The 288,358-nt window shown below is 37.0% G+C and overlaps 4 protein-coding genes and 1 pseudogene across 7 annotated transcripts; 3 read left to right on the forward strand and 2 right to left on the reverse strand.

The window, feature by feature from the left end:
- Positions 1–29,437: 29,437 nt before the first annotated feature.
- Positions 29,438–45,730, forward strand: LRRD1 (leucine rich repeats and death domain containing 1; the record flags this gene model as incomplete). Its single annotated transcript, XM_079711535.1, has 5 exons — positions 29,438–31,384; positions 34,859–35,057; positions 42,526–42,687; positions 44,781–44,898; positions 45,544–45,730. 5 exons carry the CDS (start codon positions 29,438–29,440, stop codon positions 45,728–45,730), a joined length of 2,613 nt encoding a protein of 870 aa, XP_079567661.1.
- Positions 45,731–51,136: 5,406 nt separating this feature from the next.
- On the reverse strand, positions 51,137–52,399 carry LOC307057789 (S100P-binding protein-like; annotated as a pseudogene). Its single transcript has one exon. The product of its transcript is annotated as a S100P-binding protein-like (transcript).
- A 12,004-nt stretch (positions 52,400–64,403) lies between these two features.
- Positions 64,404–80,846, forward strand: CYP51A1 (cytochrome P450 family 51 subfamily A member 1). Its single transcript, XM_079711033.1, has 10 exons — positions 64,404–64,580; positions 66,459–66,557; positions 70,145–70,321; positions 71,545–71,671; positions 73,615–73,789; positions 74,711–74,830; positions 75,241–75,436; positions 76,803–76,898; positions 77,472–77,640; positions 79,866–80,846. The coding sequence occupies exons 1-10, from the start codon at positions 64,407–64,409 to the stop codon at positions 80,042–80,044; spliced, it is 1,512 nt and encodes a 503-aa protein (XP_079567159.1). The 5' UTR covers positions 64,404–64,406; the 3' UTR covers positions 80,045–80,846.
- Positions 80,847–83,297: 2,451 nt separating this feature from the next.
- AKAP9 (A-kinase anchoring protein 9) lies at positions 83,298–233,495 on the reverse strand (the record flags this gene model as incomplete). Of its 3 annotated transcripts, none has more annotated exons than XM_079711809.1 (50): positions 83,298–83,837; positions 85,010–85,149; positions 85,717–85,846; positions 87,051–87,136; positions 88,979–89,211; positions 90,306–90,506; positions 91,578–91,760; positions 93,269–93,374; positions 93,695–93,900; positions 94,134–94,802; positions 96,320–96,470; positions 97,610–97,829; positions 100,758–100,902; positions 104,182–104,370; positions 104,647–104,838; positions 105,419–105,540; positions 105,630–105,693; positions 106,112–106,600; positions 107,086–107,226; positions 109,010–110,059; positions 111,076–111,255; positions 111,630–111,782; positions 116,149–116,249; positions 116,931–117,087; positions 118,660–118,779; positions 119,948–120,180; positions 122,807–123,019; positions 124,038–124,200; positions 139,100–139,326; positions 147,622–147,833; positions 150,342–150,445; positions 150,943–151,083; positions 152,176–152,400; positions 154,124–154,477; positions 165,026–165,118; positions 166,817–166,913; positions 170,929–171,127; positions 171,590–171,704; positions 178,514–178,599; positions 179,792–179,936; positions 182,844–182,923; positions 185,373–185,586; positions 188,553–190,931; positions 195,908–196,105; positions 196,738–196,893; positions 197,676–197,846; positions 198,214–198,267; positions 204,104–204,148; positions 211,674–211,928; positions 233,232–233,495. In XM_079711809.1, 50 exons carry the CDS (start codon positions 233,277–233,279, stop codon positions 83,803–83,805), a joined length of 11,670 nt encoding a protein of 3,889 aa, XP_079567935.1. In that variant the 3' UTR covers positions 83,298–83,802. The 3 variants fall into 3 exon arrangements, with proteins under 3 accessions (XP_079567935.1, XP_079567934.1, XP_079567936.1); XM_079711808.1 differs by having other exon boundaries at positions 116,149–116,253; positions 116,911–117,087; XM_079711810.1 differs by lacking the exons at positions 139,100–139,326; positions 147,622–147,833; positions 150,342–150,445; ... (17 more) ...; positions 211,674–211,928; positions 233,232–233,495 and adding an exon at positions 126,969–127,214 and having other exon boundaries at positions 116,149–116,253; positions 116,911–117,087.
- A 37,517-nt stretch (positions 233,496–271,012) lies between these two features.
- On the forward strand, positions 271,013–277,262 carry MTERF1 (mitochondrial transcription termination factor 1; the record flags this gene model as incomplete). The annotated part of the gene is made up of 2 exons (XM_079711649.1): positions 271,013–271,044; positions 276,074–277,262. 2 exons carry the CDS (start codon positions 271,013–271,015, stop codon positions 277,260–277,262), a joined length of 1,221 nt encoding a protein of 406 aa, XP_079567775.1.
- Positions 277,263–288,358: the final 11,096 nt, after the last annotated feature.

Consider the following 288,358-nt stretch of genomic DNA (forward strand, 5'->3'; position numbering starts at 1 on the left):
TATAGATATATATATGTTTAATCCTCATAATAATAACTTTGAGGCAGTTACTATAAATCCCATCTAACAGATGAAGAAACAGAGAGACCATAGAAAGAACATAGAAAACCTTTGTTTTCTATCTTTTAAAAAGCTTAGGAGCCAAACTTCCTAACACAGTAATGTAAATGTTTTCATTTATTCTTATGTTGTATAACCTGAGTACAACTTTATATGTAGAGGTTATGTTACTTGTCTAAGATCAAAAACCAATAAGTGGTAGTCAGAATTCAAAATCTGGCAGCCTGTCTTCTGAATTTAGACATTATTCAGGTAAAGGAGAGGTAGCTGAGAGGTTTATCCAAAAAAAAAAAAAAAAAGATCAAATCTTGAAGGATGTTCCCTGCTAATGAGCCATTGGAGCATTTAGGACTTGACTAGTTCAGATTTGTGTGTTGAAAGATCACCCTAGGTCACTGTACAGAAGGGCTCAAAGGGGTCTGAGCAAGAAGATATAAAACAATGAGAAGAAATGGATCAATGTTTTGACAAAACCAGTGACCTTTTGGATATGAGGAATTAGGAAGCGATAGGAATCACAAATAATTTCCCTCTTTCTGTCCTGGGCAACTGGAAAAATGGTACCACCATATATGCTTAACATAGGGAAGGGAGGAGGAGGGTTTGAAGAAATGTGTTGAAATCCTGGTGCCTAAGTGACATGTAAAAGTACATGGATATCAGTATGGAAAAGAAACAGCTTGGCACCATCCTGCATACTGTATATTAATAAATTTCAAATGGGCAAAAGTAACTATTAAAAGAATCTTTAGGGGATTTCCCTGGTGGTGCAGAAGATTCTTAACCACTGCAGGGGACACGGGTTCGAGCCCTGGTCCGGGAAGATACCACGTGCTGCAGAGCAACTAAGCCCATGCGCCACAACTACTGAAGCCCACATGCCTAGAGCCCATGCTCTGCAACAAGAGAAGCCACCACAGTATGAAGCCCGTGCGTTGGAGTGATGACTTATGGGTTTGTGTTGGATGGTAGGGGCAGGGCTGGAGGGAGGTTGGGAACCACATCACTAAGGCCAGGAGTTTAAAGAAAGCTTTTATGGCAAGTAAAACCTAAAGGCTGAGACAAGAAAGAATATTTATACCAATATGATTCATAATGGACCCAAACTAGAAATATCTAAATGTCCATCAACAGTACAATCATGAGTGTGCTGCATGATTTCATTTATATAAAGTTCAAAAATCAGCCAAACAAGTTGATGGGGATAAATATGAGAATAGTAGTTACCTTGTGAGGGGAGTGACGGGGACAAGGTACAAAAAGGGTGCTGGAATATTCTATTTCTTTTTTTTAAATTGGGGTATGGTTGATTTACAGGGTTGTGTTGGTTTCACGTGTATGGCAAAGTGATTCAGTTATATATATGTATATTCTTTTTCAGATCCTTTTCCCTTATAAGTTATTACAAGATATTGAGTATAGTCCCCTATACTATACAGAAGGTGCTTGTTGGTTACCTATTTTATATTTTATATTTTATGTGTTAATCCCAGGCTCATAATTTATTCCTCCCCTCCTTTCTCCTTTGGTAACCATAAGTTTGTTTTCTATGTCTGTGGGTCTGTTTCTGTTTTGCATATAAGTTCATTTGCATCATTTTTTTTAGATTCCACATATAAGCAATATCATGATTAAAAAAAAAAAATGAAGCCAGCGCACTGCAACCAAGAGTAGCCCCCACTGGCGGCAACTAGAGAAAGCCCACGCGCAGCAACAAAGACCCAACGCGGCCAAAAAAAAAAAGAATCTTTAGGGAATTCCCTGGTGGTCTAGGGGTTAGGACTCTCACTTCCACTGTAGGGGGCATGGGTTTGATCCCTGGTTGGGGAACTAAGATCCTGCAAGCAGCACTGTGTGGCCAAAAAACAAACAAAAAAAACAATGAGAAAAGAAAAAATAAAGGGATCCTTTATATCACTAGAGAAAAACAGACCAATATATTTTAGAGCACATTCATTTATGGATTTTTTAAATGGGTATCATGAGAAATAGGTGTTTAAAATGCCTTTAAATGTACACAATAAAAAGGAAAGCAAAAGAATCGGGGAATTTAGAGCAACTGGAACTCCTACATGGCAATAGCAATGCAAAATGGCACAACCATTTTCAAAAACAGTTTGGTAGTTTCTTATAAGTTAAATATATACCTACTGTAGGACCCAGTAATTCCACTCCTAAGAATTTATTCAAGAAACAAAAACTATGTTCACATAAAAATTTGTATGCAAATGTTTATAGCATACATTTCTCATTTTTTCATAATTCATAATGAAATGTTATTACTCATAACTGCCCCAAACTGGAAACATCCCAAATATCCTTCAATGGGTGAGTGAATAAACAAACTCAGGTACATCCATACAATGGAATACTACTCAGTAACAAAAAATAAACTGTTGATGAACAATATGGATGAATTTCAAATGCATTATGGTAACTGAAAGCCAGACTCAAAAGGTTACATACTGTAGCATTCCTTTCAGATGACATACTGGAAAAGGCAAAACCATACAGTCAGAAAGCAAATAATGATTATCAGAGGTTAAGGATGGGGGTGAGGGGATGTGGGAATATAAAGGGGCAGCATAAACGAATTTGGGGGAGTAAAAAGTGCTCTATATCCTCATCATGATTGACAAATACTCGGTGTATTTGTCAAATCTCACAAAACTGTACATCAAAAAGGATTCTACATAAATTTTAAAAGTACATTAAAGAAAAGAATCACAACTTGCTATACAAGTGTTGAAAATTTACCAAAAATATATGTAGATTTAATGGAAATATAGTCAGTATTCAAATTCTAATATTGAGTGGTCAAAGAAATTCACAGGTTATACGTTCAGAAATGCAAGACAACTTTAAAAAGTGGAAAAATACAAATCTTTGCTAACAAAAATGCAAAACAACCTTATTAAAATAGTTAAAATAGTATGAAATAATAAAACAACTAATTACATTAATAAAAATCAATGACGACACAGGATTAAGACAACATATGAGAATATATTCTGGGTAGTACTGAAAATTGGTTTAATCTGCTGCTAAAGCCATCTGGGAAATGTTTACTCTCCTTGACCTAATGATCCCACATTGAGGACAATCCAAGGATGAGCCCACTATCCCCACCTTCACATTTGCAGTGCTCTACTGGCACAATTTCCCTTACTTGCCTAGGGAGTAAACCACATGTGATGAAATTCAGCAGGGGAAAAAAGCAATAGTTTTCTAACACTACTGTAAAACTGGAAGAAAATTGTACAGTTAAAAATAATATATACCTAAGGCAATTGCTTTTAAAACAAGTCTCCATCAGAGCATACCAAATGCTTCAGTTGTTACAGGATCATGTAATAATGCCATTAACTCAATTATATGATCAAATAATGCATGTATAATCCCAAACCAGTAGTCAGCAAATCATTTGTTGATTTTGGAATATGTTATGTGATGTTTTAATAACATGCCTTCCCAGTTATATTTTACAGATGTTGATAATACTTGTTTGTATTTACTGAATACATACTAGTAGGGCAGTGAAAGGGAAAGAACCTAAAATGGCAAGTCATATATGGATAGAAAAATGGATAAATTTTTCACTTAATTCAAATATGCACCATTTTTCCTTTCTGGATTGTTGGCTTTCAATTAATATTGAATTTAGTTTCGTACATATAACCACTAGGAGGAAGAAAAGCCAAATTTGGATTTTTAATTTATTTCAGCCACTTCACTCACAAATAATTTACTGTATATAGTTAAAAGTTGGATTTTAATTTTATCTGAACTTTGGCTTACTTGTTAAGTTACCTCCTATCTTAAAATACATGGATATTCACACACCACTTATTGTTTTATATTGTATAACAGTTTAAAAGCAGGGTTTCACTATGTGATATAAAGTTAATTACATTTTCCCTCTTTCTTAGTCATAATCAACCATTGAAATGGTAAATATATCATTTCTCATTTATATTACTGTATAAATGAGGAAAGACTCAGAAATAGACATTTTCCAAGATGGATTAAATACTATTATAGGAGTTACCATAACAAAATGTTTTTGAAACTTAACTTATTTTCAAGTTCTAAACAAAATTTGAGACAATTCTTAGGTAGAGGTAATCCCAGTCTGCTTTTTAATGTGGAGTTTAAATCACGTCAGAACCTTAGTATTTAAATTCCCTAAAAGAAACGAGAGGAGAGGGATAAGAAAACTACCTGTATTATGAAGACCAAAGGTAATATAAAATACAATATTAAGATTAAAAAGCTCTTTTCACCTCTAACTTATGCTGAGTAAAGAAGGTAAGTATACTAATTAGTACTCTTTAATGCTCTTGATTAAACAAATACCAGACCTCTGGAACACTAGCAAATTATATATATTTCCAACAGTATGGTAGGGACATAAAAACAGACATATATGTCAATGGAATAGAACAGAGAGCCCAGAAATGAGCCCACACATATATGGTCAGTTAATTTATGACAAAGGAGCCAAGAATATACATTGGGGAAAGGATAGTCTCTTCAATAAATGGCGGGAAAACTGGACAGCCATATACAAAACAATGAAACTGGACCACTATCTTACACTGTACACCAAAACTAACTCAAAATGAATTAAAGACTTTAACTTAAGATCTGAAACCATAAAACTAAATGAAAGCATAGTGGGTAAGCTCCTTGACATAGGTCTTTGTGATGATTTTTTGAATTTGACACCAAAAAATCACACACACACACACAGAGTGGAATATTTCTTGGCTATAAGAAAGAAATCTTGCCATTTGCAACAACATGGATGGACCTTGAGGGCATTATGCTAAGTGAAATAAGTCAGAGAAAGACAAATACCATATGATCTTGTAAGGATGTGGAATCTAATAAAACCTGAACTCATAGATCTAGAGAACAGATTGGTGGTTGCCAGAGGCAGGGGATGGAGGGGGAGATATGAAGTGGATCAAAAGGTAAAAATTTTCTGTTAAAGCAAAGTCCTAGGGATATAACGTACTATTTGAACGTTGCTAAAAGAGTAGATCTTAAAAGTTCTCATCGCAAGAACAAAATTTTGTAACTATGTAGGTTGACAGATGTTAGACTTACTGTGGTGATCATTTTGCACATATACAAATACTGAATCATTATTTTGTACACCAGAAACTAACAATGTTATATGTCAATTATATCTCAATTTTAAAAACCACCAAGTTCTTAACTCATTAGGCAGATGACAAATTACAAGTACAATCCACAAAATGGCATGCTAAAAGGCTACACATGTAGAATTATTATAGAGAAGGGAGCCTCACTGCTTTTCATAAATTCTAAAAAGTCAGCCGCAATCATTATTCAACTTTAAATTCCAAATTTGAATTTGGTGGTGATGGGAGGGGTTGGAAGGCTGTGGAGAAGGACTGGGAAAAGTCGTGGGCCAACCACCCTGATAACCAGGAGGGCCATGACTATTCACCAAGGCAGCAACATCCAGGTCGAGGGGAAGCATCCAACTGCCTAGACCAGGGATCTTGCAAATGAAAGGTGAGCCTTTGATATGAGTCTATGGATAATAACACATAGGAGGTTTCCTGTTAAACCGGCACTCAAAGGACATTTTAAACATCACTTTGAAATAGGGATGTGATGGTGTTCATCAAAAGATATGAATGGGACTTCCGGGTAAGATGGCGGAAGAGTAAGACGCGGAGATCACCTTCCTCCCCACGGATACACCAGAAATACAGCTACACGTGGAACAACTCCTACAGAACACCTACTGAACGCTGGCAGAAGACCCCAGACCTCCCAAAAGGCAAGAAACTCCCCACATACCTGGGTAGAGCAAAGCGGAGAGATTCCCGCACAGAGGAGCGGTGCCGAGCGGCACTCACCAGCCCGAGAGGCTTGTCTGCTCGCCTGCCGGGGCGGGCGGCGCTGGAAGCTGAGGCTCGGGCTTCGGTCAGAGCGCAGGGAGAGGACTGGGGCTGGCGGCGAGAACTCAGCCTGAAGGGGGCTAATGTGCCACAGCTAGCCAGGAGGGAGTCCGGGAAAACTCTGGAGCTGCCGAAGAGGCAAGAGACTTTTTCTTCCCTCTTGGTTTCCTGGTGCGCGAGGAGAGGGGATTAAGAGCGCTGCTTAAAGGGGCTCCACAGACGGGCGCGAGTGACGACTGAAAGCGCGGAGCCCAGTGACGGGCGTGGGACGCTGGGGCTGCTGCTGCCGCCGCCAAGAAGCCTGTGTGCGAGCGCAGGTCACTGTCCACACCGCCCTTCCGGGAGCCTGTGCAGCCCGCCACTGCCGGGGTCCCGGGATCCAGGGGCGGCTTCCCTGGGAGAACGCACGGCGCGCCTCGGGCTGGTGCAACGTCACGCCGTCACGCCGACCTCTGCCGCTGCAGGCTCGCCCCGCACTCCGTGCCCCTCCCTCCCGCCCGGCCTGAGTGAGCCAGAGTCCCCGAAGAGGCTGCTCCTTTAACCCTGTCCTGTCTGAGCGAAGAACAGACGCCCTCCGGCGACCTACACGCAGAGGCGGGGCCAAATCCAAAGCTGAGACCCAGGAGCTGTGAGAACAAAGAAGAGAAAGGGAAACCTCTCCCAGCAGCCTCAGAAGCAGCGGATTAAAGCTCCATAGTCAACTTGATGTACCCTGCATCTGTGGAATACATGAATAGACAACAAATCATCCCAAATTGAGGAGCCAGGAGTCAGTGCTGTGCCTCTGAGGTGGGAGAGCCAACCTCAGGACACTGGTCCACAAGAGACCTCCCAGCTCCACATAATATCAAACGGCGAAAATCTTCCAGAGATCTTCATCTCAACACCAGCACCCAGCTTCACTCAACGACCAGCAAGCTACAGTGCTGGACACCCTATGCCAAACAACTAGCAAGACAGGAACACAACGCCACCCATTAGCAGAGAGGTGGCCTAAAATCATAAAAAGTCCGCAGACACCCCAAAACACACCACCAGACGTGGACCTGCCCACCAGAAAGACAAGATCCAGCCTCATCCACCAGAACACAGGCACTAGTCCCCTCCACCAGGAAGCCTACACAACCCACTAAACCAACCTTAGCCACTGGGGACAGACACCAAAAACAACGGGAACTACAAACCTGCAGCCTGCAAAAAGGAGACCCCAAACACAGTAACATAAGCAAAATGAGAAGACAGAAAAACACACAGCAGGAGAAGGAGCAAGATAAAAACCCACCAGACCTAACAAATGAAGAGGTAATAGGCAGTCTACCTGAAAAAGAATTCAGAATAATGATGGTAAAGATGATCCAAGATTCTATTTCCCAGATCCAAAATCTTGGAAATAGAATAGACAAAATGCAAGAAACAGTTAACAAGGACCTAGAAGAACTAAAGATGAATCAAGCATCGATTAAAAACACAATAAATGAAATAAAAAATACTCTAGATGGGATCAATAGCAGAATAACTGAGGCAGAAGAACGGATAAGTGAGGTGGAAGATAAAATAGTGGAAATAACTGCTGCAGAGCAAAATAAAGAAAAAAGAATGAAAAGAACAGAGGACAGTCTCAGAGACCTCTGGGACAACATTAAACACACCAACATTCAAATTATAGGGGTTCCAGAAGAAGAAGAGAAAAAGAAAGGGACTGAGAAAATATTTGAAGAGATTATAGTTGAAAACTTCCCTAATATGGGAAAGGAAATAGTTAATCAAGTCCAGGAGGCACAGAGAGTCCCATACAGAATAAATCCAAGGAGAAATACGCCAAGACACATATTAATCAAACTGTCAAAAATTAAACACAAAGAAATCATATTAAAAGCAGCAAGGCAAAAACAACAAGTAACACACAAGGGAATCCCCATCAGGATAACAGCTGATCTCTCAGCAGAAACTCTACAAGCCAGAAGGGAGTGGCAGGACATAATTAAAGTGATGAAGGAGAAAAACCTGCAACCAAGACTACTCTACCCAGCAAGGATCTCATTCAGATTTGATGGAGAAATTAAAACGTTTACAGACAAGCAAAAGCTGAGAGAGTTCAGCACCACCAAACCAGCTTTACAACAAATGCTAAAGGAACTTCTCTAGGCAAGAAACACAACAGAAGGAAAAGACCTACAATAACGAACCCAAAACAATTAAGAAAATGGGAATAGGAACATACATATCGATAATTACCTTAAATGTAAATGGACTAAATGCTCCCACCAAAAGACACAGATTGGCTGAATGGATACAAAAACAAGACCCATATATATGCTGTCTACAAGAGACCCACTTCAGACCTAGAGACACATACAGACTGAAAGTAAGGGGATGGAAAAAGATATTCCATGCAAATAGAAACCAAAAGAAAGCTGGAGTAGCAATTCTCATATCAGACAAAATAGACTTTAAAATAAAGACTACTAGAAGAGACAAAGAAGGACACTACATAATGATCAAGGGGTCGATCCAAGAAGAAGATATAACAATTGTAAATATTTATGCACCAAACATAGGAGCACCTCAATACATAAGGCAAATACTAACAGCCATAAAAGGAGAAATCGACAGTAACACAATCATAGTAGGGGACTTTAACACCCCACTTTCACCAAAGGACAGATCATCCAAAATGAAAATAAATAAGGAAACACAAGCTTTAAATGATACATTAAACAAGATAGACTTAGTTGATATTTATAGGACATTCCATCCAAAAACAACAGAATACACATTTTTCTCAAGTGCTCATGGAACATTCTCCAGGATAGATCATATCTTGGGTCACAAATCAAGCCTTGGTAAATTTAAGAAAATTGAAATTGTATCAAGTATCTTTTCTGACCACAATGCTATGAGACTAGATATCAATTACAGGAAAAGAGCTGTAAAAAATACAAACACATGGAGGCTAAACAATACACTACTTAATAACGAAGTGATCACTGAAGAAATCAAAGAGGAAATTAAAAAATACCTAGAAACAAATGACAATGGAGACACGACGACCCAAAACCTATGGGATGCAGCAAAAGCAGTTCTAAGAGGGAAGTTTATAGCAATACAATCCCACCTTAAGAAACAGGAAACATCTCGAATAAACAACCTAACCTTGCACCTAAAACAATTAGAGAAAGAAGAACAAAAACATCCCAAAGTTAGCAGAAGGAAAGAAATCATAAAAATCAGATCAGAAATAAATGAAAAAGAAATGAAGGAAACGATAGCAAAGATCAATAAAACTAAAAGCTGGTTCTTTGAGAAGATAAACAAAATTGATAAACCATTAGCCAGACTCATCAAGAAAAAAAGGGAGAAGACTCAAATCAATAGAATTAGAAATGAAAAAGGAGAAGTAACAACTGACACTGCAGAAATACAAAAGATCATGAGAGATTATTACAAGCAACTCTATGCCAATAAAATGGACAACCTGGAAGAAATGGACAAATTCTTAGAAATGCACAACCTGCCAAGACTGAATCAGGAAGAAATAGAAAATATGAACAGACCAATCACAAGCACTGAAATTGAAACTGTGATAAAAAATCTTCCAACAAACAAAAGCCCAGGACCAGATGACTTCACAGGAGAATTCTATCAAGCATTTAGAGAAGAGCTAACACCTATCCTTCTCAAACTCTTCCAAAATATAGCAGAGGGAGGAACACTCCCAAACTCATTCTACGAGGCCACCATCACCTTGATACCAAAACCAGACAAGGATGTCACAAAGAAAGAAAACTACAGGCCAATATCACTGATGAACATAGATGCAAAAATCCTCAACAAAATACTAGCAAACAGAATCCAACAGCACATTAAAAGGATCATACACCATGATCAAGTGGGGTTTATTCCAGGAATGCAAGGATTCTTCAATATACGCAAATCAATCAATGTGATACACCATATTAACAAATTGAAGGAGAAAAACCATATGATCATCTCAATAGATGCAGAGAAAGCTTTTGACAAAATTCAACACCCATTTATGATAAAAACCCTGCAGAAAGTAGGCATAGAGGGAACTTTCCTCAACATAATAAAGGCCATATATGACAAACCCACAGCCAGCATTGTCCTCAATGGTGAAAAACTGAAACCATTTCCACTAAGATCAGGAACAAGAGAAGGTTGCCCACTCTCACCACTCTTATTCAACCTAGTTTTGGCAGTTTTAGCCACAGCAATCAGAGAAGAAAAGGAAATAAAAGGAATCCAAATCGGAAAAGAAGAAGTAAAGCTGTCACTGTTTGCGGATGACATGATACTATACATAGAGAAACCTAAAGATGCTACCAGAAAACTACTAGAGCTAATCAATGAATTTGGTAAAGTTGCAGGATACAAAATTAATGCACAGAAATCTCTGGCATTCCTATATACTAATGATGAAAAATCTGAAAGTGAAATCAAGGAAACACTCCCATTTACCATTGCAACAAAAAGAATAAAATATCTAGGAATAAACCTACCTAAGGAGACAAAAGACCTGTATGCAGAAAATTATAAGACACAGATGAAAGAAATTAAAGATGATACAAATAGATGGAGAGATGTACCATGTTCTTGGATTGGAAGAATCAACATTGTGAAAATGACTATACTACCCAAAGCAATCTACAGATTCAATGCAATCCCTATCAAACTACCACTGGCATTTTTCACAGAACTAGAGCAAAAAAGTTCACAATTTGTATGGAAACACAAAAGACCCCGAATAGCGAAAGCAATCTTGAGAACAAAAAATGGAGCTGGAGGAATCAGGCTCCCTGACTTCAGACTATACTACAAAGCTACAGTAATCAAGACAGTATGGTACTGGCACAAAAACAGAAAGATAGATCAATGGAACAGGATAGAAAGCCCAGAGATAAACCCACGGACATATGGTCACCTTATCTTTGATAAAGGAGGCAGGAATGTACAGTGGAGAAAGGAGAGTCTCTTCAATAAGTGGTGCTGGGAAACTGGATAGCGACATGTAAAAGTATGAGATTAGATCACTCCCTAACACCATACACAAAAATAAGCTCAAAATGGATTAAAGACCTAAATGTAAGGCCAGAAACTATCAAACTCTTAGAGGAAAACATAGGCAGAACACTCTATGACATAAATCACAGCAAGATCCTTTTTGACCCACCTCCTAGAGAAATGGAAATAAAGACAAAAATAAACACATGGGACCTAATGAAACTTCAAAGCTTTTGCACAGCAAAGGAAACCATAAACAAGACCAAAAGACAACCCTCAGAATGGGAGAAAATATTTGCAAATGAAGCAACTGACAAAGGATTAATCTCCAAAATTTATAAGCAGCTCATGCAGCTCAATAACAAAAAAACAAACAGCCCAATCCAAAAATGGGCAGAAGACCTAAATAGACATTTCTCCACAGAAGATATACAGACTGCCAACAAGCACATGAAAGGATGCTCAACATCTTTACTCATTAGAGAAATGCAAATCAAAACTACAATGAGATATCATCTCACACCAGTCAGAATGGCCATCATCAAAAAATCTAGAAACAATAAATGCTGGAGAGGGTGTGGAAAAAAGGGAACACTCTTGCACTGCTGGTGGGAATGTGAATTGGTACAGCCACTATGGAGAACGGTATGGAGGTTCTTTAAAAAACTACAAATAGAACTACCATATGACCCAGCAATCCCACTACTGGGCATATACCCTGAGAAAACCATAATTCACAAAGAGACATGTACCAAAATGTTCATAGCAGCCCTATTTACAATAGCCCAGAGATGGAAACAACCTAAGTGTCCATCATCGGATGAATGGGTAAAGAAGATGTGGCACATATATACAATGGAATATTACTCAGCCATAAAAAGAAATGAAATTGAGCTATTTGTAATGAGGTGGATGGACCTAGAGTCTGTCATACAGAGTGAAGTAAGTCAGAAAGAGAAAGACAAATACTGTATGCTGACACATATATATGGAATTTAAGAAAAAAAAATGTCATGAAGAACATAGGGGTAAGACAGGAATAAAGACACAGACCTACTAGAGAATGGACTTGAGGATTTGGGGAGGGGGAAGGGTAAGCTGTGACAAAGTGAAAGAGCGGCATGGACATATATACACTACCAAACGTAAGGTAGATAGCTAGTGGGAAGCAGCCGCATAGCACAGGGAGATCAGCTCGGTGCTTTGTGACCGCCTGGAGGGGTGGGATGGGGGGGTGGGAGGGAGACGCAAAAGGGAGGGGATATGGGAACATATGTATATGTATAACTGATTAAATTTGTTATAAAGCAAAATAAATAAATAAATTTAATTAAAAAAATTTAAAATGTCTGCTCTGCAAAAACACTGTCAAAAAAAAAAAGGTATGAATGAATTCAAGTGGCATTTTTAGAGTACTTTATTTCAATCATGATAAAACACTTGGTATATTCAATTTTGTAACATTTTAGATATTGGTATTGTTAGGGGAAACACTGACTGAAACCACCCACCCTGGCATGAGTTATCTTACAACAGGAGGTCTGGTAAGGAACGTGGAACTAACAAACTACCACCAACTGTAAGAATTCGGGAAAGGTCAAAAGGAGAGAGGAGATGCCAGTCCATGTGTCCTACCAGCCTCCCAGAATCCTCCTCGCTGGAATCCATCTTGGCTGAGCATGCAAGCGCCACCAGGAAGGACCCTGAGTCAGAATGATTGGCCAGAGACAACCCGGAAACTAACCCCATTACCATAAAACCCAAGACTGCGAGCCACGTGACAGAGCAGTCCTCTGGGTTCCCTTACCCTGTTGCTCTCCACCAGGTGCCCCTTCCAAATAAAGTCTCTTGCTTTGTCAGCACATGTGTCTCCTCGGACAATTCATTTCCAAGTGTTAGACAAGAGCCCACTCTCGGGCGCTGGAAGGGGTCCCCCTTTCTGCAACATTATTAGTAAACCAAGGAATTCCTTTTAAAGTTTTCTATTTCCCTTTTCTTAAAGTTCTATTATCCGGTTCGTCAATTACATCCTCACATTCTACAAATAATTCCTGTTTTTCTGATAAATACCATGTTTTGGTTATATTAGGCTAGGACTAAATTAGTCCTGTAACTTTTCCTCCTCCTGTTGTTTAGATGATGGGAGAAAGGAAGTCACACTCACCCCCAAGAGCTTTCTCAAAGCTCAGCCACTTCTCCTGCCTACATTCATTCCCCAGTACTCTTCTTGGTAACTTCAAAGGCAGACACGCCTCCAAATCAAATCCTCATGGTCTCGGGGATCCCTTTAAACACAGGTGCAGTCGCCACCTCCTGGAGATCAGCATAAACTCGGTTATTCCTGAGCTCGGGTTGCTCACCTTCAGCCTGGTTCGTGGTTTGGGAGCCTCGCCCACCCTGAAGAATGGCCCGGGAACGACCGAGACAAAAGAGGTTGGACTGGCTGTTTGGTTAAACCAAATGAATTGGTTCGGTGACAAGCTGCGTCCTCCATGTCACTAAATGCCATTTTCACCGCGCCTGTATCGCCTGCTGTTCATCCCACAGGCAGGAAAACCAGGTTCCGGGAGAAAAACCTCGGAGCATGACTATCCGTGAAGTCGGACTCGAGTGGATTAGCGTGGTAGTAACCTCTGGGGACCAGGGCCCTGGCCCGTGGCTTTTCATCCCCGCGGCTTCTTAGAATCAGAAGCCTGGGACGCCCCCGAACAATTAAATCAGAACCCTTATCTACTTGGGAGATTCCAATGCTCAAGCCGAGGACCCAGGCGCGCGTTCTCTACTCTGCACGCGGAGGCCGGCGCGCGTCCCTCCTGGGGAATTGAATGGAGGCCCGGGCCTCCCGCAAGGTGTCCTAGTGTGACCGGGGGCCAGCTCACAAACGCGCGGGGGGCGCGGCAGAGCCCAGGCGCCAGGCCACTGCTGCCGTGGGCCTAGGCTCGCGTCAGAGCCGAACAGCAGGCCGCCGCCGCAGTCGCTGGAGTCCTTGGACGCGACCCTCCCACCACTCGCTGCGGAAAGACTCCAGGTGACACGAAGCTCTGTGACTTGCTTCGGCGGCCCTCTAAGCCAAATCCAGGTTTTCTCCTCCCGTTTCCCCTCAACACCTGCAGCTCTGCGTGTCCTCCCTTTTCTCTGTGCCCCTGGGATACCCATTTCGAGAGTGTGTGCATCCTGTCCTACGTTGCTTTAGCCTCTGTTCAGTGGCCATTTTTTCACATTCTAGGAAGCAATTTGTCGATGCTGCACGGTATAAAAATGCCCCTGTGGCTCCCTGAACGTCCATGTCTTTCAGCTCCGTAACAAATAACATTGGGTCATTGTTCAACTTACTAATATTTAGGAAAACAGAGTTGGGATCTATTTTTGCCTATCAAATTGGCAATATTTGTTTTTAACTGAAACTCTCAGTGCTTGTGAGAATGAGGACAGACAATATAGTATACATTTTTAGAACGTTATTTAGTTGTGTATATCAACCTTAAAAATGCTCACATGGGAATGGTTAAATAATTGATGGTACATCCTTCTATGGAATATTTCTCAGGCATGAAAGATAAACTTTTCAAATATTTGATTTCAAACCATGGTATGTTAACTATGATTTATATTCTGTGACAATGTAAATGTTTCATATCTGTACTGTTCAATAAGGTAGTCGCCAGCCAAGTGTGGCTTCTCAGCACTTCAACTGTGGCTAGTATGACTGAGGAGCTAAACTGTAATTTAATTAAATTGAAATTGAAATAGCCACATGTGGTTAGTAGCTACCATATTGGACAATGATGCACAGTCTCAATTTTGTTTAAAAAAAGTATATATATGATATTCATCACTGGCTGTCTCTAAGAAAGGGACATCATAGTTGCTTCTCTGGCACCTATTCTTCCTTTGGGTTGCTCTATCTCCCCGATATGTGTATATATGTGGGTGTATATGTGTGTGTATATATATATACACACACACAGATCTCATCTCTGACTCAGTTTCTCCTCCAATACCAGTCCAAACTGGGTGCAGCATTCATGGCCAATCTGTAGGTACCCACACATGGAAACCAGAGCAACACTTATTTGATTCTGTATCTTTTAAAAACAACCCTTTTGTTACACAGCAATGTGAATGTACCTAATGCTGCTAACTGTACACTTTAAAATGGTTAAACTGATAAATTTTATGTATATTTTACCACAATAAAAACAAAACAACACCCCTTTTGCAGAAAAACAACCAAATACCAGAGGATAAAACTACCATAAACTATGGTGACCCATCAATATCACAACCCCATGTATGCCATGCTTACTAAAGCACAAGGGCTAAAGCCACCTGAAGAAGCCATTCCCACAAAAGCCAACTGCAAAATCTGGGCTGCTACAAAATACCAAGGTCAAAACTCCAAGGCTGTAAACCAAGAACCCTCACCACCCCCAGAGCCTTAATTTCTCTAGTTGTATTTATTTTTCAAAGTGTTCAGCCAATGCACCAGATGTTGCAAATTGTGGACAAAGAATAACATCCTTTCTTCTCCTCCCAAGTTTCTTATCATTAAATATAACCAGCTAGAAAGAAGTCAAAACAGCACATTTATGACTGATAATGGAGTTTAGAGAGAGTGGCTTTGGTCTACAGCTAAGTGAACTTGTAATAATTTGCCACTGAATTCGACATAATTACTTTGTCATCACACAGATGGACAGCCTTGGCTGCCCCAGCAGGTATGCAGCCCTTTTATTCTATGGAAGACAACCAGCTAGAACACAAATCTTGCAGACAGAAAGACTGTAAGGAGGGAGCCCAAAAGGGCCTGAGTTCATCCGTCATCCGAGTCTCCTCTTCAGAGATGAGGCTCAAGACCAAGGGCATTGCATGAGTAGAGTTTCCCCCACATGAAAACTTGAAGTCAGGAGAAAGCAGTTACTTCTCCACATGTCTCAAGAAGAAAAAGAAAATTTGGACAAACCAGTAACCATTAAATCAAATTAATAAGAGATGAAAAAGCAAATTTTACAGAACCTTCAGGGAAGAGATTATTCCTATAATATACAAAATGCTTCAAGAAGTAGGTAATTAGGTTGTTACCCAGCTCATTTTACGAGCGTAGTATAACCTTGACAGTAAAACTGGACAAGAACGGTACAGAAAAGGGAAATTATTAGCAAAATTACTAATAACATAGGCATTAAAAATTCTGAGTAAATGTTACATTTAATTCAGAAGTAAATTTAAAAGTAATATATTATGACCAAGTTTGATTTATCCAAGAAATGCCACATGTTCAATAAAGAAAATCTATTAATGTAATACACCACATTAGCAGATTAAAGAAATAAGACAGCGGCTATCATTCCTCCTATTCCACGTTGTGTTGAAGGGCTTAACAAATGTAGTTAAGACCATAAGAAAAAACAAGAGTCAGAGACTGGATAAGAAGAAAGAAAAAAAACACCAATATTTATGATATTGTCCCTGTAGAAAATCCAGGAGAATGTGTAAATTTATTAGAACTGAAAAGATAGCCCAGTCAGCTTGCTGGATACAAAATCAGCATACAAAAATTAGTAGTGTTTCTGTATACCAATATTTTTAAAACTAAAAAAAAAGACATAGGAAATATATATCATTCCTAACAGTAACAGAGCTATATCACATTATTAAATAGGAAGATTCAACATCATAAATACGTCACTTCTTTCCCAAATTAATTTACAAATTCAATTCTTATTGAAATACAAGCAAGATATTATGTGGAACTTGACACGCTTATCCTGAAATTGATCTGACAATGTAAACGATTGAAAATAACCACTGTAGTTTTGAAGAAAAACGGTAATAAGGTGAGAGCACTTTCTCTACCAGATATCAAGTTTTATTATAGTTATATTCATAAAAAAACATGTAGTATTGATGCAAACTTACACAAGTAGATAAAAGGAATAGAACTGAAAGTCCAGAAACAGCTTCCACACATATATGAAGTATGATTGAGGCAACATTAGAAATCAGTGAAGAAAGGACTTATTATTCAATAAAGTGTTGGAAATAATTGACTAGACATATGAGAAAAAAAATTAGGGCTTCCCTGGTGGCGCAGTGGTTGAGAGTCCGCCTGCCGATGCAGGGGACACGGGTTCGTGCCCCGGTCCGGGAAAATCCCACATGCCGCGGAGCGGCTGGGCCCGTGAGCCATGGCCGCTGAGCCTGCACGTCCGGAGCCTGTGCCCCGCAACGGGAGAGGCCACAACAGTGAGAGGCCCGTGTACAGCAAAAAAAAAAAAAAAAAAAAAATTAAATAAGATACTTTTCCTCAAAGCATACACAAAATTATTTCCATATAGATTAAAGAACCAACTGTAAAAGGCAAAGCATAAAATGTTTTAGATGCTGGGTATCTTTCATCGCACCTTATATCAGTCTTTGCTGCATACCACTTCTATTTATTTATTTTTGACCATGCCACGCAGCTGGTGGGATCTTAGTTCCCTGACCAGGGATTGAACCTGGGCCCTTGGCAGTGAGAGCGTGGAGTCCTAACCACTGGACCGCCAGGGAATTCCCTGAATAACACTTTATTAAGCTCACAATTCTGGGTTAGCCACTTGGGGTTGGCTCAGCTGGACAGGTCTTCTGATGACTGTGGCTGGGCTCACCCACGCATCTGTGGTCAGCTGCCAGTCAGCTGGGTCACTCTGCTTCTGAGTGTTGGCTGGCTAAAGGCTGGGGTGACAAGTTAAATGTCCTTCATCACCCAGTAGTCTAGCCCAGACTACTTCACGTAGGTAGGGGTCTCAATAACTGTTGACAGGACAGTTCTATAAGCCCCAATGTCTTTCAAAACTCTGCTTGCATCATGTTTGCTAATGATCCATTGGCCAAAATAAGTCACATGGCCAAGCTGAGATTCAAGAGGTGGGGAAATATTGATTCTAACTCTTGGAGGAAATACAGAGATAGGCAACATTTGTGGCCGTTTTGTAATTTCTGATTCTGCTTTCTGCCCCAGGGGCTGAACCATATGGACTGCAGCAAGTGTGTCTCATGCTCTTTGGCTTCCATTTGGGTTCAGCCAATGGGGAACAGCAGCAGAAGATAAGAGGAATGGAGGAGAGTGAGATTGAGGATTTATTCCCTTGGCTCTCTTGCTGCAGCACATTGCTGCAGGCTGACTGGTTCCTCCATCCAAAGGCCCAGCTCCAGTCAGGTGGCCTTTCTCCACAGTGCATTATCTGGGTTTTATCTTTTTACCTATCTATCTATCTATCTATCTATCCATCCATCTACCTACCTACCATCTATCTATCTATATCTTTCTCTCTCCTAGAGTACAACGCTATCCCTTGTGGTTTCCCTACACTCTATCCACACCTTTGAAAATAAGCTCTCTGTTAAATTTTCCTCAAATTACTCAATTTGAATGGATCATGGCTTTCCTGTGGGACCCCGACTGATACAGAAGTAAATATAGAAGAATTTCTTAAATGAGGCACAAAAAGCAAAAACTATAAAATTAAGATATGACAAAACACATTGTGGAAATAAAGAATTCTAGACCCAAATACTCTGACTCAGCCATAGTTGAAATTACAGTTAAAGCCATAAGCCATACATTCTGAGAAATTTTGAGTGGAGATCATTTGGACACAGATTTTTTTAATAAGCTTTAACACTCAGTTAAAGCAAAATCCAAAAGTGTATTGATTAAATCCCGGTCCAGTCTGGTGTGGTTACAGTTCTGCTAAAGTTAGACCTACACATGGAAATAATATAATTTATTTAATATGCCTACTATTATGGACATTTATGGTATAGCCAATCCATTACTATTACAAACAATGCTTTTTGTGTCCACTTAAGAATTCATTCTCTATCCTAATGTCATGAAGACATCCTCTTAATATCATTTACTTGAAGTCTTATTGTTTTACTTTTCACATTTAAATCTATAGTCCACCTTAAATTGATTTTTGTGGATGGCAAGATAAGGGTCAAAAACCTTTCTCTTTCTATATGGATTCCCAGTTGACCCAGAATCAAAAGCTATTCTTTCCCCATTGTTCTTAATGCCATCTTTGTCATAGATGAAGGTCCATATATGCATGGGTCCCATTCTTTTAATGTCAACCTTTTTGTGGTTTTATGCTTTAGAGTTATCTTTCACAAATAGCACTTAGGTTTTCTTTCTTGGTTTTTTTTTACAAATTGGTTATTTATTCCATTCACATTTATTTTGATTATCAACATATTTAGACTGGATACCCAGTTCTACATTGATCATGACTTTCACCATAGTTGCTAGGAAGTCTGTTCTCATCTTGTCATTCCTTTGTAAGTGTTCCCTCCCTACTCTCTGACTGCTCTCATGATATTTTCAGTGTTTATAATGTTCTATAGTTTCAGGGTAAAACTTTTTATTTATTCTGCTTTGGATATGCTGTACATCATGGATCTGTGGATTCATATTTTTCATCAGTCCTGGAACATTCATAGCCATTATTTTTTAAAATATTGCTTTTGGGGGCTTCCCTGGTGGCACAGTGGTTGAGAGTCCGCCTGCTGATGCAGGGGACACGGGTTCGTGCCCAGGTCTAGGAAGATCCCACGTGCCGCAGAGCGGCTGGGCCCGTGAGCCATGGCCGCTGAGCCTGCGCGTCCGGAGCCTGTGCTCCGCTATGGGGAGAGGCCACAACGGTGAGAGGCCTGCGTACCACAAAAAAAAAAAAAAAAAAATTGCTTTTGGTTCATTGTCTCTACTTTCTCCTTTTGAAACTCTAATTAGACATGTTGGTCCATTACATTATGTTTTCCACGTGCTGCTTTACACTTTCTATCTCCTTATCTCTCTTTACTACATTCTGGATATATCTTTCATATTTTCTAGTTCACTAATTGTCCAGTTGCTCTAGCATCATTATTGAAAACACCATTTTTTCCCAATGCTCCAAAGTCCCATCTTTTTCATAAATCAAGTATCCATATGCCATAATCAAATGTCTATTTCTGGGACTTGTATATATTCTACTGATCTACTTGTATATTCTATCTTTTTTGGGGGGGGCTGCATTGGGTCTTCTTGCTGAGCACGGGCTTTCTCTAGTTGCGGTGCACGGGCTTCTCACTGTGGTGGTTTCTCTTGTTGTGGAGCATGGGCTCTACGTGTGCAGGCTTCAGTAGTTGTTGCACATGGGCTCAGTAGCTGTGGCTCGCAGGCTCTAGAGTGCAGGCTCAGTAGTTGCAGCGCCCAGGCTTAGTTGCTCCACGGCATGTGGGATCTTCCCAAGCCAGGGATTGAACTCGTGTCCCCTGCATTGGCATGCGGATTCTTAACCACTGAGCAACCAGGGAAGTCCCTACTTGTATATTCTTGTACCAATACCATATCACCTTAATTACTGTAGCTTCATAATAAGGCTTGATATCCAACAAGCAATTTCTCCCACCTGCATTTCCTTCTTTAAGAGTTATCATGACTATTCTTGGCCCTTTGTCCAAGTACTTTTAAGAATCAGCTTGTCAAGTTCCACAAAAAGAAAGTTAGGATTTTGATTAGAATTTATTCATTTTATAGATCAGTTTGAAAAAAAATACTCCATTTATTTAGGTTTTGTCCAATTTATCTCATCACATTTTGTAGTTACATTTGTAGTATTTTTTTGGTAGAAGTCTTACACATTTTTTGTTAGATTTATTCCTATGTACTTGATATTTCTGGATCATAAATGATACCTCTTTAAACTTTCATTTCTAACTCCTTTTTGTTGGCATAAGAAATGAAATTGATTTTTGTATGTTGAGCTTGTATTCATGAACATTACTTTATGTTCTTATCAATTCTAATAATTTATCTGTAGATGATCTTGGATTTTCTACATATATAATTATATTATATGTAACTAATGACTTTTATTTCTTCTTTATAATCACTATACATTTTTTCTTTGCCTCATGACACTGGCCAAGATCTCCAGTACAATGTTGAATAGAAGTGATGATAGAGGGCAACATTTTCTTGCTTCCAATATCAAAGGGAAGTTTTTTCTGTTTCAGCACTAGGTACGACATTTATTGTAGAACTGTTTAGCAGATTAAGGAAATTCTCTCTTTCCTAGTTTGCTAAAAGGTTTCTTTAAAGTTATGAAAAATGTTGCAATTTATCAAGTGCTTTGGCATCTACTGAAATGATAATATGGTTTTTATCTTTTAATATCTTAATGTGGTAAAATGAATTTTCTCATGTTAAAATCAAACCTTGTATTTCTGGGACAAAGGCAAATTAATCACAAAATATTCATATTCTTATATATGCTAGTTTTTAAAATATATAGAACAGTTTTATAATGTGTAGAATTTTTGCATTTTTGCCTTGAGTAAAATTGACCTGTAATTTTCTTATTCATATTGTCCTCCTTAGGTGTTGATATCAAGGTTAGTCTCATAAAACATGTTGAAAACTGTTCCCTCTTTTTCTGTTCTCTTGGAGAGTTTATGAAATATTGAAACCATACCAGTTTAATAGAAAGAATTTAGGAGGGAGACTAAGGTGGCAGAGTAGGAGGACATGGAGCTCACCTTCCCCACAAACACATCAAAAATACACCTACATATGGACCAATTCTCACAGAAAACCAACTGAAAACTGGCAGAAGATCTCCTATACAACCAGAGCTGCAATAAAGCTCTTCACATAACTGGGCAGGCCCCCCAGAAAAAAGGGCATCCAGTGGAGACTGGTGTCCCTGGGACAGATCTGTAAGGTAGAAAAGGTCCACATGAGTGGACTCTCGCCCTGGGGAGCCCTCTTGCCTGCTGGGAAATCTGGTGAGACAGACAGAAGGGCTGGAGAAGCTTGGACTCTACTCACGAGGAGTGCCCGCATGCTGGTGTGCTAAAAATCAGGGAGGAGAGAAACTTGCTCTGGTAGCTACCAACTTGCTGCATTTCCCAATCCAAAGAGGTGAATACCCTGGCCCCATTCCCTCCACACCACAGGCTGGTGCGAGATCAGGGCAAAGATTCAGTCTAGCTACACAGAGACAGACTGGTGCACCTGAAATGTGATCTGGGCAGAACTGCAGAGACCATTGTCAGCACACACTTGAGGGCTGTGGGTCAAACTGGGAAGACATCGTCAGCTTGTGCACCAGGTGGTGCCAAGAACATGTGGTGGCTAAGAACTTAATCTTGGGCAGACAGGTCCTGGGAGAAGACTGCCATAGAGGCAGCCCAGATCCCAGGAGGCAGCACAGCCACCTCAATTCCTGCAGCCACAACACCCTGATCCCAGCCCCAGGCTATTGCACACCACAGCCTTGCACTAGATTTGGGATGAACACAACAGAGAAAGGGATGCAATCTTGGGCTTCTTCTGAGTAGGAATGCAGATGCCTACACAGGCAGCACACAGGTCTGCTGTGACAGCATGAGCCTCACTTGCTTCAGCAATCATCTCCTTTGGTGCAAGGCATGCACCCAAGGGCAATGGAGCCTGATCAAACCCAACCTTCAGGGCTTCTACTCCAACAACTGGGGAGCAGATCCCACCCCCAATAGGGCAGTGACAACCACAGACCAAAGAGGAAGCCCCACTTCACATCCAGTACAGCCTCTAGACACCACAACATCAATCATAACCCCTTATCAAGGGGATAACAGCCAGCATACTCTGAAGAAAGGCGTGGCTGTTACGTATACCAAAACCAATCCTTGCACCAAAAATATTGGAAACACACAGTCTTCACAGGGATGATCCCACATAAAAACACCCCTTCAAGACCACAGTAGATAACTGTTTCTCCTAAATTCATAGAGACATAGAAAGTTAAGTAAAATGAAAAAGTAGAGGAACTACTTTTAATCAAAAGAACAAGAGAAGTCCCCTGAAATAAAAAAACAATGGAACAGACCTCACTAGTCTACCAGACCCTGAGTTCAAAAAGGAGATAATAAAAATGCTAAAGTAATTAAGAAAGATTATCGAAAAAAATGAAGATCACTGTAACAAGGAACTAGAAACTATAAAGATGAATCAATCAAAATTAGACAATTCAGTTGCTGAGATAAAAACTAACCTAGAAGGAATGAATAGCACTAAATGAAATGAAAGAACAAATAAGTGATCTGGAAGAGAGAATAATGGAAATCACACAGTCAGAACAGCAGACAGAAAGACAAATGAAAAAAAACGATAGCAACATATGAAATCTATGGGATAATATAAAGCACGCCCACCTACGCATAACAGGGGTTCCAGAAGGAAAAGAGACCAAAAGAGGGATTGAAAATGTATTTGGAGAAATTATGGCTGAAAAATTCCCAAACCTAAGGAAGGAAACAGATATTCAAGTACAGGAAACACAGAGGATCCCAAACAAGATGAACCCAAACAGATCCACAGCAAGACACATCATAATTAAAATGGCAAAAGTTAAAGAGAGGATTCTAAAGGCAGCAAAAGAAAACAAAGAGTAAGTTACAAGGGAATCCCCATAAGACTGTCAACTGATTTCTCTGCAGAAACTTTGCAGGCCAGAAGGGAGTGGCGTGATGTATTCAAAGTCCTGAAAGGGAAAACCTGAAAAGTAGAATACTCTATCCAGCAAGAATATCATTTAGCATAGAAGACAAGATAAAAAATTACTCAGATAAGCTAAAACTAAAAGAATTCAGCAATACTAAACCTACCCTAAAAGAAATATTGAAGGGTCTTCTCTAAATAGAAAAGAAGCCAGAATCTATAGGAAATGGAAAACCATATAGGAAAGGCCAATATATAAAAGAATTGAAGATCACTTAAATAAGCCAGTACATAGCTCAAAAAAATAATCAAAAATTCTGCAAAAGTGATGATAACTATTACAATTAACAGCAAAAGGATAAGCATGAAGATGTGAAACAGGACATCAAAATTGCAAAATGTGGGGGAGAGGAGTATAAAAATATAGATCTTTTAGAATGTGTTTGAACTTGTATGACTATCAGTTTAAAGCAAGTAGATATAGTCATGGGTCAACATACTTGAAAACTAGAGTAACCACAAATCAAAAACATACAACAGATTCACAAAAAGCAAAAAGAAAGGAATTCAAACATACTGCAAAAGAAAATCATCAAACCACAAAAGGAAAAACAAAAAGAAGAAGAAATGAACAAAGAACAACTACAAAAACAACTGGAAAACAAGGTTTAAAATGGCAATAAGTACATAGCTATCAATAGTTATTTAAGTGTCAATGAACTAAATGATCCAATCAAATGACATACAATAGCAGACTTGATTAAGAAGACCAAGAATCTACAATATGCTGCCAACAAGAGACTCATTTCAGGGTGAAAGACACACACAGAATGAAGGTGAGGGGATGGAAAACTATATTTCATGCAAATAGAAATGACAAGAAAGCAGAGGTAGCAATACTCAAATAAGAAAAAATAGACTTTAAACCAAAGGCCATAAAGACAAATAAGGACATTATATAAAGATAAAGGGATTAATACAACAAGAGTATATTACATTCACTAACATATATGCACCCAGTATAGGAGTACCTAAATATCTAAAACAAATACTAACACACATAAAGGGAGAAACTGACAGCACTACATTAATAGTAGAAAACTTTAACACCCCACTGACGTTAATGGACAGATCATCCAGAAAAAAAAATCAATAAGGCAACAGAGGTCCTAAATGACACAATAGACCAGTTGGACTTAATTGCTATCTACAGGATACTACATACAAAACAAACAAACAAACAAACAAAATACCATTTTTTTCTTTTTTATATTTATTTATTTTATTTATTTATTTTTTGCCTGCATCGGGTCTTAGTTGCCAGAATACCATTCTTTTCAAGTGCACATGGAACCTTCTCTAGAATGGACCACTTGCAAGGTCACAAAACAAGCCTCAACAAATTTAAGAGGATAGAAATTATTTCAAGCATCTTTTCTGACCACAACCATATGAAACTAGAAATCAACCACAGAAAGAAAAACAAGAAAAGAATGAATACGTGGAAACTAAACAACATGCTACTAAAAAAACAATGAGTCAATGATGAAATCAAAGAAGAAATCAGAAAATACCTCAAGACAAATGAAAATGAAAATACAACCTTACAAAATCTCTGAGATGCAGCAAAAGCAGTTCTAAGAGGGGAGTTCATAGTGATACAAACCTTCCTCAAGAAATAAGAAAAATCTCAAATAAACACTTAACCTATCACCTAAAAGTATTAGAAAAAGAAGAAAAAACAAAACCCAAATTCAGCAGAAGAAAGGGAATAATAAAGATCACAGAGGAAATAAATACAATAGAGATTAAAAGAAACAACAGAAAAGATCAATAAAACCAAGAACTGTTTTTTTTTAAAGATAAACAAAATTGACAAACTTCAAGCCAGGCTTACCAAGAAGAAAAGAGAGAGGACCCAAATTAACAAAATAAGAAATGAAAGAGAAGAAATAACAACTGAAACTACAGAAATACAAAAAAATCATAATACTATGAACAGTTATATGCTAGGACAACCTAGAAGAAATGGACAAGTTTCTAGAAACATACAGCTTGCCAAAACTGGGTCAAGAAGAAACAGATAATTTGAACAGAGCAATCACTAGAAGTGAAACAGAATCTTTAATGAAATTCCCTGCAAACAAAAGTCCAGGACTGGACAGCTTCACTGGGGAATTCTACCACACATACAAAGAAGAACTTATACTGATCCTCTCAAACTCTTCCAAAAAATTAAAGAGGAGGGAACATTCCCAGATTCATTCCACGAAGTCACTATCACCCTTATAGCAAAACTAGACAAAGACACTACAAAAAACGAAAACTACAAATATATTTGATGAGTATAGATGCAAAAATCATCAACAAAATATTGGCAAACTGAATCCAACAATACATAAAAAGGATCATACACCATGATCAAGTTGGTTTCATACCAGGGTCGCAAGGATGGTTCAATATATGTTAATCAATCAATGTGATACACCACATCAACAAAAGAAAAACAAAAACCACACGATCATCTCAATAGATGCAGAAAAAGCATTAGACAAAATTCAATATCCATTCATGATAAAAACTCTTACCAAAGTGGGTATAGAGGGAACATATCTCAACATAATAAAAACAATATATGACAAACCTACAGTCAACATTATATTCAGCAATGAAAAGCTGAAAGCCTTCACACTAAATTCAGAAACTAGATAAGGATACCCAATATCACCACTTCTATTTAACATAGTATTGGAAGAACTAGCCCCAGGAGTTAGGTACAAAAAAGAAATAAAAGGTATATGAATTGGAAAGGAAGAGGTAAAACTGTCACTATTTGCAGATGACATGATACTCTATATAGAGAACCCTAAAATCTCCAAACAAAAACTATTAGAACTAATCCATGAACTCAGCAAGGGAGCAGGATACAAGATTAATATACATAAATCCATTGCATTTCTTTACACTAACAATGAAATATCAGAAAGTGAAAGTAAAAAAACAATCCTGTTTAAAATCGATTAAAAAATTACCTATGAATAAACTTAACCAAGGAGCTTAAAGACCTATACACTGAAAACTATAAGACATTGATAAAAGAAATTGAAGATAAGGCAAAGAAATGGAAGGATATCCGATGCTCTTGGATTGGGAAAATTAATATTGTTAATATGGCCATAATACCCAAAGCAATCTAGATTCAATGTGATCCCTATCAAAATACGCATGACATTTTTCAAAGAACTAGAACAAATAATCCCCAAATTTATATGCAACCACAAAAGACCTAGAATTGCCAGAGCAATCCTGAGGAAAAAGAACAAAGCTGGAGGCATAACTCTTCCAGACTTCAGACTATACTACAAAGATACAGTAATCAAAACAGCATGGTATTGGCACAAAAACAGACATATGGATCAGTGGAACAGAACTGAGAGCCCCAAAACAAATCCACATACCTATAGTCCATTAATCTACTACAAAGAAGATAAGAATATACCAAGGAGGAAAGACTCTTTAACAAGTGGTGTTGGGAAAGCTGGACAGCTACATGTAAATCAATGAAATTAGAACACTCCCTCATACCATATACAAAAATAAACTCAAAATGGTTTAAAGACCTAAATATAAGATATGACACCCTAAAACTCCTAGAAGAGAACATAGGCAAGACATCCTGACATAAACTGTAGCAATATTTTCTTAGATCAATCTCCCAAGGCAAAAGAAATAAAAGCAAAAATAAACAAATGGGACCTAATCAAACTAAAAAGCTTTTGCAAAGCATAGGAAACCGTCAGCAAAATGAAAAGACAACCTACAGAATGGGAGAAAATATTTGAGAATAATGTAATGGACAATGGGTTAATATCCAAAATATACAAGCAGTTCATATAACTCAACATTGAAAAAATAAGTAAAAACAAACAACCCAATAAAAAAATCAGCAGAAGACCTAAATAGACATTTATCCATAGAAGATATACAGGTGCATGGAAAGATGCTCAACATCTCTAATTATTAGAGAAATACAAGTCAAAACCATGATGAGGTAGCACCTCACACCAGCCAGAATGGCTATCATCAAAAAGTCTACAAATAATAAATGCTGGAGAGGATATGGAGAAAAGGGAACCCCTCTACATTGTTGGTGGGAATGTAAATTGGTGCAGCCACTATGGAAAACAGTATAGAGGTGCCTTAAAAAACTGAAAATAGAGCTACCATATGATCCAGCAATTCCACTCCTGGGTATATACCTGGAAAAGACTAAAACTCTAATTCAAAAAGATACACACACCCCAGTGTTCACAGCAGCACTATTTACAATAGCCAAGATATGGAAACATCCCAAATGCCCATCAACAGATGACTGGCATAAGAAGATATATATACACAATGGAGTATCACTCAGCCATAGAAATGAATGAAATATTGCCATTTGCAGCAACATCGTTGGACCTAGAAAATATTATGCTTAATGAAGCAAGTCAGATAAAGACAAATATTATATGGTATCACTGATATGTGGAATCTAAAAAAATAATACAGGGCTTCCCTGGTGGCGCAGTGGTTGAGAGTCCGCCTGCCAATGCAGGGGACACGGGTTCGTGCCCCGGTCTGGGAAGATCCCACATGCCGCGGAGTGGCTGGGCCCGTGAGCCATGGCCGCTGGGCCTGCGCGTCCGGAGCCTGTGCTCCGCAACGGGAGAGGCCACAACAGTGAGAGGCCCGCATACTGAAAAAAAAAAAAAAATAATAATAATACAAATGAATATGTATACAAAACAGAAATAGACTCACAGACATCAAAAACAAACTTATGGTTACTAAAGGGGAAAGGTGGGGGAGGGGATAAATTAGGAGTATGGGATTAACAGATACAAAGTACTATACATGAAACAGATAAGCAACATGGATTTACTGTATCACACAGGGAACTATATTCAATATCTTGTAATAACCTGTAATGGAAAAGAATCTGAAAAATATAACTGAATCACTTTGCTGTAACCTGAAAACTAACACAATACTGTAAATCAACCATATTTCAATAAATAATAATAATAAAAAGAAGGAGCAGTAAATATAGGGAGTTGTGTAGACAAGTACTGGAGAGCTGAAAAGGTAGAGGGGGAACTGCAGTAACATAGAGATAATAAATACAGGAGGTAGCTACCACCCCTTGGGATGACGGAACGAAGCGAAGCGGTTGGGTTATTAAAAACTACAAACTTGGAGGAGGGACCTACAGAGATGGGATCCAGACCTCTGAAGAAGGGTGCTGCCTAGTTGTGCAGGTTCCTCAAGAGTCAAACAAAAGACTTAAAGTCAGGCGTTAATCCTTAAAAAGGTTGTTTTACTTCTACTTTTTATAGAAAGCATCCCCTTCTTTAAGGCATTTTACTTCCACCTATTGGAGAACTGTCATAATGCACTGAATTTGTTGGGACAAGGCACTTCAATACCATATGTAAACCTACAATATCCACAATGAGAATGGTACTCTCTGCATGTGGCCGGGGGGCCACTGGCTATCCCCTGTCTTCCAAAAATTTGCTGAGTTCTTTCATTCTCTTATGTATCCTTTCTCATTTTCTTTGATCTTTTTTATTCCTTTTTATAATTTTAATGTGGTATCAAGAGTATCGTGATAAATGCATGCAATCAATAAACTATCTTTAGCCAGAAATTATATATAAGTTAATTAGTTATAAATGTATTTTAATAATCATGAAATTATTTATTATAGAATAAAATTGTATTAAAATTCATTTGTAATTTTAACATCTTTATTATATCTCTTGACATCATTTGTTTTTGTAGGTTCAAAGGAAAAAATGAAACATGAAAATTATAATTGAATTGCAATCTTGTATTGGTATAAAACATATCAGCAAATAAGATGTCTGAAAAGAAGGGTACTTCAGAAGAGCTAGAGGATCTCACTAGTCAATTTAGGAAAGAATCTAGATCACGGTTACTGGAGAAATCTGGAGTTATTAAAGAAACATCAAACTCTCTAAAGGAAGCTTCTGATGGGACCGCTTCCAACCAAATTTGTAAAGCGTGTCCTAGAAAAAATACATTAGGTATATGTGATGATATATCAACATCCTCCTCTGGAAGTAAGTCTAAGAGAAGTGAAGAACAAAGGAAAACTCTTCAATTTTCTGAAACAATCGCTACATATGACAGCTTGCAGTCAAAAAATGAAATTTCACAAAGTTCATCATTATCAGTAACTAAGATGAGTGCTGAATATCAGGCTTTCGTTGACTCCCTAACTCATGAAACATTAGAAAAAATTAGTCCACAACTCTCTGAAGAAAATCAGAAAGGACTTGGCTTAGGATCAGATAACTTTACAGTTAACCTCAAAGCCAAGGGTTTACAAGAATTCCCTAAGGACATTTTAAAAATCAAGTATGTAAAATATCTCTATTTAGATGAGAATGAAATCAAAAGTTTTAAAGGGGCAGACTCCAGTGATCTGCTAGGACTTGAAATTCTATCCATGCAAGAAAATGGGTTATCATCACTTCCATCTGAAATTCAGTTACTTCATAATTTAAAGCTATTAAATGTCAGTCACAACCAAATATCACATATCCCTAAAGAAATATCACAGCTTGGGACTATCAGGCAACTGTTTTTAAATAACAATTGCATTGAGGATTTTCCTTCTGGCTTGGAAAGTCTTGGAAACTTGGAAATTTTAAATTTGGCTAAAAATAAGTTAAGACATATACCAGATACTCTGTCTAGTTTGAAAAACTTGAGGGCTCTCAATCTGGAATATAATCAGTTAACAGTATTTCCTAAAGCTCTGTGCTTCCTTCCAAAGTTAATTTTACTAAACCTTTCTGGAAACCTGATAAACAGTTTACCAAAAGAAATTAAGGAACTTAAAAATTTAGAAATACTTTTACTTGATCACAATAAACTTACCTTTTTGGCTGTGGAAATTTTTCAGTTGCTCAAAATGAAAGAACTCCAACTGACAGACAATAAATTAGAAGTTATTTCACACAAAATTGAGAATTTTAGGGAACTTAGGATTCTAATACTTGATAAAAATTTATTGAAAGACATACCAGAGAAAATTTCCCACTGCATAATGTTGGAATGCCTTATTCTTAGTGATAATAAGTTAACAGAACTTCCTAAGAACATCCATAAGCTTAAAAATTTAAGAAAGCTCCATATAAACAGAAATAATATAGTGAAAATACCTGAATATATTTCACATCTTAATAATATGTTCAGCCTAGAATTTTCAGGAAATTTAATCACAGACTTTCCTATTGAAATAAAAAACTGCAGAAAAATAACTAAAGTTGAATTGAGTTATAATAGAATAATGTATTTTCCACTAGGTTTGTGTGCTTTAGATTCTCTTTATTATTTGGGTTTTAATGGAAATTATATTTCAGAAATACCTGTAGATATATCTTTCAGTAAACAACTGCTTCATTTAGAACTTAATGAAAACAAACTCCTAATATTTTCTGAGCACTTATGTTCTCTTATTAATCTTGAATACCTTGATCTTGGTAAAAACAAAATAAGGAAAATTCAACCATCTATTTCCAATATGGTATCTCTCCGTGTTCTTATTTTATGCTGTAATAAGTTGGAAACTTTCCCCATAGAAGTGTGTACTTTAGAAAATTTGCAAGTACTTGATCTTTCAGAAAACCAAATACAGACTATTCCTTCAGAGATCTGTAACTTAAAAGGAATCCTGAAATTAAACATCTCAAGCAATCAATTTATATATTTCCCTGTGGAACTTTGCCAGCTTCAATCACTGGAAGTGCTGAATATAAGCCAGATAAATGGGAGAAAGGTAAGAGACAGATATTTAGGACTTTGTGGGGAAGGCATGACAGAAGGGGATCAGAATCTAAGCTGTAGTGTCCGTGTGTGTGTGAGTGAGTGTGTGTGTGTGTGTGTGTGTGTGTGTGTTTAATTTAGCTGGAATACTTTATTTTGTAAAGGATAGGCTTTTTTTTTAAACCTCAAATGCGGCTTACAAATAAACTTTTCAACACAAGAGTTTTATAGGAAAATATTTCATTAAAATGAAATCCCAAGTAATTAAACCTGACAATTTTATAGACTTATTTTTATTTCAGTTTAACTGTGAAAGGAGGTTTAAAGTTATGGATGTAATATAAACACATTATTGAAAATTTGGGAAATTGAGAAAAAGAAAAAAATTCCACAAGCACACCATCATAATATAACTACTGGTCATATGTTGATACAACTTACTTTCACTCTTGCTTTTTCTTATGTATATGATTCTATAAGCAATTATAAAAATACTGTACACTCAATTTTAAAGTCTTTTATTTTCATTTAACATGTAAGAATTTACCCATGACATAACATAATCGTCCCAATAATTGTTATAACCAATACGTGATTTATGTAACTAAACCTCTGTTGTTAAGCATTTAGTGATGTTGTAATTGTTTATCATCATAAATAATGCTGTGATGAATTTCTTCATAAATATAGCCTTTTTCATATTTTACTATTTCCCTAGGGAATTTCCCCTAAAGAATTGCTAGATCAATGGGTATAAGTGTTCTTATAGCATTTCATTTTACTCAATGCTGACTGAATTTTATGGAAATATTTTTTTTAAATCAAAGCATCACTGATTTATATATTAAGATCTCAGTAAATGAGTGAAAAGGACACAGCTATTATCTAGCAATCTTTAATTTGACCATCACAGTCCAATTAAAGTACCTTGATAGAGACGGGACTATTATGTAGAGCAAGATTTCCCAGAGTCTGTTCCTAAAACACTAGTCCCATGAGTTTTGAGAGGCACTGGGTTCCTCTCTTAGAGAATCACAATGGATTCAGTACATTAAAAGTTCTGAAGGGTCCTGCACTGAAGAAATCAGTTTGTCTCTATTTAGCCCACATTTCCCAAAGTTGAAAGTTAAAAAGTTGACCTTTTTAAACCTAATGCCTGCTATATAATACATATTCCAGAGAGGCTACTCCAGAAAATACTTGCTTAAGTAGATGGAATGAATAATGATACATGTTGTGTTTTAAACGTTGCTCTTGTACTAAAAGACATGTTTTAGTTCTGCAGTATAATCATCAATGAATTTCTTGGCTGATTCATAATCCTCTCACTTTCTCCTCCTGTATCTTACTGTGGAAGTCTGCAAGGTTGTGTCTTTAATTTTCTCTTTTCTATTAACTCCTTCCTAGACTTTGGCATGCACATGACTCTCAAATCTACATAACTGGAGCTAATCTCTCCAAGTGCTGTAGTCCCACAGATTCCCTGGAAATTCCCTGTTCTTCTATTCTTCTATTGTCTCAAAGTCAATATAACTTCAAAATCAAACTCATCTTTCTTTCTAATGCAACTCCTTTAAAAACTTCTCTATTTTTGTTTGTGATGCCACTTTCTTCAGACCTGCCAATCTAGAAATCATGGAACCATCACCAGTTATACCGAATCTTACACCAAAACGATTTCATTGTTTCTCTGAAAAAGCTCTTGGATCATCTCTCTCATTTTCCAATGTCACTGTCTCATCATTCCATTGTCTCATCATTTACTTCATGCCTAGACTACTCCAGGAACCTCTTGTTGTTCTCTTTGATTCAGTTTCCTTCCTTTTCTTAGGACCTGTCAAAACTATCAGACTTCATTTCACAGGACCATTCTAAGGAATCCAGATTCCTTGGATGGGTGGGTCAATGCCAAAGACACCATTCCACATCATTAAAACATCATTTCGAAGGTCACCAGATGAGAAAAATGATTTATCAGAACTCCTCTCAAAAGGAATATTCTCTATCATTGGAAAGATCACTTTGATAACCATCTTAGGGTGGAGGTAATATGCTCAAAAGATTAATTTATATAACAGCATATATTCACTAAACAGTCATCTGAAGATGAGTCAGGTTAATCACAGGGCTTTTATTTTGCTGAGTGAAGGATGCCCAACAGGAGTCTCCCTTCCATGGTAGCTCTATCATCACACAGTTCTCAGGCACTTCCTCTAATAAATGTTGAGCAAGTAATTCAAGAATATTTGTTTGAAGGAATGCCAAATTATAGACCTAGCTATCTGTCTTGATCTGACTCCTACCCCATAGGTCCGGGTTTCAAGCCTTGCCAGAGGCTGGTTCCACGTTCCCTCTCTAAATATATCTCCCTCTGCTTCCTATCACCTCTCTTTACTGGTCAGCTTCTCACTGGCCATTTTTATGCATGATACTTGTCTTGCCTGAAGTGTCCTGTAACTTCTATACAATCCTATTCATTCTTAAAAGGCCGTTTGGGTCCCACCTGCTACATGAAGTTTTCTTTTAGTTCTCTCATTTGTACTGATACACATTCACTAAACTTCTCTCTCTATATATTATTGTAAACTTTATTTTAGCACTGAATTACTTATTGATTAATGCTGATTTCTAATTGTTTCATAAGTGTGTATTTTGTTCCTTGAACTAAATTTTAATCTCCTTGAAGTTAGGGATTGTCTGTTATGCTTCTTTTATATATAGAAGAACACTGAGCACAATATCCAGTATTCACCTTGTTGTTTGATTATTTCTGAGGGGCCCATATATTCAAAACTCTTTTGTTCACTCATAGAACTTCCTTTATGTCAAAAGCCACTTGTGATGGCCTTAGTTTTTCTGACAATGTATATTTTTTCTTTGCCTTAGCAGAGTATCTTAATTCCTGTTACTTTGCAATACTTTTCATACTAGGAATTTTCATTTGAGGCTATATTGCCAAACTGTGTGTGTCCATTATAAAGAAATTTACTAAGCACTTACTCAAAATGCATCATGATTGGGAGCATGTATACAAAAAGTATAAAACATAAATCATGTCATTTAAAAATCCAAGAAGAACACACAAGGGACTAATAAAAAGTCATGTTAATAAGAGTAGAAGTAAAGAGATCAAATATGGAAGAGAATAGTTTAGAAAGACTTCAGGGTGGAGAAGAAATCAAAGCAGGGTAAGCTTTAGGGACGGAAGAAAGGGATAAGGTGGCAACGAACACTGAGTGTTGGGAGAGTGAGGAAAGTGGTTAGCAAGCCACAGTATTGAATTGGTAGCACTGGTCAGACTGGGGAAATACCTGCATGCTACACAATTTGTTGTGGGTTTTATTAAGCAAGGGAATCACAAAGACTTTGTGACATAATGAAAATATATCCTTTTTAGGACAAAAAACTCTCCTTCCATTTTATTTTAGAAAAAGTTTTAGTCATAGAAATATTTATTAAAAATATAATTGTTTAATCTTTGTTACAGTTAACAAGACTTCCGGAAGAGCTGTCTAATATGACTCAACTTAAAGGACTTGATATCTCAAATAATGCAATCAGAGAGATGCCAAGAAATATAGGGGAGCTGAGAGGTTTGGTTAGTTTAAATGCATACAACAATCAAATAAGATACCTGCCACCATCTTTTCTATCTTTAAATGCTCTCCAGCAACTAAACTTGAGTGGTGAGTGTCAAGCATAACCAATAAGCATAATAAATTAAGTTGAGTTTTGGTTTCTAGGTTGCAAATTTTGCTGACAAGACAGAATGGCAAACAGTCAACATCATGTATTAAGTGCCCATAGGAAGGAAATGGCTAGTGCAGGTACAGAAAATGAGAGTAGGGCTTCCCTGGTGGCGCAGTGGTTGAGAGTCCGCCTGCCGATGCAGGGGACACGGGTTCGTGCCCCGGTCTGGGAGGATCCCATATGCCGCGGAGCGGCTTGGCCCATGAGCCATGGCCATTGAGCCTGCGTGTCCGGAGCCTGTGCTCCGCAACGGGAGAGGCCACAACAGTGAGAGGCCCACATACCGCAAAAAAAAAAAAAAAAAAAAAAATGAGAGTAAACCATAAGGTCCAGTTCCTTCCCTAAAAGAGGTTATAATCCAGCTAGGGAACCTGCACACATTTTCATTTCTTTTCTGTCTTCTCTGCCTATACCCAGTCATTCATTATTTCTTCCCTTTGTGAACCTGACCTCATCTCTCTCTCTTCACACACCTACCTACACAACCTTAGGTCAGCATTTTCTCTATTTTCCTTCTCTGCTGGCTCCCCAATCCCACTCCTACACCCTACAATACTCTAATACCGTACACTCTTTTACAAAGTAAATCACTTCAATAACAACAACAAAAAAAGTAAATCATTCACTCTAAAAATATCAGAATTCCCAAAGCTAGACTAGTATTTTTCTTAATTTTTATTATGAAATATTTCAAACTTACAGAAAAATAATAAACACCTATGTACTTACTCAGGTATAAGGAACGCTAATATTTTGTGATATTTACTTGAGATATTTTTGATTGAAATAAAATAGAATTGAAACTTCTTTTGTACTTCTCCCCAAACTAGAAGTAACCAGTGTACTGAAATTGATGTATATCTTTTTTCTATCCATGCTTTTATACATATATATATCTATAACAAAGTAACATTATTTAGAGTTTTAAATTTTATTATATCTTATCATACTATATGGTATGTAATTTACCATTCTGTAACTTGCTTTTTCATTTGTCATATTTCTAAAGTTAATCCATGTCAATGTATACATAGACCTATTTCATTCATTTTAAATGTTGTATAATATGTATAATATTCAATTATATGGTTAAACAACAATTAATCCATTATCTTGTTGATAGACAATTAGGTTGTTTCCACTTTGTTTGCTACTATAAATATCCCTGTACATGTTCGTAGTATACATCTGCTTGAGTTTTTCGAAGTGCATATAGTATAGGTAGAATCACTGGATCAGAGGTTATGTACATCTTCAACTTTACCTGATATGAGGAAATTGATGCCCATAGTGGTTGTACCAACTAATCTCATAAACATCTGGGTTTCAAAAATTATATCTTTCAGTTGAAAGTAGCACTTGTAACCAGAGCCCTGCACCTTCTTAAATTTAAAGGATTTCTAGATTGAAAGCAAACTCATCTTTTGGATGCACTAGTGCCAGTAGTACAGTAAAACCTACAGTAAATATATCAATACGTAGATATAATGCAACTGGCATTTGTTTCCTGAATCCCCAGAACTCCTAGTAAGCTGGCTATGTAGGTAATACATCAGTTTGCAATCACTTGCAATAAGGTACAATAACTCAGCCCTGCAATTTAAGTTTTTGGTCCCACTTTTGTATTTTGGCAAAGTTTCACTGTTTTTTAGGGAGGTTATCTATTTTGTCCAAGTGTAGGACATGCTTCACTCAGCTACTATTTGTGCGTGAAAAAAACAAAGGCTGACCAGAGTCTTCTGGCTCACTGGAGAACACAACTACCAATAGAAAGCATAGTTCTCTCAAGGCTTTCTAGTACAAGAATCAAGACAAAATAGGAAGATCACAGACTTTTCTGCAAGCTTAGCCAGTTCTCTGTTAGTCCCTATCAGAATTAGAAAAGTGTATCAGTCAGGATCCAGTCAGGAGACAGAAACCACACCTTAGTTAATTACTAAGTAAAATCTTATTAACTGTTTAACTAAAAGGGTAAAGAGAGAATCCTAAGGTTATTACAAAAGTAGCAATGGCAGGAAGCAATAACCATCTTATGGCTGAGGGAATAAAGTAAAGAAGTTGGAATTATTAAAACTTAGAAGTTTGGAAGAGGGGTCACGCAGTGATGAAACCCGGAAGTCTGAGGATGAAGTACTGCTTGCCTGGTGCTTGTTCCTCTGAGCTTGGGGGTGGTGAGTGTGTGTTTGTGTAGGAGTGTGTGTGTGTGAGAGAGAGAGAAAGGAGCTAGTTCTGCAAGTGTTGGGAAAACTGCAAACTGCATTCAGCTGTTATGGGCAGGAACTGCTGCCGGTGGGGTAAAAGAGTGTTGCTGGTGTGACACTCAAGGAAAAACAGTCAAGGAGCCCACAGAGATGGGTTTGGATCTAAGAGATAATCGCTACACAACTGGCATGCCCATAGTCTCCAGCTTTCCTTGCCAGATTTGAAGTTAGAATCTGTTTCCTCCATTCATGAAACGAAGCTAACAGGAATACCCACGTCATAGATTTGGACTGAATGAGACTTTGAAAGCTGGTAGCATCTTCATTATTCAGACAAAAGACATTTATATACAGTCTTGAGAATTAGTCCCCTTTGTCACTAACGCTAGTGGATTTAGGAAGATAGATAACCACTTTGAATCTCAGTTTTTCCATCAGCAAGATAGGAAAGCTATAACTTCTGTTTGTTCATAGAATCGTGGAAATATAAGTTAAAACTTATGAAAATATTTTGATAAATGTGAGACATTATACCAGTGAAAGGGATTTACAGATTAATTCCTTGCTTTCCTCAAAGCACAGACTTTGAAGTAGGACATTATTTAGAATTCTAACTCCATCATTCACATCAGCTAGATTATCCAATTTGCTGGTATAATAATGTTCCCAGTACTCTATAATCTTTTATTTCTGTAGAATCAGTAGTAATGTTCCCATTTTCATTTCTGATTTTAGTAATTTGAGTCTTGCTTCTTTTTTCTTAGTCCATTGAGCTAAAAGGTTTGTCAATTTTGTTGATCTTTTCAAAGAACCAACTTTTGGTTTTGTTGATTCTATTGTTTTTCTATTCTCTATTTCATTTATATCTGCTCTAATCTTTATTGTTTCCTCCTTCTGATAGTTTTGGATTAATTTGCTTATCTTTTTCTAGTTCATTTAGGTGTAAAGTTATTAATGTGAGATATTTCTTCTTTTTCAGCTATAAATTTCATCCTAAGCACTGCTTCTGTTGCATCCATAATTTTTGGTTATTGTGTTTTCATTTTCATTCATCTCTTTGTATTTTATAACTTCCTTTTTGATTCCATCTTTGACACATTGGTTGCTTAAAAGTACGCTGTTTAACTTTGTAAATTTTCCAGTTTTCCTTCTATTATTTTTCATAGTTCATTCCATTGTGGTCAAAGAAGATATACTGTATGACTTTTTTCAGTCAATTTTAATTTATTGAGACTTGTCTTGTGGCTTAATATATGGTCTATCATGGAGAATGTTCTATGTGAACTTGAGAAAAATGTGTATTCTGCTGTTGGAGTGTTCTATGTATGTCTGTTAGGTTTAGTTCCTTTATAGTGTTGTTCAAGTCCCCTATTTCCTTACTGTCCTTTTGTCTAAATGTTCTATCCATTATTGAAAGTGAGGTATTATAGTCTCCATCTATTACTGTAGAACCACTTGTTGCTCCCTTCAAGTCTGTCAATATTTGTCTAATATGTTTTCGGGCTTTGCAGTTAGGTATGTATATACTTATAACTGTTATATCTTCTTAATGTAATGATCCTTTTAACAATATATACTGTCCTTTGTCCTTTATAACAGTTTTTGACTTAAAGTCTATGTTATCTGATATTAGTAAAACCACCCCACTCTTTGGTTAGTATTTGCATGGATATCTTCTTCTGTCCTTCAATACCTAGAGCCATAAAAGAAAATACTACTTTCCCAGTCTTTGCAGCTTAGCTCTATGCTGGGGCACTTCAATGCTAAGTCAGGCCACCTATGACTCTGCCTTAGCCTTCTTCTCCTGATTGTGTGAAGCCCAAAAATCCACCACAGGCGCAAACCTAGGATTCTCTCAGTTCTCTTCTGTGCATGTGTTCAGTCCTGGATACGCTTACTGTACTCCATTTCCCCCAGGATAGGCCATGGCCCTTCTGAGCCCTTATTCCCCCAGGAAACTTCCTCTTCAGCCTCCTCCTTCCTGGGTTTTTGGATCTGTTTGCTGCTTTCCCTGTCTGCTGTTCCTTGCCCCAGGTAGGCTCAGACATGTGTGTCTTTACATGTGACAACAACTCGCCACTCAGGAAGGCAGCTCCATCCTGAGTCGGGGGAGCAAAACAAAAGTCAGTCTCTGTGTCAGTCCCTCAGGGAATCAGCAGACAGGTCAAAATGCAAAGCCTCAGTATTAAAAGAACAAGGTCCATGTTGGCTTTCTGGCACCAGCAAGCTGCACCAGGAATGCAGGCTGCCCTCCCCACGGCTGTTGCTGCCATGCTGGGAAATGGAGGGTGGTATCTCCGGAGACGAGTGAAAAAGCCACAGTGCTCTCTTACCAAAATTCTCCTGCCTTTACTCTCTCTTTTTTTTTTTCTTTGCAGCACGCGGGCCTCTCACTTCTGTGGCCTCTCCCGTTGTGGAGCACAGGCTCCGGACGCGCAGGCTCAGTGGCCATGGCTCACGGGCCCAGCCGCTCCGCGGCATGTGGGATCTTCCCGGTCCGGGGCACGAACCCGCGTCCCCTGCACCGGCAGGCGGACTCTCAACCACTGCGCCACCAGGGAAGCCCCTGCCTTTTTCTTCATTGAGCAGTATCCTAGTAACTGTAAAATTCTGGATTAAATTCCAGAATTCTGAAAAAGCTGATTCTATCAGCCCTTTCCAGCTTTTGATTGTTTCAAGTGCAGGGGCTGATTTTTTGAGAGGCCTACTCTGAATTTTCTGTGGCATTCATTCTAGGTGTGTTTTTCATGTTTATTTATACTGCTTGGATTTTGCTGTTTCTGGTCTGTATATTCATGTATTTTACTACACTGGGGGACGTTAACCGTTATTCCTTCAAAATTTTTTTCTGCTTCATTTTCTCTCTCTACTCCAATTACCTTTACATATTGTCCTACAAATCCCTAAAGTGCTCTCTCTCTCCCTGTGTGTGTGTGTATGTGTGTGTGTGTGTGTGTGCTTTCAGCATCTCATATTGATCTGCCTTCAAGTTTACTGACTTGTCTATCATTTCTATTCTATTGTTAAGTCTCTCCAATTAATTTTTAATTTCAGATACTGAATTTTTCAGTGCTAGCATTTCCATTTTCCTTTTTTATAGTTTATATTTCTCCTCCAAGATTTCCTATTTTTTTCATTCATTATAAGAATATCTTTCTTTACATTCTTGAACATCATTGTATTAGCTGCTTTAAAATTCTTATATGTTAACTACAGCAATTAAGTTGGTTTTTTCTCTTGGGAGTGAGCCACATTTTCTTTTTTCTCTGTTTTGAATCCTGAACTCTATAATCAATTCTATTTCTCTCCAATGTTAATATTTGTTTTTGTTGCTATTGTTGCTTCATCAGGCACTTAAGTTGCTGGACCAAAAATACAAACTCCTTCCCTGCAAATGGCAGCTCCTTAGATCTCAGTTCAGTACTTTTAGCCATTAGCTGTTATATCAGTTTTCTATTGGTATGTGACAAGTTTCCACAAAATTTTGCTTCTTAAATTAATAAAATATTTATTTCACACAGTTTCTGAGGGTCAGGAACCCAGGATGTGTTTAGCTGACTTGTTCCATCTCAGAGTCTTGTATGAGATTGCAGCCAACTTGTTGGTTGGTGCTGCAGCCAGGCTTGATTAGGGCTGGTGGATTTGCTTCAAAGCTTATTTATGTGGCTACTGGCAGCATGCTTTAGTCCCTTGCCATATGAGCCTCTTTATGACATGGCAACTGTCTTTCCCCAGAGCTAGTGATATCAGGGAGTGAGGCAGAATATACTTAAGTCAGAAGCAGCACACACTCCAAGAAGCAATGAGCAACTCTAGTACCCAGATCTTGGTTTCTAAATACCTTTCTTCACTAAAAGGAACCAGGTTCCTTTAATTTTAGCTAAAATAATACAACCATAAATATATAAAGAGCACAAAGGCAAACTTTAGGCCAGCTCCTCTTGAAATGATTACAAATTCTTACTTTGTCAGTTATCACAGTTTTACTTTTTATGTCAGGTTTATGTTAGATTAAGGTGTTTTTTTTTTTAAAGATCAAAAAAAATTTTTTTAAGATTTTTTTTTGATGTGGACCATTTTAAAAGTCTTTATTGAATTTGTTACAATATTGCTTCTGTTTTTATGTTTTGGTTTTTTGGCCACGAGTCATGTGGGATCTTAGCTCCCTAATCAGGGATCAAACCTGCACCCCCTGCATTGGAAGGTAAAGTCTTAATCACTGGACTGCCAGGGAAGTCCCACAGATTAAGGTGGTTTTGAAAAAAATTATGTTTAGGGAAGTTGGAGCTTAATCTTCACTCCTTGAGGGTGGACCAGACTTCGTAACTCAGTTCTAAAGAATAGAGTATGGAAAGGAGAAAATCAAAACATTACATTGGAGAAACCTGGAAGACACTATTTTAGCCAAGGGATAACGTTTAACATGCTAGTGATGTCTTGTGGATGTCAGGTATCTCTGGTGTGATGAGAGCACTTCGCCTCTGTGGTATTCTTTCCAAAAACCCATAACCCCAGTCTATTCATGAAAAAATATACCAGATAAACTCATATTAAGGAATATTCTACAAAATACCTAACTTGTACTACTCAAAACCATCAAGATCGTGAAAAACAAGGACAGGCTGAGGAACTGTCACAGACAAGAAGACATAACTGTATGCAGTGTGCTATCCTGGAATGGATACTGGAACAGAAAAAGGATGTTGATGGAAAACATAATGAAATTCAAAAATGTCCAAAGCTTATTTAATGTGCCAATGTTAAAGTTTCTTTGATTTAAAAATGTAATACAATAATGTGAGATGACAACATCAGGGAAAACTAAAACAAGATGAAGAGTATACAGGAACTCTATACAATTTCTGCAACTTTTCTGTAAATCTGAAATTATTGCAAACAAAGTTTATTTAAAAAATTACCATCTCACTTACTCTGTTATGTCCTTTCCTGCATTATAAGAGGAAAGCCACCTTCTTATTTTGTCATTCTCTATGAGAAAAAGGAATCATTGCTCTGTTTCTATACTTTCTCCTTTTCATTCCTAGCAAGCGGACAACAGTAAGAACTTATGTTTTGCCAGCATTGTGAGGCTCCTCTGATACTGTCGGTGAGACACAGTAGATGCCCTTTACAAAGTTGTTATTTGTCTCTATAGTTTTCTTTTACAGAAGGATATAATTCAATTATAATTTTTTTCTACTAGGAAATAATCTGACAGCTCTGCCTAGTGGTATCTACAAGCTTTTTTCACTGAAGGAGATAAATTTTGATGATAACCCTTTGCTGAGACCTCCAACGGAAATCTGTAAAGGAAAACAATTGTATACTATTGCACGCTATCTACAGAGGGCAGATGAGAGAGATGGTAGGTGATGAGTGATTGGCTAGCTTACAAGTCATTTTCTGGCATCTATAAATTAACAAATAGTTTGCTTTAATCAGAGGCTTTCAATCTGGCAGAGACTTTCAAATATTTATCATCTACCCTTTTCTGAAGGCTAGGAGTTTATTTTGGTAATTTTGATTATTTAATCTGGGTCTACACAACTTGAACCATTGAAAACAGGTAAATTTAAGTCACAGGTGAGCTGCTTCCCACCTACTGGCCTCAATGTACTTCAAGAGATTTTTCATCATGGTTGTGGCCAAACTCAGAGAATCTACATACAGATTTTTTCATCAGTTCTGATCACCATATGTAGTTGTTCTAAAAGTTGTATTTTTCCTTGAAGGAAGTTCATAGATCCTTTACATTGATGCCAGTCAGTTCTTGGCTCATTATGATCACCTGTCTGTAATCCTTGGGCAGTCTTCATTCCTTCTGTTCTTAAGAGCTCCTTTGGTTGTTCCTGATTACTTCAGAGAGTGGGTCCATTTTCTTTAAATGACCTTTCACCGGACCAGATGGAGACTGGTTTCTCCAAGCCTTTGGGATGGAAGTTTCAACATCCAGTTCTTTCCCTGGGTTTGGGTTCCCAACAACTAACCTTTTTTCTGGGACTCTAACTTTGCCGCTCATTGTCAATTCTCAGAGTAGATTCAGATTTTGGTCCTCCAATTTAATGCCGTATTTAAGTATTAAATCAATTTAATGATCCAGATTTGGGGAAAGAGAATATATACAACTATCAGGACCCTGTCTATGTAATCAGGAGGCTTATATCATCATAATCTTATAATCTATTGAGATGGTCACTAAAAATGTACAGTCCTCTGTAAGCCACAATATGTATGGCTACCATACAGAAGCTTTTGCAAGATGTGGGCCTCACGGATGGAAGGAACCTAAGCAATAAAAAGTCACTGTAGGTGTTTTCTCTAACTTGCTAGGCAAGTTGGTTCTGCTAATTATCATAAAAAAGGGGATATTTAATGGTAACTTTATTTTTATAAAACAAAGCTTTTAGAGGTTTCCAAGGATCTATAAAGTATTCCTGTTAGGTAACAGTACTTGAGAGAAGGGCTGTAAAGTTACATGATTGAACTTCCTTGTTAAAATTCTGTTACTCAAGTTCCTGAGGAAGGAAGATTCATGTGGTTCTAGCCTCTTTGGGGAAAGTTCAACGGGCAATGACAACATATGAAAGTCAGCAAAAACAAGAGAATCCAAGCCATTTATCTCCTTTCTTTATTCCCACGGGGCCTTCATACTGCAGGCTTGGCACCGAGAGAAATTGGAAAGGAAGTCATCATAGGAGATGTTAATTCTGCAATTACAAAGAACATGGGGTCTCTTCCTTAACATTTCACTTAGGAGATTGGATTTTCAATTATATCATTAGCATACAATCTAGCCTGAGGGATTAATGGTATGGATAAAAATTTAAAAACAGAAAGCATAGAACAGATTTGAGATGATTAAAGAGGGGTGGCAGATGACTGGTTCTTGAAAATTCTCAAATTATCTTGGTTAACAAAAAGTGGATCTAAAAAAAAATGGATCTAGTTCAAATTACCTAGAAACTTTTTTATAAACTAAAAATACTCTACTTATATCTAAGCCAACATTCATTAAATAAGTGATGTGAATATAAAGTAAGCATATATATATACCATATTTATAGTAGATTTGAACTTGGCTTCTCAGGATGGTACCCAAAGGAGCATATTAAAAAGTCAGAATTGAAGGAAGGAGCTAAATTCATTTCAAATACTGAAAGAATTAAAGGGTTTGATGATCACCTTGAAGTTGCTTATAATAGCCTTTTAAATAGACATTTTATGTTAAATAGACATTTTATATTATTTATGTTTAGGGTTATTCAGATTTTAGAAGAAATGGAATAAATGGTTCAAATTTCAGTTTGTGTGTTAGAGCTGCATTTTAGTTTTCAATCTTATTTGATATGTACATCTTATAGCAGCACAGAAGTAAAAAACCTAGCTATAATATTAACTCAGAATAGAGTATGTTTTTCAAAAGAGATGACCTAAATTTTCTTTTATGTTCAAATGTAGAGAAAATCTTAGCAAAGATCTTCAAGATAGTTGCCAACAATATTACTGAAACAAATTTTCAATTTTTGTGTCAAAAACTAAACCTGGCAATCACAGAAACTGATAAGTCTACAATGAGGTATGCATGAATGACAACATGTAGTATAAGCTTATTCTCATGCTCTGATTTATATCATATTGATATTACATGGTTTTGAAACATTCATATTAACAAGAACTCTAATTTGCTGTAAAAGACTGATTTAGTTTATTATATATTTGAGATCCATATGGGTATAGTAGTTTTAAGCAAGTACTCTGAGGACAGACTGCTTGGCTTTAAATCCCAAATAGTTTTGTGATCCTGGATAAGTCCCCTAACTTACCTGTGCCTCAGTTTCTTTACTGGTAAAATGGATAGACTTATCTAAGAGAGCTGTCATGAGATCAAGTTATGAAGCATGTAGCATTGTAGCAGTAATGTACTGGTTTATAGTAAATAGTCCACAATTATTTTGAGGTCTTGAGTAAATCTTAGAATCAAATGTTAATTGAATTGTTGATTTTCTTCAAGGAAACAAGGGATGGCATGGGACTAACATTCACTTACTATGTATGTGCCAAACTCTGTGCTAAATTTTTATATAGACTATCTTCACCAATTAATTTAATCCTCACTTCACTCTGGTAAACTAGGTTGAAAATCTAGATATATAATACTGATGTAGTTTAAAACAATGTTCTTAATTGATAATTAAAATAATTATTATTTCAAATTTTTCAGCACTGTTTCATTAAGTGAGAGAGTCCACCGAACACTTGATAAGTGGAAAACGGAAAATAACAACTTGTCAGTAACCACTGCTGCTCTAAGAGACCAACTAACTCGGGCACTAACTATGATAGGAGCATATGAAATTATGGACAAAATAACAGCTTTAAAACTTTTTACATGTGCAATTAAATTCTGAACAGCATATCCAGAATAAGAACTGAGAACTTATGATGCACTTATATAATTGAGACTGGATACAAGAGAATTGCACGTCATGTTTCTTTTCATGTATTCCTAAGAGATGATGACAATTTATGGCTACCACTCTAGTGTCATCATAATAAAATATTACAGACACCATTTTATGTATTTATTCTGTTGCCTCTCTACCCTTCCTTCAGAGATACAGATGTAAAGAAGCTGTTCTTAAGCTAATATAAATCCTTAGGCACTGTTATCCCTACTGGAAAAAGTTTAAAAATAGAGAAGGATTGGAGACATAGGCATTATACTTGTGAACCAATATTTCATGTTGCACTTCCAAAACAACAAAGACAATAAAATATATGGTGCTTAAATCCAACCTGCAAGATTAAGTCCTTTGTTTAATTTGGTCTCACATCACAAAGTTTCTGTATCTTTTAAGTAGAAAGTTGTCTTATAAAGTTAACAAAAACTGCACTATGTCTAGAATATTCTTAAATCACTTGGAAACCCAATACACTAGTTTAAGTGAGCGAAAAGTGAAGAATCCAGAAGTATCATTAGTTTCACACGTGGCTGGTGTGATGGTTAATGTTCTCAGCTGGCGGCAAGGTACTTCCATAGAACATTGAAATGGGAAGGATCTTGGAAACTATCATTTTACAAATAAGAAAATTAAGACCTAGAATAACTAAGTGATATAAACCAGGTTCTCTACCCTTTGTTCAGAGATACAGATATAAAGATCAGAAAATTTTCTAGGGGAAACTTTGGTCTGAAGAGAGAAAGAGAGAGAGAGAGAGAGAAAGCTGGATAACATCAGAACAATGAAAGCACTTTCATTGTGCCCAGTTCTTATCGTCTCTTGCCATATTGCTACAACAGCCTTTTAAACAGATGTCCTATCCTACAGACTCACCCAAACCATACTGTATTTTGCTGCCAGATTTATCTTTTAAAAACACAGATCTAACCATATCAACCTCCTGATCAAAATTTAAAATTATTTCTTTTATAGCCTAGATCACTCCATTCTTTCCCTGTTATTCTCCAGTCAAGCCAAGCTTTTCGAAACTCCTCAGATATGCTATGAACTCTCACTCTCTCGTTTGCCTTTACTCTTCTTTCTGCATGGAACATGTTCTCCTTTTCTCTGAATACCTACCTCTCCTGGCTAATTTCCATGCATCTTCCCTAAGACTTAGCCCAGATCATATCCTCTCCCCTCTCCCTGAGAATCAAATCTTGGAACAAAAATAAGATTTGCAATGTAATTACAAAAATATCTAGAAAATAATAGTTATGAGAACTTATTTCTTTAATTATTATGCTATACATATATTATACAATAATAGTCATAACATTAGTAATGAAAGAATAAAAGCAATTTGAAATAATTAAGCATATACTAGAGCAAAACATGACTCAAAGACCAAATATATTAAAGCTATGACAGGTGAAATTTAAATATCTCATATAGCAGCCATATTAAATACTGTAGTTAACTGTGTGCTCATGCTGGTACATGACAGAATCTGCCACTTTGCAATTGGACTTCCTCTCCTGTTTTTGATGAACTTGATATTATATCAATATCTTGGAAACTGATGTCTAGATCCTGAAAGATTTCCCATAAAAAATTTCTTGTATAGTTACATTTTGTTTTTTAATCAGTCTGACAATTTTAGCTTTTTGATTTGAGTATCTATTTCCATTTAATGACTGATATTTTGGGGTGGGTTTTTAAAATATATTCACATGCCATAACAGTCATCTTTTATTTTTAACAGACATCCTTTTAAAGTGTATAATTAGTTGAGTTGTGCACCTTTCACCACCATCTAATTCCAGAATATTTTCATCACTTCAGAAAGAAACCCCAGGCCCATTAGCAGTCACTCTCCATTTTCCCTTCCCCCTGGCCCCTGGCAAATAATAATCTGCTTTCTGTCTCTATGGATTTGCCTACTCTAGATGTTTCATATAAATGGAATCATATAATATATGACATCTTGTTGGAGCATGCATCAATATTTTATTCCATTTTATGGCTGAATAATGTTCTATTGTATAGTTATCCCCATTCTGTTTATCCATCAGTTGATGGAAATTTGGGTTGTTTCCACCTTTTAGTTGCTATGAACATTCATTTACAAGTTTTTGTTTAAACATCTTTAAAAAATTACATATAATTTTATATATAATTGTGTATAACTAGAAGTGGAATTCCTGGGTCATATGATAACTCTATGTTTAACTTTTTGAGGAACCATCAAATGGTTTTCCACAGTGGCAGAACCAATTTCTATTCCCATCAGCAATATATGAGGGTTTCAATCTCTTCACATCCTCTCCAATACTTGTTATTTTCATTAAAATTTTGTTTTTTACTACACACATCCCATGACATGGTATCTCATCGTGATTTTTTTTTCACTGACAAGAACTTTTATTTCTTTTTAATGACATTAAACACAACTGCTACAAGGGGAAAAACATGATAAAGAGGAGGCACCAAACTTCAGTTTCATAATTGATCCTGACAACAACCAAAGTAAATTGGGGTCCGCATTAGATGCAAAACTACAGGTTATTTCAGGCTCCTTACTTACAAGTAAACTACGTAAACAGCACATTCATACACTGTATTGTCAAGACCCCCGTGGCAAGAAGGTCATCACAGATGAAGAAGGCTAGGTAGGCAATTAAATGTACACAACGCTTATGCAAATAAAACAACATGGCAAGAATTCTACATGAAAATTAGACTTAGAGGCCAACACCAAATATGAGATATGTAGCTTTTAAAAACAGATTAAAACTCCAGATTCTACCCACTACCGTCTTTAAGGCAAACATGCCTAATAATGAGTTTTCTTTGGCTTTGTTTTTCTTCTTAAAGAATACCATGTTAATCGCTAGGGAACAGTTCTCTCCTCCCCCAGTCCAACAGATTTAAGTAAGCTGCTAAAGCTTTGGAAAAACAGAATTATTTGAGCAAAGACGAAATGTGATTGTCACATTTTCTCGTTAACCCGTCACTCATTTGATTTGGCAAAGGCGATGCTCCCATTACACATCAGTCTTAAACCCTCCTGTACCAGGGAGGCAGGAACATGAGTCTTAGACTTTTGCCTAAGTAAAAGGCTGTCCCTTTACTCCTTGGTTATCTGTGGGGAACAAGACTGCAATGCTAGTTATTCCAGTAACAATTAATTCTAACTATGCTATAGTTCCAAAGGTGGATGTTTGTCTGTCCCACTCCATCAAGCTAATTTACGGAAACCTGGAGAAGTGACTGATATAGGCAATGCCAACTGAAATAACAGATTTTTTTTTTTTTTTTTTTTTTTTTTTTTTTGCGGTATGCGGGCCTCTCACTGTCGTGGCCTCTCCCGTTGTGGAGCACAGGCTCCGGATGCGCAGGCTCAGCAGCCATGGCTCACAGGCCTAGCCGCTCTGCGGCATGTGGGATCTTCCCGGACTGGGGCACGAACCTGTGTCCCCTGCATCGGCAGGCAGACTCTCAACCACTGTGCCACCAGGGAAGTCCAAAATAACAGATTTTGACTCTTGCCTTTGAACAGAACTTCCCCTTTGCATTTTGGTCCCAGACTCTAAACCAAATATTGAAGGAAAAGAGAATCCTTGACTGGATAGAAATAGTTAACACTTAGGGATGTCCATCTAAGTTTACTGGTAACTATGACCAAGTTTCTCCCAAGTCAGTTTCTAAAGCAGGGTAGGATGTTTAAGATGGGTTACTGGCATACAAAGATGGGGCTGATGGAAGAACAAAACCAGACAGAGGCAGTGAGACCAGTGTCACAGGCTGTGCTATAGCAACTAGGTACAACCTTCACAGAGAGTGAACAGCAGCACAAATGCCAGACTGCAAAATCTCCCAAGAGATGTCTAGAGTTGTCTGTAAAGAGAATAACAACCTCCTAAGACATCCATTAAGATAGCTGCACATAGCATTACCCTTAAGATCAGGTAATGCTTTGAGCACAGGCTTAATCAAAACTATTTTAGATCCACTTTAGTAGTTTTGTAAAACTGTACATCAGAGATTTGACCAAGTAAGGAGATGGTAACATCCTGGATCAAAAGGCACCTCTTATTAACTAATAATGGAGACAAAAGACAGCTTCTCCAAAGTCTCTCCCACAGGATGGAAGCTCACTGACTAATACGTCAACTCATACTTGAAGTTGGGGTTCAGCAGATGAAACTGAAGACCAAATGACACCTCTCAATAGCACTGCTTTCTGACCTGTCCTAGAGTCAAGACTCTGGGTAGGTGGTTCTTCAATAAAGAGTACAGTAAGGCTTTTCTTAAGAGGCATATCTATGTCTAACAGGATACAGGAATATGCTGGTAGAGCCCTAAGGTCACTGAGGAATAAAGAAGGAAAATCCTTGAAGAAAGGCAGAGAAGGCAAACAGTCACAAGACTGCAAATCAACAGGGGTTGATAGTCATCAACAGGGGTTGTTAGTCAACAGGGGTTGTTATTGCTATTCTTCTATTAGAGTTAAGATGTAGAAGACTTGTAAACACTATTGTGCAAAATAAATTTAATGAAGAATGAAAAAAAATAGCCAAAAAATAAAGGCAGCTAGTAGGTACAAAAAGAAGAGAAGATTTACACTTTTAATTTGTCCTTTCAACTACTTCAGATGTCCTGGATTACCAACCTTTAAAATACTGACAGGTATTCGGAGATTCAAATAAAAAAAGTAAGAGGGGTTGCTAAAAGTGGCTTGTATCCATTTATAAGTCACCAGCAATAATTAACACTGGCTTGCAGCCTGATAAAGAATCTCTTCCTCATAGGAGATTAAAAGATTTCTTTTGGGCACCAGAAGTAGACTTCACCTCTACACAGAGGTGGGTGTTTTGCTTGAGCCTGGGTGTTTTGACTTAATGCTGACTTTCAGGGGGCAGCCACCTTCAATTTAAATTAAAAAATTAAAACTGGGCTTCCCTGGTGGCGCAGTGGTTGGGGGTCCGCCTGCCGAGGCGGGGGGCGCGGGTTCTTGCCCCGGTCCGGGGGGATCCCGCGTGCCGCGGAGTGGCTGTGCCCGTGGGCCGTGGCCGCTGGGCCTGCGCGTCCGGAGCCTGTGCTCCGCAGCGGAGGGGGGGGCCACGGCAGTGAGAGGCCTGCGTACCACAAAGAAAAAAAAAACTGTATCAACTCAACACTGCTTAAATGCATAGACACACACAAACAGGAAGGACCTTATACAAAAAATTTCAAGTCAGCAATGGGCATTTCCAAAAGGTGACAAATTCTTTAAATAAAAATGTTGTGAAAAATAAAATTTAAAATCTACAAAGCACAAAACAGCAGCAGATGAGATGCTGCTCTGGACAGGACCCTGGATAGGGACCTTCATTGCTGATGGGAGGAGACAAATGGACTGTACAGGAAATCTGGTAGATGCTGGAACCGATGGTGGCTTCGCATGTTCCCATCAACCCACTGAGTCAGACTGTATCTTTGCAGAGATTTCTGTTGGAACCGGGCGTAGTTTCACCTGGTGAGGTCCGAAGGATGCTACCATTTTGGGTTCTGCATGTGATAAATGTGATCCATCAAGGCACACAGCTCCCCCAAGGTACATTGGTTAGAGTCCACTGGGTCTTCTATATGACCAATGACATTCCTGAGATAACTTTGCTTCTGCTTTTCTAGATCTGATGGTGAAAACGTCAGAATATTAGTCCTTGTTTTGGTTTGCAGAACAGGAATGACTTTGCCTAGTCTTTTTTCATGGAACTTCAGATTCCCAGAATCCTTGTCAAGAACATCTTTGTTTGATGAACTGGAAACAACTGGAAACCTCATCTCAAAACTTGATTTATGTGATCCATTTCTCCAGGATGATCCCGTATTAGAAGGAGTCTCTGAATGGTTCAGTATCTGAGAGGTTACAGGTGTAGGTTTCTTACTGTTAGACATATTTTTATCAGAGACAGTTTGTTAAAACTTACTGTTTGAAGAAGGGAGTGGGGGCCCATCATAGGCAGAATTATTGGGGCTGATCCATTCAGATTCTGTGAAAACTGTGCTCTCATTTAGGCTAAGACCATCTTCTCTCATCTCTTCTCCAAGGGAGGAGGGTTTTTCAGTAACTTCGGATGTATCAGTCTTGTCCTTATCAAGTGCAACATCACAAACTGTTGGATCAAATGGTGCAACTGTAACTTTTATAAGATTCTCTTCTAGTGCAAAGCGTCTGTTCAATGGTTTAGTAGGAGTTGGTCCATGACCAACTGATGTATTTAGTTGAGGTAGTTTGAAGAGGCCAGAGGTCTCAGCTTCTGGTCCCAAGCTGTACAATGAACTTTTCTCTTGGGGAGTATCAAGTGGAATTTGACTCCCTTTCCCTCCCTTCTCAACATTCCTGCTGTCATCGTTAGACAAGCCTCTTCCCCAAGAAAAGTGCTCATTTGACAGGTCATCATCCTTCAAGAGCTCCTGAATCTCTTCCTCCGTGAAAATGAAAGGGCCATCATCTTTTCCAACAGACAGCTCCAGCAAGGAGTCATCCAATCCATCCTCATCCAAGGAATCCCAAGAAAATGGGTCATTGTCTTTAGGCAAGAGAGAGGTACCAGAAGACTGTTCAGAGGGCACTAGTGAGCACATCATACTGTGTGGAGCTGCTGGTGTGATCTCTGCCTTTGCCACGAGACCAAATGGAAAAAGTGTTCAGCTCCTGCTAGCTGTTCCTTTCAGGAGACTTTCAAAATGGTTGACTCCCACCTTCGAAGTCTGCGGTTGTCAAGCACAAGTATCACAGGCACTGGGGCTTAGCAGCCACATTTCTGAAAGAGAAGCTCTTTCTGAGCCACTACCCCTACTCTCCAACTCCTTCCAAAAGGTCTAGTACTGGGAGTTCCCAGGCAGTCCAGTGGTTAGGATTCCACACTTCCACTGCAGGGGGCACGGGATCCCAAATGCTCACTGGAAGAAAAACATCATTACTTGCAAACTTTACTGTGAACACAAAGGACCACTATTCTTCATAACCACTGAAAGCATCAATTCCTATGCCACATGACATCCACAGGCACAGAGCTGGCTCTTCTGAGCTTCTCTCATAGAATGTTCCAATAGGTCAGATTATTTTGAAGCAAATCCCAGGAATCACATCATTTCATCTCCAGAAGCTGGGCCGAAGCCTAGGCGAACGACTGCACCTCACTCCGCCCCCTGCGTCATTTTATCCTCTCATTGTGATTTTGATTTGCAGTTGCCTCATGGCTAATGCTGTTGAGCATCTTTTTTTTTTTTTTTTTTTTTTTTTTTTGCGGTACGCGGGCCTCTCACTGTTGTGGCCTCTCCCGTTGCGGAGCACAGGCTCCGGACGCACAGGCTCAGCGGCCATGGCTCACGGGCCCAGCCGCTCCGCGGCATATGGGATCCTCCCGGATCGGGGCACGAACCCGTATCCCCTGCATCGGCAGGCGGACTCTCAACCACTGCGCCACCAGGGAGGCCCTGTTGAGCATCTTTTAACGTGCTTATTGGCCATTACTATATCTTCTTTGGAGAATTATGTATTCAGATTCTTTGCCTATTTTTAAATTGGGTTATATTTGTCTTTATTTATTGAGTTGTAATAGCTCGTTTTGTAGTCTAGATACAAGTCCCTATCAGATGTATGATTTACAAAAATTTTCTCACATTCTGTGGGTTGCTTTTTCATTTTCTTGATAGTGTCCTTTGAAGTATAAAAGTTTTAAATTTTGATTAAGTCCTATTTATCTACTTTTCTATTGCTTGTGCTTTAGGTGTTACATATAAGAAACCATTTTCTAATCCAAGATCATGAAGATTTACACCTATGTAAGTCTATATTAATAGGGTTTTCACCAATGTAAATCCTTTTGCTCCCTCCAGTGACTGTTAAGGTAGCTGGTTTTCACCATAAACGCATGTGGTTAGTTTTCAAAGCTACTGCAGAGGGAGGATGGGGAGCAGAGTAAGTTAAAACACCACTAAGCTTGCTGTTCTTATCAAGATACGGCTGATTTTTCTTTTTAAAAAAAGAAAAAAAATTATTTATTTGGTTGCGCTGGGTGGGCTCTTTAGTTGTAGGAAGTCCCTACAGTGGCTTTTCTTTAATAAATCCTCCATGGGACTTCCCTGGTGGTGCAGTGGTTAAGAATCCACCTGCCAATGCAGGGGACACGGGTTCAAGCCCTGGTCCAGGAAGATCCCACATGCCACGGAGCAACTAAGCCCATGCGCCACAACTACTGAGCCTGCGCTCTACAGCCTGCAAGCCACAACTACTGAGCCCACGTGCCACAATTACTGAAGCCCATGCGCCTAGAGCCTGTGCTCCACAACAAGAGAAGCCACCGCAATGAGAAGCCTGCGCACCGCAACAAAGAGTAGCCCCCGCTCAACACAACTAGAGAAAGCCCACGTGCAGCAACGAAGACCCAATGCTGCCAAAAAATAAATAACTAAACTTAAATAATAAATAAATAAATGCTCCATGGATTGCTGACAGGCTTTGGTTAATTTTCAGAGTTCTGAAAAAATTGATTCTGACATTTTTGAGGTCTGTTTTCTTGGTTTTTTATTTATTTATTTTTTTGCAGTACGAGGGCCTCTCACTGTTGTGGCCTCTCCCGTTGCAGAGCATGGGCTCTGGACGCGCAGGCTCACTGGCCATGGCTCACGGGCCCAGCCGCTCCGCGGCATGTGGGGTCTTCCCGGACCGGGGCATGAACCCGTGTCCCCTGAATCGGCAGGCAGACTCTCAACCACTGTGCCACCAGGGAAGCCCTTCTTGTTATTTTTGAGGGGAGAATTTTAGGAACTTTTGACTGCCATTTTCACTGACATCACTCAATATATTTAGTTTTATATCTACCATCTTGCTATGTGTTTTCTATTTGTCTCATCTGTTTTGTGTTTATTCTCTTGATCTGTCTTAATTTTACCAATCATTTTTCTTTTTTCTATTAATTTTATTGCTATTCTTTTAGAGATTACATTAGAAATCACAATATACATATAGCAAATATGCAAGAGCTAAAACTCCTTAATGTGTGTTCTCTCCTCTTCACTTGTTGTGTTATCATGCATTTAATTCTATATTTAAATTGGCTAACTTTATAATTGTTGCTTTTAAAGTCAATATATATGCACATATATACAATCATTTCTCCCAGTGTTCTTCATTCCCTCCTGCATTTCTATCTTTCCGTCTCGAATTATTTTCCTCCTGCCTAAAGAATTCCCTTTAATATTTATTTTAATCCAAATTTTCTCTTGACGAATTTTCTGTTATATTTGACCAAAAATAGCTTGGCCCTAAGAAATTCATTTTAATAATGTTAGCACATTACTCTTACATGCTTCTACAGTGACCACTTAATTTTTCTTGGCTCTCCCAAAACTGAAATGGTTCAAGAGTCACATCTCTCCTCAGAGGAGTTTGTCAATACTTAAATTCAGTTGGCTTGGTTACCTTGCAACCACGGCTCTCTAATGGTTTCAAAAAGCCATGGTTTTTGGGCTTCCCTGGTGGTGCAGTGGTTGAGAGTCCGCCTGCCGATGTAGGGGACACGAGTTCGTGCCCCGGTCTGGGAAGATTCCTACATTCCGCAGAGTGGCTGGGCCCATGAGCCATGGCCGCTGAACCTGAGCCATGGCCACTGAACCTGCACTCCCCGCAACGTGACAGGCCCACGTACCGCAAAAAAAAAAAAAAGCTATGACTTTCGAAATTTTTTCCCCTGGAGTTTGGATTTAAGAAGGGGGCAATGTTCTTATGTGGTTTTCTTCATCCTAAATAGAAGCAGAACTCCTAGTTTCTATGTATATCATTCCTGGAATGCTTTTCCATCTCTTTGCTTAAAAAATTATAATAATATTGGCTTTGGGCCAGTGTTTCCTGCAAGAACCAAAAAGCAGGATGACTTAGCTGAAGTTTTCTTCCTTCGTTTTGAGGACCTTAGTTTCTTTTAAGTTTCTTCTCAGTCTCCCATATGGTGGTGGCTGCTTAAGGTCCTAAATATACCCTATTAACAGCACAATATCTCCTCCTTTAGGTCTCTTCTGGGTAACTAAACTCCATCCTACTTTTCCTTGTCTTAAGCAAATTATTTTTTTATAGTTTGTAACTGAAGCCTTGTGTAAACCTTAATGTCCTCACTTTGCAACTTTGTGCCCTCTGTCGAATTCTCACTCTATTAAATTTTGTGTTCTTGCTGATAGTCTCTCAGAAAATAATCTTGTCATATCCCTAGGCAATGGCTCTGCTTGTGGATGAATGTGGCTACTTTCACTTCTCCACATTATTCTCTTTCCACTAGCCTCAACTATGGCAACACTCTTCCTTCCTTCATTAAATCTTTAACCTCAACCTAAACACAGAAGAGGTGATTAAGCCTCCTCAAAGTCAGACTGGCACAATGCTTTCACCACCAGTTACTACAGCTTTTCGACAGTTAGGTACATGAATTTGTTTCTAACTATCCCCCCATCCTTTATAGCAGTGATCCCCAACCTTTTTGGCACCAGGGACTTGTTTTGTGGAAGACAATTTTTCCATGGACGGAGGCAGGGGGATGGTTCAGGTGGTAATGGGAGCGATGGGGAGCAACGGAGAGCGGCAGATGAAACTTCACTTGCTCGCCAGCCACTCACCTCCTGCAGTGCGGCCCAGTTCCTAACATGTCCTCGGCCCAGTCCTCAGCTTGGCTACCGGTCCTCGGCTTGGCGGGGGGACCCCTGCTTTATAGAACACATACCCAAAAGCATACTAGCTAGCATGCATGTGTTATTTTCCACATTTCAAAGTTTGGCTTCTTACAGAAATTAGAGTTCTCACTTCTTTTGAAATTTATCTGAACATAATCTTGCTCAGTGTACCAATATTGTCAGGAATATTAATTTTTTGTTTGTTTTGTTTTGTTTTTGGTAGACAGGGGTAGCCATCAATAGTTTCAGGTGAGTGAGGTTTAGTTACATTCCCCCACAACCTCACTCTATCAATGAAGCACTTGCTTGGACAATTCTTACACACACACACACACACACACACACACACACACACAGTTATGTAATATGTTCTGTAAGTGCAATGAAGTCCCAGCTCTGTCATTTTTTAGTATTCTAACCACACCTTTCAGGAAAGATACAATGGAGGCAAATGTGACAATATACTAGAGGCAAGATCCAGTTAACCTTATAGTCTATTTCAGGCAACCAGAATCTTCCAAATCCTTAGCTGGACAAATGACAATTTAGGGATTGAGCCTGGAGAGTCATCCTTAACAGAACAGGCTATGCGGCTGGATGGAATTTTTTCTTTAATTGTAGTAAAGCACTCATAAAATTTACCATCGTGACCATTTTTAAGTGGCATTAAATACATTCACACTGTTGTGCAACGATCACCACCATTTACCTCAATAACTTTTCATCATCCCAAATTGAAACCCCAAACCCATTAAACCATAACTCTCCCTTTGCCCTTCTCCTCAACCTTTGTAACCACATACTACTTTCTGTCTCTAGGTATCTCACAGAAGTGGAATCATACAATATTTGTCTTTTTATGTCAGGCTTATTTCATTAAGCATAATGTCTTCAAAGTTCATCTATGTTGTAGGGTGTATCAGAATTTCATTCATTTTTAAGCTTGAATAATATTCCATTGTGTATATATACACCATATTTTGTTTATCCATTTATCTGTCAATGGACACTTGAGTTGCTTCCATTTTTTGTTTTTTGTGAATAATGCTGCTATAAACATGGGTGTACAAAAGTCTGTTCAAGTCCCAACTTTCAGTTCTTTTGGATATATATCCAGAAGTGAAACTGTTGGATCATATGGTAATTCTATGTTTAATTTTTTTGAGAAGTCACCATACTGTTTTCCAAAATGGCTGCACCATTTTATATTCCCACCAGAAGGGCACAAGAGTGCACTTATCCTGGTACGACTTGTTATTTTCTGTATTTTTGATAATAGCCATTCTAATCGATATGAAGCGGTATATCATTGTGAACTTGATTTGCATTTACCCAATGATTAGTGATGTTGAGCATTTTTTTCATATGCTTATTGGCTATTTGTATATCTTCTTTAAAGAAGTGTCTATTTGAGTCTTTTGCTTATTTTTTAAATTGGATTTTTGGATAAAATTTGTATATTCACGAGTAGCTCTGAAATATTTTCGCCAGTACAATATATATATAAAATGTCACTAATATCTTCAATTAAAAACCCTTTTCTAATAACTAGCATTTTATTCTATATTTACATATTATAATTTTACCAATGAAAACACATTTCTAACATTCACTATGCAAATTTGCAAAGCTTCTGGTATCTAGCTTTTAGTAGCTGCCTCTGATATGACCTTCCTGAGTCAAATTCTAGCTGACCATCCTGAGAGTTATATTCCATATTATGGCAATTGCCCACACATATACTAACACATAATATCACATTGCTATATTGAAAAAATTTTAATTCAAATTAAATCACACGCACCATAGCAAAAAGCTCTATATCTGGTTCTGTGCTATGGTGCTGACCTGTCTCTCCTTCACCTACCATGCCCAGTCACATTTGCTACCTATTCTGTTTCTTGAACGAGCTAATTTGCCCATTCCTAACCCAGGGTCTTTGTACTTGCTGTTCCTTCTGCCTAGAACACTCTTCCTTTTGATTCTCTCATGGACTTATCCTTCTCAGTATCCAGGTCTCAGCTCAAATGTTACCTCCTTAACGAAGCCTTCCCTGACCCCCAAATTAAAAGTAGCTCCTTTCTCCCGAGTCTTTCTTAATCAAACTGCCCTGCTTATCTTAAACTTAAGTTTATGTGTTTATTAGCTCCATGAGAAGACTTTTTATTTGCAACTTTGTACCCAGTACCAAGATGAGTGCTTTGGCATATAGTAAGAGCTCAATATATACATATATTTTATATTCAAGTGAATGAATGAATTAATGAATACCTAGAGTGTGACATGTGTTAGAACAGAGATAAAAAGAAAGCACTGGGCTTCCCTGGTGGCGCAGTGGTTGAGAGTCCGCCTGCCGATGCAGGGGACACGGGTTCGCGCCCTGGTCCGGGAGGATCCCACATGCCGCGGAGTGGCTGGGCCCGTGAGCCATGGCCGCTGAGCCCGCGCGTCCAGAGCTTGTGCTCTGCAACGGGAGAGGCCACAACAGTGAGAGGCCCGCGTACCGCAAAAAAAAAAAACAAACAACAAAAAAAGAAAGCACTATGAGAACACAGAGCAGGAATACCTAAATCATAATGCCAGGACAGGCTGCCTGGGGTAGGTGAGAATTGTGCTGAAACAACTATCCTGATAAGAAGTAGATCAGTCATCATGGGCTGCCATAACAAAATACCACAGATTGGGTGTAACAATATAAATTTATTTCTCACAGTTCTGGAGGCCGGGAAGTCCAAGATCAAGATGCTGGCTGATCTGGTTCCTGGTGAGAGCTCTCCTCCTAGCTTGCAGACAGCTGCCTTCCACTGTGTCCGCACATAATGGAGAGAGCAAGAAGATGACATATCTTCATCTTCTATTATAAGGACATCAGCCCTATCAGATTAGGGCCCCACCCTTATGATCTTATTTAACTATTATTACCTCCTCACAGGCCTCATCTCCAAATACAGTCACAATGGGGGGATGGGGCTTCAACATAAGAATTTTGGGGGCACATAAACATTCATTCTATAACAGAAGCTATATAAAGAAGGGCAGGCATTGTTAGGAGACATTCCTCCATTGGTCTCTCATGCTCCTATGCATTTTGCTGGGCATGCCAAGAATGAGGGCACTTCTGGGCGTGGTGCTAAGCCAGTGAAATGAGGGCCTCACCCCAGCACAGACTTAGCTTCCTCAGGACCAAACACCTAGTGGCAGGTGAGGAAAGGGCAGAATTTCCTTCCTTTTTAAGACTGAAAAATATTCCATTGTATCTATATGCCACATTTTGCTTATCCATTAATCCATTGATGGACATATGAGATGCTTCCATGTTTTAGTTATGGCGAATAATGCTGGTGTGAACAATTGGAAACGACTTCTCTCTGTGTAATCATGTATAGTGGCCATCTCTGCTAAGGGCAGGGAAATCTGTGTAAATTTAGCCAGAAATGTTTAAGAAATATCATTTAAGAAAATGTTTCTCTTCCATTGTCCCAGAGTTGAGAAATGTTTGTCCTTGGAGAGAGAGAGAGAGAGAGAGTGTGTGTGTGTGTGTGTGTGTGTGTGTGTATGTTTGGTCCAGTAAGTTACTAGAAAACTACAGGAGGAATGAAGGTGTACATTTCATTTCTCACTGGTGTAGAGACTTGAGGGGCCTAGACTCGAGGTGCCAAATGGGATGGTTTTGCTTAACTGCCTCTTACTGAAAAACTCAGACTTAGGGAAATATATTGGAGAACTGTGTCCTGTCTCCTGTGAATTGTGTCCTCCATCCTCTGCAGCGGGGATGGAGTTTGTGGGTGAGTTGGGCTGTGATTCCTAGGGTAGAACATATCTCTGTGGGTATGGGTTAGAGTCCTCCTAAATGGAGATTTTTTTTTTTTTACAATAGGGATTAAAGAAAGCTCCTTCACAGAGTAGTAACAGAGAAGTAAATTTAAACACAACCAGATACTGTTCTGTGTCCATGAAGGGGACCCCCAGTCCCCATGAAATGTTTGTTTTGTTCTTTTCTTTTGACTCTAGAAATAGTCATATTTAAGCATCTGGTTTTAGTTTTTCTCCTGGGTACTAAAATTTATTTTGTTACCTATAATCCTTCAATAAAGCTGTAAAGGTAAGGTCATATGTCGATAGTGTGGTTTTGGGTATTTTAAGGGGAACACACTTTCTGTCAGAGAGCATCATCTTACTAAGGAATTATGGGAAAGTGAGCAGAGGCTCAAGGCCGAGCAAAGAGGGGAAGAGCTCTTTGGAAAAATGGCTGCAATCTATACTGATTCAGGAGTCAACTTAATATAATCCTCCTCCCCCTCCCAAATATATAAGGGGAAGATTACAAAAAGGGAAGAAAACTTTTAAGAAATGATCCTAGCTTATTTTCAGTCAAGCATCTTATTGTTTAAATAAACATTAAAAATATTTAAACAAAGAAACTCTGACTTTGATCACAGATGCTTTGTTTATCAATCACCCAGCATTTCAGTACATTCTTAGATCACAATAAGGAACCAAGTTTAATTTCAATATTAAAAGAGTGGTCTGATGAGAAGTATGTGCAACATAGGAAAAAGTTGAATTACCATACTCAATTAATAAGATAATAGTAGGGTTGAATCCATGGTGAAGCAACAATCTCCCTTTTCATTTTATGATGTGCTTCTGAAACATCACCTTGGAAAACCCATATTAAAATAACAACAACAACAAAATAAATAAATAAAATAATAAAAACTATGGTTATACAATGGAACTACCTTGAAGTTTTAATGAATAACAGGTTTTGATTTTAAATTATTTCACAGGAGGGTAGTACTGGTGATATGCAACTGGTTCCACAGAGAACAAAAATTGAAAACGCCACATATCATACTCTAGGTCAGCAGTTTTCAAACTTCTTGGTCTCAGGACTCCTTCACAAACTTAAAAATTAAGAACTTTAGGGCTTCCCTGGTGGCGCAGTGGTTGAGAGTCCGCCTGCCAATGCAGGGGACACGGGTTCGTGCCCCGGTCTGGGAGGATCCCACATGCCGCGGAGCGGCTGGGCCCGTGAGCCATGGCCGCTGAGCCTGCGCATCCGGAGCCTGTGCTCCGCAACGGGAGAGGCCACAACAGTGAGAGACCTGAGTACCGCAAAAAAAAAAAAAAAAAAATTAAGAACTCTAAAGAACTTTTTAAAAAGTGGGTTATATCTATAAATATTTATAGTAGTAAAAATTAAAGTGGAGAAATGAAAATGTTTATTAATTTATTAAAAATAACAATCCCATATTAATGCATTTTTATGAACACAGTTATATTTTCAAAAACAAAAAAGAGAGGTGGCATTGTTTTAGATTTTTGCAAATCTGTTTAATGCCTGGCTTAATGTAAGACAGCTGAATTCTCACGTGCTCTCAATCTACTGTGCTAACTATATTGTTTTGATTGAAGTACATTAAAATAACCTGGCTTCACACAGATGTAGAGCTGGAAAAGGGAGGAATATTTTAGTAACTTTTTCAAATAATTATAGATATTCTTCACAAGTGGTAGTATCTTAAAAGTTAGTTGCATGTAGAGTCTGAAACTGTATCAATGAACTTTTTGTATTCTGTTATATGAAAATCTATTGGTCTAAGTTGTACTTTGAATGGATGTTTCACTCACACATGATCTTGTAACATCACGCATTGTACCTCTGAATATACTGGCTCTTAATTATGCAAAGATTCAATATGCTGACACATTTTATTATACAAACTCCACTTGTTACTAAATTTTCTCTGTAGAAAAGTCTCAAGAATTGGTAAGTTGTCAAGTCCATAGTGGTAGATATGTTTTCTAAAATTCTTAATTTTTATTTGAAAGCTTTAATTTTATCATTGACAACAAATACTGCCAGTGGTTTTCTTTTAAAGGAGAGGCTGACTTCATTTTCAAAGAAAACATCTGTCAAATACCCAAATCTGAAAGATCAAAGTTTGTCACTTGTTCTTTCAAGCAAAAATGCCATTCTGTGAAAAAAGCAGTTAAAATACATGTACTCAATGGCTGACCTTTAAAAAAATTAATGCTTACAATTTCATCAAGGACCTTCTTAAGTGAAGCAGGCAATTTTTTTCTACTGCAAGTGCATGGCAGTGAAGAATAATGACTACTAGAGTTTGGTGCCACTTGCCATTGATTTGTGCTAAGGTCCCAGAAGTTTTATTTACTATTGATTTGACACCATCACTGCAAATTCCAGCAGTAAAAAAGCAAATAATGGTATTATTATAAAGGGCTTTGATTTTGCAAACACCCCCTGGAGTCCTGGGGATCCCCAGAAGGCCATGAACCACACTTTGTGAACTGCTATGTATTAGAATAAATGCAGAATATAAAAACGATTAAAAGACACAATCCCTATTCTCAAGTTCATCTTGTAACAGAGGAAACCGACTGGAGACGACTGCAACACAGCTTTAGTGATGGAAGAAATGTCAGCCGTGTGGAGGATAGATCAAAGGCAAGCACGGAAGCAGAGACCAGGTAGCATACTACTGCAGTAATGCAGACAAGCAATGATGAGGGCCTGACCTAGGGCAGTGGCAAGAATGGAGAAACTTTTAAGGTGGTGGAATTACAGGACTCGGTGTCTGATTTGATGTGAGGCACAGCGGAGAAGGGTAGTTTGGTGGACAGTGGTGCCCTTCCTACAGAGGCGTTACAGGAGGAGAAGGCTGGCAGCGAGGTGGGCGGAGATTTATGAGTTTAGTTTTGCATTAACTATGAGATGAGCATCAGCTCTCTAGGCAGAGGTGTCAGAACAGGCAATTGGCTATTAACTGCTCCTTCCCCGAGGGCCTTGCAGTTCTCATTCCCTTCTGTATCCTCAATGCCTAGCACAGTACCCAGCTCTTAAGGTCGACTGAATAAAGAAATGAATCCGGTCAGGGGCTCGTGACAGTCAGCTAACAGGAGGGTTCAATTTGGCAGTCATTTTATATACACGCTTCTTTGAAACCACGGGAGTGGATGAGATCAGGTTGACTGTAGCAGGAGGACTGAACTCCCGCTTCAAAATCTTTCTGGTCCAAAACGGTCAGAATAAGGGGCGTTCTTGGGAAATGTTGCCTCCAGTAGGTCACGACGGCGTATAACGTACAAATTTAGCTTGTAAAACCTGTTTCTGGAGAAGACAGAACACCCAACAACCAAGACTTGTCACCTTTATGTCCGCACTTCAATACCTGTCAGACTGGTTTTACTTGGGGTGAGATGGGACTGACCTCGGCGTCCCAACCTTCTGTGGGTAGACGGCGTCTTTCGCAATCTCCCTTTTCGCGAATATTTGAAACTGTCTCTCCGAATGGCCAGGACGCGGCCCTCGAACATGTTCAGACGCGGTGCGTTCGCGCGCCCAGGCAGGGGGCGGCGCCCCATCCACCCGCCCAGCTGACGCGGAATAAGCCGAGATCACCTCAGTCGCACGCGGTGCAATCACAGAGCGCGCCGCGCTACCGCCGACTCCGCCGCTACCCTCGTTCTGAGATCCTTCCGCCCGTCCCATCGCGGCGCTGTGTCCTGACGCCCCGCACCCAGGACACACATGCTCCGGTGTCCCGCGATTCTTAGAGGGTGATCTCCACTTAAGCCCACGTACTCTTCTGTCTCTGTACCACCCGTGCCCTAGGTACCGCTTTCTTCTTCATGTCCTCTCTCCCAGCTTAAGGAGACCTCGGCGTTGTGGAGGTCCTTTTTAAGGGGCGCGGCCAGATCCAGGCCCCGCCCCGTTCTGTGACGCACAGGGTGGTGCGCTAGGGGCCGGGAGTAGGGGGTGGGGCTGGATTTAGTAGGGGGACCTGCGGGCCGGGGTCGCCTCCCGTCGCGTGTGCCGGCTCTTCTCCCTCCGTCGATTCGGAGGAGCCGGGACGACCTCGGTCTCCAGCGTCTCCGGTGAACTGACGCGGGGGTGGCGGCCGGGATGGTGGTGCTGGGCTTACTGCAAGCGGGCAGGTTGGTGCTGGAGCAGGCTATGGAGCAAGTAACAGGCGGCAGCCTCCTATCCATGCTACTCATTGCCTGCGCCTTCACGCTCAGCCTGGTCTACCTGCTCCGCCTCGCCGTCGGCCACCTGGCCCCACTGCCGGCTGGGGCGGTACGTGCACCCCCAGGGGTTCTGGAGGGGGACGCTGCGACCAGGGCGACCGAAGGGCTAGCCGGGGTCTGGGACCGCGGTGGTGCTGGGCTGGGCAGTGGCGGCGGGCGCGCTGGGGGTCGGGAATGGGGTGGGGGTGGGGGAGGGTGGCAGCGGCACTGATGCTGGTGGCGCTGGCGGTCGCGACTGCCTTGACCTTGCTGGGCTTGCTGCTGGGCGCCGCGATGTCGGTCGCGTTTCTGGTGGTGGCCGCGTGTCTGGTCCTGGCTGGGGTCGTGCTTGCCTCGATTGTGGTCGTAGTGCTGGCAGTGTTGGCCAAGGCACTGGTGGCCCTAATGGCCACGGCCGGATCCGCTGGCTGCGGCCCTGGCTGTGGCGCTGAGCGTCCGGTTGGCTGTGCTGGCCGCCGCAGGGGGTGTTTCGGGCCTGGTGGGGGCCCTGGTGGTGATGCTTTTGGCAGCTTCGGCCATGCTGGCCGTCATCCTTGTGGCTACCCTTGTGTGGTTCAGTGTCCTGTGGGCTGTGTCATTACCCCTAATGGCGATTTACATTAGTATGAAAGGAGCTATGTTCAGTTTGGTAGAGTGAGAGTGACTGGAGTGTTGTAGGGACCTTCCTATGATGCTAATAAAATACCAGATCCTCTAACTTAGTGGCTTTACTGACCACTAGCTTCATGCTTCCCTAATACATTTGATGAAGGCATCCTTAGCCAGACAAACCAAGTAGCTTTTAAAACGACCCTTTTACTGACAATGGAATATACAGACTATTGACCAAGTAGTTTTAAAAATTATTTTTGTTTGAACCATAATAGGCATGAGGCAGTGTGGTTTTTTTTCTGGCAGTTTTTTTTTCCTACATGTGGTATTTTTGAGGAAGTGTTATTTGTCTTTGGAAAGACAAAGGCAACTTTAGCGTTTTAAGATTGTTGCTGCTATTGTCCAAAAGAGTGAGATTGTAGAGCTCCTTACTATTTGAGACCACGAAAGATATGAGGAGTATTATCCTTTTTTTATCATTCCAAGTTTGATTTCCAGGAGACTTGATGTTGTAATCTGCAGGTCTCATTTTGGGGCATCTGAAGTACCTTTTATAGTGTGTGCTAAAATGCTCCTGCTAGAACTGATGTAGAATCAATAGATCTAGATCATTTGTTGAGAGAAGCATGAAATGTGTTCTGTTTACTGATCAGTGTAGCTTCTTAAACATTTCCCTTCTTTCCCTCACGTTACTTTGTCTTTTTCCCTACCTTCTTTAGTCAAGATTTTGGGACTAAAATTGTGAGTGGTAGTAGAAATAAGTGGTGAAGAAACCATAGTTTGACTTTTCTGGTTTTTTCTACTAATGATTAGGATAGTTGCCTAGAGCCACTAATAATACTGGGCATATTCTAGAAAGTGTTCAGCATTTATAATTGCAATGCCTTGGTGTTTGTCTAGTCGTTTATCTTACACTAGGCTTTGAGTTTCTGCTTTTTTTTTTGCGGTACGCGGGCCTCTCACTGTTGTGGCCTCTCCCGTTGCGGAGCATAGGCTCCGGACGCGCAGGCTCAGCGGCCACGGCTCATGGGCCCAGCCGCTCTGGGGCATGTGGGATCTTCCCGGACCGGGGCACGAACCCGTGTCCCCTTCATTGGCAGGTGGACTCTCAACCCCTGCGCCACCAGGGAAGCCCTCTGCTCTTTTTATTATGGCTGTTCTGCTAAGGTATTTGCGGTTTGTTTGTTGTTAAGTTACTTTTGGTGCTGCTTCTTTTGGTAACTTTTTAATATTAAGGACAAGTTTCTTTTTTTTTTTAGTCATGAAACTAAACTGAATGTTTTGTAATAGGAAATGTAAACTGGAAGGTTTTGTTTTGTTTTGTTTTCTCTTGTAGAAAAGTCCACCATATATTTTCTCTCCAGTTCCATTCCTTGGACATGCTATAGCATTTGGGAAAAGTCCAGTTGAATTCCTAGAAAAAGCATATGAGAAGGTAAGTCTTCCAAATCATTAGAGGAAAATAAGTGAGTGCTTTTCCAATTTTCTTTTAAACGGCAGAACATTAAAAAAACGTGTAATCTTACACTTATTCCCAGTATAGGAAACCGATAAAATTGGAGCTGCTCTGGTTTAAGAGCTGGAGGGGCCTTGGAGACCCTTTTATGTTCTTCCATGTCCTGGGATGATCTCTGAGGAAATCTAGTTCTGGCAACGATGGTTTAAAAACCACTGGCCTCAATTTTGTATTCACTGATCATAGTTAAAATTGATACTAATTGACCCTTCTTTTTCTTAACCATGCGTCTGTGGAATTTTCTAACCCGCTCTACATGTCTTCTGTGACTTCACTTCCACTTGGGTGACCCACACAGCACTGTGGCCCCTCAAATCTTTGCCCCTCTCCTCCCCGATGAGCTTTCTCGTACCAGTTCAGCCATTTGCTCCACAGTGCCGCTTTGGACTTGTCACTCTTACCTGTTTTACCTCCACAGTATTAATTTAGACACCCTATTCTCAGAGCACAACTACTTCTCCTGGTTAGCCTCTCCAGCTCCTTCCATTATAACGATTCTTTGACCTCATTAGATGGTCCAGTCCACTGTTCCACTTACTTTGTCCTGCTCCATCAGCCTTCTTTATGTTCCTTCTTTTTACACTTTGGGACCATGATCTATCATTTCAGTTACACTCTCGCCAGTACCTTAAATTTCCTTGCCCCTGGCTGTTCGTTGTGCTTTACCTGGTAAAAATCCAACCTTGGAGGGAGCCTAATAGTCATTTTTCCTTCCTTGTACCAGATTAGGTCCTTCTGATTCCGTGATTGCCTACCTTGAATGAACTTTGAACACTGCTCAACAGTCCTATTATCTTTCTGTGGTTGGCTTACTTTCCCACTCAGCACAATGACTATTCAAACGTTCACTTTTTGAAACTTCTAAATCTTCCTACCTCTCTCTATTAAAGCAGATGACTTTGTCTCCTTTGTAAAGAGAGATTAAAAACCATCCGGTGGGAACTCCCTCATGTTCCCAATTTCAAACATACAAATCTACTTACAGCAATATGTATACAAAATAGTATTCTCTTTTCTTCCTATTACATTAATAATTCTAAAACACTTAACTTTGTGCAGTACTTAGTGCTTTATATATATTATCTCACTGAAGCTCCACAAAAATACTTTCAGGTATATCCATTTTATAGATGACAAAACTGAGAAACTGGTTATTTAATTTGTTCTTGGGCTCACTGCTAGCTAGTGACCAAGCCAGGATTAATACATGGTCTGATATCTGAGTCTGTGCTTTTTTTTTTTTTTTTTTTTTTTTGCATTACGCGGGCCTCTCACTGTTGTGGCCTCTCCCGTTGCGGAGCACAGGCTCCGGACGCGCAGGCTCAGCAGCCATGGCTCACGGGCCCAGCCGCTCTGCGGCATGTGGGATCCTCCCGGACTGGGGCACGAACCCGTGTCCCCTGCATCGGTAGGCAGACTCTCAACCACTGCGCCACCAGGGAAGCCCTGAGTCTGTGCTTTTAATGATGATGTTAATACTACTAAAAATAATAGAAACCACTTACATTATATTTACAATGGCCAATGCACTGTTTTCTTTTATGTATATATAATATAGGATGACATGAGATATATATATATATATATATATATATATATATATATCATGGTATATATATAAAAAATATATGTATATACTTAATCTTGACAACAGTTCTGTGAAGTAGGCATTATTATTATTATTCCCATTTTATAGGTGAGGGAAACTGAAGCGCTTCTCTTGGCCACTCAGTCTCCTCTCATGTCCCTCCCCCTGCAGTGAGTTGTCTGTACTTAGTCCCTATTTCCACACGTCCTACTTACCTACTTTTTAGTCCACTCTAGTCTGTCTTTTAGCCCCTTCACTAATGAGCTCCATGTCCTAATCCAATGAACTTGACTTCTCAGCTCTATTTGTCAGTGATGACCACTCCCTCCTTAAATGTGGCTTCTCTCATTTTTTCTTCTACTTCTGTGACTACTTCTTCTCTAACTCATTTGTGGGCTCACGCCTGGCCATTTACTGTTGGGGTTCACTGAGGTTTGGTCCTTGGCCTTTATTCTTTCCTAGATGATCTTGTCTCTACCTGCAGCTTCAGTTATTAGCCAGATATAGATAACACCCAAATTAATGTCTCTGGTTCAGGTCTCTTCCCTGATCTTCAGACCAGGATATCCACCTCCCACATGATTCTTTCTTAGTTGACCAAAGGCACCTGAAATCCAACATTTTAAAAGTCTGACCCTTGATGTTTCTCTCTCCAATCCTGGTTGTCCTATTTGCTTCTCTCACCATTGTTCTCCCAGTTTTGCAATGTGCCAGAGGCCTAGGGGTCATTCTTGATACTTCTCCATCCATCAATCCATTGCCAAGTCTGCAGGTTCTCTCTTCAAAATACTTCTGTATCCATCTGCTTCTGATCTCCACTGCTCCTCCATTACCTTGTCCCAAGTATTCATCATCAGGTTCCTGTAACAGGCTCACTGGTCCTCTGGCTTTCCTTTAGCTCCTGTCCCTCTCTCCTCTCCATACAGGAGCCAGAGGGATCTTTCTTTTAAAATATGCACAGATTAGTCTCTTTCCCATGCAGTTAAAAAATCTTCCATCACATTTCATTGCTTGCAAGGATAAAACTTCCTGAATATGGCTTACGAGGCTCTGTATGGTCTCAGCCCTACCAGACTCTGCCCTCATCTCATCCTTTCCCTCTCTTTCTCTCACCTTTAGGACCTTTGTGCATGCTCAGCCATCAGGCTAACTGCTACCATCCTTCAGGTCTCAGCTCAGGTGTCTTTTTCTCTTTGTAGTCTCCCTTTGATCATTCTCTCATCGCAGAGTTGCTTTCTGTTGTGTAGTACTTCTCACATTTGCAGTTTTACATTTGTTAATGTGATTATTTGATCAAGTTGTATCTTTTTCAATAGACTAAGTTTCATGAGTCACAGACAGTATTTTTGTTCATGATTGTATCCCCAGTGCCTACAGTCTGCAATAGTAATCAGAAAACTGCAAAGTATTTAACACTTAACTTGATAAACAAAAAATTAAAAAATGAAATCATTCAGTGTTGGTGAGATAGTGGTAACACTGAAAACTAAATAAACTTCTGGTGTCTTCATATAGCAAGTACTGTAGGAAAGGTCATATCCTTTGGCTACTCCTGTAAATTTATCTTTAACCAAAGGGGAAAAAAATCTATATTCTCAGAGATATTCATTATATAATTATCTATAATAAGTAAAAAATGGACACATCAACCATAGTGAAAGAACAGTTAACATATGATGTCTGTGTAAAAGATATAAAATATTTTCAACATAAATAGTGAAAAAAGCAGAGTGGAAAGTTTTATTTATATTTTATTTGCAACTGAATGAAATAATTTGGACAAAGACTGGGGGAAGAATTGTATTAAGGTTTATGAATGTTTTAATTTTCAGCAATGTAGTATTTTGTTATTTAAGATGAGTGTCTTAGCACTGCAGATTTTTTGGTAACATCACTATGGGTACTTTTCTCACTTTAGTATGGACCTGTATTTAGTTTTACCATGGTGGGCAAGACGTTTACCTACCTTCTGGGGAGTGATGCTGCTGCACTGCTTTTTAATAGTAAAAATGAAGACTTGAATGCAGAAGATGTCTACAGTCGTCTGACAACACCTGTGTTTGGGAAGGGAGTTGCCTATGATGTGCCTAATCCAGTAGGTGACACTGTTATCTTGAAGAAAGACAAATCTATACTATAATATTTATAGCTAGTAGTGTAAATTATATATCTAAGGTATAGAAGCAATTTATTCTTTGACTCAAAAATCTGAAGAATCATGAGACAGTTAAAAGAAGGAAAACCATGGGTAGCTGACAAAGAATGGGTATTTTGTCTTATAGTTGCTGGCATGGACTAAGCAATTTTAAAGGGCTTCCTGTACAAAGAAATAGAGTCAACGAGAACTTAGTGTATTGGGATTTGATCTGAGCGAGTAAGAAGAAAAATCCCATTACTTCATCAGGAGGGCCTCCTACCTTCCTACTCCCACCTGAAATTTTAGCATAAGAGCTCTTTTGAGCTAGAGATTGTTGGCTTTAGAAGTTTGTGTGATTTCTTTCCTCCCCCAAAGTCAAATATTAAAGTGCTGCAATTTGATGTAAAATGCAAATCAGATAATTAGCCCAATTACTTGTTGTGGGCTCTGGCTGTGAACGTACCATGCATTACCCAATACCCTAGTATAGCAGGTAAGAATTGACATTGTTGCTTCTGGGGATTGAGGAGGTGTGGGCGAATGAATAGCTCTCCTCAAGACCAAAAGCAAGAGCCTTGGGCAATCCTTCTGGTTGGATATAGCTATTCATTTTCCACACAGCTTATCAGATTCTTAAAATAGAACTGCCCCAAAGGGCTAAAACCATTCTTAGTCTTAGTGTGAATTTATTCCGACTGTATTACATTCTAATTAAACTTTTGGAAGATAGCATAAGTGAGGAATGGTATTTGTTTGGGAATAGATGGGAGAATGTGAAGGAGGATAAAAATTAGCAAAGGGTAATGGACTTTTGGGAGATTGTGTTGGCATCTGGGTTGGGTTGGAAGACTAGACTATAACAGAATAGGACTAGTGAGCCGTGGAGTCAGGAGTGGGGAAAGCGTGTATGTATAGAAAGCAAGGCAGGAAGTGGGATTCCTAATTTATCATTTGTCTTGGGCCTGCATAGCAAGTGTCTTCTACGTGTTACTTCAGATATATGCATAGGTGCTTTAAATTTCCCATATCTGGTGTGTAGTTAAGAAAATTATTCTTATTTTTATTTTCAATTTTTCAGAAGATTGTTTTCTTTGAGTGTTAAAGAGTTATAATAACCCAAATGAATCTTATGATAAAACAAAGTTGTGTTTTAATTCTTATATACCCTTAATATTTTGAAGGTTTTCTTGGAGCAGAAGAAAATGTTAAAAAGCGGTCTTAACATAGCCCACTTTAGACAGCATGTTTCTATAATTGAAAAAGAAACAAAGGAGTACTTTCAAAGTTGGGGAGAAAGTGGAGAAAAAAGTAAGCAAAATGTTTTGGTTTTGCATTTGTCCTAATATGTCTACTTTTCTGTGACTAGAAATCTTAAGAGTGTATGTGTATGTGTGTGTGTGCGTGTGTGTGTGTGTAAAAAGCAAACTACACCATATGTAAAACCACCTTAGATTTAATGAAATGAACATGTTATGATTACCGTGGAGTTAAAAGACCTGAGAGGAAGTGATTACAGTAAGTCCCCTACATACGAACCTTCAAGTTGCGAACTTTCAAAGATGTGATTGTGCGCTGTATGCCAGCTGTTGTACTGTACTACTGTACTTCTCAAGGTACTGTACTGTAAGATTAAAAATGTTTTCTTTATTTTTTGTGTTTGATGTATTATTTGTGTGAAAAGTATTATAAACCTATTACAGTGCAGTACTATATAGTGGATTGTGTTAGTTGGGTACCTAGGCTAATTTTGTTGGACTTACGGACAAATTGGACTAACAAATACACCCTCGGAACAGAAGTTGTTTGTATGTAGGGGACTTACTGTATTGCTGCTCATTTAGCAAAACCTTAAAATGGGTTAATTAATGTGTGTATTATTTAGCTCATTTATGTGAATAATATAAAAATGATTCATAATTGAATTTTGAAATAAACTGAGTGTAAAACTTACATTCAAGGTCATTTTAATATAATAAATTAAAAATTTTGAACTCCCAATGGGCAAGTAGAAGTCTAAATGACTTAATTATGTATGTATTACATTATTTTTCTCCTATTGTATGGGAATGATTTATTCCAAGAAAAATAAATTTAAATACATAAGCTTACTGTACCACCAAAAGTGTGATTTTAGCTGTTCCCAATAGAAATCTTTAAAAAATGTATTGTATGCTTTCTCGCATTATATAGGGAGTATATTGAATGTAACTTAAAATTCTTTGGATTCTGTGAATCCAGTTTTTATATTGGACTGCAGTAATTGTTGCCTTCAGAGACAATTGTCATACTCATAGCAGGAAGCAACATCTGCCTACAGGGCAATAAGACCTCTGTGTAGGTCACCACATTCTGGGTCTGGTCTTCAGCTTCTGTAAAAGGTCCAGAACCTGGTTTTATTTAATATACCTAAAGTTCATGGGACATATTTCCTATTCTACAAGAAGCTGATTGATGCATGAACTAGAACTCCAACTGAATAAATACAAGTGAGATATAATTATGGCACCAAGAACCCCAGAATATTTGCTGAACTTCTCTTTTTTGGCAATCTAATTGGAAAGCCAAATGATAACTGGAAGTTCGTTTGGTGAACATGGAATTAAAGGACAGGATATTGATTGGGTAATTTTTATGACTTTTAAAGTGTCACCCAGATGTGCTTGCCTGATGCATCTGTCTCTAATGTTTGGATATACAAGTTGGTGGTTACAGTCTTCTTTTATGTGTGGTCAAGACTTCAGTTTTTTTCTGACCTTTGAGTTTCCCACTTTTCAGGTTTTTTCCCACTTTTGACCTGGGGAATAATCCATTCTTCAGTCTTTGGACTGCTATTCCTTGGAAAGCACCTTATTATTGTCCCCATATGCACTAAATAACCTTTTTACTGCCTTTATTATACTGTGATCTGGAACTCAGATAGCCACATTCATTTTTTTTTAATTCATTTTTATCTTCATTTTATCTTTTCAAGATGAAGGGCTCATGAGTATGAGTGAGGTTTTAGATACCTTTGTGGCATCTATTTTGGCTGTCCAGAGAGGTGGAGTGCCTTCCATCATTTGGTTTCTTGCCTCTCTTTGTTGTAGCCACATATTTATAGGCTTTTTTTGATGGTATGAATAGGATCTTGTTGGTTCCTAAGTTAAGTTTTTATTCTCATTTCCTTCACGATACTTTTATATCTCTAAGAAAACAGAACATTTCAAAAGAATTTTTGGCAAAAGTAATGAGAATGATCTTTTTCCCTCTAGATTTGTTTGTAGCTCTTTCTGAGCTCATAATTTTAACAGCTAGCCATTGTTTACATGGAAAGGAAATCAGAAGTCAACTCAATGAGAAGGTGGCACAACTGTATGCAGATTTGGATGGAGGTTTTAGCCACGCAGCCTGGCTCTTGCCAGGCTGGCTCCCTTTGCCTAGTTTCAGGTATGGATAAAGAAACGATACTTGGTCATTTCACTTTGTTTAATTACTGTAGTGTTGGTTTGCTTTGTATTAACAAAGATAAAAATTAAATATAAAACCAACAAATTGGGGGAGATTATGAGCCTCCATTCTTCTGTAAGCATTCGATATTTCTTTACACAGTGAGCTTATTTAAGGTAAGTTTCAGTTAATTAGAAAGGTAATTTGTTGTCTATCTGTTCCGATATTTTAAAACCTACTTATCTCACATATTCCGTGTACTCAGGATGGTTTTTCAACTCTACCTAAAAGTGTTACAGCCTTTCTAAGCACTTGTTTGAAAGTATTTGACTAATTTGTAGTACATTGTGAAGTTTGTTTTGAAGTATTAGTACCTTTCTTTAATTTTCTCTTTGTCTCCTTGACAGCTCTATTGTTATCTCCTTAAGAGCAGGGATCATCTATGATACAGAGAAACATTGCTCATAGAGCTTGACGAGTAGCTTAGTGTCTTGCATATTAGTAGTCTCTCTGTGCCTTTGTTGATTCATTTCTGTTCAGGTGAAAAATGGGGATTTATTCTAATGCTAAATCCTGCAGAAGAACCAGAGTGACTCTGTCTGCTTCAAGAATTAATTTGGTTAAAATTGGAATTTCATGTTAATGTAAAAGAGTATTCTGCTTTCTCTTAAACTGGAAAATGGTTATAACGGAATAATCATTTGAGTCTTATTTTAGACCTTTAGTTAGAACACAGGTGGTGTGTAAAGAATCAGGGATATGTATGTTAAAACACATTTCCTGCCTTTAAGGACCTTAGAAATACCTAACAATATAAGATTTTCATGGCTTCTTTTTTTTCTCTTGGTTCTGAGTTTTGTCAGTTTGATGCCTGAAAGTATTACCTTATTTTTTAAAGTCATTTTCATGTTTGAATTACAGACGCAGGGACAGAGCTCATCGAGAGATCAAGAATATTTTCTATAAGGCAATCCAGAAACGCAGAGAATCAGGAGAAAAAATTGATGACATTCTCCAGACTTTACTAGATTCTACTTACAAGTAAGAGCTCTTCAGGTCACATATTAAACTGAAGCAGGAAATTTTTTTATACATTAAAACAGTTAAATAATATGTACATTTAAAAAGTAATAATGCTGGCAAAATTAGTAGCTGTGACCTTTGAACTTTTTTAATGGATGAGACATGAATTACCGGGATCCTGTGCCTTACTAGAATCCCAGTACTGTGCATGGTGAAAAGTTTGCTAGTAAACCTCAATGAAGTCTTTTGTAACCAGTATCATATTTTCTATTGGTCTGTCTCTTTTCCCTAAAGGAAAAAAAAAAAATTCTGACTTGTGATGGGCAAATGCAAGAGAAAAATTCATTCATTTTGACCCTTTATATAAAGGTTGAGACATGAAATGTGTCTGCCAAATGTTAAATTTATGTATGCGGTCCATTCTTTAGGGATGGGCATCCTTTGACAGATGATGAAGTAGCAGGCATGCTTATTGGACTGCTCTTGGCGGGGCAGCATACATCCTCAACTACCAGCGCCTGGATGGGCTTCTTTTTGGCCAGAGACAAAACACTTCAAGCAAAATGTTACTTAGAACAGAAAACAGTCTGTGGAGAGAATCTGCCTCCCTTAACTTATGACCAGGTTTGTTGGATTTTCAGTTTCATTGCTGCCTCTGACACTGAGTATGTGTGGCTAATTTTTAAAGGGGACAATTTGGGATTTTCTATATACTATAGATTAAATTGATTAGATTCTTTATTTTTAGAAAATAACCCCATAGCCTTCCCTGAAATGTCCTAATGCTGGATCCAGTTTACTAGTATCCTTTTGAGGATTTTTGCATCTATATTCATAAAGGATAGTGGTCTGTAGTTTTATTGTTATGTCTTTGACAGGTTTCGGTATCAGAGTATTACTGGTCTCAGAGAATGAGTTTGGAAGCATTCCCTCCTCTTTTACTTTTTGGAAGACTTTGTGAAGGATTGGTGTTCTTTCTTTCTTACATGTCTGGTAGAATTCACCAGTGAAGCCATCTACATCTGTGCTTTCTTTGTGGGAAGTTTTTTGATTACCAATTCAATGTCTTCACTTGTTACAGGTCTATTCATATGTTCTGTTTCTTTTTAAGTCAGTTTTGGCAATTTTTGTCTTTCTAGGAATTTGTCTATTTCATCTAGGTTGCCTAATTTGTTGGCATACAATTGTTAAAGTATTCTCTTAGCATCCTTTTTATTTCTATTAGGTCAATAGTGATGTCTCTTCTTTCATTCCTGATTTTAGTAACTTTTAAAGTGATAGCTTAATTGATACATAATTCAGATACTATAAAATCTACCCACTTAAAGTATACAATTCACTGGTTTTTAAAATATATTCAGAATCGTGAAAGCATCATCACAATTTCATTTTAGAGTATTTACATCACTTCCAAAAGAGAGCCGGTACCCATTAGCAGTCATGCTTCATTTCCCCTGCCCCTGGCAACCACTAATCTACTCTTTGTCTCTATGGATTTGCCTATTCCGGACATTTCATATGAATGGAATCATACAATATGTGGTCTTTTGTGACTGGCTTCTTTCACTTAGCATGTTTTCAAGGTTAATCCATGTTGTAGCATGTATCAGTACTTCAATCTGTTTTATTGCCAAGTAATATTCCATCGTATGGCTGTACCACATTTACTTATCTCTTCATCAGTTGATCGACATTTGGGTTGTTTCCACCCTTTGGCTACTGTGAATAACACTGCTCTAAACATTTGTGTATAGGTTTCAAAAAAGCTGACATTGATGATTTTTGCTAATGTTTTCATTTTTTAGATGAGTGAATTTTTGGAGGTCCTTACCATGCCATTCTTCAGAGTGATCCGTTATCTTGCCTTCTTTTTCTTTACTGACCATGGACAGTAATAAAATAAGATATTCCCAGTTACCCTGAACTTGTTTGTATACTGTTGAAGTATGTTAAATATTTGTAAAACTCGGGAAATTTTTTCACTTTTTAGCTCAAGGATCTAAATTTTCTTGATCGCTGCATAAAAGAAACATTAAGACTTCGACCTCCTATAATGACCATGATGAGAATGGCCAGAACTCCTCAGGTGAGTCTCCTGGCTAGATCTTTTCCTCTGTGCCCCCAGTTGTTATTTATCAAAAAGACATATCATAATATCAAAGAGAATTTTTTAAATTAAAAAAGTAGAATAATCACTTCTACATAATTTTCAGTTTTACATATTTTAAATGTATAAATATTTTTACATAATTGCAGACAGTATACATGCTCATCTGTTCTCCCTACATTTTAATTTAACAATTAGGGTTTTTAAAAATGGAAGTATATATTTTTCTTTGTTTTTAAAATAACATATATGTTGTTGTAAAAAATTGTAACAGTGTGGAAGTGTGTAAATTGAATTATGAAAGGTTCCTTGAAATTCCACCCCTACCCCCAAGGCATTATCACTTCTTAAAATTTGTGTATATACTTCCTGCCCAATGTGTGTTATTTGGAAATCATCTTGAGTTAAAATAATTTTTAACTGGCCTATCATGTAGCCAGTTTTAAAATATATGTATATTTCCTGTATATTAATGCTTTATTACACAATGGTCTGATTATTTGTTAGAATATTTTTAAATTATCTAGTGAAATGTGTTGCTTTCATTTGTAGACTGTGGCAGGGTATACCATTCCTCCAGGACATCAGGTGTGTGTTTCTCCCACTGTCAATCAAAGACTTAAAGACTCATGGGTAGAACGTCTGGACTTTAATCCTGATCGCTACTTACAGGACAATCCAGCATCAGGAGAGAAGTTTGCTTATGTGCCATTTGGAGCTGGTAAGATGATTACATTTGACACTTGAAATGTTTGTTCTGATAACATATTTGTGCCTGTCAGAATAATCCATGTGAATTTTATTTACAAATATCTTTCCCTTTCCTCATAGGGACATTCCTGCAAACATCTGTAGGAGTGTAATCTTTGCAGGTTGGAAAAAATATTTCATTTGTACTAAAGGAAATAGTTCTGTGAATCCTTATAATGTTCTATTACCTTCTAACCTATCTAAATTTATCAGTTCTAATCTTTATAGTCCACCCTGTTTTCCCTTATAAGTATTTAAAGCTCTTTGTGAATTCTGTTTTAAAGAACCACTGGAGTTAGCACACCATTTGGGCAATTATTTCAGGCTAAATATGATGAGACAATCAGCATTACAGAAAACAGCAATGGCACGGAAGCTTTTCTGGATTGTTAGTGAACTTTTTGGTTCTCTGCCTATATATCCTGATGATAAGATGGTCTTTCAATTTGGGCAGGTTGTGCATAGGTACGCAAACCTCTGCATTTCAATTAAGATCCTAAAATAACACAGGCAGACTCTCGTTCCTCCGATAATTTCTCCATTCACTGGTACTTTGTACAGATTAAACTATATTCTATGAATTATTTGTTTTTCCAAAGAGATCATTTAAGTGACATGACATTTTTGTCATTGGTCACACCTTTTCCATACATAAACGAAAGTATAAAGTCCTTTGGGAACTTCAGATTTTAATAACTATTTAGTAAAGAAATTCAATAACGGTATATGATATAAATATCAATAAAAGAGTCATAGATTGTTCAAGTAGTTGGAAGGGGCATTAGTTCTCCAGCCCAAATTCTGCCCCATTTCTAAACTGGCAATTATCTGGCTTTTATCTGGGGTTAGTGCAGACCCCATTGGTTAACAGCTTAGTCCCACAAGACTGTCCCTCACTACTTTAGATGCCAATTACAAGTCCAGGTTGTCACCTGTTTTTCTGACCAACTGGCTATAAATTCGAGGTTCTCTAGATCCCCTCCTTGGGGTTCCATAATGTGTTAGAATGGCTCACAGAACTTAGAAAACTTTATTTACTAGACTACTGGTTTACTATAAAAGTATACAACTCAGGAATAGCGTGATTGAAGAGAAGCATAGAGCAAAGTATAAGGAAGGGGCACACAGCTGCCAAGCCCTCTGTGGGTATGCCACCCTCCCAGCACCTCCACATGTTTACTATCCTCGAAGCTCTCTGAACACTGTCCCCTGTCCTGTCCCTTCCCTGTACTTCTGTAGGGATTTTGTGGAGGCTTCATTATTACATAGGCACGATTGATTAAATCACTGGTCATTGGTGATTAATTCAACCTCCAGACCCTCTCCCTCCTGGAAGCTGGGGGATATTGCTGAAAGTTCCAACCCTCTAATCACGTGGTTGGTTCCCCTGGCAGTCACCTCATTAGCAAACTCAACTGTGGTTGAAAGGGGCTTGTTACGAATAACAAAAGGCTCTTTTCCTCTTTGACCTTTATTGCTCTTTTCACTTAAGAAATTCCACAGGTTTGAGGAGCTCCGTGCCAAGATGGAAGACTAAATACGTATTTCTTATTGCAAACCACATTATCACAGTTGCCATACCTTAGTATTGAAGTCAGATTTGAAGTCAGTTTAAGTCCTCCAACTTTGGCTCGTCTTGTTAAGGATCGCTTTGGATATCCTAGTCCTTTGGATTTCTGTATGCATTTTATAATCAGCTTGTCAGTTTTTACACGTATATGACCTTTTAAATTTTGATGTGCTGCTATTTTTGGTTTATTAAATTTCTTTTTTCTTCCATTATCATTTGTAATGGCATTTAAAGTTTTGATTGGAAGGTTCATATTAACTTTTGACTATGGCTGTCTTGGGACAGAAGTTAAGAATATTCTAGTATATTTCCAAACTAGATTATCATTGTATGTTTCAAACCTTACTTATTTTTAACCTAGATAGATAGATGTTAGGTTTCAAATAAACAGTTGGAAAAATGATTGTATAATTACCCATATGCTGTTTCCCCTAATAAGAGACATTAAAAATCTCTTGGGATTTTTATTATTTACATTCTTGTGAAAAGAATGTGTCATCTTTTTACTATAATATCTGTATATCTGCTATTCACCTTAACTGTAGATAAACAAATTTTATCACTCCAGGTTCAAAGACATGAGAAAGAATTTCAGCCAACTGTTATGGAAACGTTTTCTCTTACAGGGCGTCATCGTTGTATTGGGGAGAATTTTGCTTACGTTCAAATCAAGACAATTTGGTCCACTATGCTTCGTTTATATGAATTTGATCTCATTGATGGATATTTTCCCACTGTAAATTATACAACAATGATTCACACCCCTGAAAACCCAGTTATCCGATACAAACGAAGATCAAAATGAAAAAGGCAGCAAGGAACTAAAATGTGAAACATCACTGTAAACTGCAAAAGCATTGAAGAGAATGAAGTTTACGAAACAACTTCCAGTGTACTTTTTTTTGAGTGTGTAATTTTAAAAGACAGCCAGCTTAACTTACGGTTTTTATATTTTAACTGAATGGTTCCATCAAATCCAATGGCATTTCAGAAATTTTCCAATAGTCTTATGATGGATAAAGGAAAACTATAAATTTTTATATAGTTGGTTTCCTTTCCTTTAAGGAAATCAGGCTCATTAGTTTGGGGGGGGATCTTTGGTAATTGGCAGATTCTAAGTAACACAATTTCCAGGTATTAACTTTAGGAGTATACATAGCTCTTGGCAAGTAAGTTCAGAGTGTTCAACTCTTGTACTAGATCTGCAAGTATAAAAGCCCAGTGAAATACTTGGAAGCCTCAGATTATTCATTTGTTGGGCAATGTATGTATGTGTAAGGATGGGTGGGTAGGGAATAAACTCACCTTTAAAGCCTTGGATCAAAGAGAATCCTATTGTTTTGGGATGATGATATTTAGCAATGATGGAGCTATATTGTAGGAAAATATATTTGAAATAACCAGAAGCACTGTTTGTAGGAAATTGAGATCTATGACAATGACTAATTATTGTTTTTCCTAAAAAATAATTAATGAAAGACTGCTTGTGTAACTTGATCTAATTACTAAATATTACATATTTATCTGTTTGATAAATTTGTATCTGGTTCCACATAGTTGCATCTGTGTGGAAGTCCAAAATAAAGTCCTTGAGGGATGTTTTGTTCTTTTTGGCTCAAGGTGGTTCCTGCTTCCTCTCCAGAATCTAATTAGGGATGTTTGTTACTAGTTCTGTTAGTTTAGGTTAACAAGCTTTTTATTTTTTCTTTTTAAATAAAAAATCAGATCAGGGAATCTGGCTTTAAGATAAGGGTAATACGAAGCCGGGGTCTTGGGAGTGTATCACTGGTCAAATTCTGTGAAGCCTGAGTTCAAGAATCAACTCAAATTATAACTGGAGACGTAACTATATGATACCTGTAATTTGACCACGTACTTTGATATTACTAGATGAGGTAAACATACTTTCCCTTATGTATATTACAGTTCTGTTTAAAAGGCTGGAGGGCTCATGTTAAACTCTATTTGTGAAGCTAAAATCTGTGTTGTTGAGTTTTTCACATTAAAATTATCTTTGAGAGTATAGTCTGCATTCACAAATTGTAAAGTGTGTGGTTCAATGAGTGGAATTTAGGAATCTAGGAACTTGGATGGGAAAAAAGTTCCATCTTTATTTGTACTTATTTCAAACTGTAATTATTTAATATTTTCTTTATTTATGAATTTAGTCAACAAACCACACTAGTATTAGCAGTACTCATGATTTTGCAAACAGAAATCACGTACTTTTCATATCCCATTATAGATGTTGCAGATCTCTTGAAATATCTTTAACTTTCATCACTACTTTGACATTACGGTATTATAGTTATTAGATCTGCTAGATCTTATTTCTTTACTCATCACAAAAATTTTTTAAAGTTTGACTATTTCTGTATAGTTGGTTTCCTTTACAATCCTGTGTATTTTATGTCTTTAAAAGCATTATTCTGAGAAGGGATCCATAGTTTCACAAGATTGCTAGAGAGGTTCATGGCACAAAAAAAAGTTAAAACTCTGGTAAGGCTGGTCCATGTTTAGTGAATAGTTTTAAGAAGACTTAAAAAAAGATTTAGTTAGTTTTTTTTTTTTTTTTTTTGCGGTACGCGGGCCTGTCACTGTTGTGGCCTCTCCCATTGCGGAGCACAGGCTCCGGACGCACAGGCTCAGCGGCCATGGCTCACGGGCCCAGCCGCTCCACGGCATGTGGGACCCTCCCAGACTGGGGCACGAACCCGTGTCCCCTGCATCGGCAGGCGGACCCTCAAGCACTGCGCCACCAGGGAAGCCCCAAGATTTAGTTTTTAACCACAGACCAATTATTGAGAAGCATTAACAAGTTTGACTGCAGAGGCCTAATGTCATAAGGATGGTGATGGGCAAATGATACGGGAATGAAATAAGATTCATCAGAGCACTTGTTTATCTGCTCTTTTCTTCATTCTCTCTTAAGAGTAGAATTGCCTTGAATGGAAAGCTATGTTTAGCTAAAAAAGGTTTTACCCACAACCTCCCCTCTTCAACTAACTGTTTTAGAATACATTTATAACTTCTAGAACTCCTTATTGGAACCCAGCTGCTAATATGGAAAATTTAGGCAATTTGAAATTTCCAAGAGTGTAGATTGCCTGTTTGTGTTGGTGTAAATCATAGAATATCTAATGGTAAGATAAAATCCTCTGGAAGTAAGTATCAAATACTACTCTTCTTGCTATTTTAGTGATGGCCATGTTATCAGGAGGACTCTAATTAAGAAATAACATTGAGATCTATATTATCTCTGTGAAAGCGTCTCACTCTGAATTTGGATTGGACAGCAGGAATACTGCTTAATTCTGCTGCATTGTGGTTAATAAAATTTAAGATTCTGTATTATCTTAGTGGGCATGGCTTTGTGAGGACACACCTTTGGATACAAGTAACCTTAAATATAATAGGGCAAATATGGATTAATAATGAAAATACCCATTTGGCTTCTAAAAAACACTATATGTAGACTTAAAGTTGATAAAAAAGGCACATGGAAAAACTCTTTCTCCGTGTAGGGAAAGAAAAATCCCAACAGTAGCTAATTCTAAAATTAGGACAACTTTCTGAATCTCTAAATGCTACATACTTGAGGTGTATAATGTGATACATACTACCGTAGGCTGAATGTCTGTGTCTCCCCAGATTTGTACATTGAAACCTAATCCCCAATTTGTTGGTATTTGTAAGTGGGGCCTTTGGGAGGTGATTAGGTCATGGCGGCAGAGCTCTCACGAATGGGATTAGTGCCCTTATAAAAGAGACATTGGAGAGCCTCCTTGCCCCTCTGCCACGTGAGGACACAGTGAGAAGATGGCAGTCTACAACATCAGGAAATGGGCTCTCACCAGACATCAAATTTGCTGGCGCTTTCATCTTGGACTTGCTAGCCTCCAGAACTAGAAATCAATAGAATAGAAGTAAATTTCTATTGTTGTTACAAGCCACCCAGGCTATGGTATTTTGTTATAGCAGCCCAAACGTACTAAGACATGCACCAAGAACTATGGCTTGTTAAAAGTGAAGAAGGTTCAAATACAGTGTAGTTAAAATGGTGAAGTCATTTTTATTTCAGTACTTGACAAAATATCCCATAAAATTCAAAACTTCTACCATTATACAAAAATAAGTCTCTACAAGTGATATTATCTGTCTTCATCACCAGTAGCAAATATATTAGGCAGAAACATATAACTTCAGTAGCCTTATAAGAAAAGTGCAGGACACCTCAAGCTACACATTCAACAGTAATATAATGCCAAAAGTTTAATCTTTTCACCCATTTGATAAATACACAAGGTGTATAATTTAATCATTTAAATTAGCATTCCACAAATATACATGTAATTTCATGATTATTGTGCATGAATACATACACAATGCTTATATGTACAAATTCCAGTTTGTTTTCATGTGCTGGCAAGGGATTTGTATACAATCATAAGCTGTGTTCAGATTGGTCCCATTGAATATCCACAATACAAAAGCACAAAAGAACCACTGATTTACAAAAGGGAATTTGTTTAAAATCACTTCGATTCATGATGTTTCAAAGGATTATCTTCTCATGCCAGCATGAAACTGAGTTGAACCTATAAGACAGGAACAGGATAGTTCAATGATTTCAAATTAGATTGTGACTTAGAGTATTTCATGATGGGCAGAAGATTATTACCCATCATTTTTAAAAAAATGCTTTGCTTTCCTCTAAAAAAGTCTTATTCAGACCTGAACTGATTTTTTAAAAGGGATTTTTAATATATATTTAAAAGCCACTGTGGCTGGCTCCATAGCATGCTAAGTGAGATTAATGTTAAGATTCTCTGTAAAGTGCCCTGCAGGTTCAATGTTCTATACCTCTTGATATATCTTTTGGTCTTCAAAATCTGGGTCTTGTGAAATTTAGATGCTCAAACCAACAAAGCCCAGCTATGATAATAAAAGTTTCCTACAACTACAAGTTTCTTGGGTTAGGTGATTTTTTGTATGAAGAGATAAACTACTAACTTAAATAACTGGTTATTAGTCCTATCTATTTTGTGGGAATAGTAGGAGAAAAGGGTCTCTAATAATAGTAACATATATATACATATATATATACATATATATATGTGTGTGTGTGTGTATATATATATATATATATATATGTAAAGCCCATTAAATTAAAATGATTCAAAACCTTTGAATCAGGAGTGAACTGAAGAGAGACGGGAAAAGAGGTTTTTCTCACAATAAACAGGGAAGGGAATCCACTTCTACTAATAATGAAATTTTTCTGCGTGTGTTTTTGAGCAGAGAAAAATAAAATGTCATTCTTACAGTCTTTTGAATGGGATGGGTTCCTTGGATCATACGTAAGAGTACAAGGTCCTAGTAGAGATAATGGCTGCAGTAAGTGCTTAAAGTACTTGCGTCCTCCTCTCATCTCGCTATCCTTTATTTGCATGCCTCACGATGTATTACTTAGGAACAAGTTCTCTAGCAGACTGTGTAAGCTTCAGAGTACTTTGCACATTGGTGCTCGTCGTGCATTTCCCCTAATCAATCTTTTCAATGAGATGAGCAGGAATTTTGGGGGACTGAGAATGGGATCCAGGGTGATAAATCATGTTTTAAATTCCTAAAGTCTAGCCTGGTAACTCAGGCACTGAACTGTAAGATTTGATTATCTTAATGAGGAAGGTCAAGGAACTTCAGAAAGAGAAAGCGTTCTGGGTCTATCAAGCACTATGGTGCTGCCAATACTTTGTTAACCTGAGGGTACCTGACTGTACAGTTCCAAGTCGTCTCTGCAGTGCCTCTAGCCGAGTGATATAATCTGTCAGGGCTCTGTCAGGATCATAATTCTGAAGCTGAGAACATGCTAAGGAACCAGGATTTAAATCAGCTGGAGGACCTGGGTACCTATGAGATTAAAAATACAAACATGAATCCCAATTATCCAGAAATAATACAAGTAACTCAGCCTACCACCACCCTGCCCTCAAAAGGTAGACCACTTGTACACTGCTCAATCTATATACCCCATACTACTGAGTCTGAGTCATGTGTAAAGGAAAAAACTCTTTGATAAATTCAAAGCAGCTACTAAGTCATCAAAATAATGTCCATCCAGTACACTGCCTGTTGCAGAGGCCATCAATAAAGGCTGCATATGTATAAATGCATCTTGTCCTGCAAACTTTAGAGATGTCTTCATAATTCCAGACTCTCAATTTTAGTTAATACCTTTCTCAATGTCTAGCCACAGCATATATACTAAATAACACTTGATCAGCTCTGTTTCGTATACCCTTGGAAACCAGTTACAAATTCAAAAACTGTTTTTGATTCTGAGCTTTAGACTATGTAAATAATACATAACTAAAGACACATTTAGCTATTTCAATGCAAAGAAGTCAAAGCCCTAACACTGTCCTTCATTCTCTGTTAAGTATTAGTATATTAGTATAGATTTCATCAAATTCTTACCTATTTTGAAATGGTAAAGGAGACCTTGGATAGTCCAGATCTGATCTTGAGCGATATGCACTATGTCTTGGTTCTCCATATAGCTCCAGCCCACCAGAAGAATGATAAAATGGGTCAGTCTTTTCGGCACCTAAAGTAATCCAAAATGTACCTTGTAAAGAAAAAAAATACCAAGCCCTTGAAAAATTTCTACAAAATGGATAAGGGTTCAAAAGACTTACTATACTGTACTACACTACTATCTCCTATTTATAGTCACTTTCAATTATTCTTGCTACAAAACAATAGTACAGCTTGTTTCATTTACCTTTGGATATTAGTATTTCTGATAATCTGGAACTACACCTCTAAGAAAATAAACTATTTTATTTTTTGTTTTAGTTTTTGTTTTAAACTATTTTATTTTTTAAAGACCGCTTCTTAGTTTTAACTAGAGGTGAAGTGAGGGGTGTCTGTGTGTGGTTTGACAGAAAAGGCAATGTGGATAAAAAATATTAGATGAATACAGCCAAGTCCTTTTATCACTCTATTATACTGGCTTTTACTGGAAGAAACTTGAAACCAAGATATGCTAACTTACAACACAGAATTCATTATGGTACAAATTTCAGCTGTTTCAGTATAAGGATGCGTATTTCAAAAACATTTTGCTTTGAGTACCACATATATTTTCCTATTTCTCTGTGTAAAATATGTAAAGGTGGTTTACTACCAATACATATCAGATATGCTGTGTATCTATAATTCTGTGTGCTCCCCAGCTTTTGACCTCATCCTTTTGCCTGAAATGTTGAAGCCCTAATGGTTCAGTGTAGAGAGGAGGAATTTTAACTGTTATATCTCCTACTGGTAAACAGAAACCTGTTTGAATATTGCTAAATTGTGAAAATTTCAAATCAAAACTTTCATATACTAGAGTAACAGCAATCCTATCTTGAACCAGAGCCTTAAATGCAGTTGTGAAAAGAGTGGGCTCTGGAGCCAGACTGTCAGGGTTCGATGCTGACTCTACCACTTCCTACTGGGTAATTTGGGACAAATGACAAATGCTTTCCATGCCTCAGTTTTTCGTCTGTAAAGTAAAAAGAATATAACTGTACTTACATCATGGGATTATGAGAATACACGGAAAAAAGCAGGGCCTAGTGTGAACTAAGTGCTCCATAAAAATCAGCTCTTATTACTCTTTAGAACAGCAAGGTCCCCAGCTTTGTTAGTTATAAGGGCTTTGTCTTGGACAACACAGGTCCCAGAACACATTATTTGGAAGGTATTACACATGGAGTAATTTTAGAGCATCATCAACATAAGAAAAAATTCTATTTTGACTTCACCTGGATTCAATCCAAAGCCATCCCTGTTAATATTGATGGAACCAGAACCTGTGACTCGATGCCACCGTCGAACCAAAAATTTCATTCTAAAAAAGATCCCAAGAAAAAATTTCACAGAACATCTATAGTGTAAAGAGTATAAACATACACTTACAACAAAAATCAAGTCATACGTTTAAATATGAATGCAGAACAAATTTCTATATAATCACATGACTGCCTAATCTAAGATTATGCAAATGTCCCCTGGTTTGTGGCAAAATTGACTGGAACAGAAGAACAGGGTTTCCCATGAGGCACCAGAGGTCTCTTCTTTTGCCAGTACCAGGTTCTGGCTTTAGAGGTACATGGGACATAAAGAGATGAAGAGCAAAAGCAGAAAAGGTTAATTGGATGGGCAAAGAAAGGGTGAGAAGAAATGAAAAGAAGGAAGAATGGAGACTAAAGGGCAGATGAGATGGAAAGAGCACAGAAAGATCCTTAAATTGGCAGCAAGAGAGAGCAGGGAAACCTGGAAAAGCAGTGAGGCCATGTAATCAGGGATGAAAAACAGTGCTGGCTTCAAAAGGAACAGGGGAGGCTGTGTCACAGCCCAGCTGTATCAAGTTGCTGCCTGCCCCGTCCTAGCCCAAAGAGCTTTCTGGAGCACCAGGTTTGACTTCTTAATTCCAACTATTTTCAAGGCTCAATTTTAGGAGGTTCAAAATACAATAAACATATAAGAGGTCAAGAAAAAGAGGGTGAAAAAGTGAAGTCCTTCAATGGCAACTGGCTTTCATGGAGCCTTCCCGAATTCTTGAAATCGAAAGTAATAGCTAATTCCTGTGATCTGTCATTTAGTGTCTCCTAAGTCATGTGCATACTGGTATGCCCCACTAGAAAGTGAGCTGCCTTCAGGGATTTAGGCAGGGATTATGTCTTTTTTCTTTATCAATGCATCTCCCAGCACTTAACCCTGTACAAGCTGTATAAGGTGATGAAGGGAATGAAAGATGACAAAAAGATGAGGAAGGAAAGCTCTTTGCTTTCTCCAACCTTCTAATTCTTGTGCTACTGCCAAGAAAAGACAGAACCAAAAAGGACGCCATTTGGCAAGGAGTCTGGGAGACACAATCCGCAGGCTGTAAGCCCTTGGCAGTATGGAGGCTGGCCTAGAAGGGCAGTGAGGAGCTGAAAGCCAGCAGATGCTACCCAGCACACAAAAACATAGATCACACCTCTTATTCTGCCTTCGTGGTCTTTTGAGGTACTTGTAAATAACCTGAATACAATGGAATTGGGTAATACTTAAAAAAAAATTTTCCTTTGAGACTGTCTGGCTCCTATAGAAGTAAAAGGGAGAGGAAGCATGGAGAAGGTATCTAGGTGTCTGGGTATATACCAGCTAGCACCATCCTAGCTTGGAACTACTAGAGAAGGAGTGACAAAAGCAACAGCACAGTCCAATGCAGAGTCAGGCCAGGGCTTTCTGTAGCTGGGCTGTGAGAGTGAGTTATTTTAGTAATGAAGAAAATGAATGTATGTCAGCCTAAGTAACTTATCAAAAAACATTTTTCTGTCTTATGATCTCTTTTATTTATATGTCTGAACTAGTTCATGGACTTATTCAGATTAAAAAAGAGAGACTAACTAACTAACTAACTAAATAAATAAATAAATAAAGAGAGACAACCCAGATTGGATGTCCCAGCCGAGTCACTGGCTGCCTGCCTCTGGGAGGGCCCTTTTCATAGGCTCTCTATAGTATCACATAAAGTATCCCTGACTAAAGGATGAAAACCTAGAGAGAAGTAGGCATGTTTCAGTGATAGCAAGTGTCTTATACTATATGAATATGGAGCACAACGGGCAGAGAAAAGAGAGAGAACTGAAAATAACTAGTCTCTTTAGAAAGTCTATTAAAATGCATTTTCTTTCAAGTATTTTACCTCGAAATTGCCATGGACACTCTGACAGCTGACCGAAACCTGGTGAAGCCCTTTGGACGGTTGGTGATCACCTCTAGATCTGTGAAGGCCGGATGTCCCCCCATTCGGGCAAGCAGAGCCAGGGTGGCATCCTCACATTCTTGGAACCCACCCAGTAACAGAAGCAGGTATTTCTTTTGATAAATGAGAGCTTTCCGAAAACTTTCTGCCCTCAGGTATTTGCCATAAATTCTCTATGTTTAAAGAAAAGAAAAATGTAAAGACATTATTAAGAAGTTATTCAAACTGTTCTCTAGGGGAAGATAACCTAGACTTTATTTTTAAAAAGTGGCAGTAGTAGAATGGCAGGTACCCTATCACTGTTTTCTACTTTTTAAAATTTTTTTTTGCGGTACGCGGGCCTCTCACTCTTGTGGCCCCTCCCGTTGCGGAGCACAGGCTCCGGACGCACAGGCTCAGCGGCCATGGCCCATGGGCCCAGCCACTCCGCGGCATGTGGGATCCTCCCGGACCGGGGCACGAACCCGTGTCCCCTGCATCGGCAGGCAGACCCTCAACCACTGCGCCACCAGGGAAGCCCCACTGTTTTCTACTTTATCAGCAAAGGTAAAAAGTAAAGCTAAACCTTTATACTTCTGCCTACCTTTAGTGAATGGATTTTAGCTCCTATTAATCATATTCATTGCAAAAATTTTTGTCTTTGCATTATCAACTGAGTTTTTTTAATTGTATAGAGCTACTTTATTAGTATCAACACTGATCTATTTAACTTTTTCAATGTTAATGTTTTCTGTCCCTTTAAAGAGTCATAAATTTATGTTCACTCCATAGCTGGAATAAAGATTCCAAGCATTTTCTTTCTTTCCTTGTTTTTTTTTTGGATTTTATGTTAACTGATGAAGGTAGTTGTACTACAATATTCATCATTAGTCATTAGAGAGACTATTCAGAGGGCTTACCACTTAACAGAGCATAATCCTCTAATACTGACAGTAGTAGAGAGCTTCTGTTGGGAGTTGAAAAGCTAACTTTCTGTTGGTCTTTTAGGGATGAGACTGTGGGAAGTGGGACCATGAGCTCAAGGTGCTGCCTCTGTGACCATTAATAGAACTTAATCTGGTCCCAAACCTGGGCATGCTTCACCACAATTTTTTTGTGACCAGCTAGAGATCTGCATTCAATAACAGACTGAGTACAGAGACCTAGAGACAAAGCCTGAGTGCCACCTAAAATTCTGTAGTCTGACAATTAAGGTTAGTGATAGATGAAATAAGGCAAAAGCAGAGGACCAATTTTAGTATACATTTAGATGGAAGATGTCTCCTACCTTTACAGTGGCGTGCTCAGAATCAGGGCTCAGATTTTGAAGTAAAGCTTCATTTCTTAGTTCAGCTTTTAGTTTGTATACTTCAGCTTCTGCCCGTTTCAAGGATTTTTGGAGAGTCAACTTTTCTCTGTTCCAGACTTCTTTTTCTGAAGCAATGATGGCTTCAATGTTGGGGCCACCACTGAATGAAAACCTAGAAGACTGCAGAGGCCAGAGCCTACTTACATGATTTTAAAGAACAAGTTTCTGAAGAAGAATCTGAATTAAACATATTAAAGGTATCCCTATGAGGGTTATAGAATGCTCAGCTTTCCAACCTCAGGCAGGGACGTTCTAAGCCAATCTCAACTGACATTAAAGAATATCCACTAACTTTTAAGTTTATGACCTTGCTGAGTAGATTAACTTTACAACTAAAAATCTGTGTGAAAGCCTGGCCCCAGAGAAGATGTTTGGATTAGTAGAGCTTTCAACTAAAAAAGTCTAGAGACTTTTTTTTTGGCCACGCTGCAATAAAGGTTATCAGGATGTTAGTTCCCTGACTAGAGGCGGAATCCAGGCCACGACAGTGAAAGTGCAGAGTCCTAACCCACTGACCACCAAGGAATTCCCTGTTTTTTTGCTTGTTTTTTTTTGTAGACTTTAAAAATGGACCATCTGGGTTCAAATGTTGAGCCTGTGCCTGAAATAGTACACTGGAGAAGTGGGGGAAAAAAACCCAACTTGTACATAGGGAAGTGGGTCTCTACAGAAGCTGCGTGGATGTATTATCATGCATCTGACCACACAGTTGGTCTTATAGGTCCTTCCTATCTTTATAATGGATGGTAACAGAGCTAGCAATTTAGTATTTTGTAGTTTTTGAATGGAAAAAATTTAAATAAATTCCCATAGTTTATTAGACTGAAATATGTAATTTAATGGCATTTTCCACTTGAGTTATGAACACAATTACTGATAAATAACTGACAAGAACAGGCAGAATGCACATGTGAACACTTCTTCACATGTATCTGCAATTGGTCCATAGGTAGCAAAGTACTTGGCTTTGGAGATAAGTATATCTTGGTTTGACTACTGACTTCAGTTTTCTGAAATGCAAGGCAGGGTGTGGATAAGAGATTCTGAACATATATGACCCAGAATCTGGCAGAGAAGGCTCCCCATAAATAAATAATAGCTATTATTATTACTGTCATTCCTATAAAATTTTCCAGTGATCCTGCTAAGAATCAGATGCTTAGTATGCTGCCATGATAAAAACAGACGTACATAATCTCTGCCAGCTCCTGTCTGTCGATAACACCTGATCTGCTCCTCCAGCTTCATAACCATGCTTCTTAAATCATTCTTTTCTTCAGTCAGTTGGCTGATATGTCCTGTCAGCTCAGTATTTTGTCTTAGTAGTCTTTCAGTTAATGAGCCACAAGAAGTACTTGGGGACCTTAAGGTAGGCTAAAAGACAAAATGGCAAAAGGTCATATAAGCACAAACTTTTACAAATAATGCATATAAAATGTGAAGTCACTGAGAACAACAGATTTCATGAAGAAATAGTGCTCGAGCTGTGTCTTAAATAATAAGTAGGACTCTGCTAGGCAGGAAAGAAGGGCATATTAAGCAGAAGGAAGAGCACGTGTAAAGACACAAAGGCTTGAGCGTGAGTGTGTTGCTTTTAAGGAACTAAAACACACCTGTTAAGATTAAAGGTTGCTTTCATTTTATGGATAATAGACCTAAATGTAGGTAGTGAAGAGCCATGAAAGGCTTTAGGCTGGAGCATGCCATAAACAAAATTTACGAGCGAGAAAGATTCCTTTGATAGTACTGCACAAAGTAGCGTAAATTAGAGAAGAAAGATCCTGATGTCAGGCAGACACATCAGGAAGTTACTGACAACAGTCCAGGTGAGAAATGCTGAAGGCCTGAATGCAGGCAATGACTAAAGGCACTTAGGAGGTAGAAGGCACAGGACTTAGTGACTGCTTGGATGTGCAAGTAAGAATGAAGGAAAGTGGTCTAGGGTAACTTTCAACTCTCTAAACTGGGTGATATCATGACCAAAAATGTGGGTTTGGGACAGGAAGGAGAAAAGGAAGACGATGCTCAGTTTGGATTGTGCCTGTGAGATTCCTAAAGGGGTCACTATGGGGTATGTTTCCCAAAGGAAAGATGTCTCGTAACTAAGTGAAAATATAAACCTGGACCACAGGACAAACGTTTCAGAATAGAACCATAGTTCACAAGAAGATAAGCTCCATAAAGGTGAGATTTTTATCAGATTTGTTCACTATAGCCCCAGAACCCAGTATAGTACCTGGCACACAGTAGGTGCCCAATGTAAATATTTTTTCGATAATTAAGTCTACTGAGAATTCAGGCTGTGGGAATGAATGAGCTTTCACAGTTAGAGGAAAAAAATGGATGAGCATAAGAAGAAGTCATGAAGGTGATTGATGAAAGAAATGAGAGAATATTAACACAAAAGGAAAGGAAAGAGAGGGTATTTAAAATGGAAGAGGTCAAAAGTGTCAGATGCTACAAAGAAGCCAAGAACAACAGGGACTGAAAAGATTCACCAGATTAGTCAATTGTCAACACACTGGTAGCATCCTGAGGGTGGTTTCATGGAGTGATGAGGGTAAAAGACAGACTATTCTTTCAAGAAACTTATCATAATATAATAAGAAGTCACCATAATTATTCAATAATGATAATTTTGTTTCCCCTCAAACTTTCACTATCTTCTATTGGGGAAAGGCAACATTATTATAATATAATAATTATAATTATAATAATTATAATATTGAGCACATCAATATTAACATTATTAACATTTTAAATAAATGAAAAGATAAAATTAAAACTCTTTAGAAAATACAGTGCCAGTTTCAAATGATTCATATAATTTCCATTAAACCTTTGCTCTCGATACTATACAAAGTGTTTTTAGAAAGTCTTACCTCTTCGCCTGGCTGGCCAGTTAATTTTTGTAGTTGTAAAACAATTCCATCAATATTTTCCTGAACCCAAACAAAATCTTCATCATCTGCTGTTTCAAACTGTAGTCTTCAAAAAAGAAAGGGCAAAAAGTCAAAATATATCATCTCAAGGAGCAGTGTTGACTAACACAAACATTACAGATCAGGCAACACTGCTTCACCTCTTACTTCTCCTTTACATTAAGTGTTCTCTTTCCCTGAGTCAGGATGTTAACGATATTTGTTTTCAGGTATATGAGTTTTGTTAAAGAATATCACCTCCTAATGTAAACATGAATTAACTTTAAAATTTGAATTTCCCACCCTTGGCTAGCTAAGAGTGAGGGACAGATTCTGTCCAGCTTGTCTAAGAATGCCATTTCCAAAGGTCAGGCAGAAAATTCTAACCTATTGGAGGCTTTCTGGGCTAGATGCTGTAGTTTTGAAGCCACACGTTGAAGTTTTTGTCTGATCATTTCTAATTCATGATTATAGCCAGCTCCTCCTCCATTCATTTCAATCATTTTAGGATAGCTTGATTCCTTTGTCTCTCCTATTTTCTGTTGAAGAACCCAATTTCTGGTTCGATCATTGGTTAAACTCCAAGTGGTTGGCTGGCAATTTTGGACAGAAAAAGAAAAAGCAATCATTATAAAATAAATAGCACATCACATTCTTTCTTAGGGGAACACAGTTATTGTTTTTATTCCAAATAAACTTCTATAGATTTCATTTTTAAATGATTTGTACATAGCTATTTAAATAATTTAATCCAATATCAAAATTAAATGATCAAACGGCTACAGTATTCTTTAAAAAAATATTTTAAAACAAAATGTCAATTTACCTCATTAAGATTCTGATACAGAATTCTTCTACTTTCTCGTTTTTCTTCTCGTTCTAGTTCCTGCTTTTGGAATTCCTGCATAATTCCTTGCAGTCGTTTTCCTTCAAGGTCTAACTTATAAACCTGTTGCCTTTTCTCTTCCAGTTGGCGCTGAAGATCTTCCACTTTGGACTGAAGCTCATACATTTTTTTCTGTCCCTCAGTGTTGGCCTCTTGTTCTGTCTGCAATGTCTTCCTGTGAACCTGCCTATCCTTTTCCATTTGCTGTCTTGTTTGCAAAGAATCCAGTTTATATTTCTCAGTCTCATTTAACAATTCAACTATGCGACTGTGTTTCTCCTCTAGCTGTTTCTGAAGCTCTTTAAGGAGGTCCTCAGAGGGTAAGGATGGCCGAGACTGCCCACTATCATCACTGCTCTGTAGTTGTGCATGTAATTCCCGCTCCCTATCCAGGGTACTACTCATTTCCCGAATTCGAACTTTCTCAGACTCAAGAAGTACTTGAAGCTCCAAGTTTCGACCTCGTTCTTCAGATAACTGGGCATCATGTAGCACTCTTTGTGATTCTATTTTCTGCTGTGATTCATTTAGTTGTTGTTTCTGTTGTTCCAAAAGTTGATTTAGCTGAATATTCCTTTGTTTCTGACCCTCAAGTGAAAATTTCAGATCCTTGTAGGAGAAAGTTGAATTTAAGAATTTATGTTAATACTATGGAGAATACTTGCAATAATATTAAGTATACAATTGTGCCTTTATTAATACTAAGTTGATAGTATCTGGTAAAAGAACTGATTATCCAATTTACTAACTTGTATTTTCAGTGGTTAGAGTGTAATTATTTGGACAGCCAGTTGATTTTTGTCAAAGAATATCAACAAAATAGAGCTAAGGTACGTAATACTTTCTCTCCCAACATTAATCATATCTGATTAAGAAATATGAAGCAGAGTACATTTCTTCTAGGATTAATAACCTTTAAAAATAAAAGTATTTCTGGGCTTCTGTGGTGGCACAGTGGTTGAGAATCCATCTGCCAATGCAGGGCACACGAGTTTGAGCCCTGGTCCCGGAAGATCCCACATGCCGCGGAGCAACTAGGCCCATGCGCCACAAGTATTAAGCCTGCGCTCTAGAGCCCGCGAGCCACAACTACTGAGCCCGTGCACCTAGAGCCCGTGCTCCACAACAAAGAGAGGCCACTGCAATGAGAAGCCCGCGCACCGCAACGAAGAGTAGCCCCCGCTCCCCGCAACTAGTGAAAACCTGCGCACAGCAACAAAGACCCAATGCAGCCAAAAATTAAAATAAAATAAATAAAGTTTAAAAAAAAAAGAAAATAAAAGTATTTCTGATATAATGTGATGGGAGTTCCTGAAAACCCTTGAATTTTCCAATACCATACCACATAACTAAAAATAATAGGGCTTATGAGGAGAGCAGGGTTAGGGACAAACTACTCAAAACCTATAAAAATTTGTAATGATTAAAAAAATAGTAATCAATACCTGAGGAAATAACATGTCCTTGCTAGGTAGAAAGCTCACTGTGCCTGGAGGCTACCATCCATGGTGAATATTAAAAAAAAAAAAAAAAAAAAAAACCAAAAAAGTAACAGGGCAGAAAATCTGGATTCTGGCTACACAGTTTTTTAGCACAGAGCTAGCAAGTACCAGGATTATGTGGATAGAAGAAGAGCTCCGAGCCAGGGGGAACTGTTAAAGTGGCACTGCCTGCAGTACAACCTGCTCTGAGCTGTGAGCTGTGCAAGGCTGGGGTGTGCCTCTCTGGGAGAGAGCCCAGCGTCTTAAAATATAGTAGCAAGGGCTCCTGCTGCCAGAAAAGTATCGCTGCTCTCCTTCCCTAGGAGAAAACAGGAACCTAAACTACTTCTGCGTTAAAAAGACACAATTGCCATATTTATCAAATTATATATGCACTAATTCAAATTCCTAAAACACATGCTGTAGCACAACAGTCTCTATGCATCCTTGGATGCAGCAAAACAAAAAAAGATCATACCATTAGCAATTCCTGATAATACTTTAGATAACATTTTAATATTCAACACATAGTGAATGACTTATTATACCTAATAATGAGTCTAAGGTCAACATTTTAGGAAGAGGAACGTCTCTCTTCTATCACTGGATTTTTTCACAGACATTTAAAGACAAAGATAACAATACCTCAAGTTCTTCTTTATCCCGCTCTTCACTGCGTCCCAGCTTGGCTTTCTCTTTCTCCAAAGCCCACTGGAGCTCTCTGGACTTTTTCTGTTCACTTGCTAATGTGTCATTAAGCAAATGTACTTCATCCATTTTATCTTTAACTTCCAACCTAAATCACAGAGACAAATGAACTTTCATAAAACTACTTTGACTAAGTATATTATTGAGAGAGAACAGCTTCCACTGAAAAGTAGTGGCATATTATAAACTAGGTGGGGCTTCCCTGGTGGCTCAGTGGTTAAGAATCCGCCTGCCAATGAAGGGGACATGGGTTCGATCCCTGGTCCGGGAAGATCCCACATGCCGCGGAGCAATTAAGCCCATGCGCCACAACTACTGAGCCTGCGCTCTAGAGCCCATGAGCCACAACTGAGCCTCACGTGCCACAACTACTGAAGCCCATGTGCCTAGAGCCCATGCTCCACAACAAGAGAAGCCACCGCAATGAGAAGCCCCGCACGGCAAGGAAGAGTAGCCCCCGCTCGCCACAACTAGAGAAAGCCTGTGCGCAGCAACGAAGACCCAGTGCAGCCAAAAATAAATAAATTAATTAAAAAAATAATAATAAAAAAATAAACTCGCTAATAGGAAAATATAAACCTGCTAATAGGAAAATATAAACCATGTAAAGATTGAAGATTTTTTGACTGTGGTTCAGTCAAATTAACTGTTTCTAGTAATACAACTATTAGTTATTATTTACCATTGTAAACAATTTATTGTTACAAAATAACATGAATAAAAATTTCCTTTAACTTCTACTGAACATAAGAACCATCGTTAGTGTGTGAAAAAGTTCAAAATAATGACTATACTTGTAATGTGTCCTTGACAAGCAGACTATCTCAGTATTTACACCAACAAATTTATCCTGTTTACAAGCATTATCTTCAAAAAATTTTGCGTATTTTAGCTAACTAAACCATGAATTCCATTGAGATCATAAATATCACTACAAATTACTTGGTGGTAAAATGAAGGTCAAATTTATGTATCTTATACAACAACAAGTCTCAAACAGAACTGAAGCCACGTAGAGAATATGCCGAAATACCTAATCATGAGTTTATCATTTGGAAAAATTTTGGGTGCTTCCTTTCCACTGTAGTTTTTCCTATAAGTAACAGTTTCATGTTATTTAAATATTATATACAATGTTACATTTTTGTAAGATCTGCACAATGTCTGTGACAAAATTACTCCAAGTCGTTCACTAACACAGGTTTATAATTAGGAAGCCTGGCACACCTGAATGCCTCTAATTCCTTTAGGTGCTTATGCTGTGCCTTGAGTGTTGTTTCTAGTTCCAGTTTAGCTTGTGCAAGTTCACTTTTCAGTTCAGCAACCACCATTTTCTCAGAACTCAGTTGTTCCTGCAGTTCTGTTGCTCTGTCTTTCACACTGGTGAGCTCCACTTGCATCTCCAGCATTTGAGACTGCTTCTGCTGCATATTGTATTCCAAGAGTTCTAAATGAAAAATTATTAATATTTAAAATATGACCTAGCAACTTGTATTTGGCTTATAAATATTTTGTTGATAATAACTGACTTGTTATTTAAGAGATTACTATAAAGCTAATGTGAAAAGATTACAGCCCCCAAAGTTAGCAATTTACATAAATACATGCATATGCATATTTTCCTCATACTGCTATATTGTCAAGATTTCAGAACTTTGTATAAATATATAAGGATGAAAAACTTAACAATTCATTACTGGATACAAGACTTGAAATAAAAAAAAAAACGAGGTGTTCACATAATACTATAAATAGGAACTTGTATTTGTTCATTCAGAATTTTGATAGCTCACACTAAAAAATTCCAATGATTTTTGATAGCCGAAGTACTTGCAGGAGTCACCCCGTAACTCTGACTACAATGATTAGCACTGCTTGCTTGTTTTGTTCAGCCCTCCTTCGCAGACAATCCCTAGGAATTGCATTATAACAAAAGTGGGAAGTCCAAACGCCAATTTGGATCACGGTTTTTTCTTTAAAAACATACCGAACCCTTGCTACATGTCTGTCACAATGAAAACAAAGTGAAATATTTAAATCCCTAAGGATAATAAATGAAAAAAATGTAACGAAATACATACATCAGGATCCATTTTTATAAAAAATATAAACTTATGTACATATGCACAATGAAATGTGTCTGGAGACATATTTCCTGGGTTTTAATAGTCATTAGTTTAGGATTTAGGTGATTCCAGGGGTGATTTTTACTGTGTTCTTCTGTTTCTCTATTCTACCATAAATGTATTTTTAATTTAAAAAATTTTAACAAAGTTCATTACTTCCTATTACAATTCATATTACCGATGTCAGGAGACAGGAATTACATTGGCTTTAGAGTATTCATGTTAATTGAGGCTTTTAAAACTATTTCTTAGAGAGTAGAGTCTAAGGATTTACATTTATAAATATGTATCTATGTGATACTAACTAAGCTTTCAACAGGGTCCTATTTAGTTAAGTAAAATACTAATAAATTCTCCAAAAATAATCTGCAATTAATCCTATGTCTAAATATAAGGGATATATTTAATTTGTAACCTCATTATACCTGTTTTTTCTAAAATATTTAAAGATATTTAAATTCTTCAGCTTTTCAATGACAAATGTGAGACTGGTATAACTTTCAAAATTGGCAAAAGTATAGGTGTTTCTACCTTTATATTAAACAGAAATGAAGACAAAGACATGTATGTGTCTTCACTAGATATGATGAAAAATTTCACTTTAATCTCTAATGATTTCCAGCTGCAGCTCAATTTAAGATTCCTCTATTGAAAAGTGAAAGATTTGAACAAGCATACCACAAAAGCAAAAATCCAGCTACCCAATAATCATACCACAAATAAGCCAATTCAGTTATTAGAGAAATGTAAATTAAAACCACAACAACAATCCACCGCATACCCACCAGATTGGCAACAAAAGGCTGACAATATCAACTTTTGGCAGAAATGTGAAGCAACAGAACTTTCATGTACTGCTAGAAAGTGCACAAATTGATATGACCACTTTGGAAAACAGTCTGGCATTGTCTAATAAATTTGATGATATGTATTCTATGATCTAGCAATTCTACTCCTGGGTATGTATCCAGAAGACTCATACATGTATGCATCAGAAACATGGCATAACAATGTGTAGAAGAGACTGAATTTAGTAGCTAAAAAGTAGAAACAACTTAAATGTTCAACCGCAGAATGGATATATAAATTGTGAAATATTCACACAAGGGAATTCTATACAGTAACAAAAACGAATGAACTAGAGATAAATGTGGTAACTTCAAAGAATGTTATAGAGAGGTGAAAGAGACAAGATGCAAATATATACAGAGTGATAAAGTTCAAGAAAAACCTTAAACTTAGGTGGTTTAGGAATATATAAATAGGCAGTTAAAAAATCAGGACAATGGTTACCTCTAGGGTACCACAGAGGAAGATGTGTTCTATATTACTACAGAGTAGCAGAAGGGGAATTCTGGAATACTTGACATGGATGAGGTTTCCACAGGTATTCATTTAATAGTTTTTATACTGTATATTTTTGCATTTTGCACTTTTTTGTATGTATGTTACAGTTCACACACACAAAAAAGGTATTAAAAAGAAATCGTTACTTCCATTGAGGATTTCCTTTTCTTTTAGGTTATCCTCACATAGAGCTTCAAAACAAAGAAAGATAATGAACTTAATGGGCAAAACAACCTGATCAAGGCAATGCTTATTCATTTTAAGTTAAATATATCTGTTTATATGTCAGAAAATTGCTGTCTGTTGGATTAAAGTATTCTGTAAGAGTTAACCAGCATTCTCTCTCCACACATAGCTAACTAAAGCCAATTTCAACCTCTACAGGAGATAAAAGCAAAGTCCTTTGCTATTTTAAAGCATGTCCTTACCCGCCTGTCTGGTGCACACAGCATTTTTTCTCTTGCGACTGAGCAATAACCCCCTTACCTCCACTACTACCTCCTCCTCCCAAATTCAAGAACTGTTGCTTTTAAGATGCAGCAATAAGCTTAGATGGCACAGCATAACTGAGCATTTTTTATTTCATTCCCAAAGCTGAGAATGAGTTTTTGCCTGGTCAGAGAACCCTAATGTAAACAGATATTTTTCAACTCTAAAAAAAATTAAAAAAAATTATATATATGTGTGTGTATTCATATATATATAGACACACACACACATATGTATCTCTTAAAACAAACTGGACACCCCTTTAATCCCTAGAGTAATTAATGTAGATTAACTTCCTGATGTGAGAATGAGAAGAAAATTTGACTAAGAAGAAATGAGTTTTAACTGAATAATAATAAAGTAAAATCATTTCACCTATTTGTGTCACCACATGAGCCTATCATATAGCATACCTTGGCTTGGTTGATCATTCTCTTGTTCTCTTTTCAGAGTCATTTTCTTACCATTCATCTGAGCATGCAGTGCTTGAATTTCAGCTAACAAACTCCTTCTATCTGCTTTCTGGAGGCATTCCATGGCTGCTCGATATTCAATACCCTGTAAAAAAAAAAAAAAAAAAAGGAAAATCAAGAAAGTTGTAAAGACAATAAAATTAACAACCAGGAAGTCTGAAGAAGAATGACATGCTAAAATTTGGGGAAGATGTTACTAATGTTCTCTTCCTGCTCATTGGGATCTACTTTTTAGATAATAGTTTCCACATTTATTTCAAAATTCTTTAAACACACAATAAAACATGATGAATAATATAATAAACACCCATGCACTTAGCCTAAGAAACAGCCCTTATACAGCTGAAGTCTCCTGTGTACAACTCCCTGAATACATCCTCCGCTGCACCATCTGCTCAAGAAACAACCAAATTCTAAGTCTGGTGTTATTTTCATGTACTCTGTACGTACACACACATATCCTAAAAATATACAGTTCTGTTTTAAAACTTTATATAAATGGCATCATACTGTATTCATTTTTGTTTAATTTGCCTTTTTCACCGAACATGTTGGTGAACCATCCTGCCTGACACATACAGCTATAATTCACACTCATTTTCAATGTTATATAGTATTCCATAGTATGAATTATAGCACATTTTATCTGAACATCTTTTCATATATTTATTGGATACTCTCTATTTCTTCCATGAGCGCATATCTATCACTTGTCCATTTTTCCACTGGTTGTTTTATTCTCATTAGATATTTGGTCTGTAGATTTATTTTCTTGTGGTATTTCTGTCTGGCTTTAGAATCAGAGCAATATTGTCCTCATAAAATGAGCTGGGAAGTGTTTCCTTCTTTATTTTCCAAGAGTTTGTGAAGAACTGGTATTAATTCCTCTTTCAACATTTGGTAGGATTCACTAGTGAAGTCGTCTGATACTGAACTTTACTTCGTGAGAAGTTTTAAAATTACTAATTTAACTCTTTGTTATACATCTATTCAGATTTTCTATTTTTTCATGACTTAGTTTTAGTAGTTTGTATACTTTTAGGAATTTGTCCATTTAATGCCACTGTAAATAATTATTTTTAAAATTAAATTTTGGACTTCTCTGGTGGTCCAACAGTTAAGACTCCATGCTTCCATTGCAGGGGGTGTGGGTTTGATCCCTGGTCCGGGAACTACGATCCCATATGCCATGTGGCGCAGTCAAAAGTAAATAAATAAATAAAATTACATTTTGTTTGTTGTTGAGAAATAAGATTTTTACATCTTGATCTTACATCTAACAACATAACCAAACTTTCCTATCGATTTAAAAAATCTACATGTGTAGATTCTCTTTGGTTTTCTATGTAAGTGGATGAGGGGTCTTCCCTATTCCTACCCTTACTTAATTTATCTTGCTTTTCTTTTCTAGCTACATCTTTAGGATAAGGTTGAGCAAACAACTTAACCCTTTGTTAAGGAATGTTTTTAACATTTAACTATCAGATATGATGCTTGTTGTAGTTTTTGCAAAATATACCTTTTATATAGTTCATGAAATTCCTTTTTTTTAGTTTGTTATTTGTTTTAAGGTGTTTTAAAATATGAAATGCATTAATTCATTTGTTCACTGTATCTCTCGAGATGATCACTGGGGTTTTTTACCCTTTAATTTGTTAAAGTGATCAGTCACATGAATTTTTCTTAATGGTACGCTACCTTTGCATCCCTGGATAAGTATAAGGTGATTGTGTCTCTAAAAAATATGCATTGGTGGATTTGGCTTGTTAATATTTTGTTTAGGATTTCTGCTATGTTCTATGAATAAAATCTATGTTCATGAATAAAATAAGCCCATAAAGTTTCTTTCCTGTATTATCTTTGTCTGATTTTGGTAACAGGGTTATACTAGCCTTCTAATAAAAAGAAAGGGCGTTTCTCCAATCATCTTACAATGGGAGCACAGATACACACACACACACACACACACACACACACACACACACACACCACACCTTCTTTAACTATTCATTTGTTGATGGACATTTAGGCTGCTTCCATATCTTGGTAATTGTAAATAATGCTGCTATGAACTTCGGAGTGCATGTATCGTTCTGAATTAGTGTTTTTGTTTTTGTTTTTTTTGGATATATACCCAGGAGTGGAATGCTGGATCTGAATGAGCTTTCATAAATAAATATCGGCCCATTTCACCAAAGTTTTTGAATTGATGTAAAATTATTCAGAGTATTCTATTACTTTTATATCTCAGCCATATCTTTAGTTATAATCCCGTTTTTATTCCTAATTTTTAAAAAACTGTGCTTTATCATTTTCCTTAACCTATTCTCCAGAAAAGTTTCTATTTTATTCACCTTTCAAAGAATCAACTTTCAACGTGTTTATGCTCTCTATTGTACAAGTGTATGCATTTCACTAATTTCTTTTTTCTTTATTACAGTTGAGCCTCATTATTTGTGGATTACATATTTAAGAATTTGCCTACTCATTAAAATTTATCTGTAACCCTTAATTCAATACTTGCGGTGCTCTTACGTTTACTCTCCTACATGTGCACACAACAGCAAAAAATTTAAATTGCCACATGTGCATGTTCCTAGCTGAAGTCGAACAAAGTGACACTCTGCCGCCTTCTTTCATCTCTTTGACTATAAACAAGTGTCCTTTTTGCCATCTATTTAGTGCTGTATTTTTGATACTTTTGTGCTTTTTATTGGTGATTTTGCTGTTTAAAATGGTCCCCGAGCATAGATATGAAGTACTGTCTAGTATGCCTAAGCATAAGAAAGCTGAAAGATACATTACAGAGAAAATGCATGTGTTAGAAAATTTTTGTTTAGGTTTAAGTTATAATGCTGTTGGCCATGAGTTCAATGTTAATGAGTCAACAATACATAGTAAATAGGGTGTCTTTAAACAAAACACATAAAACAAGATTCTGTATTGACTGGCTGACAAAAATGTCATCACCAGGGGCTCACAGAAGCCTACCACCCCCCCCCCACCACCGTATTTCCCCTGGTGGCAAAAGCTCAACATTCACAGCAGCTTTACGGAATCTAACTACTGCATATAATGAGAACTGATGGTATTTTATTCCTTCTATTTTCTTTGGACTTATTTTGTTACTCTTTTTTCTAACTTCCCAAGTTGGACGATTAGCTCATTAATTTTTACTCTTGCTTATTTTCTAACATAAGACAAAACATTTAAGGTAATAATTTTTCTCCTAAATATTCTTAGTGGTTCCTGTTAAAATTTTAACCTTCAGACTTACTCTAAAACTAATCAATAGCTCATTTTCTCATTACTATTAAAAAGCATTCTTTGTTTTAAAGTTTTATTTAAAGTTTCATTTTGATACCTGTTCTTGTATTCTCTGTTCCAAACAGTTTAATAATTCAACTGCATCTCTAGTACCTAGAGCTGTCAGCTCAGTCTGAAATGCAGCTAGTAAAACACCATGCTCCTTTAAGAAAACCTGCTGAAGAGCAAGCAGAAGTTCACCTCGCCAGTCAGAGGAGCTCTCATGAGATTGAGAACTATCATAAACCTATAAAAAACAAAAGTATAAAAAACAAAAGTTAGTTTTCAAATAAGCATGTTTAAGAACTGTTCTAAAAATGATACCTGTCTACTAACCAAAATCAGTATTAGAAGTCTAAGAGGATACAGATTTATTTTCAAGTGTGCAACTTGGGGCATTTAAACAGTATATAGAAATTCATGTGAAAATACATCATAAAAGCCAACAATTTATTTTGTAAAGTGACTTATTATTGATAAAAATCATATAAAGCTCTTTAGATGCGTAATAATTTTTGAGTACCTTGGCTTCCCTTTGCATTTGCATTTTGGTAATCAAATCCTTAAGAGATGAGATTGTAAGGAGGTAAGCTCTTCTCTCTTCTAGCCAGGATTCTGAAGCTTGCTGAACAGAATGGTCTTCTCCGTCACTATAGGGAGACTCAGTAAGAGAGAGCACCTGCATGCCTTCATTATGGACAGCTCTCAGTAATCCCTAGAAACCATAACCCAAAAGCCAGAATTAGGACATTTTTTCAAAGACTGCAAAGTCAGACACGAAAAGAGAAACAAATTTTAACACAGTTTTATCCCAGTTAGACTGATTTAGAAAAGCCACTGCAGAAAGGAAACACCAGCCTACCATTACTGAATGCCTTCTTCCTATGGAGGGGTAAGCCAATCCCAGAAGACAGCCTATGACTTTGTGTAGCTCTCATCTCTAAGTTCCACATTTACCTAATGTGCTCTTCTTGGATTTGATTAGGCACTAATTTGACCGAAAGAAATATGTAGGAGATAAGTTCTAGTCTTTGAGACTGCTTTAATAATTTTGGCAAACAAAAATATTAGGAATAGAAAATTTTTAAAAATTTTTATACAAATAACTATTAAATATACTGTACTTTATTATCTGCAGAATACAGAAATAAAACTAGAGCCCCAAGGTTCCTTCTAGCTATGCAATTCTCTCTTCAGAGAGATCTTACTATAGTATAGATCTTCTTTACTAACTTCTAATAAACTGCTATGTTCAATATAGAAAGTTTTACTAAAAGATGTCTGCCTTTTAGTACCTTTATTTTCTTTGGAAATGAATCTGTTGAACTTTCACCTTCTTCGCCTCGGCCTTCTGATGCTGTGTCAAATCCCTGACTTTGTGTAAGATAAATTCCCTGACCCCAGTCTGATCCAGAATCTAAAATAAAGAAAACCATTGACTATTAAAGAGAAACAAACTCTTTTTAAACAAATACTATACAAATTCTAGAAATTTATATAACTTACCACTGGAACATATTTCTCTAGTTTGGTAAGCATCGGAATGTGATAATTCAGGAACTGAGGAGCCCTAATCAGAAAAAACAAACAAAAGAAGATAACTTTTTTTTGCTTTAGTAAAAACAGGATCCAATGAATAGTTTGGTTCTTTTGTAATGCTGTCAAAAAACAAAAAAACAATTAAGTATGTCACACCTTTCACAATAAATGAAATATCCATGGTTTACAGTAAGTCTTTAATTTTTTTCTTCATGGATATTACCATAATAAGAGACATTAATAAATTAAGGAATGATAACATTGGGTTCTAAATCTGCACAGGAGCTTTGTGGAACATTATTATTTGACTCTACACAATGCAAAGATTTTAAATTGTAATTTTATCATAAAGAAGAGATGGCCCCAAATTTCTTTGTCTCTTAAAAACATAGAATTCTGAGGAAAAAAATCATAGAATGTTGAAAAAACACATTATGAAAACCAAATACCTCTTTAGATCTCAGACACTGTATCACTGACTTCAAGGTACTACATTCCTCTGTCAGTAACTGAACAGCAACATAGTGATCTCTCTTTAAGGTTTCAGTTTCTGAAATATGTCTGGATTCCATATCCAGAATCTCAGCAGCATGTAGTTCTTGCATCTGCTCAATTTTTTCAGTAAACTGATTAATTACTTCAGTGACTTCCTCTGATGAACATCCATTCCGTAAATCAATTTGGATTCCTGCATTTCTAACAAGAATTTGTGGAGTCTGATTGCTGCTGTTGATCTTGAGAGTACCATCTGTCTGTGATGCAGAGCTTTTACCCACTTCTATAGGAAGTGGCTCTAACGTGCCGAACTTTCTGTTTTCTTGTACCTCGGTATTATCTTCTTTTTCTAAGAAGTAGGATAATTTCTCTTCTGCCTTTTTGAGTTGATCCCTAACTTGGCTTAAATCTTTCTGGAGAAATGCCATATTTGTTTCTTTTACCTAAAACGTAATGAATAGAACAGTAGAACATTCAGTTAAAAATATCACATGTAGAATTTAGGGTAGAGAGGAGAGTGTAATTCACGCTAATATGTTCATTTTCCTCAGAATAACAGGAAAAACATTTCAGAAACACAGTTTTCATCTATATTCACAAATATGTATAGTCACAGATTACCACAGAAGTGAAATCATTTGATCAGCCTCTACTTTTGGTTCTCAGGGGATATACAGTACTCTTTAACATGTCTTTCTCCTCTTTCATTAACAGACTAGAGATTAAAAGCATCCCCCTAAAAAAGATTCCAAGGAAAACCAAAGAAGAAAGATGACAGTAACGAAACTATATAATACCTTTTCATCAAATTTACAAGTTTTTTTCTAGCTGTTAAATTATAGATCTGGGTTTGTTTTCATATAAGAGAATATACACTTTGAAATAAAATTAAGATAGGCAGAAATCGAAGCTATGTTACTTATTTTACCAAAAGCTCTTCTTGAAGTTTTTCTGCCTTCTCTTTATAACTGGCAAGTTCTTCTTTGGTAGCTGCTGACTCAGCTGTAAGAGTCTCAAATCGACCAAAAAATTCATTTTCTTCACTGGTATGAATCAGCTCAGTAGTTGTCTAAATGACAGTGGAAAACATGAACACGTTATTTTCAAAAAACAAAGCCAAGTTCAAGGTACTTGTGCATTCCAATAAAGCTTTTTCAGGAAAGACTGCTTATCAGATAAAACGGGTTAAAATGATCCATGTTCTTTCAACAAATAGGGAAACTCTTCACAGCCATCGTTTTATATTCTCTATTTTATTTTTTTGGCTGCATCGGGTCTTCACTGAGGCACGTGGGATCTTTGCTGAGGCATGCGAGACCTTTCGGTGCGGCATGCGGACTTCACTCTAGTTGTGGCGTGCAGGTTTTTTTCTTTTTTTCTCTTCTCTAGCTGTGGCGTGCAGTCTCCAGGGTGCGTGGGCTCTGTAGTTGTGGTGCACAGGTTTAGTGGCCTCACGGCATGTAGGATCTTAGTTCCCCGACCAGGGAATGAACCCACATCCCCTGTATTGGAAGGTGGATTCTTTACCATTGGACCACCGGGGAAGTCCCCATTTTATATTCTTGAGACAGTAAGAAAAGAAAGATATTTCTGGGAATGAAAGGTAAATCATGTCATTAGAACATATCCTAAAATTTTATAATTAATGAAAATAGTTTGTTTATCCATTCAAAAAAGTTTCATATTTATATCACTTTCCTCAAAAGATACCACGTGTTATTTTATAAGTTTTATATATATGGAAAGTCACATTGCTATTTTATTTTATTTATTTATTTTAAAGTATTTATTTATTTATTTTTGGCTGCGTCAGGTCTTAGTTGGGGCAGGCGGGTTCTTTGTTGCAGCATGCGGGATCTTTTGTTGAGGCGCATGGGCTTCTCTCTAATTGTGGTACGTGGGCTCAGTAGTTGCAGCGTGCAGGCTCCAGAGCACATGGGCTCTGTAGTTGTGGCTCATGTGCTCAGTAGTTGTGACGTGCGGGCTTAGTTGCCCTGTGGCATGTGGGATCTTTGTTCCCCGACCAGGGTTCGAACCCGTGTCCCCTGAATTGGAAGGCAGATTCTTAACCACTGGATCACCAGGGAAGTCCCATCACATTACTATTTTAAATATCATTTACAGTAATTTATATAGTTCCAGCGAGCTAGGAGGAAAAAGCCTAGTAAATGGAAAGAATTGTTATCCTTTGCGAAATAAATATTTATAGAATCCTAATATATCAGTTAATTTCTGGTGTTCAGATAGGACTATACATTAACTTCTCAAAATTATAAATATATAAAGTGAGAATTTGAAAATTAAAGTCCTTTCACACCTGTCCTATCCTATGCTAAGAAATAACTGTGATTTCAGATCTTTACATAAGTAGACCTAAAGGGGTGAAAGGATGAAATCTATTATGAGGTATAAAATCTGCAAAAGTGAATGACTTAACACTCATACATTAATTCACTAGAACACTAATATATTTTGACATTTTCATTACTGAAAAGGAATGATGACCACTTAACATGCATGTTAGAGGAAAAAGGAAAAAACTCACACAAGTTCCAGAGGACATTTGCTATACTTAACATTTCCAAGTTTCTTCTGACTGCTCTACTTAATGACTATGGTAGTGAAAAAAATATTGTGATTTTAAGACCACAAAATATAGTTTGTATCCATTGTTCTGGTGATAATAATGACTGTATGGAATGGTAATATTTTTTTATAAAAACCCTTTATATATGAATTGCTAGACGTAAAGAACACTGTATTTAATAAATTAGCAGTAAGTTTAAGGAACAGGGAAAAGAGAGTTAGTTTCTTAGGGTATTTAAGTGGAAAAAAATCAAATACAAACTAACCTTGAGAACTTCAAAATCTCCTAGAGGGCTTCTTTTCCTTTCTTTGCTTCCCTGTTTTTTCTCATTGTCCTCCAATAGCTTCTGTAGTTCTAGTAGCTTCTTTTCTTTTTCCAAAGCATTTTTTTCTGCAGTTTCTACCTGCATTTCAACCACCTGGCTTTCTAATTCTGATATTCTCAAGGTCAGTGCTGACACATTTGACTCCACCTCATTTTCTGTTAGTTGGTTTAAATTCTGTGTATTTGTTCCTCCAGGTTCTGGTGAAACTGCTTGTTTATCTTGACAGAATTTTACATATTCTTTAACTGCTTCGAGTTGGACCTGACTCACAAGAGCAGCAGCCACCTTTTCCTCAAGTATATTTTGCAGGTTTGCCATCTTCTTTTTCAGTGCTTCTTTTTCAGACTGGCCTTGCTCCTGCAGGTCCTTTATTTGTTTATGACATTGGGTAAGTTCTAAGTCCTTTGCACTCACAGTGCTCTCAAGTTGTAGCACCTGTGTTTGCAAACTGCTTATGGAAACTTTGCTGTTTTCTTCAAAAGATTTGAGGTAAGTCGGATTTTCTAGGGGTTTACGAGCACCCTCAGTAAGGACTACTTCTAGTCCAGGTTTGTTTCTGCTCAGATCATCTACAGCCATGTTAACACTTTTCTCTGGTATACTATGGATTTTTTCCATATTTTCACGTTCTCTCTTTAAGCTACGCAATTCTTGCGTTAGCTGGTTCATTTTTAAATTGGTTTCTTTAAGTACACTTTTTGTCAAGGCCATTTCTTCATTAGTGGTCTCTACTTGCTGTTCCAAAGCCAGTTTTTCAGCTATTACTATATCCAACTGATGTTTTAAACTATCTGCTTCTTCTGGGAGAGAATTAGTAACCACCGATGTCTTCTGTTCAATATTTGCCAATTCCTGTTGAAGCTTTTCAATCACTTCATTGAGCTGCTCAATTTCTTCTTCACTATTTTTCTTCACACATTCTTGATCACTCATCAAACATTCTATCTGGGTTTCAAGATCCTTTATTAGTTCATTTTTTTCTTCAATAACCTATTAGTTAACAAAAAAGTAACATATACAATAAATATGTATTTATATTTAGGGAATTTTATTTTATTTTAGGGCAGGATCTTAAAGTGTTGATCACACACACAAATAATTTATTCTCAGACATCCTAAATTAATTTTAATATAGACCAACAGTCCTCCATCACATCAAACAAGAACCTTATTTAGAACTTCATTCAGAAAGTCATTAAACATAAAGTGATTTAGGCATTTAATAGATGATTTCCTATAAGTAAAATAGTCAATATCAATACAATCTAATTGAAAAGGATGCAGTATTGAAATATAACAGTCTATAACAGGATAAAGTACTGAAATAAAAGTCTAAAACAGTGCTCAAATGTCATTATCTTATTTAACTCACACAAAATAGAAGAATTTTTAATAGACTTGGTTAGAGTGATATGATGAAATCTGAGTCACCAGAGACTCCCTATAAAACATCAAAAATCTTTGACAATGTTAGGAAGGGATAAACATATACATAGCTTGTTAAACCAGTATGTCTTATTAAATTAAAATTAACGGGTAAAAGAGAATTAAAGTTTTACTTGGTTTTTACATTCACAAAGAAACTGAAAAATAACCACCTTGCCCTTTAAAATTCTAGCTTAGCCACTATGGAAAACAGTATAGAGGTTCCTTAAAAACCTGAAAACAGAGCTACTATATGATCCAGCAATCCTACTCCTGGGCATGTATCCAAAAAAGACAAAAACTCTTATTTGAAGAGATACATGCACCTCAATGTTCACAGCAGCACAAATTACTATACATAAAATAGATAAAGAACAAAGATTTACTTTATAACACAGGGAACTCTGTTTAATATTTTGTAATAACCTATAATGGAAAATAATCTGAAAATAAAAAAAGCTAGATCACTTTGCTGTGCACCTGAAACTAACACAATATTGTAAATCAACTATACTTCAATAAAAAACAAAAATAAAATTCTAGTTTAAATAATTTCATGTAATAATTTTAAATTAGTGTACCTTGTTATCTGTTGTAATTTTAAGTTGATGCTGAAGTTTTGTAATTTGCTCATTCAGTTGGTCAATTTCTACCTCTTTATCCTGCATTATTTGAGCAAATTTCCCAAATAGTACATGTTGGTCCTGGGTAGAGATAGGATCAGCTTGCTTTATGGCAAATCCCAGTTTCTCCATTTCATCCTAGGAACAAAAATAACCATCCCAGTTGGATAGGGCATTACACGTGATTTTCAGAACATTCTGTCAATTAACTCTTACCAAGCTATAGCATCTAAAACATACAAATGAAAAAAAAAATCAGAGCTATTATATAATTATTGTAAATCAATAATTCTTAAAATGTTTTGATAAAGGTCTCCAAAATTTTTTATTTCTGATGAATTCAAATGTTTATGTTGGCTTGAAGATAAATTCCATGCAAATCCATCTGCAGCTAATGTTCCTCTTTTAAGTATTATTTAGCGGCTGGATTTAGCAAATGCTTAATACTACAACTACTACACAAGACAAAAACAATGAATTATTTAGAGGCAAAGTTTTCCTTAAGTAATTACCTTAAATAATTTGTTTTCTTGTTCAAGTTCTTGTAGGCGGGTAGTAGATTCCTTTTTCTGTATTTCTAATTGCATATGTAGTTGCTGGACTTCTTCATTCTTATTTTCCAGTTCTTCTCTGAACTGTTCCAACTGTTCTTCTAAGTTTGTGATCTTTGATACCAAAATTATCAAAAGGAAAGAGAAAAAACTGTTCATACAAATGTTTATTTGTCAAGAGAGAATGAAGAGTGCTGTATTGGCTCTATAGTATATATGCTTAAAACACGTGAGCCATGAGAATAAAGGAAATATCAGTATTAATCAGTATGATTTAAGCCAGATGTAACTGTGGTTTCTAGACATTTTCAAACTAAACACCTTTAAACCATCCTGCCCAAAGCAAAGACGAGACCTTCAGAGGGAGGATACAAGGAGCCATTTCCTACCTAAAATTATCCTCTGATAAAGCATAAAAGAGTCATGGGAGGAAGGGAAAGAGTCCATATTTTAGATCTTATTTTATGTTAAATTAATTGCTATTAAAAATGCTCAAGAAAGCTGTAGAATTAGGTCAGTTATTTTAGCCACCAAGTGAGATTAGCTCAATTTAGTCCATATTAATACTTAACCCAATGAAAGGTTTGGCAGCCATGTGCCTTATTTGAGCAGAAGGAAGCAGAGGTAGACGCTAAGAGCAAGAGACCCTTAGGTCTGAAATAACAGAAACTTAAAGAGTAAGTTAGTAAAACCATTTTAGGAGAAAATTAGAGTGTTCCTATATGTAGGACAACTGAAATTCAGCTCATTTCTGAGCACAGATTACCACTAATGGTAAAGCAATTGCTCTTTGATGGCTGTGTAGAGACTGAAACTAATGATGAATATTAAGAGTTTGGTTTAATATTTGGGTTTGGTTGAGGAGAGGAACAGTCATTTAGCTCAATGCTTTGTAGCTTCTTAATACATTTTTAATGAATGGATTTTCAAATGTGTATTTACCTATGATCAAAATTGCTGCATTAAAAGCAACCTAAGACACAAGAGCAGCATTTAGTGGCAGCTGGCTCAGAAAGTACATATAAATCATTTATTACCTTAGAACTTGAAAGGGGGCATATTCTGATTACACACCGATACGTAATCAGAATCATATCTTAGCATTAGCAAGGCAAAGACCTTCAGAATCATTTAGCCTAATATTTCATTAATAGAAATCATACTGATATTAGTAACAATAGCCATCATTTATAGACAATTTACTGTTAGGCACTGCATAAGATGCTTTATATGTATTATTTTTTTTAAAAACCCTATGACAACTTTATGAGATCTTTACTAGGATTATCTCCATTTCAGAGATGAGGAAGGGAGTCACTGAGAGGAGCACCTTGACCTCCAGTCACAAGGCTAGTATGTGGAAGCCAGTTTTTGAACCTCAGGAGTTTACCTCTGGAAGCTTACATTCTTAACTATCATTTATCCTGCTTCTAATAACTAATGTCTAAGACATATTTAAATAATTTTCTTTAACACTGATATTAAACTCAGTAGGCACACCTTAAATATAGTTAGTAGTTGTGCATATATAATTATCAGGTTAGTTTGTTGAAAATTGTGATGATTATATCTTCTTCAAAGTTAACTAATATAATGGTATTTACACTTATCCCTATCTTCTACGACTATGTTTGATGACAAGGTATTATTTCAACACATACATAGATATTTAAGTTCAAAATTGCTGCCCTTGCCCTGCCTCACCTGATACTTATTTTCTTTTTTGATAAAACAGTTTATGGTCAAATTCTTAGCCTTAATATTCAAAGAGTGGTCCCTGGAGCAGAAGTGGCCTCACCTGGGAACATGTTAGAAGCAGAGATTCTCAAGCCGCACCCCAGACCTACTGAATCAGATTCTTCACTTTAACAAGATCCCCAGGGGATTCATACGCACATTAAAGTTTGAGAAGCACTGGTCTAAAGCACTAACATTCCCATCATAAGTAGCTGAACTTGAGGCATCAAAACAGAGACTTCAATTCCCAAAATGACACTGTAAGGCATTCTCTCCTCTTACTCAGCCAGACTTCAGTTGCAGTCCCTGGCTGTCTTATTACTGAGTCTATGACAACCAAAAACTAGAAAAATATTATTAAGGTCTAAAAATAGAATGGTAGCTTTCTGGTTTAACCTTGTTCTATTTAGCTACCAAATGATATCTAGACTGTTTGGATTACATTAATTTGCACCTATTTGTGTTTTCTTTTAAGTATTCTTCTCTTTCAAATGTGTGTGTGTGTGTGTGTGTGTGTGTGTGTGTGTGTGTGTATGTATGTATACATATCCTAGTTAGATAGGAGATTCCTTGAAGATCGGTACTGGTTTTACAATTGGACAGTGGTGTTCTACAAACAGGAGTTCAAGAAATGTTGAATGACAGTCTAATACTTCTCACCAACAGGGCAAAACATGCCCGGATGTTTTGGCAGTATAGCATCACAGGGCTCCAGAATCAGAGAAATCGAGGAGGAATTCTTGTTTAACCACTTACTGTGTGACCATGAGCAAGTTCCTTAACCTCTTTTAAGATCTGGTTTACTCATGTATAAAGTGGAAATATCAATAGAACCTATCCTCAGGGAGACTGCAAGGGTTAATGACATAAGGCGTTTAAAATACTTAGCACTTTCTAGCACAGACTTCAACAAAGTTAACTATTATTATTTACTATTGCCATTTGTAAGCTAGATCTCTTTAACTCTATAAAGAGCTAAAACCTTCACAGAGCTAAAACCTAACTGAAGGCATCTTTTTCTTAAAGAAATTCTTCCTTCTATTTCTCTCCACATTATTCTCCTTCTCTTATACATCCTGAAATTCCTATCTTCTAAGGTTTTCTTCTCTTTCTATTCATTTTGAATTTCTAAATACTGTAATAAACTTAAAAAAAAAGTTTTACACAAACAGGCTATGGGAGTAGTAGGAAGTATCTCAGATATAATGACACATAGACATCTTATGTTTATACTGTCAGATATCTGAAAACAATTGCCTAGTACAAGTTATTTTTATTAAAAGATATATGTTTCAATTTTACATTCCTGTCTTTCAGTCTCCAGTTACTGAGTAAGTGGGTTCTGACAGAATACTTGTCACTGTTATTCAAACGTGAATAACACTGGGAAGTATTAGTAGACCAACGTTAGCCATCAGTTTAATTCTTAACTCATTCAACATGTCTCCTCTGTTTCATCTGTAAAAACTGGGAGCTGGTTGACAGAAGCTCTCTAAGGCCTCTTGTAGTTGCAACAACTATGATTCTAAGTAAATGGTAGGCAGTTATTGGATACTTACTTCAAGAAATTACGGTGTTAAGTAGCATTAAATAAAATTCAAATGACAATAAAAATATAAAATTAGTAAACTTAATCAGTTATCCATAATCAATTATCATTGCCTTTGCGACCAGTTTTGGAGTTCCATCTTTTTAGAAAGCAGACAATTTATTTGATTATTTAGTGTAAGGTAAATCTTTAAATGTTAATTCTTTCCAAAACACACAGAAGTGGTTACATACCAACAAAAATGTTCTCTCTCACATAAAAGCCAAAAAACAAAATACGAATCTCTTAGATAAACATTAGTCAGTACTACGTGAAAATGAGAACATAGCCATTCTCATGGAAATGATCATTTCCATTAGTCATTTATATAGATGACTTTTTTCTCCTCCAAACTACAAGTTCTCCAAGCTATAGTTTTAGCTGACGTCTAACATCATTCTTCTATTTTTCAAAGCACTCATTAACATTAATATACTGTTTACATTCAATAAATATTTCTTAAAATACATCAAATGTCCTGAGAAAATTATATGGAAAGAGATAAAAATGTAATTAAAAATTTTGAAACATTTAAAATATGATATAGCTAGACGACATATAGTACAATATGCTTTAGAAAAACTAATGGAGACAAAGGTTTAAATAATTAGGAACTGGAAATTATTGCTGTTTTAAAAGTGCATTTTCTGGGTTTTTTTTTTTGGGAAAGGGAGGGAGTAGGAAAACATAAAAGAACTTTATAGAATTACTTTATTATTAATCTTTTGTTTTAAGAACATGTTTGGCACACTGTAAAAATGCACTATTATCTCCCAGGGCAATACAACTTAAAAAAAAGCAAAACCCACAGCAAAGTAGCAGTAATTAAAAGCCTATGGTAAGGTCAAGAGGAAGATACCACCTTGGGCCCAAACCCTACTATCTCTCTGCACTCTCCTCTTCACTGAATTCATACTTACCAAACCAGCCACCTTTTCTGTCCTCAAAACTTCCTCCCGTGTCCAAGCGTTTTTACTTGTCCCCTCTTCTTCATTCCAGTTTATTTGTTCAAATGTTTACTGTCTTCCAAGTTCAACTTAGGCAATAAGCTAAGAAACACTCTAAACTTTGGTTTTAGACCGTAAACTTCATTCTAATCAAATGATATTTTCTAAAATAATTCAAGCCACACTTTGTCATTAAAAATAAACTTACCTCTTTTTCCTTTCTGTCTATGGCGTCTCGCTCAGCCTGCAATTGTATTTCTAGAGACAATTCCGTTTTAGCTTCTACTGATCCAAACTGTTTTTGGTCCTCTACCTTTAAATATATAAGAATTTTCTCAAAATTTCAGACATTAAATCCTGTCTATCCATTTTAATTAGAGAAGTAGCAATTCTATTTCTCTAATTAGAAGTAGATAATCTACATTAGTGAATGATCAAAAGTTACAACATTCAGTCTTGAATGCATTTTATACAACTTAAGACAGGAATTGCTTGACAATCTTAAAATTCATTTCACAGATAAAATGAAGGCTATCCCCTCAACTGCTCCCCTCCCAATTTCCTTATCCTGCTCTTCTTTCATTCCTTTTTGCTTTCTGTAGCATAACAGGAACAGATCTCATTGCTTCTTAGTTTGGGGTAAAGCATCAGCCTAAACTGGTGCTTACAGCTTTTTCACTTTGCTATTGTTTTAGAATCACAAACTTACTGATGGTTAAAAGGGCAATTAATTCTTCTGGTTTAATTAATCTTTCTTTATCAGGACTCAGATATGCAAGGAACATTTGGAGATAATAATAAACAGAAATGGTTATGATGTCAATGAAGACATCAAGATATATACATTATGCAATAATATCAACAAAGAATCATCAGTGATTTTTTTAATTTAAAAAAACTGATGTCCATGTAACTAAGAGTAATCCATACTAAAACACTTGATAAAATTAACCCAAAGAAAATGTCACACCTTTTGAAAACTGTCCGTACTCATGAGTAAGGCTTGCTCCAATTCCCTTACTCTGAACTCCAGTTTCTCAATTTCTTCATTACGCTCCTGTATATCCCTCTGAAGCTGCTCTTTAGAGAGCAAAAGCTCACTGCACTTGTCTGTTTTTTCTTTCAGATGATTTGTTAACTGTTCAACCTGGAAATAGAATAAGCAAAAACTGTAATGTTAAAAAATGTAAGCATGTTAATAATATATCTATCCTCATTTCAAAAAGGATTTTTAGATGCTATGCTAATTTTATTTTTGATAAGGATAGCGCTATTGTCTCCAACTACAGCAACGTTTTCTGAGTTGATACATTTAAGCAGTACCAGTAAAAGAGAAATAATATTGCTTTCACCAAACCTTTTAAAAAAGTTCTCCTAAGACTAACAGTTTCTCTAGCTAGGAGGAGCAACAATACATTTTTGAATAATGTTGAATTACAAGCTCTAATGGCACAGCCACACCAAAACCTAATAAAGAAAACAAGTTTACACAGTACTGACTTAACATTTATATGTAAGATAAGATGATCTAAAAAACTTTCATGGATTATGTTTTTCTTTCCACAAATGGTTATATCGATACATATAATAACACAATGGTTCTAAATACCACAGGAATGGGAGGAAATTGGGGACCTTTAATACAGTCATTTGGAAAGCTTTGCAGCCTACAGATTCCACCAGCCCAGAATAGAGATGAGAATGCCAGGTGCTGAGAGGGATTTGTGCACCCTGAAAGTTTCCCTAAGTGATTCTGATATGCAGCACCATTCAAGTGAATGGCTCTCTGATGGAAGGATACAGGAAGGATCAATAAGATAGCTTGTGAAATTAGTTCTAATCAAGTGAAGAGAGAAAGCTTATTTAAAAAAAAGAAATGTGATGGTAAGAAAAAAAGAAATTCTACCTTATTTCAGTGAGATACTTTCAGGAAATTATCTAAAAATGGCACTTATTCCTCAAAACATTAGAAGAAATGCAAGCTTACCTACAATTACAGGTTCAAGGATGACAGTAATAAAGCCTGAGGAGAAACTTTAACAATAAAAGGTGGACTAAGTTTGAAGTGAGGTCAAAGGAAAAGACAGTAAAGGAGGTATAGCAAAATGGCACAATATACTGTTACAGTTAGATTTTTTTTTTTTTGATCCTGAAAAAATCAGAAGCTGGGGACTCAGATCTGGCAAAGTAAGGAGAAAACAAACGGATCAGTGATTTGGAAGAAAATCAAATACACACATCCTTGTTAGTTTCTTGAAGTTTCATGAATGAGGCAGCTCACCCTTTTTAAATATAAGAAAACAAATAGTAGGAAATGACAGGAAGTTCTAGAGCTTAAATATTCTTTTGAGTGTCAACGAACACACAGCTACTTTTCAAAATCTAAAAAGGTTAGGAACAAGATGAATAACTATAAACTCTGAGGGGACTGATAACTTTTCTACTGCTCTAATAGATAAGGCTGTTCTACATCAGTTTCCTTCTATTAAATAAGAATGTAAATAACATTTTACTACAATGAGTTTATAGGTATTTTATACTTCTTTGGAATTTTTAGGGTTTCAAGAACCTTCTCATATTGAAGTAATATTTAAGTTTCTGATTTTGAAGATTTATATACAATAGAAAGAGCTCCTTTTAAGTTTTTTATTATATACATCTTATTTTACACATAATATACAAATTATTGTATGGTAGACAGTATCAGTAAAATTCTTACCTCTCTAGTTTGATGTTCACTGATAGGCTGGAATCGAGGTACGACCTTAAGCTGCTGTTCTAGTTTCTGTATTTCCTGTTGGAATACATCTCTCTCGTGTTCTCTATCAATGGCTTGCTCCTGAAGTTTAATAATAATAGTAACTGAAGAAATAATATTTATTGAAGCTATTATTTCCCTTACTTCCCTTTAATGGTAGGCACAGTTTTGTTTGAAGACAAACAACTGATGATCACGGGAATACCCCAAACCAAAAAGGTTTAAAAAGATAACATTTGTTGTATGGTACATATAACCTCTTATGGCTCTTCAACAAAAATTTAAGCATTTAAATGTTATCTGAAGCACAACACTTTTAAAAATTCAAGTAATGTTAAACACAAAATGAAATACATATGTTCTTCTTAAAATGAATTTACTTTTTTGGAAGAAAGGAGGAATTCCACTATTAATTTAGTCATTAAACAAAAAAAGTAGAACAAATTGTGTAGTAAATCAATTTCTTTCATTTTAATCTAGGTTTTATATCTAAAATTATAAAATGTGGGGCCTCCCTGGTGGTGCAGTGGTTGCGAGTCCGCCTGCCGATGCAGGGGACACGGGTTTGTGCCCTGGTCCGGGAAGATCCCACATGCCGCGGAGCGGCTAGGCCCGTGAGCCATGGCCGCTGAGCCTGTGCGTCCGGAGCCTGTGCTCCGCAATGGGAGAGGCCACAACAGTGAGAGGCCCGCGTACTACAAAAAAAAAAAAAAAAAAATTATAAAATGTGTAAGAATCTTATTCTATGATCTGTGAAGATAACACATGGCTTAAATGAAATCCCAAGGAAGAAAATCCATGTGAAATTAGAGACTTAACATCTTTTTGGAAGAGAGTAATGACAGCATGACAACTGTTCCAGTCCTTTGCTTCCAGGGCACACTTGTTACCTGTGTGTGTATCTTTTATGGGTTAAACAGTGGTGGCCAATTAGCTTTTAGGATCCTAACTTGCTTTGGTTATTGGTTAAGAAAAAGACTAGGACAAACTTCTTAACTATGAATTTGGAAAGGCTAACTGGTAGGGCTTACTCATAATCTGCCTGTACTGCTTTTAATCCTGAAAGCTGCACAATAAAAATTACTAGAATTTTTAATCGAAATAGTACTTTTCAATTAATTAGTAGATGACACATATAGATGGAAATATCAGAATTTAAGAGTCCCTCCATAATTTAAAATCCACAACCTAGAAGAGCAGCAAGTAGCATTCCACTGAGAAAATTAATATTAATGTTGAGAATACTTACATCTAAAAATTTTCTCATTTTTTCTAACTGCTTTTCCAGTGCTTGGTTTTGCTGTCTTAAATCCATTAGTTCAGCATTTTTTTCCTGTTCCAGCTCTATAAATCTACTGACTTGTTCCTCGACATCTATTTCTAGAGCTTTCACTTGTTTTTGAAGGTCATCACATACTTTTTCAGCTTGACACTGTACCTCTAGTTTTTCTTTCATCAGTTTTTCTGTCTCCTGTAGTAATTCTGTTTGTAAGTGCAAAAATATACTACATTAAATCACAATTAATGATGTTATGATAGTGAAACCACCCATAACTGTATTCAAATTTTAACTTCATGAAATAAAGGAGCCAACTTTTACTTCAAACACATGTAAAAAAGGAAAATACTCTTATGAAAATATCAAAATAACATATTCCTATATAAGTAAGCAAGCTAGTATCAATAAAATTGTACAGAATTAACAAAAAGAATATGTCCTGTCACTAAAAACAATATTTTTGTGAAAAGAGCATAGCAAATGACCCCCTCAAAATCCACTTTCACTATAAGGAAAAGAGCAAAGTCTAACCAAATTCAAGCACAGAAAGAACTCAACTCAGGCAAAAATCAATTCATTTAAACCCATAAAGTCATTTTTATATGCATACACAATACACACAGAGATCAAATACTGTAAATCTTTAACCAAGGCAAGTAAGAGTTACAGAAAAGAAATACAACTAGAATCAGAATTTCCTGTTAGCCTTACTCCTTATGAGATCCATATTCCTGACTTAGTCTTGCATGCTCACATGTATGTGTATCACGGGAAAATTGACAAGTATGAGAGGTAGTGTGGTGTGGTGCTTAAGAACAAAGGCTGTGGGTTCACATCCTAACTGCCACTTGTCTCTGCGACACTTAAAATGATGTCCTTCAATTTCCTTATATGTAAACTGGGGATAGTAACAGTACTGATCTCTAAGAGTTACTGTGGAATCAAATGAGTTAATATATGTGAAGAACAGTGCCTAGACTATGGTAAGCACTACATATAAGTGTTAGCCATTATTATTAATATTAATCATACAATAATAAATTACATATAGCAAAGTAGAACAACTCTCTAATGAAGAAAATGGAAGGAATACAACTCTAGAGTCTTTACGCTAACTGGTCTGTCAACACTGTACTCACGATGAGAAATCTACAGAAAACAGCTTTCCTTTTTTTTTTTTTTTTTTTTTTTTGCGTTATGTGGGCCTCTCACTGTTGTGGCCTCTCCCGTTGCGGAGCACAGGCTCCGGACGCACAGGCCCAGCGGCCATGGCTCACGGGCCCAGCCGCTCCGCGGCACGTGGGATCTTCCCAGACCGGGGCACGAACCCATGTCCCCTGCATCGGCAGGCGGACTCTCAACCACTGCGCCACCAGGGAAGCCCCAGCTTTCCTTTTAAAACAATATTGATTTAGATGTTAATATAAAAGTTAATCAACCAGAAAGTCTCTTTATTAAATTTCACTGATCCTATTGATACCATCATCTTCATACTTCCTGATTTAGAACAGAGTATTTTGAAAACTCATAGGCTGTAAGAGTTTAATATATTTGTTAAAGAAAAAACTTTTAATAAACCAACGTTTTCTTTAGAAAACTGAAATGGTCTTAAGCTCTGTGGAATAACAGATATAATAAGATGATGGTCACTATGAATCTCAGTTGTTAATTCCAAATATAAATATGTATTTTTATTGTAAGAAGAGTTTTTCTGTTGTTAAATAGAAAAACTGTAAGTATGAAACAAAACAGCAAAATTAGAGATATGTTAGTTGGTTGAAAAATCCAAGGGTCACCCAATGGCCATGCAATTATATAAACACACCTGCTCCAGGTGCTGCATCGACTGCAGCATCTACTAGTCCTATTAGGAAAGAAAAAACACACACACAGAACAAAAATATGATAATTTACATGTCTTCTATTTCCTAAAATAGAATAATACACATACACAAAAGAATTAGAAGTAAAAGTTGAAACCACTGATTATTATCATTGGTAACATTTTCAGATGTATCAGTATTTCTTAAACATTTTACATGTATCATACATATACTTTCCACATTAAAAATTCCAACCCTAAACCTGTGCTAAACAAATTTGAGCAACCAGAAAAACTTCACCATATTACAAAAATGTATGTTGTATCTCTAAATTGATAAAATTCAATTAGTAAAACTACACATTTATAATCTGACTGCATGTGTAATATAAAAGTGAGAAGATATGATTAAAAGGATTTAAAGTTCCACTGTTACAAAGACTGACATTTATTTATTTTTACCACCAAACAAACTTTAAGATGTTACCTAATGTCTCATTTAAGAAAAAACTAACGGTTATTTGTAAACTTATTTATTCTTTGAAGTCCTGCTTATATTAAATTAGATGTCAGCCTGCTTCTAACAGCCAGTGACTTTTTCAATCTATTATCCTGCAGGCTGAAATCCACCTTACCTGCTCACTACTAGTGCAGGTCAGTGCTCTTATTTAGTTAATCCAAGTATACAGTTTGCTGCCTTTCTGCAATTAAAAGAACTAAATCTTACACAGTTTAAAAAATATCCTGCCTCATTATATGCAGCTTTCTCTTTAGGCAGAGGTTTGAGGATAAATGAAGAATTATCTTTTTCTGTCAAAATATGCCAAAGGAGAAAGAAAAAAAATTTGATTCCACATGGTTGGCTAATAAGACAATTACCAATAAGGTAGATTTTCTTATTATTTTTCAATCCCTATATAAAATATATAAATAATGTCACTGAAAGGGGGGAAAAAGTCATCTTGAACTTTTCAGGAATGTTTCATATAAAGTCTAAAAATACATACGCTGTTCAACTGGGCCTGCCTCAGCTTTCATAGCTTCCTTCTGCCTCGACAGTAATTCTCTTTCTTCTTGGATCTGCTGTTGCTCTGCTTCTAATTCTTGTAATCTATTACCTGCACATAACAACTCCTGCTCAAGACGATCTATTATATCAGTTTTTTCCTGAATTTGCCTTTCAAAAAGCGTTTTTTCATCTGCATAGCCATCAATGACACCTACAAAATAAAATTAACAAGGAATGTAATTATTATTTCAAATTTTACCATTATATTTATATAAATAAAAGGTGTTCTGTAAGCAAATTTTAAATCATTCCAACCTATTAAATCTTTTTTTTTTTTTTTTTTTGCTGTACGTGGGCCTCTCACTATTGTGGCCTCTCCCATTGCGGAGCACAGGCTCCGGACGCGCAGGCTCAGCGGCCATGGCTCACGGGCCCAGCCGCTCCACGGCATGTGGGATCTTCCCAGACTGGGGCACGAACCCGTGTTCCCTGCATTGGCAGGCGGACTCTCAACCACTGCGCCACCAGGGAAGCCCAACCTATTAAATCTTGAATGAATTTGCTGCTGATGATAGCAGTAACTATGGTATGCTCAATACAGCCTTTTCTTATTAAATACGTGTCTAAATAAGTAATTCCTCTGAATTTTCTGTTATGCTAATGTATCATCATGTAGGTATAACACACTTTATTAAATGGATATAAATAGATAGGTTCCTGGAAAGCTTAATATAAATCAGATGCTTGTGAACTGAATCACATTTTAAATATACTAGAGAAAGTTGATATTTTAAGTGATTCTAGAAGGCCAACACCCATAACAGCATGGTAGGATATAAACAGCATGGAGCTTTACAGGCTTAAAGCCTGGAATCACGATTTAGTGGTTACTGAACAATTTATTAGCATCTCTTTGCTCCAGTTTCCTCATCTTTAAATTATAACAGTTGTCTTATGGTGGGATTATGGTAACAATTCACTATCATTCATTTCTGTATTTTCTAAAATTTTAAATACTTTCTATAATTCTACTAAGTACTTTTGATAATTAAAATATATATATAGTTTTTAAAACTGCTTAGAGGAATTCTGAAGACAAACTATAACTACTTTTCAACGGGCATTTGAAATTAAAAGTAGACTGGTGGTTTCCAAACCTGGCTTGCACCACAATTTATTTTTAGACTTGAAATTTCTCCACCCTCAGTTGCCAATGGCAGGGTGCTCACCCTCAGCCTTACTGAGCTCCACAGTCAGCTGTTCTCTGGCCCTGCACTCCTCATGAAGGCGCTCTCGCAGTTCTTCTTGGCACTTAAGGGACTCTGTCACTTGTTGTTTCTGTCTAAATGACTCACGCATCAATTCTGTCTGTGTAACTTTCGCATGTTCCAGCTAAACAAAGGGAAAGTAGACGTGAAGGAAGACAAAGTGTTAAGAATACCAGTGTCATTCCCCATTAAAGCTTAAAAAAAAAAAAAAAAGAATTTTAACTGAAAATAAAGATATACTGTTGAATTGTAGTCATTTAATATTTCTAGTGCATGCTAGTACTAGTAGGTAGGGTAAATCAGTAGATAAGTAGATTAGCTGTGTACAATTTTCCATAAGATATGTATTCTAATTTTATTGAACAACAAAAAAAGCTTCTTTTGAAAATAAACCACTTTACATCACTAGATCTGTATGCTATCATATGAAGAGAGATATAAAATTAATAATACAAGGCTCTTTTTGTATTTGGTAAAGAATTTTATGTAACTATGTGTTCTATGATAAGCTTTATGTTTTCTGTATTTAACACTTATTGACTGCGACTCCTGCTGTACACTGTGGGGAACTAAAAATAAATGATTAATGCAATGTCATCAATGAATAAAATCATAGTGGCACAACAAAATGAAGTTCAACCCATATTTTAACTAAAAGCTTTATACTTCTGTCCATTTGTGAAACATCTACAAGACTCTAAATGAATATTCAGTTTATTTTCAAAACCTTAGAATACAGAGGCTTTATCTATAAACACAGCCTCCTTAAAATGCTGTCATTGGCATATACTGACCACATTCTTAAACAATTTTTAAGATGACAGTCAAGTACCGGCTCAAGGCCAAAGCGCTCAAAAACAGTGATCACTGTTATCAGCTGCATGAAACTGCAGAAAAGCACTCTGTGCTTTAGTTTTCTGGGCTTCTTACTGCTAGCACCTGCTTTATCTGTTTTTATTAAAACAACTACATGGGGAAAAACTGAGCACAAATGTTTCTGGTATTTAATATTAACACCATTACATTTAAAAAATTTTACCATAGCAAATAGATTTTAGAGTTATTAAGTAAAACTTTTTGTGGTACCATTTTGTGGTTGGATAAATCAGTATCTCACATATCTATTGTGCAATTATTCTTGTTTTAATATGATGTTTTAAATATCATTCACAACCCATTACTTGAAAATAATATGCATACACATTTAAGATTCATAAGGGAAAATTAAGCATGCATTTTAATCACAAAATATTTCCTAAAATATCTGTAATAATATGTTGTTACCTGAACAAAGATAAAACTTTATATATATTTTTACTTTTGACTGGCAAAAGACTTTTCCTTTAAATGTGGATAACCAGTATACATTAATTTTTAAAATTAAAAAATGACCATAAAATATGAACTAATTTATAAAAAGCCCTGCTCCTGAACTTAGTCACAGCCTATATTTTAAAAATAAATCAATTGCTTTCACATGTACATATGTAATTTTTTTCTGTACATTGTAAAATGGTTGCCTGAAATATATGAAATCTCTAAAAGAGTTCATAGCTCTAACTAATTAGGATATGAGTTTTTTTTTTCCTTTTTCAAATCTACTGTACAAATACAACAATGCACTTACAACAAAATAAACACTTGCTTTAGATAAGAAAAATAAGTCGGCTTCTATATTCTATTTTCTGACAAGATCTAAACCTGCCTTAAGATGCGTTTAAATATTACTATGAAACCACCAGAAATAACTTCAGTTTTACAAAGCAAAACAAAAAAGCTGGGACTCAAATACAGTAGATCTAGGAAACAAATTTCACTTATTATAGAAGATGGCACCCACATTTACTGGAATAAGAGATTCCTTCAAATAAATAAATTCCTTCAAATAAATATTTATTTAAATACATTATACTTAAAAAAACCTCTTCCATCCAGTTAAGGCACAGTTTATTCCTAATATTTATATAATACCTATAACCTAGTACTTAATAATGTGAAATATATAAAAATATCATATTCAACATTTTCACATAATTTACTAAACTTACTACATTAAAAGTATGTATCATTAGTAAATAATCTGTCACTTTAATATAAAAGCTTTAGGGGAGGTAACCAAACTATTCTGAAAGCATCTGTCTTGTTAAATACTAGCTAGTACATATAATTAAAGCCATAAAAGTCACAAAAAATGGCAAATAACATACTGAGTAACCTGTAGTGAATCATTCACAACATTTAAGTGTCAAATGAAACTGAAATACTAACTATGCTAAATACCCTTAACACTGCTTATAACATACATTTCATATAAAAAGCAGAAAAAGGTATTTCCTCATAGGATTAGTAGGCATATTAAAAATAAGCTCCTTAGGGAGTTAGCAAAAAAACTGAAATAAGAATCCAGGTTTCCTTTTTTCTTTTCCGGAACTACAGGCAATATGCCATATGATTGTAAACATTTCCTAACTGGCTCAATAACAATTCACTTAGCTGTTTTAGGTATGACAATGCGTATTCCTTCAAATATAATCATTCCATTTTTACTCAGGATTGGCATCATAAGCATATAGAAGTAAGATTCTTAAGGACAAGCAGGATATTTTTAAACAGCTTGCCTGGCATGGGAGAACTGAAATATTATCTCATTCTGCTTTCTGGAATGAAAAACGTAGCCAAGTTGGGGCTGTGGACAAAATTTAGCACCTCAATACATTAATCATTACAGGATGAATGAGTAGTAACACACCAAACAAGAAGAAAACAAGATTCTATTCCATTTGCCCTTACCAAAGACATTTAAAGTTCATTTCTCATTACAGTTTTAAACTAAATGTATAAAAAACTGAAAGCATAAAATAAAACTATAAAAAACCAAATTTTTATACTTACTGAATAAGGAGGGGTAGGCAGGGAAATTTTGGAAATAAGTTTTAATATATGCCCATTTCTTTTATGAATAAAATGAAAAATAGAAGTATTAACAATTACTGAGTTATTTTCATCCAAATGTTCACATAGAGGAAAAGGATGTGGTAAAGGCACCCGAGATTCAACCTCATAAATGTCTTCATCTTGTTCTTCCAACCACGAGCCACTAAGTTTGACAGCTGCCAAACAGGTCCTGTAAGAATCCATTCTATAAGTTGTAGCTGCTAATTTCCCTCATTTGCTGTACCAGTATTCCACTACACTAAGAAAGTTCTGTTTAGTTTATCCAGATATACCATAGCAGTATGAAAATTTCTCCTTAGCACTATCAAATAAACATTATAAAATTAATTCATACAACTAAACAACAAAATAAAAAACCCACAAATCTAAAAAGAACTAGATCTCCATCAGTCTTCATCAAAAAAACCAGAACAAAAACAAAAAAACAAAACTAAAAGCAAACAAACACGTTTTTAATTAGAATAATTACTAAATTGTTGAAGAATGGAAGAATAAAAATATAAATATCTAATTAGCTAAGCAATAAAACTGCTTCTGGTATCAAAATATGTCTGTGGAAATAAAAGCCTTCCAAGCAGAACCTGGTAGGGAAAGTCAAGTTTTAAGTCTCCATAGTAGCAGTCTTAAAAAATGTAGTTGCAACATTATTTCCCTTGCTCTTGCTGCTTCACAAAGTGCTCTTCTGAACTGAGCTATTCAAATAGCCTCTCATGCTGAGCCAAAGAATTCTAGTCAGTGTCCCCCGGGGAAAGGTCAGAACAGAGGGTGTGACTTAATGTCTTTACCTATAGGTACACTGACAGGTGGAATCTGAATTCATACACCCACAAAAAAGCCTGCCTAACAGGATCCAAGTTCCACGTCAGAGCTCTGAAAAGGATATCCAGATAAGTTTATAATGCTTCTAAGATAAGCTAGTGTTTTTCCATTCCATTAAAAAATGGTTTTAATTTAAAAATGTGAAAACAAGTAGGTTTGAGTCCACATTACCAATTAGTTCTTCAACTATATCCAATAATCATAACTATTTCTGGAAAACTAAGTATTCCCTTTTGATATTTCCTTAAAATAATACTCATTCTTTTGAGGAGTCATTAAAACTAAACATAGTTTACATAACTAAACATAGATAGTTTATAACATCGGTTATAAACTATTTTCACACTGAATTGTTTACAGAGTAATTCTTAAGGGAAAAAAACCCCTCTTTTTAAAAGTTGCATTGTATATAATAATTGGTAATTATACCACTTAAGGTATCCTATGAACTCTGACTAAAACTTAAAAGCACAAGTGGTGTATAATGGCCTTTTGGTAGCTCCAGAAACCTCGGCAATAGTGAATAAAACAGCTTCTCAGAATTTAAAAGATGAACAACATACTTTTTAATATTAAAAATCCTCAATAGTGAAAGTTGTTTTAAATAAATGAAAAACCTTTCATTGTGGTGTCTTTTCTCTACCCAGTAACTAAGTATCCTTAACTCACAAAAACCTTTATCTACTATGGAAAAACCCACACTAAAGCAAGCACATCAACAAAAATCAATTTTATAGCCACTTTCACTATACAAAATCTCTTTAGAGGAGTCAATACTCAAACCCTTCACAGTAAGTTAATAATTAGGGCAGAGAAAATAAGATTTTCTATGGAAAGCTCAGAATCTACAGGGATATGGTTTGGGGTAGTGGAGGGACAGCTGCTTCCTAGAATTCTGGACTAGGCAATGACAAATTTCTGTTTATTATGGTTTCTTATGTGACGCCTCCAGTTAGTTTGTGAAACCATCATAACATCTGTACAAGATGGAGATCTAACCACACCACTGGTGCAGCTAAATTTGACTTTACTGGGGCTTCAGCAGATACAAAATCATCAACATCCTAGATGTTCACTTTATGAACTGGCTGGACCCATGTTCAACATATCAAACACCTCTCAAAATACTCTTTCTCAGCTCCCTCTGAGAATAAGTTTATTTTCATAACCTGGTGTCCAATTTCTCTTATTTGAAGCAAAAACAAAACCCTGAAAGTAAGACATATCCCTTTATAAACAGAAACATTTAGGTCAAGCCAAGAACTAACTACAAAGAAAAGAGAAAACTAGGAGGAAAAGACTCAAAAAAGCCACAGATTAAGATGACTTAGGGGGCTTCCCTGGTGGCGCAGTGGTTGAGAATCTGTCTGCTAATGCAGGGGACACAGGTTCGAGCCCTGGTCTGGGAAGATCCCACATGCCGCGGAGCAACTAAGTCTGTGAGCCAAAACTACTGAGCTTGCGCGTCTGGAGCCTGTGCTCCACAACAAGAGAGGCCGCGACAGTGAGAGGCCCGCGCGTCGCGATGAAGAGTGGTCCCCGCTTGCCACAACTAGAGAAAGCCCTCACACAGAAACGAAGACCCAACACAGTCTGAAATAAATAAATAAATTTAAAAATAAATAAATACTCCTGTTCTGTTTAAAAAAAAAATGACTTAGAATGGGGCAAACAGCCCTCATAACAGTACATTAACTGACGGCATACTATACTAAATGTTCAGAAAGGTGACCCTGAATTAAAATAATTTAAATTATAGTCTATTTTTCCCTACTTTTGAAAGCATGTAAAACCTGTGTTTATCCATGTAAAAAAAAATTTATAATTAAGGTGTACCCCCTTATAACCAGGACCATAAGTCAAGGTTAAGAAACTAACCACAAAGAAAACAGAGTAAAATTAAAGGGGGAAAAGACTCAAAACAGCAGTAAAGACGATTTAAGATAGGGGCAAATAGCTCTCCCCAAAACAGCATATTAACTGATGGTATATTATATATATTGATGTCCAGATAGATTACTTTGAATTGGAATAATTCAAATTATATTCTTTTTTTTTAATTTTAGAAAGCACATAAAACCCTTTGCAATCAAAAACAGTTAAAATAATTTCAATTTTTAAGAGAACACCCTTTTAATTAACCAGACTAGCTCATTATCCCCTGGTTTCAGATAATCAAGATTTTAATGTATATTTGAAGGCTATTAATTTGCAGTATAGAGTTATGTTTTTAGCTTTAATTGTACAATATCAAGCTATTTAACCTTTTCCCTAGAAATATTTCCCCCAACCTGTAAACCACTTCTGTTGTTCTCTTTTGTATTTTGATTTATTTTTTATTTTTTTAAGTTACTTAATAGACTGAATCCTGGCTACAATACCCTGACAGAGCCCTGATGCTTATAATACACACGCTGGGAGCAACACCTAATGGCAAAGGTATTTCAACACTTCACTAAGGTTTATGTTTTATTTTTACTTTTTTTAATAAATTTATTTGCTTTTTACTTATTTATTTTTGGCTGCACTGGGTTTTCATTGCTGCGAGTGGGGGGCTACTCTTCGTTGCAGTACACGGGCTTCTCACTGCAGTGGCTTCTCTTGTTGTGGAGCACAGGCTATAGGCGCATGGGCTTCAGTAGTTGTGGCTTGCGGGCTCTAGAGCACAGGCTCAGTAGTTGTGGCACATGGGCTTAGTTGCTCCGCGGCATGTGGGATCTTCCTGGACCAGGGCTTGAACCTGTGTCCCCTGCACTGGCAGGCGGATTCTTAACCACTGTGCCATCAGGGAAGCCCCCAGTTTATATTCTAAAATACAACAATGACAAAACAAAATCTTAACTTACAGTACTACTGTTTCATCCTCATAAAAAGGCTCCTTTTTGGAGAAAATATAGAAAAGTACCTTAAGTTCCATTATTCTAAAAAATGATTATTAATAAATTCATGAGAGTTGCCTATAATAAAAATCATTTCTTTGGGAGTAAATTCCTCATTCACTGTTTTCTTCTAACGCCTGAAAGAATCTCTTGGTAAATAATCTCCTATGGCTCTAAACAGTACCTCTGGATTCTGGAAAACTTTAATTGCTAAAACACTACTTCCACATAACAGACTGATGCCTATTTCTACCTGACCCAAGAATCAAGAATCTGAAAAGGGACTTCCCTGGTGGCGCAGTGGTTAAGAATCCACCTGCCAATGCAGGGGACGTGGGTTCGAGCCCTGGTCCAGGAAGATCCCACAAGCCACAGAGCAACTAAGCCCGTGCACCACAACTACTGAGCCTGAGCTCTAGAGCCCGCGAGCCACAACTACTGAGCCTGTGCACCACAACTATTGAAGCCCAAGCACCTAGAGCTCGTGCTCCGCAACAAGAGGAGCCACTGCAATGAGCCCGCGCACCACAACAAAGTGTAGCCTCCCCCCACTCTCCACACTAGAGAAAAGCCCACATGCTGCAAAGCAGCCAAAAAAAAAAAAAAAAGAAAGAAAGAAAAGGAATCTAAAACCACACTCTCAAAGATAAAACTTCTCTGCAGAACCACAAAGACACTACTAAATAAAGATAATGTTAAAGAGATTAACTTTCTAAGGGCTTGAGACTAGACTTTCAGCAATTTTACTCCTCTTCCAACAAAAGCCATCCCAACCAATAAGAAACTGCAATAGGTTGAATACAAGCCTGAATATATTCAATATTTAAAGCAGCCTGTCTCAGCAAAAGAGAAGTAAAATCCATCACAGTAAATATATTATTATATGGATTTTGACATGCCATTGGGCAAATCACTTATGAAATCAAATACATAAAGTAAAATACTCATAAAAGATATTATGAAATCAGGCTATAAAGGCAGATACCCTGATACTTAGTAAAGAAAACGCTTATTAATTCTTTTATTAAAGCAAGATGCATCTATGGAACCTAAAGCAGCCCCTAAACTTAAAACTAAGTACAAGACTTAATCATGATTTCCCACTAAAATTATATAACATATAAAACCAAACCAGTTTAAAAAAAAAAAAAAAAGGAAAGAAAGAACCTTGATTATTTGACAGTATTTACATAGACTACAGGGCCTTTTCAGTGAAACTCCTCCCCAACTCCAAACAAAAGCCCACAATCACTGGCAATAACTTCTCTCACCAATCTTAAAGGAGGCAGAGTCTCTCTGATCCAAAGGCCACAGCTTCCACTTGTGTTCCAGATTCCACCCTCACGTACCCCAAGGATCTGGCTCCACAAAGCCCATCCTCTCTGATGTGCATCTTCAACTTTTCCATTGCTACTCAATATAAACACCTGAATCTTCAAAAAAACATTCTGCCCCTTTCAAGCTAACGGTCTCCTGTTTTCTTCACGGCCAGGTATCATGAAATTGCTATCTCTATTTCTTCAACTCTATTTCTGTAAATGTCTGAATTTTGAATTTCTCCTCTATCAACTCCATGAAACTGTTCTCATCAAGGTCACTGATGACACCTATACTGAAATATCCAAAGGACACTAAATCCACAGCATCCGTTACCTTTCTGTGGTATCTGACACTTACGGAAAATCACTCCTCATCTGGCTTTTATGACACTATTCTCTTGATTTTCCTCTCTCATTCTCAATATCTTTTGTAGATTTATCTAACTTTATTCTCTTTTAAATCTCAGCACTCTACCAGGACAAAAAATTAGCTCTGTACACTCTCGAAAACCATGGTTTCAAAAGTCTTTAAAATGATGACAGGGATTCCCTGGTGGCGCAGTGGTTGAGAGTCCGCCTGCTGATGCAGGGGACACAGGTTCGTGCCCCAGTCTGGGAAGATCCCACAGGCCGTGGAGCGGCTGGGCCTGTGAGCCATGGCTGCTGAGCCTGCGTGTCCAGAGGCTGTGCTCTGCAACAGGAGAGGCCACAACAGTGAGAGGCCCGGGTACCGCAAAAAAAAAAAATGGTGACAACTTCCAATCTAGTTTCTCAAACTCTAGATTCTAGGGAATATCTTCTCCTTCTACACATTTCAAACTCAGATTACCTAAAACTGAACTCGTTATTCACTTCTTTTGCATCCCCCATCTCAGTAAGGGAAATACACCAACAACTTAGTTGGTCAAGGATTCACGTGTGGTTTCCTCTCCCCTTCCTTATCCCCTACATTCAATGTCACACCAACTTCTATCAAATTCAGCTTCTACAAGTTTTAAAATCACTTCCCTCTTGCCCTAACTTGATTTCTATCCCTTTTCACTGGAATATTTTAAGAGTCTCCTGTTTCTGCACATTCAGCATCTCTCCTATTTTCCTGCCCATATATTCACCCCACTGCTGCCAGTGGAATTCTCTCTAAAACACAAATTTGATATTATTATTTTCTACCAAAAATATTTCAATGACTCCCCACACTTTTCAGCATAAAGTTAAATCTCCTTAACTAAGCCCTCAAGGGACTATGTGCTAACCACCGCTATCCTTCTACCCTCTGTTCCCCACATTCCACCCTGGATGTTTATATCACAAAACTACCCAGTATCCTCAAACACATCATGCTGGTTTATACCAACATGCTATGCCATGTGCCACAAATTTTCTTCTTGACTCACCCACTTAGTTTCTACTTGTAAGTCTTTACTTAAAAGGCTCATTTTCCCTCTCATTTTCTCTTGAATTATGCTTTCACCTCCATTACTTCACTGAAACTGCTCTTGTAAAGTAACCAACGACCCCCCCACACACACACCTCCCAGATTTCAAAATCTACTCCTCAGGCTATAACATGACCTGTCAGCAGTAACTGACAGAATGATTCACTCCTTTCATTTTCAAAGGGCAGAAAAAGTGGCAGTTAAGAGCATGGACCCTGAAGCCAGACTGCCTGGATTCAAATTCTAACTTACACCTAACTTATAAGCCTGGGCAAGTTCTCCAACTGGTTTCTTTGCTTCTGTCCTGCATCCCTCCATCCCCCCAGTCTATATTTAACAAGGGGGTCAAAGTGATCCTTTTGGTAAATGTAAGTTAGATCAGTTGCTGAAAAATCTCTAATGACCCGGAGCTGGAAACAATTTGTATGTCCTTTGGATAAACATACGGGTGCATCCATTCAATGGAATACTCCTCAGCTCTATAAAGAAACAAAGTATTAACACACATAGATGAATCTTATAAGTATTTTGTTAAGACAATGAAACCAAACCCAAAATAATGCATAATGTATGATTTCATTAATGACACTCTGGAAAAGACAAAACTATAGGGACAGAAAGCAGCTGGTGATTTTCAAGGGCAGGAGGTGGAGGAGGGGCTGACTATAAAAGAACAGAGCAGCACCAGGGAATTTTGGGGTGATAGAAATGTTCTGTTTTATGTTTGTGGTGGTAGACACAAAACTCTATGCATCTGTCACAACCAAAAGAACTGTCTGTGCACAAATGAAATTCACCATACGTAAATTTTTAAAAAATTAACCAAAGTGTGGGGGAACCCAAAATGGAATAAAAACTATAATAAATAATTCTTATTGTATTAAAAGTGAATAACAAAACCACACTAAAGGCGTGGGGAGAAAAGAGTTAACCTATGATACTTTGCAAAACAGTATTTTGATTGTGTACGGTAAGGCTAAAGACCAAAAACTACTGTACATAAATACTGCACTCTAGTTAGTAAATTTGTTTTTCACAGGGATATAGGTTAGCAACTGTAAAATTACTTTATGGGTATATATGGGTATGAAATTACTTTATGGGTATAAATGTTTAACAAATGAATAAAACTACTGTAGATTATGAGAGCCTGGTTTCTCGCCTTTGGAGAACAAAGTTACAAAGGAAAGGGGAAAGGGGAGAAAGAATTCTGTGGTACTAGATGGGGACTGGAGGTATCGATATGAAATTATATTTCTATTATATATACAGAAAGATATAAAAATAAATATATATGCAAGGATTAATACACTACATATATTTTCAAACTGTCTGCTGAGAGGACCATAACACCTTAGTTAACAATAAGCACATATAGCACCCAGGTCTTGGTTTCTAATTATCTTTCGCCAATAAAGGGAACTTGAATTCCTTGGAGAAGTAGTTGATTCTAGGGCTGGGGCAGGGAAAATACAAGATGGGCCTGGAGTCTCTGATAGTGCAAATGCTCAAAAGAGTAAGCATTTTGAAAGTGCACAAGTGCCAACCTGAAAGAGTTCTTATTGCCAAAGCTGGAACAAAACAAACTACTGTAGTATTGGATTATAAACCACTGAAAAAAATTAATAGCTATGAGTTCATATGAAACTCGATTAGTTAAGTAAATAAATGTGAGTGAAGAAACAGCTCTTGGGACTTCCCTGGTGGTGAAGTGGTTAAGACTCCGCCTGCCAACGCAGGGGACACGGGTTCAATCCCTGGTCCGGGAAGATCCCACATGTCGTGGAACAACTAAGCCCGTGCGCCACAACTACTGAGCCTGCGCTCTAGAGCCCACGCGCCTAGAGCCCGTGCTCTGCAACAAGAGAAGCCACTGCAATGAGAAGTCCACGCACTGCAACAAAGAGGAGCCCCCACTTGCCACAACCAGAGAAAGCCTGCGTGCAGCAAAAAATAAAAATAAATAAATAATAGAAAAAAGAAACAGCTCTTACAGAATAATTCCAATCAATAAATGAAGGAATGATGAATGAATGATGATAGAAAATCACCACTGGAACACCACAGTAATTACTGTGCAGGCAAGATCTACCAATGGATGCTAAGATTAGTGTATGGAAGTTTAAAGAGAAACAGGAAATTTGCATAGTATCAAACAGTGTAGAAACCCAGCTAACACCACAAGTAATCGAGATTAACAGCACCTGTAATAAGACATGTGCCTTTCGATTTGACACAGAGAAGGGCACATAACTTCAGTGGTATTCTTGTCAAAAATGAATAAGCTTCATGTAATCATGAGAAAATAGACAAAATCACACCGAGGGATATTCTCCAAAATAACTGGCCAGTCCTTTTCAAGTGTCAAGGTCATGAAAGGCAAAGAAAAGACTCAGGAACTAACAGAGTCTGGAGAAGATGAAGAAGACATGACAACTAAATGCAATGTGCGATCCTGGAATAGATCCTAGAACAGAAAAAGGGCATTCGTGGGAAAACTGGTAAAATCCAGTCTGTAGTTTATAGTATTGTACCACTTTTAATTTCTAAGTTTTGATAACTATAGTGTGATTACACAAGATGTGAACATTAGGGAAAGTTGAGTGAAGAGTACATGGGTACTCTTGGTGCTAGTTTTGCAACTTTTCTGTAAGTCTGAAATTACTTCAAAATGACAAGTTAAAAAATTGTACCCAATGACTACATCTCTTTAAGAATTAAATTCCAAGTTCCATGTGATCTGGTTCCCAGGTATCACTATGACCTCGTCTCCCACACTTTGTCCACTCTTCTTGCTCCAGCTACACTGGCCTCTTTGTCAACCACACAAAGAACTAGCACGTGACCACCTCAATGACCACCTCAGGGCCTCGTACTCACTATTCCTTTGCCTGAAACATTCTTCCCCAACTTACCTATGTGGCTGTCTCCCATACTTCCTTAAGGTAGATGCTTGACTATCACAGTATCAGAGAGGTCTTCCTTAATTTTCCTACGTAAAATGTCCTCTTCCCCCATCATGCTCTACCTCCCCCTATTTTATTTTCCTTCACAGTAGGTATCACCATCCGGCATACTATGTTTATTTATTATCAGTCCCCACCATTATATTGTAACCTCTGTGAGAGTAGGGACTTTGTACATTTTGTTCAGTGCTGTACCTCCAGTATCTAGAAGAGCAATTGTTACGTACCAGGTGTTCAATAAATTTGATGAATGACTGAGTCATCTCAAAGCATCGAGTCCTCCAATAAGCTTTACTTGTTCTTACCTTACCCTAAACTGTCAGATACTGCTCTCTTTTCTACTCTCAGGGTATCCTATGCAGAGCTATTTACCTGAATTTCTCTTTCACTGCAAGCAAAAAAAAGATATAGCAGTGTCAGTTCTGTTTTAGATTTTTTTATGACAAGTGAAAAAGAATCAAGATAAAAGGAAAATATTCCATTATGAAGAAGAGCCAAATAATGACTCATTAAAAAGAAAATGGAATATTAGTCATTTAACAAAGAGGACTACACATTATTTTGCATCAATCTGACTGTTAAAAATATTCATCATGTTCAAGATAATTTTAGTTATTAATGAGAATATTCTGAAGAAGTCAATGTCTTTAAACATCTCTCCATGGAAGAGTAGTAACTGAACTAAATTTAAAGAAAATCTTACAGAGCTCCTATTCCCACTGCCTTAAAAATATAATTCATCTAAGAAAAATGATTTTTATATCAAGTGTCAACAACTACTTCAACCTTTTATATAACAGATATTAGTAGAACACTTCAAAATTCCGCTAGAATAATGTGAATATTATAATAATTTCTAGGTCAGTGGTTCTCAAACTTTAGTCTGTATCAGTATCACCTAAAGGACTTGTTAAAACACAGGTTTGGGGGCCCCATCATTCGGTAGGTCTGGGGTGGGGACTGAGAATTTACATTCAGAACAACTCTTTAGTGATGTTTATGTTGCTGCTTTAGAGACCACACTTTGAGAACTACTTACTGCTCTGGGCAAAATTTCTGTGATCTATTCAGTGATATTTAAACTAAAACAATACAGTAAAATCTACATAACATATTGCCGCTTTAGTATTTAACAAATGGAGAATCATCAGGCTCCTACTGTACCTCACTACCTGGACACATAAACAGATTTGATAAGCTGTAATCTTAGCCTGGAAGACTGAGTGTTTCAGGTGGATCTCCTGCACTTGTCTGTTGACAGTGTTAATGGATTATGGGGAAAGTTTCTCTTCAGTAGCCTGTAGGAACAAGTCCAACCACTGATCGTTTCTGATTTATATACCCTTTTTCCATGGGGCATGTCAAATGACAAATATATTGCATTAACTAGATTGTCCATAAATTACAATGAGTATCAGGTAGCAGCAACAGTATTAACAGAGCTCAAGATCCAGGTCAAGAGTATTTAATAGTGGTCAAAAAAGGAAAAGTATTAACAGCTGTTCTCATGGTATAAAAGATAAACACAGAAATTAAATACCAACGTGGCTGAAATAAGCAAAAAAGAAAAAAAAAAGCAAGATCATGTAGAAATTCAGTATAGAATCATCTGTATGACTTTCACAGGATAAAAGGAATAATTATAATGCATATTCAAGCATTAAAAGTGCTGAAAAGCAACAGCTGAAAATGCCAGAATTGGCTCAGTTTACTAAGGAGAGTAGCATCCAATAGTCATTGCTACTGCAGAAACAGAATAATTTCTTGAAGAAAAAAAAGTAGCATCAATGGAGGCCAGACATAAGAAATAGCAAGAGATCAAAGATACTCTTTCAACTTCTCAACTTTTGTTTAAAATGCACATGGGATCTAGAATACTCTGAATAAAGATATCAGTGAAAAATGTTAATAATACTGGCCCTGTAGCTTATGACAATGAAGCACTCATTTGATTAAGAGTTGTGATTCTACAGTTAAATTAAATATTTTTAAAATAAGTGAAATTACTTCATTTTAAAACAGCAAACAATTTTTAAAATTCTGCATAGAGTACTTAAGAGACAATTACTATACAGGGTATAAAAATTTTATAGACAGAGAAAATTGCAAGTTAAGGTATAAATACAATGGTATATACTCTCAAAAGTACTATGAAAACAATACTTCAATGTAGAAACTGTCCCTCACTCTAATTTCCTACCAAGGTAGTAAAGTGAGGTATTCTAATCATATTTGTGAAAAGAATGTAAAAATCACGGGAAGGAATGGTAGGCTTGATCTGTTATATTTAATAGTACTGCTATGACATACTTGAGCACACAGTTTGCTTTAGAGATTCCTTATACCATTCCTTCAAATAAATAATATATATTATAATGGAATATTTCATACAATGGTAAAGTTAAAATCTCTTTTGGTATCAAAAAAAGTAATGTGTCAGAGTCTAGAAAAATCTGAAAATTAAAACACTGAATTTTAGAATTTAAAGACCCCATCAGCAATTAGTTGTCACAAAGACAACCAATTATTAAAGGGGAACCAAACTAGATTTCTGTGAGACAGTAAAGAGAAAACATTTAGTTCTCGTTCCCTGGCTTAAAAGAAAACTTATTTCCAACTCAGTATATATTAGCAACATAAGGAGGTTACCTGACTACTAGTTTCACTTATGGCTTCTAGGAGTTTTTCAACTGCCGCTTGTAGTCGAGAGCTAATGTTCAGCATAAGTTCTTCATTCTCAGGGTCTATTTCATTTCCAGTAAAGCCACTCCTCATGAGCTGCTGTGACAGCTCCGTTCCTTCCTCAGTTACTTTGGACCACATGCTATTGTCACTCCTTGGTATATCACTTCCAGAATAAGAGGGTTTAGATTCATCTGTAACCAGAAAAACAGTATTTTAAATGTATAAATCAATTATAATAATTATAGTAAAAAAAAAAAGGTTACAAAATAAAATCAAATTAAAACTTGAAATCATTGGAACTATAAGGTATCTTAGTTAACACTGCAACAAAACAAATAAAATAGGCAAATACAGAATGTAATATTATTTGATAACCTACCAGGTATAAGAAGGGGAAGAATAATGCTATGCTAGCTAATAGGGCTTGGCAGAAATTAATATTTGGGATAATTAGTATTTTTTCTTTAATAAAAAATTTAAAACACCTTTCAACAGATATTTACTAAATGTCCATCACGTAGGGTTTACTAAGTAATGGAGACACATAGGTGGCAAGATTTGGTTCCTATCCACAAGGACATTACACATGGTGTAATGAAAAACAAATATCTAAACAACAACATGAAAAGAAAACGTTGTGCAATGGGATATTCCAGGTGTATGGAACGACAGAAGGGCTTGATTTTGCATGGAACAGACCCTTTGATTTCTAAGCAGTATACTGGGCAGCATCACCTGCTCGGCTAGACAGTAAAAGGGACTAAAATCTTTTTGCAACTTGCTACTTTTGTAATAGCTATCCTGGGAAAAGGTTAGACTAATAAGCAGTTCTAATTTTAACTATGGACTTGTGTTTCCACACTAGTCTTTTTTCTTATGTAAAGAAAACTGAGTTTACCTGGGCAGAAGATAAAGCTTTAGAAGCGTTTTCTCTAAACTGAAATAAAAGCATATGTTATTTATCACTGCCAGGGAATACAGTACTTATCTGTGGGCAGCATGCTACAATCGAACAATGAAATTTCCTGAAGAGGAATCACCTATTCTTTTATTACAAGTAGTAGATATTTCTTATCAGTAACTGTACAAAGTTAACAAATTAAAGTCACAAGAAATTGTAATTTCCAAAGTACCTGGAATAAACATTCAGTTTGATACAATCACCCAGGAGAATAAGAGCTATTTATTAAAAAGTCTTGCTAAAGTAGCTGGTGTCATATGGAAGTCTCTCAATCTCATGTAGTAATGATATCAGATGCGGTTTCAGATACAAAATCTGAACTCAGCACAATTCAACATTTTATTTATTTATTTTTGGCTGCCTTGGGCCTCCATTGCTGCACGCAGGCTTTCTCTAGCTGCAGCGAGCGGGGGCTACTCTTCGTTGCAATGTGTGGGCTTCTCACTGCGGCGGTTTCTCTTGTTGTGGAGCACGGGCTCTAGGCTCCTGGGCTTCAGTAGTTGTGGCGCATGGGCTTAGTTGCTCTGCAGCATGTGGGATCTTCCTGGACCATGGCTCGAACCTGTGTACCCTGCATTGGCAGGTGGATTCTTAACCACTGTGCCATCAGGGAAGTCCCAGCACAATTCAAGATTCACTAAACACCTCCTTTGTATAAGTCACTGGCTGAAGAATCCAAAACTGCATTCTAGAAAATGACACCGTGTGGACCTTTTTTCTTTTTTAAGGTCTTTATTGAATTTGTTAGAATACTGCTTCTGTTTTATGTTTTGGTTTTTTGGCCAGTGAGGCATGTGGGATCTTAGCTCCCCGACAGGGATCGAACCCACATCCCCTGCATTGGAAGGCAAAGTCAACCACTGGACCACCAGGGAAGTCCCTAGAGAAAATGACTTTAAATATTTGCTACTACATAGGTTTATCTAATTCTTAGTGTAGCAGCAAATACAATGTCATTTTGCATTTTTATTTTCAAAACTGAAAAACAACAACTAGACTGGTATTTACTTACATTATTCCACATATTCAAAACTGAATGTCTTGATAATAGGGATTAACAGTTTATAAACATTCATGAGTTCAAAATGATCTTAGAATTCAAAATGAGTTCAGATAAAGTACAGAACAATGTATATTACAAAGCCAGTAAATAAAATTAATGTAGTCTAGAAAATAAATGATATTTTTGATGAAGTTATGGAAGCAAGAAAAATTAGTTTACAACTGGTGTTAAAAAAACTAAAAATACCTATGTAATATAGTATTTTTATCTAAGGAATTAAATGCATTCTAGGGACATTTCCTTTTAATGGATACAGAGAATCTGACAAATCTCAGGAAAGATGATAGTCTGATATAATGGGCAATCAAGGCAGCTTTGTGGGGTGCAAGTATGTGGCAAAGCAAGGATGAGGTAGGGGAGAGAGCAGAAAAAAGGTTGCTAGAAAGTAGGCTGGATCCAAGTTGTGAATGGTCTTAAATTTTTCAGGAACCTGGGTTTTTTTGTTATAAATAATGGGGAAGTAACTCGTTTTCTGAGCAGGAAGATAATACCAAATGTGTGAATCAGGAAGCAAACGGCAGCAATGCAGAGGAAGGGCTGGAGAAGGAGAAGAGTCTGGTTAGAATACTATTTCAATTGCCCAGATAAGAAATGTTAAAGATGGACGGGGGCTGGTCACAGGTTGGAAAAAACTGAATGTATAAGACAAGAGAGAAAGAAAAGCAGTAAAAGATGACTCTGGGTTTCCAGCTTAGATGATTCTTAGAGGACAGAAGAGTCATTAAAAGAAATACTAAAAAATTAGGAGAAAGTATACAGAGTAAGCATGAAAAATGATTAGTCTGAAGTGTTAATGGGATATGTGGAGGAGGGAAGTCAACTTCTGGAAATATGGGTCTGTAGAGACTTAGGAGTCACTGTAGAAAGGTGAGAGTTGAACCTTGGAAGTAGACACATTTGCTTTAGGAGCAATATTTAGTGAGAAGAGGACAAACATGGTTGGAGCATAAGCCAACAGAAGAACCTGTGTAAAAAAAAAGTCAGAGAAAGACAGGAGAGAGATGTTCCAGGAGACAAGAAGAGAATGTTTCAGAAAGAGAGAGACTTCAATAATGCTATTTGTCTAGAAAGTCAAACGGGACAAGGACTGAGAAGATGCTACTGGATGCGACAATCAGAAGGTCACTGCTGTCTTTAGAACAGCTTTGGTACTATAGGAACAGAAACCAAAGCTGGTGGAAGAAAGAGCTGGTCTAATCTTTCATAGAGTTTGTTGCGGTTTACCTTAAGGGGCGAGCAAAGTTGAGAAAAAACAATTTTTTTTTTATTATGAAGATATCAGTATGTTTTAGGGTACAGAGAAGGAATCCATGGTGAGGAAAAAACCTGAAGATACTATATATTGCATGGGAGCAAATCTCAAACACAAAATACAAAGGATATATAAAACAAACTGGCTTATAAAAAGCCACTGAATGTTCATTTTTTAAATGGCTAATAAAAAATAGCCGTTAAAGTACCTAGAAAATATGAAGATGTGAACCAGCTTAATGTATTTTACTGATAACATTTTGAAGATATAAACAAATGAATAAAAATAATCAAATATGTTCCAATGAAGATACAGAACTTTGTTTATTCCAGTGAAATAAAGGAATGAGAACAACATCAAACTTGTACTGTATTTATTATAACTAGTCTTTGGCAGGAAAAATTAGAGAAAAAGATAAATTGGCAGGGCAATTTTATAAAATGCCAATAGAAATCTCAGAATGACCAGTTTGGTGAAAAGAATCATGATTTCAGATTGGCCAACCACTCAGATCTGTGTCTTAAACATGGTAGATGATGGTTATTCAAAAGGTCTTCGGTCACTTTTTTTATGGATTTTACCATGTTCATTCCATAGAGATAGTAAGAAGCTTCTCAGTTTAAGCAGAGTGGGTGATAGGATAGAGCATTCCCCTGCCCCAGTGGCCTGAAGATCTCTGGGGTTCTAAATGGAAACCACTGACTCTTGTCTGACTCTTACACTTAACAGATGAGTAAACTGAAGTGAGGCCCCAGGAGGCTAAGAGACTTGCTCAAGGTCACAGTGAGCTAGAACAAGGACCTCCTCATACTAATCCAGTGTTCTTGCTGTAACAACACACTGCTCCAAAAAAAGCTGCAGCAAATAAGATTTAGTCCCTGGTCTTCTAAGCGGGATGTATGTATTTTACTACTGAACCATCACAGTGTAGACCTAAAGGACCTCTTCTTTCAACATATCTTAGGGGAACTCATTTTTACGAACTAGTCTAATATTCACTCAAGTTCAAGCGATTTCACACTGGCTCAAAATTTCCCTTCAATTTCATAAACTAGGTTGCTCTTACGAGGAAGCAAACATTAGCAAGTCAATTATTTATTTTTTTAGAGAGTTAACAAGTCCACACATGTTTAAACTCTAAACAAGTTCAGACTTGAGGGCTGCAAATAGATTACAAGTGCTACTGCTCACAACAAAAGGTCATATATAAAAATTGAAAAGCAAGAGTTCCTTCATAATCAGATTAAAACTGAGCTTTTTGTTATATTAAATAAGACATAAAAGAAATATTTCAAAAGTTTATTTTAGTTTTTACAATAATACTTTCATTAAAAATCTGAAGAAACATCAGAAAAATTCTTACGTATGGAACATGGTGTCAATATTTTAAAGACATTATCTTCTTCAGTTTTAAATTATAAATTCTATTAATTCAATATTTCCTTCAAGATGCAAAGTGAATCTAAGTGCCCCCAAATGATACTAGTGATCTTCCTAATTTTGTTATTAAGACTAGCACATCACTGCCAAACACAAAAATATAAAAACGAATTAAATGGAAATTACACATAACAGCAGCAAAATTCTTACCTCTGCTTTACTAGTCTTCATACTGTATTTCTTAGCAGAGGATTTAATTTTTCCTTTTGTATCTTATTATTCTTTCAGTATCTATTAATGGTTAAATAATTAAGTATTTATTTCTAAAGGCTTAATTGACTCAAATACATAAAGTGGTATTAAGTAAAACATTAAGTACCATGGTTTTATTTTGCCTTGAATCGGAATTTCAGTGCCTCCTTCACTGGACTGAAATTGGTGCAAAGCAGAGAGCAAAAAGACATTGTTCAATACAACTGTATAACTGAACTGATTAAATTACTTATAATTGAAAAACTACTCTATTATTGGATATCTTAAAATAGGACATAGACATATTTAATCTATTTGGGAGACTCAGATGCATAACCGTGCATAAGAAAGTAGGCTAGGAGATGTGATGTCCTTCCAGGTCTGCCTTCTCACAGAAAAGGAATATAACATAATCCTCTAAGCTACATGTAAAAGAATGAAATTAGAACACTCCCTAACACCATACACAAAAATAAACTCAAAATGCATTAAAGACCTAAATGTAATGCCAGATACTGTAAGACTCTTAGAGGAAAAACAGGCGAAACACTCTCTGACATAAATTAAACATAATCACATAATCACAGCAAGATCCTTTTTGACCCACCTCCTAGAGTAATGAAAATAAAAACAAAAATAAACAAATGGGACCATGTGAAACTCAGAAGCTTTTGCACAGCAAAGGAAACTATAAACAAGATGAAAAGACAACCCTCAGAATGGGAGAAAGTATTTGCAAACGAAGCAACTAACAAAGGATTAATCTCCAAAATATATAAGCAGCTCATGCAGCTTGGTATCAAAAAAACAAACAACCCAATCAAAATATGGGCAGAAGACCTAAATAGACATTTCTCCAAAGAAGACATACAGATGGCCAACAAACACATGAAAAGATGCTCAGCATCACTAATTATTAGAGAAATGCAAATCAAAACTACAATGAGGTTATCACCTCATACAGGTCAGAATGGCCATCATCACAAAATCTACAAACAATAAATGCTAGAGAGGCTGTGAAGAAAAGGGAAACCTCTTGCACTGTTGGTGGGAATGTAAACTGATACAGCCATTTTGGAGAACAGTATGGAGGTTCCTTAAAAAAACTAAAAATAGAACTACCATGTGATCCACCAATCCCACTACTGCGCATATACCCAGAGAAAACCATAACTCAAAAAGACACATACACCCCAATGTTCACAGCAGCACTATTTACAATAGCCAGGACATGGAAACAACCTAAATGTCCATCACCAGAGGAATGGAAAAAGAAGATGTGGTACATACATACAATGGAATATTACACAGCCATAAAAAGGAACGAAATTGGGTCATTTGTAGAGACGTGGATGGACCTAGAGTCTGTCATACAGAGTGAAGTGAGAAAGAATATCATATATTAATGCATATATGTGGAATCTGAAAAACTTGGTATAGACGATCTTATTTACAAAGCAGAAAAACAGAGACACAGACGTAGAGAACAAATGCATGGATACCAAGAGTGGGGGGCGGGGATGATGAATTGGGAGAGTGGGATTGACATATATATACACTATTGATACTATGTATAAAACAGATAACTAATGAGAACCTACTGTACAGCACAGGAACTCTACTCAATGCTCTGTGGTGACCTAAATGGGAAGGAAATCCAAAAAAGAGGGGATATATGTTTATGTATAGCTGATTCGCTTTGCTGTATAGTAGAAACTAACACATTATAAAGCAACTATACTCCAATAAAAATTAAAAATAATAAATAAATAAAATAAAAGTAACACAACAACAACAACAACAAATTACCAATTTATTCCTTTTTATAACTATGGGAACACTGCTCTAAAAGTGAGTTTGCTGTCTTTTAAGATATGTTGTTTGGGGCTTCCCTGGTGGCACAGTGGTTAAGAATCCACCTGCCAATGCAGGGGACATGGGTTCGAGCCCTGGTCCGGGAAGATCCCACATGCCGTGGAGCAACTAAGCCCATGCGCCACAACTAAGCCTGCACTCTAGAGCCCACGAGCCACAACTACTGAGCCAGTGTGCCACAACTACTGAAGCCCGCGTGCCTAGAGCCCATGCTCTGCAACAAGAGAAGCCACCACAATGAGAAGCTCGTACACTGCAATGAAGAGTAGCCCCCGCTCTCCACAACTAGAGAAAGCCTGCACACAGCAACGAAGACCCAACACAGCCAAAAATAAACAAATAAATAAATAAATTTATTTAAAAAAAAAAAAGATATGTTGTTTGCCGAATACTTCAGCAACCACTTGGAGAAGTGTCTAGGAGAACTGTTAACAAAAAAAGCACAAAATATTCTTGTAATGTACAGAACATTCCTCAGAGTGTCTTTTGAACATGGTGTAGGTCTTACCTGTAGCACAGCAAAATGCCCCCTTTCCCAAATGGTTAAGTGAAACTAGTTTATGAGACAATTGTTTTTAAAAAAACATAATTTGGGCTTCCCTGGTGGCGCAGCGGTTGAGAGTCCGCCTGCTGATGCAGAGGACACGGGTTCGTGCCCCGGTCTGGGAAGATCCCACATGCCGCGGAGCGGCTGGGCCCGTGACCCGTGGCTGCTGAGCCTGCGCTCCGCAACGGGAGAGGCCACAACAGTGAGAGGCCCGCGTACCACAAAAAAACAAAACAAAACAACAACAAAACCCATAATTTGATAAATACTTTTACAATGAGATCAAGAAAATATTACTTAATTCTTTTCTATACATCAAGATTCATATGCAGAAAACACATAGCCCTTGACTGAGAACTTAACCAAGAGTGAACTTAATTAAAAAAAAAATACTTCTACAAAGTTTGAAAAGAGTGAGTTTGAAAGTTTAAAGTTACAGTATTATTTTGGCTCTTACTTTACTAAAAGCAGTTTTTAAAATTATCTTTGAATTCAACTAAGTTTTTAGAATCAATTTTACTTAAATTCCAAATCAAGCTTTTCTCTGCACTTAGAAACATATTACTGGCCAACCTGTAATTAAGTAAACTTTCTCTAAGTGGGATAATTTCTTCTCGTTGCTCCACATGAAACTTAACAAACAGAATGTTCTCAAAAATTGCATAAACTGGCATTTTTATTTTTAGATGACTGGCTTCCAACTGGGGAGAAGTTCTTGGGTATGGAATGGTAGTGAGGGAAGGCCTTGATCTTCTGGTCCAAGCGTCCAGATCCTATCTTTCTCCATCTGACAAAAACTCTTCCCTTTAGAGGGTGGTTTCAGAATGTTGCTTATACCTCACAGATATTGGTAAGAGACCTGAGTGGTGATATGGAATTTTTCTTTTATTGGTGGAGAAATTAAACAGCCTTTGGTTTATGTAGCAGAGTAATAACCCTGAGTATATGTAATGACAACTCTAAGACACCCATTTGCAAATGCTAAACAATAACGGTGTCTTAAGAAGAGTGGCTCTAGTGTATTTGCGTTTGGAGGTCTTTTTATTGGAAAAATACTTTAATATTCTCTCTTCTGTATTTTCAACACTAGTAAAGCGCCCTGAACTCAGCAAGATTTACTGAAGATAATGACAAGAGTTTCAACAGCATATAAAACTTTTACCTCCTGTGTGTTCCTCATGGACACACGACTTTATTGGTGTCTCTGTTTCTGACCTCCAAATCAGGCTGGTCAGTGACTGGCCTTTACTAGATCTATCTAGAATACCAAGGACATGGCGACCAATTGTTTCTTCAACAGCTGCTGTTGTCTTTACAACTTCTAAGAGGATCTTCAGAAGTCTGCTATTAGCTTTCTGGAGTGTATACCTGTATAGATAAGGAAACATTTATTAAAATATTTAATCTTTTTAAAGCAAACGCTTATGTTCCACAAAAAAATACACTACAAAATATTTGACTTAAAAAATAAAAATAAAAAATAAAAAATAAAACTTCACATGATCCTATTACAATAATATACAAGAGCACTTACAATGAAGTGCTTTTTGTGTTTATTTTATAATTATAAATTTTGTTTTCTTCTGAAAAATTTTCATCAGTGAACTATAATATTTTTTGAAAATGTGCAGCATTTTACTGACCTGAAAGAAATCAAATAACTAAATTTTTAAGCCAGTAGAGTTTGAAAATTAGAAGAAAATTTTAGGGAGATGCAAAATTTCAGTTTTAAAAAGTGTGGCAGTACCTAAGCAAATGCAAGTTATTGAGCTGGTAATACCATTGATGGTTACTCTTATATATTTTACATTTAATCTTCTTTTATGTTAAATAATATATTTTAAAATAAATTCAAAAATTCCACCAGAAAAAAATATGCTTTTATTTCTGTAACTTAATGGTGATGATCTACATGGTTAAATTACAAAAACAGGCAGAGACCTGTTTTTAAAAAGGTCTTTAGTACAATTTCATTATCTGCTAACACCAGAGGTAATATACCCCCAGCAGTTGATTATTATATCTGCTCCAGAGACAGAAACTTCTCAAGTTACATATACCACACTCATTTCAGCCAGGAGAAGGAACCTATTTTCAACCAAATGGAATAGTGCATCTCTCATTTTTTACAGGTAATACATTCTTATTTAAAAAAAAATTTTAAATGCTCCTAACCACCCACCAAAATATCTTAGTACTCACAGATAATCACAGTTAACATTTTAATGCCTAGCCTTCTAGACATTTGCCCTCCTCTTCCTCTTTCATAAATACAGACATTTTAAAAACAAAAATAGGATTATCCTGGACAAAGTGTTTTCATAAGCTTTCATTTTTCCTTAACACAAACATCTTCATGTGTCAAGAAATATACTTCCATAAACGGTGACTCAGAAGGTTAATGATTAACCTTTTGAATAACTAAACAACTCTCTTGTCCTAACAGCTTAATTCAACAAAGGTACTACAGTGGCAAACTATATATTTAATACATGGAGACAAAAGAAGAAACTTTCATGACTTAACGACAGTTTCTCTCTCAACTTCACACTATGGGAGATCACTGACAAGCTGGTTAAAGGATATCTGTTTTCACAGGCACATGACATAACTATTTTTAAGACAAAGTAATAAATTGAGCAGTCTTCCTTCAGTATTTGTCAAGTGAAAAAGACAGTTCTATTTTTACACCTAGATCAAGTTCTCTGGTTACATAAGCAAGGAGATTAAAAATAAAACTCTAAATAATTTAGTTATTAGTAGGAAGTAAGTAAAGGGTTTTATTTCTAGAACTTTTTCTGAGGTTTTGTTCAAGCCCCAAACACCCCCGGACTAGGATAATTTGAAAATATTTCTACATAAGAGAAGTGATTAAAATTAATATGATGGTAAAAAGAAATAAATAGGAATACTCATTTATCAACACTTGCTACAAAAATTCCTAAAAACTAAACACTGTATAATTTTTAAAATATACCAATTAGAGATAAATAATATAAAATAAACATTTTGTTTATTTTATATTGCCATGGTAACTCTAATTTTCATACACTGTCTTTCTGGTTTGAGTTCCATACTGACTGTGTTCCATACTGATGATCCAATGGGGAAGCCAAAATCTTAGGGGCCAAATTCCTCCATGCAAGCTGAGGAAGGAGGTTAGGAGGACACAGAGGGTTGACAGTCACAGATTGGAAAAGGAGGAAATTAAGTTAGTAGATATTAGTTTTAATTTAAAATTAGAGAAATTATTTTCATTTGACCAAAACAAATTTTAAAATACTGTGCTTAAACTCCTAATATTAATGTGGGGTAACTATTCTAATTTTCATATTAATCTCTATAAAATCAAAGTAAGGGAAAGTTTTGTTCACATCGGATCATTAATTTATTCCTCTAAAAAAGTGGGATGTGGATTAAAAGGTCTCATCTGTTATAAAGTAAATGCATGAAAGAAGTTAAATGCAGACTATCACTAAAATCATTTTTTTTCTCGTCATGAACAAACCAGGGGGTGGCTTATACTGAATGCATGTCCGAACAGTGAAGGAATAAACTCACAAGCACAACTTTGTTTTTTAGGATAAAAAATGGCATATGAGCAGAATAAAATTAATCAAGAAAGGTTCAATAACCAAAGAATGCCTTATCATTCACTGAATGAAGTATATGATCAATATCCAATAAAATTACTTTATATACAAAAGATTTTTTTTAATTTGTCTATTTAATCATCAAAAACTGATTTTTTACATAAAGAGTACAATGTACAAATAAAATAAATGTACAAAATAAAAATAAGGACAAACAAAGTTTATAATATTGAGACAACTATTTTAACTCACTTTACATTGAAAAAATATGCATTCTGTATACCTTTCACTGGACAGAATTTCAGGAGGCACCTCTTCAGGTTTTCTGTCCAATTCCTTTTCTTTAAAGGTCTGCTCCTCAATTTCTCCTTGGTTTTCATTTGCATTCTGTTTAAGTTTGTAAAAAGATAGAGAGGACAAGACAGAAAGAAAACCTGTCATCTTGGAAATAGCATGTCATTCTTCTATACTGTTATGACATGAAACAGAAGAAATCTCTGCGTGCAAAACAGATACTGTTTGAAATAGTATTTAACTATATTTTATCAAGAGATTAGCATTATCAAAAAAGATAAAAACAGTCTGGTGCACAGTTGAAAAAAAATTTAATAGGTTCAAGCTAAGGCATGCTATAATGCAACAATAAAGTTTGTTAGGTTACTCTGCTCCTTGGTAAAACAACAGCTGTTGCTAAACCACTGTCAGATTCAAATTACCTTAAATGGAATGTAAGGAATCTTGACCCCACCTACCTTAAATGTAAACAATCACAAATATGTTAAGTTCATACCTATAAAAAATACATTTCACACGAACAACAAAGACACACAGATCCTACTGCATTGTGGATCCACTGCTCCTAGGTGGGTCAAAGTCCATACTACCTGTGTTTGCGTACTGCTGTTGTGCAGCTCACAACACAGCTTCTCTCTTCCAGCTAGAGACAGCTGCTTTAGTGCTTCCAGCTCCTCTAAAAGCACCCTCTCTCTCTCTGAAACCAGGTTTTCATTATCTATTGAGGATCTCTAAATAAGAAAAAAGGTCATGAGAGAATATTGTTTGCGACAGAAGGAAAAAGCAGGAATATTAAGCAGACTTCTTTTAACCCCCTGGAACCAAGAGGCCCTGGTTCTACCCTGCTTCATATTCCATGATTAGGGGTTAAAAGCATATATAAAGTTCAATGCAAAATTTGAAACTTAAAATAAAGTTAATTAGGCCTAAATATTCAGCAATTTTTGCAGCTCAATTAATATTATTTTTATATGGCAGTTTTGCATTGAACATTCAGAAGTTTAAATTCACAAAATGCAATGAAGAAAAGCAAAATTAATTTTTCCAAATGATATATCTTATGTTCAACTCCCAATTTTCCTATTATTCTATATCTGAAACTATATTTCAAGAGTTCTCTATTTGTTATCTCTTGTTTTAGCTTAACTTTTCAAAATAAATTGAATAAATTTGTTTTTATAAGAACTTTTACATAAATATTTGCTTTTCTACAATGATTTTGTGAGTATATTATATACAGCAATTGAAAAGAATCCAGCTCCCAAATACCAAGGAATATGTAAATTTAGTCAAGAAAGTGGTAAGAACATTATGTAAATTTGCATTTCTCAAATCAAGAAGAGATGTTTCCCTGGAGAAGGTTCCAGAAACATACTACTTCAGATTTCCATTCATGATTAAAAAGATAGAATAAAGATAGATAAAGGTAAACCTTGGAGATGCTAATTGGTGGACTCACAAAACTATAAATAAACATGGGAAAACTGAATATCAACTGCACCTCAGCACAAAGAATTTCCAAAACTGTCAAAGTACTTTTGCCATGAATGGTCAATTGAATGTTTAAAAACAAACAGCCTTGTAACCACTTTTTCAATGCCTAAAAAGGCAGATATCTCAAACAGTAGAGAGATAGTGCACTCCAAGGTTGAGTTAGGTGTCCCTAACAAGATCTTAGGCTGTTGTGCTGGTGGAGTCTGTTCCTGATGTTAAATATTTGTATTTATTCATATCACGGCAATAATTCTGACTTAAAAAAAAAAAAGCTATATAAAGAACACTGTTATTTTAATTGGGGAGGAAAGGGACTCTGGGTCCCGTACCTGGGCTAATTGTTTATTCAGCCTCTTGATCTCTTCTTGCAGTTGTTCCTGGTCTTCTCGCTGTCTCTCCATCTGCCGCATGTGTGCCTGCCTTAAAAGTTCCGTTGCCTGTTGATGTTCTTGGTATTGTCGTACAAGTTCCTGCCTCATATCTTCTAACTGTTCTTCATTTAACATTAGTTGTCTAGAAGCATCCATACTTGATACCAAAATCTCATCATGGAGCTATAACAGTAAAAAAAATATATTAATTAGTTAATTAAAATTTCAACCATAAAACATTTTGTGGAAATCTGTCAGCATTGATATTTTAAATACAAACGAAAGTAATTCTAATACTAACCCCACAAAGCACCTCATTTTAAAATTCTCATTATTAAACTAAAACATAAATAATTTTTAAATTTGTCTTAATTATAATTTCAAATCAATGTGAAGTTAGTTTATTATCATTATACATGTTGTTCTCCAAAAGCAAAGTAACTATCAGTTATTTCAGAGGTAATCTAAGGGAGGAGAAGAATTAAGAAAGACATTCAAGATTCCTTCTACTCTTTTTTTTTTTTTTTTGCGGTAGGCGGGCCTGTCACTGTTGTGGCCTCTCCCGTTGCGGAGCACAGGCTCCGGACGCGCAGGCTCAGCGGTCATGTCTCACGGGCCCAGCCGCTCCACGGCATGTGGGATCTTCCCAGACCGGGGCACGAACCCGTGTCCCCTGCATCGGCAGGCGGACTCTCAACCACTGCGGCACCAGGGAAGCCCTCCTTCTACTCTTAATGAATGAATAACTCCATTATTTCTCTTGAAATTTTATAAGAAAATAATATAAATGGAATACTTATATTTTAAAATTAAATTTATAAAAAGAGAAATTTTACCTCTTTAATTTATATTATGCAGTGGTCATCAGAGTACTACAGAGAAATGCTTGATAAGAAACACACTTCAATAATTTTTATTTGGAAATAAAAGCCTTATATTCCACTTTCTCATACTCATAAGTCTACTCCTTAATGGGTTTCAACAAGTACCTCAATTCCTAAAGAGCTACTACTTAAACAAATCATTCTGCCTTGAACAGCTGCTGGCAAATTAAAGAGGTTTACATGATTACCTCACAACTTTGCACTTCATAAAGAGTTGACAATTTTAATTGAATATGCCTCTAAAAAGATATAACCTATCATGAACATTAATAAAAAATATGAATTAAGATAATTTTAAAAGAAGCAGAATTTACTACATTCTGTTAAAGGCCCAAACAGTTGAGGTATAGACACAGGATAGATCTTCCATTAATGAATAAGTAAAGAAAAAGAGTATTAGTATAAACAGAGTAGACTGCTTTAAATTGTCTTCTCAAATGGGCAGCTCTTTCCTTGTGATATTATCCTATTAAATTAAGCAAATCTTTTAATCATACATATTGCCAAATTGTAGTATAACTGATCTTGAATTGACTGAAACAAAATTAATGTAGGTATAACTTATAATGAGGTTTTACCATGCACAATGTGTATAGGACAAACAGGAATACTATGAATCTGACTAGTTTTATTTAATAATAATATTAAGTCATTTATTCTTACACTTTAAAAATCCCAAGTTGAGACTGAATTGAATACTTATCTTCTCCATTAAGCAATATTACTGTTAATATTTTTATAGTGAGGAAAGTCACACTTTTTTTTTTTTTTTTTTTTTTTTTTGCGGTACGTGGGCCTCTCACTGTTGTGGCCTCTCCTGTTGCAGAACACAGGCTCCGGATGCGCAGGCTCAGTGGCCATGGCTCACGGGCCTAGCCGCTCCGCGGCATGTGGGATCTTCCTGGACCAGGGCACGAACCCGTGTCCCCTGCATTTGCAGGTGGACTCTCAACCACTGCGCCACCAGGGAAGCCCCCACACTTTTTTAAAATAAGTTTTTATACTGAAGGAAGCATACTTACAGATTCTCTGACCATAAATGTTTTATCTTTGGAGAACATTTCTTCTGAAATAGTCAGTTCACGGTCCTTTGATTCTAGTATATCATCAAGATTACCCTTGTCTGATAACAGAACTTCCTTTCCATCTTCTCCTAACTCTTTACTAAGTGGTTTAAATTCTTCTTTAAATTTCTTGTCTGTTGCCTCCAAAGTCTGAAAACCAAAGTGACCTTGTGATAATTTCATTTCATTTAAATAATGTTCTTTCTGACAGAGAGCAGATGCTTGTTTTGAAGATGGAGCATCTTCTTTTTCCCCAGATATTCTAGATAGTTCAGTTTGCTGAGCAAATGCTATACTCATTGACACAATGACCTAAAGAAATGAAGCAAACAAAAAACGATTAGATCTATAAATACTACCAGGAATTTAAAAAGCAAGTTACCTCTCAAAATTACACAGACTAGTAAAAAGATGCCCTCATGCTTTTAAACTAAAAGAAATCCTAGGATAAAATGATAAGGAGATAAAGATTCTCTATTTTACAATTAATCTACTGTCAAAGTATTTTACTGCTTGCCTTTTAAAAATGAATAATTGTAAAAAAATTTTTCTTACCGTAACAGCAATAAATGTTTGGTATAGAAATTTAAATATCTTTAAGTCAAGAAATATATTTCTATATAATTTTAAATGGGTTTAAAGTTTCATATTATACAGATGTACTATAAATTTATTTAATCAATTCTCTATGTTGACATTCAGACTGAATCCATTCTTTTTTTTTTTTTTTTGCGGTACGTGGGCCTCTCACTGTTATGGCCTCTCCCCTTGCAGAGCACAGGCTCCGGACACGCAGGCTCAGCGGCCATGGCTCATGGGCCCAGCCGCTCCACGGCATGTTGGATCTTCCCAGACCGGGGCACGAACCTGTGTCCCCTGCATCGGCAGGCGGACTCTCAATCACTGCACCACCAGGGAAGCCCTGAGACTGAATCCATTCTTAACACTAAACACCACTGTTATGAAATCTTTTAAACCATATCATTGGGCATATTCTTTCTGATTTCCTTGCAGTAAATCCCCAGAAGTACAGCACGAGTGTAACAGGGAAGAGCCAATTTTGACTCCACCTTTCAATCTGCTTCTTTTACTTTAACCTTTGTTTTTTGTTGCTTTTGTTATTATAATCATACATAATGGCCTGCCCCTCTGCCTGAATGTGAAACTAAAGTGCCTTTGTTCAGCTCACAGGGAGACAATCTGACCCTGCCCACCTGTGAATGGCTGCAGAAAAGAAGAAATTAACACATCCCTGCCCTGAGGCTGGCCATCCCAGGAGATATCTGTAAGACTTATGGCCTTTTTACTTTACTTCCCCACTTCTTCCCACTCTCTGTTCTTAAAAGAAACTGGCATCCAAACCCCAATAAGATGGTTTTTTGGAGACATTAGTCTGCTATCTTCTCGGTCTAACGGCTTTCCAAATAAAGTTGTATTTCTTGCCTCAACACCTCGTCTCCCGATTTACTGGCCTGTTGTGCAGTGAGCAGAGTGAGCTTGGACTCAGTAACACTAGGTTTCTGTGATTAGTGAAACCTAGCGAGGCCCTCACACAGAGATCTTTTTTTCCCCCGGGTTTCTTGTAGGCAAGACTCCAGCCTCCATGACCTTCCCTGAGTTCCAAAGGGTAGATTCCAACAGTTGCTCATCAAGGGAGGAGTAGCCAAGAAACCACCTGAGGCCAGATTAAAGGGACCAGAGAAGGTCATCAAGATTAGGAGACCAACCACCTCAGACGAGATTAAGGGAGGGCAAGCCCTGATCTTGTCAGAGACCCCACCCTTAAACTATTGCTTTAAAACTCATCAAATCCTCCCGGGGTGGGACACAGTTTTCAAGGGCAGGAGCCTGCTGTGTCCCCCTTTGCCTGGCAAAGCAATAAAGCTATCCTTTTCTATCAATACTTCATCCCAAACTCTGTCTCCAAGATTTGATTCAGCACCAGAGTACAGAGAAGCTGAGCTTTCGGCATCATTGGTAAGGATGATGATACAATTCAATCTAATCTATTTTACTTTCCACTTCAACTGTGATCCTGAATTCCTGCTTATTTTAGTTCCATCTACCACAGGTACTTAGAAATTCTGACTAGCAGCCTTGGCTCTGCTAAGCCTCTGAGAACCAACTGTATGGATAACTTTATTTTGAGTCCCATCTCCACATATAATTTGCAGTGGGGGAAGCCTGATTGCCATAGTCTAAGATATAAGATACAGCACGCCTGGGATTTGAAACTTTTGTGCCTATTGACCTTCAACCTTTTCTGGTTTTCCTGTTGGTCCTGGCCATATAACTGAACTATCACTTTAATGTCTGCCTTTTTTTTTTTTTTAATTGGGGTATTTGCTTTACAATGTTGTGTTAGTTTCTGCTGTACAGCGAAGTGAATCAGCTATATGTATACAAATATCCCCTCTTTGTTGGATTTCTTTTCCATTTAGGTCACCACAGAGCACTGAATAGAGTTCCCTGTGCTATAAAGCAGGGTCTCGCTAGTTATCTATTTTATACGTAGTAGTGTATATATGTCAATCCCAATCTCCCAATCCATCCCACCCTGCCTTACCCTCCTTGGTGTCCATATGTTTGTTCTCTACGTCTGTGCCTCTATTTCTGCTTTGCAAATAGGTTCATCTGTACCATTTTTCTAGTTTCCACATGTATGTTAGTGTCCTGTCTTGAACTTGATTTGCATATCTGGGGTCCTGATTCCCACCTGGTTCCTGCTAGCCTCCCCTCCTTCCTCCCAGTTGCTATGTCTTCTAGCAGCTGAATGGAGTCCTACTTCAATAGAATGATGCTGATGATAACGGACAAGTACAACAAGAATAAAAGCAGCAACAATCATTTATCAATCCCTTGTATTATTTCATTTAAATCCTACAATAAGCAGCTACATAGCACAGGGAGATCAGCTCCATGCTTTGTGACCACCTAGAGGGGTGTGATAGGGAAGGTGGGAGGGAGACGCAAGAGGGAGGGGATATGGGGATAATGTATACATATAGCTGATTCACTTTGTTATACAGCAGAAACTAACACAACACTGTAAAGCAATTATACTCCAATAAAAATGTTTAAAAAATTAAAAAAAATAAAATGAAAATAAAAATCCTACAAGGTAGGTACAGTTATTACCCCAATTTAATCAGATGAGGAAACTAAGGAGAAAGATTAAGTAGATTAAGAGACTGAGTGATCTGCTTGTCTCTTTGACCCCCAAAACAAAGAGCAAATAAATGGTGAAAGGGGGGTTGAAATTTTGCAGTCTTACCTAGGCCCACCTTCTAAAATGTAACATTACAGTATTACTTCCACATCAGAACAAATCTGCCTGGAAGATCTGTTACAACTGAATTAGGAAGAATAATTATAATAACAGTAGTCAGTGCTGAGAAAACTGAAGCACAGCAAGATTAGGAGACAAATCAATGGTAACATATGTAACAAATGTTAGAGATTTGAATCAAACTGTGTCTAATTATAGAGCTCAAGCACCTTAAACACTACATATTATACTGTTTCTGCCCAGACAAACCACTACTACATCTCACCTACTAAACTGGACTTCCTGGATGCCTGTGCCAGCTTACCCAGAACCAGGGTTTGGTGGTAATGTTCTGGACACTGTCATCTGGAAAATATGCCCATTACAGCAAAATGTCAAAGACAGAGATGAAAGAATTAGTGAACTAGGCAATACAGCTTAGCAAAACATACCTTCAATCTTATCTAACTAGTGGTCAAGGCCTTAAAACTGGCCTCTAGGGCCTCCCTGGTGGCGCAGTGGTTGAGAGTCCGCCTGCCGATGCAGGGGATACGGGTTTGTGCCCCGGTCCGGGAGGATCCCATATGCCGCGGAGCGGCTGGGCCCGTGAGCCATAGCCGCTGAGCCTGCGCATCCGGAGCCTGTGCTCCGCAACGGGAGAGGCCACAACAGTGAGAGGCCCGCGTACTGCAAAAAAAAAACCACCAAAACTGGCCTCTATTTTAATCTCTTGCCTTGAACCTGATCTGCCTCTTTCTCAATACTAAGAATGCAACGTGGAAAGACAAAAAGATTAAAAATATGAAAGAGAAGCAAAAAGATATGAAGAACAGAGTGAGAATATTCAACCAACATCTAATCAAGAGTTCCAGGAGGACACACTAGAGAACAATGGAAAGAAAATATTTCATGAGATAATGACTGAGAATACAGAATACACCACTCCTAAGATTCAAGAAGGCCAATGAATCATAGAAGAACAAATAAAGGGAACACCAAAAACAAAAAGAAGACCTTAAAGTTTCCAGAAAAAAAATGTATTCCCTATGAGGGAACAACAGTTAAAACAACAAGCACTTTCTCAGCATAAACAAGAAAAGTCAGAAAACAATGGAATGTTACCTTTACAGTTTTGACATAAAAATAACTGTCAACTCAGATTCAAATGGTGAACAAAACCATCTTTCATAAATAAAAACAAAATAAAGATATAAAATGAAGACAAAAACAGAGTGAATAGACCATCAATAAAAGAACTTCTAAAGGATGTCCCTTAAGCAGAAAAATGATCCTAGAAGTTAAGGCCTAAGAAAGGATTAGAACATTAAAATTTTTTTTGTAAATATGTGGATAAATCTAAACACTGATAGGTATAAAGCAATAATAACTACATCTAAATTGTGGAATAAAAAAACACTACACAGAGATTTGTAATTCCAGTCAGCATAAAGTAAGCTTGCTATGGCCTCTCTCCCACTGACTGCAACTGAAAACTCTGAACAAAATACAAAAGCAAACTACCTGAGAATTCTGAAAAGTAAACAAAAGCAGGGAAATAGCAGAGGGAGTCAAAACTTGGAGAAGAAGAAGAAGAAAAAAATCTTGGAGAAGAAATCTGTATAGAGAGGGTGAAACAGAACTTGTGGTCTGAACCTAACTGTCTTAGTTAAAAAAAAAAAAATTCAGAGTCTCCACAGGATTATAAGACCTAGAGTCTACAGAACCAAATATTCAAAATGTTCAAGATACAATTCAGAATTAGATGACATATACTTTCTCACATGTCGAAATTGTTGCCAAGAGATCCACTCTAAAAAAAACCAAACAAACGCTAAAGGATGTTTTTCAGGCTGAAGGGAAATAACACCAAAGGGAAACAAAGTGTGAAAAACAGCAGAATACATATTCTTTTCAAGTATGCATGGAGTATCCAACCAGATAGAACATATTTGGGGCAACAAATTTAAATGAACTGAAATCATACAAGGTATGCCTAACCATGAAGAAATTAAAAATTATATTAATCAAATCAATCAATAGGAAGATATCTGAAAATCCCAAAGACATGAATATCAAACAACATATTTCTAAATAACCTATGAATCAAAAAGGAGGTCAAAAGAGAAATAAAAGATTTGGATTGAATGAAAATTTGTGGAATGAAGCTTAAAGAATAACTTAAAGGGAAACTTATGGCATTAAATGCATATATTAGAAAAGAAGAAAGGTATTTTAGGAAACTAGAAAAAGAAGAGCAAATTAAACTCAAAGCAAACAGAAACAAGCAAAAAATAAAGAACAACCAATGAAAATAAAACAAAAACAATTAAAAAAAACCCCAAAGCTGGATCCTTTGAAATATCAATATAATCAATAAACTTCCAGCTACACTGACAAGGAAAAAAGTGAGAAAGTACAGATAACATTCAGATCCCACAGCCATTAAATGATAAAGGGATACTATAAACAGCTTTACCAAAAATAAATTCAACAGCTTAGATGAAATGGACCAATTCCTTGAGTGACACAAACTACCAAAGCTCACTCTAAAATAAATACAGCACCTGAAAATAACAAAATCTATTAAAGAAACTGAATTCAGTTAAAAAAAAAAACAACAAAACTTCCAACAAGGTAAACTCTAGGCCCAGTAAGATTCATTATCTAATTCTACAAAATATTTAAGTCTGAAATAATACCAGTATGACATAAAATCTTCCGGAAAATAGAAGAAGGAATATATTTCAGCATTTTATAAGACCAGCATTATCCTAATATCAAAACCAAAGACATTATAAGAAAATAAAGCTAAGGGATAACGTTCCTCATGAAAACTGAATACAGACAAATATTCTTTTTTTCTCGGCCACACCATGTAGCTTGTGGGATCCTAGTTCCCCACCAGGGACTCAACCTGGGAATTCCCCAAACAGTCTTGGCAAAGTATTATTAAATACTGTAGAGCCCAACAATATAAAATGGAGGATAGTGGCTCCAAAGGGACATGAAAACACTTTGGAGGTGATGGAACTGTTTTAAGTCTTGATTGTGGTGTTCGTTTCATACATGCAAACATTTGTTAAAATTCACTAAATTTTGCACTTATAATTAGGGAATGTAAATTTCATGTAAATTACACCTCAATAAGGATGATTACAAGCAAACAACAAAAACCTGACCATATGTTAAGTCACAAACCAAACTTTTGAAATTCTGAAAAACTGGTATCATAAAGATCACTTTTTTTTTTTTTTTTCCCAGTATGTGGGCCTCTCACTGCTGTGGCCTCTCCCATTGCGGAGCACAGGCTCTGGACGCGCAGGCTCAGCGGCCGTGGCTCACGGGCCCAGCCGCTCCGTGGCATGTGGGATCCTCCTGGACCAGGGCACGAACCCGTGTCCCCTGCATCGGAGGACTCTCAACCACTGTGCCACCAGGGAAGCCCAAGATCACTTTCTTTTGTATATTCATTTAGATTAGAAATGGATAACAAATAATGAAAAGAACTGTGTGGTTTGAAACAAACAAAAAAACAGACTCAACTACCTTGTAATTCTCTCCTTTCTATTCACCATACCATCTAACCAAATTTCCCCTGTGTTTACAATTAACTCTGCCTACTCTGTGCCTGTGTAGCTGAACTTAATTGAGGAGAAAAATAAAAGACCAAGCTGACTGGTCCATTTTAAATTCACAACCACTACCCTTGAAATGAGCCATTAGTGATACTGGGTGATTCTACTCAATTTCCCTTGTCTTTTCCATTTCTTATTCCTCCTCTTAGCCCTTTGTTTTCTTGTTTTCTCCTTAAAGCTCCAACATCTCTTCCTTTCTCATTCTCAGGTGCCGACTTTGCTTTTTATTTTACTGAGAAGACAGAAGCAATCAGAAAAGAACTTCCACAGTCTCCAAATACTGCATCTGAAAACATACCCGAATCATGGGTCAAATATTCTTACCTTCCTTCCTGTTTTAATGGATTAAACTACCATGCTCCTATCTAATGGCAACTTTTCAGGGGACTGCATCTCTTCTCATCTACTCAAGGACATTGCTCCAGCAACTGTTCCCCTCTCTTTAATCAGCTATTTTTTTCCCTTTCTCCTCAATCACTTCTATTAGCATAGAAATACGATGTGATATCCTTCATCTTAAACAAAAACAAACCAGCAACAACAAAAATCCACTACTTGACTGCCTACATCACCCTTTAGCTACCACTGTACTTGCCCTCTTTCAAGTAAGACTCAAAATAATTCCTCATTCTTCTCCTTCACTCTCTCTCAAATACAATGTAATCAGTTTGTCTTTACCATCCCATCAAATGTGTTCTTGTGAAAGTCACCAATGATTTCACATTGTAAAATCCAATGATTTATTTGCACTTCTAATCTTTCTTGACTTATCAGAAACATCTGACACAGTTTAATACATTCTCTTCTTGATACACCTTTATTATTGGCTTCTGTGATGCAATCTTTTGTCCTTTCCATATTTAATTTACCACTCCTTCTTCACCTCCTTTGTTCTTCCTCATTTCTCTGACCTCTAAACATCAGCACTGGGCTTCCCTGGTGGCGCAGTGGTTAAGAATCCGCCTGCCAATGCAGGGGACACAGGTTTGAGCCCTGGTCCGGGAAGATCCCACATGCTGCGGAGCAACTAAGCCCATGCGCCATAACTACTGAGCCTGCGCTCTAGAGCCCGTGCTCCGCAACAAGAGAAGCCACTGCAACAAGAAGCACATGCACCACAACTACTGAGCCTGCGCTCTAGAGCCCGTGCTCCGCAACAAGAGAAGCCACTGCAACAAGAAGCCCGTGCACCACAACAATGAGTAGCCCCCACTCACTGCAACTAGAGAAAGCCTGCATGCAGCAACGAAGACCCAATGCAGCCAAAAATAAATTAATTAATTAAAAAAAAAAAAGAAAGAAAAGCATTAAACATCGTCATTCTCTAGGCTCAGTTCCCAGGTCCCTGCTCTATTTACACTCACTATATTAATATTTTTCAATATTTTTCACTGCAACCATGGTAAATATATACATACAACAACAATAAAAAACATTTTATATTGTGACCCAAAGCACACATAGGTACTTGTGTGTATACGTTTTATATAATTGAACTTTTCCATTAATATTAAAATCCTGGTCCCAAACCAATAAATTGATTTCATGACTTAAAAAGAAGTTATATCTCATAGCTTGAAAAACACTAGATACTAACTACTGTATTTACATGTCTAGTTTTATCTTAGTTCCCGAACTCTAGATTTATATATCCAATCACTTCCTTAACACTTATATTTACACATTTAATAAGTGTTTTGTATATAACGGGAAAGCTGAATCCTTAAGTCGCCCACTCCTCTCTAGAAACTATTCCTTTGCGTTCTTTTTCATCCTACGTCCAACACCTAAGTAAACAGTAACTCCGTTCTTCCATTTGCTTAGATCAAATTACCTGCAGTGTTATCTTCTCTTGAAGGGCAAGTCCTTGCCCCTCTTTCCCTGTATTTCTTCTTCTTGTATCTAGTTAACATCTGCTGAGGAGATAAATCTGTACCAGGACTTCACAATATTTCTCCAAATGGAACCCATGAATACAGAGGTGGCAGGACTGAATCAAACCATCCTCCAACTCGGCAAAGCTGGCAGTTGGGCAGGTGACCTTCACACTCTTGCCAGTTCTCCCCGGACACCTCTTGAAGACATCCACTGGAGAACTGTTGACTTTTTCTTTTGCATCCCACTTTCTTAAAAGGTGCTCAATCTGTTATCTTCACGATTCACTCTCTCACTTCCATTTGGATTCTGCCCTAATGTCACTTCAAAAGTGAGGTCTTCTGTTATTACCCTATATAAAATAACACCATCTCACTCCCCATGGAATTTCCTGGTCCTATTACCCTGGTTCATCTTTTTCTTCATAGTATTTACTACCATCTGTATGTATATTGTCTATTTGCACCAACTAAAATGTAAGGTCTATAGGAGTAATGATTTCATCTCTTTTTCCTCTGTTATACCCTAGCATTCAGAATACTGCCTGGCAGTGAAATGTTAATGAATGTCTATTTTTTCAGTAGTACCTACCCAAATCACAGGCTGAATCTAATGTTATCTATGTTGGGAATCACTACCTCTACTGGCTTCTTCTATATACCCTGTGCTTTTAAAACAATGTTTCTCAGTCTTTTTCTAATATTGTATGTGAGGGTTATAGGGTAGAGCATAATCCTATCTGTACTGGTGACTAATATGAACCATCTATACTACTCTAGGATCAAGCTGGGCCATCTAATGTTGTCTCTTAGATCACAGTACCTTGGCTGCCTTTGGAACAGTTTTTACTGACGTGTACTTTGGTAATCTGCTATCAGCTTGGATAAATGATGCTTCACAAAACAGATTTATATCATCACCATTATCATAGTAGTAAGACTACTTTAAAAATGTCACTTAAGAGTCTTTACTATCTTCTAGGTGCTTTATATGTATTAGTTCATTGAATCTTCACAAGAATTACTATTATTTCTATTATTCTCCTCTTTTAACATAGAGGGAGCTGAGATTGAAAACTTAAGTAACTTTCCTAAGATCACAAATCTAGTAAAGCAGAAGAACAAGAACTTAAAGCATGGTAAATCCTATACCAAACCTCATGTTCTTAACTACTATACTATGATGCTCTGCTATAAACATTTCACTTGAGAAATTTATGTAAAAGGTAAGTACAAAAGAAAACCTGCAAGTCTCTAAAAGAACTAGATAGTGAGAGCTATATAAAAGTGATGGTGCCTCACTTTTTACTGTGAACTAAATATTCAATTCACATATAGAAGTGAGTAGGTCTTTATGGCCCACATATTTCCTTGAGTCTTGACCTCCTCATCTAATTTATGTTTAAACTAATTCCTCATGCATTTCCTGTAAGTTCTGTCACTCCTTCCACTTTAAAATGCATATACTCCACTATGATTGTTACATTGGAACAGTTTAAATATTATAAAAAACAAGCAAATTCAGAATTCAACTGTTCCAAAATAAGAACCCAATTAGGTACAAGTATTTTAAAAGAGAATACAGAGACAAAAGAAATGGAATCATAATGGTATTCTAGGTGATATGCTTGGTGCTCAAGAAATTACAAGAATAGCTCTGGGCATAGCAGCCAACAGCATCTACAGTCATTAACATCACTTCTCTGGGAGGAATTAGGCAAAGGCAAAGGTAATACGTAAAAGACCAAGCACTTTTCTCATTTCTTACCATATTCCCCACCTTTAAGGAAGGCCAAACTCTTTCCTACGGTACTACTCACAAGGTAACAAATTTGTAACTCTGAAAAGTTTCTAATTGCTATTCTACATCAAGAGAAGAATGCTTTTTTCTCAAAAGAAAAATTCACAGAACGTTCCATTCAAAGGCAGTTGTGGTTAATACCAGTATTTGACAACTTAAATGAGCTATGTGTAAAATTTACAACAAAAAATAAAGTGCATTACCACCAGTAAAATGTATGTTTTTTGAAGGCTAAAAGGGAATACAGACCACAATAACCTTCCAAATAAACTATAAACTTACCTTAGCTACTTCTTCTTCTAATCGTTCTTGGTACTGTTTTTCCAGCAACTTAACCATATTTGTTTCCTGTTTCACTCCAAATTCACCAGAAAACTAAATTAAAAAGCAAAATATGACATATTTATTTACACTAATTATACACCACTTATTTTTAAACTTCTACTCTCAAATATCTTCAAAAGATTACTGTTTTTTAGAAAGCTTCTGAAAAATTTTAATAAATTTCTGCTCCCTTAATTAAAAACAATAATTCTAGTGAATAATTCTAGTGTACAATTCTACTAAATAATTGTACTTACTACTGTGAACTTAACAAAGATGCAAAGTGAGAAATATATTTATAATTACTAACACACAGTTCTAGAGTGGGGAAAAGATACTTCTTAAATATAATTAATAAGATGTGCATGTATTTAATTTTAAGTAACGTTAACAGTGGCTATCTTTGCTCATGACATTATAAACAAATTTCTTTTCTTCTTGGTACTTATTAATAGTATCCAGTTTTCTATAAATACAAATTACTTTTATAAACAGAAAAAAAAAGAATGGTTATTTAAATGTAAACATGTTCTTGGCAAGAAAGTACTTCTTTATTTACCAATTATCTGAATGTCATCCAAACAGATATTCCATGTGGGATGAATGTGGAAGAACTGAGAATGTGGCCAATGTCTCTCTTCTATATCCAGAATGAGAGAGGGCAATGATCTTTTTCTGTAGGACTTAAGAACTAAAAATTTACTGAGTGAAGATCAGGGTTTTACAGTTATGTTTGAGAAAACTGGCCACAGATTGGGAATATATACAGTGCTGAGGAGAGGCAAAAGGCGGTTTAGCTAGATGAGATATACTGTAAAAGATGAGGGGCTTTTCTATAGCATGGCCTGTGCTGAAGAAAGCCTCATCCAATGTCCCAGCCCTAGCATACTGAATTTTGGGAATTCCTAAATACTATTCTAGAGACAGCCTAGTTCAACTCCCCATGGTAGGAAGGAAAGCTGTTTCTCTTTTCTGAAACTAATTTGTTATAAAGTTCAGGGCACTGAAACTAATTTGTAATACACCCCATGTTATATAAAACAAGACAAATTTTAAACTAGAACGTATTTAGGGGGAAAAAACACCTCTCAATTTTAACTTTCTTGTGTTTTTCCTATGCTATGAAAGTACATCAAATTTCTTCACTTATATATTCTTCTGGGTCTTTTACATAAGGTATTATCCTCATATTTACTATACTTAATTCTTAGCAACTATTTATTGGATAATTATTAAACCACAGACATAAAAATGATAGTAACAGGGCTTCCCTGGTGGCGCAGTGGTTGAGAGTCCGCCTGCCGATGCAGGGGACACGGGTTTGTGCCCCGGTCCGGGAAGATCCCACATGCCACGGAGCGGCTGGGCCCGTGAGCCATGGCCGTTGAGCCTGCGCGTCCGGAGACTGTGCTCTGCAACGGGAGAGGCCACAACAGTGAGAGGCCCACATACCGCAAAAAAAAAAAAATGATAGTAACAAAAATAAAATCAGTGTACGTAACAGTTTAAAGATATAAGGGCTTCCCTGGTGGCGCAGTGGTTGAGAGTCCGCCTGCCGATGCAGGGGACACGGGTTCGTGCCCCGGTCTGGGAAGATCCCACATGCCGCAGAGCGGCTAGGCCCATGAGCCATGGTCGCTGAGCCTGCGCGTCCGGAGCCTGAGCTCCGCAACGGGAGAGGCCACAACAGTGAGAGGCCCGCCTACCGCAAAAAAAAAAAAAAAAAAAAAAAAAAAAAAGATATAATACCTCTGTTGCACCATCGATGTTCTGTTTTAGACAACTTCCAGGGTATACTGTTTTCTGTACATCAGATTCAGTAATTACCATTGAATCAATGGAAAAGCTAAAAATAAATGAGGATGAAAGAATTAGTGTTGTGTGTAAATTTTACTGTTAGTCCAAATTTACAGCATGCATAAAATGTGTATTGGGGCAATGGAAACAAGAATGACAGGTCAAGAGTTACAGGTATTGTAACTTAAGTCATATTTTTGACTGATTAAAAATAAAGCAGCAGAATTAAATGATAGAATATTTTAACAGATTATCCCTGAATTTTATGCCATTGTATAAAGTCTACTACAAAAGCATGACATGGAGCTGTTTATAAGTATTAACATCTTTTTAAAGTTACCTATGCTATTATTGAGTAAAAAAGTTTGCAAAATCTCACTTTTATTAAAAATTTACACACACACACACACACACACACACACACACACAGAAAAAAGTCTGGAAGAATACGCATCAAAAGCAACACTGATGGGCTTCCCTGGTGGCGCAGTGGTTAAGAATCCACCTGCCAACGCAGGGGACATGGTTCAATCCCTGGTCCAGGAGGATCCCACATGCCGTGGAGCAGCTACGCCCGTGCGCCATAACTACTGAGCCTGCTCTCTAGAGCCAGCGAGCCACAACTACTGAGCCCATGTGTCACAACTACTGAAGCCCACGTGCCTAGAGCCCATGCTCTGCAACAAGAGAAGCCACCGCAATGAGAAGCCCGCGCACCGCAAGAGTAGCCCCCGCTCACTGCAACTAGAGAAAGCCCGCACGCAGCAACAAAGACCCAATGCAGCCAATAAATAAATAAATAAATAAGACCTTCATTTTTAAAAAAAGTAACACTGATTACCTCTAGTGGAACAGGTGGGCAGTGACAATAAGAAAGATTCTTAATTTATACATAACCACTTCTGGAATTTTTTGTTTTTAATCTATTCATGTATCTTTTGGTATTCATGTCCTTATTCTGGATTGTATTGTATTTGGTCATTTCCAAATGTTCACTCTTACAAATAAAGCTACAGTGTAAATCTTCATAAATATATCTTTGCACACATCTGTAGATGTTTCTACATAAAAAAATCCTATAATTTTTAACATTTAAAATTTTAATATAATGCCATATTTGAAAAACTTACATTAATTTAACTCCATAACAGTACCATTTAAGTATTTTTCTCAAAACTTCAACAACACAGAGTCATAACAGTCTTAAAACTTTCTTAGAACATGTATGTCTTTATTTTTGAGATTACACATTCTTTCAAATGCTACTGGTCGTGAAAGTTTCTTCTGTTGTGACTTGCCTATACATCTTCTATATTCATGTTACATGATCGTACAAACTCATTCTTCTTGTCTTTATTCTCTGCCCTTTCCTGGTTCTTCTTTCTTATCATTTTGTCTGTTTCCTCATAGTTTCTTGCATACACTATTATGATCCTTTGTTTCATGTCTTCTTATTTTCATAGCCCATGGAAAATCCTGATTATTTATACAGCTATAAAGACCCAAACTTCAAAAAAAAAGTGCTGCTTAGTCCATAAGGACTTCAATTCTGTAATTTTATAGCATTTGAAAGTGTTTATCCGAAATTAAAAAAAAATAGTCTGGCTAAAACCAAATTCACTGTTCCCATCTTACAAATTAAGGTCCTACCCACCCTCCACCTGTCTGATTTCTCTATTTATATTAATACATCATAAACCTCCATATTCTCTAGCTCAAACAACAGAGGTCATCTTTCCTCTGCTTTGCTCCCAAGATTCCTTCTATCTTAAGTGTCTCATAGTCAACCCTTCATTTCCATTCCCCCTGGAGCCACTCCAAAAAATATAATTGCAGAAATGTCAAGTGATGGGCACTGAAAAATGCCACAAAGACATGGGTTTATGTTCCAGCACTTTGGCTGTATCGTCATGTTATATTCCCCAATCATTACTTTAAAAAAATTAGTTTTGTGAATAAGTATTATTTCAATGATTGGATTGAAGTCCCCTGAGGTAAAGGACCACTTTATATACATCTAAAGTTTCCCCCATGACATCTAGCCAAGTCTCTTCCCAGTCATGGTTTCTTTTAATCCTCACGATCTCACAGTAGTTTTTATTCCCTAATATTACTTAGACATGTTTATATATCAGCCCAAGACCACATAGCCAATCAAAGGTCAAATCAGGAGTCAAATGTAGGTCTGTATGACTCTAAAGCTCATGGTTGTTCCAATTCCATACTACATCGCCAAGAGGTTTCTAGTATGACATCACCAGATACTTGTTAAATGAATGACAATTATTTTTCTTAAACTAGTTCAAGTCTATCTTAGGAGAACAGTATATTCTTTATTCAAAAAGTGCTATAGTTGTATCCAAATATGTGATGACATTTAACAAGAAATAACTAAATACATGTTCATAGGAGTGAACATGGCAGTCAATAAGCCTCATTTTTGCAGGGTGGGAGAAAACTAATGGTTTTTGTTGAAAGGTATTGTTAATACATTTCCAGGGATTATTAGAGAAACTCTAAAAAAGCATGATGAGCTGGCAAAAGCCCAAGTGCAAGAACAGCAAAGTAGGTCTACACTTCCAGAAAACTTCCTTTTCTTCATGCTTTGGAGAGAAAACATCACTAATTAAAGGAAGGAAACCTGAAATACTGTAAGTGGTTATGAAAGAGTTCTTGCTATATACCTATTTTCTTCCTTATCAAAAACCCTAAATAGTTTCCAAATATCAATCTATGGACTGCCTGCTTCAGAATTATCTTGTTACAAATACAAATGACCAGAAACCATCTCAAAGCTACTGAATCTAACTCTTCAAATGTAAAATCCAGTAACCTGTAATTTCAATAATAACAATGAAAAAATAATAATTTCAAACACTGATAATTTCAAAAACCTCCAATGTTTTTAATGCATGGTAAAGTTTGGGAACCACTGACCTCAAATAAAATGGAAGCTTTATAAGGCTGTGCCAATGCTGGATAAACAATTCCAAAGCCTACATACAGACCCTGAATAAAAGATGGAGAAACAGAATGCTTCCGAAGAAGTGTGGAAATTCAGTATTTTGTCTCCAATAAAACCCAAAACAAAACAAAAAACCCCCTTGTCTTTAGGTTCCAATAACAAGTGCCTATAGAGACATCACTCTTAGAGCAGCAGAGCCAGTCAAAGTTAGGTTAAATCTCTGAGGACTTTATAGAGCTAGTTAAATACTACAGCACACTTCCCTACTAAATTATAAACTGTTCATTCATTTAAAAAATATTTATTGAGCACCTACTATGCATAGGGAATTATTATAGGGTTTGGGATACAGTGAATAAATAAACAAAAATCCCCTTACAAAGCTTGAACTCCTTCACAGTGGACAGATAACAAAAACAAATAAATAAACCTCCCCTCCAAATATAATATAGACTTGTTTTTATTTTATATAAATATATTGTTTTATATATATAAAACAGTTATATATATAGTTTATATATATATAAAAACAGGACCAGGGGATGAAAAGTGGTACAGTTTAGATTTATTTTGGAAGTAGATATAACAGCATTTCTTGATAGACTGGAAGTGAGGTTTGAAAGAGGAGTCACCAGAGGTGGAGTTAGATAGCTGTAGAGGAGCAAATTTTGAGGGGGAGATCCAGAGCTGTATTTTGGACATGGTGAATCTGGGCATTAGACAACCAAGTGGAGAAAGTCCAGTATGACTGGAATGATCATATCTTATATTCTTTGTGTATCAAAGTAGCAAAGACTGGGCATACAATAAACAACAAGTAACATGCACACTGCCTGATTTAACTTAGCATATTCATAACAACAAGCATCTTTATAAAATAAAGGTGTAAGTAAAATTCCTATTATAAAATGTATTTGGTTTACATTAACATTTATTTCAGAGATGAAGAATTATCTCCTGTTCTTATTTCTTGGCAATGCTATAGCCCATCTCTTTCAAGCAAATTTGATTAAGTTACACTTTTTTTCTTAAAACAACCATACTATGATTGTTACTAAGCTACAAATACTATTGAATGAAATTATAAGTAGATGGATACCTTGGCTGAACTGTAAACTCATTAACAGCTTGTAGCCTTTCCTGCAAAGAATGAATCTCTGCCCCATAGTTTTCTTCAGTTTCTTTCAGTTGCTGCTGCAAAGAGGATACGAGGTTTTCTAATTCTTGAACTTGTCCTTCAAGTTGTTTAATTTTTTCGGTATCTTGCAGAGCAGATAACTTTCTTTTATGACAAACATCTGAGTTACATGAACGGAAGAAAATGCACATTTCAATACAAATTTCTTAGTGAAATACCACAATTACTGTTTTGAATGTACAGAGAATATTAATTCTTCTTTGAAAAATGTTTTTTAGTAGTAATAACTCAGGAATCAATTTAAACTCATTTAGACTGATGATAACAAGAAAACACGAATAGTGTAATTCAAGATAATTTCTTCTATCTTCATGGCTGCAGTACCCCTAAAACTACCAATTTTAAGTCTTTAAATTGAAAATAATTTATAACCAGAGAATGTAAGAAGTGGGAAGACATGAGTAGTCTAAATCTTTCATTTTAAGGATGAGAAAACTGAGACCAAAGAGGGTTACAGTGAAATGCCCAACGCACTAAGTTGTCTCAAATTTTAAAGTAAAAAATCAAATTACTGAACATTTGGTATAAAAACACCACATTACGGTATACAATCAAAATTTACCAGTGTCTTGAAAATTTGTCATCTGAGGATGGGTTGATAAAAAGTCTGCTTCCTCTTTTGGTAGGTTTTCTTCTGCAAATTCAAGTTTCACATCACCTGTCTGCTGTCCTTGAATCTATTGAAAATAACAGAAGAAAAGCAGTGACATAAATATATGACCCAGGATTGTTAAAACTATATAAAAGCAACTTTACCTTTAAAATGTTTTTTCCAAAATCACCTAAAATTGTGACACTCTAATACAAGTATTTTCCCTTCCAAGTTATTCCACGCTCTCTTGACACAGTGACTCACATCCCATTCCCTTCACAGCACTGATATTATATTAGTAAACACAATGTTCTTTCATAACCAGAAGGAATTTCATTTTACTATAAAAACAGGAGCTGCACAGAATTTGGTATAAAGTTCATAATAATATTTAAAGTATGACTTGATCTCTGAATTTTCAACTCATACACAGTAAATTTTATATTATCAATACTTAATAACATACCTGCTATTAATCTCTGGATATAACTCACATACAACCAGGTAACTGACAAATGTATGCTGTTCTTTATACAAAAGGAAGGAAAACAGCAAAAACAGATAAACTTCAGCTTATTTCCTTAACTATTAAAACTAGGCAGCAATATGTCAGATGTGTGTGTATTAATTTAGTCATTCCTCAAATATTTAATAATCGGTCTACTATGTGGCCAGTATTGTGACAAGGGAGAGTAAGAATATAAAAAGAGTAAAAAAAAAAAAAAAAAAAAAAGTGTATCTGCCCTCACAGAATTCATCAACTAATTGGGGAAGTAAAATTAAACAATTAGAGAAGCATTAAACTATAATGTTTGACTAAAGGGCAATAACAGAAGAAAGACTGATGTGGGTCTGAGTAATTATGGAGGAAGTCAAATTTGATTTGGGCCTCCATCATTTTGGGCAATGATTAGGAAAGTTTACATGGAAGAAAGAAAAAGAGCATTTGTGAAAGAATGACCTGCTATAAGTAGTGAAGACAATGATCTTGAGGGACGGGAGAAATTGCGCTAGATAAATAAGACAGGTATAAACAACACCATAAAAGCAAGGGATGAGTTTGGACTTGCTATACTAGATGAACAAAGGATACTGTAGAAGAAGGTGAGCAACAGGATAAAAGCTATTTCCCACGAAGGCTATTTCAGCTGGTACTACTCTTACCACGTCCTCTACCTCACTCCTACCCGCTGTGTACATTTCAACGAAGGATCTTGCCTCCTACTTCCTAGAGAAAATAAAGCTCATCAGGTAAATACTTCAGTTTACAGCTCAACCTTTCTATACTGTCACTTAATTCATTCAGCAAACATATAGTAAGCCTTTACCATGTGCTAAACAAAGCACTGTGCTAAGAAGAGGAAATGAAAATAAAGAGAAGACTTCCTGATTCTGAAGGGTTTAGTGGGGTTTAGTCTAGTGGAAGAGGCAGAAGAGTAAACAATTACAATAACACGAAAAGTAAGTTTGAACTTGTAAGTTTGAAAATGAAAGTTTGAACAAGGAGCTATGGAACAGGAAAGAAAGGAAGGTAATCAAGTATTTAAAATAATGGAGAAAGGTAAGTGCAAAAAAATAAAAAGTACAGATACTAAGAGAATGGAGGGAGAAATTTCTAGTCTAGGAGGATAGGTAAAGAAGACGACACAAAGGGTAATCTGGGACGAAGTGAGAGAGTGGCATGGACATATATACACTACCAAATGTACTAGCTAGTGGGAAGTAGCCGCGTAGCACAGGGAGATCAGCTGGGTGGTTTGTGACCACCTAGAGGGGTGGGATAGGAAGGGTGGGAGGGAGTTGCAAGAGGAAGGAGATATGGGGATATATGTATATGTATGGCTGATTCACTTTGTTATAAAGCAGAAATTAACACACCATTGTAAAGCAATTATACTCTAATAAAGATGCTTAAAAAAAAAAGGTGACACAAAAGAAATAACATTTGAACCAACTGGAATTATAAGTAGGAATACACTAAGCAAATCGGAGGGGGAAGGACAGTGTTAGACAGAAAAAACAGCGTGCAAAAAAGCCCAGGGGTCTGAAAGATATGGGTGTATTTTGGAAACTAAGTTTTTCAATATGGCTAAAATGAGGAAGAGGATTAGTAGGTGAGGCTAGCAGGTTAAGCAGTGATGTACTGCCGACTGACTCACCCCAATCAACCTCTGGGATGCCGCTACAGTTGTAGCCAACTTGCTGGGATAAAATGTGAAATTCACTTTTTTATCTATTGTGCAGAAAAGAGTTAATGCAGAAGTTGTGAGATTTCTATCTCTTTAAAAAGGCCTGCTTACAAGTCTGGCCCTTGGCTGGCATCTGGAAACTTAGCTGGTAAACGATTCTCTACACTAATATAAAAGTTTCCCTAAATTGTAAGAGAGTCTCATGTACAAGCAATATGGTTTATGCTGAACACATGCTTTCTTTCTGGAAGTCTGAATTTGGTATGTTCTGGCAGAGGATGCCTATTTGGCTGACACCTGATAAAAAAGAACTATGGTTTCTAGGCTTAGATGAGCTTCCTTAGTAGTCAAAACTTAGCACGTATCGTCACAACTGCTAGAGGAATGAAGTGTGTCTTCCTGTGACTCCACTAGGAGAGAATTTTAGAAGTTTGTGCCTATTTCCTCCAGACTTTGCCCCATGCTCCTTTTCAAACCTTTATGGGGCTGATTTTGCTTTGTATCCTTTTGCTGTAATAAATCTTAGCCTTGAGTACCACTATTATGTTGAATCCTGTGAGTTCTTCTGGTGAACCACTGAAGTGAGGAGTGGTCTTAGGGACCCTCAGCACACCCATAATCTGCCTTATTATACAGACATGTAAGGTGTAAGTTTCACTGATACAGGGAATGAAAAAAATAATGAGTTGTCTTGGTCTTGTTCCTCTCCTTTTACTTCCACATCAACTGACTAGCAAATTCTTTAGGCCCTTCCTTAAAATATCTTATGAATCGTCCCTTCTTATTTCCTACCTCCCACTGCCACCAGATTAATCTCCCTAAAAGTTCAACTTCATGATGTCTAGACCATGATCACAAATCTCCAACAGCTTTTTAATGTCCACAAAAGTGTCACCTAGCATTCAAAGTTTGGTACAGCCTAACCTCTCTAATCTTAAAGTCCATTACTCTCTGAGCAATATGTCCCTAATATATCACACTTACACCTCCAAGACTTTGATCATATCACCTCTTCCACCTGGAATGCTATTCCCCTTCCCCTTCCTTACCTAAACCTACACATCTTTCATGGTCCAATTCAAGTCCCACTTCCTCCAAGAATTCTTCCTTAATTATTTGTACCTATACTCATCTACGTATTTGCTTAATTCCAAAAGTACTTGGCTTTTATTTTATTTTTTATTTTTTTGGCTGCACCTTGCAGCACGTGGATTGGAGTTCCCCAACCAGGGATCAAACCCATGCCCCTTGCAGTGGAAGCACAGAGTCTTAACACCACTGGACCACCAGGGAAGTCCCAAAAGTACTTTGCTTTTGAACACTAATTAAATGTTGCCTTGGATAACTATTTTATATACATACATACATATATATATATATATACACACACACATCATATTTCTTGAATTAGCCTATGAAGTCCATCAATTTATCAATTCCTTCCGTCTAGTGACTATTTACACCGTATACTGCTTTATTCCCAGTACACAGTACAACCTAGCATATAATTAGCAAATAAAAATTACTGGCTGAATAACTGAATGAGAACAAGTATACATCTTTCATTTCTTTTGTACTCCCTTCAGAGTATATTTCAGTATGATGTGAGATCAGGAGTTAAGGGAGAGAACTGTCTAGGATGATATGATCCTCAAGTTTCTGGTTGAATGTCACTCTTCAAAACTGAGAAGGGAGAGAAGCTGGTTTAAGGGGAAGAAATTAATAAATTCAATTTCAATGTTGATTGAGACATACATAAAGGATACTCGAGTAGAGATATCCAATTAGATATACGACTCTGTAGCTCAGGAGTAAGAACTGACTAGACACAGAGATCTGGAAGCCATGGAAGTGAATGAAGGCAGCATACAGCATAATTAGCAGATCAAGCACAGATTCTTGGTGACTATAAATGGGTGGGCAAAACCCACAACGAAGGCTTAAAAAGCCACAGAATTGAAGTCACAGAAGCTAAGGGAAGAAAATATTCTAAGAAAGTAGCTAATACTACAAAATAAAAAAAATAACAGAATTAAAAAGAAGACTAGTTCAAGATAACACTGAGCATGTATTTACATCTACAGTTGCAAAGTAGAAGTCTGACTTTAATTCTAGGCTACAGAAGTATCCTTCTGGGTACCAAACAGCTTTCCTTGTTTTTTTTTCCTTCCTAATTGTTTCTCAATTAGGAAGGGAAAAAAAATCCTTTTTATTTTTAATACTTCCCAACACTTAAAAAAGCAAAAGACCTCACATAAAATTGATAAACTGAAGGAATAAACAACACTGGGCCCTGTTCCTACGTGACAACAACATGTGAAGCTGAGAAGTCTCTGCCCCTTTTAGATGAGGTATGTTTTCTCCAGGTTTCACTTTTCCAGCTTTCACTTGGTCTTCTTCATTTACTTTATGAGCTGAGCTCACGTAGGCATTTATGTTCATGATCTCTGACATATATCTCTCCTCCCTCCCCATGACTCAATTAAAACCATAATGAATCTTTAAAAGGTATAAATCCATAATAAACCAAAAAATAAAAGAGACTAAGAAAGATTTCAACAGAAAAGGGGTAGCAGAATACTGATTAAGCAGGGTGGAGGAAGCAGCAGCCTAAAGCACACATGAAGGGAGCCACAGTTATAGCAGACAGTTAGCTTAGCTAGTAGAACCCTAGAAAGGCCCCAGGCTCAGAGAGAGATCAATGACAGGTAGAGATCAGAAAACAAATATATTGACCTTTAACTAATCACAGTATAGCCCTTTCTGCTGATTCAGCCGGGAAGAAGCCTGGTGGAAGGTAAAAGTTTTTCTCAAAACAAACTGAAAGAAGTGTCTGGGGAGAACTAAGGAGGCAAGTGTGGGTGTTTGTGTTCCAGAGTAGCCTCCCACATTCTGGCACTGGGGAAGGGAGGTTTGTGTCTCACCAAAGGAAACTGTTCCCCACTCACTGTCCTGAAAGGAAAGAGGCAAAATGACAAACATCACTGTAGTGACTTGTTTACTGTAAGCCCTCCTACACTATTTAATAGTTTCAACTATGTACTGCCATAAGGAAAACCAACATATATTTAAAAGAACGAAAGAATACAAGGATGGAAGGTAAGAAATCAGAAAGAAAATTTGATAATTAAGAATTCACTGGTAACTTTCACCAAAGAAAGTTTAGTGAAGTATAAGTTTGGAGCTTGTTTACAGTGGGTGGAAGAGAGAGCAAGACAGGAAGAGATGGGAAACTATGACTACAGTCTATTCTTTCCTTCAAAGAATATGACAATGAAGTTGAAAGAAAACCACAAAGGGAGATATTAGATTCAAGAAGACTGGTTATGTTCTAAATAGTGGAGACAAGAGGAATATGCAAGGGGCAAGAAAGACAGAAATAAGAAAAACAGACAAAGAAGCTGAAAGCACAGAAAGGAGGGAAGAAACAGGTTATCAATCTTAGAGGAGACAGAAGGTGATATTAACAAAAGGACAGGAAATAAAATAACCTTGGTTATAAAAAGGGATAACTTCTTCTGAGACAGAAGGAAAACAGAGTATTGTCAGATTTAAAGAAATACATATGGTCTAGAGGGAGCAAGATGAGATAATTTATAACTGATAGCTCCCATACTCACAGAAAAATGAGAAATAAGGCCACCTGCAAAGAAAAAAGGGGAGTAGAAATGGAATGTATGACTCGAGGGAAGTTATAACATTAGGTAGCATCCACTGAGGGGACTATGAGAGAATAAATGACAATATAAAAGAATTGTCAAGTGATCCTGAGGGTCCAGCTGCAGTCAGAGACCATGATTATGCAGTGTCACCAAACCACATCACCATCTAATTTTCTTAGCAGCCCTCAGAAACCCAAGTATGAATGAAGAAGAAGGGTTCTCAGAGGCAGGATAAGGGCAGCAGAAAAACAAGAAGTCTAGACTACTAAGGGTACTGGTAAGAAAACGGTATGATGATTCTGAATAGGGTTCAATATCTAGCTATGAATGGAAGGAGAAAGAAAACTAGTAATTGTAGAGAAATGTGGAATTAAAGAAGGGCTTTGAATCTATCCACCATCTACCTGTCCTCCTACATAGTTATCTGTAAGGTACTGGGATAGGTTTATAGATTTTAGGAAAGGCTGGGTAAGGTTGTGCTTTAATTGCACAGAAAGAGGAAGAGAGAGGGAAAGGAGAAAGGGGGTAAAATAGAATGGGAAAAAAAAGGAGGGGAAGAGAAAGAGGAAGAACTAATATACATTATTTTTCTGATATAGTTAATAAATTATATGATGCCATCTATACTCTCTTACTTAGTTACTATGTGCACATTTCTAAAACAACTGCTTGAAAGAAATTTTATATAACACACCATGTGAAACCAGCTATATTCTAAACAACTAATCACATTTTTCTCTAAAACAGACTCACTGCTTTAAAAAATGTTATATGTAAAATTAAATGCAACCGTTTCACAAAGTTTACAATTTGACATTTTATATACATTTTAACTTTATCATGACTTCAAAAACTCTCTAAAGGGGTAAAGAGTATTCAAATTGCAGAAACTCCTTCAGCTCACTGATACTATAAATATGTCACTTTTCCCTAATTTTCTTTTCATGTTCACTTATTTTATAAATTCTTGGTTGATGAAATAGCTTACAAAATAGCAGGTAATACAATAAATGCAAACATAATACATTTTCCATTTTACAGACCTTACTTAATCGTGACTGAAGTACCAAGAGTTTGTTGTATTCTTCTGTTACTTTGTTGAGAAGAGTTTGCACGTTTTCTTGAAAATCTAAATGATAAACAATTATAATAATTTCACTCTATAATAAAAGTCTGCTTCTTTCAATAAGTATTACTCATCTATTCATAACTTCAGAAAATTGCCTGCTAGAAGTAAAATTCATAGATTTAGTAACCAACAATTAAAACCTCATTAATGTGGAACACCTGCTACAAAGATTAACTTGACAATTTTTTTTTTTTTTTTTTTTTTTTTTTTTTTTTTTGCGGTATGTGGGCCTCTCACTGTTGTGGCCTCTCCCGTTGTGGAGCACAGGCTCCGGACGCGCAGGCTCAGCGGCCATGGCTCACAGGCCCAGCCGCTCCGCGGCATGTGGGATCTTCCCGGACCGGGGCACGAACCCGTGTCCCCTGCATCGGCAGGCGGACTCTCAACCACTGCGCCACCAGGGAAGCCCTAACTTGACAATTTCACATTAAAATACATTAATTTCTTTTGGCATTCATTAATTTGTACATATTTGTTCATTCTTCATACAAATGGACAGGAGTAGGAAACATTTTATCTGTGAAGGAATATCAAAAAAATTGAGGTTTAATTTGTAAAAATGAACTAATATAGGATTCCTATTAAGAAAGATAACTGAATGTCTTATTCTTTTTTTAAAAAATAAAACCCTGACATAAACTTATTCAATAAAATACCACAACTTTTAAAGGTTTGGATCTATGGTATAAAATTAAGAATTATAGGGCTTCCCTGGTGGCGCAGTGGTTGAGAGTCCGCCTGCCAATGCAGGGGACGTGGGTTTGTGCCCCGGTCCAGGAGGATCCCACGTGCCGTGGAGCGGCTGGGCCCGTGAGCCATGGCCGCTGGGCCTGCGCGTCCGGAGCCTGTGCCCCGCAATGGGAGAGACCGCAGCGGTGAGAGGCCCGTGTACCACCAAAAAAAAAAAACAAAAAAAAATTAAGAATTATAGTGAGGAAAAGATGGAAGTAGAGGAACAGAGGATAAGGAGACAAAGAAACCTGTAGACAGCTTTGGTTCTCTTTATATCACGATTACTGCATTGTAAAACTAAAAATGTACATTAAAGATTTAAGATTTCATGAACCTGAAAAAACAAGATGTTAAGATAACTCAAATTGGCTAAGTGATAAAATCATGAATTAACTGAGAAAGTTTATCAATTCATTTAAGAAAATTACTCTGTTCAATAATGTGGTAAAGCCTTTATTACCTTGAACTTCATATTTATAATCTTGCAATTCTAGTTCTTGATTTTCAGAAGTGTGAACACCGGAAGTCTCTTTCTCTTTCTCTTCTACATTTACTTCACATTTTAAAGCAGAAGTATAATGTTCACCAAGGACACTGCAAAAAGTCTGTTGACAACAAAATTAGGTATTTTATGGAATTAAAATTTTGATTTCTGCCACTAAAGATCATTAAACACTATTTTTCTATATGCAAAAGACAGTCAAAATGGCACAGAAAAATCAGTAAGAAAACACTCTTCTGTATATCACATCACGCTGCAAAAGAAATAACCAAGTCTAAATCTCTCTCCACATAGAGAATGTGAAATTCTTCTTACACCAGGAAAATACTGATAGTCTTCATTATCTATAATATATATTAAATATATCTATCAAATTATAACTTTTTGCTTCTTCCTAATAATGAATATATCTTGTACTTTAATCTACCACTTTCTGGCTTGGATCCTATTCTGATGTTATCTCTGTAAGGTCAACTACCCTTGAAAAAACACCAAAAGATGAGGACAGAAGTTCAAAAAGTAGTCTATAAATTCTATAGAAATTATAATATATGAAGTAGGAGATCACATTCATACCCTTTAACATAAGAGAATACTATTCTGTGGTTTATACATGTAAAAAAAAATATTTGACACATCATTCTGGTTTTTCTCCTGAGCAACAGACAATTTTATCATCACTTACAAATAACATATGCCACATAATCATCTCATAAGCCCTCTAAATAAGTTTCACCTGTGCCCTTCATGCAACTGGAAATAACAATCAACAACTTCTAGACTTAACCAATTTGTTTATTGTTGCTATTTCTTGAGATTTGCCTAAAAGTTAAACTATACTATTAATAATTGACTTTATTAAATTTTCAACACTGTCCCTAAGGTAGAATTTTATCATAAATTGATAAATTGATTCAGGTTGGTAGAAACCTGATCACCCAATTTACAGGTGAGACAACAGATCCAGAAAGATGAAGTAACTAGTCCATAGTAACATCAATGATTAGTGACAAAATCAGGTTTCACGATGAACTCCAGGGGACCTCTCCATTACAACAACTTGATTCATATTTCAACTTCAGATTAGGGGTCAAGTAAAAACATTAATGGAAGAAAAGAAAATATAAAGTCAGTTTATAAATAAACTACTGTGACTTGGGCCCTCTTTCCATAGGTACAGACTATCAACAATGGATATGAAAGGACAATCAATGCCGGAACCCTTTGGGAGGTGGAGGCTGAATGAATGTGGTTATTTCTGACTTTCTTTTGCTTTTCTGAATACTGTTTTTGAACTATTCTGTAGGTAATCAGAATCAGTAAGGGAGCTTTACCTTCCCAACTAATACCATCCTCCTCCCTCTTCGATTTACAAATACACAGGCTGAGATGGAGATCTGTGACAAGCCTAGGCATGTATTTTAAATTTTGAACTATTTCAAATATGCAGAAAAAATAGTTCATCTATTACCTAGCTGTAACAAATACTAATATTTTGTCATATTATATCCATATTTTTAAAAAGAAATTGAACATTACATACAGATTTGAAGATTTCTGAATTAAGTACTGCTTACCTATTTCATCCACCTGTCTCTCTGCCCACAGGTGATTACTCTAACATGCATGTTTTTATACTTTTTCTTTTGAGATTTGCTGATATTAGTACACCTAGCAAACACTGCAATATGGTGTTCCATTGTACAGATATAACACAATTTGTTTATTCATTTGCCTGTAGATAAAAATCTGAGTTGTTTCTAATTTTTGACTTAACATAGACATTCTTGCAATGAACATATCTGGTTGTGCACAAATGTGAGCCTAAGTAGAAGTAAATGCCTGGGCTGTGCGATGTACATATCTTCAACAATATACCTTGTCAATCTGCTTCTCAAGGTAGTACACTCCCACCAGCAGTGTAGAAGCGCTCCTATTTCACCCGATCTTCACAAATATAATTATACTTGGCATAATTAGTTTTCAGATTTGGCAATCTATAGTGTGAAATCTTATCTCACTAGTCTTGTGCAAGATCCTCAGGTAAGTCATCAAATCACTCAACCACCAAAGTGGGCAGGGGTAGGAGACAGACCTGCTTAAGGCTCTATTGGTCTGTTTTTTTTAATTAGGCATACCTTTTGTGTATTCTACTGCTGAGATAATTTACCTAAATTTCTTTTGTTTCTAACTGATTATCAGGAAAACATTTAAATGCTCATTTTAAACTTAAAAACTCAGCAGTATTTTCTAAATACAGTTCCAAGGTAAGACAGTAGGGAAAACTAACTCAGATGATTCTGCCTATCAAATTTGTAGTAACTTAAAATTTAGCATTTCTTGTCTAAAAGTACTTTAAAAAAATATATACCTTTATTGGAGTATAATTGCTTCACACTGTTGTGTTAGTTTCTGTTGTACAACAAAGTGAGTCAGCTATACGTATACATATATCCCCATATCCCCTCCCTCTTGAGCCTCCCTCCCACTCTCCCTATCCCACCCCTCTAGGTCATCACAAAGCACCAAGCTGATCTCCCTGTGCTATGCAGCAGCTTCCCACTAGCACATCCATTTTACATTTGTAGCGTATATATGTCAGTGCTACTCCCTCACTGTGTCCCAGCTTCCCCTTCCCCGTGTCCTCAAGTCCGTTCTCTACGTCTGCGTCTTTATTCCTGCCCTGCCACTAAGTTCATCAGTACTGTTTTTTTAGATTCCATATATGTGCATTAGCATACGGTATTTGTTTTTCTCTTTCTGACTTACTTCACTCTGTATGACACTCTAAGTCCACCCACCTCATTACAAATAACTCAATTTTGTTTCTTTTTATGGCTGGGTAATATTCCACTGTATATATGTGCCATATCTTCTTTATCCATTCATCTACTGATGGACATTTAGGTTGCTTCCATGTCCTGGATATTGTAAATAGTGCTGCAATGAACACTGTGGTTCATGTATCTTTCTGAATTATGGTAAAAGTACTTTTTAACTAATACCTTACCTGTGTAAAATGAGAACATTCTTCAGACACTGCCCTGTGAAGTTTTCCAATGAGCATCTGTAAAGGCTTCACTTCATCACCTAATAGAATAGATATTGCATTAAAATGTTCAGCTTACATACTTAGAAACTATTTTCATATTAAACCTATGTCAACTGGAAGCTTCCCGGCAATAAGATTAGTTTAAAATTTTTTATTTCTTTCAATGTTATTTTGTGCTGCTCAATGTTAACCATCTAAGATAATTTGTAGGATTTTCAATTTATATCCCACAAAATGGTACAAAGAAGTGACTTACAATTTTTTTTTTACTACAACTCAATACTAGAAATACATCATACAGCATAACCTATTACATATATACATCCATATAAAACTGAAACAAAAATCTCACAAGTCAACATTTACTATTTCTACATGCTATGCACGCCAATGTGTTCTGTTCTTCTTTATCACTGGACTGACTTCATCGCCCATTAACGGACCCATTAATTAACTTGTAGTCTGAAACACTACAGATTCTATCTGAAGAGGATACCAATACAAGCAATATATGCTTAAAATCTTATTCAACTCACAAAGAACTGCTGAAGTAAAAAAGTACAGTATTCTTATTTAAGCCACACTTTAAATTCTACTCTGTTCAACAAAACAATTCCAAACTTATGAGCCACCTCATTCCCAAAGGCAGATCTGTCCAGAGTGGGGGCCTAAAAATACCTTGAACAGAGGAAGTTTAATTTAATTGAGTAATTAAGTAAGTATTAAAGGTAAAAGTTAACTGCAACTAGTCTTCCACTTACGGTTCCTTAAATATTGCTCCTTACACAGTACCATCTTAGTCTCTGGCTCACTCTACAGTCTCCCAGGGCATCTCATTCTTGTCCTTGGCCTCAAATGGTCTTTTGATTTACAAATCTTTATCTTGTGCCTAATCCTCCCTCTTAGGTTTCAGCTTTCTAATTTCAACTGCCTAATAGATATCTCTCTCTTTTTTAATTAATTAATTTGTGGATTTTTTTAAAAAAACATCTTTACTGGAGTATAATTGCTTTACAACGTTGTGTTAGTTTCTGCTGTACAACAGTGAATCAGCTATATGTATACATATATCCCCATATCTCCTCCCTCTTGTGTCTCCCTCCCACCATCCCTATCCTACCTCTCTAGGTGGTCACAAAGCACCAAGCTGATCTCCCTGTGCTATGCGGCTGCTTCCCACTAGCTATCTATTTTACATTTGGTAGTGTATATACGTCCATGCCACTCTCTCACTTCATCCCAGCTTACCCTTCCCCCTACCCATGTCCTCAAGTCCATTCTCTACATCTGTGTCATTATTCTTGTCCTACCCCTTAGATATCTCTTTTTCAAAGTCAACAGATATTTTTAACTCAATGTTCCAAGCTTAATTTACTATTTTTTCCACAAATCTGGTCCTTATCCTCCTCATGGCTAGTCACCCTCAATCCAACTACTCAAGCTAGAAACTTAGAGATCATTCTCAATTCCTTCCCCTTTTACTGTTAATATTAACTGCAGACTACAGCCTACCTCTTTTTTTTTTTTTTGCGGTATGCGGGCCTCTCACTGTTGTGGCCTCTCCTGTTGCGGAGCACAGGCTCCGGACGCGCAGGCTCAGCGGCCATGGCTCACGGGCCCAGCCACTCCACAGTATGCAGGATCTCCCCGGACCAGGGCACGAACCCATGTCCTTTGCATCGGCAGGCGGACTCTCAACCACTGCGCCACCAGGGAAGCCCCTACAGCCTACCTCTTTAACTCTTAAACTTTCCTTCCTTCTCCAATCCCCAATGACATTTTAGTTCAACATCTTAATGTTAACAGAATTACTGCCAGAGTTGCTTAACTGGTCTTCCCATCACTTATCACCTCTCCCAATTTGCCCCAATGCTGTCATCTTAAAAATCTTACGATGTTACTCCCACTATTGAAAATCCTGCATTGGGTCTTATCACCATTGGCATAAAGATTAAACATGCTTCACTTAGGGTATATGAAGCCTTTTCTTACCAAGCTCCTCCCAATCTTTCCATCTTTATCCCTCAGTACTTTTTCACACACCTTGAATTCTCAACTCTCCAAAATGGATGCAGTCTCTCATACCTCTACATTTAAGACTCAAGAGCTTTCGCTAAAATTCCAACCTCCCTACTCCTGCCTACTGCCTCACTCTTCCAGGAAGTACTAGACTTTTCTCCTCTCTCCTTCCATTCTTTGTGTTCATTCTTCTAGTATAGAAATTTTCCTATTGTTTTCTAAGAGTTATTTTATATTGCTTTCCCACAGGATTGTTGACTTCTTGGGGAAAATAACTCAGTGATTTTTATATTTCTCAAGCACTTAAACGAGTATCCTATGATTATATGAACAAATGAGTCCAGGACTGGAATACCCAGTCATGTTCCTCTATGGGGGTCTAAGTCAAGAACAGAATCATGGAGTGGTGGGCTCTAAGTGATACTTATTTGTTTCATAATACTTATAATTTTGTTAGAAATCATTTACCTGTTTCTTGTGTTTTTATATTCTGTAGCTCTAGCTGGTGTATTTTCTGAAGTTCCTTGATCTTATCCTCTTGAGCAGAAATAAGCTCCTGCTTAAGACTGCAAAGAGCTTTATCTTTTTCCTTTTTCATATATTCACGAACCTGATCCACATGAGTTGAATAAACCAGAGAGAGGCAAATACGTTGAGCTTCCATCTGTAGCCTTAAATCATTCTTAAAGTAAATTAATGTGTAGGTTAGAATATTTTTAAATGACAAATCAAGTAATTTAACTTTTTTTTGCATATACTGATTACAAGGGAGGAAATACATGAAATTATAGTTTAAAATTTCATGTAAGAGAAGTGATGTCTAATTTAATTTTTTTCTCACTTATTCTGTTACACTGACCTACCTATCTTTTTCAAGGAAAATAGCACAATATTTTCATTACTTTAACTTCATAGTAAATTTTGATATTTGGTATAGCTAGGACTGCCTGATCTTTCATTTTTGTTCAAAAATAACATTTTAAAACAAGCATAGAGAAATGCAAATAATAATGTAATAAACACTATGTACCCATATCCCAAATTAACAAATACAATTATTTTATCTTTTTTTTTCATTTCTCTCCTCCCTATTTTTTTGGTTTAGAAAGAAAACATAGATAAAATTTAATCTACTATGTTCTCATTCCTCCTTCTCCAGAGGCCATCATTATCATAAATTTGATCATAAATTTGCTGCAAGTACAGTTCATTTCTTATACCCTCACTTCTCAATGCATCTATAAACAATGCATTATATTTTGTTTTTAAGAATTTACATAAATGGTGCAAAATGGTATTTATTTTGCAAATTACTCTTCTCATTCAATATACTTCTAAGATCTATCCATGGAGATACAGATGAATGTAACTGTGGTATTATATATATGAATATAGCACAATTTGTCCATTTCCTTTTTGGAGATCAACTGGATCATTTCTAATTTTTTTGATATTTCAAAAAATGCTGCAATAAATTCATATACATATGCCCTTGTACAAATATGCTAGTGTTTCTCTAGTGTAGTGGTTCTCAAACTTTAGCACACATCAAAATCACCTGGAGTGCTTATTAAAACAGATTGCTGGGCCCCTCTTCTAGAGCGTCTAGTTCAGGAGGTCTGGTGTGGGCCCCAGAATTTGAATTTTAACCTGTTTTCAAGTGATGCTGATGCTGCTGGTCAGGGACTACACTGAGTGCCACCTAGAAATGTAAATGCTGCATCATAGATGACGTATATTAATTGCATTAGATTTTAACACATTTAAAAAATATAATTACACCAATTTACACTGATATTTAACAGTGTAGGTGAATACTCATCTCCCCACATTCTCATCACACTTTTTATTGTGAAACTTATTTTGCCAATCTGACAGGTATAAAATGCTCTTTTATTATTATATCAATTTATAATGTTGAAGTATCTTTTCATGTTTATGAGCCAATTAGTTTATTCCCAAAGGAGAAGTATTTTTGTGGCTTCAGCATTATTTCTAAGCATATTTAGATTGCTCTTAGGTGTTATAAGTTGTTGCTCAATTTCTTCTGTGAGCTTCCTTCCACAGACACACACCTCACTCCTCTCCCCATCACTAAGGGGGTTTGTCTTGGTAGTGATGAGTGGGGCAGGGACAGCTTATGGGTTTGCCTCTGTTTACTTTATGGAAGTTAATGTCAAGGAGATGGTATATGAATGTCACTGAAAATGTCTTTAGTTAGAAAAAATAAAATTCTTACTGAGAAAATTTGACCATTGTGATAGCTTCAAATTTAGGTCCTCCCCCAGTAATGCTTTTTAAAAAAATTTAAATGATCTCTGGCATTTTTAGGAGTGATTACATTAAAACCAATTATGATTTTGAAAACTATTTCAGATATTTAACAAAGCATTAATAGTTATGCAGTTAGAACATCTTAACTCTATTTAGGTTATTAAAATTTAAAATATCCTTACATCTGATATAAGATCATAAATGTGAGTACATTTATTAGAAGTAAAAAGAAAAAACTTTCCAGTGGCTTCCTACTGTATACAGAATAAAATGTCAACTGCTTACGCAGTCTGTAAGGCTCTACAATATCTGGTCTTTTGCTTCTTCAAACTTTTTTTTCCACTCTCCTTCCCTCAAACTCAGCTAAATACGTCTTTATTCTGTTCCTCAAACTCATCTCTGTAATCACAACTGCTCTAATTTCCATGTGGTAGACTCCTCGCTGCCATTCAGATGGCAGCTCAGATGTTACTTCCTCCTAGACACCTTTCCTGACCACCCTATTTAATGCTGCCACCACCACTACCCACCATTCTCTATCACATTATGTTTTATTTTCTTTATAAAACATCACTTTTCTTAACTATTCTACTTGTTTCCTCATTTACTGCCTGCCTCCCTCACTAGAATATATGCTCTTTGAGAGCAGGAACCTTCTTTCTCTTGTTCACCACTATTCCTACCTGGCAAGAGACTCAATAAATACTTGTTATAGAAATGAAGAAACACATAAAGCTCTAGTTAGCACCATACAAGATGTCCAGTGGAATTTTCATGTCATTTCTATTTTCAGTATCCAGCAAAAAAAATCGTCAGGAGTGACCTAGTATTACTCATTATATGCACTGTTTAACTGTATTTAGAATGAATACATTCCCCCACCCCCTCCCCGCTTCAGGTAAAACAAGACTCTGAGAAAACGCTAGGATTTAAACCAAAATTTTTTTCTCAGGGAAATATAGTTTCATAACTACTGAACAACTATATGGAGTACTAAAAGTTTGAGAGTTAATTTTCAGTTGTGGAACCTTGAAAACACCAATACAAAATGAGACTGAAACCAATCTTTGGGATTGCAACAAAATATTACAAAATAACTTTTCTAAAGCTCAGACTCTTGTTATTCAAACTCTTGCCTTTTCAAAGAAAATGTGTTCTATGTTCTATTTCCTGAGCAGATTAACTAAAAGATTAAAAGAGCGGCAACAACGTTTAAGAATAAAAAAGATAAAAAGAAATGATAAATGATAGGCTTAAGTGAGAATTACATTACAGGGTTTACTTTCATTCTCTTGTAAGGTTAATTTGTTTTATGAAGATGAAAACTTTTAGTATGAAATGTACGCTGTAGCATATACATGTAAGTAAACATACCTGTTCTGATTTAAGTACACTGAGCTCCTGCTGAAGTTTATCATTTTCACCTGGTTCAGTTGTCCCAAGTGATGATTCATTTGTCACTGACGGCAAGTGATCAAAAAACCATTCTTGCTTGTTTTCTTTTCCAAGAGTCATATTTTCAAAAGGAATTTTATTTAACTCCATTATTTTTGATTCTTCACCAAAATCTTTACTTATTTTAGGAACACACCCTCCAGAATCCCTGCTTGTCAAAACTCCATCTTTTAAAGAGCTTAAATGGACAGCACACACATTTACATCTTCTGTCCTATTATGGTTAATTATGATTTCTAGCTCTCTACATCTCAATAAAACTTGCTCTTTTTCTTGCTTTAAAGATTTAACTTCTTCCCTTAGAAAACTAATCTCGCTATGTTTCTGTTTTAATTGTTCAGAAAGATCAGACAGTCTCTCTGACAGTTCTAATTTTTCTCGCTTGGTTACCTCAAGCTTTTCCATAAGTTCTGTTGTATCTTTCTCAACAACCTCACCAATTTCCAATGGTTCTGCTGTAAAAGTTTTGTCATCATCAAAGACTGAACTTTTTATTTTCACTAGAGTTGGGTTTATTCTTTGCAAATGATGAAGCTCTTCACTAAGTGCTTTAAGCTTACTTTTATATTCAACTTCTTGTTTATTTTTACTGTCTTCTAAATCGGTTTTTACCTTGAGAAGGCAAGCATAATCCTCCTGTAACTCTTGATAATTAACTTCAAAATTTTTTTCAGCAAATGAAAAAGTGTTCCTTTGCTTTTCAATCTCTTCAGTTAGCTGAATACATTGTTTTTTGAGGTTCTCATTTTCCTCTGTAAGAATTTCTATTTCTTTTTGCCAGCTACAGTCTTTGGATCTGGACTTAATGGAGTCTATGGAAATTAATCTTTCTTCTTGGTTAAGAGGAGTATATATTTTCAACATGTCTTCAAGGGCCTTCTTTTCATCTTTAAGAATGCTATTCTCTGCTTCAAGTTGTGCAAATTTTTCTTGAAGGTCATCCTCTTTTTCCTTCATTTGTTTCTCCAATAATTCAGTTTTAAGTTGTAATTCTTGAACTTCTTGTTCAAGTGTACCCTTTTCCTTTTCTTCTTGTCTGAGTATTTCAATTTCTTTTTGAAGTTCATTGATTTGAAGGGTCATTTCTTCTGATTTTGAATTCACAAGGGATTGCTGTAAATCTTTCAGCTTTGAAATTTCCAAAATTAACTGGTTCTGCTTAGTTATCAAATTGTCTTTTTCAAACTGCATGGTTTCTATCTTTTGACTCATTTCATTCCGTAAGCCATCTATCTGCTGTTTATAGTGAATGCCTAAGTTATCTTTAAGCTTTTCAATATTTATTCGATGTTCAATTTCCAAATCTTCCTTCAGTTTGGAAAGTTCTTCTTCATGACTAAACAGGAGCTGTGTCCTCAGCCTCTCTAGCTCAGCTTCTTGTGATTCAGCCATTCTGTCTAATACAGCATTTTTTTCTCTTTCTAACATTTCAAGCTTTATCTTATAATGTGTAACTTCTGCTTCATGTTTTAATTCTAGTTCCTTCCTGGATTCAGATGCAGAAATAATCTCCGCTTTCAAATCTTTCACTGTACTAAGGGACTTGTGTGCTTCATTGAGTTTACTTTCTTGTTCAGCTATAGTCTGTCTAGCCCTCTGAATTTGGTCCCTTGAAAAGCTCAATTCTTCAAAAAGGTCTTCAAGCTGTCTCTGTAGAACAGACTTTTCTCCTGAAATTACTCCTAGTTCTTCCTTGAGTTTTTCCTTTTGAGAGTTAGTATCTTGCAATTTTATATTCAGTTCATTTATTGCCATATTCATTAACTTTATTTGATCTTCATTAACTGTAATATTTGGATATGATCTTAAAGCATTCTCCATTTCTCCCTTATGTTGTGTTTTAAGTTCATCTATCTGTGACATGTGTTGTTTTATTAATTCTTGTTTCATCTGTACTATCTGCTGCCCATACATCTCATCCAGCTCTGCCCGGAGTTGTTCTAACTTTCTTTGTGTTTCTTGTTCCATTCTTTGTAGAATATCAGTTTCAAACTGACTATCTTTATGATTTTTCTTCTGAAGTTCTTCAACTGTCCCCATTAATTGTTTTATTTCCTCAGAACACTGTCTTTCCTTTTGCTTGGAATTAGTCAGCTCTAATTTCATATTTTTTATCTCTTGGTTCTTTTGTACAACCTGTTCTTGTAATTCTTCCAGTAATTTATCAGCAGTTGTGACTTTATCCTTTAGCTCAAGAGTTTTTTTTTCTTCTTCTATTATTTTTGTATTTAATTCTTCAATGACTGCTTCCTTTTCCTGTATTTCTTTACTTGAGCTTTCTACTTTTTTATCCTGTTCCTTTATAAAGAAAAAATGAAAATATAAAAATGGCATTTTTAGTTCCTGGTTACTTATACCCCTTAACCCCATTACCAAAAGACTGACAGAAGACTGCTTTTTACATTATCCTACAAAAAGTAGCTGCTGAGCCTGTCCCTTAATTTTTCTTATGTCAATGAGACACAGGACTTGTGTAGTCAACACTACCTATGAGCAGTGTTGGCCTTCTTGGTGGGAAGAAATTTTTCTTACATTGCTATGACTAAATTTTTTAGTTTAAAAATTCAGTGGGATTAAAATGTGTCTAAACCATTATACATTCTTCTTTCTTATTAACTGATTAACATTCTATGTATTTAGTATTTGCAATAGCTAGAGCACTACATACTCTTTACATTTCCAGAAGAGTCCTAAAAATAAATCAGAGTTCCTCCCATATAGTATTTTACTGACCTGAAGGTTTGGTGGGCAAGTATTATGAAAAGAGTAAAACAACAAACACAGGTTCCTGTAAGTCAGCCTTAACTTCACTCCTGGGGCTAAATGAATTAAAAGTTCAGGGATATGCCATGCTTAAGTGGTTGAATCGCAAGTGATATGCAAGACAATTAAACCATTTATGGCATATCAATTTGATTCTAGATTTTTGGTGTGAATAGAAATTTGAAAGCAGGACAGATTTTTTTCCCCCCAGTTCTGATTTGGGACTCTATTTTGGAACTGTGGATAAATCAAAACCCAGAACATATGCCGAGGTATGTCCCTATGTCCCTAATCATTCGCAGAAGTGTTAGAGCATAAGGGAGTCGAGTAGAAGCCCTGGAGACAAAGTTTTGTCTCTGTTACTTAGTTGCCTGAGTAGTTAAGGGCTGTAGTTCCAAGGACCAAAAGAAAAGTAAAATCTACAGAATGGAACAGAATATATGTAAAGTAATTAAAATCACCTTCAGGAGACAAAAGTCCAAGGCCAAGAGGACTTAAAAGGCACCTCAAATGAATGTATTAACATACCTAAAAAAAGGAATGACAGGGCCTAGGAAAAAAGAAAGCCTCAGAGTGAAATATTGGCAGTCCCCATTTAAGTACAGTTCAGAAAAGAGAATCAAGGTACCATGAGGCTTTGAGAATTCTAATCCCTCTGGGAAAACCATACCAAATGTAGAAAGCAAGGTAGGGGTCTATCGTAAACAGAATTAAGAATTTCAGTCCAAAGGCATGACCATTCCTACTGTGAGATGGATATATGAGGTTATCACAGCCTAATGCCACTGAACATTTGATTTGTCTAACATCCCTTGATCTCATGCTCACTTGAGCAAAATCCTATCAGCTTTCGTCTTGGTATCACATATCCCATCAATGTCACCATAAGTTACTAGCAAGTACTAAGCCTTCAGACTTTAATTTCGGACTAAAATATGACATTTAAATCAGTTTAATCTCTTTAAATCTTGGTGTTTTCACCTGTAAAATAAAGATGATATTATTTTCTCTATCTCACAGAATATGCTTGAATCTAAAATAAAATAAATATATTAAGGTATTAATTCTCACTGTGCAACATACACACATAATATATTTATATACTAGAAAAAAATCTGTAAGGCATTTGGAGTCTCTAAGAAAGTAAAATCAGTTCACAGCAGTCAACTTCAGTTAAACTGTTAAGCAATTAGTCTTGAAAATGTTAACGTTTTTATAAAATCTTTAATATTTATTTATATATCCTGGTTTTTCATGGGGGGGAACCCTCATAAAATAAAAAGTATCAATTCAAAACTGTCCAACACCTGATATTACTGCAAACAACAATTCTTCATTCAATTATTAAATAGTACAAATTCATGGTTCACTTTTCTTACTTACCATTTATTCCAAAGTACATGGTTTTAAACAACTTATATGGTGTTGCAAAAAAAAGATAGCTCTGTGGTTAAGGATACAATCCCTCTATTTTTTGGAAACAGACCTGAGAGAGTAAGGAATAATATAGTTCCTGCCTGTGACGACTGTACCATGGGAAGTTCAGCGGATTAAGACAGTATGAATGAACCTGGAACAGTTAATGCAGTTGCCTCAGAAACCAAGGCAGTTCCAACTATCATCCTAATGCCCTAGTCCCTCAGTTGCTTTAATGGAACTACTACCCAGGGATTCATTCAAAGAGAAAAAAAAATGTATGTAATGAAAAAGGGACTGATAACAAAAGTATTCTTGCTAACATTCAAATAAACAAAGGTTATTCCCCCTACGAAAATGAATTACTTGAATTTTAAATAATCTCAAATTATACTGCCTACTGAATACAATATAATAAGTACGATAAAACCCGACTGCCCAGGCTTTTCTAACCTAGGCCTAGGCTGACTTTCTACTCTTAGCTCCTGGAAAAACTCATTTCCAAAGACCACTGTTTTCTTATTAAACTATTTTTTGATGACTATATACACTTCTAACATGTTTCAGCCTGGGTCTTTATGCATACTCCACCCTCTCTAAAATGTCCTCCCCATCTCATCAGTTCAGATTCATAATTTATTCACTTACTTACCAAATTAGTATTGAGTAGCTGCTATGTGCCATATATTACACCAATTAGGGAGAAAACAAAGTACAATTAAAAGGGGATTGTTCCAATACACAGACTTACCTCAAATATCACCTTCCAGCTAAAGCCTACCCTGAATCACTTCCCTTATGAAGCCACACTTACTAAGAATTTTCAAAGCACTTTTTAACCATACTTAGCCTTGTTTTGTGGTGTCTTGCATACATGCCTACTAAACCATGAGTTCCAGTGAAGAAAAAAGCACATTTAAACATCACTATCTCTTGCAAGAGCATGATGCAAAACAAGTGTTCTGTAATCATCTACAATATGATTTTTAAATTACCTTGGTTGTAAAGCATGTCCATTTCATAATTTCAGTACATTAATATTGTACATTTCCTATTTTCCTTAGAGACAGTCTCTGGAATCATATTACCTAGATTTGAGATCTGGCTCTACCAATTTATTACCTGTATATCTGGGTAATTTACTTCATCTTGCTTTGCTAGAGACAGTCTCTGGAATCATACTACCTAGATTTGAAATCTGGCTCTACCAATTTATTACCTGTATGTCTGGGCAATTTACTTCATCTTGCTTTGTTCTGATGTCCTCATCTGTAAAATGGAGGTGATAATGGTATCTCTACCTCATAAGGTTGGTGTGATGATTCAATGAGTTAGTATGTGTATGATGCTTTGAATATTGCCTGGTACCAAGTAAACAAAAATAAATGCTACCTAATACTTTTATTATTATCCAAACGATAGTCTTGTTTTGACAATTTCTCAACATTTTGCAGAAGAACCTCCTAAGTTTATAAAAAGTACTGTATTATATGTATAGTCTGCCCTCATTATTCAAAGATTTCATATCTGTGAATTTGCTTACTTGCTTAAATTTATATATAACCCTGAAATCAATACTCACAGTCATTTGAAAAAGTGCACAGAGTGGTAAAAAATTTGAGTTGCTGGGACTTTCCTGGTGGTGCAGTGGTTAAGAATCCACCTGCCAATGCAGGAGACACAGCTTCAAGCCCTGGTCGGGAAGATCCCACATGCCGCAGAACAACTAAGCCCATGCACCGTAACTACTGAGCCTGCGCTCTAGAGCCTGCAAGCCACAACTACTGAGCCCACGTGCCACAACTACTGGAGCCCACGTGCCTAGAGCCCATGCTCCACAGCAAGAGAAGCCACCGCAATGAGAAGCCTGCACGCCACAACAAAGAGTAGCCCCTGCTCGCCACAACTAGAGAAAGCCCATGTGCAGCAACGAAGACCCAAAGCAGCCAAAAATAAATTAATTTAAAAAATTGAGTTTCATGGCATGCATGATTCCAACTGGCATCAAGCAAGGTGAGCACACTGCTTTTTTGTTTAAGTTCTCATATGGAGAGGACAAGGATGGAGACCATGAGAATGGAGATGGTAGGGGGTAGCAGAGCGTACTGCAAGAAATTCTGGCTCTGGGTCAGTCCAATAGGGTTGGAATCCCAATTCTGGCAACTACCTGGGGGGAAGGCACCCTTAGGCAAGTCAGTTAACACTTCTAACCCTCATTTCTCTTTTGAAAATTAAACAAAATATAATCTACCAGGATGTTTTCTTAGGATTTAATATTATAATCTATATGATATGCACAACACTGTAAATCCAATATACTTCAATAAAATTAAAAAATAAAATATAGTGGAAAGAGCCAAAAAAATCTATATGATATGTATTTGTGTGTGAATGTATGTATGTATGTGTATATATATCCCCTGGGAGCACTGAATAAGTGTTCCAGGCAACTTTATAACACATAACTACCATGAATAAAGAGAATCTGTATTTTTTTCTAATTAAAATCCATGAAACTTCATTTTGCCATGAAAATATTTTCAGAATTTCATAACCATGGCTAAAATGAGTAGAAACATCTCCAGACGTAAAAGAAAAAAAGCACAGAAATTCTGGTTATAAATGTAGATTCTCCGAACTCAATTTAACATAGGCTGATCACTTTCAAAGAAGTCAGTAATGAGTATTACCCCCCACACAAATATTTATTTATTTATTTAGGCTGCGCCAAGTCTTAGTTGTGGCACTCGAGATCTTCGTTGTGGCATGTTTAGCTGCGGCATGTTTAGCTGCAGCATGTGGGCTCTCAGTTGCGGCATGCATGTGGGACCTAGATCATACGTGGGCTGCCTGCATTGGGAGTGTGGATTCTTACCCACTGGACCACCAGGGAAGTCCCAATGAGTATAATCTTAAAACCTATTACTGGAAGACTCCCAACTGCTTTTGAAATAAATTATCTTACATGCTTAAAGAACTTTCTTAATTATGAAACTTTCTGATTCATGTGTGTAGCAAAAAGATAAACACTAGGATAAAAAACTTTAAAGTTAATTGTAAAGTTGATGCACATTGGTTGACTTCCTTAAACATACCATTTCATATGCTCTAATTTTCTCTTGCAAGAAACTAATTTGCATTTTGAAGTCTTCTTTCTTTTTGTGATAATCTTCTAACAGATGGTCTTGTTCTTCCAGCTGTTGCTGATGAGTGAGGATCTGTTGTTTGGCTTGTAGTAAATCTGCAGCTGTGCTACTATGAGTGCTGTTTCTCAGAGTTTCACTAGCCTGTAACTTGAAAATAGAAAGAAACCCCAAAGTATTAAATTCTTAAGTGAGTACACTAAGGAAAAGACATTCTTTGGGGGGTGTTACTCGGCTCATAGTTGCTCTCTGGGAACTGTACTGGATTCACAGGCTTGAGACCCCAGCAAACATGCCACCATAGCTGATCAGATGAGAATGAGTACATTACCTAAGCTGATAAATTCCTCCCTTATCTAAAATTATTTTCTGTTACTCATCAACAGAAACCTTAATTAATACAATCAGATTCCTATGGCTCTAATTAAAGGTAAGTGGAATATATTCAGTCTAGTTACCATTTCAGAACCTAACTAAAATAAAATCATACCAGGGTTGACAAAGGTTGGATGTAACTACAGGTTAATTTCTGCAAAAATCCACCTTATCGGACTTATAAGATTTTAAAATACAGATGAGGAAAAGAAAATAATAGCACAAAACCACTCAAGAAGTATGAATTAAATTCCTGGTTAACATAAGAAGTATTTACTAGTTTTTTCAAAATAATACATAAAAAGCAAATGGCTTTTAAATATTTATTTGTTCTGGAAAATGTAAGAAGAAAATTTTAAATTCATTCCTAAAAATTTAATAAATTTTGTTCTATTAGTAATACTTACATGCTGGAATTGAATCTGTAATTTTTGACTCTGTTCTGTCAACTCTAAAAATTCTCTCATTGTCTCATCCTTTTCTCTTCTAGCTTGTTGTAAATTAGCAGTGAGTTGGGTTATGATGCCATCTCTCTGTTTAATGGCAGCTTCAAATTCTTGCAACTAAAAAAATCAGTGAAAATTAAACGTGCTATATTTGATTTTTTTAACAAAATTAAATATTAGTACAGCTAACTTCTTCAAAAATATGATATTCAAAATGCACTGGCAGAATTATCACAATCTGTAAGCATACTTGAAAGCTATTATCTTGCGGGAATTAGTTTTACTTCCACATCAACTTTTAAAAAACCATCTGAACTAGGGAACAAAATACATCAGATTTGACTTATCCATATATCTACTTCTAGAAGGACAAGTGTCTTTATATTTAGGGATGCTCCAATGTTTGTAGGCATTACCATCATAGGCATGTTTAAGCCTTGTTTCTAAAGAAGATGAAACTGAAATATATTGTCATCCTCATCAATGTCTTATTTCACCTTGTTTTCATAACTGACTGCCACAAACAACAGATGTTATTTTAACCACAAGAAGTTACTTACAAAGACTGGCTGACATTTTTAATGAGTTTAAGTCAATATATTGACTGATGTGGTATGCAACATAATTTTCTCTCAGGCTGCTTACAAAAACATCTATCCCTACTGAAGTGACGTCAGACTAGCTATCTCATAAAGTTAAAAAAAAGATCTCATTATATTAGCCTTGTTAATGGACTAGTTTTAAGCGATGTTGTTTATGATATGTATAAGGACAAATATAATGAGGTGACTTGAAGTCACCATTTAAAAAACCCATCTTTAAAGAATGTACCTCTACTATCATTAAAATTTCCTATTTTTGTTTTGTAACAAACCAAAAGCCACATAAGGTAAACACACCTGCTTCAGTCCTTCAGTCCCACAGGTGGCCCTCATTTCTTCTAGTTCTCTGTTTAGCTCTTCAATCTCATGTTGTTTCCCAGCCAATTCATTTTCCATCATCTCTAGGTGGGTCTGATTGTACTGTGCTCCATGTTCAGAATAAGAATCATCAACACCAAATTCTTCTTCCTAAACCAATCCAGATTTTTAATAATTCAGTACTAGCAACATTCCCTCAGGAAAAGGGATTCAAAATCTGAATCCTACAGCAAAGTCTAATTTAAAACATCACTCATCACCTGGGAGTTTACTGGCATGACAACCTACTTTGTTGCTAATGTGATATATATACCTCAAGAGCAAAAACAAGATATCTGCAAATTCTGTTACAATTGAGTTTTATAACAAAAGGTGGATAATTTTGTTTTGTTACACATTAAAAGCATTTAGAAATCACACACTGAAAGAAGTACATACAGGAAAAAGCTTTGTTAGTATTCCAATGGTTTTAAATAGAATAAAACATTAGTATAATGAGTAGTTTTAAATACTGTACCCTTAATAAATTTGTAGGCTTTCCTGTTCTCGCCACAAAACTGCAACCATTTACCTGTATAAAAACAATTTCCTGAAATATTATGGTTTTAGAATTTTATTTAAAGCTAACAATTATATTTGTGCTAACTGTATTCATGCTTTTCTTATGCCTAAGGAAAATGCCTCATTGGCAAAAACAGATATAGTGATTAAATTTAAACATCTAAAAGACATTATGACCATTTTAAATGCCAAAGAATTCCTCATACATTTGAGTTCTGTGCTATACATTTTCATTTAAGTGAATTAAGGTTCTAAGTACAGTTTCTCTTTTGTCTTAAGAAGAATAACTATAAACCTCTAGTTACAAGATCCTCCTCTACAAAACACTGCCTTAAAATCATTTAAATAATTGTTTTTTGATTAAGCCCTATTCATTTTAAAGTAAAACTGTTTACTGATGTAAATCTATTGAAGGTTGGCAAGCAGGTGAAGAAGTAGGAGGAGATCAAGAGCCGGAAAACTCCCCCAAGAACTTTCCCCTGAGGGTACTATGATAGCCATGCCAACCCTGACAGATGTGGAGATTTTCCAGAATACAGGTGTCTCTATCACAGACATTTTGTGGTAGGACGCAGGAGGTTGGCAGAATATGTCTCTGGGGTTGCCCTGGTGGGAGATTAATTTCAGATCAATTAATCTACTCAATAATACCTTCCTTCCCCCTAACAGCAAACAAGTGAACTTCATTCCTGTTTATGTTTAATTTCTCACAATTCTGTGTTAACAGAATCCAAGATAATGAAGTTTTTACTGTTGAAATACATAGAATAGAATAACTTAGAATTAGGATTAGGTTGATATGGATCACAACACTTTAAAAAGTGAAGATCCTAATTAAGAGTTCTTTCCAGAGTTTGATTCCTTTTTTTTCCCCAAGGATAATTCCAAAAAACAAAGCTTAAAGTTAAAAAAAATTTCACCTTTATGGCAACACATTATTAGAATTTGTGAAAACTATTAAAACACAGCAATACTAACTCTATTAAGATTATTAATAAAGTCACTTGCAATAACTTTCAAATTAAATTCTAAATTTCAATTAGCTTTTCTTGATTTTGAAATGAAGCACTTTGATAAACATCTACTAAACTTTTCCTTTAGGGTAACAGTATAATGAAATGGATTTTATGAATATTTTCAAATATCATATTAAGCAAAGGATATTCCTTTAAGTGGTGATGATATCACTTACATAAATTAGTTATCTATTTATAATAATTGAATCTAACACATTAAATAGCCAACATTCAGCTTAACTTTTCTCTAAGTTGAGCACATTTTACACTTGAGCAAGTCATATGTATTGGCTTCTTAAAATACTACATGACTGTTTTCAAAACTTAATTGTTATTATAATAAACATTAAAATCTTGTCAATATTAACAGTTCTTAAAAATTTAATATCATGTAAATAGGTAATAAGAGATTATACACCAGAACTAAACTATATTTCAAAGTTAGAAAAGAAACACTCAACAGAATATTAGGATCATTAATAGTTAGCAATAAATGATTATATTTTTTAATCTAGATAATTACTTCACTGATACCTAACAGGTAGAGCATTTATCTCATCTTCTTACACTAGCGTTTTAACACAATACTTGGTAAACCATAATATGAAGGCACATTAATAGCTTGAAACATGAAGATTAGATGAACAGACTCCTCCAACTGAAGAAACCTTAACTTTTCCTTATGTCGTTCTTTACTGTGGCATTTTTCAAAGTTATTTAACCTTTAGGCTATACTAATATAGTCTTTTTGAATTCATAACTTACTCAATCTATGTAGACAACTTGAAGATTTGGGAAAGTACAAATAAGGTACATTCTAAATTTTAAAATGTTCTGTAGAGTATCATCTCCTAAAAATACTGCTATTCAGAAAGAATCAGAGGAAAGATGACTCTTATTTTATAATCATAAAATGTTCTTCACACAAAAACTTTTCCTTTCAGTGGACATCAGTTCAAAAACACAGAAGAACAACTCACTCTTTATTTATGATTAACACCTTATCCTTATTATACTTAATTTGGCAGTATGTACAAAAATATTAATAATGGATGTTTTAATAAAAAATAAGAAGAATCTAATAGTTCATAAAGTTCATAAAAATTATAGGAGTTCAGTGTGCCTAGCTGACTCCTGGAATTAGAGCCAAGAAACTAATGAAGTTAAGATCATTCATTCAAAGTCAAAGTTAAGTATCAAGCACCATGTTGTACACCTTCAGTGTATAAGCTGAAGACAGGGAGGGAGAAAATGAAAATAAGGTGAAGTTAAAAAGAAGAAAGAAAGAAACCCAAGTCAAGTTGAAAAGCTAATTTTACGTTACTTAATGGCTGGCTATAGGCTATGTCTCCAACTCCAGCCAGTCACTTCATAAATGTCATGAGTCCTGTAAGTGACTTGGTTAAGAAGTTCTGAATAATCAGTTGAAGTCCATAAAAAGACTGTAAGCCCTACTATCATTTCATCTTTCTATACATAGCAAAGCATATTTATTTACTTATCTCTGTATGTTGCCTGTAGCATTTCCAACTTTCCCCAAATAACCCTGCTCTAATGGTATCGATAAAAATATTTTATGTAAATATGGTATTCTAGATATGAAACGTCCCTTCACCAAGAACTAAAAAGATTATGTATAATTTAAATTAACTCGTAAGAAGGATATTTTTTATTTAGTCTGATTTCTCTAGTATACATAATTGGATATATTTTTATACAGAACAGATCTTAGGGAGATCACAGGATAAAATTATCTGACTAATCCTTTCTAGACCTGAATTCATTTTTTAATCCAAGGGGTATACTAGCCACAGAAGTCAAGAACATTAAGCACATACCGTATCTATCAAAATAAAATTTCTAAACTAATTGCTAATTAAACATAGAATCAGAATCTGAAATCCTTCTGAGAATAAACTGTTAAAAGAATTCTCATCACTCATTAGTTTCATATAAACTTAGTGTGAAGAAAAGCATACATCTAGTGAAGCACAGTAAAAAAACCCACAAGCTTTGCTGATTGTTTTTTATATATCAAACATCATACTAAAATTACCAAATAACCCTCAAAACTACCCTGTGGTATAGATATTATTTCCCCCCATTTTACAGGTAAGGAAACTGTATTTCAGAGTTTAAGTGATGTGTCCAAATTCATCCTGCTCAGAGGTGAATAAGCTGAAATTTGAAAATAGGACTTTCTGGCTCCAAAGCCCCTTCTCTTTTACATCACCTTATTTCCCTATGTACCAGAAAAATGACAGTGATATTTAGACAAAATACAAGATAATTATGTGTCTTATGATTAAAGCCATGTAAGTTTGAAATTTTAAGAATATTCAAATGCAAACCAGAGCAGCCAAGACTGTTTTATACTTCACAAATCTGTTATTTGTAGTGAAGTTATATGTGTTGCCTAGAAAGGAATTTCATTTTAGAGGTCCCTTAAGAGTTCTAATATGAAGAGTACTACAGTGTGAGATTTACTCCTTGTTAATTTTTTTATGTTTATTGAAATATAGTTGATTTACCATGTTGTGTATTCTTTGGTTTATAAATTTGACCTACTGAACATTTTTCTGCCTCCTAAGACTGTGAATATGGCTTAGAAGTCCCCTGAAATTCTAGCTCAGTCAAACCAGTCCAATGTCATTAAATCAAGTAGCTAAAGACCCAAAACTAGTCCAGAGTATCATGGATTGAAGCCGTACCCATTTTAGCAATCTTGATGAGACATCATCAAATATTTCACAGACTATCAATTTTATACTATTTTCTATACACACAGTAAAATATGTAAATTTCTCAAAGTATAATCCATTATGAAACTAGGCCCAAAATGGATAATATTAGAAGGATTATGATTCAAATCTGGTCAAATCTGTCAAAGATTATTTCATAATTATCTTTCAACGTAACCTTCTAAATCACTAATTTTTTCAACTTATAAATCAGCTAATCAATTGAGTTTTTGTGACCAGTGTTAGAAAGAAAAAGTATCAGAGGACTCGTCACATAGTAAAGTATCTTTTCCTGAAAGTTTGGTTTAAAAAAATATGTATGTATGAATATGTATATATTACTCATGTGCACAATTATTCATGTATACAACTATACACATATATGTAATACATACATAAATATATAAAATTAAATACACATATATGTAAAATATATTTCTTATTGTTAAATCATGGACAACATGTTTTTTTGTTTTTTTTAAGATTTGTATTACACTTTAAAAAAATAATAAATTTATTTATTTTTGGCTGCATTGGGTCTTCACTGCTGCGCGCAAGCTTTCTCTAGTTGCAGCACGAGGGCTTCTCATTGCGGTAGCTTCTCTTTGTGGCACAGTATGGGCTTTAGGCACACGGGCTTCAGTAGTTGTGGCATGCGGGCTCAATAGTTGTGGCTTGCGGGCTCTAAAGCACAGGCTCAGTAGTTGTGGCGCATGGGCTTAGTTGCTCCACGACACGTGGGATCTTCCCAGACCTGGACTTGAACCCGTGTGCATTGTCAGGACAGCTTCTTAACCACTGAACCACCAGGGAAGACCTGGACAACATGCTTTAACTTTTATCTGTAGGACTTATATTTAAAATTATTTGTACCTCATTTTGAAATGCATCATATTTACTAGGTATCACAATAAAAATTTAAAATATAAATTTTAACCAAATTTCACAGGCATGTATTAGATGGTCTGATCTGTAGCCACTTAGATTATAAAAAAAATTCACTTTGGTATAAAGAAAAAAAAATGCACTTGTGGAATCCTGGGCTGCCCGAAAGTTACCAGTAGTTCAAGTGCCAAACCATCTTAAACTTCAATCAAGAAAGACAAGCTCTAAGAATTAAGGTATTATGGAAGAGAAAAGCAATGTTTTAATATCTAAGTCCCAAATTTAAAGTCACAAGGGCAGATTCTCTGAATTGCAAGCTGTAATTTTAAACTGAGATACTTCCCATAAAGGCAAATTTATGTAGCCTAAACTGGGCACTAATTTATTTATTTAACATTGGTTAATTATTTCCCTGACCAGATCACTAATAAGTATATTCCCAGCTTTTAAACACATTAAACTTTTGAAGTGTAAAAGTTTTCACTCCCATTAGCAATCCAAAACAGTAATAAGTTCATTTAAGTACATGAAGTTTTCTTTTCTTTCCTATTAGACATCTACAATAAATCAAAACTTATAGAATACACTGAGTTGTTGAACCATTCAAAGTAAGTTTTCCATGTCCTCAAATACTGGACCAAAAAAAAATGACAATCATATCTAAAAGAATAAGAAAAAATAAGAAAAAGATAAAATGACATACATTTATTAACACATAAAGAAGGTATTTCCTAAAGTGTCCAATGATTTTTAATTTAGGTGTTAAAAGCCACTACTGTAACATTAATTTCAATAAATGAATTTATGTAATTAACTAGAATTCAAGCAGTTGTAAAAAGCATTACACAAAATAAAATACCCTACAATATGAAATGTTTACTGTGTTAAATATGGATACCTTATATCATGTATCCTAGAAACCCAATTTCAAACACTTTCTTAGAAACTAAAACAAGGCCTCAATCTAATTAAGGACCAACTTATTCAAACAGATTTAAGACTTTAGTTAATAATCAGAAAAAAGATATGTCAGAAAAATATAAACTTCAGGTTTTCTAGGTCATTTACATTACATCATACTGTGCTATATTCTTATTATATTTATAAAAACATAAAGCATGTGAGTTACAAGTAATAAAGTATTAATAATCAACAATAATTTCCAAAAAAATGAAATGTCAATCACAGTGTTACTTATCCTTACCTCTGAACTATAATCATCTGCCGTGGTTGAAATTTCACTTTCCGGCTAAAACAGAAAGTAAAAACTGATTATATTAAAGCCTTTCTACTGCATCCCCTCTCCAAATATTGTACTTTATTAGCCCATTACTACTGGTAACTTATGATAGAATACTCAAAAAATATTACTAAAAAACAGGCAAAAAATTATTAAATTCTTTAAAAATTCCACTGATTATGAATCACAATGGCTAAATAACACATCTAAAATTTATCACTAGGCAGTTTTCTAAATATAAAAGTATCGAGAAGTACTTTCACACAGGGTCTTTTATATACTACAAATCATTTGTAAGACAAAAGCACCAAAAAAGATATCATCCCTCTAATTCTTACATCTCTTTTAAATAAAATAAAGTCTTAAATTGTTACTCCAAAAAGTTCAATTTCTTTAAAATGAAGAATCATCAAATTTTGGTGCTAGAAAAGTAGCAACAACTTGAAGAAAATTACCAACCTCTGTTGTTATTAACACTGTTGCAGCTTACAAAAAACTTTCAAAGACATTCTTGCTTCATCCTTACATCCCTGGGATTTGGGTATGAAGTGAGTGGCTTTTCTAAGCTTCCCTCGGCTTAGAAGTACTAGGAAGAGTCAAAGAGGAAACCTAAATTTTCACTGCTTTCACTGTTCACACACTCTCATCAAATCTAAGAATCTAATTTTACAAGTGAGAAAAGAGACCCAGATATTTCATTTTTTCACTCAACAAATATGAACCATATATGAACCCAATATAGAAGCACCTACATAAAACAAATACTAACGGACATAAAGGGAGAAACTGATGGAAATATAATAATAATAGGAGACTTTAACACCCCTCTGACATCAATGGACAGATCTTCCAGACAGAAAATCAATAAAGCAACAGAGATCATAAATGACACAATAGAACAGTTAGACTTAATTGATATTTTCAGGACATTACAGCCCCCCAAAACAGACTACATTCTTTTCAAGCACACATGCAATATTCTCTGGGATAGACCACATACTAGGACACGTGGCAAGCCTAAACAAATTTAAAAGGATAGAAATTATTTCAAGCATCTTTTTTGATCACAACAGCATGAAAGTAGAAATCAACTGCAAAGAGAAAAATGAGAAAAAATGATTACAGGGAGACTAAACAATTTGCTACTAAAAAACTAATGGCTCAACAATGAAATTTAAAAAATACCTTGAGACACATGACAATGAAAACACAACCATACAAAAGCTATGAGATGCAGCCAAAGCAGTCCTAAGAGGTAAGTTCATAGTGACACAGTACTTACTCAAAAAACAAGAAATTTCTCAAATCAACAACCTAACCTACCACCTAGAAGAATTAGAAGAAGAAAAAGCAAAACCTAAAGTCAGCAGAAGGAAGGAAATAATAAAGATCAGAGAGGAAATAAATAAAACAGAGATTTAAAAAACAACAGAGGGCTTCCCTGGTGGCGCAGTGGTTGAGAGTCCGCCTGCCGATGCAGGGGATACGGGTTTGTGCCCCGGTCTGGGAAGATCCCACATGCCACGGAGCGGCTGGGCCTGTGGGCCATGGCCACTGAGCCTGCACGTCTGGAGCCTGTGCTCTGCAACAGGAGAGGCCACAACAGTGAGAGGCCCTCGTACCGCAAAAAAAATAAAATTAAAAAAAAATAATAAAAAGAAAAAAAAACAATAGAAATAATCACTGAAACGAAGAGCTGGTGTTTTGAAAGGACAAAATTGACAAACCTCTGGCAGGGATCACCAAGAAGAAAAGAGGACCAAAATAAAATAAGAAATGAAAGAGAAGAAATAACAACCGATACCACAGAAATACAAAAAAACATAAGAGAATACTATGAACAATCATGTGCCAACAAATTGGACAACCTAGAAGAAATGGACCAGTTTCTAGAAACATACAGCCCACCAAAACTGAATCAAGAAGAAATAGAGAATTTGAACAGACTGATCACTACAAGTGAAACACAATCTGTAATTTTAAAAAACTCCCTTCGAACAAAAGTCCAGAACTGGATGGCTTTACTGGGGGATTACTAAACATACAAAGAAGAACTTATATCAATCCTACTCAAATTCTTCCAAAAGATTAAAGGGGAGGGAAAACTCCGAAAGTCATTGTATGAAGCCACTATCACCTTGATACCCAAACCAGACAAAGATACCACAAAAAAAGAAAATTACAATACAATATCTTTGATGAATATAGATGCGAAAATCCTCCACAAAATATTAGCAAACCAAATCCACCAACACATTAAAAAGGATCATACACCATGATTAAGCTGGATTCATCTGAGGTTCACAAGGATGGTTCAACATATGCAAATCAATCAATGTGATACACCACATCAATAGAAGAAAAGACAAAAACCACATGATCATCTCAATAGATGCAGAAGAAGCATTTGATAAAATGCAACATCCATTCTTTTTTAAAAATTAAAAAAATTTTATTTTATATTGGAGTATAGTTGATTAACAATGTTGTGTTAGTTTCAGGTGTACAGCAAAGTGATTCAGTTATACATACACATGTATCTATTCTTTTTCAAGTTCTTTTCCCATTTAGGTTATTACAGACTACTAAGCAGAATTTGCTGTGCTATACAGTAGGTCCTTGTTGGTTATCTATTTTATTTTATGTTTTATTATTTTATGTTTATTTTACTTTTGTGTTCATGTTATTGAATACAATTAAACATAATGTTTACATCTATAAAATTATCCTGTGTATACACGTAAAGAAACATTAAAAAATTCTAATAGGGTTATCTATTTTAAATATAGCAGTGTGTACATGTTAATCTCAAACTCCCAATCTATCCCTCCCCCCACCCTTCCCCCGGTAACCATAAATTCATTCTCTACGTCTGTGAGTCTGTTTCCTGTTTTGTAAATTAGTTCATTTGTATCATTTTTTTAGATTTCACATATAAACAATATCATATGATATTTGTCTTTCTCTGTCTGACTTACTTCACTCTGTATGAAAGACTCTAGGTCCATCCATCATTCTTCTTAATGGCTGAGTAATATTCCATTGTATATATGTACCACATCTTCTTTATCCATTCAGCTGTCAATGGATATTTAGACTGTTTCCATGTCTTAGCTATTGTAAACAGCACTGCAATGAACACTGGGGTGCATGTACCCTTTTGAACCATGGTTTTCTCCAGATATATGCTCAGGAGTGGGATTACTGGATCATATGTTAGCTCTATTTTTAGTTTTTTAAGGAACCTCCATACTGTTCTTCATAGTGGCTATACCAATTTATATTCCCACCAGTAACAGGAGGGTTCCCTTTTCTCCACAGCCTCTCCAGCATTTATTGGTTGTAGACTTTGTGATGATGGCCATTCTGACTGGTGTGAGGTGGTATCTCATTGTAGTTTTGATTTGCATTTCTCTAATAATTAGCGATGTTGAGCATCTTTTCACATGCCTCTTGGCCATCTGTATATCTTCTTTGGTAAAATGTGTATATAGGTCTTCTGCCCATTTTTTGATTGGGTTGGTTTTTTTTTTATATTAAGCCATATGAGCTGTTTGTAAGTTTTGGAGATTAATCCACTGTCGGTCACATCACTTGCAAATATTTTCTCCTATTCTATGCATCATCTTTTCATTTTGTTTACGGTTTCCTTTGCTGTGCAAAAGCTTTTGGGTTTAATTAGGTGTTTATTTTTCTTTTTATTTCCATTACTCTAGGAGACGGATCGAAAAAGATATTGCTGCAATTTATGCCAAAGAGTGTTCTGCCTATGTTTTCCTCTAAGAGTTTTATAGTATCCAGTCTTATATTTAGGTCTTTAATCCATTTTGAGTTTACTTTTGTGAAATATCCATTCATGATTAAAAACTCTTACTAAAGTTGGTATAGAGGGAATATATCTCAACACAATAAAAGTTATTTATCACAAACTCACAGCCAACATAATACTCATATGATTATCATATGATCCAGCAATTCCCCTCCTGGGCATATATATGGAGAAAACTCTAATTGGAAAAGATACATACACCCCAATGTTCATAGCAGTACTATTTACAATAGCTAAGACACAGAAACAACCTAAGTGTCCATCGACAGATGAATGGATAAAGAAGATGTGATATATACATATATATAAATAAAATGGAATATTACTCAGCCATAAAAAAGAAATAATGCCATTTGCAGCAACATACAAGGACTTAGAGATTATCACAGTAAGTGAAGTAAGTCAAACAGAGAAAGACAAACATCATATGATATAACTTACATGTGGAATCTAAAAAAAAAATGACACAAATGAACTTATTTACAAAATAGAAACAAACTCAGACGTAGAAAACAAACTTATGGTTACCAAAGAGGAAGGCAGGGAGTGATAAATTAGAACTTTGGGATTAGCAGATACAATCTACTATATATAAAATAGATAAACAACAAGATCCTACTGTATAGCACATGGAACTATATTCTATATCTTGTAATAAACCCTAATGGAAAAGAATCTGAATAAGTATATATACATATATATGGATGCATATATATACATAAGTATATGTATATATACTTATAACTGAATCACTTTGCTGTACACCAGAAACTAACTCAACATTGTAAATCAACTATATTTCAATTTTAAAACATTAAAAATTTAAAAAAAGCTGATTCATGGGCCCCACCCAGACCTGCTGAATCAGAATCTACATTTTAAAAAGATCCCACATGTGATCTGTATATACATGGAAGTCTGAGAAGTACTCCTCCAAAATGGGGAAAAATAATAAAGTACCTGTCCAATGAGCTCAAAAAAATTAACAGAAACAAAAAACAAAAAAACCCCAACCAAACAAACAAAAAAAGCAAAAATCGAAAAAAAAACAAAACAGGAAGCATCACTGTCTCCTTTCTCATCTACACTTACGGGAATTTTATTCAGCACTCAAGATCAAGTTCCCAGTCAACCTCCTCTCTGATGTAGTAATGATGCCAGGAACAGAAATAAGCTTACTCCTATTCTAAAATCCTGTAGCAGTGGTTCCTAACTTATGTTCCTAACTTTCATGGGACTTCCCAGATGGTCCAGTGGTTAAGAATCCACCTGCCAACGCAGGGGACATCAGTTCGATCTCTGGTCCGGGAAGATACCACATGCCACGGGCAACTGAGCCCATGTGCCACAACTACTGAGCCTGCGCACCACAACTACTGAAGCCCGTGTGCTCTAGAGCCTGTGTGCTGCAACTACTGAAGTCTGCACACTCTGGGCCGCATGTGCCACAACTATTGAGCCTGCATGCTGCAACTACTGAGCCTGCATGCTGAAACTACTGAAGCCCGTGTGCCTAGAGCCTGTGTTCAGCAACAAGAGAAGCCACCGCAATGAGAAGCCTGTGCACTGCAACGAAGAGTAGCCCCCACTCACCACAACTAGAGAAAGCCTGTGCGCAGCAATGAAGATCCAGTGTGGCCAAAAAAAAAAACCACCAAAAAAACCCACTTTCATGATGCAAGTCCTTATGGTTCGCTCACTTACTTATTCTTTTAAATGGCTATTGATTAAATGCATATTGTGTACTAAGAACTGTGCTACTGAGGATAAAATGGTGAACAAGACACTGCACTTGAAATGCTAAAATTCCAGTGAAAGCCCAAGTATTGATTTGTTAGGCAGAAAATGAAAATAAAAACATCTTCAAATCAAATCAAGCACCATGGTTACTATATTGTATTATACAAAAGATCTAGATTTCAACAAAAAGTTACAAATACAGGGCTTCCCTGGTGGCGCAGTGGTTAAGAATCCACCTGCCAATGCAGGGGACACGGGTTCAAGCGCTGGTCCGGGAAGATCCCAAATGCCGTGGAGCAACTAAGCCCATGTGCCACAACTACTGAGCCTGCACTCTAGAGCCCACGAGCCACAACTACTGAAGCCCGTGTGCCTAGAGCCTGTGCTACGCAACAAGAGAAGCCACCGCAGTGAGAAGCCTGCACACCGCAATGAAGAGTAGACCCTGTTCTTTGCAACTAGAGAAAGCCCACTTGCAGCAAAGAAAACCAATGCAGCCAAAAATAAATAAATAAATATTTAAAAAATTACAAATACACAAAGAAAAAGTAAAGTATGGCTCATACACAAGAAAAACAGTAGTCAGTAGCAACTGTCCCTGAGGAACCATAGATATTGGACTTAATAGACAAAGATTTTAAATTAGCTATTTTTTAAAAAGTCAAATAAATGAAGGAAATAATGTCTAAAAAACTAAAGAAAATTATAAGAACAATGCCTCGCCAAATAGGGAATATAAAAAAAGAAAGAATTTATAAAAGAACCAAAGAGAAATTCTGGAGTTAAAAGTAAAATAACTGAAATGTAAAATTCACTAGAGGGGCTTAACAGGAGATCTGAGGAGGAAGAAGAATCAGAGCAAACTTCAATATAGTTCAACTGAAATTATCCAGTCTGAGAAAAAGAAAAAAGAATTTTAAAAAAATGAACAGAGCATCAAAGACCTGTGCAACAAACATACTAACATATGAATAAGGGAGACTCAGAAGGAGAGGAGAGGGTCAGAAAGAATATTCAAAGATATAATGGCTGAAAACTTCCCAAAGTTGATAAAAAACATTAATCTATATATCCAAAATGCTCAAAAAACTCTAAGAAGGAAAAACTCAGATCCACTTTTATGATGAATAGCAAATCTCTATGACATCTTTGACTCTTGACTAAAGCTCAAATCCCTATATATCTAAATCCTATTTCTACCTAAATATGCCAGGGCACAATCCAAATGATCATTTTTTGCCTTGTACAACACTCTTCCTCCTAAGTATGGCATTGTTCTCTACTCCTGGTCTTAGTTGGTAGCTCCACCATCCCACCCGCCACCCAATCCACTCTTAACTTCTCCCTCATCTCCTTATTCTTGAAAATTCCATCATTAATGGGAGGAAGAAAATTAGCATTTATTGAGGAAAACTTTCTATGGGCCAGGTACAGCCTTCCTCTGTTCACCATTACCACCATCCTATCCTGATCACTTTGAGATCCGTTTAAAACTAAACTACTTAAGGTTTCCAAATCACATCACACTGTTTCATGTCTTTGAGAATGCTGATTCTTTAGCATGGAGGTTGTCTGCCCTACTTCTTTGCCTCTAGCTAACTCTAACGTACATCTCAAGACTTGGTTCTCTTCCTGGAAACTTTCCCAAATAACACACACAAGACTGATTTGGGCATTCCCCCAAATCATGGTACTTTAGGACACCATGTGCATTGTTGCTAGCATGGCTCTAATCAAGGTACACAGCCTATCTTACATCCACCTTCCCCACTAGAGTGACTTTCAAGGATAGAGACTGTCATATTTATCTTGGTATCCTTGGTGCTCAATCTTTGGTGTAATACAGCTGCTCAATGAGTGTTTGTTAAATCAAGCTCACAAAAATCGCATAGGGTGCTAATGAGTGTTGCCATTACAACTTTACACTTAGAATGCTAGTATTTAAGAATCTGGATGAATACTTACTTCAACAGAGAAGACCTGGTCATGTTTAACTATTTCTCCACTGTGTAGAGTTCTCATTATTGTGGATTCAGGAGTCACAGCTGATCCTAATCTCTGAGAACTATTTGTGCACATTTCATCACTCTGTGATTGCTCAATATTCACAGCATGGTATGCTGACATGTCATGTTTACTACTTGAAGTTTTCCTCTTTTTTTTCTGCTTCTTAGGATTCTGCCCATCAGATTGAGCTTTCCTTTGTCGAAACTCGGCAAGCTACAGAAAAAAAAAAATCATCGTTATTGTCAAAGATAATTTTTCTTTATCAGCACTAAGAAAAAAGTAGATTTGGAGTCACTTTCTTTAAAAGATCAACCCATCACTAAAACGATGACAAAATAATGGACAATGGTTACTGTGTTTAACACAAGAATGACTACTGAATTGCAAAGAAACTAGGTATTTCTGAATGAATGCTGTTCAAATGTTGAGAAGAACTGAAAATATCATGTCTAAAGAAAAAAAAATTAGCCCAGCGTTGGGTAGAATAAAAAACAGGCATTCTCATTCACTGTTTAGTGAGAGTATAATCTCTGGATATGAGATTATATGAAAACATAGGAGCTCTAAATGCATTTGCTTTGCGGAATTTCTGTGACTTCCACTTACGTATATTAGTAAATGTAATTATTTCATGCAAAAAGCTTTAGCTATACAAATGATCAATGCAGACTTGTTTATAATGGAAAAAATTATAAATATTTTCAGTATCAAACAGTAGAGCCTCCTAGCCCTTAATCATTTGCATACCATCATCAGGATTTTTGCCATATCCTAGTGTCACCTAAACTTACCAGTTACTTAATACGTTTTAACTAGTGTACTTTTCTTATTTAAATTTATTTTAAAAGGATACTTTCTATCCTTGACATAAATTAAAAGTATCACTTGTCATTTTTTTAAAAATAAAAACAAAAATGAGGGCTTCCCTGGTGGCGCAGTGGTTGAGAGTCCGCCTGCTGATGGGGGAGACGCAGGATCATGCCCCGGTCCAGGAGGATCCCACATGCCGCGGGGTGGCTGGGCCCATGAGCCATGGCCGCTGAGCATGTGCATCCGGAGTCTGTGCTCCGCAGCGGGAGGGGCCACAACAGTGAGAGGCCCACGTGCCACAAGAGAAAAAAAAAAAAAAAACCCAAAAATGAACACAATGAAAAATAAAACTGTATTATTAAAATTTTAGCTAGATATATTGCTGATGGTTCTAAAAGAAACAGGGAAGTGTTAGAGGGGTGCTAAGGATCTATAAGTATCAGACTTTTGGCTTGTAAGAAACCTGGTTAAAGAAACCTGGAAAAGTAATAGCTTTTTTTTTTACAATACTATCCACTGTTATTTAATACTGGATCAGGATATCACCTAAAATATCTCATCACTACCTATATCAGAAGTATGGATAACATATTTTGGGCAACACTAGATTAATTCAATTAAAATAATACTAATGCAAACCATTATTAATATTAAAAATATTAATGTAAACCATTATTAATAGTAAATGTTTATATACAACATTAGGTATAATATTGCAATATAACCTTTTTTAGTAAAAGGAAAATTAAGTGCATCTCTTTTAACAAAGATAAGGCAGGCCTCAGGCTCACAGCCTTCAACAATTATACCTATCTTAAATTTTAATAACATTCTACACAGAGGCATGGATAAATTCTGGAAGAATATAACCATAACAATTTTGGTCTGTCTCTGGATTTAGGATTACAGGTATTTTTCCTTATGCTCACTTGAAATTTCCTTTTTGGTGCATAAATTTTCCAAATTTTATATGAAGCAACTATTAACTACCAATTCCTAAATTTAATTTGAACACAGTCATTCTGAGAGAAACAAAAGCATAAGAACAGGTATAAGCCCTTTGTGCCTTAAAAAGAGGAAACAGAGGAAATATACAAACATATTAATATATAAATTAGACCAATTACAAAGACGGCCAGTAAATGTCTTATGATATGAAGGATTAAAGCAATCTTGATGATGTTGATATCATTAACTATCAAAATATGTGACAAATACTAGAATCTATAGAATAACATACAGCATATATTATACTTTTGTCTGCTGTAAATGAAGAAAAGTTTATAGATATGTATTGTTTACTTAATAAAGGTGTCTAATTAATGTCAGAAATATCTAATCACTGACCTTGCTATATAAAAATATATCACATTTAAATTTCTTCCCCAGTTGATCAGCAACTAGTCAGTTATTCTACTATCTGCTTAAGGAACAGATGCAAGACCAGTTGCCTCTATTTGTACATTATTAAACTGCTGGAATGCATTTAAACTACTTTGGAGAGCAAATTCATTCTTAAAAATAAACCAACTGAAACACTATTATATATTATCTGTAAATAGAATCAAAAGTCTAGGGACATCATTTTAAATCGATCCCTCAGAAAGAATGCAAAAGCAAAAAATGTTAATGACATTCTTAAGATTTAAAAATATATTCAGACAGCAGAGGATATCAGGACAATGATGAAGATTTTGTTTAAAATTCCAACTCTGTTAGGATATATAATTTATATTTAATATTTATTTATATGTACAAATACATAACAAAAGAGAAAACTAAAATCCTGTACTATAAAAAGACTGATTAAAAAAAACAAACAAAAAACCTGCTGCCTGAGACAACAGTATCCATTATTAAATGAACCCAATGAAAAGGTTAATAATAGATATGGAATAAAAAGTAGAATAGGGGGGCTTCCCTGGTGGCACAGTGGTTGAGAGTCCTCCTGCCGATGCAGGGGACACGGGTTCGTGCCCCAGTCCGGGAAGATCCCACATGCCGCAGAGCAGCTAGGTCTGTGAGCCATGGCCGCTGAGCCTGCGCATCCGGAGCCTGTGCTCCGCAACGGGAGAGACCACAACAGTGAGAGGCCCGCGTACCGCAAAAAAAAAAAAAAGTAGAATAGGGACTTCCTTGGTGGCGCAGTGGTTAAGAAACTGCCTGACAATGCAGGGGACAAAGGTTCGAGCCCTGGTCCAGGAAGATGCCACAAGCCGCAGAGCAACTAAGCCCATGCGCCACAACTACTGAGCCTGCGCTCTAGAGCCCACGAGCCACAACTACGAAGCCTGTGTGCCACAACTACTGAAGCCCGCAGGCCTAGAGCCTGTGCTCTGCAACAAGAGAAGGCACTGCAATGAGAAGCCCACACACCACAGTGAAGAGTAGCCCCTGCTCGCCGCAACTAGAGAAAGCCTGCGCGCTGCAAAGAAGATGCAACGCAGCTGTTTAAAAAAAAAAAAAAAAAAAAAAAAGAGAATAGTTCTATTACAGTGTTTAGAATTAATCACTTCTAAGGACATAAAATTACCAAGACATTGTTTCAGGCCTATGTTATTGATTACATGAAGTCATATTATTTTTTCAGAACAATTAACCAGAAGGTAAACTCCATGAATGTAAGAACTTTTGTTCACTGCTATATATTCAAAATCTAGAACAGTACTCAATAAATACATGATGAGTGAAAAAGATAACATACCTTTTATAGAAAAGTTAACATTAAGCAATAATTTTAAGCACTGTCCCACAGAACCTAAGAACTAAGATGATAAACTGGCATATCTAATTCCACTATCTAAAAAAGTTCCATGGTCTCAGAATTCAAAGTGGCAATTAAATGAATTAAAACATAAAATATTCCCTCTCACCATAATCTCTCTACCCCACTAGGCAAAACAAATAAACAGAAAAACTAAGCAAATGACAAAATTAAATTCTCAGAAAAACAATGCCCATAATAGCTTTTTAGGAAGAGTTCTGTTTTGTAAAAACATGAGAAAAGGAACAAAATCACATCGTAATCACATCATAAATAGCTATCTATTTTTATTTTAAATCTGAAAAATGGCAAGCTGGCAGATAAGCAAAAATCAGAAACTCTATTCAATTAGCTAATCATTTGATACTGCAATGGTACATTTTAAATTACTGGAAAAACATTTATTCTAAAACATGCTGGAAATTCAGACTACAGACATCTGTGTTTGTCATTTGGAAGCCAATTATAAAAATGTTAACATATGCAGGCACGGAAATAGCTGCAAGATTTACTGGAAAGATATGTCCATATACCCTTGTCTTTCAAAACTAATTCAGATCTCAAGCAAATGTCTTACCCTGACCAGAACACGAATAAATAATTAAATAAAAATGACTAATAATTTATTTCATAAACTCAATATTTATTTATAAATGATCATTCTCAATAAAACAAGGAATTTTTTTAATGCTGTAAAAAATGCCAAGTTTTTATAATGTCACTTTAATAAAAGTACTAACTGGAATCTGTTTTGTGTCTTGAGAGTTCATCAGGTGTTTATGTGCCAGGCACAAAGCTAGACATGAGTCGAAATACACTGTCTTAACAGTAGGATCTTTTAGTCTAAGCCAGCCTAATATTTCATTGAGTTGTGAGAAACAAGGTAAAAGTTAGTGTACAATTTTGTAAACTCAACAGTCCTGTATATCTTTAAGGAGCTAGTACGGGAACTTCTCTTGTCCTGATTTTCTCAAAAAAGGCTTTCTGTAAGAGGTGTGGTTGTAGAGTTTTACAGCTGTGAAGGAAGTATCTTGGCATATGACAGACAGTAGTGAGTAGTTCATTTATTTAAAAAATATTTATTGTGTTTATGGAATAAATATTGAGTTTATGGAATAAATTATCATGTGTCTGCCCTGTGCAGGGTAGGTAGTAATGAAACAGATATAAACCCTACTCCTCTGAATTGTAATCCAGTTAGGAAGAAAAAAAATTAAACAAATATGGACAAATACAGAAATATATCATTTCAAGAGACAAAAAGTGCTTTGAAGAAAAAGTATAGGTACTAAAAAAAGTCTAAAATAGAAAGACTTAATTTGAATGGGAATGTAAGGGAGAAGTCATGAAATATTGAGAAAAGAATATGGAAGCTGAGATTTGAAGACAAATATGAGTTACTTGCCCAAAAGTAGCAAAATATAACAAGAACATCTGACTCCAAATCCAGTATTCTTTCCATTATACCAATTTGCATTCCATGCATTCTGAGCTCTTTTCCTTCATTTGTCATTAAACTTAAAAACACTAACATTAAATCTAAAACATGAAGTTTAAAGGCATGAACAAATGAAATCACCAAAACAAATACTTTTTTGACAACACTAGGGAAAAAACACACACACAACACACACATACACCAAGAAATTATAAAATATTTTTAAAATGTTATCTACTTTCTCTAGTCTTCAAAAGCAGCTGTAAGTAGCTGTTTTTACTGTAGAAAATTTAAGAAATCCTAATTCTAATTATGTAACTATTTGTACCTGTCCGTGCAGCCTTTACCTTTGTGATATTCCCTAATGAATGTTGAACAAGAATGCTGTACAAGCTATTACAACAAAACTTCAGGGACCTAACTATGAAAACACAGAAGAATAACACAGTTGACCCAAACACAATTTGTATGTAGAGCTGAAGTAGGGCAACTGAAAACAAAGAAGACAAAAGCAACACTTTAAAGATGCTCCGAAGAATATTTTCCAACGATATGACAAAATACAAACTGTTGGAAAATAACAGTGCCAAATAGACCCAAGGAAATCAGATATGGAAAAGACCACAGGACTTTCCCTTATGGATCCAGCAGTCTTATTTATATCCTACAACCTCATTCAATGCAGAATTTTTCTTAAAGTTTTCCAACACTTTTAAGTCTAAGAAGAAAATAGACTCTCGAACTGAAAAAGTTACGTTAATTTTGCAAATTTTAACACATTTCATTGTCTGGCACATAGTAAGCCCAAATATTTTTTGAGCGAAAATAACGTTTCAAAAAGAATATGGATTACATATATTAGAGTACTGGACTGTTGTGTTTACAGAGACTCTAATAAGCTAGCTATGTGACACTGGACAAGCCCCTTAACCTCAAGAGAACTCAGTTTTTTCAACTGTACAATGAAGAGGAGGATTAGAAGGATCTCTTAAAGCTTCTTTCAGTTTTACCATATGATCCAGCAAGTCCACTCCTAGGTGATATATCCTAAGAAAACAAAAACACTAATTCAAAAAGATACATGCACCCCAATGTTCACAGTAGCATTATTTACAATAGCCAACGTATGGTAAGTGTCCATCAACAGATGAATGGATAAAGAAAATGTGGTATACATACAATGGAATATTACTCAGCCATAAAAAAGAATGAACTTCTGCCATTTGTATCAACATGGATGGACCAGAGGGTTTTATGCTTACTGAAATAAGTCAGACAGAGAAAGGCAAATACTGTATGCTCTCACTTATATGTGGAATCTAAAAAATAGAACAAACAAATGAATGTAACAAAACAGAAACAGACTCAGATATAGAGAACAAACTAGTGGTTACCAGTGGGGCAAGGGGCAAGATACAGTGGTAGGAGATTAAGAGGTACAAACTACTATGTATAAAACATTATAAGTGGGCCTCCCTGGTGGCGCAGTGGTTGAGAGTCCGCCTGCCGATGCAGGGGACACGGGCTCGTGCCCCGGTCTGGGAAGATCCCACATGCCACGGAGCGGCTGGGCCCGTGCGCGTCCGGAGCCTGTGCTCTGCAACGGGAGAGGCCACAACAGTGAGAGGCCCGCGTACCGCAAAAAAAAAAAAAAAAAAAATTATAAGTAAGGTACAAGGATATACTGTACAGCACAGGGAATATAGCCTATATTTTATAATAACTTTAAATGGAGTATAACCTATAAAAATATTAAATCTCTATGTTGTACACTTGAAAATAATATTATAGATCAATTATGTCAATCAATCAATAAAATTTCTTCCAGCTTTTAATGCTTAAATTGGAAAAGTTTTTTTCAACTGTTCCTTTCCCTTTTTCTTCCCCATACTCTCACTTAATTATGTAGAAGAAAAACTAGAATTCTACATTATAACAAAGTTTCTTTTTAACTGTTGCTTGAAAAAACAGTTCAATAAACAGTATCTATTACTAAATGATCCCAAATGAAAAAAGATATAGAATAAAAAGTGGAATGATTACAGTATAGTGTTTAGAACAAATCACTTCTAAGTATATAAAATTATCAAAATACTGTTTTAGGCTCATGTTACTATAAGAAGTATATGAAGTCAAATTATCATTGCAGAACAAATAACTAGAAGATATGCTCCAGGAGGGCAGGGATTTTTAATCAAAATCAAAGCCTATGTAATACTCTAAGTCTCGAATAGTGCCTGCATATAGGTTCTCAATAAAAATTTGTTGAGTGAAAAAAAAGATTTTTTTTTTTTTTTACAGAAAAGAGGAACCATAAGCAATAATTTTAGGCTTATTCCTCAGAACTTCAGAATACCTGTATAGTTTCTAAAAAAAAAACTAAAATGATATATCAGGTCCATGTTTACATTACTGTACAACCATACAACGTAATATTGTGTACCTGTCAAAGATAATGCTTTCCAAAAAAATTTAATGTGGGAAAATGCTCTCAACATAAAGCTGGGGGAGAAAAGAGGCCAAAACTGCATGCAGAGTATGATTCAAGCTAAGTTTAAAAATATACATAGAAACAAAAGAATGAACAAACTGTTAATAGTGATTACTTGTAGGTTATGAGACTATGGGTAATTGTTTTCTTTTCTGAAAGATTTTCACTGCCTCCCTCCCTTCCCCAAAGATCTGTAAAGAATATTCACTAATAAAACTATGGGCCCATATGTTAATATCACTATTTTTAAAAGGATATAATACAACTACACATCTACCAAAAATCTCATCCCAAAAGACAGAAATAAGGCAGAAGTCCCAGGAATTATGCTGTCCTGGGGCCTGGCGTCTTTCATCAGCCTCTCCACACACCCTCTCCAGACATCCCATAAGCATAACTGCTAACAGTGACAGATTATTACACCTCACTGTCCAGATGCCACCAACTTGTTTAATTTCACTGTCACCTCATTTACTGCTAACACTGAACGGTGAGAACGATGGCACTTTGCCCCAACCTTACCTACTTTCTGCACAGTATAAAGCTTAATCTCATCAAAAATAAACAAATAAATAGCAGTTCATGTAAAGGAGAATCCCTGAAACAAGGTATATCTGTAACAGATGCTATCACCCTCAGCAGCAAAAGTACATGCCAGCTTATCATCTGAGGTTTGTTCATTTATAAGCCACAGATAATAGAATATTATTCTCTCTTATACGCATATTTTTTTTTGCAGGAAATATCGACTTAAAAAATAAAAGAACTGCTGTATCTGGTCACTTCAATGGTCCATCCTGTCAGATATCCAGTGCCCATCAACAGCTCCAATGATCTGTCAGAGATAATCTGTGATGAAACTGGGTGTATAATAAACACATAAATGTAAGTTGGCTTTGGTTTTGCTTCCTCTTCCTATCTCATTCCACAACACACTCACTACTCCCCGAGGACTGAAGGACCGTGGGATTATGATCTCTGCACACCTCTAGGCCCTTGGCATGTGCATTGGAAAATGGGCAAAAGTTAACACAGCACCAGTGTTTGTAACAGAAAAACTGGAAACAACCCAAACGCTCATTGATATGAGAATGCTAAATGAGGTAAATTCCTATAATGGAATAGTATGCATGTGTGAACATCTTTACATAATACTGAACAAAAAGAAACGCATTGAATACTGCTTATAATATGATACCATTAAGTTCAAAAACAGCAAAACTAATATATTATGTAAACATATGTGGTACAGAAAAGCAAGGCACTGATAAAGAAAACTCAGAATTGTAGTTACCTTAGGTAGAGAGGGGGTGGGATTAGATTGGGAAAGATTTCAAATGTATTTGAATGTGTATATTTCTTAAACTGGGTGACAGGCATAGAGGTCATTTTAAAAAAATCATTTTTCTTATCTATATATTTTATATGTATTCTTTTGCAGGTGAAACATATTTAAGTATTTTTAAAGTATGTATTTAGAACTTCCTGCTGAGGAAACTGGCCAGTGCTCACAGCTCCTACCATACAGGACACCCCAGCTGCTCCTCCCAGTCTAGTGTGATGAGAAAAAAGGCAGTTGATTAGATTCTTCTCTTGGAATTAGGGAACAAAGAGTTAGAAAAGATGTCCAGAAAGTAACAGAGGGGAGATGAATCTTATTGAAGGATTTGAAAATCAGTGCATGATGCAATAATCATATAAATATCCCTAAACTCACCCATAAAGTACATTTATGTTATCAACCTACTAGTTATGTTGCAGACTAAAATATTTTTTTTGCGTATTCAGCACAGCCAGTTTTCCTTCTGATGAAATCATCCTTACTTCTTTAGTTGCACATCAAGTAAAGTAGCTGGCATATAAGAGTTCATGATGTATAATCACCTAGTTTTGCAGAATCACACAAATTAGCTATGTCAGTGGGTCCCAAACTTTACTGCACATTGAGGGTCTTTAAAAAATAGTGAGTCCTGGATTGCACCTCAGACCTTCTGATTTGGGGTTGGAGTGTGACTTAGGCTTTGAAATTGTTTAAATCTTTCCAGAGGCGTCTAATGTGCAGCAAAGTTTGGGAACCACTAAGCTAGATGCTTACTCTATGAATTGATTTGCTTGCATTATTTAAATAATTTTTCTCTCCCCCCCACTTTTTTTTAAGTGTCTATAGTGGGAAACAATTCCATTGAATAGAACAAATTTGGGGATTCATCCTTAATTTTTGGTCATGTGCAAACTGATGTACAAGCAAAAGAAGCTGATCTGCAAAGAGAGGAGCATCAGATATTGTGAAAGTGAAATAAGGGATGATAGAGAGAATGGCATTGGTTCCAAATGGCTGTTCTGTTTCCCATGAGGCCCAACTATACTTCTCTTAGCTTCCTTTGAAATCTCTCTATCGTTACTATAACGCTCTTTTTCTCTCCTTCACTTAACTAATCAGTTTTTTGGGAACAAAGTGCCCTGCTAGAAGTAGGGTGCTTACATTTAGCTATTTGAATCAGTCAATATTTTATATTAAAAAACCCCAAAAACTAATGGTTTCACTGCTTCATCTGTATAGCAATAACATATACCTGCCACCTGGTGGCAGCATACCTACCTGAATATGGGATATGGTTTTTGGAAAACCGTAACCCTTTTCAAAGGTTAAACATGTCAAATATACATTCTTTGACAGTTTTTGGCTACTTTTAGGATAAAATCCATACTGTCTCAACTAACACATATGGCTCCTCATTATCTGATCCCAGCCTATTTCCCCAATCTAGTTTTCCAGCATGAGAATAATGATGATGATGGCTAACACTTCTTGAAAAGTTTTTATAACTGACAATCTTCTACGAGCTTTATATGTATTAGTTGAATCCTCACAACAACCCCAAAGCAGGTACTATTATTCTTCTCATTTTCCAGATGGGAAACAAGTACTGAGAAGTTTAAAAAACTTGCCTGAAGTCACAAAGCTAATAAACTGCAGAGCCAGAATTTGATCCCATACTATCTCATCTAGTCCAAGCTCATAACCACTACTATTATACTGCTTTTCACAAAAAAATCTTTGAAAAAGTAGGTAGCATTCACCACCCTTTCCTGATTCACATTCATTCTCCATCCCACAGTAATCTGAATTCTTCGCTTCCCTTTCTCACCAACTGTTGCTAAAGCTCAAGGTCACTTTTCAAGTCTCCATCATACTTGATTTCTCATTTTTGACAAGTGGCCACTCCTTCTTACTTGAAACTCTCCCCTTAGTCTCACAGACATCATCACCTCCTAGCTTTGTAAACAGTTTGTATCCAGTATCCTTTGCAGATACTTCTCCACCTGTTTTTTAAACATGGGTGTCTCCACAGAATTCACCTCTCAGTATGCATCCCATTTAGTCGTCGTCTTGAGTGAACTCCCCACTCCCAGAGTGTCAGCCAGTATCTTTAAGCCAAATATTTATCTCTAGCATGGCCTTTTAAAGGAACAGACTCATATTCAGTTTTACACTGGGCCACTCTTTTAGGATGTCCTCTGACTCAATGTATCCAAAACAAAAGTCATCTTCATCTTACTAAAATATTTGTTACCCTCCAAAAATGCCCACATTTCCTATCTCAGAGACCCATTTCACTCAAATCCTCTTCCCCCAAATCTGTCCATGTTCCCCTATCTCAGAGACCAACATCCCTTAAGTTGCTCAAGTCAGAAAACTAGAGTCTTCCCTTATCTTAGTCTGTTTGGGCTGCTATAACAAAATATCATAGACTGGGTGGCATATAAACATCAGAAATCTATTTCTCACCATTCTGGAGGCTGTAAGTCCAAGATCAGGGAACCAGCAGATCTGGTGTCTGGTGAGAGCCCACTTTCTAGTTCACAGATGGCCATTGTTTTGCTATAGCCTCACATGGTGGAAAGGGGAAAGGAATCTCTCTTTTGTAAGGGCAGTAATCCCAGGCTCTGCTCTCATGACTTAGTCATTTCCCAAAGGCGCCACCTCCTAATACAATCACCTTGGGGGGTACGATCGCTACATATGATTTCTAGGGGGAAATGAACATTCAGATCATAGCATCTCTCTTACCCTTTACAACAATTACCAAGGCCTCTCAATCCTACCTCCTAAACAGTGACCAAGGATCACTGTTTAGCCAGTGCAGGGCTGAAGTTAAGAACACAATCTCTTAGGTCAGAGTGGGTTTGAATCCTTGTTCTGCCACCATGACTTTGTGCAAATTACTTAACCTCTCTGGTTTTTCCACCTGTGAAATAGGGATAGAAACAGTATCCACAGCTCTTAGAATAGTTACAAGGATTAAATAAGAAAATGAATGTAAAACGCTTAGCATAATGCCTAGCATTAGAAAGTGCTCAAAAATTGGTAGCTACTATCATCACAAATTCATACTCTTCTTTCTTCCACTGTCAACCTTCCCACTCTCCAAGTGAAAGACAATGAGGTAGAAACAGAAGTGGGGATAAATCAAGAAATATTTAGAAGGTAAAGTCAGCAGAATGTGGTGATTGGTTGGCTCTGAAAGGTAAAGGAGAGTGAGTCAGGGAAACCAAATAGAAGGTGAGATAATGTGGGCCTATTGGGTTGTGGTGTTAGAATGGGAAGAAAAAGGCTAAGTAGAAGACAAATTCTGAATAAAAAACAATTAATGGGATTGGGTTATGAGTACACAGGACACAGGAAGATAATTGCAGAATAATTCAAAGGGTTTTAGTTTTCAACTGAGATACTTTCTCAATAGGTATAAACTACTGAACCTCAAAAATATGATGGCACATAAGATAGAAAAGAACATTAAAATTTTTATTTAGTTATTTATTTTTGACTGCGTTGGGTCTTTGCTGTGTGTGGTCTTTCTCTAGTTGTGGTGAGCGGGAGCTACTCTTCCTTGCGGTGCACGGGCTTCTCATTGCAGTGGCTTCTCTTGTTGCGGAGCATGGGCTCTAGGCGTGCAGGCTTCAGTAGCTGCAGCATGCAGGCTCAGTAGTTGTGGCACGTGGGCCCTGGAGCATGCGGGTTTCAGTAGTTGCAGTATGTGGGCTCAGTAGTTGTGGTACGTGGGCTCTACGGCACACAGGCTTCAGTAATTGTGGCACACTGGCTCAGTAGTTGTGGCTCGCGGGCTCTAGAGTTCAGGCTCAGTAGTTGTGGCACATAGGCTTAGTTGCTCCGTGGCACGTGGGATCTTCCCGGACCAGGGATCAAACCCGTGTCCCCTGCATTGGCAGGCAGATTCTTAACCACTGCACCACTGGGGAAGTCCCAAACGTTAAAAATTTTAAATCCAAATCACAGAGGAAAAAAAGACTATATAGACTCTCTGTCATAAGACTAAAACACCAATGCCTATTAAAATTACTTATATTGCATTTCACCCTTTTAATTAAAAAAATATATATATTCTTCTCACCTAAAAAATAATCCCAAATTATTATCTTCTCTTTTTCTCAAACTTTACTAAAAATTGCTATTGGTTAAAATGGAAAAGTGAGAGTTCTCTTGTTAAAGGGAGTAGAAATGCTCAGACATACATTTTCATTAGAAGAGGAATTTATACAAATTAAAAATTAAATATGTTTGGCAAATGTAGATGGTTTTACATTAAAATATTCCCAATATTTTAAGTTATCTTTGAAAAGTTTCTATAACTTTCAGCCAAAACCTATTATTTCATCTATAAACTCCCAGCAAATATTTGCTAATGCAGGTTTTACACATTTTCTAATACTTTGCCCTTTAGAGCATCTACTTATTTATTTGAGTTTAGAAATCAACTTATACATACAGTCAACAGAGCATAAATGGTGTAGTAATTAACTCAGATCACCACCCCATGCCCATCGCAAATCCCTGCATCTCTTTCCCCTGCATCCTCTTACACACTTTCATACATTAAACTTGGTTTTTCATAAATCTGAAGAATATTTTTAGTTATAATTGGTCCCTGTCCCTATCTTCCCTGGGGAAACAATAAGGCAGTATTAACTTGAAAAAGTGAGAACCCTGAGGAATAAATACAGTCTAATCAGAGTCCACAATGAATGAGCCCTAGTAAACAAGGAATTTTGTTTACTAATTTTGTGTGTTCAGTATCAAGAAAAAGAAGGAAAGAGATTCTAGACTTTATACCCTGTGACGTTTTTCAGAGCTCTGTAACCAGAGAACCTATTCAATTAACACAATTTATAAATTCAAATCTTTATAGATTAGGATTTTGAATAGTTTAGTATAGTTCTTACTAGTGAAAATTAATAATTTGGGGGGCTTTGAGAAATGACGTCTTAAAAGAAAAGAAGTAAATTTGGGGGCTTTAAGAAATGATTTCTTAAAAGGAAAAAAAAGTTAGACTTACAGAGAAACTTTTAGACCACATAAGAATCTCAGTGAATAGCAAACCACAATAAGAATCATAACTCTGATGGCAACTGAAAACAAACACCACACTGTTCATGAAACAAAGAGGATGAAGGAATTTTTCATGGTACAAAAGAATCTATAGATTTAAATAAATAACCTAGGCAAAACCACTTCTGGAACAATTCTGTTTTTAACAGCATTAAATCCACGTGCAAATCGACCACAGCTTTATGCAGTGTACCTAGATGAGCATTAAGTATCCTAAGTTATATTTTGGTGACCATGACCACAAAAACTCTAGAAGTAAAAGGGGAGTCAACATGACAAGAAAAGTATCTTACACCAGTAAAATATCTGTACAGATCTATTGTGTTCACATATGAAAATGGCAGGTCTTTTTGTTACTAAAGAAGATTAGGGTTTTTTTTCCCACAGTGAAAATGGATTGGTAATAGTCAAGCAAAAAACCCAATAGGTGCCTCTGGAACCAGCTGCATGCACTTGTAAAACAACTGGCTATGGAATGAAATGACTCACTGGCCCACACAGAATTCAAATTTTAGCACTATGCTCTAATCAAACTACCAGGAACTTAGGCAAAGGAAGGAACAGTTTAAATTTTGGCATAGCCCAGAAGGCCTAAAAAAAAGATGGAAGATGATCCCATGGACACGTGTATCTCTCTCTACCTCTCTCCATCATCTGCCTGACTGCATGTTTCTCCCTCTCTCTCCCTCTCAGTATATAAATATATATGTAATATAAATATAATAAGTAATAATCAGTAATATTATGTAAAAGAAGTTGGTAACAATAGAATTAAAAAATGGGCAAAGGACTTGAATAGACATTTCTCCAAAGACAGACAGACAAATGGCCAATAAGCACATGAAAAGATGTTCAACATCCTTAGTCATTAGGAAATTAAAGAGCAAAAGCAAAATGAGATACCACTTCCCACCCACTAGAATAGCTATAATTTAAAAAAAATAGAGGGGCTTCCCTGCTGGCACAGTGGTTAAGAATCTGCCTGCCAATGCAGAGGACACGGGTTGGAGCCTGGGTCCGGGAAGATGCCACATGCCACAGAGCAACTAAGCCCGTGCACCACCACTACTGAGCCTACACTCTAGAACCCGCGAGCCACAACTACTGAGCCCACATGCCACAACTACTGAAGCCCACGCAACTAGAGCCTGTGCTCTGCAACAAGAGAAGCCACTGCAATGAGAAGCCCGCTCACCTCAATGAGAGTAGCCCCCACCAGCTGCAACTAGAGAAAGCCCGCGCGCAGCAACGAAGACACAACACAGCCAAAAATAAAAATAAAACAAATATACTTAAAAAAAATGGAAAACAATAAGTGTTGGTGAGGATATGGAGAAATTAGAACCCTCATACACTGCTGGTGGGAATGGATACAGGCACTATGGAAAAAGTTTGGTGGTTCCTCAAAAAACACAGAATTACCTTATGATCCAGAAATTCTACTCCTAGATATAGACCCAAGGGAAATGAAAACTGGTACTCAAATACTATATACGAATCTTCAAAGCAGCACTATTCACAATAGCCATAAGGTAGAAACAACTCAAATGCCCATCAATGAATAAATAAACAAAATGTGGTATATACATACAACAAAACATTATTCAGCCATAAAAGGAAATGAAGAACGGATACATACTATAACACTGATGAACCTTGAAAACATTATACTAAGTGAAAAAAAAACAAAAAAAACAGACATTAAGGGTCAAACAGTATATGATTACATTTATATGAAATATGTAGAATATGTAAACTGATAGAAACAGAAAGCAGACTGGTGGTTGCTAGAGGCTGGGGGAAGTAGGGAATGAAGAGTATCTTCTTAATGGATACAGGGCTTTACTCTGGGATGATTAAAAATGTTTCAGAACTAGATAGAAGTGGTTGTACAACGCTGAACTGTTGTGCCTCTGAATTGTTTTAAGATGGTTAATTTTTATATGACTTCCACCTCAAGTAAAAAAAAAAATCATAGATTCTTTATATCTAGCACCAGAAGAACTCAAAAAGCTCTCAATCATTACCGCATTTATTCTTCAAAAACACCTGCTAAGAGTCATGGACTGTGACAGGATTATTCCCACAGACAATAAGGCACAGACTCATGATAATTTAAATAAATGCTTGCCAAGTAAAAGTCCATAGCTGCAGTTGTAGGCGTTCAAAACTGTTAGTTGAACAAATAAGCCAGTAAATGTCTCCAAAGACCTAGTGCCCGTTCTTGTACGACAAATAGCATATAAATACACATAGATGCCATGCCCCAGATGCAAAACAACCTTTATAAGTTTATAAAGAAACTTTAAAAAATTCTGAAGCTTTCCAAATTAAACTTTTTAAAGAGATGCTAACTAACGCAATAAGATATCCAATTTCAATGGAAATTAATTGAGAAATAAATATAAATAATGTTCCTTATCATTTAATGTTTAACAATTTACCATGAGAACCTTTTTTAGCTTCCATATTAGAAGAAATTCACTTACATTTCAATAATCAGTAGCCTATAACAGATAAATATTTTACGGTCACAGTTTAGTTCTTACGACAAACTTTTTTACATATAAAAATAAGAGGTGTTTTGTTTGAAAATAATTTTTGCCCCAATCTTGTCATATTCCAGTCACTTGGATATGTCCTGTCTTTTTCACTTCCTCTTTTCCATGTGCTCATTCGACTTTCAGTTTCACTGACAGGACACCACAGACCTCCTTGCCAAATCTCTCTTCATTGGATCTTTATTTATTTATTTATTTATTTATTTATTTATTTTGTGGTACACGGGCCTCTCATTGTTGTGGCCTCTCCCGCTGCGGAGCACAGGCTCCGGACGCATAGGCTCAGCGGCCAAGGCTCACGGGACCAGCCGTTCTGCTGCATGTGGGATCTTCCCGGACCGGGGCACGAACCCGTGTCCCCTGCATCAGCAGGCGGACTCTCAACCACTGCGCCACCAGGGAAGCCTCTTCATTGGATCTTAAGGATCTTTTTTACCCAACCACTTCTCTATCCCTGTTCCTGCCATTTCTTGGAATGGCCTTAAAAACCTTTCTTCAATACATACTTCAAGAAACCTGTTCTGCCCATTCTTTCCTCCATATTCTCTCTTAAAGCTCATAATCTAAATATCATGTTTTGCTTTGTTTTTCTTCCAACAAAGCCTAAAGGTCATGAATTAGTTTTTAAGTCACAGACAATGCACCACTGTTGCAATAAATGTTGATGGTATCAAACTCCTGTATCCACTTTGAAAGCTAAGCAAGCTATGTCACATATAACAATTAAAATCTAGAAAGTTGAAAAGAAACAAGGATGGAGAGTAACTTTCTTAGTGGTGGAGCACTGTGTCTGAAATATGCAAAGAACAATTGTACACCATAACTAACTTTGTCTGAGTGGAAACAGTAATTGAAAAGTCCTGTTATCAATAACCTAATATACAGCTTGCACAGAGCACCGTCCTTTTTTGCATACAATTGGCACTACTTTCCAAACTGAAAATGCTCATTAAACAAATAAAAATCATATGATTAGTATTTACTGAATGCAATAGGCAAAAATTTTTAATAATTATTCAACAAATAATGCCAATTATATAAAATGCTGAATAGTTGATTAAAAACTTTGGTTTTACTGAATTCTACTACATTAGCAGAATGTTAAAAAGTATACCTAAGGTGAATTTGCAGAAGTAATTTTATACTGAATACATAACTGTCCTCTAATTTTGTTAGCTAATATTACAATACTTTCTTTACATAATACTGTAAATAATTTTACTTGGGAAAAAATGAAGTCATTTAAAGTGAAGTTAGAATAGTTTGGATCAACACAAGGACAGCCTACGTAGTACCGTCCCTGTCAGCACCTTGCAGGGGGGTTAGCCCAGCTCTGAAAATATTTACTTAATGCAGAAATGTCTCACATTTCCACGGGTCAGGCTTCTTACTACATCAACACTGAGGAAGTAGCTGAGGACTCAACAGCAAACGAAAAAACCAACAGGTAGCAGAAGAACTAAGCTGTCATAAAGCCCATTCACCAGGCTCCATCAATGCTTGGTTATTACAAACCACTGTATCAAGCTCAGTTACTGGGTTCTCTAGTCACAGCAAATCTAAAACAGCAAGTTAGGGGAGAAGGCAGAGGAGATGGAGCAAGGCAAGATAAGCATGTTCGTGGCAATGAGAACTGACAGAGAAAAAGGATAAGAACTACAAAGTCAGAAAGGATATCTATAAATGTCTAATAATATAGAATCCCAACTATATAATGCAAGCAGCACTGGAATAAGAATTATAGTTCCAGGACTACACTAATGTCAGTGCCCTTGGGAAACCTAGTTATTCTGTGCCTCTTTTCCTTTTTCTGTAAAATGATCATAAAATATAACATGTTATTCAACATACTATATTTGATAAGCTTTTATTGTTTTTAAAAATGGCATTTAAACATTTTTACTGGTCATAAAAGAAATACATTGCAGAGAATTTAGAAAATACTAAAAGTGTAAAGAAAATTAAAATTGCCTATAACCCACCACCCAGAGATAACCATCATTTATATCTTGGTGCATTTTTTTTTCAGGTGTCTTCATATATAAATATGTACATACATTTTTTTCAGTAACATTTTTATTAATCTGGCATTATTTGTGGGCATTTTCCTCAATGAGAAAGTTTCTATAGAATTATTTTAATGGCTATATATATCAAAATTTATTCTCCTATCGCTGCAGATTTTGCTTGGTATAACACATTTTATAAAGTATACTATACTGTATACATGACAGGTCATTTAAAAAAAATGATCATTTATAGATATATAGAAAGGAAGTTTTCCAATGAACAGCTTACCAAACACCAAGTAAAAAATTTACAAGTTGTGGTTTGTAAAACTAGACTATCAAATACAATATTTAAGTCCAATGAACAAACAAGACATTTAGAGAACCAAGTATCTGAATAAGTTTTAGAAATGATGATTTTAAGAGATTTCTAATGCCAGCAATAAGATACTTCCAATTAAGAGAATTGTGGAATACTGTTATTAAATTACAACATGCTAGTAAAGTAGCACCCATTAACAACTCATAGTCATTCTGCTCATTCATTCACTAAGCAAATATTTACTGAGTACTTACTACCTGATAGATATTATGCTAGACTGCATTAATATCAGTATCAAGAGCCTTCTTTGTAAAACAGTCTTAAAAATGAGGTAGCAACATTTAACACATTTTACCAAATGAAAAAATTCGCCCAATATCCTACTATACCATCTCTCTCATTCTACTTATTACCCAGTGTCTGTCCGTCCCACTAAACTTTGAGCAACATGAAAACAGAGACTATCACCACCTCTGTTATCTCCGGCTCTTGGTATAAAACAGGAGTTCGATACAGGTTTGCTGAACGACCTTACACTTACAATCCAAAGTTTTTAAGTCCTAATCTAAAAGCACACATTTATACAAATGAAGTAATGTCTACACTATTTTTGATGATGCTGTTTTCACTCTATTTTCCATGTTCCTATCAGTCTTCATACCTTAACAGCTGAATAATATTCCATCACATTAATATAGTTTAGAAAACGATTCTCCTAATATTGTCTTTGAAGTTTGTTCCAGTGTTTTTATATTGTGTCGCCAATGCTCCAGCAAATATATCTTGCCTTACATGTCTCACAGATTTATTTCTGACTGGAAAAGTTGGGATCTATTATAGAAGATAATCTTCTACAATAAAAGTGAATGTTAAAAGAAGATTTTTATCCCATAGGCAGAATTTTGAAAAACAAAAAACACACATACACACAAAGAAACTAGAATTATTATTATTTTTTTCTTTTCTTTTTTTTTTTTTGTGGTACGCGGGCCTCTCACTGTTGTGGCCTCTCCCGCTGCGGAGCACAGGCTCCGGACGCACAGGCTCCGGACGCACAGGCTCAGCGGCCATGGCTCATGGGCCTAGCCGCTCCGCGGCATGTGGGATCTTCCCGGACCGGGGCACGAACCCGTGTCCCCTGCATCAGCAGGCGGACTCTCAACCACTGCGCCACCAGGGAAGCCCTAGAATTATTTTTTGCCAAATCAAAGCAATTTAAATAAATCCTGTATTATGAACTGTGCTGTCCAAAGTAAACTATGTCTTTTGGACTGCTTCACATATACTTAGGAAAGATACTTCTGGAGGCAGACAGTAAAAATTCTCAGGTAACAAACAGACAAACAAAATGTCTAATTAGAACAGAACTTCGATGTTTTTGTAAGGAGGTGCACACTGTACCTCCACTTTCTTGGATTCACAGATCACACTCAGACCCTCAGACTGCAGAAATGTTAGCAACTTTGGGCTTCTAAAGATGCCTCGATTCCCTTCTCCTTCCATGTATAGATTCTAAAATAATAATCTACCCGATAACATACAAGCACTCACGCTTTGACCTTAGGTAATATGAAGCTAGTTCATATGTTTATATTCATTTAAGAAACTTGTGCTAAGCATCTACCACTGTATCTCTGCAGTATGGCCCTTCAGTGATTACTGAAATCACAGACCCAGTCTCGTTTATTTGGAGGAAGGAGAAGGTGAGGAAGAGAGAAGAAACAGTTAACTATATTATAATTTAATTGAGGTGCAACTATGGTTACTAACAGTGATCTCTAATAAGACAAAATATAGTCTAAAAATGGTAATTTCATTATAGGGAGGAAGGGAGCCTTTGAGGCCAGACAGAAAATATGCTCAAACATGTAATTTTTAAAAGAAATATTCTATTTAATTTATATTTTGTCTATGTTAAATTTTTCATGAAACCCAGTGAATAATACCTTTTGCATTGTTTGCTTTACAGGTTTTTTCATACACACATTGGGACTCAACAAGATATATAAAACAATTCAATTATTTAAAGCAGGAATTCTATAGGTGTTGCTTAGAATATGGAACCTTGCGTCCCCAGGAGTTCCATTCACACACTGCATTAACATTCCACACAATACAAAGCGCATGCCATGACAAAGACCTCCAAACACAAACATACAAAGCCATGCTTCTAAAAACGGCCCTAAAGCGAAGTTCACAGCTGGCACTTGTGGCACACTCAAGCCACGGCTGAGGCAGCTGTCACAGGCCAATCACACACCCAAGAGTGCCAGCGTGCCACCTAAGAAAGCCAAGCTGATGATGAGCGTACAAATCCCCTACCGAATAAAGAAAGGCCCCAAATCCCCACCCTGAAAAGCACAATGCCTGCACAACCCAGAGAACTCCCTAAAAAAGCGAAACGTTGGAGATTTAAAAGCAATAAATATCAGCTTATGGCAGTACAGTAGAAGAGGGATTTTTAATATTTGGGCATTCACGAGAAAGGAGCCACAGCACCCAATCATCACGGAAGTATCCGCTAGGTAGTTTATCACCAGGCTTTTTCAGTTGGAAAAGGGAGAGAAGGCGAGGGGGAAACGCATACCCTGCAGCACTTCCCTCCCCAGGCGGCGCACCAGGGCTGCTAAGATCTCCGCTTCCCAGGCCCCCTCCCAACCCTTCCCAGCCACCACCTCCCAGCGCAGGCCGGGCGGCCTCCAGCTCTCTTACCTTGGCTTTGCCAGCCTCCAGCTTCTTCTGTCTCTCTTCGTCCTCCATAGCTTCTGCAGGGAAGGCTGGGGGAAGACAGGCAGGGGGTCGGGAACGGAAAGGTCGGTTCACACGGGGGTGCGACCTCAAGCTCCGCGGCCCGGGGAGCAGGGCTGGGCCAGGCGCTCCCCCCCGCCCGAGTGGAACTAGTCTCGGCGCTCACTGGCTGACCGTCTTCGGCCGCACGGGTAGCGTCGTCACCGCCGCCGCCATCTTCGTCTCCACGTAAACACACGGCGGGACGGGAGGAAGGGGGACGTTGTCCGCGCAGCCGCCGCGGGCCCGGCCGCTCGGGGCAGGTGCGCCCGCGGTCCCGCCCCGCCCCGCCCCGCCCCGCCCTCGCCAACTATGCGCGCCGCCGCGGGGGCTGCCCCAACCCGGCCTCCGACGTCGGCGCCCACAGGCGAGAATCCGGCGGGAGAGAGCCCCCTTCCCCGGGGACTAACGCCACTCCCCAGGTGGCGGCCTGGCTGAGGAGGTGGGAGAGAGGGGGTGCGCCAGGCCCCACCACCGTACAAGGGACTCTGGTCGCTTTTAAAACATGGAGATGTTTAAAATTTCAAGGGAAAAAAGAAAACACACGTCCCTAAAGGTGAAATTGGTGAACGCTGAAAAATCCCAAAGGAAAAGATGGGGGGCGAGGAGGGGACCTACCGGACGACTGCTCAACCCGGAGGATTGGGAGAGCAGCCAGTAGCCCTCACTCCTTCCTTAGCAGAAAGCCCCTCCCTTTTCCTCCCACGGGGCTGCCCAGTCTCCGGTTCATCTTCAAGGCCCACCTCACGCGCCGTCCGGGATACCTTTTCTGATCTCTTTGTTACCTCCAGCCTAACTTAATCCTCTCCCACCCCTCCTTAGAGCTTCCCCTTAGCTATGGTGTTCTGAAAGGAGCCTAGGCTTTGGAACCCGGGTTGAAGACGAAGCCAATATAGACATTCTAGCTTAAATGATCTTGAACAAGTTACCTATCCTCCTGTAGCTTACCTGGAAGTTTTGGAAGGCTTGTTAATATATGTGAGTTAACATGTGACTGCCCCTGGCATATTAAAACATCCTTAATGTCAGTTTACTTTCTCCTTGTATTTCCCTTATGTACTCTGCATGATATTTTAATAACTTGTGGCCCTTCTTAATTCACCTCATACTTCTGCCTCCTTAATGGCAAAGACTGTCTCGCTCATCTTGGCATCACTAAAAAGACCAGCGTAATGCTTTGCACCCAATAAACACTTGTTGGATTGAACTGAGCCATTTTAATAAATTTAGCATGACTTTCTTTTCTTTATTTTCATTTGTTCCCTCATTACTTCCTTTTTCCTCCCCATCATCATACTCTCAAATTCATTCCTGGTATGAACTAACTACGCTTTTTGATTTCTCAGGTTGATCCAGGTTGATCATGTTTCTCCTTTGTTTTGGGTTAAGTTAGACTGAAAAACTAGCAGGTGTGAACTGAAATAAGCTATCAGTTAAATCACAGAAGTGGTGTTAAGTGAAAATTGGGGTTAAAAAAAGAAAAAGGAAAAAAACTAAAAATCTTAAGTCTACCACAAACTGAAGACTAGTCTTAAATAGTCCAGATTTAGAAATTCTTAGATTTAAAAGAGTTTTTTGTTCTCAAACTTCATAATGCATACATAATTGTGGCAGCTTGTAACACCCAAGTATATAGTCCTATTTTCCTAACCTGAAATGAGAAGTGGATGAGATTAAACATTTTATCATGGGAATAAAAGAATTGAGACAATAAAAGAAGCTTGTCATCTACCAAGCTAAGAATAAAACTAGGACTGGAACCAAGTGTTCTAATACTGCAGTGATTTAAATACTGCCTGGACTGAGGGACTGTGTTTGTAGATTCTGATTGCCTAAGAGGAGGAAGCCCTACAATATCTGACAAGATATTCCTGTTTGTTAATAGATGCTGCTTTCTCAGTGACTAAGGAATTCACCTGTTTGTTCCAGTGTGTGCTGAAAATGTTCAAGAAACATTTGTTCCAGTATGTGGTGAAAATGTTCGAGAACCTTCTAAAGCAATGATTATTTCAATGTTTCCCTTTACTAAGAGCAGCCAGTCATACGTGTCTTTTATATATAATGGGTGCTCAATAAATGTGGAAAGTTAATTGTGCGTTGAGTGCTGTTAGAAGGGCAAGTATGGGGCACTAGTGCTCTGCCACCTCCTTATGACAGCTATTCATGTCATGTCATGTCATGATTCATTCAAGTCATTCCCTGAGAAGATATCTGAGCAGAGAATTGGAAGAGATGAGAGAGTGAGCCATGGGGATAAGTGAGGATATTGCAAGTCTAAAGGTCCTGAAGCTAGATCATGACTTGACTGTCATGTTAAAGGAAAAGCAGGAGACAAGGATGGCTAGAGTAGAGTGAGCAAGGAGGAGGACAGTAGGAGATGCGGTCAGAGAAGTAACAGGAGGCCAGATCCTGTAGAGTTCTGAAGGTCATAAGGACTGGCTTTTACACTGAGTGAGATCGGGAGCCACTGGAGAATTTTGAGCAGATGGGTGACATGATCTGGATTATGTTATTAAAGGACATCTGGCTGCTAGGAGGAGACTGGACTATGGGGCATCATTTTGGATGCTACTGCAATAACCTAGACAAGAGATACAGGGAATTTGGACCATGGTAGTGGTAGTGAATTAGATTCTGGATATATCTTGAACATGGAACTAATAGTGCCACAGGAGTTGTAGATCGAATATGAAGTTTGAGGTAAAAAGAGGAGTCAGGGTTGACTCCAGTGTTTTTGGCCTGAGCAACTAAAATGATGGAGATGCCAGTAACTGAGATGGGGAAGAGTAAATTTGGAGGAGAACATGATAAATTAGAGATACATATTAGGTATCCAAGGAGTGATGTCAAATATACTCCTGGATATCTGAGTCTGGAGTTCAGAAGAGAGGTCCAAATATAAATTTGAGAATAATCAGCATATAGATAGCATTTTAAGTTAAGGCCTTGGATGAGATCATCCAGGACCATGCTGTCCAATACAGCAGGCATTAGCCACAGGTGGCTATTGAGCATATGAAATATGGCTAGTCTGAACTAAAATATGCTGTAAGTGTAACACATTGGATTTTGAAGACAGTATTTAAAACAAAATAATTTAAAATATCTCATTAATGTTAATGATGAGTGTCCACCATAGAGAATTACCTTACATGGTTACTACTGCATCTCCTTTAGACAAAGCCACTCTTTCTAAATTAAAACTGGTCCTGAAGAGCTTCCTTAGTCAAGGCCCAGTATTGAAATTGAAGGTTAAGACTGTTCTATCAATCATGGATAGAATGATTCCCTATATTGGAGAGAAATATGGCTACAAAACCAAGATTCAAAAGCTGAGCAGATTTATACGGGAAATTTTCTAAACGTGTTGATTTTCTGTCAGTGAAAATTCTTAAACTTGGAGCAACAATAAAATGCTTCTTGAAAGAAAAATAATTTAATAGCTCATTAATACATCAATTTTTTAAAGTAATATATTTATATTGATTATATTTTGAAATGCTAATATTTGGAGTATATTGGGTTAAATAATATATATATGAATTTCATCAGTTTATTTTTGCTTTTTTTAATGTAGCTATTAGAAAATTTCAAATTACATATGCAGTTTGCATTCATGGCTCACATTATTTTTTATTTATTTTTTTTTGCGATACGCGGGCCTCTCACTGCTGTGGCCTCTCCCTTTGCGGAGCACACGCTCCGGACGCGCAGGCTCAGTGGCCATGGCTCACGGGCCCAGCCGCTCCGCGGCATGTGGGATCTTCCCAGGCCGGGGCACGAACCCGCGTCCCCTGCATCGGCAGGCGGACTCTCAACCACTGTGCCACCAGGGAAGCCCTCACATTATTTTTTATTAGACCGTGCTGCTCTTGGGGGCAAGTTTAGATAGAGAAGTGATAGAATGACTGAGTCTTGGAGCACTCTAAGAGGGAGGGAAGGTGAAAGGAATCAGCAAATGAGACTGAGAACACTGGCTAGCTTAGTAAGAGGAACCAGCAGCCAAGTGAAGAAAGTGAAGGAGGAGAGAGTGATGAACTGTGGCAACTGCTGCTAATAGGTTAAGTAAGTTGAGGACTGAGAAATGACCACTGGGTTTAGCAAGGTAAAGGTCACTGGAGGCTTCCTGGGATGTCATTGTAAATCAATCATTAACTGTTTCCTACTGAGTGCAAGTACTGCTGCAGTATCATTCTCAACAAAGAGCCCTTGGAAGTCACTTCCAATGGACCAGAATTGAAAAGGGAAATGATACCGATTTGTCATCCCTGATTCAAGTTACATTCTAGTGATTCTGTTTATAACATCTGTAAAACTCATAATTAAGCTACACTTCTTTTACTGTTGACTTGCCTTCTTAATAGTGAGAATACTACACTATACTTATTTCCCCAGAGGAATTAAAGATTTCTAAAAGTACTTTTTATATTTTCAGTTTAAATAGTGTTAGCCCCTTATTGGCAAGATAGCAAACAGGCCTGTGAAGAATACCTATCATGATCAGTAAACAAGAGATTGCTCTAACTGTAGCCAAATCATATTTTGAGAAGCTTTCTCCATCCCTCCCACCAGTATATTGTAATTCCCATTTCATGTTATTTGATCTTTCACAAATTGGTCAGATACAACCTGTCTGCCATTTCATTTAGTAGCCAATACGTATCAGTAGACCTTGACTTCACAAAACCTGCAGCAGCAGAGGCAATTCCTTAGATTCTATATTAAAAAGAAAAAAATAAAGAAAAAGATGGTTCTTCTCTCTTATATTGTCTGGAACAAAATATACCTCCTAAATTCAGGAGGAGGGACATTACAGTTTTTCATTAGCCTTTTCTCTTATTGATTAAATAATTTTTCTTTAGCCCTTTCTTATATGGTCTATCTAAAATACATTTGGTCAGGCTTCCCTGGTGGCGCAGTGGTTGAGAGTCCACCTGCCTATGCAGGGGACACGGGTTCATGCCCCGGTCCGGGAAGATCCCACATGCCATGGAGCGGCTGGGCCCGTGAGCCATGGCCACTGAGCCTGCGCGTCCGGAGCCCGTGCTCTGCAACGGGAGAGGCCATAACAGTGAGAGGGCCCACGTACCGCAAAAACAAAAATAATAATAAAATAAAATAAAATACATTTGGTCATTTCAGTTGCCATTCTCTGGATCTTTGCCAAATTCTATATAATTCATTTGAGTTAACCAAGTGATCTTCATTAAATATTTGAACTATGTGTCTCACCATACCACAGTTATCTTGAGTTTTCCTATGTGCTTAATTCCTATTTATGTGTCACACATATTTTAGTGACAATACCACATGATTGACATATTAACCTCATTTTCCTTTAAATGCAGACACATTTTCTCCTTACAATTCTGGTTTTATTTTCTCTTTAACATGTGGCTTTCTAGAATTTTTACCTGAGTAAATTATCAATATACAATTCAATCATGTCCTTCTCCACAAATATTTAAAATGTACATAGGCTTTTGAATTTTAATCCTGTTCTTTAAGGCATCTCACCCACTGGTGAATTCTGTATTTTGTTATACAAACCATCTAAAAATGAGTCAGATTTAAAATGAGTCAGAGTCCCCCAAATGTCTCATCAGTAGTTCTTTACAAACAGGTATACATCTTTCTCATTCTTCAAAAGCAGTTATTGTGAAACAGAAATACCAAGAATTTTACTGATTGTTCCCTTCAATTTTTCCAAGCCTAGAACAAAACATTGAATATCCAGATACATGATCCTATGGTAATAAAAATGTTATCTCAAAATTATTCAGAGAAACTTTCATCTATGACTTTTTTGGTAAATCAGATAATCATCCACTCAGTGTTTCACCACTTCGTCTGTCTTCATGGCTTTGTTACCCTAATTAGAAGACATTGCCACCTACCATTTCCACTGAGCATTCTCTACCATCACTTGACATGCAAACTGCCTAAAACTATGCTCAAATCTTCCATCCAGTAGCAACACTTGCAAAATTCTCTATTTCAGTTAATGACCGTCTTCCAGTCTCTTCAACTTGAAGTCTTGGAAACATCTTGAGTTCCTCTCTACTTCATCCATCATATCTATCAGGCACATGTCCTGTTGTGCTTTCTTTCCCAGGATGTCTTGATTCCTTCCCAGTTTTTCTTTTTCCAGTGCAAACATGGTAGATTATACCCCCATTAACTTATATTTTGAAAATTTCAGAAGACTCCAAGCTGGTATGTCAGTTTCATTCCTCTCTACTACCTTCTAGTCCTTATAAGTCTGTCACATTAGCTTTCTAAAACATAACTTTCACTGTCATTCCATTATAAAATGACTTCCTATTGCCCAATAAAATGAACTTCAAATCCCTAAGTCTGTCATTCAAAGCCCTCCATAATCTGCCCTAGTTTTACTATGTAGTCCTAACTCCAACTCCTCCTGCTTCCCAACTCCCTACTCTAGTCAGGTGCTCACTGGGCTCCCCATGAAGCAATTGCTAAATCACATTTACACAATGCCAGAAATCCATATATAATGCCAGAGTCATCACAAGACAAATATTTATGGGACATACAATTGAGCTCATTTTTTTATTTTTCAAATGTAACTAGTACCTTTTGTAATTAGGGTTAAGATGAAGAAAAAGGAGACATTAAATCCTAAAACCAAAAATGATTATTTTTACTTATAAATAGAGGTGAAAGTATATAAAAAGAAAATAGGAGGGAACATAGTGGTATACCTTTTACATTTTATAGAATGAGAAACTGAAAGATTAAGAGATTAAATGACTTGCCCAACTCTCCATGGTTAGGTAGCAAAAGTCTTACCCAGAACTAGTCCCAGACCCCTTAATTTAAGCCTTACTTCACTGTGTTAAGCTGCTTCTCCAAATGAAATCAGTACTTGAGTTTGAAAGGAATAAATACATCTTACAGAATGTATTAAATAGGACTTCCCTGGTGGTGCAGTGGTTAAGAATCCGCCTGCCAAAGCAGGAGACATGCGTTTGATTCCTGGTCCGGGAAGATCCCACATGCTGCAGAGCAACTAAGCCCGTGCACCACAACTAATGAGCCTATGCTCTAGAGCCTGTGAGCCACAACTACCGAGCCCACATGCCACAGCTTATGAAGCCTGCGTGCCTAGAGCCCGTGCTCAGCAACAAGAGAAACCACTGCAATGAGAAGCCCGCACACTGCAACGAAGAGTAGCCCCCGCTCACCGCAGCTAGAGAAAGCCTGTGTGCAGCTACGAAGAGACCCAACGCAGCCAAAAATAAATTTAAAAAAAGAATGTATTAAATAAAACTTATGATTTTTGGGTTAAATTTTAAGGTTTCAAAAGATTATTTATGACTTATGAAATTAGAACTTGCTTAAAGTGGCCTAATGAACTTAACAAAATGTTAGAGAAATCTGAGGTGTTAACTTCTATCAAGATGGAATTATATGCCTGTAATCCAAGATATTGCCATTGATTACTGAAGAGAATATATACCAACTTTAGATCTTCAAGGATTTTCATGACACCAAGTAGTCATAGAATATAATCTAAGTGAATTTCTTAAGGAGTTGTATCAAGGGTCCATGTAGTTTTTAGAGTCAAGGTACACTTAGTTTAAATATGAAAGGAAATTTCAAATAATCTTTCAGTGTCCCTCCTGTTTCAGCCAAGAATCTGTGAAATGTTAAATACCCTCTACACTTACAGTGCGCTTCTTAGGGAAACTGCCCTGATTTGCTATGGCTTGTGCTGGATTTGAGTGAAACCAGCTTTGTTTATCCTGGGCTACAAATGTTTGGACCTCTAAAAAGACTGCACACAAAGGAGTTAGTGTGGCATAAAATTCTAACCAATTTCAGCACTCATTTTGAATGGTGATATATGGACCTAATCACACTGTCTCCCTCTTGGAAAGTCAGATGCCTTGTGAACTAAGAGAATTTAGGCATGATTCCAATTTTCCATGATACTTGATATACTTCTCAGTCTTGGAAGTTCTGGAGTAACTCTATGACTCAGAAGATACCGTCCTGGGGCTTCCCTGGTGGCGCAGTGGTTGAGAGTCCGCCTGCCGATTCAGGGGACGCGGGTTCGTGCCCCGGTCCGGGAAGATCCCACATGCCAGTGGAGCGGCTGGGCCCGTGAGCCATGGCCGCTGAGCCTGCGCATCTGGAGCCTGTGCTCCGCAACGGGAGGGGCCACGGCAGTGAGAGGCCCGTGTACCGCCAAAAAAAAAAAGGAGATACCGTCCTGGGCTACCTACATCCCAGTATGTCCTTGCACAAAACCTCCACTGCCAAAGATAAACGGAGTATAACTTTTCTTTGCATCTTATAAAGCCTAACAAATAGATCTTATGTAAACTGCATGCCACTTTAAAAAAAGGGCAAAATAATATGAAATATTTGAATGCTTTCTATATACCCAGAATTAATATATATATCTTCACATAAATTTCTATTCACCCAAGAAACCAGGACTAGAACTTACCATTGTGAAGGTATGTAAGGTAATTCTGAATATGTTTATATACCCGTGTGTGTGTTTATGTGTGTTATGTGTGTAGGTATGTGTGTGTAGCAGTCTATAAAACTTTACTAGAGAGTCTCTTGGAATAAGCTGTCAACCAGTAATCATTACAAACTTCTCTTTCTACTAGTGACTGGAATATCATTTGGAACTCTGCAGCAATGATTTAATAAAGGCTATCTAAAGGTTTGAAAGAGCTAATGTGTTAGAAGGAATCAAATCTGACGTCTATATTGACAAATAAACTGAGACATGACATAGTACCACTTTTTGAAAGAAAATATCCTAAATTACTAATTTAAAATATAGAATCTCAAAGTCTACAGATATAATTTAGAGTTGTAAAGTTTGCTGATTTTCCTTTATAGGAGTGACTTAACTTTTACCTTTAAACATTTCTATAGTAGCTTTAAAAAAACTTCATATTTTGTTAATGTCCAGATTACATTTGTTAACTTCTTGATTTCATACTGTCTCCAACAGTGGTTCTCAAACTTTAAAGTGCATATGAATTACATGGAGTGTTTATTAGAAATATAAATTTCCTAGGCCAGAAGGTCTGAGAAGAACTGAAAGGACCCAGGAATCTGTATATTTAACAAGCAACCCATGTGACGGTAATGCAGGTGGTCTGAGGACGAGGCTAGTGCTATAAACTGAATGCTTGTGACCCCCAAAATTCACATGTGGAAATCTTTCTTTTTAAAAAATATTTATTTATTTATTTATTTTGGCTGTACCGGGTCCTAGTTGCAGCATGCGGGATCTTCAGTTGTGGCGTGCATGTGGGATCTAGCTCCCCGACCGGGGATCAAACCCGGGCCCCTTGCATTGGGAGAGAGGAGTCTTACCCACAGGACCACCAGGGAAGTCCCCATATGTGGAAATCTTTTTTTTTTTAGCATCTTTATTGGAGTATAATTGCTTTACAATGGTGTGTTAGTTTCTGCTTTATAACAAAGTGAATCAGCTATACATATACATATATCCCCATATCTCCTTCCTCTTGCATCTCCCTCCCACCCTCCCTATCCCACCCCTCTAGGTAGTCACAAAGCACCGAGCTGATCTCCCTGTGCCTATGTGGAAATCTGAACCTTTGTTGTGATGGTATTAGAAGGTAGGGCCTTTTGTAGGTGATTACGTCTTGAGGGCAGAGCCCTCATGAAAGGGATTAGTGCCCTTATAAAAGAGATCCCAGAGAGCTCCTTCACTCTTTCTGGCATGTAAGGATACAATGAGAAGGTGGCAATCTGCAACCCAGAACTGATCTCAGACTTCAAGCCTCCAGTACTGTGAGAAATAAATTCCTGTTTATTATAAACCACCCAGTTTATGGTATTCTGTTATAGCAGGCCAAACAGACTAAGACAGCTCCTGTTCTATAAGTAATGATTTGACAAATACATACCAACACAGATATAAAATTATCATTTCTTTTATACCACTTAAATTATAGTTTTTGCTGTAGGATTTAAATTTGGGGAAATGTATATATGATAAAATTCTAATAGGGGAAGCTCATCTTTAAATAATCTAGGTTTGAAAAATTGACAAAAGATATTAACAGGTCACAGAAAAAGAACTGTTAATGCATTAACATTAAAAAAAGTACTTTAACAGATGAAAAAATCCTGGACCTAGCTCATAATGAGACAAATGCAAATTAAAACTATACTCAGACACCATTTCAAACATACCAGGTTGGCAAAGCACATGTCCTTATAAGTGAAAAACTAATAAAGGGGCTCACAGAATGCATTTTATAACTCAAAAGGTATTTGTATTGGCTGTTAGAGGAGATCACCATCAAACATTTTCATTACCCAGCCCTTATATACAAAAACAGCATTTTTAATGCATGCTAGTCATTGGCTGTAAAGTCTTTGGTTGAGCATGTTGCCAATAAATATTTGATTTTCATTTTAATTATAAGGGTACCCATTTCCTGAATAGCCCTAAAAAACTAGTAATGTAAGGTATACAACTCATTTGTATAAATGTAGCATGATATGCTCTATATATTGGTATAAGTAATGATTTCACAAAATTTGTCCTTACTTTTGGTATGTACATCTGATTAGCTTTGCATTCTTATACAATAGGAAATGTGGATTTACATGTCAATGAAATTCAATCCCACATAGACTGACTAATCCATCTTTAAAAAAATGGATTACATGTGAAGATATATGGAAATGGATCACACACTCTTTTATCAGTATTGTTGTAATTTTCATGATTATTTTTCTTCCAATTACCTGTTTAATGAAAAACATGAGTTAGTTTTCAATAAATTTTCCTGTGACAATTTCTGTTCCATATATTTTAATCCAAATTATTATAGCAAGGGCTTCCCTGGTGGCGCAGTGGTTAAGAATCCACCTGCCAATGCAGGGGACACGGGTTTGAGCCCTGGTCTGGGAAGATCCCACATGCCACGGAGCAACCAAGCCTGTGGCCACAACTACTGAGCCTGCACTCTAGAGCCCGTGAGCCACAACTACTGAGCCCGCGTGCCACAACTACTAAAGCCTGCACGCCTAGAGCCCGTGCTCCGCAACAAGAGAAGCCACTGCAGTGAGAAGCCCACACAGTGCAACGAAGAGTAGCCACCACCCCCTGCCCCCCACCACTCATGGCAACTAGAGAAAGCCCACACGCAGCAACGAAGACCCAATGCAGCCAAAAATAAATAAAAAAAATAAATTTATATTAAAAAAATTATTATAGCAGTCATGTCACAGTCCCTAAGAACTAGAGAAAGTAAACAATCACTGTATACAGTTTTGATTTCTTCTCTTTAATCTCATATGTTTATCTTTGATAGTTTATGAAAGTTATATCTGCACAGTACAACCTAAACAAGAGAATTAATGCAATAATCTAGAAGACTTGAGCAGAACAAACAATTGAATTAATGGGTTCAATTCTCCACATTCTTTCTTACTTTTTAAAAAAGTTTTATTTACTTTTGGCTGCGTTGGGTCTTCGTTGCTGCACGCGGGCTTTCTCTAGTTGCAGCAAGCGGGGGCTACTCTTCGTTGTGGTGCGTGGGCTTCTCATTGCGGTGACTTCTCTTGTTGTGGAGCACAGGCTCTAGGTGTGTGGGCTTCAGTAGTTGCAGCACGTGGGCTCAGTAGTTGCGGCAGGTAGGCTGCAAGAGTACGCGGGCTTCAGTAGTTGCAGCATGCAGGCTCTAGGGCTCACGGGCTTCAGTAGTTGTGGCAGGTGGGCTCAGTAGTTGTGGCTCACGGGCTCTAGAGCACAGGCTCAATAGTTGTGGCACACGGGCTTAGGTGCTCCATGGCATGTGGGATCTTCCCAGATCAGGAATCAAACCGGTGTCCCCTGCATTGGCAGGCAGATTCTTAATCGCTGTGCCACCAAGGAAGTCCCCTTTCTTACTTTTTTTTAAAACTAAAACTCAAGAGAAACTTTCAGATGTTCTGTAATACACCCTTACCTTTTGCTTCCTTCCCCTATTTCTCTTTCATCTCTAAAATCGAACCTTTCCAATGTGCCCTTCAGAACTCACAAGTGTAGTCAGCAAAATCCCAAATATCTAAAACCTCTTTCTGATCTTTTCCTTTACTTCTTGATCTGCTGAAACTTGTTCTCCCCTAACACACTGCTTTCCCTGCAGTCCTCTTAAGTGGTAGCTGTTCCTCCCCAAAACCCTTTGTGCTATGGGGGCTAGCGGTAGAGAACAGGCTTTCATCCATACAACTCTACCCAAACTGCTCTTGTCAGGGTCACCTCAGGCCAGCTTATTGCCAAATCCAATGCTCAGATCTGGTTCCTTCTTGCTTTCCTGACCTCTAAATGTTGCAGTGCCCAGTCAGTTCTCGGATCTTTTCTCTATCTCCACTCACTACTTTGGTCATCTCACCTAGTGCCATTGCTTAAAATATCACCTATCTGCTGCCTACTTATAATTCCAGCTTGGACTCTCCCTTGAACTCCAACTTCATATATCTAATTACTTATTTGACAACTCTACTTGAACGTACAATACACACTTAAAAATATTCAAAGCCAAACTTTAAAAATATATCCAAAATCTGCTCTTTCAGTAGTTTTCCCTATCCCGGTAAATGGTAATCCTAATTTAGGAGTTCTTCGGACCAATAATCTTGGAGTTATCCTGGTCTTTTCTCTTTCTCTCATAACTCATATTCAGTCTAATAGTAAATTGTGCTCACATATATCCATAATCCTGCCACTTGTTCCCCTTCCACAAGTATCACCCTAGTCCAAGCAAGCATCTTCTCTTACCTTGATTTTTGCTAAGGTCATAGCTGGTCTCTCTGTTTTACCCTTGCCTCCTCTTGGTATATTCTTTACACTATAGCCAGACTGATCCTATAAAATGTAAGTCACATCATTTCATTCCTCTGCTCGAAACCCTTTAATGGCATTACACATCATTCAGAGTAAAACCCAAAATCTTCATGAGGCTACTAGATCAGGTCTTTGATCTCATCAACCTTCTCTGCCTTATGTACTCTGATCCCGCCACATTGGCCTCCTTGGTCTTTCTCCAAAAAGCTAAGCATGTACCTGACTCAGGGTCTTTGCACTTGCTATTCCCACTGCCTGGAATGTTCTTTCTCCAGAGAGCCAGACAGCTCACTTTCCAATCCTCTCTCTCATCTCTGCACAATTATCATCTTATCAGAGAAGGTCTTTTCTGAACATCCCATAAAAATGTCCTGTCCTTGCCTGGCTTTATTTTTTTTCACGGTACTTGTCATTACCTAACATCATTTGTTTATTTTATGTCTCTCTCCCATCTCATGCCACAAGTGTCCCCAGAACAGTGACTCTGTTTATTTTGTTCACTATTATACCCCAAAAGTCTGGCACATGGTAGATGCTCAATAAATATTTATTGAAAGAATGAATGAATACTGTACACTCCTCTCCTTCTCTGTCCCCATCCTTCCCTCCCACTCTCTCTCCTTCCTTCCCTTCCTCCTCCCTTGTTTTAATATTCATTTAAATATTAACTAAATATTTCTGTAGTAGAACTACCCACTGCTCTTTGATAGTTCCCCAAATCAATTAAGTTTGCCAATTAAGTTTTGTTCTGATGATGGAAAAGGATTTTTATTTGTTCTTTTCCCCCCTTTCTTGAGCAGTGCCGTCCTATAGAACTTTCAACAATGACTGAAGAAATATTCTATATCTGTACTAGTGTGGTAGCCACGAGCCTCATGTGGTTACTGCACACTTCAAATGTGGCTAGTGCAACTGAGGGACTGAATTTTTAATTTTTTAACATTTTAACTTAAACAGTCACATGTAGCTAGTGGTTATTATTTTGGACGGTGCAGCTTTGGACAATATAAATTTGTAGTTTTTTTTTTTTGCGGTACACGGGCCTCTCACTGTTGTGGCCTCTCTGGTTGTGGAGCACAGGCTCCAGACGTGCAGGCTCAGCGGCCATGGCTCACGGGCCCAGCCACTCCACGGCATGTGGGATCTTCCCGGACCAGGGCACGAACCCGTGTCCCCTGCATCGGCAGGCGGACTCTCAACCACTGCGCCACCAGGGAAGCCCAAGAATTGTTTTTTAAAATAAACAAGAGGACAAATAAGAATAAAGAACAAGATGTTATATAACATTCTTTTGTTTTGGAATTTGGGTCCCCAAAAATGAACAAAACTACAGTTGCTAAAATAAGAAGAAATTATACAGGCTGAAAAAGTTCAAATTACCCACCATAAAACTAATTGTGACAGCTAATATTTGTTGAGTGACTCCCAAGTACCTATCAGTTAAGTACTAAATGCTTTATGCACACTATCTCAACATAATTCTAACAACTCTATGAAGAATGTATTATCTCCATGTTGGTATGAGGAGACTGAGCTGTAGAGAGGTTAAGCAACTTTCCCAAGGTCATGGGGCTGATAAAAGGCAGAGGCAGACCTTGATTTTGGGTCTTTCAGATGGTAAAGTTTAGTGCCCTTAACCATGGCTCTGTTTACTTTCTCCTTGCTATCACAGAACAATGCATCACAATTTTATTGGGTTTAAAGCAGGGTTTTGTTTTTTTTTTTTTTTTGCATAACAAATATATGAAAAGGACCTTTACAATTTCTGACCCTCATTAGGGTGTTTTTATAACTGTAGGTTAAAAAACTGTATTTCCTCATAAAAGTTAAAACACCACCTTACTTCGCTTTTTTTCTTTTTGGCCATGCCACGCAGCATCTGGGATCTTAGTTTCCAGACCAGGGATCAAACCCTCATCCCTTGCATTGGAAGCAGAGTCTTAACCACTGGACCACCAGGGAAGTCCCTAAAAAATGAACTTACTTTGAATTAAAGAAAGATATTGTAGCTATTAATCATAGTTCTTGTAGACCACACTGCAGTTCTGTAGCCTGACACATTCTATAATCTGTCCTCATTTTAATATTTAAATGATGGTAAAACTTTGCATAAGATATTAGAATAATGATCAGTTATAATCTGTTAACAAAATATTCACAGTCTCAAAGAATTCAGAAGACAATGATATACAATATCTACACTGAAACTTTCTAAAGTAACTGGAATATTTTCAGTTTTGCAATTTCACCTTTGTAATATTTAAAAGACAGTAGAAGCACAATTGCAAAAACATTAAATTAAAACTAGTCAGTGACAAAGTGGTTTCAAAAGATTAAACAAACTTTTTTCCAAACAAGGAAAAAATCAGAGGCTTTTTGAGAAAACATTTAGTAAAATCATAGAAATAAAGACTAGCACCTTCCCCTCCCCCACTCAGTTGCCAAAAGTGTCTAGAAAATTCCCATAAAAATATTTTAACTCCATATAGTTCTTGGTCAAATTATGAAGCTTTGCTATTGTGATGTTCCTTCTTTCTCAGAAAACAGAAACGGCATCTACAATTTGCTATTACTTTTCTGCAGGGTTGGGGAATGGGAAGAGGCAGGAATAAAGAATTGCTGCTCTATTGAATTATTTTTAATTTCTTATATGTCTTACATAGATCTATATTTAGTGGTCAAGCCTCAATTGTCTAGCTCACTTAACCATCCAAGATTTTAACTCTCATACTTGTCCATACTGAGTCTCCAGCAATTCATCAATTACAGTTCAGGTTTTCCTACCTCGGCACTGGTTTCCCCAGTTGTTTCCACCCAGGAATCTCTGCTCTGGTAAGCTGTGACTCCCTGTATTCACCTATCTCTCCAATCTTGGGGGGCAGCTGTTGGCCCTGTGTCCTCCCCTCTCTTATAGATAGAAGAAGCATGATTTTTCAGTCTGTTCAGTTTTTTCACTTGTTAGGATAGACTTCCAAGCTCCTTACATGCGGAACTGGAAACCAGAAGTCCTACCTAGAAATTCTGACACCAGGAACAGCTGGTGTCAAAATTGTTCCTTTAGACACCAGGAACAGCTGAGGTCAAGGGTGAGATGCCAAACTGATGTAGGAGAGCTGAATAAGCTTCTCTGCCTCCATTTCCCTTCTTGGCGTCCAGAACATGGGAGACTAGACATATATTGCCAGATGGAATATTGCGAGAATCCTCTCTTAGGAAATGGATCAATACACTGGATGCTCTCTAACTCAACAGCCCTGCAAATCACCCTTAAAGGAGCTCATTCATCAGCATGCCCTGCCAGTATACACACATACAATCAGATAATCAAAAATTACAAGACACTTGAAGGAAACTGTTAACATTTAAAATGGAAGGCAAGGGAATTCCCTGGTGGTCCAGTGGTTAAAACTTGGGGCTTTCACTGCTGAGGGCCTGGGTTCATGGGCCCTGGCTGGGGAACTAAGATCCCACAAGCCGTGTGGTGCGACCAAAAAATAAATAAATACATTAAAAAAGAAAGGAAGCCAAAATAAACAAGGAACTTAGAGAAAACAGAGACAGTGTGGAGAGTGAAGGAAAAAAGAATTTTAAGAGCATATAATATTTATCCCCAGAGATAAAGAGAGAGTGTTGATTGTGTACATGAGGCAAAAACAGGAGGCTATATAAAAAGCAATATTCAGTGACCAAGAACAAGCTCTTGGAAAATGAAAAGAATAGTGAAAATGAAAAATTCATTAAAAGAGTTGGAAGCTAACCTTCAGGAAATTTCCTGCAAAGTAGAATAAAACAAGGCAGAGAAGGAAATGCATGAGAAAAGATAAGAAAATTAGAGGTCTAAAATTCAACTAGTAGGAGTTTCAGAAAGTGATAAAGAGAAAGTGGCAGGGATAAATATGAAAGAAATAATACAACAGAATTTCCTAGAACTAAAAAGCAGGACATTCCACTTTGAAAGCCCACAAATTGTCTACTATAGCGAATGAAAGTACTCCAGCAAGGCAATCACTGAAAAAATTATAGAACTCTGGGCATAAAGATATCTTGTATCCTCATCTGTCTTGCCCCTCTTCCTTCTTTGTCCTTGCTTAAGAAAACCACAACTCTGGTTAAATCCAACACTAAACTCACTCTTTGTACCCAAGTCCCACCAACAAGACTGCAGGAAAACCATGCTGACTGGTTTCACTTTAAATTAATGACACTAAGCCTAAGTGGGCTCTTTTATTTATTTAGTTAGTTTTGGCTGCACTGGATTTTCCCTGCTGCGTGAGGGCTTTCTCTAGCTGTGGCGAGCGGGGCTTGCCTTTCGTTGCAGTGTGTGGGCTTCTCATTGTGGTGGCTTCTCTTGTTGTGGAGCACGGACTCTAGGCTCGCAGGCTTCTGTAGTTGTGGCACACGGGCTCAGTAGTGTGGCTCATGGGCTCTAGAGCGCAGGCTCAGTAATTGTGGCCCATGGGCTTAGTTGCTCTGCGGCATGTGGGATCTTCCCGGACCAGGGCTCGAACCCATGTCCCCTCCATTGGCAGGCAGATTCTTAACCACTGCACCACCAGGGAAGCCCCCAAGTAGGCTCTTAATGCTACATTACTCATGTCATATTTCCATGATTCATTCTCTCTCATAGTGACTGCTTCATACTTTCTCCTCTCTCATTAAATTCCAACCCTCTGCCAGCATCCTAACTTTCAGCTAACAATTTTGCTTTATTTTGCTGGGAAGAGTTTGGAATTAAATAAAAGAGATCTTCCATAAACTCCTACCACCACAAGATCCGCATGATGAGGCCCCCGTTATACATTCTCCCTTTACTTTTGATGTCTTCTCCGAGCGAAGGCAAATTTCTCCACCTGTGCATTAGATTTCATTCCCTTTTGCCTACTCAAGGAGATTGCTCCAGTAATTCTCCCCTTTTTCTCCCAAGTCATCAAATTTTCTGTCTCCAGGATAACTTTTCATTAGAATACAAATATGTTCTCTCTCTCCCTCTTGCTCTCTAGCTCTCACTCTGACTCGTGTGTGTGTGTGTGTGTAAAACCAACCTTCTCTTTCCTTTCCCAGCTACTGCTCTATTTTTCTCCTTTCCTTGTCAGCAACACTCCATCTATCTCCCATTTCTCTCTGCTCATTCTCTCCTAAACCCACTCTAATCATTATTTTCACCTCCATCATGCTATCAAAATTGTACACAAAGTAGATGATGATCTCTATGATGCCAAATCCAATGGTCATCTCTCAAACTTCAACTTCTTTGACCTACCTATCAGTGGGATTTGATACAGATGATGACTCTCTCCTCCTTGTGACACTTCTTTACCTGACTTGCAGGGACGCATGATATTTACCTAGTTTTCCTCTTCACCTTCTGGCTGCTCCTTTTCTGTCTTTTCTACTGATTCCTTTTCATCTCTTCAACCTCTAACTGTTGAAGTGCCTCAGGGCTCAGTTCCTGGAGTTGTATATACTCACAAAGGGGAGATCTCATCCAGGCATTTGAATGGCATATGACCATCAGTATACTGATGACTCTTAAATTTCTATCTTACCTTGGACTTCTCCCTAGTCTCTCTGTTTCACATCTCTACTTGGTATCTCAGATTTAACATGGACAAAATTGACATATTGATATATACTCTCCAACTTGTTCCTCCCATAGGCTTCCCCACCTCACTTAAGGGCAACTCCTTTCTTCCATTTTTGCAGGTCAAAAACCTTGGAGTCAAAAACCTTGGAGTCATGCTTGACTCCTTTCGTTCACACCCCACATCAAGTAAGTCGGCAAATGCTGTTAGCTTTACCTTTAAAATACGCCCAGAATTTGACCATTTCTTACATCTCCACTAGCACCACTCTGGTCCAAACTACCATTACTTCTCACCTGGATTATCATAATAGCATTCTGAGTGCTTGCCCTACCTCTACCCTCTACCTTTACCCAGCCATCAAAAGTGACAGCAGTCACGTTTCTGCTTAAAACTTTCCAATAGCAACTCATCTCTTTTAGAATAAAAAGCCAAATTCTTACAAGATCTGGCTCCATCTTACTGCTCAGAGCTCGTTGCCTTTTACCTTGTACCTCGTATATCTGCTCCAGCCACACTGGCTTCCTAATGTTCTGTAAACAAGACAGACACTTGTCTCAGGGCCTGTGCACTTCGTGTTCTCTCTGCCCACAATGGTCATCCCTTGGATATCAGCATGGCTTGCTCCCTCACTTCCTTCAAGTCTTCACTCAAAGTTCCCTTCTAAGTAAGGCCCTGGTCCATCCAAATTTCCACCCCTCACACTGCATATTCTCCTCCTCTGCTTGAGTACTTATCACTATCTGCTTGAGTACTTATCACTTATCACTATCTAATATATTATATATTTTACATTTATTTTGCTTATTATTTGTTGCCCACCCACCACTAGAATATACGTTCCACAAAAGCAGGGATATATGTCCTTCTCTTTTCAATGCCATAATCCTTAGCCTCTAAAACAGAACCTAGCACAGTAATGGCTGCCTAACAAATATTTTTGAATGAGTGAACATATGTTTAAAAAAACCTCCCATAGAGGAAAAAAACAGATTCAGGAATCAGAGTGGCACTGTGCTTCTCAGCAGCAACGTTGGAAGCTGGAAGACAAGAGACCAATGCCATAAAAAATGTAGACTAAAATGTTTTCCAGCCTCCCTGGATTTAAAGGCAAACTGTTAAGGAGGGTAAATTAAAGATGCTTTCAGACTTGCAAGATTTCAAAATTATTATTCTCATGAACTCTTTCTTAGGAAGCTATCAGATGACAGACTCCACTAAAATGAGGGGGAAAAAAACATGAAATATGAAGATATAGGTTCCAGGAACCAACTGATTCAACACAAGGGGAAAGGTGAAGGGAAAACCTAGGATAATAATTAGTAAAATTCTAGGCTGTCATCATGCAGAAGGTCTTGAGAGTGATCGATCCATACAGAAACAGGAGGACCTGGACTCCAGGAAGCATCCCTCTGAATTAAAAACCAGAACTAATAGCTCACGTGATATATTTACTCATAAGGAAAGGACTTCTACAGTCCTGTTAAAGAGTTCATGAAACAATTAGAAACAAGTAAATAGAAAACTAAACAACACTATGTGGCTTAGTTATGAACAATATTTGCATAGTAATAATAAAATAATGGTCAAATAATTTGACTAAAAATTGTAAGATGGGTAGAAAAGAATGTGGGGACATTAAGTACAGAAGCCCAATCCAAATTTTTCAGAGTAAAAAGCTGATATATAAACACCTAAAATGGAATAGGAAAAATAGCAGTATAAGCATGTTATTTAGAATTATGAATATAAGTAGCTAAAGAAAGAGAAAAGAGCTGAAAGAAGCCACCTCTGGAGACTGGGCATGAGAGATTGAGAGAGACAGGACTCTGAGAGTCTCCTATTCTTCACTATAAGCTTTGTAGTACTATTTGACTTTTTAGGCTATGTGAATTCAATTTTGATAAAAGTAAAAATTAAAATTTAATAAGTTCATGTAAAGTGAAGAAATAGTATTGTAAAAATGTCCTTTAGAGTTTACAGAAGTAATAAAAGGAACTGAACACAAATGGTAAAAGACAATGGTTACTACTGAAAAGTGGGGTTGTGGGCTGACTTTTTTATGACCACAGGCATGATTGCTTTAAAACAAAAATAAATGAATAAGACCAGACCACAATAAAGGTTGGCCAATCAGATCTCTGTGAGAATGGGATAGTCCTGAAAAATCGTGAATTAGCCAGCTTTCATTAAGGGCATTTTGTCAGAACACGTACACTTACAGAAAGAAACCATTCTTTTGAGGAACTGAACATGTTTGGGCTTCAACGCGATGATGTTACAATGATTTGCCATTTTAAAAACTCAATATCTTAATATCAAGGAAAGGTACCTGCTGATTTAATAGGAATACTGAAATCCAAATTCAAGACTGTCCACTTGAATCGAAATGACCTTCCGGTAAGAAAATTAATCCTCTTGGGATTTTGTTCTAATCTTATTTTAGGAGTAGATTTTCCCTAATACCCAGTAGAGTCATTTGAGTTCTGACACAGAAATAGCAAAGTAACAGTTACAATGGGTAAATACTCGGTCAGGACTTTTGTGTGTGCCATGGTGGGTTGCATGGAACCCACTCATTAATTACAATACATTGAGGTTACCCAGGGGAAAATATCTGATTTTTTTTTAAGATATTTCACAACATCTCTCAATAATTAATTTGTTTTAAAATTTATTTTAAAATAGTTTTATTATGTAATATTTTAATACATACTGGAAAATGTAACACATGTGTAAGGATATATAATATATATACATATACATATATATATATATATATATATACATATACATATATATATATATATATATATATATATATATATAAAATATAATGAGCACCAGTCAACCCACCACTCAATTTAAGAAATGGAACATTACCAATACCATATTAGCAAATCCCTGGGCGTTCCTTTCCACATTCCATCCTCATTGAAAAATAACATTCTCTATAGTAAACTTCACTACTTCCTGTTATGATTCAAATTAATCTCATCTGGTTCTATTCTCTGAAGAATAAAATCTATGAGACATTTTTGCTTTCATTTATAAATGAGTGAGTATATATTTGGAGTTGATGTCTGGTTGCACGTCCAGCTCTGCTACAACCTTGCTAACTGTGTAACTGTAGACAAGTTATTGAACTCTTCTGAGTTGCAATTTCCTCATCTGTAAAGCAAAGATGATAATTTATCATTTTCAGGGTTATTATAAGACTTAAACCAGCTAACACATATAAAGCACTCATTACCTATAGCTATTTTTATAGAAAGCAAATCATTGTGATCTTAGAATCTTTTTGCAAAGTATGAAGGAGAGACAATTAGATATCTGATTGATTCATTTGATAATGCTTGCTTCAAAAATAATTAAACATAATCTAAAAAGAAATATTTCACTTGTCTGTTTCTGGATATTTTAATAACTGAATTCAATCAACTTCTATGGGTGATGTTTTGGTTGATTGTACAGATATTAGTTGTCAGGGTGGCTAAATGTCCTTTTATTAATGAATTCATTAATTTAAAAATTAACAAAAGGATGAAGAAAACAATAGAGACTGCACATGAGAAATGTCATTAGGATATTGATCTAGTCTCCGATCTTGTGTTTAGCTGACACAGCATCATACATACATAGAAAGAGGGACAATGACTTCATGAACATTGAATTTTAGTCATTCATTTTTTCAAATCATTTTTCTGCTTTAAGAAATAATGGAACCAGCTGTTACAATATAGCAGCCCGGAATGTTACCAGTTAGTCTGTCACCATGGTAGCAGTATCTGGGGAACACGTTAAGATACACAATTCTAAAAAGCCAGAGGTTGCCTTCTACCTTTGTATAAGGAGAATTGTTTATCTGAAGAGGTATCAGATCAATTCTTTTTATACTCCTGAATTATATGAAATGTTACCTTCCTGAGAGAGAAGATACTGCTGTGGAAAATTACACAATATCTTAAAGATGGTCAACATAAATAACTACAGAAATGAAATGTGTTGAAATGACAGTAGGATGAAAAATTGGCCCTTTATTTTTAAACCTACTTAATGTATTTGTATCATATATGATGCTGAAGCTAGAAATGGTGATGCTGATGATGATGATGAACATGAAAATGTGAGTGAATCAGGACAGAAAACTTAATATTAGTGTTAAGCACACTCAATCATTTTTGTACATTTCTTGCCCATTCTTCTTAAAGAGCAGAGCTACTTTATTTTCATGTGATGTGCATCCTATGTCGTAGTCCTGCTTTTTCACTCATGAATTGTGATGAAATATGTGACAGTTACACAATTAGGTTAATTTTAAAGGACTACTGTAAAGCAGTGTTTTGCCACCTTTTCTGCTGTCATCTGAGAACAGATCCAAGATTATAGCATGATAAATATTTGGGTGAAATCCAGTCAAGTGACAGTTTATCCCTTACATGATACTGAAAGACTGGTTTGACTGATTTTATGTTTCACCTATTTGACTAGCAGTTGTTCGACCAAATTGTTTTCTTTTGTATTTTGCAGACACAATTTAAATGTGATAACTAGCTGTGTGGGACTTTGTCTTTAAAACTACTCATTCAGGGACTTCCCTGGTGGCATAGTGGTTGAGAATTTGCCTGCCAATGCAGGGGACATGGGTTCAATCCCTGGTCCAGGAAGGTCCCACATACCACGGAGCAACTAAGCCTGTGCACCACAACTACTGAGCCTGCGCTCTAGAGCCTGCGAGCCACAACTACTGAGCCCACGTGCCACAACTACTGAAGGTCGCGTGCCTAGAGCCCATGCTCTGCAACGAGAGAAGCCACCGCAATGAGAAGCCCGCGCACCACAATGAAGAGTAGCCCCCACTTGCCACAACTAGAGAAAGCCTGCGTGCAGCAATGAAGACCCAACACAGCCAAAAATAAATAAATAAATAAATTTATTAAAAATCAAACAAACAGGGCTTCCCTGGTGGCGCAGTGGTTGAGAGTCCGCCTGCCGATGCAGGGGACACGAGTTCGTGCCCCGGTCCGGGAAGAGCCCACATGCCGCGGAGCGGCTGGGCCCGTGAGCCATGGCCGCTGAGCCTGTGCGTCCAGAGCCTGTGCTCCGCAAGGGGAGAGGCCACAACAGCGAGAGGCCCGCGTAACAAAACAAAAAGCAAAAACAAAAAAAAAAAACTACTTGTTCAGCCACTTCTAATCAGAGTTTCAGTAATAAGGTTTACCACTGAACTGTTTAGCCCAATTCCCACAATATGATCAGAAAAATCCACACAGTGGTATTGACTTGGCAGTTGAGCATAAATTTTGAACAACAAAATGAATTTTGGATGACAAAAGGATGGTTGAGAATTCTTGAGAATTTGTTTCCTAATAAAGAAGATTTGATTACTATTTCTAACTTTTAAAATTATAACTCATATCACTGTTATGAAATTTTATAGAACAGATCACTCTGAGCTTAATTCATCAATTCTTCATAAAAATAGATTTTAATCTATTTACATCACAAATATCTAGAAGTGACAATCTGAGCTGGTGCCAACGCATACCTTATTCTCCTTTTTATGGAATAGTCACCTGGTAGCCATAGAAACCTTACTGAGGGAAGAACTATCTGGTTTTACATTCATACTCCTTAAGGTTCTTACCTCTAAAACTATGTGCTTAGATTTTTCTGCACCATTTCTATTATTTTTATAAGTTTTTAAAGCTTTTTTCATTTTATGAATAACATAGCACCTAGTCTTCCAGTCAAGAAATTTTTTAGCACTATTAAATATTTCTTCAAGGGCATTTTTCCCTAAAATAATTTTAAGGTATACTTCCAGAATAGCTATTCATAAATTTGAGGGCTAATTAGAGTCTTGTAACATTATGATACCCATTATTGTAATAATAAATAATTATTAGTAAATATTTTTTAACTGTCACAGTCCAATAATATATTTACTTGTTTTATGTATCATGAAAGTTTTAGAAATCTCATATAATATTTCCTCTATTGTTATTATTAGAAATAACCCTTTATTACTTTTAGTAATAGTATTATCAATAGAAATAGAAAGATTTAACAGTTTTCATGGTTTTGAAAAATAGAATTCAAAGTTCTCGTAACATGATGATAGTTTTCTTTCTTGTCAACAAACTATGAAATGGTTACTATATACTGTCAGCTTGCTATCTTACTTTATATTTTCTATCTTTCAAATGTTAGAGTTTCCTAACATTTATAACATATAAAAAGAATATATTTGTCCTTTTATTTCTTTTGGAGTACAAATATGAAGTGGGTCCTAGTCAAAAACATTGTTTCCTTTTCATACATTACTGTTGGGAGTGAAAATTGGTACAACTTTCATGGAGGGTAATTTGGTTCTATTTGTCAAAGTTAAAAATGCTTACACTCTTTGACCCAATCATTTCAACTCCTAGGTTTTTATTCTACAGATAATCTTTCATACGTGCAACACAAAATATATACAAATGAAACATTTATTGCAGCCTATTTGTAATAATGAAATATGGGAAACATTAGTAAATGCTCGTTGTTAACAGACTGTTTAGATGAATTATGGTATACTTGTACTGTGGAATTCTAATGCAGACAGTAGCTGGAATGATGACTTTTACATGACAGATTTGGAACAATTTTCAAGAGTGAAAACTCAAGGAACAGAGCAGAGTATATGGTATACTACATTTTGTGTGAAAGGAGAGGAAGAGAAAGAGAGAGTGAGAGGGAATTTATACATGTATGTTGGCAAATGCATGGATTATTGTTGGAAGAATCGCCATGAAACTGGGTACAGTGTTTGCCTTCAGAGAGGGGAACTGGGTAACTGAATAAAAGGAGAGAGACAGGTTTTTATTGTATATGCTTTTGTATCTTTGTATCATGTGTATGTAAAACTTTCTTTACATATACACATACATATATATACACACACATACATAATTTTAAAAATTAGAAGGAATATAGCCTCATGTCCTGGAAGAAACACACTGCCTGATATTACTTTTATTTCTTCTTTCCTCTTCCAGCACTTGAAGAGGACTTAAGTTCTTTTGCTAACAAAGAACAGACGTTTCTATCTTTACAACTACCTGCACAATCATTGCTAAGTAATTAGAGAAGACTTGGACCTCTTAACCTTAACATTTTAAAAGTGTTTGGTTTTGTAAATATACCAACGTAGCTGGGCCTCTGGAATCTAAAGAGAAGTGGAGATTTGATAGTTATAAAGGTAGAAAAGAATCCCCTTTGGAGGCTGGAACTGTTTGTGGTCTAAACTGAGTAACTGCCAAGTTGCTTCAATGTACTATGTATACAGTCTCAGAATGATATTCTAGGGTAAGACTGTAATTAAATCTCTGAAGATGGTTGAGTTGGTACCACAGAAAATCTGTAAAATGTTACTGAGATAAAATGTGCACCATATATGTAAAACATACTTAGAAATTCATGGCAATAGGTTTGAAAACTTATTTCAAGTTTTAAAAGAAGTTTTAAACTTTAAAACAATTAAATAACATCTACCAGAAAACAATGGTAAAATTTCCATTAGAAAAAGAATTACAAAGATCTTATAAAGTTTTATAACATGCTATCTTGCTCAGAGATGAAGACGGCCTCATATCCTATAGTTTGTGGTTATTTCATTGACTGTCAATGAGAAACAAGAAAAGTCATTTCCTTAAAAGAAATCTCAGGGACTTCCCTGGTGGCGCAGTGGTTAAGAACCCACCTGCCAATGCAGGGGACACGAGTTCGAGTCCCGGTCCGTGAAGATTCCACATGCGGCGGAGCAACTAAGCCCGTGTGCCACCACTACTGAGCCTGCACTCTAGAGCCCACGTGCCACAACTGCTGAAGCCCATGCACCTAGAGCCCGTGCTCTACAACGAGAAGCCACCACAATGAGAGAAGCCTGCACATCAAAACAAAGAGTAGCCCCCACTCACCGCAACTAGAGAAAGCCCGCGTGCAGCAATGAAGATCCAACGCAGCCCAAAATAAATAAATAAAATAAATAAATTTTAAAAACTGCTTAAATGACTGTGCAGTCATACAACTGGACTGGCACTCGAGTCTCTAGAATGTAGTAATACATACCCCCTGGAGAAGGATGCCTTTGTTTCCTGGATCTTGGAGTCGTACAGCATATGGTCTGACAGATTCTAAGCTCCAAGTAAGTATTTTTAGACATGATGGTTCTTTACCATTATCTTTTAATAAAAGAGAAAGTATTTGTTGAGCTGAGACTTGCTTTCACAATAGTACTTGAGCTAGATAGCAAGTGGCTTTGTCAGCTTAGAAAGTTTGGTGAGATGAATAATTTAGTCTGTAGGAGTAATATGTCTAGAGAAGAAATTTAAGTAGGGGTTAGATAATGCAGGTAATTAATTAAGTGATCTTAGGATACCTGATTCACAATGACTAATTTAAATATGTACTAAAAATACATACAGATCATAAATCATGATTGTGATATTCTCAAGGGCAATATACAACATATAATTCACTACATAATAGAAAAAATTTAATTGCTTTATGTGCTTTAAAATATTTGAGAATTCTCTCTTTTTTTTTGTCTTTTGCTAATGTTCACAGAGAATCACAGTGTCTGATCAAAATAGAGAACAGAGGGTTTCCCTGGTGGTGCAGTGGTTGAGAATCTGCCTGCTAGTGCAGGGGACGCGGGTTCGAGCCCTGGTCTGGGAGGATCCCACATGCCGCGGAGCAACTGGGCCTGTGAGCCACAACTGCTGAGCCTGCGCGTCTGGAGCCTGTGCTCCGCAACAAGAGGGGCCGCGATAGTGAGAGGCCCGCGCACCGCGATGAGGAGTGGCCTCCGCTTGCCACAACTAGAGAAAGCCCTCGCACAGAAACGAAGAAGCAACACAGCAAAAATTAATTAAGTAATAAACTCCTACCCCAACATCTAAAAAAAAAAAAAGAGAACAGAATAAAGCTAAGGTTTATATTTAATGTCAGGAAAAATGAACCTATTTTAGAGCACTTATCTTTAACTAGATAAATATTTGAATTTTAAAAGTATTTTTTCTGAGAATAGTTCTAGACATCACAATAGGGATTTCTTCTTCAGACTGTCATAGTAATTACCTGGGTATAAGGAGTGCTGTGTTATGATACTCTCCTTGGTACTGGGAAAATGATATATAGTAAATTCTCCTGCGCTAAAGAAGAGACTAACTTCCTCTATGTCACCGATGGCTGGGAAGTCATCAACCTTACCAACAGAAACAGATGTCATTAAAATCTGCCCTCATATTCATTCCTCTCCTTTGTCAAACCTTAAGGACTGTCTCCTGTGACAATGGAAAATCAGGCTACTTAGTTAAGGGACTGTCCAGCATGGTGCTAGGTATATTCATGCAGTCCTCAATTTACAGATAAGTTGGGTTCCAAAACTTTGGTACCAGAGTAGAATTTTCAATTAAGACAATGCTATAGATGGTGCTAATGTTCTGAGAAAAATCTATAAAATGAAGTGTTATAAAAATAATAAAACCCCAAACTGTTGTAAAACAAGTATTAAAGCAGAAAACAACAAACTGATTAAAAATAACTTATGTTGAATGCTGGTTTCTGAAGAAAAGATTTCTTTAGAGGAGAATAAAAAGAATATAGACTCTTGTGAGAACTGTGAAGAGTTTTTATTAGCTCTTTTATGAACTCTAGAGGTTATTCTTCCGTTACACCAAAATTCTACTTTAAAATATGTCGCTTCTCTTTTTTTCTGGTTTACATATACCACTGATACTAGTTTTATGCTTAGGCATGATTACACTCATGGTGGGGGAGGTAAAAATGGATCAAGGGAGAGGAGAAGATTCTAGAAATAACCAGTTCCAAGTTAAGGGAGGGGGAGAAGAAAGGAAAGGAGATTAAAGATAAGATGTCTCCGGGGAAGAGATTATTAAAAAGTATCACTAACAGAGGTGTATGTAATGAAATAAAGAGAAAAATCTGGCAGCTTGACATAGGCATGGCTGAGTGATGTTAGGTCAGACAATTTCCTATCCACGCCTGTCACCAAGACATACTGTCTGTTCAGGTCAACTTTGTTACAATGGTTTGAGCAGGAGATGGGGGACAGAATGCAGTGGGAAGGCATTAAACACCTACTGTTTTGCCTGCCCAGCAACCGTTTCCCCTTCTTTTACTCCCCATGTTCCTTTGGGGCACAGGCTTAATCACAAGGAACAAACAACAGCCTGTAATTACTGGAACTGGGAGTTCAGGCCACAGTGGGATTAAGCTCTGAGTTGCTGAGCTGTAGCCTAAAGCTCTTTGAATTTTCCTTGGCTAGGAACAGAATTGGTCCCAGAATCCAGAGTGGGGCTTTATCAGTAGGTGAAAACTAAGCAAGTCCAGCTTCAAAGGTACAGCAGTTCTCAATTCTGGCTATACATTAGAATCACCGCTGAGGATTAAAAAAACCAAAACCAAAACTAAACCAAACAAAAAATGAGACCAATGTCTGGATGTCACGTCAAACCAATTAAATCTGAATCCCTGGGGGTGGAGAGCTGGGCTTCAGTATGTTTAAAAAGCTCCCTAAGTGATGCTAATGTGCAGCTAGGATTGAGAACAGCAGATTATTAGGGATACAGAGGTGAAAAGTCAAGTGTCCAGCTCACGGGTAAGGGTGAAGAGAGAAGTTCTACAGGCAGCTTTGGTGTAGGGGACACTTTATGCACAGCTGGCTTGCCTAGTGTCAAAGTGAGATTTGAGGGACTCAGTGGGAAGCACGAGGGTACTAACTATTTAGCAGATACAGGAATTAGGAATGCAGTGAGAAGGCTGGATGGCAGAAAGGTAAGCCTTCCTATTCTTTGTTATTTCGCTTAGAGGCAGCCTTAAATTATATCCTCAGTGATTATTTGACAAGCAGCACCCATTTCCCCTTCCCAATGTCTAGCCAAGGTTAGCAGTCATTTAAAGTTATCAGAATCTATTCTTTTTGCACTGATTTGAGTGCTTAAGATGGGAGGAAGAATGAGCCATCTTTGTGTGATCATAAATCTACCACCTCAGTACACGGAGTGCAAACCTCCCACTCAGTAGAATCACAGAAGTTTAGGGGAGGAAGGGATCTTCAGTATCATCTGGTTCAACATTTTTCTTTCGGACTGAGAATATCTCCATTAGACTTGTTAAACGCAGGGAGTGTTTCTTAAGTTTCATTGTTTCTCAGGTGCCCACTGGGTGATGCATAAATATTAAATGACCAACTGAAAGAAATAAGGTTCAGATGAGGAAGCTGAGTTGCACAGTCAGTAAATTAGTTCAATCATTTATTCATTGATTTATTCACTTAATACCAGGCAGAAAGCTTTAGATATCTATGAGAATGAATGTACAGCGCGGAGACTATAGTTAATAATACTGTATTGTATACTTGAAATTTGCTAAGAAAGTAGAACTTGGGAGATGATTAGATTATAACGGTAAAGCCCTCACAAATGGGATTAGTGCCCTTATAAAAGAGACCCCAGAGAGCTCTCTTGTTCCTTTCCACCATGTAAAGACATAGGAAAAGACAGCCGTCTACCAGGAAGGGTCCTCACCAGATACTGAATCTGCTGGCACCTTGATCTTGGACTCCCCAGCCTCCAGGACTGTGAGAAATGTTTGTTGTTTTAAACCACCCAGTCTATGGTATTTGCTATAGCAGCCCTACTGGACTAAAACAGTGACTAACAAGTGGAGATGGAGAGCAGAGGAGCAAGCAAAGGATTAGAGGCGAGGACGTGCAATGTCATGCTTGGGAAACTGAGACTAGGTGGTCTTAGAAAACAATGCCAACAACAAGGTCCTATTATATAGCACAGGGAACTATATTCAATATCCCATAAGAAACTGTATGGAAAAGAAAAAAAAAAGAAAACAGTGCCAACAACTAACTCCTGTCTCTAGACTTTTTGCTGTGTAAGACACCATTGACTAGTGATTCTTTACTTGCAGCTAAATACAATCCTGATAGAGTACTATACATATCTGTGTTAAATGAATGAATAGATGAATGAGAAGAGGAGTGGAATGAAAGATCAAAGATCTCAATTCCAGTTCTGGCTTTACAACTACAGTAGTGGGCAGAGATGTTCTGTTTTGTTTACTTAAAAAGAGGTTATTATAGTAATAATAAGGGGAACAAGGGTTAGCAAGATGAACAAAAACAATAACAAAAATCATCTAAAAATAACTCTGGTAGGCTGCTACTTGATATGGATGTCCTCATGGCCTCTCTTCCAGATACCATTGTGGGAGTCTCTTCTAGTTCTTGACTTCTGTCTCTGTCTCTCCAAACCCTTTTACCCAGCACACCAAAACACTTGACTTTAGCATGAAGTTACCTGACTGAGCATCACTTCCAGGTGTGGTGTGATTCTCAGTTGGACAGAGATGTTTTTGTCTGTCCAATTTCCCTTTCTTCATTCTAGCAATAGTAACCCTTCTTTTCCTTTGAGAAATTGCATCTCCCCTACTCGAAATGGTTCTGTTGGGATTGCCAATCACATTACATCCTGCCATGCTTACTCCTGCCCTGAAATAATTGGGTGGTCAAATGACTCAAAGAAAGCCAGTCAGAGTCCTTATTTTGGATTTTACGTTCAAGACTAAGAGGATTTCTCCCTTTTCCCTTGAGTTACCAGTTAAAAGGATGTAACCTCAGAGATACTTGCAGCCATGTATCTTGCCCCATAGAAGAGCCTGAGAGAATCATACCTACATACAGAGAGAAGATAAGATGCAGAGAGAGAGCTGTGGACCTAATTTAATTTCTGGATATAGTCATGCCTGAGGAAATCTCTGTCCCTCTCATTCCCATGTTATAAGAGAATCCCCTTTTTTTGCTTGAATTAGTTTGAGTTGTATTTCTGTCACTTACAAGTGAAAGAATTCTGTGTAATACAGTCACTAACTAGCAACATTATTTGTTAGATAAGTCATTTTTACCATTTTAGGCCTCAGTTTCCTTATCTATAAGTAAGGGGGTTGGACAAGATAATCACTGATATTCCTTCAAGCTCAGCTTCCATTTTTCACACTTCTATAAAAACTGAAGAGTTTGAGCTAAAACATGCTCACCTGAATCCTTGGCCTTTATTTTTCAAGGGAAAAATCATCCATAAAGGAAAATTCCCATACCAGGCTGAAACCTACTTTCCTTTCTTCATATCAACCCTTAAATCAGATCACAACAGAACCTTAAGAAATGTCTTCCCAAAATGAAATGCAGTCATTCAAAAATGGTTGGGCTTCCCTGGTGACGCAGTGGTTGAGAGTCCGCCTGCCAATGCAGGGGACACGGGTTCATGCCCCGGTCCGGGAAGATCCCACATGCCGTGGAGAGGCTGGGCCCGTGAGCCATGGCCTCTGAGCCTGCACGTCCGGAGCCTGTGCTCCGCAACGGGAGAGGCCACAACAGTGAGAGGCCCGCGTACCGCAAAAAAAAAAAAAAAAAAAAAGGTAAGATTACTCTGTTGTTTAGTATATGATAATGGTGGCATTTCAAAGCAGTGGGCAAAGAAAGTATTATTCATTAAATGATGTTGGAATAATTGGCTAGCAATTTGAAAAAGAAACAACTGAATCTCTACCATGTTTTCTATTCCCAAATAAGAGCCAGATAATTCAAGGATTTAAAGGAAAAACGAGAAAAACAGTAACATTCTGAAAGAAAACATGGGTGACTGTTCTTTATAAAAAAGAGATGGAAAAGGACATTTTAAGTGTGACAAGTTAAGTATAAACTTGAATATAGTATAGGCCTGGAGTTAGGAGGACAGGTTCTGGAAGCTACCACCCGGGTTGAAATCCTGGTTCCATACACATATTAGCTTTATGATCTTGAAAAAGTCACTTAATCTATCTAAGCCTCAACTTCTTCATCTGTAAAACTATAATACCTACCTCATAGAACTGAATAAGAAAGATAATTTTATCTATAAGAATATTCTGGAAGAATATAAACCAAAAGGACATAAATAAAATGTGAATAGTGATTATTTCTAGGTGATGGAATTATGGGTGAATTTTTACCCCCCCTTTTAATTTCTATAGAAAAATATTTCTATTTTTGTATTTTCTATGGTGAATTAAAATATTTCTCTCTGAGTGTCAGCATAGCAATTATGATCATAGACTCTGGTGCTGGACTACTAAGTTTCCAATCACTTACTAGCTGTGTGAGCTTGGGCAAGTTACTTAGCTTCTACCTCAGTTTCCTCTTCTGTAAAATGGAGATAATATTATTTCTACCATAGAATTAAATCAATTAATATAGGTGAAGTGATTAGACTAGTACCTAGTAGATACTGTTATACGAATGTTTTCAAATATTATTAATATTTTTCTCTTTTGAGTCCTTTCTCTCAAAATTCCTATTCTTTGGATGTCTTTAAGTCAACAAACTACGTTACAGATATCTGTGAGTAGCTCATTATAGTTTAATGCAGGTGTGGGCAGACTATGGCCAGTGGCCAGGCTGCCCTTGAGCTAAAAACAGTTTTTACAGTTTTAAAGAGTTGTAAAAAAAGAAAGAGAGAAAAAAAAGACTGTGTAACAGAGATAGTATGTGGCCCACAAAGCCTAAAATATTTACCATCTGGCCCTTTATAGAAAAAGTTTGCTGACTGTTGGCTTAATTTGTTTTCCCTTTCAAATATGTTTCTGATTTAAAATCACCATGCTATAAATACCAAGGAATAAATGTCTAAAGGTGGAATTTCAAGATATACTATAAACAGGAAGGGAGATAATTTTGGAAAAGGCAGATTGTATTCCATCTTGTGAATATTTGCTCCCCTGCTCTGTGGTAAGATAACATTTTCTACCAGTAATTAAGAACTGCTTCATGGTAATGGAAGGCAGGGTAACAGAGGATCAAACAACCCAAAAGGTACTTAAACTCACCAGACTGAATGGAGTCTCAAGTATTATGGCATTTCTCTTAGCCAACTCTATCCTGCTGATGGTGGCAGTCTAACTACCATGAGAATCCAGGATCATATCAGGTCTGGAATCAGCAAATTTGCCAGGCTAAGTATCCAGTTCCTTGCCACAGACCCTTGTGGTAATGAGCCTGGAAGTAGGAAAGCTGACTCAGGAAGTCTTTCTAGGCCCTGGTTAGGCACATTTCAGAGAAAGAAAGTTGCCAGCAGGAAACTCTTCATAAATCTAAGGTTATTAAAAACAATTGTTTTCAAAAGGGGGGAAATTAAGCTAGCTCTTTTGTTTGCATACAGAAAGAATATTAACCACTTGTGACTATCTGAGTAACTTTACTGCTTTACTCAGCCTTAAGCAGTTTGTAGCTTTTCCATTTGTTTTCATGCAAACCAAACGGCCAGGCAAGAGAATGGAGGAAGAGAGCTCTGGGTAGAGACCTGATGCTCCTCTGAAGGCCCTAAAGTGAGACTTGTAGGAAGCTGGCACTCTGTCTAGGAAGTTGAAGGGGTGTGGGTGATCCATTTGTCCACTGAGTCCAGGAGTCTATGGGTGTTGTTTTATTGAATAGGGGGTGGGGGAGTGGAGGACCACTTCCTTTCTGGCCTTAATTGGGTCTTCTGAGATTCAAACATGAGTGGTCAACCAAAGGCTTGTGGTTTGCTGGAAGTCTATTTACATGAAAAACTAAGGACATTTCCTGGGCAGAGCTGGTCAGGCAAGTACCTTTGGCACAATAAAAAAACAAAAACAAAAACAAAGAAACAAACTTAGTTATAAAAAGGCAGAGGTGTTTCTGAATATAGCACAGATACTATATTCGTGCTTGACTTTCAGCCCATCCCCGGAGTGTCTAAGTCCAATTTGAGGAAGTAGGGCTCCAAAGTCTATCCAGAGTCTAACCTTTCCCTGCAACAGACTTTCAAATAAAAAGGGGGTTGGGGAAGGAGAGATCCAATTCAATTTAGCAACTTTTTCTTTCCCCAAGTAAGGTCATTTAAAAATACATATACCATCCAACATCACCATGGTTTCAGAAAAGAAAGAGAATTGTAAAAGAGATATATGACAATATAAATTCGACTTAAAAACTGAGTTACTTTAGCCTTTATTAAAAATCCAGAAAGATGAAAACTTTAGAACAGCTTCTAGGAAAAATTCTCTACCATGTTGCTACTACTTCATCTCATTCCTTTTCCTCTTTGTTCCTTCATCATCGCTTACTCCCTGCCACTGATCTTCTCCCACACACAGTCCCCCAGTGTTTCTAACCACACTTTCTTTTTCTTAATTACATAATTTTAGTAGGGCCTTGGGTCAGCTATGGTCTTGGGAAAGAATGTAGATGAGCAGATACTCATGCTGAGTGAGACCTATCCTGGAAATAATATCCCAGGAGGGATAATATTATCCCAGGAGGGCAGGGCTTTGTCTTGTTTTCCACTATATCCCCCCCCATCCTGAAAATAGTGGTGGCAGGCAGGATATAGTGAATAATGAATAAAATACAGGCAAGGTATATACAGGTTCCATTCTAACACACCACCAATGACAACCAAGTAATAGTCCTTGGTCTTATTGAAGTTAATGACAACATTTCACAAATCATTAATGATTAAACCTCTTTGCAGAAATATGAGAAGGAAAAACGAATCAATAATACACCGTTCTAATCCAACCATTATTATACTTTTCTTATTCAGTGTTTTATAATATGTATTTAAAATATATTTGTAATCAGAAAATTTGGGATAGGAAATATGGAACTTATTTTCAAAAGAACCAATCTCCTTTGCCTACATGACATCACAAATAACAAACAGTGAGGTTGCTTAAGTAAGTCTGAAAGAACCTTTGATAATCTATGTCAGTACAACAAAGCATGTGGTATAAATCACAGAAAACTTACTGGTCAAGGAGTCATAAGACGTGCATTCTCTTGCTGGCTTCTACTCTAAGGGTTTCAATGTCTCATCTGTAAAAGGAGAGGACTGAGGCTCCATAATCCCAAAAGTCTCCTTAAAGTCTGAAGTTCAATGATTCCTAAAAAAGATTTTATTGTTTTACATTCTGATTGTAAGGCAGTTTGTAGATATAATATTTATATGCTTATATACATAAATTTATATATTTATATATAATAGTAAATATTAACTGGGATATATGAGCTCCTTCCATGCAGAAATAGATTTTAGAAACTCACATAAAGAGACCATTTCTAATTTTTCCAGACAGTTTTTTTTAACCTGGAGGAACTGGAGTAAATCGTTTCACTTAACAGATAGATTATTAGTAAAGTCTCAAAGGTAAATCTTTATCCTTATAAACCAACAAAATAGAACGTTAATTCAAAACAAAGTGACAACAAACCAGCTAGGAGTCATCTAAGGGACAGAGTGAGGATAAAACACTAATTGGTTCATTGGTGCAGAAATGGGATGAAGAAAATTCTACCACTATGCTCCTACATAGAAGAGGATAATGCAGGAAATTCTTCCTTGTAGTAGAATTCAGGATCAACCCTCTCCCCAACTCTCTGTTTTTCCAAGGACTAAACTACCAGTTCCTCCAGAAGATAAGTGGCAACCTGATGATTATTTCATTTATCTCTGTATAAGCCTTCTTTTGGGGACTGAGGGGACCACGAAGGTTTAAGGCGACACCCCCAGAGGTGACAAAAACGCACTGGCTGCGGAGATTGTTTCTACTGAAACTTTTATTTATTTATTATTATTTTTAATTTTTTGGCCGCGCCCTGGGGCACGCCGGATCCTAGTTCCCCCACCAGGGATGGAAGCCATGCCCCCTGCATTGGGAGCGCAGAGTCTTAACCACAGGACTGCCAGGGAAGTCCCAAAACTTTGATTTAAATAGCACAAATTCGTCACAAGTTCAAAAGAACCAGAAATAATTTTTATTGTAGGCACTTAAATCGAAGAACACTAGAATTACTTCCCGTCCTGAAGGCTGACTGAATTCGGACTAGCAGCCACACTTCAGGATTTACCAGGTAGTTCAATAACGAAAACCTGGAGCTGTTCACACGCGTTTTCCTGCACCAAACGCGGAGGTGTTCATCCACGGCATGTTAATCCCATTAATAAGCGTAATCATCCTATCAGGCTGCAAACTTCACGTATATAACTGTGACTTTCCTACCGCGTGTCGCCTGCAAGCTACGGATCCCCGCAGCAACTCTGGGCCTTTGGCCGGGTCTTGGGAAAGCTCGGAGTCCCGCCCCGCCCTCCAAAATCAAACCTGAAGACCGGTTTCCCCTGCTCACCGCGGTCTCCTGCTGCCCTCTGCCGGGGCCCTAGCGTCAGGCTACGGAAGGCGGCCGCGTGGCCGCCGGGGGGCGCCAGGAGGGTGACGTCACCTCTGTGCGCGGCCCCTCGCCGGAAGTTATTCCTGTCCACTTCCGTCCCTCTGTTCTTCTCCAGACCCCAGAAGGGAAAGTAAAGGTATCTACAGTGCCCAGTTATAGTCCAGGTTGAGGTCGGTGACTCGCTGCTGGTGTGCTTTTTCTTTTTAGAAGCGGGTCTGGGTGACTGTGCTGTGTAACGGAGTCCCATTCCCGTGCAGCCCCTTGTAGAGTTTCTTTGTGGGAGGAAGAGGGATGGAAGAACCCGTGAAAATACCCGTGGAATTTTTTTTTTTTTTTTTTTTTTTTTACGGTACGCAGGCCTCTCACTGTCGTGGCCTCTCGCGTTGCGGAGCACAGGCTCCGGACGCGCAGGCTCAGCGGCCATGGCTCACGGGCCCAGCCGCTCCACGGCATGTGGGATCTTCCCGGACCGGGGCACGAACCGGTGTCCCCTGCATCGACAGGCGGATTCTCAACCCCTGCGCCACCAGGGAAGTCCCCCGTGGAATTTTTGAGTTAAAGACTCAACTGGGTTCGAACCTTGCTTCAACGAGCTAAGTCAAGCTAGTAAGGGAGCTCGGCGCTTTTTCTGAGTTTTGTAATTTTAGGAATGATGCCGACCTTTTAAGTTGTGGATGTTAAGTAAGATAATGTGTGTGAAGCACTTAGTTCTGGTTTTACAAATTATACTCTTGATTCTGCCGCCTTTACCTCTCATACTCGGGCTTGTACTTGCCATTTTCTTCTCAGTATCTCTGAGAGATGCCTAGTATACAAGAGGTTATGCATCTCACGAGAACATTACGCAGTGTTAGCTGAGATTGAGCTCCTTATTCTGTATTACAAGTCCTGACCTTATTTTGTCCCCCCCTTTTATTTTTCCATTTCTAGGAAACGGCTATTTTTCAGCTTTTCTGGAGGAATGCAAAGTTCTCTTTCCTTAAGACAAATGAGGTGAGAAGTTCATTGCTGTAAAGATCTCCCAACTTAGCTCGTTTTGTCAAAAGAAGACTAACTGGAATGTAGAATCCTGGAACCAGTGATTACTCATTTCCATTAAAAGCCCCTTTGTCTGGGGAATTGTGGAGCAGAGGGGCTCGTAAATCTTCCTTTATTCCTTAGACCTCACAAGTTACAGGTACAGAGATTTTCAGTGTATTTGTTAATTTTGGCCTTTAGCTCTTGGAATAGTGGCCTTGGTAATTAAAAACGTCGATTTGAGAGACAGATGGAAATAAGTTATGGAATATTAATTAGTTTTGAAATTTGTAGATTGAAGCAGTTGGTACTTCTTGCATTAGGTTGCTTAAATATTTATTCACCACGCTAGATGTAATAGTATTTTGAATGGAGAGTGGATGCTAAAGGAGTAAAATAAATTGATAGTCATCAGGCTTAACTTTTTTTGTGTTGAAAACTGAAAAATAACTTATTCTATTTTTCCCCTCTCTGTATATATTAATGTCCCCTCCCCCCTTTTAATTTAAGTGTTATTATCCTAGCCACTATGCAGTTAAGCAGGTTGCCACTTAGAATGTCTAGGACATCTTTCTATTGTGTTAGATCTGCCTCATTTTAAAAATTTTATTTATTTATTTATTTATTTTTGGCTGTGTTGGGTCTTCGTTTCTGTGCGAGGGCTTTCTCTAGTTCGCGGTGTGCGGGCGTGTCACCATCGCGGCTTCTCTTGTTGCAGAGCACAGGCTCCAGACGCGCAGGCTCAGTAGTTGTGGCTCACGGACCTAGTTGCTCTGTGGCATGTGTGATCTTCCCAGCCAGGGCTCGAACCCGTGTCCCCTGCATTAGCAGGCAGATTCTCAACCACTGCGCCACCAGAGAAGCCCCTGCCTCATTTTTAAAAGGAGGCTGTGTAGGGGCTTCCCTGGTGGTGCAGTGGTTGAGAGTCCGCCTGCCGATGCAGGGAACACGGGTTCGTGCACCGGTCCGGGAAGATCCCACGTGCCGCGGAGCGGCTGGGCCCGTGAGCCATGGCCGCTGAGCCTGCGCGTCCGGAGCCTGTGCTCCGCAACGAGAGAGGCCACAACAGTGAGAGGCCCGCGTACCACAAAACAAACAAACAAACAAAAAAACACACAAAAAAAGGAGGCTGTGTAGTATTATATTGTATACATGTACCACTATTTATTAATCATTCTACTATTGGTGGCCATTTGGGTTTCTTCTTTTTTGCTGTGGCAAGTAATATTATAATGGTCATCTTTTTTTTTTTTTTTTTAAATAACAAATGTGTATTCTTGTCCTTTATTTCCTTTGGATAATCTCCAAGAAGTAGAAATGCTGGGTTGAAAGATATGATGGATGGTACCAAATTCCTTAACAACAGTAATATTTGAGAATTCCCCCCATTTCTTCATATGTTTACCAACTATTGATATTAGTTACCATTGTTTTTAGGCTTAGCTAAGACTGTTCATACCATTTTGGGGGGGTCAATTTATTGCATTTATAGTATTGTAATCAAAACAAAATTTTTGTTGCTAGTTTTAAGTCCAGTTCAGCTCTTTTTTCCCCTATGTAAATAGAACACTTAGTTTTAGACTCTTAGTAACAAATTACTATAAAACAAATGATTCACTTCAAGTATTACTTAAGTTAAAGGTTTGTGGGAAGATACTGTTTGAATGGTATCTTGTACTGTGGATAGACATTAGGAGGATAGGCCTTTCTGAAAGAACAGCTTAAAAAAAGGCAGGGAGACAAGAATGGTCAAGGATGTTTAGGACCCGAGATTTGAGAGCAATGGTGCTTTGTTGTGAGGTTGTAGAATAGAAGAGATAGCTAGAAAGGTCAGTCTGAAGATTTTACCTTCTAGGGGAGAGCTACAGAGGTCAGGGAATCAGGGAATGAGGGACTTGATCACATCTTTGTTTTACAGGTGTACTGTGGGGGCAGTTTTGAGTGACTGATGTTAGAGAAGCAAGTTAAGCGGCTGTTATAGTCTGAGAGAATAGCAAAGAGTAGAGTGATTGGATTTCAGAGATACTGAAGAAGCTGAATCTACATGATTTAATGACTGTGGGGTTGAGGAAGAGAAAAAAAAACAAAGCTTACTTTCAGATTTTTTTTATCATGAGTGATTACTGAGTAATAGTGATTTCATTAATCAGAGGAGGGCTGGTTTTGGGGGCTGGGAAGGATGCTCAGTTTGGTTTTGGACATATTAAATTGTGTGAAAGATATTTCCATGGAGAATAAATTATACACAAAGACAAAATCCCCCTATGACAGATTCAGGAGAAACCTTAATTTATTCCTCTTTTGTTAAGATATTTGGCATATATTTTTACTTACTTTTAGTTTTTCATCAGTAGAATTTCTTTTGAACTTTCTGTGACTCGTTCAGCCCTGTTTCTCAAGAGTAGAGTGTAGTCTAGAGTAGTAGTCATAGACATTTTTGAACATGTACAATCTTAATAAAAAAGTTTATAAATGTACCTCCAATATAGGTATATTTATTTACTAATTAGTTATATACATGTTTTATAGTACTATTGTATACATTTTTACATTGTGAAACATGTAAAAAGTAGAAATTTTAAAAGGCCAAGACAAATACAAGTTGGAGTTCTACTGTTTTCTTCCTGCGTCCCATTGGATAATCTCTCACCCCTCTTTGGAAAGCACTGGTTTTATCTACAGTTGTCAGTGTTCTGTCCCATTATCCAGTAGAGGTCACCCTGAGCATCTGGAAGAGAGAGCAAGTTGTTGAGCAGGGCAAGGTAAAGCCTTCATTCTTTTTTTTTTTTTTTTTTTTTTTTTTTTTTTTTTTTTGCGGTACGCGGGCCTCTCACCGCTGTGGCCTCTCCCGTTGTGGAGCACAGGCTCCGGACGCGCAGACTCAGCGGCCATGGCTCACGGGCCCAGCCGCTCCGCGGCATGTGGGATCCTCCCGGACCGGGACACGAACCCGCGTCCCCTGCATCGGCAGGCGGACTCTCAACCACTGCGCCACCAGGGAAGCCCAGCCTTCATTCTTTAGTTAGGAGGATCTTATTTTTAAGTTTCTGTCTTCATGCATTTTTGGAAGAGTATGTAGTTATAGAGTAGTATGTGGTATTATGGAGACATGAAGAATAATGAACTCAGAGTATAGGGCAATCTAAAATGTGCTTTTGCTGTTTGATGTTTACTTTGTGAGTGTTCTGCGTTTTGTTTGAATCTATAGTTTTGGAATCTTTTGTTAATTCTTTGATGATTGGTGGATTATCTGAGTTACAGGAATGTTCCCAGCCTGTAGGCATAATCCAAGTTCTTGTTAGATTGTAGTAATTAAAAGGACAGACACAGAGGAGCTTTTCTTATATGGATCTTGAAAGCAGTATCTCAAGCCCAGAAATGTTCGTGGTGAGTTGGAACCATCTATCTCTATTTTCTATTTTATGCTTAATTAGCAGAGAGGAGAAGGGAAATGCCTCTTTTAAGTGATAAGAGCCTGTTGTAAGTAATTAGGAATCAAGAACTAAGTTTGTCACAGCTGTATAGTCTGAAAAGGAGAAAGTACAGTTAAAAAAGTATTATGTGTTGTTGTATGACTCAGACCACAAACAACTTAGGAACATAAACCATCTGACAAGCTGGATAACAAAAGAAAACTTTTCTGTTGATTTTCTCATAAAATATTTCCTATAAATAGAGGTGCTTGTTTTAGTAGGGACCTATGATTATTATCATGTATAAGTTCATCCATCTTATGCCCTATTTCTAAATGATCAGGAAAATGAGTTATCAAGGTTTGAGTCACTTGATCAAAGTTACATGTGTTGTGACACAGATGCAGAGAGCCCTGAGTTAGTCTTTTATAAAATGGTGGTGAGGAGAATGGCAAAAGTAACTTTTTAAATGTTTACATCCCATCTCTCTGTATAGTTCCACATGCGGTGGACTGTGTGTATGAAATATCCCAGCTAGATCATTATGAAGATGAAAATTGGTTTGGAGTTGTTGGGTTAACCCAAGAACCAAGGGGACATTAGGGTAAATTGAGTGACATGGAGATTGGGATCAGGAGCTATGTAAGATAAGAATTAAGGTTCTAATGATAGCATGGGTTTAAAGAGTACCATGAATCTAGAAAAAGGTGTTTAAGGTGGAAATTACGTAGTATAAAGTGTTGGTTTTCAGGGCTAGATTTAGAGGTTTAAAAAAATTTTTTTTTTTTTTTGGCTGTGTTGGGTCTTCCTTGCTGTGCGCGGGCTTTCTCTAGTTGTGGCGAGTGAGGGCTGCTCTTCGTTTTGTTGCGCAGGTTTCTCATTGCGGTGGCTTCTCGTTGCGGAGCACGGGCTCTAGGCACACGGGCTTCAGTAGTTGTGCCTCACGGGCTCTAGAGCGCAGGCTCCTCAGTAGTTGTGGTGCACGGGCTTAGTTGCTCCGCGGCATGTGGGATCTTCCCGGACCAGGGGTAGTACCCATGTTCCCTGCATTGGCAGGCGGATTCTTAAACACTGTGCCACCAGGGAAGTCCCCTAGATTTAGAGTTTGATAACCAGGAAGTGAGAACAGAGGCAGAGAAGTCTGGTATCTATGGGCAGAGGCAAGGCCAAAGATCTAGTAACTTAGAAGACAAGGCAGAATTGAAAGCATCAATTAGTAGGAATAAGCCAAAGATTTGGAAACCAGGAAGATAAAGCAGAGATGGAGAGGGGCAATTGGTTTTGGGTAGCCAAGGCAGGCAAGGCCAAATAAAAAGAGGAAGGTAAAGGCAGGAATAATTCTGGGGCAGTGATGATGCTGTACTGCTTTTCTTTATGTTAAGAATAGAAGTGGCCCCTGACCCACAGATAATCAGAAGCAGTGAGCTAGGGAGTGGGAGTGTGGTGGTGGGATTGTTACAACAGCACCAGGAGAGCTGGATCCCTAGGTATTTTCTTACAGAAATGACCATGATACTTACAGGGTCATAATATGGTCTTTTATCTCTTTAACATGTGTGTTTGTATAATATTATATATGTTGTTTTATACAGCATTCCAAAAGGTTTGGGCTACCTGACCATTATGGCACCAAGAAACCTCTTGTATATGAGAAGTAACTTTCTTTTTGGTTCAAGACGTTGGATGATCCGATTTTCAGCAGAAATCCTCTTTAAATCAGTTTCATTTAGGCTTTTCAGAATGAAATGTGATAATGCAGACAGTGAACCTTTGGAAAATGAAGAACTGCTGAATAACTTACTTAGTATGGGAGTAGATGTTGACATGGCAAAGAAACGACAGCCTGGAGTTTTTAATAGGAGAGGTACTAATGAGCAGAACCTGAAGACATTCCTTCTGTCTAAAGGAGCTAGCAAAGAAGTGATTGCTAGCATCATATCAAGATATCCACGAGCCATGACACGCACACCTGAAAGTCTTTCAAATCGGTGGGATCTGTGGAGGAGAATTGTGACATCAGACCTTGAAATTGTAGCTGTTTTGGAACGTTCTCCTGAATCCTTTTTTCGGTCCAGTAACAACCTAAACTTAGAGAAAAATATAGAGTTCCTCTACTCAGTTGGATTGACCCGTAAATGCCTTTGTCGATTGTTGACCAGTGCCCCGCGTACCTTCTCCAATAGTCTTGAGCTGAATAAACAGATGGTTGAATTTTTGCAAGAAGTCTGTTTGTCTTTGGGTCACAATGATCCCACAGGTTTTGTCAGGAAGATAATTTTTAAAAACCCTTTCATCTTAATTCAGAGCACCAAACGGGTAAAAACTAATATTGAATTTTTACAGTCAGCTTTCAACTTGAACAATGAGCAGCTGCTTGTTTTGATACATGGTCCAGGAGCTAAAATCCTAGACCTTTCCAATGACTGTATGAGAAGAAACTACACAAATATCAAAGAAAGACTGTTTTCTCTTGGGTGTACTGCAGAAGAGATACGGAAGTTTGTTTTAAGCTGTCCAGATGTGATCTTCTTGGGAGAGAAAAAGTTTAGTGATAAAATAGATTGCCTCATAGAAGAAAAAATTAGCATTTCACAAATAATTGAAAATCCTCAGATTTTGGATTCAAGCATAAGCACTTTAAAAAGTCGAATCAAAGAATTGGTAAATGCTGGCTATAACTTGAGTACGTCAAACATCAGTCTTCTGTCTTGGTGTCAAAAAAGATATAATGCTAAATTGAAAAAGTTAAACACTGGACGGAATGTTGTTCTGGGGAATTAAGCAAAAGTCAGTCTTATAATGTAGTGACATAATTTCATTTTGAACTTGGACCTTTCAAAAAGGAGGTTTGTTTTCTTAACCACATATACGTATATAATGTTTCTTTGGATATTTTAGTTTAAAGGTTCATAAAAACTCATGGTCGGGCTTCCCTGGTGGCGCAGTGGTTGAGAGTCCGCCTGCCGATGCAGGGGACGCGGGTTCGTGCCCTGGTCCTGGAAGATCCCACGTGCTGCGGAGCGGCTGGGCCCGTGAGCCATGGCCTCTGAGCCTGCACGTCTGGAGCCTGTGCTCCGCAACGGGAGAGGCCACAACAGTGAAAGGCCGGCATACCGCGAAAAAAAAACCCCAAAAAACTCATGGTCATTATGCCCTGGTATAGTCTTCCCAGCTACCTTTTCTGTAGTTTGAACTAGTACAACACCCAATTTTATGATACAGGCTGTGGCTTTTGTATGAATGGTAGTTGATGAGTGCTATGGCAGAACAATGTGTAAAAAGTACAAAATAAGCTTTTTTGGTTTCTGTTCAGATTTGAAAATTGACAGATTCATTTACATAGTTCTATTTCCTATCATGGTTTTGAATGGCAACCTATTTCTCCTATTATTCCATGTATCTAATTACGGTTCATCTTCAAAATAGAGTGTCAGTAAGAATATGACAACAAAAAGGAGGAATTTTTCATCCCAAATTCGACGTACTCTATTTAAACCATTAGTATGCCCCACCACTCCTCCAGTTTAGGCTCAATTTACTATGGGTATATCCTGATTTCTTTGAAGATAAGAGCAACTGTGATAGGCAGAATAATGGTTACCCAAAGATATCAATGTCTTAATTCCCAGAACCTGTGGATATGTTTCGTTACATTATAAAAGGACTTTGCAGATGTGATTAAGTTAAGGACCTTAATTTGAGGTCCTGAGTTGGGGAGGTTTTCCTGGATTATCTGGGTGGGCCCAGTATAATCATAAGGGTCCTTAAAAGTGGAAGAGGGAGGTAAAAGAAGAGGTCAGAGTGATGCAGCGTAAGAAGGACTTGACCCACTTTTACTGGCTTTGAAGGAGGAAGTGGACATGAACCAAGGAATGCAGGTAGCCTCTAGAAAATGAAAAAGGCAAGGAAACATTCTTCCCTAGTGCCTCAGAAAGGAACGCAGCCGTGCTGAGACCTTGAATTTAGCCCAGTGAGACCCATGTCAGACTTCAGACCTACAGAACCAAAAGATAATAAACTGGTGTTGTTTTAAGCCACTGAGTTTGTGATAATTTGTTACAGCAGCAAACAGACTGATATAACAACTAAATAGATGATTAGTTGCATTTTAGATGAAGAAGTGTACCTTTAGTATAGTATCTGTATTTCTTCCTCTTATACTTCTTTTATCCACCTATCTTTCTGGAATGGCTAATAAGTTAGTGTTTGTAGTTTCCTCTAAATGTATGGATAAAAAACTAAATGTAAGTAATAAAATCTAAATAAAGGAATACTTTTGCCTAATGAATGTAGTTTAAAGAAATAATGATGGTTTCTGTATATTTATATTTTGTTGGTGTTTCTATTAATACAAAGAACCAAGAATTATTAGAGGTGTTGACTTAAAAAATGACAAACAGATGACATCTGTATCTTGAAGACATTCACAGTCTAGCTCTGACATAAACTGAAAGAGAAGGAACAAATTATATGACCTTAATTAGTTTTAGTTGCTCTCCAGAGGCATTTGTTTTCTAGATGTGGATTTTTTTTTTAAGTATGATTTTTTAAAAATTATTTATTTATTTATTTATTTATGGCTGTGTTGGGTTTTCGTTTCTGTGTGTGGGCTTTCTCTAGTTGTGGCAAGCGGGAGCCACTCTTCATTGCAGTGCATGGGCCTCTCACTATTGCGGCCTCTCTTGTTGTGGAGCACAGGCTCCAGACGTGCAGGCTCAGTAATTGTGGCTCACGGGCCCAGTTGCTCCGTGGCATGTGGGATCTTCCCAGACCAGGGCTCGAACCCGTGTCCCCTGCATTGGCAGGCAGATTCTCAACCACTGCGCCACCAGGGAAGCGCCTAGATGTGGATTTTGAATTTAACAATGATGCTAACCTTTTCAGCCTTTTTTTTTCTTTTATTGAAGTACATATAGTTGATTTACAGTATTGTGTTTCAGGTGTATGGCATAGTGATTCAGTATTATTTTTGCAGATTATACTCCATTATAGGTATATATAAGATAGGTACATACACCCCCCCCCCAAGATAATGGGTATAATTCCCTGTGTTAAGCCTTATTTCTTATCATTGATGCCTCAAAAAAACTTACTCCCACCAGTGATAGAAACCAAATGCCTGTTTTTTCAAGGCCATTTGTATGTCAGTGATCTCTTATATTTCCAATAAACTATTTGATGGCAAACATGGCATAATTTAGAAAGCATGGACTGTATAGAGACATTTCTTTAGAGTAGTATATCTGGGTACTATTCCTGACCAGCTCTGTAACTTTGTATAAATATTTTAATTTTACTGAACTTGTTTTCTCATCTATAAGATGAAAAATTGACCTCACAGAGTTGTTAAGAATCAGATGATATAGGGTCTCTAAGGTTTCTTGCACATAGTAACTTTTCAATGGTAGCCATAATAAATACGGTAGTATTTTTAACAACAGCTTTATCAATGTATAATTCATATACCATACAATTCAATTTAAAGTATGCAATTCAATTTTTAAAAATACTCATAGCGCTGTGTAATAATCACCACAATCTAACTTTAAAATGTGTTTGTGCCCTTTAAAAGAAACCCTTTACCCATTAACAGTCAATCTCCATTATCCCCCTCCTACTTTCCTAGCCCTAAGCAACCACTGATCTACTTGCTGTCTATAAGATTGCCTATTCTGAATGTTTCATATAAATGGAATCATACAATTTGTGGTCTTTTGTGACTGGCTTCTTTCACTTAGCATAATGTTTCTAAGGTTCATTTTGTACCATGTATCAGTATTTCATTCACTTATGTTGCCAAATAATATTCTGTTGTCTGGGTACAATAGTAGTATTGGGAGTAAATTTTATTGTTATGGCTTAAGGTCCTGAGATGGGGAGGTTGTCCCAGATTATCTGGCTGGGCTGAGTGTAATCAAAGGGGTCCTTAAAAGTCAAAGAGGGAGGTAAGAGAGGAGGTCAGAGTGATATGATGTAAGGACTTGATGCACTTTTACTGGCTTTGAAGGAGGCAGGGGACATGAACCCCCTTAATTCCTTAAGTCTTCTGAGTTGTATGGGAATACTTTCTGAGGTATTGCTTTGAAATCTAACAAGTTTATAAGGAACGTGAAGGAGGTGGGCAGAGGAAATAAAAGTTTATTGGCATCAGCTGGTCATGAGGATTGTACCTGGGCTGATGAGATGATACAGCAACAGTTGCCAATGGCCAAGGAGGATGTGGGATGCACAGAAGTAAAATACAGTACTTATTTGGGGGGGTTGGGGAGGGACAGCTTCCTTTGTATTCTTTGTAGAAACAAATGGCTAATGCCTGTCAGGCAAGATTAACATTATATATATATACACACACAAACATATATAATTGTTTTTTTTTTTTTTTTGCGGCACGCGGGCCTCTTACTGCTGTGGCCTCTCCCGTTGCGGAGCACAGGCTCCGGACGCGCAGGCTCAGCGGCCATGGCTCATGGGCCCAGACGCTCCGCGGCATGTGTGATCTTCCCAGACCAGGGCATGAACCCATGCCCCCTGCATTGGGAGGCTGACTCTCAACCACTGCGCCACCAGGGAAGCCCTATATAATTGTTTTTGAAGTATAGTTAATTTACGATCTTTTGTTAGTTTCTGGTGTACAGCAAAGTGATTCAGAATATATACTTTTTTCAGATTCTTTTCCATTAGAGTTTATTACAAGATAATTGAATATAGTTCCCTGTGCTATACAGTAGGACCTTGTTTATTTTTTATATAATAGCTTACAACATGTCATATTTTAAGTTTGAGTCTGATTGAAGTAGAGTCAGTTCTTTTAAAAAAATTGAGTTATAGACATATCTCGGAGATTATTGTAGAGATTATTGTGGGTTCAGTTACAGATCACTGCAATAAAGTGAATGTTGCAATAAAGTGAGTCACATGGAATGTCTTTGTTTCCCAGTGCGTATGAAAATTGTTTATACTGTAGTCCGTTAAGTGTGCAATAGCATACTGTCTAAAAAAACAATACAAACCTTAATTAAAAATACTTAATTGCTAAAAAATGCTAACTATCATCTGAGGCTTTGGTGAGTCATAATCTTCTTGCTGGTGGAGCGTCCTGCCAGGATGTTGATGACTGCTGACTGATCAGGATGGTGGTTGCTGAAGGTTGGGGTGGCTGTGGACATTTCTTAAAACAGACAACAGTGAAGTTTAGTGCATGAATTGACTCTTCCTTTCATGAATGATTTCTCTGTAGCACGTAATGCTGTTTGACAGTATTTTACCCACAGTAGAACTTCTTTAAAAATTGGGGTCAATCCTCTCCAGCCCTGCTACTGTGTTATCAACTAAGTTTATGTAATAGTCTAAATCATTTGATGTTATTTCAACAGTCTTCACAGTATCTTCACCAGGAGTAGTTTCCATCTCAGGAAGCCCCGTTCTTTGCTCATCCATAAGAAGCAACTTCTCATCCTTTAAAGTTTTATCATGAAATTACAGCAATTCAGTCACATCTTCAGGCTTCACTTTAATTGTAGTTTCCTCCCTCTTTCTACCACATTTACAGTTCCTTCCTCCACTGATGTCTTGAACCGCCCCCCCCCCCACCAAAGTCATCCATGAGGGCTGGATTCAACTTTTTCCGAACTCCTATTACTGTTGATATTTTGACTTCGTCGCATGAATCACGAAGTTTCTTTTTTTTTTAATTTTTAAATTAAAAAAAAATTTTTACAAAGGTTCATAGTGGCATCTAGAATGGTGAATCCTTAATACTCTGTAATAAACCGTATGGAAAAGAATATGAAAAAGAACATATTCAACTGTACTTCAATTAAAAAAAAAAAGGGATGGTGAATCTTTTCCAGAAGGTATTCGATTTACTTTGCCCAGATCCATCAGAGGAATCACAATCTATGGCAGCTATAGCCTTATAAAATGTCTTTCATAAATAATAAGACTTGAAACTACTCCTTGATCCACGGGCTGCAGAACAGATGTTGTGTTAGCCGGCATGAAAACAACATTAATCTGTGCATCTCCATCAGAGCTCTTGGGTGACCAGACGCGTTGTCAATGAGCAGTAATATTTTGAAAGGAATCTTTTCTCCTGAGCAGTAGGTGGGCTTAAAGTATTCAGTAGATCATGTTGTTAACAGATGCACTGTCACCTAAGCTTTGTTTTTCCATTTATTAGAGCACAGGCAGAGTAGATTGAGCATAATTCTGAAGAGCCCTAAGATTTCTGGAATGATAAATGAGCATTGGCTTCAACTTCAAGTCATCATCTGCATGATCCCCCCAAAAAAGAATCAGCCTGTCTCTCTTGAAGCTTTGAAGCCAGGCATTGACTTCTCCTCTCTAGCTATGAAAATCCTAGAATGCATCTTCTTCCAATAGAAGGCTGTTCCATCTACGTTGAAAATCTGTTGTTTAGTGCAGTCACCTTCATTAACCGTCTTAACTAGATCTTCTGCATAACTTGCTGCAGTTTCTATTCAATACATCAGCTCTTGCTGCTTCACCTTGCACTTTTATGTTATGGAGATGGCTTTTTTCCTTAAACCTCATGAACCAACCCCTGCTAACTTCTAACTTTTCTTCTGCAGCTTCCTCACCTCTCTCAGCCTTCATAGAATTGAAGAGAGTTAGGGCCTTGCTCTGGATTAGGCTTTGGCTTAAGGGAATGTTGTGGCTGGTTTGATCTTCTATCCAGGCAACTAAAACTTTCTCCATATCAACAATAAGGCTGTTTCACTTTCTTATCCTTTGTGTGTTCACTGGAGTAGCACATTTAATTGCCTTCAAGAACATTTCCTTTGCATTCATAGCTTGGCTGTTTGGTGCAAGAGGCTAAGCTTTCCGTCTGTCTTGGTTTTCCAAGTCACTAAGCTTCTGATTTAAAGTGAGAGACGTGTGACTCTTCCTTTCACTTGAATACTTAGAGGCCTTTGTTGGGTTATTAACTGGCCTAATTTCAATACTGTTGTGTCTCAGGGAATAGGGAGGCCTGAGGAGAGGGAAAGAGAAGGGGTGTCAGCTGGTTGGTGGAGCAGTCAGAACACACACAACATTTATCAATTAAGTTCACCATCTAATATGGGCATGGTTCATGACACCGCAAAACAATTACGATAGTAACATCACTGATCACAGATCACCATAACAAATAAAATAATAATGAAAAATTTCGAAATACTTCAAGAATTACCAAAATGAGACACAGAGACACAGAGTGAGCAAATGCCATTGGAAAAATAACACCAAGAGGGCAGTTGCCCCCTGCTTTGGTCTTGCTACCCCACGAGTACAGATAAATTTAGACTTTGGCCTTTTTCCACAAGAGAACAAGGCCTCTGATGAAGTTCCATGCCCCGTGGAGAACTGGTGTGTTTCTTTGATTAGTAAACTGGATTTAGTCTCTAGGCAACCACACACAGCCTCCTTTTCTAAGGAAAGTAGGATATGTGGACCCAAGTTAGAGGCATTCCTTCCTTTTTGCTTTCCTGCAGCAAGTGAGTACTGATTTTCATGTTACACTCTGAGCATTAACTGAAGGGTCTATAGCAAAATTAATGCACTTGGGTCAGCATTATTCCTCCCTGCATATGGGATTGTATCTCTTCAGACTTGCTCAGCTTCTTCAGAGTACCTTTTTCTCCTGACCAAAGCTATATGACTGCATTTCATGTAAGCATGATACACGTAGCTGAAGCTTGTTAATTTAGCTAAATGTGATAATTATTAACAGAATTAAAGTTCATCTGTGTGTATGATAAAATAATTAGTTAAAAATTATATAAATTATGTATTTAATTGACAAGTAAAGGTAATTAATAACTGATAAAAGAATTAAAACTAAGTCCTAGTCACCCTGTGTTTACTTGTGTACAGAAGTTCATGTACTGCAGGGAGGACTGTAGACAGCAGTTTGGTTTATACAGTTTTCTAATGTCAGCTATAAGTCTGGCTGATAATTCAAACTAAGCAAAGAATCCTTTAAATACCAAGGGAGTTAGCAGGGGATCATTTTATCTGTAGGTTCTGTCAGCCTCAAACTGGAAGAAATAAACTGATACTCTTGTATACAGTTTTTTCCCTGATAGTTTAATGTCTGTTTAAACGTATACACAAGCTGTACTCCTTGAATGGTTATTCATTCCTTGTAAGCAAATATTACTGTTCAATTGTCTCAGACAGTTCCAAAATGATATGATTAGGGCACTTTTTGCATTTTAACCTAGGTTTGTAGTTCTCTTCTTGTTTGTTACACAATCTTAATGCTTAAAAATATTATGCAGCCATGTCTTTGAACTTTTTCAGTTATACTACCAGATCCTCTGTTCTTGTTTAATTTTCATCTTTAAACTTGTGTAGTATTTGTTATGTGTCTCTACGAAAAACCCAGCATAAGGTGGTATGGTCTCCATGTGATTGCAGTTGATATAGTTTGTTAACTTTCATTCTTTTCGGACTTGAGGATTTTTTTGTTTGTTTGCTTGTTTGTTTTTAATAAAGATTTTAATGGTGACATCTGAAGGGAGGGAATCAGATTTTGTTGTAAGACTAAACGTTATATAACAAATAGGCACATTATAAACCATCGTGGTTTCTTTTTTGTTTAGAGGACATTGCACATACAAATGTGTATGCTCTTGGGTCTCCCATGGCATTTAACGTAGCAGTTTTGGTGACCTCACCCACTTAACTATCACTGGGTGAACAATTCTAGTTTTGAGGATCAGTGTGTAAGGGAGAATGATAGAATTAGAAATAAATTTAAAATGCCTTTAGTATAAAGCACCATGTGTACAATGCATGCCCTACATGTTATGGTAGCCACAAAAGATGTTGAAACCTCTGCAGTTAAATGCTATCTTTCATGTCTTTATTGTCTGCAGTCATGCCTTCATCAAGTTGAATTCTGGTCCACACTCTACCTGACATTTGAAAACTTAACAACAAACTCTAGAACAGAATTGTCATCATGTAGGGAAGGTCGCTTTTCCCCCTCCTGCCTCTGCAGCTGAAGTTAATACTTACTTAGATAAGTTTTGCTTTGTACTTCTCTACATTCTTCCCTAGCGTCAGTGAGCAAAGGAGTCCCTTGGGTAATGGCTTGACCACCTAGGTCCTTCAGAAACCCAAGTTACCCCTTTCTCCTTTCATTTCCCAATCAAACTGATATTTATATAGTTACCGCAGTCTGAGTCTCTGCCAAAATTGAGGCCCTTGGGAGCCTAGAAGAGTGCAGTAGTAGCTTTGACAGTTTATTGGTTTGTTTATAAAAATAACATTTTTCCCTGATTGCGTATTAATCATATAATTACACAATGTTGGAAAATGTAGAAAAGCAGACACACAAAAAGTACCTATACTCCTCATACCCCAGAAATAGCACTTGTTAAACTTTCTAGTCTTTTCTTTCTTATGCATGTGCATTATGTGTGAAAGATAAATATAATCTGTTTTCTAGCTAAAATTAATAACTTTTTCAACACATATTTGCTGAATACAATTATGTACTGTTGTGTTTGACACTGGATTATTATCATTGTTTTAAACCTATTTTTATAAATATACTGTGAGCAGTCTCCCATATCACATGCCATTTATGACCTGTTTTTAGATATATTTGAGACTTGACAATCCTGCTCCACTGTGGTTAAGGGAATATGCCATTTGAGAGCTATAGGGAAGAGAACTGGCCTCCAAGGAGGCCTGGTCTGAGTTTATCAGGTCACCATATTATATTATGCTCAGAGCTTCATGGGGGAATCCCATATTGTTTCCACTCAATATGTCCACTCAATATGACAGAAGTTACTGGAAAGGTTATCAAGGACTGGTAGGAAAACAAGAGGAGTACTTGGGGAGGTATGATTTGAGATTCATCTTCAAATCATATGTTAAATTAATATTCTGATAAAATAATGATTAGATCTCTTGGCCAATATTGAACTATTTAGAAACAAAAGATATTAGAATACTTCTAGATCATATATTCGAATCTAATTTTCCCAAAGATGATCCAGAATTGAAGCTTCTAGTATCAATTAACTTTAATTTTGACATATTCTTCTCTAGGCAATTCTTGGATCCATTTTTTTTTTTAACCTCTAACCTTTTCATCTCTAACCAATCCCTACTCTTAGATTTTCTATACACTGCCCCTAAAATAAATTCCTTGACCAACACTGGGTCTGCACTGGTAGGTTGAACAGACCTGGCCCCATCCGTCATGGGGTTTACAGTCTAGCAGAGGAAGAGAGACAAACCATTAAGCATACAAATAACTAACTGTAAATTGAGAAAAGTGAAGGAAACAGAGTTCTTGGATGGAGAGTAAAGGGCAGAAACCTTTAGACTGATCAGGGAGGGCCACTTAGGGAACTAATGTATAAGGTGAGACTTGAATGAGATGGAGACAGCCAAAAAGCCACACAGAACATTCCAGGCATAGGGAACGGTTGATGTGACGGCCCTGGTGGGTATAAAGATAGTATGTCTTAGGAACTGAAGGATGCCAGGTGCTGCTGGAGAATAGTGAGTGTCTACTGTGTGGCTTTAGAAGACATGATAGTGATGGGCAGACACATGGAAAGCTACAATCATATCATATGCAGGGCCTCAAAGTCCATGATAGGAAACTTGGATTTTAAGGACAATGAGAAACCATTGAGAGATATTAAGAAAGTAAGAAATATAGTAAGACATATTTTAAAAGGATTTCTAAATTTAAAGAGAATCAGTTAGAATGGGACAGTTGAAGAAGCATGAAGATTAATAAGAAGACCATTGTAGTAGTTCAGGCAAGAAATGGTGGTGACTTGGGTGAAGGTGGTGACAGTAGATTTGGAAGATTTTGATGGATATACTCTATAGCAGCACTGTCCAATAGAAATATAATGTGAACCACAAATATATATTTAAAAATTTCTCATAACCATATTAAAAAAGTAAAAGGAAATAGGAAATTCATTTTAATAATGTATTTTATCTAACCCAATATATCCAAAATATTACTACTTTAACACATAATCAATATAAAAATTATTAGTGAGATATTTGCCTTCTTTTTTTGTACTAAGTCTTCAAAATCTGATGTGTACTTTATACTTAAAGCACATCTCAGTTTGGACCAGCCCCATTTCAAGTGTTCAGTGGCCACATGTGGCTGACAGCCAATATTAGATAATACAGCTGTATAGAATTTGACGGTGGATTGGATGTAAGGAATTAGGGAGAAGGGGGGATTCTAGGATAACCCTGTGATTTCTAGTTTGAACGATGGATATGTGGTAGTATCTTTCGAGATGGAACTAAGTTGGGGGGAAGAAAGGGTTTAAGATAGAAGGAATAAAGAATTCAGTTTTAGTCATGTTAAACTTGAGATGTAGATACAACCTTGTCACCCCCGTGGATTGGCTGGAAATGAGCTGGCACTACTGGCTCCTTTTTCCCCTGGTGGGAGAGGCAGCACTTTACTACCCTTATCCCGAAGAACACCAGATATCATCAGGATTTTTCCAAGTACTGGCAGACACCTTTCTTGAGAACCGGGTGCCCCAAATATAGGGCTTGCACCCACAGAACCTAGTGCAACAGTGGAAGGGGGCAGGCTTGCTCTGTTGGAGGATATATCCATGGTATGTTCAGTTGCTCACTGGCCCAAGCAGTCCTCCCCACAGAATGGCTAGAGGACAAGGGAATCATGCAACTTGCAGACTTTCTGCCTGTGAATTAGTTCCATTGTACTCCAAGTGATGCTTACTGGTGTTTATCAGAAGGCCTCTACTAGACAAGATGCTGGAGGGAAAATCCAAGCAAGCATGCCAGATAAGCTATTTGAATATATGAGTGGAGCTTGAAGGAGAATTAATTTTTTTCCTTTT

The sequence above is a fragment of the Hyperoodon ampullatus genome, assembly GCF_949752795.1.
Source record: "Hyperoodon ampullatus genome assembly, chromosome: 9".
NCBI lineage: Eukaryota > Metazoa > Chordata > Mammalia > Artiodactyla > Ziphiidae > Hyperoodon > Hyperoodon ampullatus.

What these genes read in the sequence shown, in the direction of transcription:
- CYP51A1 (XM_079711033.1), top strand. Translation starts at nt 64,407, where the DNA reads ATGGTGGTGCTGGGCTTACTGCAAGCGGGCAGGTTGGTGCTGGAGCAG. An exon ending in TAGAAAAAGCATATGAGAAG is followed by an intron (nt 66,558 to 70,144) that starts GTAAGTCTTCCA and finishes TTCTCACTTTAG; the next exon opens with TATGGACCTGTATTTAGTTT. An exon ending in CCTATGATGTGCCTAATCCA is followed by an intron (nt 70,322 to 71,544) that starts GTAGGTGACACT and finishes AATATTTTGAAG; the next exon opens with GTTTTCTTGGAGCAGAAGAA.